The sequence below is a fragment of the Lissotriton vulgaris genome, chromosome 5 (assembly GCF_964263255.1).
Source record: "Lissotriton vulgaris chromosome 5, aLisVul1.2, whole genome shotgun sequence".
Taxonomy (NCBI): domain Eukaryota; kingdom Metazoa; phylum Chordata; class Amphibia; order Caudata; family Salamandridae; genus Lissotriton; species Lissotriton vulgaris.
In genome coordinates, this window is record NC_141693.1 from 73127813 (window position 1) to 73416170 (window position 288358).

Consider the following 288358-nt stretch of genomic DNA (forward strand, 5'->3'; position numbering starts at 1 on the left):
CTTTCAGAATAGCTACTTCCAGCAACTTAAAGGGGTAGCTAGGGGAGCAGTTTATGCTCCAGACATAGCCAATATCTATGTCTCCTCCTTTGAAGAACAACATGTCCTCGATGTAACCAATCCATTTGTTGATCACATAAGCAGATGGATTCGTTACATCGATGATGTCTTCATGATTTGGCATGGAAGCAGAACTTTTTCATCAGTGGTTGAATTCTAGAAATTCCAACTTAAAATTCACTTTAGATCACAGTTCAATAGAAATGCCCTTTCTTGACATCACCATCCGAAATGGTGACAATAACCGCTTGTACACCACTCTGTATACAAAGAAAACTGCCGGAAACACCCTTCTCAGTTATAAAAGTCACCATCCTCAGGCTCTCAAAGACGGCCTACCATTTGGTCAGTTTCTCCGCTTGCGGAGAAATTGTACCTTCAAAAATGACTATTTCTCTGAGGCAAATAAGCTTAAACTGAAACTCATGGCACGTGGATACCCTTCACGGCTTCTTCGTAAATCGATGAAACGTGCTTGGTATTACAACCGTGAAGCTCTACTAAACACTCGCGAGCGCCAAAATAAAAATGATATAGTCTGTGTATCAACCTTTGGCACACACTCCAATATCATCAAAAAAATAATAACCAGAAATTGGAAGCTACTGACATCTATCCCTGAATTATCTAAAAAACCACTGTTTGCCTTCAAAAGAGGCACTAATATCCGAGATAGACTAGTTCATGCCTACGAAGAACCCGTTGTCAAAAATTCTCTGACTAACATGCTACAAACTACACCTGTTACAGGGCATTTCAAATGTAATAACTGTACAGCTTGTTCCACAACCGTAACAGTTAAGTCATGTGAAATCAACGGTGTTAAATTTATAGCAAAAAGCTTTTCAAACTGTAACACCACCACTGTGATCTATTGCATTCAGTGCCCATGCCTACTGCACTATATCGGAAAAACAATTCAACCTGTTAAAAAAAGAATCTTACAGCACCAATCACGCATTAGGTGCAAAAAAGAAAATGCGCCTTTAGTTGAGCATTATTTGCAGTATGGACACAAAGAAACTGATATGACCTGGTGGGTACTTGAGCTTATCAAACCAAATAAAAGACACAATAACATGGACAGAATACTCTCTCTGAGAGAGGGCAAATTGATATGTATTACTGACACTGTCAACAAAGGACTAAATTCATCAACAGAATGGCAGGCTTTGGCATGTTTAAGTTAATGAGTTCAGCTGGGTTTACACAATCCAGATTATAAGTACTACATACAACCGTTTTATTGTATTATGTACATCTAGACCAGTTAAGCTGCAAATTTTACAACAATTCTCTATGTGATATAATGTCAAATGAGTTGATTTTAATTGACAAGATAGAATGTATGGTCACGGATTGCCATTCCTAAACTGTCAACTGCCATTGAGTTCTAACAAATTAGTTCCTTTGTTAATGCCGCTATTGCATTACACAATGTTTTTTGAAATTCTCTGTTGATACCAGAATGTTGATTCTTTTTCATGGTAGCATAAGTGGTGAGTTTATCTATATCAACTTTCAATATGCGGCCCGTTAGCACACTATCGTAGGCTCTTTGTCCGTTTTTAATACAGGCTTTCATAATTAAAATAAGCACTCTTGTTAGTAAAATATCAGGCATTTAATTCTAGTTTGAGTTTACGAACTTTTAGCCACTACAAGATGGCGCTCCTTAACCAGTCCTGTTTCGATCTCCAAACACTAGTGTAGATAAATACCCGGGACTTTCACTCGTAACGTCTTACCGACAGAGTGATGGCAGAGATCCCCCGCGACCTTAACTCTCAGAATATTCAACAGGTAAATGCTTAAGACTTACTAAACCCATCTATATTCCGTTATCTCGGAGATGGATTACAATTCTAACTTTCGTTTTACAGATCGTTCATTAGTAGACGATTGCGTTAGAATACCGCGACTGCGTTGCTGTGCGCTAAGAATAAGGAGAGCATCATTTCTCTCACTTCTCGCTATTTTGGAGGTAACTACTAAGGATATCTAATGTCTGATTAGCATATCAATACTATAGAGGAGATTCTTAACATCTTCCCTGCCTTTCTCCCTATAGCTTAAAGATTACCTTACAAGCATTATCTGAGCCCCTGCAAAAAGACTTCGCTAGGTGGTCATTGAACTAAGGTACCCCCTTTTTTGCCAATATAACCTAACAAAGTATGTTAACCTAATTTATCAAATTACTCAGAATCTTCCTAATATTTTCAGATTGAATAACTACTACCACTGAAGCCATCAAATTTTAAAGCTTAAAAGATACCTGTAGTGATTCTCGCCTTGGGTATATCTCTTTTTATAAAATCTTGAAGCACAGTCTCTAAGTGCTATTCGCCTAGACCTTACAAGATGCATAAATTAAGATCACTGTTATCAAATAAACCTTGTTCAGATGAATCCAAGTGTTTTTTGGCTAAACTACACATTATATCTGTCCAAATTGATTTACCACAATTAACCCCTCTTGCATTTTTCTGCATTTTTCTAAATTTTTTGAACTAATTTTGTTGAACCACTGAATGTTTGCTTTTACTGTAAATTTTTGTTGTAATGTTGGTCTGTTTTAATGAGTGTATTGATGTATTAGATTAATTGTTATCTTAGTATAGGTTTAATGTCATTTGTTTCTTTTCTATGTGTATAGTGCAATAACAAGTGATGGACTCAGTTCTTTTATGTTTTATTGAAACAGTTGTATTCTATTTCCAATAGGGAGTTACAATATTAATCTGTATTGTCCTGATGATGGTCTCAGCGTGTTAACCATAGAGACCGAAACGTCGACCCTCTGCTTTATCCGAAAAGAAATTTTTTTTTACATCTGTATTCTGGATAAGCTTCCCACAGACTATACAGAGAGTTTGATTAATTTTCTGACACTTGTCCTGTATTTCTGTGTTGCACATTTTAGTTCATTGTATTTTTCCCTGCAAAATTTAACTTTGATAAAATCTACTTTTTTGCTTATACACATGTCTATTGGTTGTTGTTTCTATGTTAAGTATTGCTTCAATGTGAAGTATTGTCTTGTTTTGGCAGATTAATATCTATGTGATTTGATTTGATTCACTGAAATTAATTTTACTCAGGACAATTAAGTTACCTGTACTCAATTCATCTATACAATCAAACCTATTCTTTAAAACAAACTCCTTTGGAGGCCCTTTTTCCCATTCTAGTAATTACTTTAGGCATCATTCTAGGGCATTGTTTTCTTTAAAAAAAAAAACAATACAAAAAACCCAAACACTACACCACTCCAGATGTGGAAATGGAAATCAGCCCTGGTCTGCTGAACAGCCATGCCACCTCCCTGCCGACCTGTAACACAAACAACCCCAGACCAGCGGCACAGTGAGATAAGGGACCATGGCTGGCAATACTATTAACATGCAGAAAACACAAGTAATGGCTGGAGTGTCTGCATTAGTCTTAGCCCCTGGTAACTACTCTGAGCTGCATCGAGGCAGGAGCACTACTATAGGCTACTTTGACAACATTTTAAGTACATGTGGCAGCCAATAAATAGGCAGGGAGAGCAGTGCTAGAACCGATCTTAGAGCCCATGTACGAGCCGAGCCCTGAAACTGTTTGCGATGTAAACCATGTAACACATCACGTAAAATATGATAAAGCCACTTCAAAGTTCAAAAATGTGTATTTCTATAGCAGTGAAGCTTTGGCATTAATAAGTCACATTACAGCAGTGCACAGAGTAGTACTTCCAATAAGGGCACACGCAAACCTAGCCTTCAGATACAGTGGCACACGTAGACTTTGACTTCGGAGCAGAGTGCTTTGAGACCCGCCAAGTGACTGTTCAACTCGACAGCACACCGAAACTCCAGTACAGACATACACCTTGGGCCCTGGGTCGCTACACGTGTAACAGGCAGCAGTACCTCAGGCCGGAGCCGATCCTTCCATGGAGGTAGTCACCTACCTCTGCAGAGATCGCCAGCTGTCCTCCTTCAGACCCTAAGCCAGGCTTTGCCCGAACTGTGGCAACTCTCCTGCCCCATCCCTCACCCCGCCCGCCCACCGCTCACCGCTCCTGCACACAATAACCAGGAAAAACATGATGCTCTGCGGTGGGTTTGAGCGAAGGAAGAGGCCAGGCTGTGGCGGGGGGCAGAGGGACACCCCAGCCGGGGCCGGACGGGTACCATCATAGCCCAGACTACAGAGATCGAGGGGAGGAGGAGGGGCTGAGGAAGAGCGGGGAGGCCATGGAGGACAGACAGGATAACTGGATAGGAGGAAAAAGGGACAACGGAAAGGGAGAGTCACACAGAGGGCACAAAGAACCAAAGGACAAGAGGGACAGAGGAGGGCCAAAGAAGAGGAGGGTGGAGCAAGGAACCTTCATGTGTGCGTGCGACAAAAGTGGCTCAATGAAGAAAAAGTTCACATACTGGTTAACAACCATGTAAAGGGGCCAGTAGCCATGGGAGGATACAAATGACGACATGGCTGTACTAAAGAGAAACTAAAAAGCCTATTAAGGAATAAAACTCCAACACTTACGAAGGACAAAGACACAAGTCAATGAAAAATATGGGCAGGGCTTCTCCTTGGTACAATACCTAAAACAGATCGCCATTGCAGCGCTTGCGCATTGGCTCAGGCTCGACCTAAAAATAGGACCTTCAGACCCACTCTTCAGTTCACTACTGGACCTGCGGGCGGACTCTCCGAGGACTGCCTACTGCTGTGACCTGCTGTGAACTCTGAATGTGGTAGCGTCATTCCAGTCGGGAATGACGTCCTCAAATGCACACTGCGTTGAGAAATTTCCTTTACCCTTTATGCTTTCAAAATAAAGTTTTATTGAAACATTCAATTTCGTTGATTGTAATCATTAATTTTTTCCAATGTTCAAAAGTCAAAATTATACTTGGCCCAATGCATTTCCGGCATTTTGCCCTTCGTCAGGGGCATTGCATTTCTGTTGAGGAAAATAAATACAACTGTCATACATTCGTGGCCATGTGTACATGACTATCATATATTCATAACTCTATTCACACAATCATATCTGTGCATTGTTTAGTTCAGAAACCTTTTACAAAGATACAAAAAACACTTCATGGCATGTACTATCTCGTACCTGAGAGTGAATTCATAGAATTAATAGGATTAAACATCCTGTAAACATTTGTTATGAGTATTGTTTGACTTCTACTCGTTAGAACGGACCCTGGTTCGGCATTCAGTAAACAAAAAAGGTTCTGAGTAAACAAAAATCATACCTTCTAAAGTTGTCGGGAATTTGAAGGGTAATTAATTATGGTCAACTCGGTACATGTAAACTCACGAAATCTGACCTGAAACGAATAAAAGATCGTCGTGCTCTTAATTTACTACATCTTAATACCATGCTGTAATAAGAATTATCAATATCGTGACCGTACCTGAAGTGTAAATGTGCCTGGATCAGGGCAAAAAGGGTTTACGGTGTCATCAGGGTTCACAGACCGCGTTCTGTAAAAAAGAACCCAGTCAAGATTCAGTGCCTGTGTTAGATCGTGTGCGCTCGAAATAATCGTGACGGCATTGCCAACTGGTTGCGTTGGGAAAATGAGTGCACTCACCTAGTTCGTGAAATGTCATCGGACGGCTTAGTGGGGTCACCATGCCGAACTTTCGAAAAAGTGATACGCGGTATTTTCGCCAGTGCCGGATGTTATCTCTCCCGCCCCGGAAGTGATACGCATGGATTGTGAATAACAAAAATAAAAAACGGAGTAGCGTGTAGTTTCTTTTTTTTTTTTTTAAAACCTTTATTGAATTATCGAAGCATTACAAGCGCAGGCCTACAACCACAGGGGCCGGCCGCAAACTCAAGATATATATTCAGGTGGCATGCAAATGTATCCGACCGCATAATATCAACGAGACAAGCATAGCATATGATTGTATGTGCCATTAAGCGAAGGATATGAAAGGTTTCATTTTTAGGTTATGTAGAAGCAGTAGCGGCTGCACTATCGATGGCGTCACACCATTGAATAGAATTAAGAAGAGATGGGGGGGACGTACCCCGCATTGCAATCAGAACCAGGTGATGGACATTACAGCCTTAAACATACTACGCCCGCCAAAGCAAACAAGGAGCAAAAATCAGTACAATGGCGAGCGATTCAGCTAGAGCATCATCCCGAAAGCCCACCCTCCAGGGACAGTGAGTAATAGGCAAGAATAGACGCCAGATAGAGAAAGAAGTAAGATAGAGAGAGACAGCCAATCTACTGAAGAGGAAGGGAAGCCCCACCTAAGAGAAAGATGAGAAGAAAGAGACCATAGAACAAAACAAACTAAAATAATAACCCCCCCCAACACCCACCACCCTGCACCCCTGTAATGGCTACGGCCAACCCCACTAACAGCGTGCCTGTCGCCCCAGAACTGCCCTAAAGAAAGGAAAGAAAGCGGAGGAGGAGAGCAATAGACACACTCCCGGTCCTCATTACCCCCCACCAGCAGCAGTCTCTCTAAATTCAATGTCGACTGTTAAAGCAAGTACTGAACACATACATGGGGAGAACTCCAACAAAAACCTCCCATCTCCCAGTAGTATACACGGTGCATATCCGGCATAAAGCACATAGAAAAGCTAACCCCGAATGTCAAAGTCAACCCTGACCAGTTCGGTTCTTCACGAAAGCCCATGTCGTCCAAGCCACAGCAATCACGAACAAAGCGAAGCGTCCAAGACAGTTCAAAACAATGGCGACGGATCGAGGAGAGGAAACAAAATGGCGGCATCCGAAAATTCGACAATAGAGGATGAAGAAGGAAGACGAACCTCTCCGAAAGTCACTGAAGAACTGTCTTTGGCGGTAGAAACCTTTAGAAACAATGTTCCGTCGAACAGGAATGAAGCAGGGAAAGCCAACGACGATCACAGGAGCACCCTCCATAAGGCCAGAGTCATCAAAATAGGCTAAAACAGGCTTCCGTCCAGGGGTCTCTAAATAGTGCGGGGAATAATCCATGGGGTCCAAGGCATGCTGACAACTTGTCGGATTATCCACTTCTGGTTTCAAGTGTGCGTTATCCAGCTTTACAGACATCCGTTGGCACAGGACGGCAAAGTGAGAGCGGAACGCCCCAATGGCGGCCATTACGGACCTCAGCGATGGTGTGCCATCAGTATCTCCCATCTCCTCCGACATGAGACGAGGCAGGATTTGGACCCCTGAAACACCGTCCAGGAACCAGGCACACACGGGGCGTATGACAACAGCGAGCGCTCACACAACAGGCAAGATTGGTATTTCGCCACTCGCGGGGGCCAGCCCGACAACCGGGGCTCCCCAGAGGGTCACCGGGCATAGGACCCCCGACAGTCGTCACCGATATCACATGCGTCACTGTGCCGTGTCCTTGGATTAAGCCGGTTACTCAGTTGCCAACTGGAATTAGAAGGATTGGACCGAGGTCGGGAGACCAGAAGCAACTCTGGTCCCACAGCTGGTGTTGATCACTTCCAACCCGGATGGGCCAGAAATCGAGGTCCCGGCGGAAGCTCTGGAATAGGCCGAGAAGTAAATTCGATGTAACTTTGTCACCCGGTAAGTTGGAGGGTCCGGGTTTGCACCGCAGGAGTCAGGAGCACTTCATACGTGTGGGAGTCCGGCGTGCTTGAAGGATGAGAGGCAGGATATACGAGCTGCCGGTGGAGGTCGGCGGAGCCGGGAGCTTATGTGGCCATCTTGGATCATAGCGTAACTCCTCCCCAGTGATTCTCAATTCAGGAGACAACCACCAAGATTTAAACCCACCACAAAAACACCACAAGAGCAACCAACCACATCCCGTGACACAAACAACACCGGGAATACTTTTTTGGAGAAAGGCCAAAAATCATCCGAAGAACCAGTAGGGGCAAAAGGTCAAGTAACAGAGGACTCAATTTCAAGAAACACCAGGAGTCAAAAACCTTAGTTATTAACCTTTCCAACCAACAAATATCACGTTCAGAAATAAATGTTTTACAAAAAGGAACTACGTTTGTATCAACATTTCATTCTAAACTCTTGGACACACAAGTATGCATTCACAAGTTCATGAGAAAACTACGTTTACGACATTTCTTCAGTAATGTCATTCCAGTAGCAGATGAACCACCAAAAGATACTTTAAAGGGACTCAGAAATAAAAGCAAATTCATCCCCCCGGTGAGCCACAAGGTTCTTGACGCATTTGAGAAAGTCATAAGTAAGGAGGTAGAGAAAATCTATAAACAGCCAAAGTCGAGAGTCACTAACCTTTCCAACAAAGAACGAAACATTCTAAAAAAACTGGCAGAAAACCCAGAGATTACCATACGTCAAGCAGACAAGGGGGGGGGGCCTTGTCATCTTGAACACTGACTATTACAACAACCAAGTAAACGAACATGTCAATGACTCAAACATCTGTTATAAAATAGAAAGAGATCCCGCGAAAGAATTCATAGAGATACTCTCTACCCTAATAAACCAAACAATTGACTCAGGTGTAATTGGATCTAAGGAGAAACAATACCTTATAAAATCAAATCCATCAGTACCCTATATATATATGATACCAAAAATTCATAAGCATTCCACCCATCCTCCCTGCAGACCAATAGTATCCACGGTCAACTCTATTCATGAGCCGATTGGCAAGTACATTGACAAGCATTTACAGCCACTAGTACAATCAATGACCACGTACATCAAGGACACAACTCATTTTCTAACCATACTTGAAGACCAGAAAACACAATTCACCAGCGAAATGATCCTCTGTACCATTGATGTACAGTCATTATATACTTCAATTCCTCATAATTTAGGACTAGACGCGACCGCGCCATTTCTAATGTTATCAGATATGGAAGAAGGCTTGAAGGTATTTATCATGGAGCATCTGAATTTCACATTATACCACAGCTACTTTTCATGGCAAGAGTCATTTTACATCCAAAGCTCTGGTACTTCTATGGGCAATTGTGCCGCATCTGCCTACACAAATCTCTTTATGTATAGGTTCGAATTGGATAACATCTTGAGTAAAGAACAGTGGTCTAAGAATCTCATTACATACAGGAGATACATTGACGACATATTCGTCTTGTGGAAGGGAACACAGATGAAGTTGGAACAAGCAATTGAAGACTTGAATCATGTTAATGACCGGATCAAATTCACTCACAACATTCAAAGACACAAATTACCGTTCTTAGATGTGCTCATCCAGAAGACCCAAAACAAACTTGAAACCAGTGTTTTCACCAAAACCACAGATAGAAACAACCTATTACACTTTTCCAGTTTTCACCAATATTCTCTAAAAAGACACTTACCGTATTCACAGCTATTGCGAATAAAAAGGATCTCTTCCACAGAAGAGTCATTGAAAAAAAGCACGCAAACTTGCATTGACATATTTCATGAGCGAGGATACCCAATGGGAATTCTAGAAGAAGCTGAAACCAAAATGTTAAACATGAATAGGAGATCATTATTACAGACTCCACCAAAGACACGAGAAGAGGACAGGATAGTATTTGTTTCCAAATACTCAACTGAAAGCGAAAAAATCAAGAGAATCATACTGAGAAATTGGTCATTATTGACATTGGAGGAATATTTTAATAACATTTTTCAGCACAATCCAAGATTTGCATTCCAGAGATCTTTAAACATCAAGGAAATGTTAAACAAGAAAATGCAAATCCACACCGACAAACACAAAGGCACGTTACCTTGCCACAACTGTGGAAATTGCAATGCTATTATAAAAGGTAACAAAATTAAACACCCAAGCCAAGGATTTACGATCAAATTACTAGTCACTACAACGTGTGACAGTCGAAATCTGATTTATTTGATCAAATGCCCATGTGGCCTAGCTTACGTTGGGAAAACAGAACGTAAAATAAAGACACGCATTATTTAACACAAAAGTAACATTCGAACCAAGAATACGAAATCTGCACTGGCATCCTGTTTCAACAATCACAATCATTATCTGAGTCAAGTGCGATTTTTAATTGTGAGCGCAGTAATATGTAATGTTTATCCCATTATTCAGCCTTAACTGAACTGTTTATGAACTGTTTACGAATTGATTATGAGCATTTGATTTCAATTCACTTAGCTTTAACTGTATGCACAGTGCATTATGAATTGTTTATGAATTGTTTATGAATTGTTTATGAATTGATTATGAGTATTTGACATATAAGGACCAGATACGCAGAAAACATAGACTTTTGGCTCCCTTCCTAACACTCAGACTTGTTTATCTGTTCACTTATCTCACTGCCTTTCGAGCACTGTTTACGATTAGGGTCGCTCCCTTTTTTTGAACATTTTTGACTTTCCGACCAAAGATTCGGCAGATTACACCCTTTTCTGTTTTGTACGCCAAGAAACTACACGCTACTCCGTTTTTTATTTTTGTTATTCACAATCCATGCGTATCACTTCCGGGGCGGGAGAGATAACATCCGGCACTGGCGAAAATACCGCGTATCACTTTTTCGAAAGTTCGGCATGGTGACCCCACTAAGCCGTCCGATGACATTTCACGACTTAGGTGAGTGCACTCATTTTCCCAACGCAACCAGTTGGCAATGCCGTCACGATTATTTCGAGCACACACGATCTAACACAGGCACTGAATCTTGACTGGGTTCTTATTTACAGAACGCGGTCCGTGAACCCTGATGACATCGTAAACCCTTTTTGACCTGATCCAGGCACATTTACACTTCAGGTACGGTCGCGGTCACAATATTGATAATTCTTATTACAGCATGGTATTAAGATGTAGTAAATTAAGAGCACGGCGATCTTTTATTCGTTTCAGGTCAGATTTCGTGAGTTTACTTGTACCGAGTTGACCATAATTAATTACCCTTCAAATTCCCTTTAGAAGGTACGATTTTTGTTTACTCAGAACCTTTTTTGTTTACTGAATGCCGAACCAGGGTCCGTTCTAACGAGTAGAAGTGAAACAATACTCATAACAAATGTTTACAGGTTGTTTAATCCTATTAATTCTATGAATCCACTCTCAGGTACGAGATAGTACATGTCATGAAGTGTTTTTTGTATCTTTGTAAAAGGTTTCCGAACTAAACAATGCACAGATATGATTGTGTGAATAGAGTTATGAATATATGATAGTCATGTACACAAGGCCACAAATATTTGACAGTTGTGTTTATTTTCCTCGACAGAAATTCAATGCCCCTGACGAAGGGCAAAATACCCGAAATGCATTGGGCCAAGTATAATTTTGACTTTTGAACATTGGAAAAAATTAATGATTACAATCAACGAAATTGAATGTTTCAATAAAACTTTATTTTGAAAGCATAAAGGGTAAAGGAAATTTCTCAACGTTGTGTGCATTTGAGTACGTCATTCCCGACTGGAATGACACTACCACATTCACTATTGTAGCCTCCAAGACTCAGAAGGTGGAACTCATCTAGCACATAACCATTTTCAGTACTGTTTCACAATCACAAGTAACCACGAGGGCGACGGTTCATTCTGCAAATCCTTGTTGATCCTGCTGTGCACTCTGCCAGACTGCTGCTGTAGCTGAATAGACTGCTTGGCTGCCTGGAGTCGGCATCGAAAACTCACAGGTCAGTCCTGTTGTTCAGCCCTTCATCTTCACCTTCACCCAGGACTACGAGAAGGGACTCCAAGGGCTAGTTTACTAATCTCCTCTTCAGAGCCACAGGGATATAAAAGGCTACCACCATCTTTAACCTGCACCTGGGCCCAGCCTACGTGAGCCCTAAACCCCCAAGTGGTGTCCCACCAGTCCTGGGCCCTTGTTTATGGTGTGAAAGGTGCCCAGAAAGCCAATCGTCAAAACTGAGGACTTGAACAAAATGTGGCCAAAAAGTGCTCTGACAACAAGGAGGAGACCGGGACCAAACTGCTTGCCTATCCATCCGAGGTGCATCGCCGGTCGGATATACTTAGTGGCTTCTCCAACTGCGTTCTTCTCCACAACAGCAAATTTGTTTCAGCGATCCTGCGCCACAGGGGTATCAATGTTGCTGCCTTTGGCTACAGCCATTCGTCACACTAGAAATGTTTCACTTACATTTCGGCGACCAAGTCCGAATGTAGACATTTTTCTTGCAGCTTCAACCTAAGGCTATCCGACAATGACGCTTCTTCCTCAAACACCTCCTGCAGCCTTGCCCTGCAGAAATGTACCTTCTCAGGTATTTTTCTTCAAGAAGTTTTTAAAGTCAAAAGGTAAGCACTGACCAGGCCAATCCAATTATTTTATCTGAACAACACTGCATTGCAGTCAGCCTTCACTTTCGACTTTAATTCGGTCTCACACGGCTGTAAGTCCACGGTTGGCCCATTGATCTTTTATGCGTTATTTTGAACCTTAAACATGGAAAAAATCATAACTCCAGTTCCACTGACTTGATTTTGTCTTTTTGGTATCAAATCATTTATTTAAATATGTTCTATGTTAATAAATTGGTTTAGGACTTTTCTTGGGTTGGGTTTTAACTTTAATGTTGTTTGTGTGCAACATAAATATTTTACACAATGCCTCTACGTAAAGCCTGACTGCTTTTTGTGCCAAGCTTCCTAGGGTTAAGCACAGCTTACTTTAGTGACTTGTTGTGCTTCACCCAGCAAGGGACTGTGGCTATTGCTTGACCAGGGCTCACATCCCAGTCAACCAACAACCTTGTTTCTCACAAAGGAGGTTTTCACTGTTGTTGCCCAATCTTATAAATACCAGGATATGTTGAATGCACTTGCCTAACATGCTCCAATCAGTCAGAGCCTTTTATATGTCCCTGGGCAAAACTAGCTGTGGGGCCGTGACCCAGAAACAATGGCTTAAATCACATCTTCCCAGCTTGGCCAAACTGTGTGACCTTGGGAGATTACTTTTCTTCCATCTGCCTCCTTTTGAATGATCATATGTTTAAAAGCACCTTGAAATAATTCAGTTCAAGAACTGCACTGTACTAAATCCTTTCCTTTATATGGTTTAATAGACTATAACGTTGCTCCGTATATAGCAGTAATAAAGGCCTTTCATAGGAGACAAAAGACAACAGATTTGTTTCCATGAGTCACTAATAAAATCAGTATTCCGAAAGTGTGATAGGTTTGTGCCAGAGGTAAGTACTTAAAATCCTAAGGCAAGGCAATTTCTAATTCTGGATTGGCGTTGTGGATACAGGAAAGGGAGTACTGTGTTTATAGAAGTTTCTTCTTCATTCAAATGCAAGTGAACACAAGAACAGCCGATATGTGTTTCACCCAAAAGGCCAGCGGGCGGAGGGCTTTTTCAAGGCAAGCTACGACACTGTAACACAGTACTCCATTTCCTGTATCCACACCAATCCAGAATTTAGGATTTTCTTACCCTATGATTTTAAGTACCTACCTCTGGCACAAACCTATCATACTTTCAGAATACTTATCTTACCCCTGGGTGAAACCACCTGATGTGTATGCGCTATAACAATGATTGGGTCCGGTCCCATAGTGTGTGAACCCTGGCAGCACCCACAACCTGAATGCCCTAACTAATACAATCAGGGCTGAAGGAGAAACAGGTTGATATCCACCCAGAATCTGGATTGCACATTGTCTTATCAGGAAACCTGGGGGCATATTATCCTGGGGCCAGATTATCGACATCAAACCTGGGCTTCTATTGGAATTCTATAGGGCATATTATCAAGCCCCTTATTGCTGCTTTAACGGAGGTTTCCTGCCACTAAAGCTGCAATAATGTTATCGCCCGTTCTTGATAATATGGCCCTAGTTTCAATCCCAGCTTCCCAGCTTAACCAAACAGTCTGTTGCTAGGCAATGACTTTTCTTCACAGTGCCTCCTTTTCATTGAACTGTTTTTAAGCCTCTCTCGTTCCCTCGTTAATGTGTTAGCTCTCTGTGTTGTGCCGGTCCTGTATGGGTGACAGATCCATGTGATGTTCCTTCTCCAACTGCCAATTGCCTGTAACGTATTATTTAGGTTTGCGAAGGCTGTGCTGTGACTGTCTATGTTGTACCTTTCTTGTGATGTGAAGCTCGGCATAAAAGCTTCAACTAAATATAGGAGAAAACATTGCAGATTACCAATGCTTGTTTTAGTGTATGATGTGAGTGAAACATTGAACATATATGTGCAGTGTTTACTTTTGGTTTTAAATATAAAGAAAGTGATTTTTAAAAAGGACTACGTGACTTTGTAAAGTTTTAAAACATAGTTGACATATAGCCAATTCTGTCATTTTAGCCAACAACACCGTGAGTGCGGGGCTTGAGTCCATAATGAAACTTCTAAAAGCAAAACTACAAGACCCACAATGCAACATTCTGTTGACTAAAAAGCCAGGGATGGCATCTTGTGTCTTGGTGGCACTTGGTAGACTTGTGAAATGCAAAATAAGCCTTAACTCCTTCCTGTCTGCCTTTCTTCCTGCAGGCAATAATGGGTTAAACAGCCCAGAGATTGAGAGGGCACAGACCTCTTTTCACATGCAAATTCCACCACCTCCTGCTAATGGGCAAATATTACCCCTCCCTGGGAAATAGACAAGAGACCTCGTTTTTCAGAACCAAGCGAGAAACCGCAGTTAGTAGTGTCTGAGACACAGAGAGAAACAGTAATGGTCTCTCACTGCCTTTTCAGGAGGAGTGTGGCTCAATGGTTAGAGCGGCAGACCCTGATGCAGAGTTCTGGCCCGGGACCAGGGTTCAATTCCCGCCTCGGCGGGTCTTGGGCTCAATTTCCTCGGACCTGACAATTTTCGCCTCGGTGCCTATTCTAATCATGGGCCCCACGCTGCAACTCTGGGCAATAGCTTGCTTGACCCCCACACCGGCCCCAACAGCGCTAGAAGGCCTGGCTTCACCCTGGGGGTGCCCAGGAGTGGACACTTCACAGGGAAAGCCAGGAAGGGTTCCACAGCGGTATGAGTAATAGCGCCAGGAAACCGCTTGGTGGCAGTGCACTCTACAAATACCTTGACATTTACATTTACATTTCATGGGCCCTCTTCAGGGTGTGTGTTATTGAGGGGGCGGGGAGGTGGTGCACTGAAAACAGCCTTATGGTGTACCCTGTGTTGAACAGGTGCTGCACTTGCTGCCCTGCGAGAGCCGCTGGTGGTAGTAAGTATATTGTGAGTGGTGAGGAAAGTGACATCCCCACTCTTTCCTAACTTGTTCACTCCACACAGCTCTGCTCCCCTCTTTTTAGGAACTTCCCCTCTCTGTGGGGCATGGGGCCCAGTCTACTACTTCCAGTCTAACTTCGGTCTGCTTTAGCGCCTCGCTGTTTGCCCGAAGCGCTATATTAATGCAATCTGAATACAATGTACTGTTTGGCAGTGACCATTCCTTGCAGAAAAGACTGACCTAGTGCCGGAACACTCTCTCTCGTCCACGCCCAGCACCTCGCCAGCTGCGTTAGTGGGTAATGTGCTGTGGCATTGATAACAAGGAGAAAGAGGGCAAAGCACTGGCTTTCTACCTCTGTGTTTACTTCTCTGCAGCTAATCTTAAAGCTGCAACGCTTTAGAGGCAGGCACTTCTGCTCATTTGTTTCAAGTTGACCTGGAGATGGAGTCCACTCAAGCTTTTTGTGTCCTGTCTTGGTTTTACCAATGCTTGCTTTGCTAATGTTGTCTTCATACTCTGGAGGCCGAAACAGAGTTTTCACGCTTAACTGTGGGATATTTTATACCTTTTTCCTGTTCTTCCTTCTTCCCTTTAATGTTTCCATCTTTTAGTCTTTCTTCCTTTTGCTTATTCCCCATTTTGAGTGTCTTTCTCCTTGTATAATTGGCGCAGATGCACCTACTTCTCCCCCACCCTTTCTCTCACTTCTTCTCTCCCTGTTTTGGTCTCACTTCCTCTCCCCTCTTGATTACTGTTCTGCCCCCATTGTGGGTGTGCAATGCATATAGTTCACGCCTCTGTCCCTCTGTCTGGTGTGTCCATGTTTGTTGTTTCTGTTGAGGCCTCATTATTGGGCACCGACCCTACAGGCCTTTGATCACCAACTTTCTTCTTCTATCGGACGACGCTGCCTCTTTCGATTATATGCGGCTCCCCTCTAGATCCCCTTCGGTTCCCTCCAACCCTCCAACCCCCCAATCCGGTTCTTCCTGCATCCCCTCCGGATCCCCTCTGGATCCCTGCCTCTTCACTCATACAAGGCCGGGCTAGTATTTGTATGCAGGGCTGCAACACATTTAAAAAATGCAGCAATAGAAGGTATTTGACAGGCTTTGAAACATAAACCTAAAATAGCAAATGCAGTGAGATATTGCCCAAAAACTTTAAAGCTGTCTGTGCAATTCTTAAACAATATATATATATATATATTATTTTTCCTTTAAAGGTTTTCACAGAAAATCGTATTTAGGGGACAGCTTATGGCACTTACAAAATCCCAAAGCAAAAGAAAATGTACTTTATTTTAGCTGAGAAAGTTTCGAACCTATAAGTAAAGCACAGGCAGCAGAGGAGGCAGTCCTCCTCCTGCTCTGACTGTTACATGAACCCGGAAGTCCCGGTGCAGCCAGAGAGGGACAGACTCACAGACACACCCACTTCAAAAAGAGAGAAACTGAAACTTACCTTCACTGCCTGCATTTCTGAATCATGGCGGCAGCAGCTCAGCTCGGGAACCTCAAGGAAGAGGCCACTTGTTCTATCTGTTTTGAATATTTCAAGAATCCGGTGATGATTGATTGTGGACACAACTTCTGCCGCTCCTGCATCACCCAGAGCTGGGAGGGAAGAGATGGAAACTTCCCCTGCCCACAGTGCAGGGAAATATCTTCTGGGGAAAACCTCCGACCCAACAGACAACTTGGGAACATGGTGGAAATGTTAAAACAACTTCATCTGCCCCCCGTGAAGCCGCCGGAGGAGAATCTGTGTAATGAACATGAAGAGAAACCGAGGCTGTTCTGTGCAGAGGATCAGAGGATGATATGTTTGGTCTGCCGGGAGTCAAACGACTATAAAATTCACTTAGCAAGTGCTAAAGAGGAGACTGCAGAGGAGTACAAGGTGTGTGTGTGGTTTCTCTGCAACTACAAGTAAAGATCACAGGGGGTTTGTCTGTGGAAATTCAGGGATCACAAGGCCCTCTGTGAACCCCATCAAGGAGGCAGCCTGAGAGCACGAGCTATATGTGTGCACGTGTTCAGATGTGACGAGTCATTCTGTGTAGAGGAGGAGTCTGCAGAAGAGCTCAGGGTATTTGAGTTCAGAGTTCAATAATGAAGACACAAGGGAATGAAAGGTATTTAAGTCGGATTTAAGGGATCACCGGTTGTTCAAGCCTCATAGAAGGGGCTGGAAAAGAGGACGAGGTGCGTCTGTGGGCATTCAGGGTTCACAAAGTCACACAGGGAGCCCCACTGAGGAACCTGCAGAGGAGCACAAGGTGCGTGGGTGGGTGTTCTGGAACCACAAGTTAAGAGCACAAAGTATGTCTGTAAAAAATGGAGAGATTTCAACTTCACTTGATAAGCCACATCACAGGGCAGTCGAAGAGTAGAAGCTGTGTTCGTGAGGGTTTAGAGATCACGAGTCACCCTTTTTATATGGTGACAACATTGCTCCATACCACTGGGAGATCGATTTTCCATTCCTGGACTTTGCCTTTACATATCACAGGTGACCACAACTCCCAGAATGCACTGATATGTTAAATCAAAAGCGCAGAATTGGAATAGTTGTGTCTAGGTGGCATGGAGCCATCTGGTCACCCTACCTGAGTGCGGGGGCTGCAGGAGAGAACAAGGTATGTCTGTAGATGTTCAGGGAATCAAACAGCAAACCACAGCGAGCCCATAGACGAGGCTGATAATGAGTTCCAGGTATGTGTGAGGATGTTGTTGGATCATGGGCCTGTACAAGGAGTGTGTGTGCAAGTTTCTCACAGGAAGAAACTGCAGAGGGGCTTTTAGGGATCACAAGTGATAGTAGGCATATAACGTGCGATTCGTCCCCACCATACTTTGCCCTCCTTTTTGCCCACCATAAACAACACCATGCAAAGTGTCTGGTCTTCACTGCGTAGTCTTTATTTATTCTCAGATAACGCCCTCTTTATTTGTTGATGCATTGTCAACATTAGACCAACTTTATTAAACCAATCCAACACACATTGATAAACATTAGGTTTTGCAGTATTTGTTTGCACCACAGGTTACAATTGACTTTACAATCCAGGATCTCCAGAGCCACCTTGGATGTGGGCTGTGCCAGCAGGCCACGACCCATCTCCATTGCTTCACTTCCATTCCAGGTAACTACCCATCGTCTACCCCCTAGATGCGGCCACCTGGTACTGCTTTGCGCCTTTCCTTGTGCACCAGCTTTCAACCCGTTTTCACCAGATTGAATTGCCCTCTCCACGAAGGAATAATTAAAAATAGCCTTGAGCGGAGCAATGTCAACGTGCGGTCTAACGCAACTACTCTTTAATCGCCGCTGCTCCCACAATACCAGGAAATCGACACACTCCACTAGGGAACCTGCAACGGACCCTCCCTATTTTCTAACTGAACCCCACAATAAATTAAAGCCAGTCAGATCCTGGCCTCGAACCCCCGATCACTAAAGAGATACCGCCTACTCCTACCCGGTGAGCTACGCCGGTACGGCCTTCAAAATCCGTGCGCACTTCGTGCTTTAAAAAAAACAACCTTATCACAGTCATTTTCTAAAGCGCCGACAAACAGCCCTAAACACCCACCTTATCCGTTTTTGCTTCGCTGTGAGGCCCCCTCACCCCGGTGACCGCCGCAACCTGCGACTTGCTCCTAGTTGCGACCCGTAGCGCCCGAGGCGGGAGGACAAAGAGGGCTTCTTCCTTGTGTTCAGGGCTCTTATCCTTTTCCCTGGGGGTTAGGGGAAGCCTGCGCACCTAGGTGACGCACTGCAAGCCTAGCCTACCTCCTCATATTTCCTGTTGGCCGCCCCTCCCACTACCCTGTGCACTGGCCCAGCCTCTCTTTTTGCCGCTTCTCGCACGAAATGCCACTAAAGGCTCCCCTCCCATAGACGCTGGGGGGGGGGGGCCTCTCGATTCCCTCATGAAATCTTTAGGAGGACACAAAGTATGCTTTGGGGCGTTGTGGGATCAAACGTCACCCTGTGCATCCCATAGAGAAGCGTGCCCAAGAGCACATGGTGTTTATGTGGGTGTCCAGGGTTCTCAAGAGAAGATACTCTGTGAGTCTCACGGAGGAATCCACGGTACATCTGTCCACTTTCAGGGATCACAGGTTGTGCACTATGAGCCTCATAGAAGAGGCTGCAGAAGAGCACAATATGTGTCAGTGGGTATTCGGGGATCACAATGTAACCTGTGGACCCACAAGATATGTGTTTGGGTATTGAGGGACCACTATGCAATCCCTGGATCCAACCCAAAATCACAAGGTAAGTTTGTAGGTGTTTAGGGATTATAAGTGAATACACTCTGTTAGACCTATATAAGAATCTGCAAAAGAGCACAATGTGTGTCTATCAGAGCGCTGAGATCACAAGCCATATACCTTGAGCCACAGTGGCAGCTGCAGACGATCAAAAGGGTCTGTGTGTGGGTGTTTTGGGATCTCAAGCTGGACTGAAAGGATTCAGTGCGGCAGTGCAGTGAGTCGTGCATGGGCTCACGCAGTCATCGGTGTCAGAAGACTTCATGTAGTAATGCAAGAAGTAGCACGTGGGCAAACATGGTCATCAGACAACAGATGAGGTGCAACAATGCAGGGTGTGGCATATGCGGTCACATACCCCTATTACACAGCAGAAGAGGTGCATTAATGAAGGGTGCAGCACACAGGCTCATGTGGTAATCAGACACAGAATGGAGACTTGTAGCAATGCAGGATGTAGCCCACGGGATAAGACGGTCCTCTGATGCAGAAAAAGCGAAGCAGTAATGCAGGGTTAAGCACACAGGCTCACATGGTCATCAACACAGCAGACGCAAGTGCAGTAATGCAGGGTTTGTCACACGGGCTCAGATGCTCATCGAAGACAGTGGAAGGTGTTGCAGAAGAGCTGGATTGGTGATTTGTGCAGCACACAGGGTCAGGAGGGGTTTGATGCTGATGACCCACCAGCAATGCAGGGTTTATCAGCTACAAAGGGTAGTGCAGGGTCCCGGTATGGCAGGCTTGCATCTTTATTAGGCCCAAAGTGCATTTCTCCTATAGCATTTGTTGCATGAAGTACACAGGCTTTGGAGACCCCTCACAGGATGAATGAACATCAGGCTGGCCTATGATCACAGGCTCAGAGTCTTCGACCTCCTCACCTCAAGTCGCTGAACACTGAACCCTCTACTCGCATTCAGTCCATCTCCTGGGACCTTCAGTAGAGTTCCTTCCTCGTTCCTGGGGGTCCAGTGCCTCCTGTAGAAGGGAGGCGGCCATCATTCCCATCTCTGGTCTTCAGCGTTCTCTTCAGTAGAGGTCCTTCCTCGGTCCTGGGGTCCAGTGCCTCCTGTAGAAGGGAGGCGGCCATCATTCCCATCTCTGGTCTTCAGTGTTCTCTTCAGTAGAGGTCCTTCCTCGTTCCTGGGGGTCCAACGCCTCCTGTAGAAGGGAGACCACCATCATTCCCATCTCTGGTCTTCAGTGTTCTCTTCAGTAGAGGTCCTTCCTCGTTCCTGGGGGTCCAGCGCCTCCTGTAGAAGGGAGACGGCCATCATTCCCATCTCTGGTCTTCAGTGTTCTCTTCAGTAGAGGTCCTTCCTCGTTCCTGGGGGTCCAACGCCTCCTGTAGAAGGGAGACGGCCATCATACCCGCCTCTGGTCTTCAGCGTTCTCTTCAGTAGAGGTCCTTCCTCGTTCCTGGGGGTCCAACGCCTCCTGTAGAAGGGAGACGGCCATCATTCCCGTCTCTGGTCTTCAGCGTTCTCTTCAGTAGAGGTCCTTCCTCGGTCCTGGGGTCCAGCAGAGCTCCATAAATTTAAAAGGGGACAGTTTACATCATGTCCTATGATAGTTCGCTCCAATCCAACTGTCCGCCAGAGTCATAATTAGCCCCAGACATTTGGAGGGAACCAGTGAACTTGAGAGAGAACCAGACACAATCCCTCCTTCCATCAGGATAGATATTCAACCCAGACTGTTCACTTGACCTTAAAACATTCTAGTGGAGGGCGGGGGGTGTGAGGAGCAGTGAAGGGGGACTGTAGGCACAGACTACAACCAAGACTGATTCACTCTACAATAGAAAGCGTTTCAAACACACTGAGGCCCCCATCGCTGCACTTGGGAACCTCACCTCACCTCACCTCACATGGTCCCAAGCACTGCATCCTATAGACCTGGGCCTGACGGTACCCGAGCCTGACAGCACCGTGACACCCTGATAATTGTAATACAACGCTACACACATTGTGCCAAAACATGCGTCCTGCACATAGTCAGAATGAGCCCAGATATGGCATACTACACCAAGTCAGAAGGTAGTGTCAGTAGGCGCTCTCCTCCCTGAGTTTATACGTGATGCAAATGATCTTAAAGGTCATCTGGGCTGCAGGGGGAGCCAATGTAGGTCCTTTTTTAATTTTTTTTATTTATTGCAAGAGGAAAGATAAATACAATAATAAAATCACATTAGTTATACAAATATATAATCACCTATACATATAATTGTCTTTATATAAAGAAAAAGAAGAAGAGGAGAAAAAAAGAAACAGGAGATTGCAAAGTAGGTATTCACAAAGGTCTGAAACATGACAAAAAGAAAAACTAACGTGCCGGTCGCTCATTAAGATCATCCGTTTAGTTGATAAATGTTCCCCATATTTTTTCCCTTCTTTTTAATGCTTTAGGGCCTCTTAGTTAAGCCAATGAGAGCTCCATAGTGAATATTTCATAAATTAAATACCACCATTCCATGACACTTGGGGTTCTTTCGATATCCAGGTCCGCGCAATGGCCAATCTGGCGCAAGCTAAAATAATTGATACTAAGTCTTTAAAGTTGCTATTGGTGTCTTGTATGTCTAGCAGGACTAAGTGGGCAGAAAGAGCCGGGGATGATATGTGTTTTTTGTTAAGGACGTCTGTTATTCCCAACCAAAAAGTTGAGAGTTTCGGGCACTGATAGAGCATGTGTTTTATGCCAGCAGCTTCCTTATTACATTTTGAGCATTTGGTACGTTCATTGGAGATATTGCCAGAAGTCCAGCTAGAGATTCTTTGTGGTGTATAGTATATTTGGGTGATTGTCCTATAGAATTGTAACCTTAGATTTGAGGAATGGACCACCCGATTTATTTGTTTAAGTGAGCCCGCAATCTGGCTAGAGTTAATATTGATTCCCAACCTATTGGTCCATTTGTCCGCTATTTTCCCACAATCACCAACTTGGCCTTTATTTAGAAGAGTATAACTTTTACTACTGAGAGATTTAGTAAGGTTCAAATAAATACATTGTAGAATGTCTGACTGCTCTACTCTCTCAATTTTCATTTTATTGATCAAGAAATCTTGTATCTGCATGTATTTAAAATACATAGTATCTTTAATTTTATAGAGTATTTTTAGTGTATTGAAGCTTAAGAAGCCTTCTGGACCGTAAAGATCTCCTAGGGCTGTGGTTCCCAAACTGTGCGCCGCGGCGCCCTGGTGCGCCGTTATCAGTAGCCAGGGGCGCCGCGCACGATGTGGGAAAGATAGCATCTTGACACGTTAGGCCCCCTGTGCCGCGATGTCAGAAGTGCAGACCAGAGTGATTATACGCCATTAAAACAAACAAACACACGATCACACTCATGCATGAATAAACACTACAAACGCTGCGCACAGGCTTAATTTCTAACAAGCCAAGCCCCATTTTCTTTATTTTCCTACATGGGGAGACCGGAATCAGTCAGGTGTCAAAAAGTGTATGAATCGCCTCGGTGCTATTATTGAAGTTGACACATCTGAGCAAAGAAGGATTTTATAATTCTGTGTTAGTCGAAGGGCCTTCAATGTTGTATGTAGACAAGTAAAAGTCATATTTTCAGGCGTGCAAATGAAAAAATTGTACTGCGTGTATTTGGGATACGTGACAAAATATAAAGAGAGCTATATGCAAGAAAGGTTCTAGACTTGAGAAAACAATATATAGCAGAGATCAAGGTAAAAAAAAACGGAGGAAAGACACAGAATGAGAGTGAAGGGGGCAAAATGAAACGAGGGAGAAACGACAGAAAAGTGAAAGACAGAGTGGAGGAATGATACAGAGGACACAGGAGAGTGAAAAGGGGAGATTGAGATGAGGGTAAAAAACGGAGGACAGACACAGAATGAGAGTGAAGGGAGCAAATTGAAACGAGAACGAGAGGGAAACGACAGAAAAGTGGAAGAAAGAGTGGAGGAATGATAGAGGACACAGGAGAGTGAAAGGGGGAGATGGAAATGAGGGTAAAAAACGGAGGAAAGACACAGAAGGAGAGTAAAGGGAAGCTTGAAATGAGGGGGAAACAACAGAAAAAGTGCAAAAAAGAGTGGAGGAAAGTCACAGAATGAGAGTGAAGGGGGAGCTTGAAATGAGAGGGAAACGACAAAAAAGTGCAAGAAAGAGTGGAGGAAAGACACAGAGGACACAGGAGAGTGAAAGGGGGAGCTTGAAATGAGGGGAAACGACAGAAAGTGGAGGAAAGACCCAGAAGGAGAGTGAAGGGGGAGATAGAAGTGAGGAAAAAAACAAAGTGAAAAAGGAGAGAAAAAGCGGAGAAAGAGAATGGAGACAGAGGTCCACTGGACCACCAGGGATGAGGCGCAGGTGAAACCTGCAGGTGGAGGAGGGCCTCCAACATTCAAGAGTGCAGGGGCTTGGGTGGGGAAAGGCCTCACTTAATGGTGGAGCTGGAAGGGAGAGCAATTTCACCGACAATGAGTCAGTGGTTCTAGCCCCACATCTGTAGCATCCACCGATGACCCTCAGCTAGTGCATTTATTTGTTACAACTAGCAGCCAGTCTCGCCTTTCATGTGTGAAAGTTTGAAAATGATTAGACCAGTGGGCTCTGCCAATATTTATCAGTCTTTGGCATGGTCCAGCAGGTCAAATTCAAATCCTGAATAAAATATTAAAAAAGAAACTTGCTGCATTGAGGATATAAAAACAAAAAAAGATTGCTTTGACCACAAAATGCATTTATGAAGTAAAGATTGTTAATCTGTGTGCTGTGGAGAATTAAAATGATCCCTCCTGCATTCCAGTGCACAAACTTCATAATTACAGGTGAAATGCCAATGCCATGAGGTGGGAGAGTGGGCTCTGAGTGGGCCACCATGTCAAGTCAACCCAACAAATACATGAACCACCGCAATATTTGAGTACATCCTGTATCTCGCCCTTGCTAATGTGCATCTATAACAAAAATATTTTTTGTGTTTACTTTCAAAATGAATAAAGTGCTGTAGATGTGCACCCCAGGTCTTGCCAATATGCTACTCGTCACCTTTAATTTAAAGAAAAGGTGAAAAATCATCTGTCCAGTGTTCCAAAATTTGCAATTTGATGATATTCGGGTACTACTTGATGTGCTTACAACCCTTCTGAGAATGACTAATGGTCTGCTGGTAGTTTGTGCAGTAGTGTGGCTCACTGGTTAGAGGCGGCAGACCCGAGAGCAGAGGACGGCCCGGGACCAGAGTTCGATTCCCGACGCGGCAGGTTTCTGGACCAGGGTCAGCGGACTCGATAATTCTCTCGCCTCGGTGCCCACTCTGATCAGCGATCACACTCGGCAACTCTGGGCATAAGCTTGCCTCATCTGCACTAACGGCCCCACCAGACCGCCGGGGATGCCTGGTCTCACCCTGGAGATACCCATTAAGGGACCATCTCTCAGGGAAGCCAGGAAGGGTTTCGCAGCGGTCGAAGCGCGGAGATACTCCTCCGGGAGTCGATCCTAGCGCTATATAAACTTGCAATTAATTAATTTGTGAATAGCTAGCTAGCAGCCGCTATCATTTTTATCCCCAATACCTTCATTGCATCCCAATTAATTTAAGGACGCCAACAGGAAGTATTCCAGAGGTCTTGCTTACATCCCCCCCACCCGCCGGTGAAAAAATGGTGGGGAGCCACGGCCAACTGCCTATTTGGTCAAGGGAGCCACGGGTTAAAAAAGTTTGGGAACCACTGTCCTAGGGTGTTAATCCCCTGATCTATCCATTGAGCACAAGCACCATCGGAGAAATTGTTTGGCATCCCTGGATTCCCTCATATTGGCAATTCAGCATTAAAAAAAGATATTTTGTCATTGTCCATAATTTGATCCCAAATTCTTTTAATAGCTCTAGCGGTCTTAAATGTAACTCTCTTGTAGTAGTTTGGGTCGTGTACCCGAAATAAAAACTGATTGCTTTGTGGCCCTAACATGAATTGGTGGTAAAATATAGGAACTTCTTTAGACAAAAGGCTACGTATGCGTTGAATGAAAGTGGCAAAAAAGTAGAATTTTAGATCTGGAAAATTTAGTCCCCCTTTTTCAATTGATAATTTCATGGCCATCATTGACCTGCGGGCTTTTTTATATCCCCAAATATAGTTGCTACAGATGCTTTCTATTATCTTAATGTATGATTGGTTCAGTTGTAGAGTGATGGATCTAAATAGATAGAGTATTTTCGGTACTATCTTCATTTTGATTGTATTGATACGTCCGATCAAGCTAAGTGGTATTTTATGCCAGTTTTTAAGAGTGGAAGTAATTTCCTTAAGTAAGGGATCATAGTTTAGCCGAATAATTTTTTTGATATTGGGGGTAAGTTTCACCCCTAAATAGGTAGCATTAGGGCATAGCCCTGTTATCGGATGTAAGGGTTGATAGTTCGCTATTACTTGAGTTTTATTGACATTTAACCGATATCCCGAGATATCGCCAAAATCACTGGCTTCCTTAATTATATTAGGTATGGCTTGTACCAGGTCGATGGTATATATGGCAATGTCATCGGCGAAGGCGGTGATTTTTAGGCAATGTCATCGGCGAAGGCGGTGATTTTTAGGCACTTTCCTTCATGTTCTATTGGAATAATATATTCTTGAGCTGTTAATGCTTTTAAGAATGGTTCTAGAGCTAAAGCGAATAGCAGGGTTGAAAGAGGGCACCCCTGTCTAGTGCCCCTTTTTATTGGGAAGTTATCCGAGTTGTTTCCCATATAGCTGACTATGGCGGTTGGTGTCTCGTATAAAGATTGAATCCATCCCAGATATTGTCCCTGTATACCGAATGCCTTTAATGCTGCCCAGAGGTACTCCCACCCCACTCGGTCAAATGCTTTCTCTGCATCTAGCATGACCATTCCGAGGGGGGCAAGAGTAACTGCCGCAACATCAAAGGCGGTTACCGCGGTGTTGACATGGGCTGTGGTGGCTCTCCCCACCACGAATCCATGTTGTTGGCAATTGACCAGATCAGGCATTATAGGGGCTAAACGGTTGGCCAGTACTTTGGCAAAGATTTTAGCATCGGTATTAATTAGTGAAATTGGCCTATATGATCCCTGTTCTTCCGGTGGTTTGTTATTTTTTAAAAAGAAGACTATTTTAGCAGTGCGCCATGAGATAGGAGCGCTTCCTGTTTCCCCCATAGAGTCTATCAACTGCTGGAATAGCGGAAGTAATTCCTGTTCACAGATCCTATAGATCTCAATAGGCAAACAGTCTTCTCCTGCGGCCTTGCCTAGGGGGAGTGTTTGTATAGCCTTACTTATTTCCTCAGTAGAAATTTTAGTGCCGAGTAGTCTAGTTATTTCTGGGTCCACTCTTTCAGGTTTATGTGTTAGCAGATATGATTCTATTGCTTCTAGGGTATGTATATATTCTGGGGTATAAAGATAACAATAATATTTGGCAAATTGTTCCAGAATCTGCTCTGGTTTTCTATAGATTTTGGAGTCTAATCCTTTTATTGTATTTATAGTAGTGTTGGCCTTCTTGTCAGCTACCTTGTAAGCCAATATTTTTCCGATCCTGTCTCCCCCTTCATATTGTGCAAGTTTATATTTGTGTATTTTAGAGCTATACTTTTCCCTAAGAGTCTTACTTAATGCTGCCCTTAATGAAACTAATATTAACCTTAATTCTTCAATGTTGGTTTTGCCTTGTATTATAGCATCTGAGAGTTGTTGTTCGGCTGTTAGAATAGTGGATGTGATAGATTTTTCTACCCCTCGCTTTTCAGCATTGTCCCGAAATATATATTGTTGTGTGTAGCCTCTAATGCTGCATTTACATGAATCCCATACGTAATTGACAGCAGTAGAATTAATATTTAGTGATATATATTCCTGTATGTGATTCTTAATGCCCAGGATGAATTCAGGGTCCGTGAGTAAATATCTGGGCAATGTAAATTGCCGGGCTGTTTGTTTGAAATCCAAGATAGTGTAGGTCCTTTAATGCGCAGGTGATATGATTTCTTCAAGCCCTAGATGAGCTGCGCCGTTTCATGTATGCTCCCTTTTAGAGGTTTTAGGGTGGTGTTAGGGAGACCGTTGACCAGGGCCTTGGGAGAGGACTTGTACGTCTGTTCTGAAGTCATCTTCCAGGAAAAACAACTTCACTTTCTTCAAGAGAACTGGAACCAGGCGGTGTTAGTCCTCTTTGCAATGTGTTGCTTGAATGAGAGGTCTGTGTCGAGGGTCTGGGTAAACAGGCTTGACTTGGGTTATTTTGAGCTGTTGGCTTACAGGAAGTATTCAGTCCGTGGGGTTTAACTTTAGTAAATTAGTTGACAAGATTGCAGGATGTTGTTGATTACCAATTTTTTTGGTAGAGTTGAGTATCATCTGCATATAGATGGATCTTGATGCTGCTGTCTGTGAGAATGGATCTGAGAGATCCCATGTAGAGGTTAAAGGTTATGGGTAAAAGGATGGAGCCCTGAGGTGCTCCGCGGGAGACAGGGACGTTCTTTGACCTTTTAGAACCTATTTGCATGAGCTGGTGCCAGTTAGTGAGGTAGGATGTGAACCATTTCAAGGTAGTATGTGAAAATCCCATGTGTTTTTTCAGGTTGTTGTCTGTGTCGAAGGCTGCAGGAGGTCAGGGAACGTTCTTGTCATCCAGGAGGAGGGCTCATCTACTACTTAGAGTTTGGATTTCTAGGGGTTGCACAAAAGTATACAGAAATGTGATAGATGGAATGCTTGAATTAATATCATTTTGAATTTGAATTTGAAGGGATTTGTATAGCGCTCGTGCACCTGGCGGTTTCTTGGCGCTCACTGACAATTGCTACTTGGCAGGTCGGAGAGAGGGTGAGGTGAGCGTTTAAGATGGGAAGGCTTGGGTGAAGAGGAAAGTCTTCAGGTCTCTACGGAAAAGGGGGTATTGGGTGCAGGTTCTGAGGTGCAATGGAAGAGAGTTCCAGAAGACTGGACCCGTGGTAGAAAATTTAGAGCCACCCCACTTCTTCCGTTTAAAACGGGGTACCAGGAGAAGGTGGTGAGAGGCGGATCGAAGGTCTCGTGCAGGCGTGTAGGATTGAATGGTTGAGTTGATGAAATATCAGCCACTAGTAATCACTTGGACCGACATCCATTCCATCTTTATTTTGCGCAAGTGCCACTGTAGCGAGGATATGGGTTCAACTGCAGACATTGCTATGTTAGCATAAGTAAGGTATATGCTTAAACACCTTTTTGCTGCTTTTACACACAACACTATATGGCTTTTGTAAATAACCTGCTTGTGCTCTTTCACATGAGAACTGTCTGTTTTTCACCCATCTAGGCATGCTCTGTGCCCTCAATCTGCACAGCGCGTTCAAGGTCGAATAACAATGTATGCTGTTAATTCATGTTGATCAGTCCCACGCACGTTAGACATAACAGAAAACGTAGCTGCTCAAACCCAAATGCGGGTGCTTTTAATATTGCATTGCATGCATGAGGAGGCACTTAGAGACCACCTTTCCAACATCAAGGAGCTCCAAATACAGGGAGGGTGGTAACTACACAATAATCCTGTTTCCACTGTCATTATAATATGATTTCCCCCTTTTGTGTTTTATGGACTTGTAACACTGCTGATCGTATTATTCTTATGCATCTGTTTGTTAATATTGGCAAAAGTACTGCATCTTAGAGCATGTTAGTTAAAATAAACATTTTAAACTATAGCGTGTCTCTGATTACTCACCTTGTGGACTGGTATGAGACCTAGAACGAAAGAGTGTTCTCGATTCCCACTATTCCTGAGAGTTTCCTAAGTCACATGTTCTAGGTTGTCTAACCATTGGTAGCTTCGCTGTAGCATGGAGAACGAATAAGCCACTAATGCTAGTCGGATCTGGGTTATGGGCACTGAGGTGTGTTTTTTGGTACACCACAATACACCAAGGTCCTGGTTTCCTGTGCATAGTTCTGTGCATGAGCAGAATCCCTGCAACACCACCTCAGCTTGGACACAGCCATATGCAAATCAGTCTTGACCTTACTCCAATGGCAACAGTCCAATGCAAACTTCCAGGCAAGGTCCTCCCTGAACCGGAACACACGCAACCCATGACCTGTGTCGTCCAAATTAGGGCTTATCAGCCAGGTATAGCTTGATTCCAGTGACACAGTGTGCACAGAACCCACGGATGGGCATAACCGACCCACTTAAGTCGACACACTAAAGCATACAAAAAAGTGATGGATGGAATGCTTGAATTAATCTCAGGCACTGGTGATCACTCAGTTCCTCATTCCACCCATTGTTATTTTGTACACACTGCCTCATTTGGCTTGGACCCAGCACTATGGTCTAAAGACAGGTTGATATTCCTGTAGAATATTATTCTTGCTTATGTGCTCCAGTAGGATGTGGCAACTGCTTCTTGATGATTTTCCCTATAAGTGAAAGGTAGCTAATAGGTTAGAAGCTGCTGAGGTTGGCTGGGTTCAGGGATGGTTTCTTTAGCAGTGGAAAGATCTCAAGAGTGTCTTAGAGTGTTCCTTGGCAGAGGGAGTTGTTGACAATGTGGTAGGAGGGTTTACGGGCCTCTTCTTTTTTTTTTTTTTACATTTTTAAAACCTTTATTATAAAAGAGCACACAGCTATTCAGCCTAACATCCCGGAGGCAAGGCAGCATAGAACCAGGAGGAGAAAAGTGCAAGGTGATTCACATCAGAACATTGCAGGTTGTTTTTTATTTTTTTAAGAAAGAGAACTAAACCAAGAAAAGAAACGCCAAGAGGCGCGTGAGAGTGGCAATGGAGCAACAGAGTCGTCAGGGAGTCGGCAGAAGGCAGAGGAGGACAGGTAGAGAATCGATAAAGGAGGATAAATGATAGGATGGAAGGGGGGGGAGGAAAAAGCAGGAGAAGTACAAACAGCATAAAACAGTTGGTGTCACAGGTTACGGTGATAAGTGTTCGTCCAGAGGGACAGGTTCCGGCGGCAGGCACACATCGCCCCTGTATGCATTCCATGCCCGCCACACTTTATTCCATGTCTGGGGCCTCCTCCTGGCTACATAGACCGTCTTTTCTCGGAACATGCACCAATCCATGTTGGCTTTCCATTGTACCACCAGGGGGGCTGCAGCAGCACCCCACTTTTGAGCAATATCACGCTTGGCAACCATATTGCCCAGGGCCACCCAACGAGTCTGCGCCGTGTTGTGGTCAGACGGTTCCCAAACGTTGAGGAGACACCTCCGAGCCTCTGCAGCCAACACCACCCCAGTCACCTCCCCCATAATCCGGTGCACTCTCGCCCAGTAGGGGGCAATGACGGGGCATTCCCACAGAATATGTAAAAAGGTTGCGAGAGCACCATAACCTCGACGACAAAGTCCATCGGGCGAGAATCCCATATGCAAGAGTCGAGGGCCGGTGACATACACCCGGTGCAGGATCTTGAATTGCACCAGTCGGAGACGGGAGGAGATAGCGACCTCCTTAAGGGAGGACACTGCACTCTGCCAATCCTCATCGTCAAGTTCCTGGCCGTCTGCCGTCCATTGGTCTCGCAAGCCCAGGAGGAGATCAGTGCGAACATTAATCAGTTTTTTATAGGACAGGGAAATTGCACTGTCAGGCATATGGCCATCCAGTATCCTGTCCTCTAAGGGGGAGCTTTCGGGGATCTCTCCCTCCGTCGGCCTGGCAGAGAGCAACGCGTGTCTCAGCTGGGCGTAGCGGAAAAACTCCGAATCGCCCAAACGGTATTCGGCCTGCAGCTGAGGAAAGGTCTTGACTTCACCCTTAATAACCATATCGTCCACCCTGGAGATGCCTATGAGGTCCCATTTGTCGAAGCCCTTGGTGTGCCACAGCCTGCCCAAGATATCAGAGTCGTACAGTGGGGTAAACCTGGTCAGTCTGCCCTGCCAGCCCTGTGCTTTAGTGATCGTCCGCCAAATGTGAACCGCTGCCTTGGTCGGGCCTGACAGTCGCCGATCGAAGGACCTTGAATACAGGGCCCGATAGTAGTTGCCCCCGCGTAAGAGCCACCTGTCCATTGCGTAGCCGGGACTATCAATAGGGCCATAAAAGCCGTGATTGATAGCAGTGAGCTGAGAGGACCAATAGTACCGACGCACATCCGGTAGGGCTATGCCTCCATCGTACCACGGTAACGTAAGCTTCTGGATGGCGACGCGGGGTCGACCATCCCAGAGCAAGGCCCGTTGCAAACTCTCAATCTCCCGAAAATAGCGGGCCGGAACCGGGTCCTGAGTGTTCTGTAAGGCATACAGGAACCTGGGCAAAGACATCATTTTGAACAATGCTGCCCGGCCTAGGAGAGAGAGCGGGAGTCTGCGCCAGCTATCCACGTCTCTCCGCAGCCGCTGGAGAGGGGGGAGCAGGTTGTGGTCGTATCGCGCTTTAGGACTACCGGAAATGTATATCCCCAGGTACTTAAAGCCCTGTCCGGCCATCTGGATATTGCAGCCTCTGGGGAGGCGCGGTGTGTCCCCTTTTAGAATGTAAAGAGAAGACTTGGCCCAGTTGATGACCAGGCCAGAGTGACGTCCAAAAAGTCTGAGTACGTCGCATGCCACAATGAGCGACTTGCAGGGGGAAGTGAGGTAGAGCAGAATATCATCTGCGTACAGGGAAACTCTATCTTCAAAGCCCGGGGCCCAGGTAATGCCATGTAAGTCCGGGTGTGTACGCAGCATGGCCCAAGAGAAGCAAGCACCGCCGGTTCCTCGAGGGTGTGGGCTCTGGCCATAACACCATGGAGCCGACGCAGGTTAAGGGCAGTGTTTCGGCGGGGAATGAAACCCGACTGGTCCGGGTGCACCAAATCACCAATGACTCCAACCAGTCGATTAGCAAGCAGGTTGGCTAGGATCTTAGGCTCCACATTGAGGAGAGAGATAGGGCGATAGGATCGGCACACGTCCCTTGTGAATAACCACAATGGTGGCCAGCCTCTGGTCCAGGGGGAGCAGGCCCTCATCCAATGCCTTCAAAAACATAGTCCGCAGGTACGGGGATACCACATCCGGTCGAATTTTGTATAACTCGACCGGAATACCATTGGTACCAGTCGCTTTACCTGACCTTAGTGCACGGATCGCTAAGGCGATCTCGTCAGCGGATATGTCTCGATCTAAGTCGGCACGGTCCTCTTCGGAAAGACAGGGAAGGTCAATCGTCGAGAGGAGCGCAGCCGAGTCAGCCTCGGAGCGGTCTGAGTTGGAAGTGTAGACACCCCGGAAGTAATCCGCAAAGGACTCGGCAATAGCACTTGGGTCCGTGACGGCAACCCCGTCTTCGCCCAAGATCTCAGGCACAACGCGGCTAGCCATCTCGCGCCTGTCCAGCCAAGCCAGCAGTTTCCCAGCTTTGTCGCCAACGTCTTAGATACGACCTTGCTGTTCCTTGGCCAGGGTAAGGGCAGCATTCGTGGCGAGATCATGGTATTCCGTCTGTTTAAGGGAAAGGGCATGCAAAAGAGAGGGGTCGGGCTCAGGCCCCAGTCGGGACTCGAGGCGCAAGACCTCTTCTTCAATACACGTGAGGTCGGCATCTCTGACTCTCCTGGCCTCTGCAATGAGAGCAAGAGCCTCCCCCCTTAACACAGTCTTAAATGCCTCCCACAAGGTAACAGCCGAGCCAACCGAGCCCACATTCTCCGAGAAGTAGAGGTCGATGGCCTTAGCAAGGAGGGTACGAGTCTTGAGATTGCGGAAATACCATGGGTTAACCGCCACCGGCCGGTCAGACAGGACGACGTTAAAATCAAACGAGACCCACAACGGGGAGTGATCGGAAATGCCCCGTGCCAAAAAACGGGCCTCAGACACAGCAGACGCGTGTGCAGCTAAGGTAAAGACGTAGTCTATACGAGAGAGACTACCATGGGCACTCGAAAGGAAGGAGAAATGGCGGAGCGCGGGATGCAGAAGTCGCCAGCTGTCCACCAAACCCATGGAGTCAAGAAAGGAAGGCAGCCACAGTTGGGAACTGCGGAGATCTCTCGGCGGATGGCGGTCCAGGGAGCCAGATCAGACTGAGTTAAAGTCACCCCCCATTATCAATAGACCATCAGGCAAGGACAAAATGGCGCCACCAAGGTCTTGGAAAGTACTGGATTGTAGGCCTGGGGGAACATAAACCGAAAGTAGCGCGAGGGAACGCCCTTCCCATCTCCCCGCCACTGCAGCGAAGCGTCCCCTCTCATCAATCACAGTGACGTCTATCTCAAGGGGAAGGGACGCACGCACCAGGATTCCCGCCCCCCAGGAGCCCGAAGAGAACCCAGAGTGGGCCACCATCTTGTAGCCCTTACGGTTAAGAGCTTTTCACGAGTTTCCAATCAAATGCGTCTCTTGTAAGAGCACAACATCGGGCATATGTCTCTTAAGCAGTTGAAACACCACCCCTCTCTTAACACGGTCACCCAACCCATTAACATTCCAACTGATCACTTTTAATTTCCTACCCCCCATCGTCCCGTAGTACGCCCCACCCAACCCCAGCCAACCCAAACAGCAAGTGAAAAACAGCAGTAAACATGACCCATTGCCTAGAGGAAAGAAGAGAGAAAGAACGAACAAACAAAGAAACTTGCATAATTGCACCCCCCACCCTGCACCCCTGCATCAGACTAAAAAGCCCCCCCAACCAGCAGTGTGCCTGTCGCCCCATAAACTACTCTACAAAAAGTCCCAGAGGAGTAAGGAATCTCCACGAACACCTCCCGCCACCCTCCATGTAATGACAGGAAAGTCAGCAGGGTCACTTAAGAACAATACCGACAGTCTCATGAAGCGGGGTCACCAAACGCCGATGTTACACAGTAGAGCCAAGTCTCATAGATCCGAGCCACCAGCCGCACCTCCATCTTGTTCATCTTGAGCGTCCCGACGCGGCGACAAAGTGTCCAACCATTCACTCACATTCTCAGCGAAGTCAAAGAACAGGGCACGGCCCTCATGCTCAATCCGGAGTTTGGCAGGGAACATCATAGAGTACTTATATCCCATATCTCGCAATCGCCGGTTCACGCCCGCGTAGCTCTGGCGCTGTCGCTGAACAGCCCTAGTAGAGTCTGGGTAGAAATGTATTTCAGCGTTCTGGTACTTAAGCGGCCCATGCCGTCTGGACGCCTGTAGGACCGCATCTCGGTCCCGAAAGTTGAGAAGCCACGCCACGATGGGTCTAGGCGCCACGCCCGACTTCCGCGGGCCGCCCGGCACCCGGTGGGCACGCTCCACAGAGAAAAAGTTACTAAGACCAGACGGTGCCAAATGGGTCTTTATCAGGTCCTCCACAAAGAGGTCCGTCGCCGCTTCCTCTGAACCCTCCGGAACACCGACAATGCAGACGTTCTGCCGCCTGGCACGTCCCTCAAAGTCCTCCAGCCGCCTCGAAGTGGTCCGCAGTCATCCGCAGGTTCCGGACCTCGGTTTGCAGGTCCGAGACGTCGGCTGTTAGGCTGGAGGTCTTAATGTCTAGTGTCTTCACACGATCATTAGTCTTGCCCAAGTCGGCTTAGATGAGAGTCAGATCAACAGCCATAGTGTCCACCTTGTGGGTCAAGATCTCATGTTGCTGCTGCATGTCGGCCCGAAAACTGGTAATGGCCCCCATAATGTCGCTCAGGGTAGGCTCGGAGCCGTCAGGCGAGCCCGTAGATGGAAGGCTTTTAGCAGAAGACCCCGTGGCAGGCGGTGTCTTCGGCTGGACATACCGCTCAATCCTATTCTGTTGTGTCTGTGCTTTTCCGCGGACGCCTTTGTTCGACGTCTTGTCGGGGTCCCCTCTGCCCGCCATGATGGTTCCGATGAGGACAAAGGGCTGCACCAGCCAAGCCCGAGCCCAGCGAGCCAGGGAGGAAATCCGAGCTAGACAGGCAGACCAGGCCGATGGAAGGGAGCACTGTAGACACTAGCACTCCGCCAGTAGGGACAGCAGGCAGTCACTACGCAGTCCAATCGGAGTGGCGGAGACCGGAGAGACAATGGCACAGCCCTGGCACGGAGTTCAACTCGACGTAGCTCAGCGTAGGAACCACCGATTCGGAGACGGAAGGCAGCTCCCGCCTCAGTAGACCACCAGCAATAAGAATCCACCGCGTGGATCAGGATTTCAGACCGGATATATGAGGAGGATCGAAAGGTCCGCGGAGCTCCGAGCTTACGCGGCCATCTTGGTTGCCCGCGAAGCTCCTCCTACGGGCCTCTTCTTGAAGAAATGTTATGATGGATGAAGGAAGGGCCTTGTCTTCATTGACAGTTGCCTAGTGAGAGTTGAGCATATTGGTAAGATCCATCTGCAGAACTGTATTGAAGGAGGTCAGTTTGGTGTTGAGGCAATGGGGGATGAGTGGAACTTGGCGGGTCATGCTGATCTGACTGGATGATTGTTTTGATAAAGATGAGTTTGGTGGGGTTGTATTCCTCGATTGAAGCAGGGACTGTGGGTTTTGGAAGAGGAATGGTTCAATGTTTGAAAGCCTTGAAGAGGGCTTTGCTTTTGTTTGTAGCCTCACTGATGGTGGTTTCATAATGAAAGGATTTATCTGCTATTTAGAAGGATCAGCAGTTAGTGTGAGTATTTTGGTGTTTGAACTTCTCCTGTTTTTGTATGGTACATTGGGGGCGGGCAATCTGTAGATCAGTTGAAGTATTCTATTTTGGAGATTGATAGAGGGAAGTGGCAGGAAAGGAGTTTGAAAGACTGGTATGGTAGAATTACTAAGAATTAGGATCAGAATGTCCTGTGTGTGACTGTAAGCCTCCCTAATCCTGCTTTGAGTTGTGATCTAATTTCAAGAATAGGATGCTCAGGGTGTATGTGAAAGAGGATGTGAACTAGGTTGAAGGGGGAACTAGGTTTGATCACTGCACAGTATGTACTGATGTATGTACTGATGTATGTACTAATGAGCATCAGTTAAGCAAATTCACAAATAAAGTACCCTTTTAGTCTGAGTCTCAAGATGTTTTCTGTTTATTATTGGTATAGGCAAAAAGAACAAGTGATGGATGGAATGCTGAACAATGCAAATGTTTATCCCAAGTCACAAGGATCTGGTTTTAATCCATTGTTCTTTTGCTCACCATGTCACCCCAGTTTGGACCCAGCCATATGCAAATCAGTCTTGCAGGATGCTTGTTTCCTGTCCAGTTAGGACCTGGCCTGGTAGTTTCAGCTGGACTGTTTCCCATGAGGCACAGGGTCAAGACTGATTTGAATATGGCTGGACCCAAACTAGGGTGGCGTGGGGAGCAAAAGAACAATAGATTTAACCCAGATCTGTGACTGGGGGTAAGTGGTCGAAAAGTTTCAGTACTCCGTCCATCATCTTGCTGTGTTTGCTATTATTCGTATATGGGCTGCATATATAGTTGTTGCATTTATAAAAACTTGTTAGATATTTTCTCTCGGTTCTGTGTGTGTTCTGGATTATTTGATAGGGTCACTAGAACAAAGTTTTTTATTTAATGTAGTGCAGACTCTAAATGTTTCCATGACTTTAGGCCTGAAGTGCTGCACAATGTGTTGATCGAGTAGCAGTCGAAGCCAGTGATAAATCGTGTTTACTTTGAGCAGGGATTTTAGTGCTAGGTCATTCCATCCATGAAGAGACCCCAAAAATGTGACACTGTTGTCTGTGTCCTTGTCTGTGATACTTGGGCCTGGTGCTCACAATCCTGATATGTGGGACTGGTACTTACAATCTGGATATGTGTGGCTGGTACATACAATATTCTGTATGAATGGTACGTACATTCTGTGCACATGGGGCAGATACTGTAGTGACTCTGTTATAAGTAAGTCCGTACTCTACTGATCTACACTTATTTCTTGCACTTTCATCTCTGCAGGTAAAACTTCAAGAGTGGCTGCGTCTTCTGAAGAAAGAGGAGGAATATATTCTGGAGTCTAAGGTCAAGGAGGAGGAAGAGGAACAATATAGAGCCATGAGGGTGAGTGGCTGCAGTGAGTGCTGTGTGTATGTGTCTGTATATGTCTGTGACCGAGTGTGGACACACAGAGGCTGACGTGTGACCCTACAGACTGGGTCATGGTCCCCACCAGATAAATATACTGACCAGGGTCACTACGCTTGGATATTGAGGCTGAAATGAGCCAAGCGCTCATCCTAAGCTAAACTAAAACAAGAATTACTCTTCTGATCTTAAGGTAGTACTTACATGGTGTCAGTTAGATCATATGTGCACAGGCGTGGCATTTTTTAGCTGTGAGTATTACCTGCATGTGTGTGCGCACATGTGCATGAATGTTCACTATTATGTGTCAAAGGATGTAGTCTTGTATGAATACTTTTGGAGTGATCTGTGAGAGTGTATGCATGTCTGCGCATCTCTGTTTGTGAGGGCATAGACGAGTGTTTGCCTGTGTGTGCATATATGGATTGATAGTCACAGGTTATGCAAATATACATGCGTATTTATGTGTGTGTTTTTGAGGGTTGAGTATGCTTTGATCTGGGTTTATTGGCTGTTGGTTTGTACTTGCTTATGTGGATGCTTGTCTGTGGGTTTGCATATCACAAGGTCTCATGGTATTCGTGAGTGTGCAAATCCATGTGTGCATCTGTTCCTGTGTGTGCCATGATCTAGAGTTATACATCAGTGAGATTATATATGCATCTGCATGTGAGTATGCGAATGCATGGGTGTGTCTCTGAGTGTGTTCCTTTGTGAGTCTGTGTATGCATGGACTGAAGATTTATATTTGTGAGTTTGGACAAGCATTTGAGCATACCTCTGTGGGTGTGTTAATGCGTGGAGCTGGAGTTATCTATCAATCCATCAGACTCAGAAAGCCTGGTGTAAGGCCCTTCCTAAACCAAGGTTTTTGCAATGTAATATGATATTGCATATACAGCGTCGAACCATTGAACGTTCAACAGAGTTCATCTAGGTAATAAACATTGTGATAATGAATTTTGAACCAAGAATAGTTCCTTAATCGTAAACCAAATGCCCTACAATCTTAACATGTTTCGGAACATGTACATTCTCTTCTTCTGGACATAACATTTTCTAATTCTGCAAATGACAGGTACTGTCAGCTTAATTTGAGACCGTGGTTTCCAATGCTCAGCACCTGCACTTAATTGTCATCACTGTCTCTAGTGACAGTCCACCACATGGTGGTGCTGTCTATCTGATTTTGAAATGAGCACAGTAAGAGTGTTTAATAAGTTAATATGTATTGAAGAAGAATAATATCCGCAGCCCTTGCCTTTATTATAGCTTTGGGGGCCTGGAATAGTCTGACCTGTCACACTTGTTGGAATGTGATGGTTAGTACTTGCGTTGGTAGTGTCATTCAATGAATCAATCAGTTGTTTTTTAGAGCACGACTACTCACCTGTAAGGGTCTCACGGCGCTGGGGGTGGGAGGGTGCAGGTTCCCATCCGTCAAGGAGGGGCTCCGTCAAAGAGCCAGGTCTTGAGGTCTCTTATGAAGATGGGGAAGTGATGATGTCTGCCTGAGGTAGAGCGGAAGGGCGTTCCAGGCCTTGGCCGCGAGGAAGGAGAAGGAGCAGCCTCCCTATCTGGTTTTCCTTGTGCATGGGACCAAGGGGTAGGAGAGTTGGGCTGATCGTAGGGGCCTTTGGGGTGCGTGGAATTTGAGTCTGCTGTTCAGGTATGCTGGTCTGGTGGCAGTGTTTTGACAGGTTGAGGACCAGTCTTGCGGCGACGTTCTGGACGTTCTGTAACTTGCGGGTGAGGTTTTTGTTTATACCGGCGTAGAGTGCGTTGCCGTAGTCGAGTCTGCTGGTGATCAGGGCGTGAGTGACGGCCTTTCTGTGTTCAAGAGGGATCCATTTGAAGGTCTTACGTAGGAGGCGGGGGTGTGGAAGCAGGAGGACGAGACTGAGTTGATTTTGCGGTCCATTTTGAGCTCGGAGTCCAGGATGATACCTAGGTTGGGTGCTTGGTCCGTGGGTGTGGGCAGGTTTTCGAGGGCGGGGGGCCACCATATGTCGTTCTAGGCGTTGGGGTTTGGGCCCATGATTAGTACTTCCGTCTCGTTGGTGTTGAGTTGTAGGTAGCTGTTTTTCATCCATTTGGAGACGGATTCCATGCCTTCTCGAAAGTTCTGTCTGATGGTGTTGGGTTCGTTGGATAGGGAGAGGATTGTCTGTGTATGACACAATGCTGAGTCCGTACGTTTTGACGATGGGGGCGAGCGGAGCCATGTAGACGTTGAAAAGCATCGGGCTGAGGGAGGACCCGTGCGGGACTCCGCAGGTGGTTGGCGTGGGGTCCACGAGGAAAGGGAGGGGGGGGGGGGGGAAAGTCTGACCCTCTGCGTTCTGCCAGAGAGGAAGGAGCCGATCCAGTCGAGGGCCTTGTCCTGGATCCCTGTGTCATGAAGTCTGTGTGTTATGGTGCGGTGGGAGACTGTGTCGAATGCCGCTGAGAGGTCGAGGAAGATTAGGGCTACTATTCCTCCTTTGTCCAGTAGGGTGCGAGGAGGGCGGTTTCCGTACTGTGTTTTTTCCTGAAGCCAGATTGGAAGGTGTTGAGAATATTGTGCTCTTCGATGAAGGTGGCGAGTGACTGTTGATGGCTTTCTCGATAACTTTCGCAGGGAACAGGAGCAGGGAAATGGGTCTGTAGTTTTTGAGGTCGGTGGGGTCCGCCGAGGGTTTCTTCAGGAGGGGGTTTTCCTCGGCATGTTTCCGGTCATCGGGGAATGAGGCGGTCGCCAGGGAGCGGTTGATGGTGTGGCGGAGCATGGGTGCGATGGTGTCGGCGGCTCTGTTGAAGATGTGAGGGCAGGGGTCCATGGGAGCCCCGGAGTGGATTGACTTCATCGTCTTCAGTGTGTCTTCGATGGTGAGGGCTGTCCAGCTGTCAATTGTTGGCTTCATGTTGTCAGGGTGGTTGGTGGGAGGTCCGTGTGTTGGTTGTCTATGTCCAAGTTGCCATAGATGCTCCTGATTTTGTGGTGAAAGAAAGTGCTGAGTTTGTGGCAGAAGTCTTGTGAAGGAGGGATGTCAGTTGACTTGCTGGTGGGTTGGGCAAACTCCTTGATGCTATTGAAGAGTTCTTTTCTGTTGTGTGCGTATGTGGAGATTCTGTCTTCAATCGCCTTTTTCCTTGTTTTTCTGATGAGTTGGTGGTGGGCGTTGGTAACGGCTCTGAAGTTGTCGTGAGTTTCTGTGGATTTGGTGTTCCTCCAGGCCTTTTCGAGGAGGGGGCAGGTGGGTCTGGAGTTTCGAAGTTCAGTAGTGAACCATCTGGCTTTCTTGGCGTGGGTGTTGTAGGAGAGTAGGGTCTGCTTCCTATGGTCACCCCTACTGATTTTCTGGTTTTTCGACTTTAGACTGGCTGTGGCCATGCTAATCAGGACCACAGCCTAGCTGTTCTCTCTCTAAAGTGATACCATGTACTTTAGGTACATACCAGATTGGGTATTGGGTCACCTTTGTGAGTCCCTGTATAGTGTACCATAGGTACCCAGGGCATAGGTGCATCCAAGGCCTACCAGGGGCTGCAGCATATATTATGCCACCACTGGCTGGCCTTCCAAAGTGACACCCCAGGTCTGTTCACACAGCCTGGGTAAGGTGATGTAATCACCCCTTACTTAGATATAGTATATAATATATCTATCTATCTATATACCTATAAGCCACTCCTATGGTAGGCCTCGACAATCCTGGAGGCAGAGTGCTTGGTTTTATGTGAGAGGGTGCCCTAGCATGAGCTGAGCCCCTCTACAGCTTTCAGAACCATCTCCTTATAGCTGTTCTATGATATAGCCATACCATATACTCTTAAGTGCATTATAATCCTTGTGTTTAATGCTAACTTTGGTTTGGCTTTATCAAAACATGTCGTGTAAGGTGTCAAACACTTTGGAATCCTACCCCCCCGCCAGTTCTGGCGGCGGGGGTAGAATTCCACCCTTCTAGAGGGAGAAGACATGTTGTTCCTTCAAAACCTGGTTAAAGTTAAACAGAGCCCCAGCATCACAAAATGGATGCTGCTGCCACAGACACAAGTCTGGCCTCCTGCTGCTGGACGAAACTCCGGCAGGGGAGTCCTGGACAATAGGTTTCCTGCCTTGGGAGGTGCTAGCACCTCGCCAGACAGGCTTTAGTTTATTGGGGCAGGGAGGGCTGCATTCAGCAATGCAATTCTAGACACTGCCTGGGGCACACAAGGTGCTCCATGCATAGCCCGGTTCAAACCAGTTGCTGGGGCACTCCAGCCCCGCTCTGGCGCAAAATTGGACAAAGGGAAAGGGGTGTAACCGGCCCCTTCTCAGGTCCACCCACAGGTGGGACCTTAAAGATAGTCCAACCCCTAAACTTGGTATAAGTATAGGAGCTGTGTACCTAGGACTTGAGATTACCCTGGACGAATCTTCACAAGACATATCCTGGACCTTCGACATTCCATTTCACCTGGAAGACGGAAGACATCTCCCTTGTGGTCAAAGAGTGACCTCCCTGTTCAAACAGGCACCAACAGCAACTTTGCCGGTCTGCATTTTCAAGGCTCCCGCCGGAACCCGAAGACTTTGCGACTCAAGAACTGGGCTTCCAGACTTCTCTGACCCCGACCCCCATCCACAGCAAAGCTGAGACACGTGGCGGTCACGAAAGACGTGGGATCGGACATCTTGGACATCCTGAATTTTGCTACCTGCTAGACTTCTGAGGCACCCTCGCTGTCGTGCATTGGGGTAAGAGAAGCCTCAGCCCCGAGCACCCTTTGCACCGAAGCACAGGCCCCCACACTATGCGAGTGTCCCATGGGCCCCGCTATTGTCTTTGTGCTCGACCCGTCTTCCCGGCTCCTTGCACGTTGGCTAGTGAGTCCCCCGAAGACTTTCTTTTGAAACCAACTTGCTTGCCTAGTTGCTCTGGCCTTGCTCCAGCTTCCCTGCAAAGGAGAAGCGCCATAGACCTTGCTGGTCTGCAACAGAGCCAATCTCGACATCCTGCGTGGGTTGCGTTTGCCAAGGCTTGTGGGTCCAATCCCGATACCGACACTGCAGTCAACTAGATCCTTCGTGGGACAGCTCGAATCCAGCGCCTGGTCATCGTTGATGCCTCCTGGACCTCGTGGCTGAAGAGACAAACTCACCTTCTTCACCCAAGATCGCCTGGTTCCTTCCTGGTCACTGGCTAGTGACCCAGACTCTGTCCCCTCTGCTTTCAGGTTCTTCAGATCTTCGATCCACCCTTGGATCCATCCGGACACTTTTCCTCTGGTCGCCTGCAGCTTTTCTTTGGAGATCTCCATAGAAAACGATGACGAAACCCGACACGAAAAGGCACCTATGCACCCGGCTTCCCTGGGTGAGGTAACGCGAGTACTCCGGTGCTCCCGTGGGTCTTGACTCTCGAAGTGTCCTAGTCTAAATGGGTTCCATCCTAGTCCATCTGGAAGTGTCCTTAAACAGTAACTTTGTAACTTCTTCGTTCTACATTATAAATCAATGGTAATCCGCGTCTGTGTTTAGACAATGCACGCGTCTCCCGTGGGCCTCCTACTTCCAAACCTTTGGTTGTTTAGTGTAGCCCCAGCGATTCCCTAGGCCCTAGGCCTACTTTTCAATTCAGTTGTGGTTCTTATACCACTATTTTAGTATATGGTTTGTGAGGCCCCTAGGGCATAACTGTATTTGTGCAACTTATCGTATGCTAATTGAGAATCTTGTAATGTACTTTTACCTCTGACCTCTTAAAGAGTGCAGAGGGGTTGTGTTTAAGATAAATACATATATATTTGATATATACCTTGTGTGGTGTCCTTTCATTTGGTATTCAAGGGATTATAATTGGTTAAAAAAAACAGCTTCACATGCTCTCTTAGCCTATTGACTGCTGGTCCATGCTACCTCTAGGATAGCTTTCTATAAGGTTGACTCTACAACCACCATCAATAAGGGTCGATTAGGCTGGTGCAAGGTGCCCACTTGAAGTAGTGGACATCATATGCCAGGCTAACTTTTCACAGGTGCTGTTGTTTTTCTTGATGTGGGCTATGGTGTTGGCGCTGTTGGAGATCCATCTGTGCAGGGCTCGGGCTGCTGGGTTGGGGGTCATCGTTTTCTGCGATGGTTGGGGTGGATTTGCTGAGTGCAGAGGTAAGCTGGTCGTCTGTGATTCTTATCCAGTTTCTATTCAGGAGTGGGTGCTGGTGTCTGTGGCTGATGGGTGTTCTGAAGGTGAAGTGGAGACTTTGATAGAGCTGGAAGGTGCTATGGGAGGTACAGGCGGCAGTGGCCTCCAGAGAAGGGCTCTGGCACCTACTTTGTAATAAATTAGGCACTGACCTCGGGCATTCTCTGTTCTGCTCCATCCCCATTGCAAGGTTTTCCTCCAACAGTCTCATTAATCGACCATAGTTTGACGTATCACATTTTATGTCTTCATTAGATCTCTCTTACAGGGATAGGCCATACCTGATTGGAATGTCCCAGGATTACTAGTGCACTTAACCCTCCCTCAGGTTGGAAGAAAGGGCAGGTCTGTAACGTGGAAGCCCCTTCAGCAGAGGTGCCCATTTATCACCACTCAAACACGGCCATTGGTCGTGATATTTAAGTGTTCAACTGGGGCATCAATAGTGATAAAGGTAACAAGGTGACCATTGCCTTCAAAATGTTATGGTATCGGAGAAACTCTCTCACAATTATTTTGAAGTGTTTTTCATTAGCGGTTGTTACGTCAATTGTCGCTATACCTCCTGATAGTATGCTCATCTAAGTGCACGTTCATTGCAGTACAACACTGTGCACCAGATCACAGCTCTGCAAACCAGACCACGAACAGGGGTTGGAGGGGCACCGGTCAGAGAGGGCTAATGATCATGTTGGTTGAGGTTGTTTGCCTCCGTGCCCTGAGGTCTGTACTACTGTGTCTCGGAAGCCGGCCAATGACCTCCCTTTCTGCACTTGACTCCCAGGATAGTGAGGTCGAGCAGTCAAAGGCTTCTGACGGAGCTAGTGGGAGGTGCAATCACTCAGAGCTCAACAGTCAATCAACAGACACAATAATGTTATATCTAGCTCAGTTCTCATGTTTACTAAGAAAGAAAGTCTTTTAAGCTCGCAACAAAATGAAATGCCACACATTTCTATAAAGGTAGAATTGTATGGTTGCTATGTACGATCTAAGACACGGGGGAACCAGATAACGGTCCTACCAAGCTGCTCAGCCAGAGCACTCTATAAGTCCAACGAGTTGAGCTCTACACGATATTTCAAACTTTTAGTCATAATTTTCACCATTTACATATTCATTCTACAAACTTGACTTTTGTTTTAATCATTTTCTCCATATCAAATGCTGAGCGTTGATATTCACAAAAGGCACAGGAACACAAGTAGTTTCAACATATCATGATTTTATTACTCAACCCAATGCATTTCGGGAAAAACGATTCCCTTCGTCAGGGGCATCTAAAAAATACAAACACATAAATTTGACCAATCTGATCAACATAAATAATGACCTTCTTACTTTAAACCACTGAAATCCAACTATCACCCTTAAAGGTCACATTTTCAGTAATCCACACTCCCCGTTAAGCAAGATTGTTCCCAACACGTTTACAACGATAGTTTATACCAATCCCTTCCCCATTACCCTCATGTACCCATCAATACCACTGTTACTTCCATGCCCAAATCTTTAACAAAATTACGTTTAGCTCCAGATAAATTCAGCACCTTTCATTAATAACCTGATGCCACTTATACTTAGTCACAAAAATAACCTTTAAGATTATTAACACTTACCATGACATGCAGTTGACTACATTAAAACAACATTTTCAAAGATACCATTTCGCAAGGTTCAGAACTGTTTAAAACTTCTTGTTTCATTTCCCTGCGTGCCGAGGCGCGCTTGTTCTGAAAGAATACTGGCTAGCTCCCTCGTGAAAACAACCTTTTCATACATTCTCCTCCCTCATTAACTGCTGCCAGGTGAATACCAGAATCTTCCCCTTTCTGAGCCAAAGCTAAACTGTGGGCTGGCATCTTGCTTTTAACCTCTACTCTACTATTAATAGTCATTATTACAACTACATTTCCCATGATGCAATGTGCCTCATCTCTCTAAACATGCAATACTAAATCAAGCCCCAAACCCTTAATCACATGTTCAAATCAACGTAATATGTCAAAGAAACTACAGACTGTCAGCGTGTGCCTTTCATTGATACGCATGTTGCGACAGATTCTTCCACTACTCCCTAAAGACTTGCGCTCCCTTGTAATGAGGAATGTTGTGCTGAGTAGGCTGGACTACTGCAACTCCCTGTATTTAGGAGCACCGCAATACATTGTTCAGGGGCTGCAGAGAGTCCAGTCTATGGCAGCAAAGATGGTACTAAATAGGCAACGTGGGTCCTCCACAACGCTGGCCTTGAGAGACCTTCACTGACTGCCTATTAAAGAAAGGATTCATTTTAAATCACTTTGCATTGCCCACAGAGCAGCACACGACTTGGGTCCTGTCCCATTGCAAGAGAAGTTTACCTGGTACAACCCTAAGAGGCAGCTCCAGTCCTCCAGCACAAATTTATTGATGATTACCAGATTTAGACGCTCTAGGATGAGGGGGAGGGCTTTCAGTGTTGCAGCTGACCATCTGTGGAATGAGCTGCCCCAGAACATCAGACAAGCCAACTCTTTGGCTGAGTTCAGAAAGAGCCTGAAATATTCCCCTTTATCTTCTAGGTTGATGTTTAGGTTGGCTTTGTAGGTCTGAGCGCCAGGATACCCGTAGGGTGGTAGCTGCGCTATATAAGAACCCAATTCAATTCAATTAAATTAAATTCAATTCAGTATATGTAAGCGTACTACTCTAAACTAATGGAAGACTCCAATATATGATAAAAGTATTTATTTTCAGCGGTGAAGTCCAATTATTTCTCCTTCTATGTATTTAAAAAAAAAATCGAATATCCTTAGTCATCCATCATGATTGGAACCAAGTCCTGTGCTGCTCGTTATATATATATATATATATATATATATATATATATATATATATATATATATATATATATATATATATATATATATAATGGCGACTGGTGGGCTGTTATTCTTTACGAATAAAGAGCACTGAAAACGAGAGCACGGAGTCTGTGGCTTTACTCTATTTCTGTCTTCAGCGTGAGCTGTGTTAATTTCGGACTATCGAAAATATATATATATATATATATATATATATATATATATATATATATATATCAGGAACACTCCAAACTTCACCATACAAGAAGGCACTGACTCCGTGAAATTTTGAATTCCAAATAAGTTTTATTCACTTATTGGCTGCTTGACGCGTTTCGACGGTAAGCTCCCGCCTTGTTCACTGACTTCACCCAACGCTTTGGAGATTTCTTCTTTGTTTTCTTTTGTGTCTAATTCTTTTATGATTTCTTCAATGCGGGTAATGAGTTTCTCTCTGTCACTAGCCGCGTATTTTGTCAGTATTTTTAGCATGTTCATGGATGCCTGGTCGCGGTTGTCTGTCCAATCTTGGAGCATGGCAGGGTCTGGATTTTTGTAAGTGGGAGCTACTAGTATTCTTAACCCTCTGGGAACTCGGCCAACTTCAATGTATCTACTCAGGGATTTAACCTCCCACCATTTTGCCACCTCTTTTTTTCCTCAGTTTCTCCAATTCTGCCAGTAGGTTTTTAGTATCATCCTTTTTCTCTCCTTTATCTTTTGGAACTGGCACGTTGTTTGTGTTATCTTCGCCTGTGTCAATGTCTTGGAAGATATCCAAAGCCGCCTCTTCCCGTTCCCTTTCCCGTTCCACAGCCATTGTGAGTTAAGTGATTTGATAAAAAGTCGTTTGGAAAATTTCACTGCCCGTATGATGCTCTTTCGCACCTGGGCTACCTCTCCCTTGAACCACTCTTGCAACTTTACCGCTGGACTTGTTCTTCCACACACGTATCAGCCTTACCTGGCAATCCCCGATTGCCCTCCGGTGATCGTAGATTCCAGTCGGACTGTCCGCGGCGTTTTCACAGATCCACTCGGTTGCTTCCTGCTCGCAGTGACCGTTCCGGGGGGCCCTGCGTGTCTCTCTTTGAGAAAGTTCACCATAGGAAATTCGTCCTTTTCTGCCACAGCGCATCCAGATCAAGGAGGGTCAGTGTTGGATCTCCAGGACGGGAGATCCTATAAATCAGGAACACTCCAAACGTCACCATACAAGAAGGCACTGACTCCGTGAAATTTTGAATTCCAAATAAGTTTTATTCACTTATTGGCTGCTTGACGCGTTTCGGCGGTAAGCTCCCGCCTTGTTCACTGACTTCACCCAACGCTTTGGAGATTTCTTCTTTGTTTTCTTTTGTGTCTAATTCTTTTATGATTTCTTCAATGCGGGTAATGAGTTTCTCTCTGTCACTAGCCGCGTATTTTGTCAGTATTTTTAGCATGTTCATGGATGCCTGGTCGCGGTTGTCTGTCCAATCTTGGAGCATGGCAGGGTCTGGATTTTTGTAAGTGGGAGCTACTAGTATTCTTAACCCTCTGGGAACTCGGCCAACTTCAATGTATCTACTCAGGGATTTAACCTCCCACCATTTTGCCACCTCTTTTTTTCCTCAGTTTCTCCAATTCTGCCAGTAGGTTTTTAGTATCATCCTTTTTCTCTCCTTTATCTTTTGGAACTGGCACGTTGTTTGTGTTATCTTCGCCTGTGTCAATGTCTTGGAAGATATCCAAAGCCGCCTCTTCCCGTTCCCTTTCCCGTTCCACAGCCATTGTGAGTTAAGTGATTTGATAAAAAGTCGTTTGGAAAATTTCACTGCCCGTATGATGCTCTTTCGCACCTGGGCTACCTCTCCCTTGAACCACTCTTGCAACTTTACCGCTGGACTTGTTCTTCCACACACGTATCAGCCTTACCTGGCAATCCCCGATTGCCCTCCGGTGATCGTAGATTCCAGTCGGACTGTCCGCGGCGTTTTCACAGATCCACTCGGTTGCTTCCTGCTCGCAGTGACCGTTCCGGGGGGCCCTGCGTGTCTCTCTTTGAGAAAGTTCACCATAGGAAATTCGTCCTTTTCTGCCACAGCGCATCCAGATCAAGGAGGGTCAGTGTTGGATCTCCAGGACGGGAGATCCTATAAATCAGGAACACTCCAAACGTCACCATACAAGAAGGCACTGACTCCGTGTAATTTTGAATTCCAATATATATATATATATATATATATATATATATATATATATATATATATATATATATATATATATATATATATATATATATATATATATATATTAGAACAGTTTTTCTCCAAGGGAAAAAAGTTGGTCACACCTTGTAAAACTCCTTAAAGGGCTGCTTTATTAATGGAAGAACAAGCGACTTAAAGGCTGAGTCCTGACATGTTTCGTTCCTCCTGGAACTTTCTCAAAGGGTAAGCCTCGCTCTCTGACCTGTTTCACGCAACTCCACAGTTCGATGTTGCAGCATCCATTTCGTTTGCCTCCAGTGGCCTTTATTCAGGAATCACTTCCGTTTCGAAATGCGTTGTGGTACTTGTGGTTGCGCATCAGTTCTAGACCTTTTAAATGTGCAGTCCGGTGTTGTGTGTGTATATATATATATATGCAAAGCAAAACGGCGTCCCAAGCGCGCACTCAGGCACAGCAATAACCACACCAACAAATCGGGTCTGCCAACAAGTAGGGTTTATTCACGCCATAAGCCCTACGTGACGCGTTTCGCACTCCGTGAACAAGCACTCACGGAGTGCGAAACGCGTCACGTAGGGCTTATGGCGTGAATAAACCCTACTTGTTGGCAGACCCGATTTGTTGGTGTGGTTATTGCTGTGCCTGAGTGCGCGCTTGGGACGCCGTTTTGCTTTGCATATTAACTACCGGATACCTCACCGGCAGCGCGCCACCCCCACGAGACGACGGATGCCCCATTGAGGTAATCTTTGGACTCATATATATATATATATATATATATATATATATATATATATATATATATATATATATATATATATATATATAACCAAAGCTCCTCCTCAGCACGCTCTGCGCTCGCCGACACCGCTTCCACGCCAGCAAGAATGAGGAACGGACCAACGAAGTCAGCAAGATATAAATTTATTTCAACAGAACCAGCGACGCGTTTCGAGCCAAAGAGCCCTTGTTCACGCTATATATATACTAGCAGCCCGCCCCGGCGTTGCCTGGGGGCAGAAGGGGGCTGCATTTTGAGCATTTGTTTAGTCCCGGCCGGGCCCCCCGCCAGCCCACCCGCCCCGACATTGCCTATACCGCTGCCCGCCCGCCTGCCTCCCGCCTCTGCCTTACCTCAGCCGCGCTCCGGACTTAGCCCCCACTCCCGGGCGCCCGCCCGCCTGGACCGCCTCCCGCCTCCCGCCTCGCCTTACCTGAGCCGCCGCTCCACTTCTCGCCGCTCGTCCCCGCCTGCCGTCATCACGCAGGTGTAGGTCGCGGTCAGCGCTACGTCGCGGCCGACGCTTGTTTTAGGGGACTACTTTGATTTTAAACTTTAATTTTTTAATTTACGTTTATTTTTTATTTTATGCAGCCTATGTCCATCTACACACCCTGAGGATTACAACAATGTATTGGGTGTGTGGATTGGCGCTGTGGTTCCCGAGTTTACCTTGCCAAAAGGTTTCTGTTCTCTCTTTATAATAATAGTATAGATATATAAAAAATGCAGATATGCCGATTAACAGGTTTATATGTAAGCCTATGTCACTAATTCATTATAGCAACCTGCCATGATTTTGACACTTGTCTTCCCACTAGTAGTTTGTGCCAGGGGAAGTTATCCAGGGAATAGGGAAGCCATGCGTGCTGCACCTGTTTCTTGTCTCCTTTCCAGCTGGCCCCGAGCTTGTAACAATGAATTTTAAGATGCTGTTGAGTCCGGACAGTTCCATGCATTGCATCTCTTTAAATACTTGACAAAGACCAGTGCCCCAAGTGTTGATATTTGTGCCAACTCACCAGGTCATTAGCTGAAGGAAAAATTTTTTTTAAATGGTATGCTTAGGCTTTCCTGTTTTCAGTTTCTATTTTTGGGAAATTCTGGTGGTGTTTTCTCAGTGTTTTCCAGTGATTTCAATACCTCAAAAAACAGTGCTTTTCAGTGGTTACTCGTTTTCGCGCCATAAAAAAACAATTGAAACTGTGTTTTACCGGTGTTTATGGAACGCTTTGCTTTTATTATTGCTTTTCCCATTTTTCTTCAGAATTGTATACTGTTCTACACTTCAGAAGCTTAATACAGTCATGAAATACTTTCCATTGTCCTTTGATTCTGCAGCTCAGATTTAACAAGCATTTGCAATGCAATAGGTTTCACATTTATGTGAGTTTATGCTATTAGCATTGTAAATGACAAGGCTTTATATTAATGTTTTAAAAATGAAAACAAAAATAAAAGGCATTGTTATTTGCAATGTCAATAGCTCAAACTCGCGTAAATGCCAGACCATTGCAAATGCTTGTTTTAAATGAAATCGTGAATTGGTCACTCAGCAAGTTGGAAGTACAGTCTGTGTTCCAGGGTCACTACCCCTCTTCTGCTCAGAGAGTGTTGCACTCCACGAAGGACATGGTCACCTGACTAGTGCAGTGTCTGCTTTTTAAGCATGTTTCTGGTAGCCTACCAACTCTGATTAAGGACTTGGTCAACATCAGTTTCATAGTTTGAGTTTGCAGTTCAATGAAGACGGGGAATCGCGCACATTTAAAAAACAAGCATTGGCATAGCCAATATGTCTCACCTTGAGGAGCACTAGGTTATGAGCGGATTCAGCAATTGGGTTGCTACAGGTGAAAGTTTCTTGGGAAAGGGGCTCTTTTCCATGTATTGAATAAGAAACATGGCAGACTCAAATGAAATCCTTCTCAGTAGATAGCCAATGTAATCTATGAGTGAAAACAGACACATGATCCTGTCTTCTCAAACCAAGTATTAACTAGACAACTGAATTCTGTACTACCTGAATTTTGGAGAGCCCAGCATTTGAAATGCCAAGCTGGAGACTATTACGATAATCCACGCTTGACAGAATCAGGGCTTGTACAGCTAATTTCTGACTCTAGAATGGATATTTTCCCCCGTAGTTTAGAATGGAAGAAGTCAGTTGATATGAGTATTGTGTCTTATTTTCCTTTTTATTGTGCAACACTGCATCCTTAGCGGTTGGAATGTTATAGCCCTTCAGTCTCTGGTTATACTGATTGATGGCTCAAGTAGTCAGTGGACCACATTATGGACCACATCAATTGAAGTAATCTACAGAGGGAACTTAGCAAGCGCATTATTATTAATATTATTACAATAGGTGCAACTGTAACGAGCCCACAAAGGCTCTCTGAACCACAAGTAAAGTAAAAAGCTGACGTGTAATGGTTGGAATAGTGCTATTTGCTATCAACACCCTTTAGGACACTTCATTAGTCAAAAATTAAATGCGAGTTTCCCCTGAATGTGCTTTCACACCTAGCTAAAAAATAAAATCATAATAAAAACGTTGACACATCGAGTATGTTGCGCTGCTGGCATTTCAGTGACAGCAATCGGATATCTTCATGTGTGGCACGAAATATCCCCAGCAAGCGTTTCCTAAGCAGGGAAAATGTAGAATCCAGGACTGCCACAGGTATTGTGCTGCACGCTGCTAGCCACGATGTGTGATTCAGACAAACCGTTTTACAGTGAACCCCTTACAAAGGCAATTACGACGAGGCAAGCATCTTACATGACCGACCTTTCCTGTCCAGCATTATTAATTTAAGCTGCAAACGTGCACTACATCATCGTCTCAGCGGGAGATGGCACCAGGGGCATATTAGCTGTTTTTATGTGCACTAATATGTAAAACTGGCAAAAATAAGAATGCTGATTCCCATCACTTGCTCCTGTCTCCCTCTCCAAGAATTAAGGACAAAGCATTAAGCTTTGATGTCTGAGGTAATACTTGGAGAAGGAGAATAAAGTGGTGCTTGAATGAAGACTAGCATCAACATTGTATCGTTGGTAGTTTTACTAAGTGTTCACACAACAACAGAGTTGGAACACATAATTCTCGGTTTTACTGAAGTTATTTTTTCTTACCTTGGCTATGGTGTGGGGAAATGCTTTCTGCTGATTTCTGGAACGGCAGAATACAAAAGGTGCCCTGCACAAGCAAAAGAGGAAGCGACGAGTATGTGCGCAAAACAAGCAAGCATTAACAGAAGTTTTGTTTGTTAAAACAGATAATGCCTTTAAGCTAACTTGTGTTCCCTGTCTCTTCCATAACCTGGTCTGTCCTGTTAGTTCAGGAATCCACTTCAGGCAGGAATCTAGGTAGTAACGTCCTGCCCGTCGCAGGGGCTTGGAACACCCAGCACTGCCAAGTACCACACTTCAGGCATTACACTAACGCATTTTAATGTGATGATCCGGATCACCGCATTAAAATGTATTAGTCACGCATTTTTAGCGCCTTGACCACCTTCGGGATTAAGCCCGGGTAAAGCAGGTAGTGACTGTAGTCACACTGCAATACAGCAGCTCTGCCTAAAAGTTCTAAATGAATCAGGGTTCCCGATTTGCAGGGCGGCTCTGGGACAGGAGCATGCGTGTCTGAATTGAGCAGGGCACCGAAGTCGGCTCCGAAAGCTGCTCTTCCTGCTGCCTTTAAATTGCTCTGTTTCAGTCAGCACCACTGTCTCGCAAGGGTGCTTCTAGCCTCCCCCTGCCTGACACTATACGTTCCGACGACCCACGCCGCACTGCACAGCCACCCTGTGGCACTGTCAGTCACTGCTGTGCTAATCTGTGTGTTATGCGCAGATTGTGCTGCAAGGTCCGTCAATGTGGCTCGTACAGGGGCGACGCAATTATTCATGGGGTTAGATGTGGGCCTTCCTTGGTGAGGTCACAGGACTGCTAGTGCTGCTACTGGATGTGGCATTAAATAAAGCGGGGTTGATAACAGCCCATCTGATTGTTTATTCTGCCCGTGAGGCGAGAGAGCTTGGCACCGACCAGGGACTCCGAGGCCTTCTCAGCTTCCACTCACTCTAGGACTAGGTGAATAGTTGATGGGAACCAGTACAGTCAGGCTGGAGACAGAAAAAATACTCTGAGATCCCATACACTGGGGGTCGAGGAGCGTCAGCACATAGGAGGTGCAGTAACGTGAGTCAGAGTCTGACAGTGAAAGCTATGCCCCCAAACATTGGCAACAATACGAAATGCTGCAGACAGGCCTTCTGCACATAAAACGGATGCCTGAATTTACATCTTGAGGTAAGCTGCTCCTGCTTACGGCCACCTGAAAATATGCGTTTTGTTTTTGGACCACATGAATGCACATTTTAAGAAGGGTAGTGTTTTTTATCACCTTAAAAACGTTTTCAATAAAATATAAATATCAAGTTGTGCATGCTCGTTGTTTGCACATAGAAGTACCGATCTTCTTCCACCTCAAGCTCACAGCTGCACTCAACTGCTGCCACGTAAAAATTGTGTACGGTTAAGCAATGAAACAAACCCGTTTGGTGCAGTTGGGTCCTACAGTACCTTTCCATTTCTGGTGCTTTAATGCAGTTTTAAGATCTTAGAATTTCTTGTTGAGCAAATGGGTGTAATTTCTGATACACAAGTTCTCCTTCTCTACATTGCTTGATTTTGCTCGCTGGAAAGTGTCATTCATAGTCATTGAATGTCACTCATAAAAACACCAAGATTAAAAAAATTCCACACATAAGGAATCTGCAACCTTGGCAGCTATGACCACCCTAGCATTCTATGTCAACTGTCTCCATGCGGAAGCTTCCAATCTGAGAGCAGCAGGGGAGCCCTCGTTTTGGGTTATCTTTATTGAAGTGAAAGCCGGTTCGTAGGAGCTGGAAACAATAGAAATAAGGGGTGAGTATTTTCCTTCGCACCCAGCAGTGGGCCGTTTACACGCCTGCAAAAGAGATGATCTTGATCTTTTGCAGGCGTGTAAACGGCCCACTGCTTCTCTAACAGGCTAGTTGTAACTTCCGTATAGAGACACACAGTGCCGTCAGCCACTCATTCCAGTTTGTTGCTGCAGGTTCACGTTGCCACTTCCTCGCATGAAAGAAGAGAGGCACATTATTCAATTACGTGCTGGCATCGGGTTTCTAGATGCAGGAATCGGAGGTGGGAGACTAGCCATCAAATCAGTAGTCTCCCGCCTGAATCGGGAGGGTTGGCTTGTACTTCAGAAGCATTCTTTAGATCCGATTTAAAAGCGTATAAGACCACACTTGAGCACTCTTGAAAGCATAGACTAAACTGTGCATGTGTAGTCGGTGCAGAGAGGGCCACACACGTCAGGGTTCAACGCCATCAAGGAAGGCAGGGGAGGGCTGTGCTAGGCGAGAACTAACAATCCAGAAACGAGCCCACCACCTCTTTCTCCGGTGCCCGTCCCCCACCACTACTTTATTGACAAAGCCTTGTTAAGTAAATGGTCTTTTGAAAGACCTGTGAAGTACTCCAGTGCGCCCGGCCTCAGTAAGACAGCACACCACAACAGCTCCTCCCCCCCCCCCCCCCCCCCCCACGTGAGCGAGGCAGGGGGCCTGGTGTTACTCTGACCCTTGGGCCATTCACACCTCGACTGCCCATTTGCAGAAGCAGCGTTTTCCGCTGACACCTCCGTGCCAGACATCTCAGGCAGGCAATGGTTTGTATTGCTTTGGCACCATCAAGTGGTCAAGTGGCGCAACAACAATGAAAATCAGTGAGACTCGGTTTAAACCGGGTCAGCTGATTTTTATTCAGTAGGGTATTTTCGTGCACATTCGGTTTTAACCGAATTCCGGACAGCCTAGGTATGCTCTTCACATAGTCTTCTCCTGCCATCAAGTGCATAGCATGCTCGTGCAAAGTGTTTTTTTTTAACCATGCATAGTTTAATAAAGTTCCTAATTTTCACAATTCGAAACGCTTGCAGAATTTCCCGGTTTAAGTTTGCCTTTCCTATGCAACACTTTTGGGAATTATGTCATAGGTTTCGCTGCACTGAGAGATGATTGCTACTCTAATCGTTTTATCAGAGCGAAAATCTATGTAGACCTTTCCTCTGTTGGTTTATCCTTTGCAGAGTGCTTCTAAACACAATGGCAAACGCATGCTGATTGTCTTTCCACAGGGTACATTTTTCAACAGTCGTGCAAAAGTAAAATGTACATATACGTGTGGAGGAGAGCGTAAAATATCATGCATTCTTGAAATTTTGGAATTTGCAACAGGATTTTATAAATGATGCAAAAAGTCTAGAAACTTCCCCCTTCCTCCGCCCCCCCTCCCCCCCGGTGCAGATATTATTAAGAAACTGAAAACGTATCAGGTTCCAAGATCCAAGATTAACTTTGATATGTTGAGGGCTGTAATCGTTACTGGTTCACCAGAGGCGATTCAAGGAAAGTAATAAAAATGCTTTGCCTTTTCCTCAAAATGTAGTCAGCTTTAACGAGACCTGTAACAAGGTGAGTGGGAGGCAAACGGGCCATTATTCCACAAGCTTCACAGTTTTTGAGGGCCCTTCGTTTGATCCCCAGTATTTATTTAGAGATATTTTAGTAGATAAATTTCCCATTTTATTAAAGACGAGGCAGCTAACATGACTAATGCCACTAGATGGAGCCAGCTGTCGGATCTGCCGTATTTCCTTTTTCTTTCAGGACATTTTTTTAAACTTTGAAACATGGCCTCTTTCTGTCAAGGTCCTCGTTTCAGTCTGTTGCTCATGGCCCCTGGCCCTACAAAAACTTTTGACTTGCTTAAACTTGATGCATTATTTGACGCTCCACTGCTGGATAATTCCAGTGATACTGATCATAATCAAAGGTGCTGGTGCAGCAGGGCATGCAGAAGGATATATTAATTTAATTGGTATACATTATTCACACTCCACGTTGGGTAAAATAATGTAGCATGCTTAGTAAATTAGTCTCTGAAACTACACTTTCACAACCTAAATTCCATGACGCTTTCTCCCATGTCATCTCTTCTGGTCTCTTAACATTCCGTAACGTTAACTGATTTCTTATCTCAGCTTGAGAAATGCATTTTCAATTCAGGCCAGAGCCTCAGAGAGCAGAAGTCTCATAGTTCCCTATATATATAGACTCACTCGCACCCCCCACCCGCCCAGACTCACTCGCGCCCCCCTCCTGCTCAGATTCACTCGCTCCCCCCTCCCGCCCAGACATTTTCATTTACTGCTGCCGCCTTACCTGTGCCGCCTCCTCACTCCCTGCACAGCCGCTCGTAACTGCACCGCCCTCCTCCTTGTCGTCATCACGCACGTCGCGTCGTGCCCAGCGCTAGGTCCCGGCCGGCGCTACTTTCAAGTGACTACTTTGTTTACAAACGTAATTTTTTTAATTTACTTTTTTTTTTATTTATATAGCCTATGTCCATCTACACACCCTGACATTTTCATAGATGTATTGGGTGTGTAGATTGGCGCTGTGGTTCCCGAGTTTACCTGGCCAAAAGGTGCAAGTTCTCTCTTTATAATAGTAGTATAGAAATACACACACACATTGTCAACTTGTTTTATCCTTTTTATCATAATTATTCGAGCCATATTTCTTTCTTCTTTCAGACATGGGTGCAATCTCTCAATTTTGAAACGAACAGTTCATGCAAGAATTCTATGGGGTGAGAGATGCACACCTTCATAATGCCATTTCATCCGTATTTACTTGATTCATCACTATATCGGCATGCTAACTTGTTCGCGCTTCGTCCCTTTGCGCTGCAAATTATACTAAGACACGGGAGAACCGGACAATGGTCCCACCAAGCTGCACAGCCAGAGCACTGTATAAATCCAATGAGTTGAGCTCTACGCGATATTTCAAACTTTTATCCTCTGGTGACCTCTACCTTCCCTAGGAGTTCTAATGTCTATGGTCCCCGGTGTATCATGGGGCCAAGGCTTTATTCAAGCATAAACTCTGTTCGCTCTGGACTGCCCCACTGGCTGCTCCATAGATCAGTTCAATGGCTTTTGGCTGAAAGAGTTCACACAGTCAAACTATATCGCTTGGACTGCAGATTTCTGTTCCTTGGTATTCCTACTTAGTTTGATGGCATGGCCGGTGTACCTGTTGCTGTAGCAGCCGCTACTGTTGTGCAGAGTTGTAGGCATAACCTCATTGAGTCGAGGTCTGCTGGCGATAATCAGTTATGCAGACCTGTGCAACAGTCAACCTTGACCCCTATGACCTCCTAGGTCAGTTGCACATGGATGCTCAGTCATAGCAGTTGCAACCTCGGGTCAGGTTTTGCACAGATGGTCGTCATTGTCAGTTGTCACTTTACAGGCCGGATCAGTGATCGTTACCTGGTATAAACTTGTAGTTGTGGCTTGCAATCGCACCTCCAATGACACATATCGATCTGGGTATCGTATAATTACAAAATCTCAAAATATTTTGGATTGGTGCTCTATAGGTATCACACACCCTACTACCAAGGGTGTGAAAAATCACAGCAGACCACAAGATCCACTCTGTACATTAATCAGCAAAATATACCATAGCTCTGTGTACATTAACCAGCAAGATTTACCATAGTACTGTGCACATTAACTGGCAAAAGATACCATAGCACTGTGTACATTAACCAATGAGAGATACCATAGCACTGTGCACATTAACCAGCAAGAGAGACCAGAGCACTGTGCACATTAACCAGCAAGAGAGACCAGAGCACTGTGTACATTAACCGGCAAAAGATACCAGAGCACTGTGTACATTAACCGGCAAAAGATACCAGAGCACTGTGTACATTAACCGGCAAAAGAGACCAGAGCACTGTGTACATTAACCGGCAAAAGAGACCAGAGCACTGTGTACATTAACCGGCAAAAGATACCAGAGCACTGTGTACATTAACCGGCAAAAGATACCAGAGCACTGTGTACATTAACCGGCAAAAGAGACCAGAGCACTGTGTACATTAACCGGCAAAAGATACCAGAGCACTGTGTACATTAACCGGCAAAAGAGACCAGAGCACTGTGTACATTAACCGGCAAAAGATACCAGAGCACTGTGTACATTAACCGGCAAAAGATACCAGAGCACTGTGTACATTAACCAATGAGAGATACCATAGCACTGTGCACATTAACCAGCAAGAGAGACCAGAGCACTGTGCACATTAACCAGCAAGAGATACCAGAGCACTGTGTACATTAACCAGCAAGAAAGACCAGAGCACTGTGCACATTAACCGGCAAGAGAGACCAGAGCACTGTGCACATTAACCGGCAAGAGAGACCAGAGCACTGTGCACATTAACCAGCAAGAAAGACCAGAGCACTGTGCACATTAACCGGCAAGAGAGACCAGAGCACTGTGCACATTAACCGGCAAGAGAGACCAGAGCACTGTGCACATTAACCGGCAAGAGAGACCAGAGCACTGTGCACATTAACCAGCAAGAAAGACCAGAGCACTGTGCACATTAACCGGCAAGAGAGACCAGAGCACTGTGCACATTAACCGGCAAGAGAGACCGTAGCACTGAGCACATTAACCGGCAAGAGAGACCGTAGCACTGTGCACATTAACCAGCAAGAAAGACCAGAGCACTGTGCACATTAACCAGCAAGAGAGACCAGAGCACTGTGCACATTAACCAGCAAGAAAGACCAGAGCACTGTGCACATTAACCAGCAAGAAAGACCAGAGCACTGTGCACATTAACCGGCAAGAGAGACCAGAGCACTGTGCACATTAACCAGCAAGAAAGACCAGAGCACTGTGCACATTAACCAGCAAGAGAGACCAGAGCACTGTGCACATTAACCAGCAAGAAAGACCAGAGCACTGTGCACATTAACCAGCAAGAAAGACCAGAGCACTGTGCACATTAACCGGCAAGAGAGACCAGAGCACTGTGCACATTAACCGGCAAGAGAGACCGTAGCACTGAGCACATTAACCGGCAAGAGAGACCGTAGCACTGTGCACATTAACCAGCAAGAAAGACCAGAGCACTGTGCACATTAACCAGCAAGAGAGACCAGAGCACTGTGCACATTAACCAGCAAGAAAGACCAGAGCACTGTGCACATTAACCGGCAAGAGAGACCAGAGCACTGTGCACATTAACCGGCAAGAGAGACCGTAGCACTGAGCACATTAACCGGCAAGAGAGACCGTAGCACTGTGCACATTAACCAGCAAGAAAGACCAGAGCACTGTGCACATTAACCAGCAAGAGAGACCAGAGCACTGTGCACATTAACCGGCAAGAGAGACCAGAGCACTGTGCACATTAACCGGCAAGAGAGACCAGAGCACTGTGCACATTAACCAGCAAGAAAGACCAGAGCACTGTGCACATTAACCGGCAAGAGAGACCAGAGCACTGTGCACATTAACCGGCAAGAGAGACCGTAGCACTGAGCACATTAACCGGCAAGAGAGACCGTAGCACTGTGCACATTAACCAGCAAGAAAGACCAGAGCACTGTGCACATTAACCAGCAAGAGAGACCAGAGCACTGTGCACATTAACCAGCAAGAAAGACCAGAGCACTGTGCACATTAACCAGCAAGAAAGACCAGAGCACTGTGCACATTAACCAGCAAGAGAGACCAGAGCACTGTGCACATTAACCGGCAAGAGAGACCGTAGCACTGAGCACATTAACCAGCAAGAAAGACCAAAGCACTGTGCACATTAACCAGCAAGAGAGACCAGAGCACTGTGCACATTAACCAGCAAGAAAGACCAGAGCACTGTGCACATTAACCGGCAAGAAAGACCAGAGCACTGTGCACATTAACCGGCAAGAGAGACCAGAGCACTGTGCACATTAACCAGCAAGAAAGACCAGAGCACTGTGCACATTAACCAGCAAGAAAGACCAGAGCACTGTGCACATTAACCAGCAAGAAAGACCAGAGCACTGTGCACATTAACCGGCAAGAGAGACCAGAGCACTGTGCACATTAACCGGCAAGAGAGACCGTAGCACTGAGCACATTAACCGGCAAGAGAGACCGTAGCACTGTGCACATTAACCAGCAAGAAAGACCAGAGCACTGTGCACATTAACCAGCAAGAGAGACCAGAGCACTGTGCACATTAACCAGCAAGAAAGACCAGAGCACTGTGCACATTAACCAGCAAGAGAGACCAGAGCACTGTGCACATTACCGGCAAGAGAGACCGTAGCACTGTGCACATTAACCGGCAAGAGATACCAGAGCACTGTGCACATTAACCTGCAAAAGATACCAGAGCACTGTGCACGTTAACCAGCAAGAGATACCACAGCACTTAGTAGGATGTCTCTGAATATCAAAAAGCCCATACAGTAAGGATTTGTAATTGAATCGTAAGATTTACTGAAGAAAGAATGATTCTGTAATCTTCGGTACATTCATATTGAAACGAGCAATCCTCAGTATATTCAATTCTGGATAACAGCCATGTTTTGTCATGCAGTGACTTTTTCAGGGCTGTAAAATTATTCATAAATATATACCAATCAGAACGCATGAAATTACAGAGACAAACTTGCTAAGTGTAAATGCTAGGTATATTAGAGCTACATAGGAAGGATTGTGATAAGTGTCTTGAAAAATAAGATCAGATCAAATCATAGGCAGTAAACCGTAGCAAGACACTCAACCAACAGGGAGAAGTCGACCTAGTAAACAGCCGTCACCCCCATCCGTAACCCCACATGCTGTTACAACATGGTCATAACAACAACCTTGTTGTGACAACGCATACCTTTACCCCACAAGTCGTTACAAGGACTTGCGGAGGGGTGAGAAGGTATTGGATTTAAAATCCAACACCTTACCTACAGTCCGCACAGACTGGAGTTGGAATAGTAAATTTTACTATTCCAACATCCAGCACCACCCCTCTGCAAGTCATTGTTACGACTTGCGGGGTAATGGAATGCGTTGTTACGACGGTAATGGTATGCGGGGAACAGCTGCATATTCGTCGACCGTGCTCACTAGGAGGAAAGGAGAAGATTAAATATTAAATGCAAGTAAAAAATGGACAAATGAAAGTGGGAAAAATGTGGAAGAAGAAAGAGAATATGGTGAAATGTTTGAGGCTCGACATCCATATTGTAAAGCATGCCACTGAGTGTACAAATTAAGAAGTAATATAAACCAACCTAGCAAAGTAAACCAGGTTGTAGACATGAAGACTCCAATGTAAGTCGACCCCTGGTAAGGTGACGTGTGTTGTGATAAAACAAGCAGACATTAGAAGTTGGCAGAAGACTTACATGTGATCTTTGAAGTAGTGCGCCACCCTCAATCAAACTGTGTCTTCACAGATGGGTAGACCGACTAGATAGAAATACTGGCTTGAAAATACATTAATCAAATATGTAGGTAAAGGAAATAAAGGGGAAAATGTAGCTGTCCATAAGGTAGCGATGTGAGCCTAGCCTGAATTTTTAGTAGTCGTTGCGCGATAGATTCATAGAGCTAGGAGATAGCTGTCTCATCAAGGGGCCGTATCTTAAAAAGAAATAAAATATCATCGAAAAAAGGCGTAATGTATACAAAATAAGAGTAATAAAACCCATCCATGTCAAATAGACATGGTTTAATAAGGAATTCACTTTCCCTTGAAAATCGACATGGTAACCCAGCCGGGTAATGCAACATAACTGCAAAAGGAGATACACCACTATGTATTTGTGTTTAGTAATAAACCAGAAGTTTAAAAGAAATCAAAAAGGAAGGGAATTAATCCTTTCTATGAATATATATTTTCCAGAAAGTCCTCCATTATAGAGAGAGTTCATTTTAAGACTTCAACTGTATAGATCTAGAGCTGCTGTCAGATATCTAGTTTGAGTTCACTTCAGCAAGTGTGCAAGAGAAAATCTCCTCAAGCAATAAGATCACTAATCCAATCACCAAACTCCACAGATAAACAGACATTGCTTACCTCTGGACCTTAAAGTACAGCCAAATGGTCCAGGACATGGTGTGTCTGTATGACCGGAGGAAACTATATATAGTTTCTACCTATGTTGAAACAATAACACAAAGGTAAGATAGGGATACAAACATCTAAATCTAGAAAGAAGGTCATCGGAGAATATCTTACACTGCAACCGTATAGAGGTGTATCGGTCAAAGTATTATTGAACAATTAGGTGGAGACCTCAGTAATCTGCTACCTAAGGGAAAGTTACATATCAACATTATTAATGAGGGATTATATATTATGACCCATATCCCATTACTACACACATGTCCCAGCCCTGAACATATATTTCTTGTAGGTTTTAGAAGGTTTATTAACATTTGTAAAGTTAATGGTGCCATTATTTTGTTGAGGTGGCATAACTTTGTGTGGGATAAAATGTGTTCCCAGACCCTCAAGCATATGCATTGCATTATACCATGCTTATGAACAGTAGATAACAACAAAACCTTGCATAGGTTGGTGCCCACAGACAAACTAGGCGAATAGGGCATGTAATTAAGTGCACCGCTGTGAAAGCAGCATTAAGCACATGCCCAATGTGAATAAACCTAATATGTCGAGCACGTGCAAGAATATACTTTTGTCCAGTGTATTGTCACACACATGTAAAGAGATGAACTAGTCCGACTGGTATAGTATAAAATACCCACAAACTGTAAATGCAACTTATAAGACACAAACACGGCATGGCAGTAGTACAAGCCATCATATTATAATGAATCCGCAATGTCAGTATAACGCAAACACACAAACTCAGCAGTGATCGTTGATGGTGGTTCTTCTTGCTGCAGTTCTGATGTCAGGCAGCTGCAGTTACTGATCATGGCATTGTAAGAAGCAATGTTTTTTTAATAAACCTTTTTATTAACATTGCTCATACAAAAGAAAAAGACCATGTTTTACATCAATCACTTAGTCTTCCTTGGAACAGCACTAACATTATTGTCATTTATATGAGGGATAGGCAGGGATTCGTGTGACACAATGTTGATTCTTACTGGAGTGGTTTGGCCCAGTCCACATAGGAAACTGCTCCGCGAGACTGGGAGACCTCACTCACCTCCAATTGCTCCTGTCCTCTCTTTGAATTGCACTCCGCTTACTCTGGGTGTTTCTCATGCCGGAAATGTCCTGAGGGGACAGGCTGTACTCTCATATGGCACTCTCCTTCCTTCTCTCACCAGGCATGGGTTATCAGGTGAGGTGTGTCACACTGTGGCTTAGAGCAGGAGCCTGTGTGTTATCAGGTGAGGTATGTCACACTGTGGCTTAGAGCAGGAGCCTGTGGGTTATCAGGTGAGGTATGTCACACTGTGGCTTAGAGCAGGAGCCTGTGTGTTATCAGGTGAGGTATGTCACACTGTACCTTAGAGCAGGAGACTATGTGCTATCAGGTGAGGGACGTTACACTGTGGCTAAGAGCTGGAGCATGAGAGTTATCTGGTAAGGTATGCCGCACTGTAGCTTAGGAGCGAGTGTGTTAGATGAGGTATGTCACACTGTGGCTTAGATCAGTCGCCTGTATGTTATCAGGTGAGGTATGCCGCACTGTAGCTTGGAGCAGGAGCCTGTGTGGGTATTTGGACACAATATCAGACCAGAAATAGCAAACTACATAAATATTGAGTGTTTAATATCGTGATACATAAATATGCTGATCCAGAAATGTTGCTGACAAAAACATCTCTCTTTTAGGTAAATAATATTGTTTTAATAGTGTTGTTAATTTCGTTATCAAAAATACAGTTGTAAAAACAATATTTTAATGATATTAATGCATGCTGTGTTGTGATTGACTGTGTGTCCTTAACTACAGGTGGCATCTGACTTTGGTCAAAAACTTGCATCCCCAAAATACCACAAACATGTTTATTGGGGCCAATCTCTTTGGACCTGTTGTGGTGCAACTGTCTATCTATGGGGCCAACTAGGTTTTCCCTGTTCACTCGTTTGTGTTCAGTCTCAGTGTAACCCCACCTGTGACTTATCAATCAGTAGGCTTGGGTTTGTCTGAGCATGTATATCTGACTCCGGTTGATGGGGAGGACATCTCGGATGAAGTTGACCGCAATGATGCAAGTTTATTATTACGTGTACATATAACTTGTCGGTCATTGGTATCTCATTTACCGACATTCCCTTTATTATGCTTGCATTTGTCACAGCGTGCATCGACATCGGATTTACTGGTATTGACATTGTTTTGCTTACATATATTATGACGTGCATCAATGCCGTATTGACTGGTATTGACATTGTTGTGTGTGCATATATTGTGGTGTACATTGACATCGCATTTACCGATAATAGCAATACCTCAGGGGATAGCACACAGACGGTAAAAGGGAAGGTAGTTCAGAAATTAGGAAAAGCACGCTAGTGGTCTGATTTTTAAAAGAAGTAATCAACCCCTCTTCCCTCCCTCTGGACTCCCCCCTCTAAGGACGTCTTCTGAAAGGCTTTAAATATCTAACCAGCTTTTCTTTGCTTCTCACAGAGTAAGTTAAGAACTGAGAAGGAGAAAATTGAATCTGAGTTTGAAAAACTACGGCAACTCCTGAAAGAAAATGAACACACACTGCATGAAAAACTGGAGAAGATGGAGAAGAAGATTACCATGGTTGAAAATGCAAATATCGCAAAACTGTCCAATCAAATCACCTCTCTCAATGCCTTGATAACAGAGATAGAAAAGAAGTGTGAGGCGCCAGCGTCGGAACTCCTGAAGGTGAGATCATGTTTGGTAAATAAAGCAAAAGAAGGAAGTGAAATATTCATATTTTGTGTGCATTATTGAATGTATGAACAGAACACACATGATCTCCAGGCAGAGTTCATGCACAGCGACCCCATGCATTCTGACAGCCGCACACAGTATACAGACCGAGGTAATTTACGTTGTCTCAATTGATACTGAGAGCCTAATTCAATATACAAACGGTGGAATGTAAAGTGAAACCTTAGTGTCACGTACAAGTCAATAATACATCTATATATAGATTATTTATCTCTTTTTCTGTTAGAGAGATTGCAATACACCAAGCAATTCCAGTGACGGTAATTAGCATATAGAAACGAAGGAGCAAACTGTGAAAAGAGCAGAATAGAAATGGAAAGCATAATGGAAGCACAATCTGAGAGAAGTGGGAAGAAAGCAAATCACCCATTTTCTGAGAAGATTTCAAGCACTTCTGTTCTAAAGCGGTTATTTGTTTCCTGATGCAGGTAGCCGCTTACTTTCAGTTGTACCTATCTTTAGGGTTAGGGTGAACAGTGAGCTATATAATTAGACATTTAGAGTAGGTAATGAAAAGCTCACTGGGATTTTCTGTGGTTCCAGATAAAGGTAGAGATTGCTGCATAAAGAACCTAGTGGTCACAAAAATGTGCGAGGCATTAAACTGTATAAGCCTCACCCTTTTTATTAATGTATATAAGAGGCAATCTTTGCCGTTTGGGATGTCAGTAGTTTCCTATTCAGATGATGCACAATTGGTCTTTTCCCTCACTCACACTCAAAACTCCCTCCTTTCTCCGCTAGGTCCTGTTTTGAGAAAGTTGCTAGCTGGATGAGTAGTTCTTGCTTTAAGTTAAATGAAGGAAACACCGAGATACTGATTCTTGGCAATAACATCAATGCTTGCCTTGAGCACTCTTCATTGGGTCCTGGTGGCAGAGAGAATCACATTTAAACCACTCTGCAGCATTCATAGAGCCTTTGATCACCCATCCCTTGGTATAGCTCTACCTCCCCAGCAGAACTCTGCACTCTTCCTATGCACATTTGGTCACAGTGCCCTTAGTTTGAAGGGCAAAATGTGGAGGTCGCTCCTTTGCTTTTAACTCCATGGCTGCTAAGGCAATTTCCCTCCTGTGCTGGAAATTGCAATTTGCATTGTTTTATGACGAGCTGGGCTCGTCATCAGCGTGGAAGGGATTAATGCAGCTAAATTCTGGAACAGCCTTCCTGACTCATTTCAATCAGAAAATAAGGAACTCCCCTTTCGCAAATCATTAAAGACCTGGCTCTTCCACAACAGCTCCCTCTATCCATCCTATGCCGCACTTTTTAGCACTGGGATGCCTAAGGATAGCTAAGTGCTATAAAAGTGCTACATAGAATAGTCTATTTGAAGTTGTTTATAATGACCATGACCTGTCAATGTTACCACAAACGTGTAATTCACCATTTAGATTAAACACATGTTCAAATGCCATTTCTTTTTCTAGGAAAAAGATGGATAAGTGTTTATGAAGCCCTTGAGCCGACTCGAGAACGGATGCTGCAACGTTAGTGCGCAATGTTGACTCTCCTGTCACTAATGAACCCAGCCCACCACCAATGTAGCTAGAAGTTTGGCGTATAGTTTTGTGTCAATGGGGACAAAAGAAATGGGACCAGTAAGACCCACAATCCAGGGGAGGCTCATTCTTCTTACAAGAGAGGACTGTTGTTACCTCATGATAGACCTGGAACCGTTGATATGATCTAAAGCAGGGGTCCCCAAACTACGGCCCCTGGGCCAAATCCGGCCCGCCTAATCAAATGGTGTGGCCCTCCTGGTGCGTCCACATCCACAGCGTCAGCTCCCGGAATGTGGTCAGGCACAGAGTTATAGTTATTCCCATGTAGCAGTATACTCTGTTGTGCCTGATTTAGATATGGATGCCTCGGACAGTTTTACACATGTGCAGACCAAAGCCTGCGCTGTCTGTGACTTCACCGGACGGCGTCCGCATGCGTCTTATGTCACGCCTGTCTGTGCGTGGAGGGTGCGTGGGAAAGAGACCGGTGTCCGGGACAGGCGCTGGGGCAAGGAGCGGCCGCGGGAGCCTTGTGGGCCTGTGAGTGGGACCGTGGATGGAGCGGGCACCAGTGGGTCCGCGGATGAGGCAAGGGCCATTGTGGAATGAGGGGTCCATGGAGGCTGGGGGGGTCCATGGAGGCTTTTCATTTTATGCGTTTTTCTATAGCGCAGACTTTACCCGAAGGTGTCAGAGCGCTTCACAATAGGAACAGAACTGATACATGAGAACATTACAAGTCAGCAAATTACAAAAGCAAAGGTTACATTACATGAGGCAACAGAGGCAGCAAACGGTGCATTACAGGAGGAAAAAGTGACATATGTGCAGAGTCTCAAATATAATGTATGTACAGCACGTTAAAGGCCCTGGGGCGCTGTTATTTTTTCTTTTCGAGATACATATTAATTAGGATTTTACATGAGTAAAATAAAGATAAAGATATACCACAAAGACACTTCCTCATCTTTTCTTTGATGGTTCTGCTTGTGGGTGTTGCGCTGACAGTTAAACCAGAACCCCAATTTCCCTCAATTTGTTAGAAGTTTGTGAGATAGTATTTTTAAAATAAAATCACTGAATTTCCCTGCATTTACTATGTTTACCACAATTGCGATCGTCTGAGAAGATAGGCGGAGGAGAGGGAGGGAGTTAGCGAGAAGGGGTGCTGCAGTGTCAAGGAGGAAGTGGGATGTGGGAGAGGGGAAGGTGTTGGCAGATACCATGGATGTGTATTCTGAATATAGCTTGGACAAAATGTTATCTTTTTTGCTCGAGTTGATTTTTTAGAAATGCGGTCATGGAGTTGTCTGCCTGTGGTGAATTGTATCCATGTCCGACAGGTGTTTGGCGATAGTGTGGAGAGGTCTTTTCATTCAGAAAGAGTGAGTTTGTGATCACTTGACACAAGTCTATCCCAAAGAAGCCCACGGAAATGAAATCTTTGCAAGTGAATAATACTGGTTGTCACTTTGGCCCATATCATTTCCTGTTATAAGACTGACCCCGGCCCCTCATCACAGAAAAGAAAGTTGATGTGGCCCGCCGAAAAAAGTTTGGGGACCACTGATCTAAAGACTCATTCCACGATGCTCTCCATTGACCTTTTAGATGTAGCCCCTCTTGTCATTCTAGGAAGATGTGTCCTGACCTGTTGATGAACCTCTAATGATCCTATGTGTTTAAGTAATCTGATGAAAGTGGTCCTTGGTTTGATACTAACCCCACTGACTTATAATTTCAATAGACAATATACAGATGTTAGAAGCAGAGTAACATGAATAATAATCAATACTTTTTTTACATAAAAAAAAATATTTTTTAGAAATAATGTTATCTTTGACACATTCTGAATTATATGGAACCTAAATACCATTTACGTAACTGATGGTCATGAATTACTTGAGTACTCCCATGTCCTGCTCTTCCTAAAAGCTCTGATGTACAGAGTATTATATCCCAAATGCTGGTCCTCTGAGAATGGTTACTAATGTCTTCTCATTTACTGCAAATCAATATAGCCACTACAACCAACACACGTCTTGATGTTTCAAACATTGCACCGAAAGCTCTTCCCTATTATTTTTTTTATAGTTCACAACTTTCTTAGAGTTTTTTTCTATTTGTAATAAGGACACATTCCATTCACCAGCTGTAAACCTGGTGTCACCCTCTAAACAGTACGTTTGAGTTCTTATGCTAACAAGAACTTGTAATTTAGCTCCACTGCATGTGGGTCATATGCGACCTTTTATGTCTCGCCTGGCGATGCAGCGCGAAAGCGCTGTCGCCAGCGAGATCTATTATTATTGACTTGCCTCTCACGCGGTTTAGACCGGAGCACGCGCCGAATGGGGTCTGTGGACGCGCTTGTGAAGACGCGCCCTTGCTTCTAAAGTGTGTACAGCTGGTGCACAGCTCGGCGCGTTAATTAGGCTCAAAGTTATTTTCACTTTCTTTTTTTGAATGCGTACACGTGCTTCAAGCGCAGCACGCTCCATCGTGCTTCCTTCAGCCGGGGCCCTCAGCGGATAAAGTTGCGCTATATAAAAACGCATTAAATAAATAAATCTCTCGACATGTCCCCTGGAAGTTCGTGAAACCAGGAATACTTTCGCGTACATTTCCTCAGCAGCTGCATTATTGCCACTGTATATCCCGTTTTCTGGAGAGGCCAGGCGGCACCAACCCGGGAGCTGGCCTGGCAGCAGTCAGTCGGACAGGGTCATGTGAGGTCTGGCGCACCTGTACACGGTGTACAGCGGCAGCCCAGCCAGTGTTCTCTGCTGGCCGACGGGCTCTTCGCCGCACTCTCTGCCCCACCCCGTGTGTTTATCAAACACATTTTTAACTAGCATTGCACGCTCCAATTCGTTACCTTCTAACAGCAGAGCACACACCTAAGAGTCTCGAGCTTCGTTCGCCATTAAAGCAACAATTCAAAATGGGGTGGGAGTGAATACTCACAGCGGAGGACTTCAGATTCATCCTGCAGCAAAGCCTGCAGGATGCAGAAAAGCAGAGGGAGAGAGAGAGGGAGTGAGTGCAAGTGACGTCAGCTCCACGCCCCTGCTGCCTGCTGCCACACTGCAGAATGCACGCCCTATTGAGGCTCCCTGGAAGCCCTTGGTGGCACGTTTAACTCCTGCGCAGCCTCTCCTGGGCGGTGCTGCTTACAGGATGCATCGAACCCTGTGCACGGTCTGCTAAAACCTGGAAATCAGGGAGCCAAACGGCAATTGAAGCCACTCTACTGCTTGTTTTTCTTGGTTTAACTTTTCAGAAACACTATACCTGCATAGCAACCCGCTGCAGACTGCTTATGTCACTGTATCAGATGTCTTAGGAAGATGAAAAGGACTCGAACGTCGCTGCAGCACCCACCAGCTCCTGTTTCTGATGCCTTAGCTGACATTTTACTTCCCAAAATGCCCCTGGCACCAGTCTGTATCAGAGCTTGAAAAGTGTACAACGTATCTAATATAACTGATGCTCCAATAACTTCAGCTCGGTGTCGCGCTATATAAAACTGCAGAAAATAATAAATAAGGCACTTGGTCATTTCTTTTCCCTACTTACTTTGGAGTAAGCTTTCCTCCATGTGACCTTCCTCTGCTTTGAGTTGTAATTTGATGCCGGAGTTAAGATTAGAGATTGTTGACTCAATGTTGACATCCGAGCCATGTCTCTCTCCGCTGACAGCACGGCTCAATTGGTGAAATCAAAGTTGAAAGATTAGCCAACTTCCTCTAATTTAAAAGCCTTATTTGTTGCGTTTTTCTGTTTTTCTTTTTTAATCCCAAACTGTACCTGGCATTCATTCCCCGTGACAACATGTAATAAACCAGAACAATTTAAAAGTTCAGTGCTGACACAAGCGGGGATCAAATACCCTTGCTTGCTTCTCGATTAGTGAAAGTCAGTTACAATAAACGGTGTCCAAAAAAATAGAATGACGAAAAAATAGAAACAATGGTCTCATGCTGACCACTTTAATTGTATTGAAAGTACTTTTAAGCGACGCTGTCACATCCCTGTGCTCCGTTTTTTTCTGTACAGTCATAAAAATAAGTCTGCGTATTACTTGGACACACATGCCCGGCGTTTACTTGGCTTTTGCTTTCACCGGTCGGTCAGGCCTTGTATTTGGTAATGTATGTGCAAGCCCCTCCCATCTTAAACTGATATTTTTTTTATTTTACATTTGGCAAGTGCTAGGATAGGCAGGGGAGGATAACTGTAAAGATGTACGTCCAAGAACGCATAAAAAAATGCTAACGCAAACAGTTGTGCGCCCAACTGCCGCTAACACTAAACACAGTCTTTATATTTTACATCCGAGAAGATCACTCCGTGGTTTGCGCGTTTATTTTTTGGGCTGAAGGAAACATAACTGGTTTTGGAAGTTTCCCCTACTCTTACACGAGATGACAAGTAATCCCAAATGGTAGGGAGAACACCTGTTTCCCAAAATACAAGTGAGCATGCAAGGCACTCCCTTATTTTTGTTTTTTTGTTTTTTGTTTATTCAATAGAGTATGCATGTCTTGGTCACACAGAAAACAGAGTCACTGTTTTATTTGGTTTTCTTTTTAACTAAAAATTATTTTTCACTAGCGTGCACCCTTCCACAACACAACATTTGAAAACAGCAAATAGATGAAAAACTACTATGTGTAGGAGAGGACTTTACAAAATGTTGATACGGAGTGGATGTTCAGAACATGTGCAAGGGGTTTCCATGAACACTTAACAGATGCACCCCTTCGTGTGCCCAACGGCATAACATACGACTAGGACAGTCTGCCAAAGCATAAAAGTAGATCACACATAAATTATGCAGCATGCCACCATTGCTACAAAAATAAATACACATTTTTTTGGACTAAAATTTATAGACTTTTTATGCAATTGGTGTTGCAATATTTAGCAATGCCAATAGCTCAAACTTAATTAATGCGAGACCTATTGCATTGCAAAATCTATGAAGAGTCCAACATTCCAAATCCTTTTGTAAAAACTGGTGTCCAGAAAGACGATAGTCAGCTGGTTATAGTTAGATAGGTTTATTATCAGGAAAGGAGATTCCATCCAAGCACTCAGACTGACTCCAGCTTTCTGCCTCTGTTCACATTTCAACCCATACCATTCCATGTAACCTCATTACATTCTACAGTTACATAAACCGAGAGAACAGTGCAGGCTAATGTTCATGTGAATGTTGTTACAACTGTTAATGCCACACCTTTGCTAATGTCTGGTTCTTCTACAAAATGTTATATAGGGTCTCCCATTTCCTCCTCTTTATTCAAACAACTTGCACCATTCTAGGATGATTTAATCCATAAATTGGAGGGATCTTCACACAAGCAGATCCTTTAAAAGTCCAGAACCGCACAATATTGTTGCCGTTTAGAGCATTTGCCTCCACTGAGCAGCATTAAAGGTGATCAAGATTTGTTTGTTCATCCTGGGCAACTGTGATCTCATTTCCTAGATAGCTTCCACTTGTATGCACTCTTCTGGTACTCCTTCTACCCGTACCTCCACCTGCAGTGTGCTGCTCTAGCACCCCTTCTGCTCATACCTCTTTCTGGATGTCTTCTAGTGCCTCCTCCTCCTCCTCCAACTGGACACTCTTCCAGTACCGCTTATGCATGTACCTCCACCAGCATTGCACTCTTCTAGTAACCCCTTTGATTGTTTTATTATTCTATATTTATTTGAAAAGTTTTAGGTAGCGCTGACTGGACCCAGAGGCATCAGAGCGCTTTACATGAGGATAAGTGAGATACAAGGTTCAAGGCATGTGGGCTGCTGAATTCATATCTGTGCATAGATCGCCGCCTAGTGTTGGGTCCGGATGATTGCACATTGTTGTCCTGGAAGAGTCTTCGAAGTATCACGAGATAGGTGGCTCCTCCCCTGGACTACAGTGCGCATGGGCATCGACTCCATCCGCAGATTGTTTTTTTCCGCCATTGGGTTCGGATGTCTTTAATTCCCTCTTGTCGGAATCGATAGAAAAACTTTCTTGAGACCAAAAGGTCTTTAGTTTATCCGTCGGTATTGTCTTGCGTTCGGCTTTACTTCTTCTAGCTCGGCTCCGAGCCAGTTTCTGTACTTCCGCGTGCTCTCGGCGCAGAAGGCCTAGTCGACGCTCCTGACTTATCGACCATCCATCATGGACCGAAGTCCATTCAAGAGATGTCCGGTCTGTAACTCGAAGTCCCCCCACATCGACGTCCACCCGGTGTGCAACAAGTGTCTGTCGCCGGACCACGATGAGGCCAAGTGTATGGCCTGTTCACGCTTCAGGTCCAAGAAGACACTTAAGCTTCGACGAGCTGCGAGCCTGGAGGACCAGCAATCTGCTCCGGCGCCTGCGGACATTTTCGATGCTGGGGATGTCGAGGAAGAATATATCCAGGACGTTTTGGAATCAAACCCAGCGTCAGACGTCGAAGAAGACTACGACGCGGATGCTGAGGTGTTCGAAAGCGAAGAAGTCGTCGAGGAGGTAGGAGACGACGACGGTGCACTCGGGGCCATGGAGGATAGCTCGGACGAGGAGCTTCCTCAAACTGACTCTGGGGCCGTGCCTATTTATAAGGCCCAGGTCGAGGGATCGCCTTCAGTCCTTACCCAAGACCTCGATATGGGTTCCACGGCCCCGCCTTCGGGCCCGGCCACGGACATTGTTACCGAGCCACTCCCTGGCAAAACGAAACCAAAAGTAAAACCTACGGTCTCGACGCCAAATACTGCGCAGGTGCAAGTATCCAAACCGAAAGTGCGCATTGCTTTGGTCGGATCGAAAACTTCTGAGGCTTCGGCGCCGAAGATGGCTGTCGAGCCTAAAGGCCAAGTCAAGGGCGTCGAGACTGAGTCTGCCGCGCCGAAGACTAAAGTAAAGGTGGTCCATGCTGGCGCATCGGCGCCGAGGACGGTCGACGCCGGCAAGGGCCTTGTCGACCCAAAGATGGCTGTCGACGAACCAAAGAAATCTCTCGGTGGCTCGAAGAAGCGACTCGATGACCCGAAGGTCCTCTCTGCCCCGCGTCCGCACGACAAGCCCAAGGCTGCTGCGCCTCGTGAGTCTACATCGAAAGTGACCTCGAATGACTCGACTCCGAAAGTGGCCTCGAAGGACTCCGCTGAACCGGCACGTCCATCCGCCGCGTTCACCAAAAAGGTGGCGGACTCCCTGCAGCGCATCAGGGACAGCGCCGCAGCGGTCGAACCGAAGGACCCTCCGCCTGCGAAGCCTGTGGAGAAACCGGTTAAGGCGTCCACGCAATCCTCTTTACGTTGCCGCCTAAGATGGCGCTGAAGGCTTTCGCTCCTAAGGCAGTGGCCGGTGTGCCCGAAAAGGTTTCCTCGACGCCGAAGGCGTCGTCGGTGGTCCACGGCCCGCGACCTCGACGACCTTCGGGGGATGAGCTTCAGGAACACTTCATCGACGCCGAAACGGGCAGGCTTTCCCTCCTGAAGCGGAAAATCACCCCTGAACCCCAACTGGAGTCTTACAAGATCCCTCTCAAGAAGGACTCTCCGGTCTTGGTGGAACCCCTTTCACCACAGACTCATAAAGTGTCGCCCACTTACTCCGATGTGGACGCTGGTGAGGGTGATGAGGAGGATGAATACAGTTATCCAGTCTCTACAGACCCTGAGGATAGAACTGAGCCCTGGGCAGCTGGTGGTGACCCTGGGGATCCTCATTCAGGACAAGACCCTCCACTCTTTTCTGCAAAGACTTCACCTACAGAAGACTCCGCTGCTTTCAATGCCCTCATTGAACGGGCTGCTAACAATCACAATGTCCAGCTGCACGCTGACCCTGTGGATGTGGATTTCCTCTTTGACACTTTTTTAGTATCAGAAAAGACTGTGAAAACTCTGCCTATGCTAAAAGGTGTTTTAAAGCATGCTGCTGAGATCTTTAAAGAACCTACCAGGACGAGGGTGATCAACCCTAGGATTGACAAAAAATACAAGTCGGCGCCTACTGATCCTACCTACATTAAAGGACAGTTGCCTCTGGACTCCCTTGTCGTCTCGAATGCGCGGAAGAGGGCCAATTCTCAGACTACGGGTGATGCTCCTCCCCCAGACAAAGAATGCAAGATCTTTGAGGCTTCGGTGAAGAGGGTGGCAGCACAGGCAGCCAACATATGGCGCATCTCTAACACACAGGCGCTTCTAGCGCGCTATGACAGGGCGCACTACGATACACTAGAGACCCTGTTGCAACACTTGCCTGATCAATACAAAGAAGGGGCTTAGATGCTGATTCAAGAGGGGAAGCTAATCTCTAACGCTTCCATTAAGTGCGCTCTGGACGCAGCCGATACCGCTGCCAGAGCTATAAACACCAGTGTTATGCTTCGGAGACATGCCTGGCTGAGAATCTCTGGATTTAAGCCAGAAATCCAAACCACCATCCTCAACCAAACGGTTAACCCAGATCACCTGTTTGGCCCAGAAGTTGACACCACCCTAGAGAAAATAAAGAAGGACACTGACACTGCTAAGTCCATGGGTGCCTTACAGTCCCAGCAGTTTCGGGGAGGGTCCTTTCGTCGCTCCAGCACTAGAGGCGTCTCAAGGGGTCAGCTCTCACAGTCCACGCAATACTACAAGGGCAACATCCAGACTACTTATACCAACAAGAGTCGAGGTGGATATCGGGGCAACAGCTCCAAAGGCAGAGGACGTGGCAACAACAGCTCCAGGTCCTCTACCACCAGCAAACAGTGACGCCTTGTCACTGCCCCCCGACCACACAACACCGGTCGGGGGGAGACTCCAGCAGTTCCTGCCCGTCTGGACGTCCATCACCACGGACAGGTGGGTCAGAAAACGTATCCAATACGGTTATTGTCTGAAGTTAACATCCACTCCACCCGACATGCCCCCAAGGCACCGTCCTATGTCGGACGAGCACTTGCATTTATTGCAGCAGGAGGTCACTGTCATGCTGCAAAAAGGGGCAATAGAGCTCGTGCCTATGCAAGAAAGAGGCACAGGGGTATACTCCCTGTACTTCTTAATTCCAAAGAAGGACGGGTCCCTCAGGCCCATCCTGGACCTTAGGCCACTCAACTACTACATCCTGTCGGAGCACTTCCATATGCTGACCCTGCAGCAAGTGCTCCCGTTGCTCTAGCAGGGGGATTTTTTTGCAATTTTAGACTTAAAGGATGCGTACTTTCACATTCCACTGCACCCTTCACACAGGAAATACCTCTGGTTCACCATCCAAAACCAGCACTACCAGTTCAAGGTTTTACCTTTCGGTATCACCATGGCACCCAGGGTGTTCACAAAGTGCCTGGCGACAGTGGCGGCGCATCTCTGGAGACGGAACATCCACGTCTACCCATATCTGGACGACTGGCTCATCGAAGCGAAGTCAGCCCAGCAGTGTGCCGCCCACATGTCCCACACCATTCACCTCCTGCACGATCTGGGATTGTCACTGAATTACCCAAAATCCCACCTCCAGCCCGCCCACGTACGGCAGTATCTCGGTGCGACCATAAACACTCTGGCGGCCACAGCACAGCCGAATTCAGTGAGAGTCAGCAGCATTCAATCGCTGATACAAAAATTCAGACCTCAACACTCGCTTCCAGCAAGAGTGTTCATGCAGTTGATAGGCATGATGGCCTCCTGCATTTCCATAGCCCCGCACGCGAGGCTACATATGCGTCCGGTTCAGGAGTGCTTAGCACGTCAGTGGACTCAGGCTCACGGGCAGTTGAAAGACCTAGTGTTGGTGAGCGGTCGGTCATACAACTCTCTGCATTGGTGGAATTCACAAAACCTTTGCAAGGGCCGACCGTTCCAAGAGCCTGTGCCACAGATCATCCTGACGACGGACGCTTCTCTCCAGGGTTGGGGAGCTCATGTACTCCATTACACTGCGCAGGGACTATGGACGCAACAGCAGAGGAAGATGCACATCAATGTTCTGGAACTGATGGCGACTTCATGGCACTGAAAGCCTTCAAAGTACATCTGTGCAACAAGGTCGTGTTGATCCGGACGGACAACATGACGGCCATGTACTACATTCAGAAGCAGGGAGGAACACACTCTCCGCAGCTGTCTCATCTGGCTCAGAGCATGTGGAAGTGGGCCATTCAGAGGAACGTCTTCCTCATGGCAGAACACCTCCCGGGCAAGGACAATCAGATGGCGGACCTGCTCAGCAGGCACAGCCACCAAATGCACGAGTGGGAGATACATCCATCAGTACTCCAACCGTACTTCCGAAGGTGGGGTCATCCAGATATAGACCTGTTCGCCACAAGGGAGAACGCAAAATGCTAAAGCTTCGCCGCCAGGTTCCCACACCCACAGTCGCAGGGCAATGCGATATGGATGAACTGGTCAGGCAAATTTGCGTACGCTTTTCCCCCAGCACCTCTGATACCGCTGGTGGCACGCAAGCTCAGGCAGCACTCGATGACTCTCATCCTGGTTGCTCCAACGTGGGCTCGCCAACCATGGTACACCACATTTCTAGAACTGTCCATGGTACCGCATCAGAGGCTACGTCTCACACCCAGCCTTCTGATGCAGAGCCATGGCGACATTCAGCATCCGGATCCGCAACAGCTCAACCTGGCGATCTGGCTCCTGAAGTCCTAGAGTTTGGCTACCTGCACTTGCCTTCTGACTGTATGGACATCATTGGGGAGGCAAGGAAGCCCACCACCAGAGCATGCTATGCAGCAAAATGGAAGCAGTTCTTCATTTATTGTGCAGACCACAACATTAACCCGCTAGATGCTTCTATTCAAAATATCATCTGTTACCTTTTCCATCTGTACAAATGTAATCCGGCCTATGCTTCCATTCGCATACATCTATCTGCGATGGCCGCTTATCTCCAGAATAGGCAGCACCTCTCCCTCTTCAGGGTGCCTGCGATTAAGGCTTTTCTGGAAGGACTCAAACGAGTCATTCCTCCGCGGACTCCACCAGCTCCGGAGTGGAACCTCAATGTGGTCCTCACCCGGCTGATGGGTCCTCCCTTTGAACCACTGCATTCCTGCGAGATTCAGTTCTTGACGTGGAAATTTGCTTTCCTCATAGCGATTACATCGCTACGGCGAGTTAGTGAACTACAAGCCCTAACTATCCAAGAGCCATTTATTCAAATTCATTCTAACAGGGTGGTGCTTCGCACTAACCCTAAATTTCTACCCAAAGTTGTGTCTCAATTCCATATCAACCAGACTATTGAATTGCTTGTTTTCTTCCAAAATCCTGAGTCATTGGCGGAGAGAATGCTCCACACCCTTGACGTCAAGAGGGCCCTGATGTATTACATCGATAGGACCAAGGATTTTAGGAGGACTAAGCAACTCTTTGTCGCCTTTGCACCGCACCACAAAGGTAACCCTATTTCCAAGGCTGGTATTGCTAGGTGGATCGTTAAATGTATCCAGATCTGCTATCTGAAAGCAAAACTTACTCTCACCATTCCGCCAAGGGCCCACTCCACCAGAAAATTGGGGGCCTCTATGGCATTCCTTGGAAACATTCCTTTGGAAGACATATGTAGAGCAGCCACATGGTCTACCACACACACATTTACAAAGCATTATTGTGTTGATGTGCAATCCAAACAGCAGGCAGCTGTAGGGCAGGCTGTTCTCAAAACACTTTTCCAAACTGCTGCAGCTGGCACGGGCGGCCGCCGCTAATGGAGGGACTGCTATGTATTCTATGCACAGATATGAATTCAGCAGCCCACATGCCTCGAACCGAATATGCTACTTACCAGTATGCATCTGTTCTTGGCATGTAGGGCTGCTGACATTCATATCGCCCGCCCTCCTCCCCGACGCCTGTAGCAGCTGCAGAATTCACATATACTACTAGCATGGTCATCATTCACTGAGTTTCACTCCATCTTGGCCACAATGGCTTAAAACAATCTGAGGATGGAGTCGATTCCCATGAGCACTGTAGTCCAGGGGAGGAGCCACCTATCTCATGATACTTCGAAGACTCTTCCAGGACAACAATGTGCAATCATCCGGACCCAACACTAGGCGGCGATCTATGCACAGATATGAATGTCAGCAGCCCTACATGCCAAGAACAGATGCATACTGGTAAGTAGCATATTCGTTTCAAATTACATCAGTTACAAGAGCATGTTACACAGATGTTACCAGAGCATAGAATAGTAAGGGGGAAAGAAAAAGGTATAAGGAATGCAGCTCGGGTCAGGCAGACCAGCAAGGGGAGAGCCACTTGGATGGGAGGCAGCCACAGGAATAAGAAGGGAGGAGGGCGGGATAGTGCAGAAACTGTGTCCAATGTCCGGCTAGGTAGGTGACGGCCGAGGGGGTAAACCAGAGTCGATCTCCTCTATAGCGGTCTAGGCAGCTCCACTGGGTAACGGCCATGTTGCATGGTCTCATACATGCATGGAAATGTGTTTGTAATGTTACATTTTTAGAGGCTATCATTTGACTGCAATTTTGCAACTCACTTAGCGTTTGGGAGTTCCTGTAAAATTTCTAACCCTGTGCATCCTTCTACTGCTACCTGAGATTTGCGCTTTGGGATCGCCCTGGCTGGCTCAACCCAGAGATATCAGAGCGCACAACATGAGGTCAGAGTTACTTCAATTATATCAGTTCAAAGACTAAGTGAAGCTAAACATAGAAACAGTCCTGTGGAGCATGGAGGGTAGTGGGGGAAAAGAAGGGGTAGGAATGTTGAACGGGTCATGCAGACCGGCCAGGGAGATAAAACTTCAGGGGAACATTGCAAAGTCACAGTAAGCAAACAGTAGTACAGAACAACATCCTTTTTTTATTTATTTTTATTTTAGAAGTTTTATATATAGCGCTGGCTGGACCCAAGGGTATCGGAGCGCTTTACAGCATATACAATAATGTGCAAATAGACAGTACAGGTAATTGGTAGACCATGAGGGATCGCGCCGGGTAGGGAACAGGTACATAAGTGAAGGGGCAAGGGGAGGAGGGTGCAAGACAAACCAGACGATCATCCAAGCAAATTCATTGATCAATTAATTCGTACTCAGAAAGTTTTCCTGATCTGAATCAGTGTCATCGGTCCCAAATTAAGGTAAGGTGGAGCGTCGGCTAAGGAACTTCCTTGGCTCTATCTGTTCGTTCGAGAGCGGTCGAGGAAGAGGGCTTTGAGTAGTGTCTTGAATTTTGGAAACAAGGGGGTTGTTCTGATGTGTGGGGGGATGAAGTTCCAGATTTTTGGTGTGCTTCCAGCAAATGATTTGGCTGGTTCTCATCCTTCCTTCTCCACAGATCTCAAAGATTTAAGATAAACCACTCTCTCAGCCCTCCCCAGTACTTATGGGGGTCCCCCAAGGATCCGCCCTTTCTCCTATCCTCTTCAACCTTTTCTTGGAACCTCTTACCAACCTACTTAACTCTATAAATATTCTCTTCCACAAGTATGCTGACGACACACAACTCTATTTGAAAATGTCATCCCTGGACAACATCATCTAACTAAATTCTATCCTCACGTCGACCCAAAATTGGTTAACTGAGAACCATCTCCTGCTCAACGCTTCCAAAACGGAATTCCTGCTCATCTCCCCACCGAACCACACCCCCAAGATCGATCTCTGGTTGCCTCACCTCACGGCTCTCAACTGCAATCCGATCATCATAGACTCAGCCAAATCGCTCGGGGTCAAAGTCAACAAGCACCTGAATATGATGACTCCTATCAGCAACGTTTGTAAGGGAGCAAACCACCTGAGGAGGACACTCCGAATGCGCAAACCTTTCTTGCCACAAAAGGATTTCAAGCAGGTGGTACACGCTCTTGTCTTACCAAGATTAGACTATGGCAGTGCAAATCTCTGTGGCCTTCCTAAATACGCCTTGGCTCCACTTAGGGCCTCGCTGAACTCTGCAGCAAGACTGATTACAGGCTCCAAACAAAATGAGCACATCTCCCCAGTCCTTTAATCTCTCAACTGGCTACCCTTTGAAGCACAAATACAGCTAAAGACTGCAATCCTGACTCACACAGCCCTTCATTACAATACCCGCACTTATCTAGCGCAAAAACTTGAATTATCCTACGCCTGGGCAGAGTAGGAGGCCCATTTGACAGCTTACCGGTAGAGGGCTTTGTCTGATCCCCACTGGGGGTGGTTCCGAAAAAGGACCCAGGGGAGTTTCGGTTTAAAATAAATAAATAAATAAATAAATCAAACTTGAATTACCCTGTGGCGTGAGGGTGGAGTGGTGTGGCTCACTGGTTAGAGGCGGCAGACCCGGAAGCAGAGGACGGCCCGGGACCAGGGTTCAATTCCCGACGCGGCAGGGTTGTGGACCAGGGTCAGCGGACTTGATAATTCTCGCCTCGGTGCCTACTCTAACTAGGGATCACACTCGGCAACTCTGGGCATTAGCTTGCCTCATCTCCACAACGGCCCCCCACATACGCCGGGGATGCCTGGTTTCACCTTGGAGATACCCAGTAGGGACAATCTCACAGGGAAAGCCAGGACGGGTTCCCCAGCGGTCTACAGTGCGGAGATACCCCATGTGGGGTGATTCTGGCGCTTTACAAGACATCATTACATTACATCTAGAAGCACCTCTACTCTCCTCCTGAAACCTATCATCCGTAGCAAAAAGAGAACTTGTCACGAGCCTTCTCTGTGCTGCCCCTAAAATATGGAACTCTCTTCCTCCAGATGTATGCAGACTCGCCTCGACGACGGCTTTCAAACTGGAAGCCAAAAGATTCTTAATTAGCAAATTCCTATCATAAAGGGTTACGGCACTCATAAGGTGGCTATCTCTTGGTTCCTAGCTCCATGGTACAACTAACATTTACGGACTATATCGTCTGCTTAATATTGCACCTTTTATGTGTACCATTGCTTACGGTTTACCATTGGTTTTTTTCTTTCCACAATTTGCTGTGTATATTTCCTTTTGTCCTCTCCACCAACTTATTGTAAAGCGCTCTGATAACCTTCGGGATCTTGTTTGCGCTATATAACACTTTATAAATGAAATAAAATTCCTTTTGCTCGTACCTTCTGAAGCAGGGCACTCTTCTTGTACCCCTTTTGCTCGTATCTCCTCCTCTTTCAGTGCACCTAGTACCCCTTCCGCTCGTACCTTGTCCTGCTTAGCACTCTTCTAGTGCCCCTTCTGCTCATAGCTTGTCCTGCAGGGCACTCTTCTGAATGAATGAATGAATTCAGATTTCTAAAGCGCGGTAGCTGCCCTGAGGTGTCCAAGCGCTAAGCATATCAACTGAGGTTCGAGTTAGGAAAAGACAGATTCAGCTCCATAGTTATGTGGTAAACAGGAGCGTTTTCAGCTGTTTGCGAAAGGAGAGAATATCGGGGTTACATCTGAGATGCTGAGGCAGGGTGTTCCACCTCTTAGCCACATTGTACGAGAAGGAACGGCCTCCGGACCTAGATTTCTTTATTTGCGGCACAATGGCTAGATTTGCAGAGGTGGAGCGCAACTGTCTTGTGGGGGATAGGGTGTGATGAGAGGGAGATTAATTGCCGGGCCTAGAGACCAGAAGGTCTGGTGTGCAATGCAGAGTGATTTGAAGTCTACTCTTTCCTTTACGGGGAGCCAGTGCAGTTTCCTTAGTCTGGGTTTTACTGAGGATCTGCGGGGGATTTGTAAAAGTGTTCTGGCTGCGCAGTTCTGTATTAGTTGCAGTTTGCGTAAGGTAAAGTCAGGAGCTCCGAGATACAGTGCATTTCCATAGTCCAGCCGCGATTGGATCAGGCCCAGAACTACGGTTTTTCTTGCTTCAAAGGGGAGTAGAGGCAAAATCTTCCTGATGACTCTCAGGATACCGAAGCAAGTGGCAGAGAGTTTTGTTGCCTGTTGGTCGAAGGACAGGGACCTGTCGAGCCAGACACCAAGGCTCTTAATGGCGTCTTTGGGAGCTGGGGCTGGACCTAAGCTGGGGGGCCAGAGAGTGTCTATGCCTATACCTTCCTCTGCATAGTACTTTTCTAGTGCTCCTTCTGCTCGTACCTTCTCCAGGAGGGCACTCTTCATAGTATCCCCTCTGCTAGTACCTCCTCTTGCAGAGCACTCTTCTAGTAACCCTTCTGCGTGTACCTCCTCCTGCAGGCACTCTTCTCGTACCTCTTCCTCCTGGGCACCCTTCCAGAACCTCTTCTTCTCAGTGAGTTGGCCTCTTCCACCAAGGCAGATCCAGCTCCATCAGCAGGGTTAGGACCAAAGTCCCTTGCACCGCTCTTTACACACCAGTCAGAAGGGCTGGTGACTTCACAAGGCAGGCTGCTGGAGAAAGGCGGTTGGTGGATTACAACCCCCTAGTGAGAAAACAGCTCCTCTATTCTACAGGTAGCCTACAGCTCTCCTTGCAGGGGTTTTTCCAGGTTGCCCTCACCTGTAAGGAAGCAGCAATCCTGGATCATGGCTCTGGAACTGATATATTTATCTCCATCAGTACTTTGTGGGTCTTGACACTGGTCAGAGACTCCTGACACACTGATCTCACTAATATTTCTCCTAGTTTTTAAGACGTAGATGAAAATTCTGAGAGGTCCATCTCTGGAGCATTTTTCTGGCAGTTCTGACATTTTATTTATTAACACAGACTGGTCAGGTTAAAGTCTTTGGCACACAATCTTGGCAGGAAGAGAGAGTAGAGCTGTGTGTGCCGTGACAGAGGAATCTGAGGCAAGGGCTCAGTAGAGAGGCCTTACACTCAGCTGCGACACAGAAATGCATCGACTCTTCTGGGGATGAAGAATGCAGGAAGTGGGCAGCGAATGTCCTTCAGAGCATCATTTGTCTCCCTCATTCCTTTCCTTTCACAGATGTCTGGTCTGCTTCAAAGACCTCAGGAAGGTTTCCTCAATCTAACTCCCTATCTGGCAGGCTCCCTCCATCCTCCATCATATGAACTATCCACACATAGGAGATCCAAAATGAAGTCCTGCCCCTATACATTACATCACAATAGACACACACACTCCATGCTCACCCTAACCCCCACATACATATGAACGTAACATGTTTTCGTTCGATGGTCATGTGAAGCAGGTTACCTAGACATCCTTCTACACTTTAAAATTACTTAGAAGGATTCTTCCTTTTATCCCGGCTAACCTACGGAAATTAGTGGTCTCCGCCCTTGTTTTATCCAAGGCCGACTACTGCAATGGCCTTTTTATCAATCTTCGGACGAGATGCTTGACCAAGTTGCAGATTGTGCAGAAGACTGCAGCACGTTTGCTGTTGAATGTTCCAAAACACAAATCCGTCTCTATGGCGCTCAAAGAGCTACACTGGTTGCCGGTGACGAGACGGATCGAATTTAAGGCCCTCTGCATAGCTTTCAAAGCTGTTCACACCATAGGTCCTGCCTTTTTCAAACAAAATCTGCAGCCTTATATTCTGACCCGCCATCTCCGCTCAGCCAATGCTCATAACCTGGTAGTTCCCAGGTTCAAAAAGTATTCCTGGGGGGGTAGAAGTTTCCTGGTCGGTACAACCAGACTTTGGAATTCACTACCACTAAGGCTAAAAGAAGAAACACATCTGTTGGCCTTCAGAAAGGCATTAAAAACGTGGCTTTTTAATCTTTGAAGTGGTACATTCTGTTGTTTACTATTCATTCGATGAGCTAGCGCCTTGCCATCCTTGGGTGAATGTTTTTGCACTTTATAAATTTCCTTTTTATTTCATGTACTCTCTCCATACCTGCCAACTGCAACTTACTCAAAACCCCGTATCCGAACTGTACACGGGCTGCTGGCCTTAAAACCCAGGCACTATGGGTCGCAGATCACAGCTCAATTCTAACAGAGATTACAGTGGATCAGACTCCATTAGGAAGGCTTATGTCACTGCTCATGTCACTGCAGAGGTCCAAATACCGCTCAGAGAGTGTTCATGTGTAGAAACCAGTTTCCACTCACTACCCTAGCTGTGCTGTCAGTGTGAGTCATCATCTGTAAGATATTGAAACTTGTCTCCTTTATGGATCGAAATAATTCATAATTTGTAATTATAGGTGGAATTCGCCATGTGACGCGGATTACAATATAACAGACAATGCAGTGTCATGTGACCCCATTGAAAATATCACACTGTATCATGTGGCCTCATTCAATCGTTGTCTGTGCTGGTTCATGCGATAAGATTCAGGATATCACAGATTGTGTCATGTGACTTCTTTCAGATTAGGTTATGTGAATTCACTAATATCACCCACTGGTGTGTCAAGGCACCCCGTAAACGGTACCACCATGCAGCCCAACCACAAGGACTGCCAACCACAGATGGAGAACGCGAGGATGTCTGCATGTTTTATGTAATGTTGATGTATATGTAAAAATACCAATAAAAATATTTGGGAAAAAAAAGAAACCTCATACAAGGAGTTGACTCAGCCCATTCAGAATATCCGAACGTGTTTTATGGTGTAACTGCATCCAGAATATGTCACTGTGCTGTGTTATATGATTACCATTCAGAACGGCAGGTTCTTCTGTTTCACGTGATCCCAAAGACTGTGCTGTGACATGTGACCCCAGTAACAATATTACATATTCTACTGTCACATGACTCAAACCATCACATTACAGACTATGCTGTGTCACTAGACTCAATTCACAAGATTACAGACTGCAAGAGGAATAGGTCCCCATTGTCTTCTATGTCTAATTAGAAGTGATACTAAAAATACCGGCGTTTTAACATCTCCTGTGAAAACTGATTTGTTTCTCTGTTTTGCAGGATGTCAAAACCACCCTAAAGAGGTAAGTCTGATTTATTATTCCCCTCTCAGTGTGTAAGGAGCTGACCTGGCTACTACAGTGTGTAAATGCCACTACTGAGCTCACACGAAGTGTTACAAAACTTTCAGATCCTCATGAAATCACTTTATATCCCCTTACAACTCAAGCACTTAGACAATACCTTTGATTCCCCATAAAACGTCCTTAAGTCTTCCAAAAACTCCCCATAGTCATCAGGAAACTGCCTTAAATTTTTAGAAATCCATTTGAATCCTCAGAAAACTCCTTTGAGTCTTGAAATAGTTGTTGCAGCAACTAGCTTTTGTCCTCACAAAACGTATTCATGTCTTTTAAACCTACCTGAAGACCTAGGAAAAGTGCCTTCATCACACAGAAAACACAAGTACATTCTTGGAGAGCCTCCTCCGGTTTCTCCAAGTTCAGGCTTGTGCAAAAACTCGTTCAGAATTTACTGACTAACTTTCCACTCATCAATACATCCCTTGAGTGCTTTCCAACATTTTTGTTCATTTCCTTAAAGCTATATCCAGACCTCATTCTTTAGTAAGATCCCTCCAATCAGAAGAGGTCTCATCCAGTTCTCATTAACCTCATTGTAATCCTCAGGTCGGCTCCTAGTACTAAGAAATGTCTCTCCATTCTTTATCTTTTAAAAAAAAAAATGTTATAAAGTTTTTCTTTGCATGATATGACATCAGTGCATTATTCAGACAAAAACAATGCAATGCAGTCAAACATGTCAAAAACGAAATGATGATACAGCAGATTTTGTTTTTATTCTTTATTAATAAAGAACAAGAAAGACAAACATGTGGTAATTTAAATAAAAATAACTGTAACCATGGAGTCTGCTTGCATTGAGTGACTCGTGTCACATGAGTCGGCTGGTGGTGAGTGATCAGTCTCAAGCATGGGTAATGTGGCAATGGTGTCTCGTGAGCGTGGTGATTAGCGTCACTAGGATGGGGGGGGCACCAGTGTGACCAAGACAGTGCCTACTTTGCAGGCTGGCGTCCCATGGGCTTGTCAGTGGTCACGACTGGTCATGTGACCCCCCAGTGTGTTGCTCCCAATATCCTCTACGCTCTCCCGCTCCCGTGTTTGGGTAGTCCTCGACCAGGTGCGTGTTCATGGTCCCTCTGTAGTGGTGATGGGGTATGTTTCATGATGGGCGCGGGTCATTTTTTTTTCACTTCGATGTTAGGTAAGTAGGTTTCCCAATATTCGCCACTGGTCCTTGAGTCCCCTTTTGTTTGAAGTGACATAAGGGCGGATAGCTTCAGCGCGTGTCCATGTCAGGAAAGACTCAGGTGTGGGCATGAGGGTGTGTTCCGCGAGTTCGGCCACTGTCTTAGTAACCTCTAGCCAGCCTGTTTGTAGCATTGGGCATTCACAAACCATGTGGTAGACACCAGTGTTCACCAATTTGCACCGGTCAGGAGCATGTGTTTATGCGCTGAGGGGAGAGGTAAGCGTGATGCTATTAATATATGCAATTAAATTGCATACATTTCATCTGTTGAAGTACCCTGGACCAAGCTTTGGCCAATAATGGTTGCGGTAGGGTGCCATCCCATCTAGTGTGCGCCCACGCTGCATAGCCCAGCAGGGTAGTATTGAGGGATGTGTATAGGGTGGTCCCCGCATGACACATGATGTTCTGGTTCAAAATTGAATGTAATGTGGGGGATAAAAGGGGATCTGCTTCCCCTGCATTCCGTGTGGCGTGCAATGCGTGTTGTATGGTGTGGAGTGTCAGAACATAACCATCCTCTATACCATAGACTGCTGCTTGCCTCCAGGGATTTGTGTTGTGCTGTCCTGGCAAGTCGTGCCCGGTTCCATAGCTCAATGGATGGTGAGAACAGAATGTGGAGCCATTTGCCATTTGCAGCTCTATGCCAACATACACAAACCACAGTCATCTGGCGTGTCTCCCTACGGAAGTGAGTGTCTGGATCTGACAGCCACGTACAAATGCTTGTCCTACCTAGAATCTCGCGGACTAGTACTTTTTCAGGGCATGCAGCCATCCGTAACCAGAACATTGGCCATTGTAGCTACGCCGCAGCATAATACAGCTAAAATTTGGGTTCCCAGAGTCCACCTTCAGTTAGAGCTCGGTAGAAAACAACCGGGTGGCGGTCCTCGCTTGGTATTAATTCGAGCAGGAGGTCATGCAGCTCACAAAAGAAGCTTTTGGGAAGCACCAGTCATGAAAAAAGTAGAGCATACCTTGGTAGCACCAGCATCTTGGAGATCGCCACCTGTCCCATAGGTGATAAGTGCAGCGATCGCCAGAAAGGCAGTGACTTGTCCACGTTGCCTTACTTGATATCCGTTTCCGAGTGGTATATTTGTACATGTCGTCAAAATCCCGGGGGCGGGTTTGCAGGGACAGCCATGAACAATTCATGGAGTGGTGCCAGGGGAAACAGAGATGTCCCCAAATTTGTACAGTAAGAGCGTTAGGCCTGGTAGGGAGGCCGCCTCTTCTACAACAAACACTAGGGATTCATCCGCATACAGCGAGATGGAATGGTGTGCACCCAGCTCCTGACTCCCCCAGTGATGTGCCCGTTGCCTAAGCTGGCAGGCCAGCGGTTCCTTCACAAGAGGAAAAATCAGCAGGTATAGTGAGGACCCCTGTCTGGTGCCTCTCTGGATTGCAAAGCGGTCTTAAATTAGCTGACCTGTCTTGACCCATGCCGTCGGACTATGGTAGATTGAGCAGATCCAACCCAGATAGGGAGGGCCAAACGCCATGTGTTTAAGGGTCAGCAGGAGGAAGTCCCACCTCCGAGTATCCAATACCTTTTTCAATGTTTAGGGACACTGTCACGGGGCTATGGGCTTCGAGAGGGATGCCCCATATGAGGCGTTGTAAGCGACGGATATTACTGAGAGTACTGCATCTATATATGAATCCTGACTGGTGCTGATTCGTGGTAGCAGACAGTTTGCTAGCACTCTACCTAAGATTTTATAATCTAGGTTCAGAAGTGATAGGGGTCGGTAGGAGCAGATGTTTAGCGGATCTCTGCCAGGTCTGGGTAAGACTGCAGTCTGGGCTTCTCAGAGTGAGTCCGGAATAAGCCATGTCATCACTTTCCAGTCTGCCCTGACTTCCCTCTAGTCCGTAGCATCGTATTGAGTCTTAAGAAGCCTCATTTCAATCACCAAACCTCTGTCCAAGTTACTGAAAACTCAATCCAGGCAGCACATACTACTTCAAGTCCTCAGAGATTTCTTTCAGTGTATTCCGAAGCCTCAGGTCAGTCCTGAAACCTGTAAAATAGGTTCCGATCCTTCCCCATGAGATGACATACACATATTTGCTGCTAGTGTACTGGCTAGTCTTGCTTACTCCTTAATAATAGAGCTTAATGAGACATCATATTTCTCAATGATGTATTTTGTTGTGTGGCTAACATTGAAATCTCCACAAAGTCTTAACATGTACACGACCACACAAAATAATTGTGAATGCTTTTGACCCTGATTGAAGAACTGATAATTTAAGGTTTCAATCAGTTTCACAAGGAATGTACGGAGGACCAGAGGAGTGAAGCTCCAGGGCAGCCTGGCTGTTTGGTGCAGGATAAGGAAGATCAAGTGGTGTGTGAAGAAAAAAACTCCTTACTGCTGGCCAACATTTATATGCAAACAATATTTAAAATATGGAATACACGTGTGTCCTAGAGATTTGAATAGTGAAGCGAGACTCCTGAGCACAAGTTTAACTGCACGGCCACGGCCCACTTTTCCCCTCTGGAACAGCTTTGAGATGCTGCAGTGAGTCTGTACAACTTGCAACCAGGGGATTGATTTGGCGCACAGCTGGCACAACACTTCTGAGCAGTACGTAGCTTATGTGGCGCTTTGGTGAAGAGTTCAGCAGATGCTTTGGTGTTGCATTGTGGTACTAAAATGAAAGGCACACGCTCACTCTGTAGCTCACGCGCCCAAACCTAACTTTTGCAGGATAAGCAGTATTTATTTTATCAATGTCACTCCGCATGGAACCAATGGGCCCAGATCCAAGGGTGACCTATGGCATCTGAAATGGCATGAACCAAGGTACTGGAGATGCACATTAGCAGCATCAGTATAACATTCCTCAGCGTTTCCTGGCTATAGTTTCAAGCAGTTTGTTGCTTATTGTTTTTGTAGCACTGAAAGGTGAGGGATTAACCCTGTAATCGTTCCTTTGATGATCAAATCGCATCTGAGAGGCACCCACCTTATTGTTCAGGTCTGTTTCACTCACTTCTCCATTGTCCTCAGCTGCCTCGGGTACCTGGACACTGTTGGTCAGGGGACTTCTGGTTGTGACACAGGATTAAGGTGATCACTGCGTCGTGGAGACCTCTCAAATCGATTTCCCACATCAAGATCCTCGTCCCCTTCCCGGGGTCCAGATTTTTTGGGGAGGTAAAAGAGCTTTGAAACCTGAAAAAGACCATTCCTTGTCACCTCCTCTAGTCCTTATTTGGTGGTCACCATAGCTCCTCAACAAGGGTGGTCCTGACAAGGAGTCAGTTCATCAGGGATTCAGAACTTGCCCTTCAAGTGACACCCCTTGACTAGCATCACATCGTTCACACACAGATCAAAGGGCCTGGCCCAAAGTCTTCAACAGACTTCATATTTAGGTTTCAATTGCACTGCGCCTGCGCTGGGCTTTTGAAATCTTTTGTATTAAATATATCTTAAAAGGAGCTTACATTCCCTTCCCCCTTGCTTTTCATTGTTTCCTGTGGTTGCCACTTGATTTTCCTTCTCTTCTATTGGCTGTAGCATACCATTTCTTGTTCTTCCTTGCGTGTTTGCTCTTATCAGTTTCCCGTTGTCCAAGTATTGTTTACATCCGCTTAGTCTAACTTTTTTGTTGTTGCTCACATTGCCCTCGACAGCTGTGCACTAGATGTCACATTGGCTCCCTAGCCCATGCCACCAACACAATGTACACCTCACACATAGCTCTATTGTACATGGTCAATCAATCAATCAACCAATCACAGCATTTATATAGCGCACTACTCACCCGGAGGGTCTCAAGGCGCTGGGGGAGGGGGGTCCGCTACTGCTCAAACAGCCAGGTCTTGAGCTGCTTCCTGAAGGCGAGGTGGTCCTGGGTCAGGCGGAGGTGGGTCGGTAGGGAGTTCCACGTCTTGGTGGCCAGGTAGGAGAAGGACCTTCCTCCTGTGGTGGCTCTTCGGATCCCGGGGACGGCGGCAAGGGCGTGGTCGGTCGATCGAAGTTGGCGTGTGGGAGCGTAGAAGTTGAGGCGGCTGTTGAGGTATCCTGGGCCTTGTGTGCGTGGGTCAGGAGACGGAAGGTGATTCTCTTGTTGACCGGGAGCCAGTGCAGATCTCTCAGGTGTCCGGAGATGTGGCTGCGACGGGGATGTCCAGGATGAGTCATGCTGAGGCGTTCTGGATCCGCTGGAGTCTCTTCTGGAGTTTGGCGGTGGTTCCGGCGTAGAGAGAGTTGCTGTAGTCCAGTCGGCTGGTGACGAGGGCCTGGGTGACCGTCTTCCTAGTCTCGGTGGGAATCCACCGGAAGATCTTGCGTAGCATGCACAGGATGTTGAAGCATGACGAGGAGATGGCGTTGACTTGTCTGGTCATGGAGAGGCAGGAGTCCAGGATGAAGCCCAGGTTGCGTGCGTGGTCTGTTGTTTTGGGTGCGCTGCCCAGGGCGGGGGGGCCACCAGGAGTCGTCCCAGGCGGAGGGTGAAGATCCCAGGATGAGGACTTCTTTCTTGTCCGAGTTCAGTTTCAGGCGGCTGCTCATCATCCACTTGGCTACGTCTGTCATCCCTTCGTGTAGGTTGGCTCTGGCGGTGGCGGGTTGTTGGTGAGGGAGAGGATCAGCTGGGTGTCGTCGGCGTAGGAGATGATGTTGAGGTTGTGTTGGCGTGCGATGGCTGCGAGGGGGCTCATGTAGACGTTGAAGAGGGTTGGGCTGAGCGAGGAGCCTTGAGGAACGCCGCAGATGACTTTGGTGGCTACTGATCTGAACGGGGGGAGGCGGACTCTCTGTGTCCTTCCGGCGAGGAACGCGGTGATCCATTCCAGTGCCTTCTCCTGGATTCCGACGTTGCTGAGGCGCTGCACTAGGCTTCGGTGGCAGACCGTGTCGAAAGCCGCGGAGAGGTCTAGGAGGATGAGGGCCGCTGTTTCTCCGTTGTCGAGCAGGGCTCGGATGTCATCGGTAGCTGCGATCAGGGCGGTCTCGGTGCTGTGGTTGGCCCGGAAGCCAGACTGTGAGAGGTCGAGGGATCCGTTCGTCTCGAGGAATGCGGCCAGCTGCTTGTTGACGGATTTCTCGATGACTTTTGCAGGAAACGGGAGCAGCGAGATGGGGCGGTAGTTCTTGAGGTCGGTGGGGTCGGCTGATGGCTTCTTTAGTAGAACGCTGAGTTCGGCGTGCTTCCAGCTCTCCGGGAAGGTGGCGGTGTCGAAGGAGGTGTTGATGATGTCCCGCAGGTGGGGTGCGATGACAGCGTCGGCCTTGTTGAAGACATGGTGAGGGCAGGGGTCGGTCAGAGAACCGGAGTGGATGGAGTTCATCGTGCGGACGGTGTCTTCGGTGCTGGCGCGGAGGGTGGTGGTGGGGGGCGGTGGTTCAGTCGTGGCGTGCGTCGGTTGAGGGCTGAAGCTATTGTGTATGTCCGCGATCATGGTGTTACTCTGCTGCTTATACAATACAGTACAGACAACATTTGATTTTATATCTGTTATCGACTAAGAATTGTTTTATACAAGTCTTGGAATGCATCCATCTCCAAGCCAAGATATCAGCCCTGAGCCACATCCCCGGGTTTCAGATTGCATCTTGGGTTGAAGAACGGCAATGAGTGACTGCAGGCATTTTTACCAGGTAAGCTTTGTTTTACTTCCCCTTGTTGTAGCTCACATGATCTTGTATTTCTTGTTTAACCCCATCTCTGCTGCTGTCGGCCATTGGCCGATGGCAGCACTACCTCGCTGGTGCTGCCGTCGGCCAATGGCCGACGCGGCCCAGCCGTTTTGCGGAAGTCCTGCACTTCCGCAAAATCAGCGGCGCAGCCAACGGGTTAAGTGTGCCTCTACCCCTCATTAAATGTGGCTCTGTAAACTGAGTCTTTGAATGTAGCATTTTACTACCGTGATGGTGTTGTGCGCTAGCAGTGCCGTTTAACTTTACCCAGTCCAAAGATCAGGGCTTGATCCATCACCGTTATTTATCTCACTGCACCATCCCAGCTCAGAACCTGGCTATATGCAAATCAGTCTGTCCCTGGCCCAGTGCATCATGGGAACAGGGCAGACTAAACTACCAAGCCAATTCTTCACCAGAAAGGAGACAAGCTACCGGGGACCGGTTTCTGGCATTTCAGCCGTCTTCGGCCCGGCTTGCTTGAATCCTGATGGTGCAGTGAGAAAGGGACTCATGTCTGAGTATACCCTGCCACACCTATAGTGGCCAAAAACGATTCAGAAAAGGGGGTGGTGATGAACAGAGTGTCTGAATTAAGCAGACCACTCTTACCCAGTCCAAAGATCAGGGCTTGATCCATCACCGTTATTTATCTCACTGCACCATCCCAGCTCAGAACGTGGCTATATGCAAATCAGTCTGTCCCTGGCCCAGTGCATCATGGGAACAGGGCAGACTAAACTACCAAGCCAATTCTTCACCAGAAAGGAGACAAGCTGCCGGGGACCGGTTTCTGGCATTTCAGCCGTCTTCGGCCCGGCTTGCTTGAATCCTGATGGTGCAGTGAGAAAGGGACTCATGTCTGAGTATACCCTGCCACACCTATAGTGGCCAAAAACGATTCAGAAAAGGGGGTGGTGATGAACAGAGTGTCTGAGTCAAGCGTGGAAGGGTATACTCAGATGTGAGTCCCTTGCTCATTGCACCATCAGGATTCAAGCAAGCCGGGCCGAAGACGGCTGAAATGCCAGAAACCGGTCCCCGGAAGCTTGTTTCCTTCCCAGTATAAGAATTGGCTTGGTAGTCTGGTCTGCCCTGTTCCCATGATGCACTGGGCCATGGACAGACTAATTTGCATGTAGCCAGGTTCTGAGCTGGGATGGTGCAGTGAGCTAAAAAACGGTGATGGATCAAGCCCTGATCTTTGGACTGGGTAAGAGTGGTCTGCTTAATTCAGACACTCTGTTCATCACCACCCCCTTTTCTGAATCATTTTGTCCACCATAAGCGTGGAAGGGTATACTCAGATGTGAGTCCCTTGCTCATTGCACCATCAGGATTCAAGGAAGCCGGGCCGAAGACGGCTGAAATGCCAGAAACCGGTCCCCGGAAGCTTGTTTCCTTCCCAGTATAAGAATTGGCTTGGTAGTCTGGTCTGCCCTATTCCCATGATGCACTGGGCCATGGACAGACTAATTTGCATGTAGCCAGGTTCTGAGCAGGGATGGTGCAGTGAGCTAAAAAACGGTGATGGATCAAGCCCTGATCTTTGGACTGGGTAAGAGTGGTCTGCTTAATTCAGACACTCTGTTCATCACCACCCCCTTTTCTGAATCATTTTGTCCACCATAAGCGTGGAAGGGTATACTCAGATGTGAGGCCCTTGCTCATTGCACCATCAGGATTCAAGCAAGCTGGGCCGAAGACGGCTGAAATGCCAGAAACCGGTCCCCGGAAGCTTGTTTCCTTCCCAGTATAAGAATTGGCTTGGTAGTCTGGTCTGCCCTGTTCCCATGATGCACTGGGCCATGGACAGACTAATTTGCATGTAGCCAGGTTCTGAGCTGGGATGGTGCAGTGAGCTAAAAAACGGTGATGGATCAAGCCCTTATCTTTGGACTGGGTAAGAGTGGTCTGCTTAATTCAGACACTCTGTTCATCACCACCCCCTTTTCTGAATCATTTTGTCCACCATAAGCGTGGAAGGGTATACTCAGATGTGAGTCCCTTGCTCATTGCACCATCAGGATTCAAGCAAGCTGGGCCGAAGACGGCTGAAATGCCAGAAACCGGTCCCCGGAAGCTTGTTTCCTTCCCAGTATAAGAATTGGCTTGGTAGTCTGGTCTGCCCTGTTCCCATGATGCACTGGGCCATGGACAGACTAATTTGCATGTAGCCAGGTTCTGAGCTGGGATGGTGCAGTGAGCTAAAAAACGGTGATGGATCAAGCCCTGATCTTTAGACTGGGTAAGAGTGGTCTGCTTAATTCAGACACTCTGTTCATCACCACCCCCTTTTCTGAATCATTTTGTCCACCATAAGCGTGGAAGGGTATACTCAGATGTGAGTCCCTTGCTCATTGCACCATCAGGATTCAAGCAAGCTGGGCCGAAGACGGCTGAAATGCCAGAAACCGGTCCCCGGAAGCTTGTTTCCTTCCCAGTATAAGAATTGGCTTGGTAGTCTGGTCTGCCCTGTTCCCATGATGCACTGGGCCATGGACAGACTAATTTGCATGTAGCCAGGTTCTGAGCTGGGATGGTGCAGTGAGCTAAAAAACGGTGATGGATCAAGCCCTGATCTTTGGACTGGGTAAGAGTGGTCTGCTTAATTCAGACACTCTGTTCATCACCACCCCCTTTTCTGAATCATTTTGTCCACCATAAGCGTGGAAGGGTATACTCAGATGTGAGTCCCTTGCTCATTGCACCATCAGGATTCAAGCAAGCCGGGCCGAAGACGGCTGAAATGCCAGAAACCGGTCCCCGGAAGCTTGTTTCCTTCCCAGTATAAGAATTGGCTTGGTAGTCTGGTCTGCCCTGTTCCCATGATGCACTGGGCCATGGACAGACTAATTTGCATGTAGCCAGGTTCTGAGCTGGGATGGTGCAGTGAGCTAAAAAACGGTGATGGATCAAGCCCTGATCTTTGGACTGGGTAAGAGTGGTCTGCTTAATTCAGACACTCTGTTCATCACCACCCCCTTTTCTGAATCATTTTGTCCACCATAAGCGTGGAAGGGTATACTCAGATGTGAGTCCCTTGCTCATTGCACCATCAGGATTCAAGCAAGCCGGGCCGAAGACGGCTGAAATGCCAGAAACCGGTCCCCGGAAGCTTGTTTCCTTCCCAGTATAAGAATTGGCTTGGTAGTCTGGTCTGCCCTGTTCCCATGATGCCCTGGGCCATGGACAGACTAATTTGCATGTAGCCAGGTTCTGAGCTGGGATGGTGCAGTGAGCTAAAAAACGGTGATGGATCAAGCCCTGATCTTTGGACTGGGTAAGAGTGGTCTGCTTAATTCAGACACTCTGTTCATCACCACCCCCTTTTCTGAATCGTTTAACTTTTTGATGCGGGAACACATCATAAAAGAATACTGCTGCACCTCAGGCAATGAAGTACATCACAGACCGATGGGGTAAAAGGTCGCTTTTATTTCAGCAACAAACCATTCAATTACAATAATGCAATCAATGTTTACACAACTTGAATGTAACCCCATCCCGCCACCCCTAATTGATCCCCCATGAAAAATCCCCATATTGATCCCCCATGAATTTTTCCCCACATTGAATCTCGTCTCCAACCCCTTAGTTTGTCCCCCTTCCAACCTCCTGCCTCATTCCTCTGTCCTCTGTTTTTCCTCTGTCCTAAGCTATTCTGCCTGCCCCAACCCTTCCTGCCTGCCTCATTTCCGTCCAAATCTGCCTGCAAGAGAAATGAAGCCTCAGTGAAAGCCCAGGAACCCAACCTAAAAATGTGGGAAACCTAAAACCTAACTAAAGGGAAGGGTGGGAGGGGCACAAAAACTGTTGCGCTGCCGCCTACCTGCCCTATGGACCCCCAACTGACCGGTAATTAGAACGCAATGTTTGAACCCGCCGCTTTTTAAAGGGGGCGCATCGCCGGCGCGCGCCCACTCTGGGTGATTTCATATGCTCGATGCTGTCCAGGGGTGCACATTTTTCGAATGTCACCCCCAAGCCCCTCATCAGGCAATGAATTACATCACAGACCGATGGGGGTAAAAGGTCGCTTTTATTACAGCAACAAACAATTCAATTACAATAATGAAATCAATGTTTACACAACTTGAATGTAACCCCACCCCGCCACCCCTAATTGATCCCCCATGAATTTCCCCCATATCGATCCTCCATGAATTTTTCCCCCCATATTGATCCCCAATGAATTTTTCCCCATATTATCCCCCATGGATTATTCCCCACGTTGAACCTCGTCCCCAACCCCTTAGTTTGTTCCCCTTCCTGCCTCATTCCTCTGTCCTAAGCTATTCTACCTGCCCCAACCCTTCCTGCCTGCATCAATCCCGTCTAAATCTGCCACCTTGAAAAAACTCTGAACAGGCGTTTTTCCTGTCACCCTCCCCTGAGGATTTGAATTGTGAAAAGTTCCCCTTTTCAGTAAAGATGAAGTCAAAATCTCAAACCAATTCAGTATCAATAGTGATTTAAATGAAAACAGGAAACCTAAAATATTGTTGTCCACAAAGCCCTTCCAACAAAGGAAAAATGGAAATGATAAATCATAAGAAGTACTTTGGAATATAAAATTGATCCCCAAGAAACAAGTAAGAGACTGTCGCTAATACAGCCCTTATCCCCAAGGTGCAACCCCAATCTAATGAGTAACTTTTCTGTAATATTCACCAAATACTATTCTTTTGGTATAAACGAAAGGTGAACCCCATCAGGTTTGAAAAATCTGAAAAAATGGCCTAAAAGTTGTACCAAGTAATTTCCCCCCAAATGATCAAGTAGAACGCTTTGGCATGGCTTGTCTTGTAATCTTGTAACAAAAGCATTACTTGACCCCAAAGCATGACACTTTTTCCCCAATCACTCAATCCTAATATACTAAAAGTTAAAACTTAGGTTAGCTCTATAATGATTCCGTTGAGGCTTCATGACTGCCCACTTTAACAAACATTTGCAATGCAATAGGTCTCGCATTATGAAAGTTTGAGCTATTGGGGTTACATTATTTAGCAATGCCAATAGTTCAAACTTTAGTAATGCGAGACCTATTGCATTGCCAGTGGAGAAAGAAAAGAGAAGTGAGGAGTAGAAGAACAGTGAGCTGGGAGAGAGTGAACAGGAACATGAGGGACTGGGGAACTAAATGAAATAAGAGAGGAAAAGAGAGTGGTCTGAGAGAAAGGGAACATGCTGAGTAGCAAGGGGGTAGTAAGAGGAAGGTAAGGGGGGGACGAAATGGAGAGAGCTCCAACACGGAGAGCCAGAAGATGATTAATTTGAAATAAGGCACGGAGCCAGGTGGAGTGGACGTGGATGGGGGCACGGAAGGAAACCACTAGAATTCGTGAGAACGAGATGAAAAGTGAATGGCAGAGCAGGAAGGTGTGACTCGGGGGCGGGACGGGGCACAGCAGTAGCTCACCTGGGGGAAGCATTTATTAAAAATAAAACCAATAAAAAAGGAATGAAAATGGTGGTTGGGGTGGGTGTGGGGAAGATAAGAACTGCAACAGATGGAGATGTGTTTTTAGCTACTGTTTATTGGGAGTGTTCTCGGTCTCACTCTCGCTCCTCCTGTCTGTCTACCTCTTTCTGTCTGTCTGCTTGCCTGCCTGCCTCTCATGAGAAGGCAATCCCATTTTCCAAGAAGAACAGTGCAAAGTGCAAAAAAGGTGCCCTTGCATACTGACCACAACACAAACTATATTCAAACTAAAGAAGGCTGAATTTTATAAATTCTCAAAACTAAAAGGTGTTATCTCAAAACCTGGAAGCATAGGCAATCAGGAACCCTCATGGTTGTCTCTCATATCCAAAATCCCAAAAAACTGCCATGTGGCTTCTAAAATATATTTGTTATTACAACCTTCAAAATATAAGTAAGGTACTATTAATTACACATGAGATCACTGAATGGTCCAGGAAACAGGACTGGCCAAGAGTAAGGAGATTACAATTCACCCAAAAATATAAATAATAATTCCAAACTTATCACAAACAAAATTTCTCATACCCCATGGAACATTTGGGGCACATTACAGGCTACACAAATTGGAGATCAGGGACAAGAACGAAGGCTGGAGCGGTCTGACTGAGACCAGCAGTCTAGCCCACATGTTCATCAACTGCCCACTCCTGGATGACTTTTGGGGCAAGATCTTCTAATCTTTACAGGATATATTTTGTTTCCAACCACTTAAGTGTTTCCTTTATAGAGAGCTAGGCCCCTCCTTGTGTTCTATTACACCAAATATAAACCTTTCAAATTTACTACTAATTGGCACAATATTTACTTTTCCCCACAAAACTATTCTCAACAAATGGAGAGGTCTGGTTAATGTATCAATAGACACCTGGCTGGAATGGTTATGATACTCCAGAGGCACACAAAACATTATGGCACAACATTACCCGGGGACATCCATGAACATCTCGGTTTAGGACTAACTCTGTTATTATTGAATGAAAGTTAAACTACCATTAATACTCACAAGGTATGATTTCCTTAAATTACGTTACACCCATTATCTTCTTCTCATGTCCTAACTCATGATTCAAGATATGTAACTGGACCAAACTAGGATGCTCATGTGAAGTTTTAAGGATTTGAGCCCTTGTCCATGCGTCTGTAGGTAGCTGCACTGAATCGAAGCTTCCTAGTTTACACCACTCTGTCCTAAATTATTACCAGTGTCAGAATCCCACCTTGATTTCCAACACCAAGTCTGATGTTAGTTCCAACCATAGACAGAGTGTAAATCTCTTACCATTACCTCTACAAAGAGACATCTGTGTCCTGGGTCATTGCGGCCTGGCCTACTACTTCTTACCATGATGCAACTAGGCTGTCAGGGGGATGTCATGTGTTTCTTCTGGCTTTAGTTCCTTCACAGGACAAGGTGTGTGTACCAGTAAGTGCCACTACCTACCTGTTCAGTCTGCAAGAGAAGCTTGTACTACATAATATATGCTGTACATGTTGGGTGTATCAGGTGAGCACTATGTCCATTACATGTGATGTACCTGTGTGTGAATTGTTCTCACTGCCTGGACTGTACCGAGTTTGTGATTGACACCTTTATTAACCCCAAATTATTTAAATAAAAAGAAAACATGGAGGCATTTTCCTTTTAAAAAGCAGAGAAGCTATTTGGTGAGATCGGAAGGAAATAAAAAAAAAAAATCAAACTTTTTCTTTTAACGGTGCAACCCCGATGCGTTCACTTTGCCACTGCTTATTTTCCTTATCTACCTTCACCTCCCTCTCTATTACTGTGGGCATACCTCATATAGTGCCAGCCGATCAACAATGTTATTCCACTTGTTTGGACTGTCAAAACAACCAACATGGTTTCAGTTTTTCCTCGTCGGGTTAACCACTGGCGACCAAACAAGGTGCTCAACCAGGATTGTAGCTGCAGCATCTTGTTAGTACTTGTTAGGAATTTAAGTGTGAATGATACTTTGCTTCTTCAACAGAGCTGCAAAGCACGGGAAACACATCCACATAGTGGAAAGCGCTGTACACGAACACCGTGAACTCATATGGGGCAGAAATAGGCTGATTGCAGTGGAAATCCCATTTTTGGCTTACTGTGCAGGTTCAGGCCGGCTGAGACACAGTCCTCTTTCCTATGTGCTCCTGGTAAGAAGCCAATCAGCTCCTCTTTTTATGCTTGTTGAGTGGTGGCCAAATTCATGACAGATCTATCAAGAGTGGGAAAAGGGGGGGCATGAGAGCCCATGGATTTATTGATGCCGTTTTGTGTAGCATGAACATGACCAACGGGACTAAGAGTGCTTTGCAAGGAAAAAGGCCCACATTACCAGATTAAATAGGGCAATCACAATGATCAGGAAAACAAGAGATGCACAAGCATCTGCTAGATATCAGTAGGGAAGGAAAATGAATCGGGTAACAGAAGGCATGAGTCACTCACTCTGGGGAGAGTACAGGTGGAATAGTTAATGGGAGAAGATTCTGCAAGAAGTTAAGGAAGTTAGTAGCTGAGAGAATTTGAAGCAGTGGGAAAAACATTGGGAATTTAAAAGAACACTGGGGTATAATGAGGAAGGCAGCAATTGAGACATGAAACTAGCTGGAGCCAGAAGAAAGGTGTCTTCGGAAGAGAAGTATTAGTGCCTTCTTGAAGGGTGCCAGCGTGGTGGTGGCGTGAAGGCTTGCGGCCGTGAGTTGCGGAATCTCGTCACCCTGACAGAAAAGTTCTGTGCCATCATATTTTCCTTTTTGAAAGCCAGCTGTTTTAAAAGAAGTGTTTAAACACCACGTCAAGAATATGAACACACCCGATACTTTCAACTTCAAAGATAAGGTGGGGAGGGGTGAAAACCATGTGGGGAACTTGTCGTGTGCAGTTCTGTTGTGTGCTCTGCCTTTTCTGGGGTGGGGGAAGGGGTGGAACTCAACCTTTAAAATCATACAATAAACCTGGTGTTATATTTTAGTTCAAGGGACATGGCAAGCGGTTACACATATCACTGCCTTCAACTGAGTTCCCTCCTTAGCCCAAAGAGATGTCGTATTTTAATTACTTTCAATCCCTTCCCCCCCCCCCCAATTATGAATCCCATCAAGGATGGAAAACTGCTCTGTTCTCCCCTTTACTGCAAACACTGGGCACCAGACCCGCCCCCCCCCTCCCAATCGCAGTACAGACACACGATCAAAGATCATGTCAGAGGTGAGCCCTGGAAACCTTCATTCCACTGAGGTCTGGGCCGCCAGGGAGAACACGCGCAGTACAATGTGTGAACACAAAATGATTATAAATATGTCGATATGGCTCTTCGAGTGGGACTAACCTTCAACGAGTCTTTCCAGAAAGAGACTAGTGCCAAGATAATACAAGGGACTCCGGGTCTGATGATAAGGGCTGTACAGCTGACAAGAGTCCGGACCAGGAGCGTGGGGGCTGCTACAGAGACCCGAGGCTCCTGGTCTCTTGAATCAGCACCAACACTTTACCTCGCACATACCAGATGACTCTGCGGGCTCTGAGACCCTTGCACCAAGGACACAGGGATTGTCGCTATGCCTGAAGACTCCCGCGAGCTCCGACACCCCTGGATAAAACAAAAGAAAAGCAGAAGCCCGCGAGTTGTGTGCGCACGCGCCACACTGTGCCCTGGTTTCCGTTTCAATTATCGCGCCCGTGTCTAGGCACGATAATTTAAACCACATGGCCTATTGGTGTCTATTATGCGCACCAAGCGCGTAATAGACACCAATAGGCCATGGGCAGAGCAACGCGCCCGCCTTTGGCCTATTGCGTGCCGTATTACTGACAAACACACATGCAGAGGCCAATAGCGGGACACAACAGGAAAAGCACACGCACAATCGTGTTCTTTTTTTAGGTCACTCTCCTAAACCCTGTTTTTCACCTACAAAATGTCCTGCGCTGCACTGCGCAGTGCAACGCTAGGTGCGAGACCTAAAAAGGAGTGTCCGATGATTCAGACGCTTGCCGTAGATGCCGATTGGGTCAATGGGGCACCAAAAAAGAGAAAGATATTAGGACGGCCAAAGAAGATCCATAACTCATCTACATTTCGAACATAGTTTAAACAGCAATTTGACAACCAGCGGCCTAAACTTTTACTTGTTGCAGTTAAAAAAACCCTCTAACAGCTTCTGCAGCAGCGCCTGTACTGAATGAATGGGTATTGAATGCCATAGGGTAGAGACCTAAGAAACTTAAAGCTTCCTGTAGCACTGACAAGATTTGTAAAGATGTTAAAGTAGAACCTTTCTGGTGCTAAAACTAAAATTCATGAAAAGGGTGGGGGAGGGGCATGTGCTGATCTAAGGTGAAACGAGCTGACAAAATGGGTAAAGTGGGCCGCTTAGCTTCTGCGATACCACTGTAGGCCTTTTACCTTTTTTGATCTGTTTATCAGTATTCAAATAAATTACGTAAAAAAACGTTTTGTGGTTCAAAAATTGGAGACTTTTTGCCCTTGTGAATTTACTTATCTAATAACTCTTAAAACTTAAAAGCTCCAAGAAATAACCATACCATGCCAAGCTTGAAGAACAAAAACTCAAAATAGGAATAACAGGTTTGAGGTAAAAATGTATGAAGTCGCCAATTAAAGCCAGAGATATAGGCTTTCTCACTACAGTACTGTGCTATTTTATTTTAAAAACAACATTGTTAAATTCTCATACTCAGGTTCTACTCTGGGTGTAAACCCTAGGAATCTCTGCCACTGGGGACAACATAAAACACCGGCTATATTATTATCCAAACCTATCACAGGTTTTAATTGAAAAGTTATATTGAACAACGGCAACCAAGTATGAATTTCTGTAATAATTTTAACGTCCGTCATCTTTGGCCTTTTTTTTTTTTTTTAGAAAATTCTTTTTATTGTTGCATCAGACGAATCATAATTGCAAAAAAATAAGACATCGCGGAGGAGCGTCAACATTCCGCTCTCCCCGTCATTTCGCAACTTTTTTATATCAAGACACATCGTATTCATCATGTTGAACTTATTTTGCATTTTTACCCGAAACTCCCCCCCACCCCCCCATCAACTGCAAGAAAAGACGTCAACTTGTGGAACACCATTTTGAACCTCCCCCCCCCCCCAAGCAGCGTGACACCCTTCTCCACCACCCCCGACCCCCGAGTCCACTTCAGCCCTTTATTTCTATGCAACATTTGATGTAGTCAATCCCGTGGCCCGAACCCTCTGAGAGTAGTTATACATGCAGCACTAGCAAACGCACCACCCCGATATCCCACCCGACATCCCGCCCTCCAATCCTGACAGTTCCTGGCCTCCTACTCCAACCCATGGTAGTGCCTCCACTTGGCCCATATTTTTCGGAATTTTCGAGGGCACCCTCTAGCTTTGTAGGTAACCCGTTCAGCTGCCATGTACAAATCTAATCCCCTTCTCCAGTCTTCCAGGTTAGGTTTCCCAGGCGCCCCCCAGAGTCTCGCTATGTCTCTCTTCGCGACTACCAGAGCCAACAGCAGGAAAATGAGTAGGTGGCGTGTGAGGTCCACCTCCGTTGACATGCCCAAAAGCGCCAGTTTGGGGTCCTTAGGCACATCTACCTCCAGTATCGCACCCAATTCACTGAAGACCTCATCCCAGTATTCCTGAATCACTGTACACCCCCAAATGATATGGAAGAAATCGCCTGTTTGGTGGTGGCATCGTAAGCAATTAGTGTCGGCGATCCTCCCCATCCGAAAGAGTCTCACCCTGTCAAAATAGGCCCGATGAAGAACTTTAAACTGTATGAGACGGAGCCTCGATTTTATGGCCACTTCTCGCGGGTGCATGAGGATGAGTTCCCAATCCAGGTTCTCCAGGGTGCCCACATCCGCCTCCCACCTCTCCCTAAGAGCCTGTAGATCACCCAACATGTTATTCGTCAGTGTTTTGTATGTCATAGACACCGCCCCCCTCTGTATCTGTTCCTGCAGTAAACGGCCCTCAAGTGGTGCAAACTGTGGTATGCCTGTGAGAGATATGTTCTGTGCCCTCCACGCATGCCGAAACTGTAGGTATTTGTAGTATTGGGTTTTCTGGAGGCCAAAGTCGTGCTGTAGTGCCTGGAAAGTTTTTATTCCCCCCCTTGCTATTACATCCCCTACTGTGGAGATGCCGATATCGTCCCACCTTTGAAAGCCTCTCAGTTTGTTCAGCTCAGCCAGCCACCTACAAGACCATAGTGGTGTTTGGCGGGTGGGCCTCTCATTCCAGCCCATTCTTACAGTCACTCTGCGCCACGCGGACAGGGTAATCCTGGTCGCAGGGAGGAGCTGGTGGCCCCCCTTCCCCCCATACAAGAAATGCAGCACCGTCTTATTCCCCCATTTGGATCTCTCTAGTGCATAGGTAGGGTGATCAGCCGGGGCGTGTATCCAATCATTGATCTGGGTAAGGTGTTCGGACCAGTAGTAGGCCTCCAGATTAGGAAGCGAGATTCCCCCACTATATTTGTGGCGCTGTAGAGTCGTGAGCGCCACCCGGGGCTGCTTCCCCAGCCACAAGAAGGAGCGGAGATCGGCGTGAATTTTGTTCACAGTCATGGCCGGCAGGGGATAATACTAATTTTGGAGTGCATACAGGAACTTCAGTAGCAGGATCATTTTATAGAGGGCAGCACGGCCTAAGATGGTGAGCGGGAGCGGTCTCCACCGATCCATCTCCGCCTTCGCTGCCACCAATACTCTATTGACATTGTCTGCGTAGGAGCGTTGCCTATCTAGGGTGATAAAGACCCCCAAGTACCGAAAGCCTTCCGTGGTGTGTATGAGTAGCTCAGGCAGGCACTCCCCCCGTGGAGCACCCTGCGGGTCGTAGAGGACCGATTTGTACCAGTTTATAGTGTGTCCGGCTACTGCCCCAAAGTCGCCTAGTTCCTTGAATAAGGCCGGGATTGTCCTAGCCGGGTTTGTCACGTATAGCAGTACATCATCTGCATACAGCGAGATCTTCTCCTGGTCAGTGTCCGAGTCCCCCCAATGAAATCCATCTATAGCTCGATTACGCCGGATACGGATCGCAAGGATCTCAATCGTGAGGGTAAAGAGGAGTGGGGATAGCGGGCACCCCTGGCGGGTCCCCCGCTCTATCGCGAACTCTCTCGACATTCGCCCGTTGATCCGCACTCGAGCCCTAGGGTTCGAATATAAAAGCCGCACCCAATGCTGGAATTTGGGCCCAAACCCGAAACGTTCAAGGGTCCCCGTCAGGAAGGGCCAATGGACCGCATCGAATGCCTTCTCTGCGTCCAGGGAGAGGAATCAGTGCGGCTCACTTCTTTCACAAACTTCCTGAAGCCAGTTGTGGGTACGCCGTAAATTAAGTTTGGTGGCCCTGTCCGGTAGGAAACCGGACTGCTCCGGATGTACTAATTCCGTGATGACCTGCCGTAGGCGTCTCGCCAGGATAGTGGCCAGAATTTTAGTCTCAATATTCAGAAGGGAGATCGGGCGGTAGGAGGAACAGTCCTCCCTGGGCTTGCCCTCCTTGTGGATCGGGACTATGGTAGCTAAGACCAGGTCCGGCGGGAGACTCCCTGAGTCATACGCATCTGTGTAGAGCGACTTCAAGTGGCGTGAAAGGAGGTCTCCCGTCCGCTTGAAGAACTCCGCCGGAAAACCATTGGGTCCCGGGGATTTCCCCGGTTTCAGTGCAGCCATCGCCTCCGCGATTTCATCCAATGACAGGTCGGCTTCCAGAGCCTTACTATCTTCGGCAGTCAACTACGGGACTTCCATGTCGCCCAAGTACGACTGCACCTCCTCGCAGTCCCCCAGGTCCCTAGCCCTGTAAAAGTCCTCGAAATAGGTCGCAAATGCGTCTGCTATGGTGTCATCCGATGGCGCCCGCGCACCGCCAGGGAGCTCGATCCAATCCACCCACCTGGCTGCTCGCTCCCGCCTACTCAACCATGCCATGAGTTTCCCGGATTTGTCGCCGACATCATACAGGCGATGTAGAGTAGCCAGCGCCTGTGTACGCGCTTCGTCCGTGATTAGTTCCCTGTACAGCCTCTGAGTGTCCAGCAGTTTTCTAAGGCGTGCCTCCCCCTTCATTCTGTGGTATTCGGCCTCTTGAGTCAAAATGCTTGCCTCTTCATTTGCTATTGCCTCAGTGCGTTTCCTTCTGGCCTCCCCCACCCTGGATTGGAAGCGGTCTCTCAACACGGTTTTCATGGCTTCCCACAGTGTAGCCCCGGACTGCACCGATCCCTCGTTTTCCGCCATATAGACTCTTATATCCGCTCTAATGCCCCATAGAATCTCAGGAGTTTGTATATCCCATGACTACATATGCCACTGTGCCTGTCCTCTCCCACTTTCCCGCCCAATGTGTGCAAACAGCGGGGAATGGTCCGAAATACCCCTCGCCCTGTACTCTGCTGAGTCCCCCGCCGAGAGTTCCTGTCTGGAAGTGAATATATAATCTAGCCTAGAGAAAACTTTGTGGGCCCCAGAGTAGAAGGAGTACGCTTCCTGCATAGGATGGAGCCACCGCCACACATCGGTGAGACCGATGGTATCCATTCTACGCGCCAGAGCTGTCTCTGCACCCACTGTGTGAGGGTTCCCAGATCTATCACGTGTCGTGCACATCACATCATTAAAATCCCCACCCATGATCTGAACCGTGTCAGCCGTGTCTAGAAGTATGTTCGTGATCTCCTGCATCGTTCGTGATTGCAATTTGGGTGGAGCATAGACTGACAACAGCGTGTACCTGCTCCTCCTCCATGTCCCCTGCACCCCGGCAAATGTACCCTGCGGGTCCAACCATGTACGTGTCACTGTAAAGGGCGTCGTTTTCCTAATGAGAATTGCGGTTCCCCGGGAGTCCATAGTGTACCCTGCGTGTGCCAAGACCATGTAGTGCCCGCGTGCTATAAAAGCACAGTGATTCCCCCTCAAATGGGTTTCCTGGAGGAAAATGATGTCCGGTGCTAAGCGCTTAATATAGGCAGTAACCAGGCTTCTCTTAATTTTGGAACCCAGGCCGTTCACATTCCAAGTTAGCGCCGTAACCCCAGCGCCATTCAGGCGTGGTTCAGCTAGTGTACTTTCCATTGCATTTTACGAGTACCATCGAGTACTGGACCCCAGGGCCAGGGTGTTAGCAAGGGTTAACTGTCTCGAACTCGCTCCTTCACACACAACTCCCTCACCCCCCCCCAACTTCCCCGCACCCCAACATGAGGTAATAACAACACCAACTTACCCCTCCCGCCTCCACCCCACCTCCCTCCCCTTCCAGCTGCGCCCCAACATGGGACCAAACCATCAATGGGAGCAGGTCAGTCGCCCTCCCGCACATCCCTTCCCAACCTAAACAGCAGTTAGATCAAACACTGAGGAAAGAAAAGTGTGAGGGGGGTTGTGCCAACTTGCATGCTCCATTGCGCCGAGCTGCCATCTCCTCCGAGCTACACATAACAATGTTCATGAATGGGAGTCTTGTGTGTCTGTGGTCAGGCCATGGCCCGACAGGTCCTGTTCCATCTGACGGATCTCCTTCGCCAATGGGTGCAGTGATTCGCTCAAGAGTTCCATGTCTTCCTCGCCGGACGATGGGCCTTCCGACTCCTCCACGTCGTCTCCCTCAGAACGTACTCCCTTCCGTAGTCCACTAAACCGCGAGCCTGGCGCAGGGTCAGGGGACTCCGATCTGCCGTCCCTCATGTTCGCCGACCCCCGGGTCCTATATGGCGTAGCAGCAGCCTTGTGTTGGGTCCTCCGCGGCCTCTGTCTCTGTGGCTTCGGCAATTCCCATCTCGACTTACTCCTCACTGTTTTGTCCATCGCCTCCCGGCTAGCCACTTCTCGGCTATTCAGGATGGGGCGCTCTTCCAGCCACTGCCATGCTTCCTCAGGATGGGTAAAAAAGATAGCTTTGTCTTTATAGATCACTTTCAACTTGGCGGGAAAGAGAAGCATGTACTTGATTTGTAAGGATCTCAGCTTAGCTTTCACCGAGTCATAGGAACGGCGTTGTTTTGATACCTCCTGGCTGTAATCTGGGAAGATCATTATCGTTGCGTTCTCCAGACGGATCTCCCCCAGGGTCCGGGCTTCCCTGAGGATCAGGTCCCTGTCGGCAAAGTTCAGGAAGCGTGCGATGACCGGCCAAGGTCTCGCTCCCTCCGGGGGTTTGGCCAAGAGCGCCCTGTGCGCCCGCTCGATTATGAAGCAGGGAGAAAATGGCGCCGTCCGGAAGGTATTCTTGAGCCAACTGAGCAGGAAGGCGGCCATGTCCTTGCCCTCAATCCCTTCTCTGAACCCCACAAAGCGGAGGTTATTGCGCCTGGACCTGTTTTCCGCATCGTCCACCTTCCATTGGAGATGACGGTGCGCAGCCTGGAGTTCAGCCATGTCCTTCTTGAGCGTAGTAATCGACTCCCCGTCTTCCTTTAACTTGTCCTCCGCGGCCGTTACCCTCTCGTTCAAGTTCCGAAAGTCCTGTCTCAACAGCGTCACCTCCGCTCCCACTTCTCCAATCTTTGTCTCCAGAGCTGATCGCGACGCCTGAATGTCCGTTCTGGATGCTTGAATGGCCTCCAGCAACACGGCCATACCGGGGCGGGAGCCTGGTTGATCCGCCCCGGTTCGCGGAGCCGCAAAATTGTCCATGGGGCCCTGCCTCGTACTCTTGGGAACCAGATCCTTCTTCCCCATGGTCACCACGTGTGAAGGCCCGGCTGGTTGCGCTGAAGGGAATGTCCCAGTGCCTGGGGCCTATACAGTTCAGGGGTGCCAGAGGGCCACACGGTTCCCCGCCGCTGTTACCTGTGGCAGCCTGCCGGCCAGCTGGGTGCGGACCGTTGGTTGTTGCGGGCGGGCGCCTACCAGGGGGAGTCCAATCGTATCTGGTCTCGGTATGGCTCCCCAGTTGCGCCGCCCCGGTCCTCGGCGTTCGGGCGACCTGTATCACTCCGCCACAATGTCGTCCTCAGCCAGCCACGATGTGGGGGGGGGGGGAGGCAGCTTCCGACGGCCACCGCACCTCCGGGATCGGGACACCAGTCCAGCTCGTTCCACTACGCACCTCCGTCCCCTACCAGGCCAGCGCCCGGCCCGCCGAGTCTTGCGGTGGGCCTCCTCCAGCTCAGCACTCTCCGCCGGCCGCCATCTTGGGGTGGGAGACTGTTCCCCTTCGATCTTCCAGTTCGGCCCCGGTTTGCTCTCCAATGGTATGCTGTAGTCCCTGACCGAAAGGGGGGTCCCAGAACGCCCTGTCGCGTGTCCCGTCGGGCAGCCTGCTGGGCGTAGCTTCAGGGATCTCGCTGTCCTCCGCGCCTCATGGCCGCCCTCTCTCCGATGTCGTCTCCGGGCTCGCCCAACGCCAGAAAAAGCCTCTCTACCACTCAGACGGCATTCGCTCCAGTAGTCGCAAAGGTTTAGCTTCAAGCTGGTAGGATTTCAAGCTCGATGTCGAGGATTTAAGGCGGATGATGGGGCAACTCGGCCGGAGCTCCGGCGAGGCACGTCTAGTCGGCCATGCTGTTGGCCACGCCCCCTCATCTTTGGCCTTTTTGACCATAAACCAGGTCAACCACAGTTTTGTTTAGAAAACGGAAAAAAATGGACTTCTACCTCAAACTGCCAAAGCTACAATCGAAGGAAATAATTCAACAAAAGCTATTCTACATTTCACTGCAATCCACTTCACTGGCCAGGATTCACCACACCATTTGCGATCCCAGAAGAGCCCAAAGGCATTGGCCCCTTGAGGCATCAGCGAAGATCTGAATTGACCATAACAACTTTCGTCTAAAGACCAAATAGTAAATCCCTTGAAGACCTTAAGAACATAAGTCAAAAATCAGCTCTCATTGAGACAGACACCTGAACTCTGTGATAAGGTAAGTTAAACGCAGACCTTGTAGAAACCTAACCGTTAACTAAAAGTCCTGCAAGTTTTCACCACTTAGCGAGCAAAAATTCAAATGACCTAATAATCTCTGTATCTCAAGTGAGTTTCTGAGATAACCTAGCATGTGCCAGGAAATCCAACATCCCTCTCACTTTTGCCAAATATCATCTGGCCTCCAGTCTTATGGTGTCAATTTGAAAGCCCAGAAAGATGAGCCATGTCGTGGAGAACAGAAAACCATCCAGATAATGTGACACTTGAACCTGACCTGAACTAAAGGAGAAAACCCATTGGAGAAATTAGCTAAAATCCTTTAAAAGTCGACAAGAAAGTGCACAACCCATAGGCACAAAGTTACTGACAAAAATGTGTCCTTCAAAAATGGATCCCAAGCAATGCAGAATCCTGTGGGTGTACCAGGAGTAATCTAAATGCAGAATTTATTTCACATTTAGCCAACTCTGCTTCTAAGCCGGCTTTCCTCACCTGTTTAAGAGCCACAACTACTGAAGTAAACTGTACCATAGTATCTTTTTATCAATGAAATCATACCGACAAACCTTGTGGCCTTGACAAATGTTGTATCAAACAAACAATTCACCCTGTGTCTTTGTTTTTTTATTGATACCACTCCTAAGAGAAAAATGATACGGTCAGGAAGAGGCGAAGCAGAAAAAGTAACAGCCAATTCTGCCGTTAGTAATGCCTGTATGTAATTTCTTAGCGACACAGTGTAGAAATTGATTAGCCGATTTCAAATTGTTTAGCAAACCTGCGGCATCTAGGACCTTGTTAACCCAGATGGAAGCCTTCTTTGAAGCCCCACTCCGATTCTAAAGCTTTGACCCGCAGAGTATAAAACCGAAGCCAATAACATAGTCTGGGAAGATCAATTGGGGTAAAGGCCCTTGTAGTTAGGCTGACTGACAGAAAACCTGTGGGCTTGTTCGCAGAAACATTGCAAAATGGCGTACTTACCACTGCACTTTGAACGCTCATGTCTGTAGTAACAGAGATTCTTTTGACAGTACCCTCGGTTGAAATTCCAGCACACTCTTGGCATGAATGATTAAGGTTTAGACAAAGTACCCACCCCTCCTGAGGCGGTTTTGTTAAGAAAAGGTTGTTAGTAACAGCAAGTCCACTGGCAGTATTCATGGTAGGAGGAGGCCTCTGTGGATACATCCACTGGACCCATAATTCATTGTCAAATTATCCCCAGGGTTTATCGGGAATAAGGACTAGCCGGGCTCTAAACCTCAACATAATGAAGCCTTGCAAAAAATTCAAATTCAAACTGAGCCTATCTGATTGTATCCAAGTATTTAGAAATAGATACTGCATGTTCTGGAAATTTATCACAATAAACACTGGTAAATCAGAAAGGACGAAGTCCAAAAATCTATATCGGTAGGAACTCTAGATCACTTAGTTATTTCCCAAGCTTCCCTGGAACCCTCTGAGCTTGGATTACTCCGCGATGCATCGTCCTGAGCAAGTTTGTCTTTCCCTATTAACGTGTGCTTGTTCTTACAATTATTATGAGGTAACAACTTTTGTTAGTCCGAAAGTGTCTCACAATGACAGCAAACCTTAGCATCTGTATCTTTACCTTTACCTAAAACTCTACTGCTTCACGTTGTCTAATATTCGCAGTATCGCACAGATGACCAAAAGGCGACTCACCTGTGAGAAAGGGCTTGTCCAGCACCGAATTATTTGTCCTTCAGACACCTCTCTCTGCAAGCAAGCCTGTGTTGCTTTCAAAGTTCTTCCAGCTCTTTTTCTGAATCCTTACACTGCAAGATATGAGCTTGGACACCTTATTAGTGACCCCTCTGCTTGATGAAAAACGCTAGTGAAAACAACCCCCTTGAACATCCCCACTGCAGCTTGACTGCCCCCCATCACCTAACCCACCATCAAAATGTCTCCAGTTCACTGCTTTTTTGAACTACGCAATTTTGTGGTCATCCAAAAGTGTTGGGAAATCGCCTCAGGATTTTCCATTTTGTTGCTGAGGAAAGCGATCAGGATGCTTTGTACCTGTTCAATGGAGAATTACTGCACCTGATGCCCTTCTGCAGTCTTGTCCCATCGTTGGCCTGCAAGACGCTAGAACTTGCTGACCTAGGGTCCTCCAAAACTAGTGCTGATGAAGTACTGCTTCCCTTACCCTCATACTAACCCACACCCATTTACCCTGACCTGTTGGCGCCCTCCCAGCCCTGACTGAAAAATCACAATCACTATTAACGACCTGCCCTAAAATATAATGTCCGCTAGCTGATTACAGGGAAAATACCTGACAAACCATTGATGCTTAAACACCCAAAAATAATTCAACTACAAACCTGGAGGAATCGCCAGTGGACAAATAGCGCTACACAAAAACAACTCAAAACTCTCCAAGCAAACACAGGAGCGAAGGACCTCACACCCAAAGCAAAAAGCACACCCTTGGACAAATGGAGCCTTCGCCCAAAAAACAGGAGAATGCCCCCACCCCCCTAACCCTCCCCCACCTCCCTGCGCCCCCGATATATCCGCCTATCTGCCTGGTGTATGTCCTTTGCCTCCTGATTCACAACAAAATTATTCACATGAAATCCCCACTAGATAACGCCATTACCTCATTTTTTACCAAAAACACCATCCTGTCAAAACCTGACCCAGCCCCCCTAGCACCCATAAATCCTCCCTGCCTGCCTAACAAAGTGGCCCCAACATCCGCAGAGGACTCGGACATAATTTAAATAAATAAGCAAACAAAAAGCTAGAAAAACCACCACAGACAGCACTAAAACTAAAGCGCTCTGCAATGATACGTATTTACATTAGAGTCAACATCAAGACTGTACAATAGCTGTATATCCCATCCCCAAACCCCATATGTAAAATACTAAATATTTAATTAAACTTTGGAGAGCCAATTAGATTATCAGTGTTAGTTATTCATTCACAAGCTTTTCAGAAACCCAAAATAAGCATAAAACATATACGCTTTGTATCACTCACTCCAAAACTTAAAAGCTCATAAAAAACGAACTTCAGCAACATAAGCAATAGTGATTTACAGACATTTAAAAAGCATTTTGACACAATGCTTATGATCCAGCGCTCTGATTGGAAAACTGTCTCATAAACGCTACCTATCACCTCAATACTTACCATTAATCATGAAACACATAAAAAAGGCCCATAATACCAATGAGACAATTTTTGAGCAACTGAATCAGGTGGTGTGATTAACTAAAACTACTCACATATTATTTTCATTATTATATACAACTGCAGTTTATCTATCTTTACCATGGTTTTAAACATTTATTATTTATTAATCAGACCACTAAGGCGATTGGATCAACTGATGGAAAGTAGACCATGAATAAACAAGACCAGCTTGTCTTTTCAAATCTAATTTTATTAACTTTATTTTTCATAAAGAAAAAGCATTTACGTTTTAGAATCTTTATTTTATAAGCAATTAAGAAAGCAGCATTTTAATAAGGAAATGAATTAAAAAACTGACATTTTCAAAGCAAGCTCAGAAAAACGAAATATTAGCAGAATAACAGTTTCCATTCCGTAAATCTATTTCCCTGACTATTTCTCACTTCACCTAAAAAGGAAAAATCATTTAAAGCATGCTGTCCTTGCATGCGCCAAAGGTCCAACAGCATGTCACGTCATTCAGGAATCAGAAAGTAAGAGGTTTTTTTTCCTGCTCATAGTGTCAGGTTTTATACCTTTCTCTCTAGCTAAACTTTCTACATTTTACATTCTTTTAAGCAAATCCGAGCTTTTCATTGGCTGTCCTGTGTCAGTCCATGATAAAATGCATTAGGTCATCTCCGATTCTTGACCAAGTCCAGGCTTCAAATAAGCCCTATTGTCTTTCATTTCCACATCTTTCAGCTTCCTCAAGAAAGTAACTTTTTCCTCGAGTTTCGAACATTTACTTCCTAGCCTTGGCAGACACTTTAAGTTTCTGTCCTTGAGCCTTTTCTCCATGAGCACGTTCAACTCAACCAAAGAACTGCTTTTTCAATTAACGATGACAGTGCAGTAAAAATCTTCACAGCTACGCATGTGCAAAGACTTCACTCTGGACAAGCTTTTGCGTCTGCAGCTCTGTCAGCCATGTTTTCTGAACCACTTTTAGGCCTCACTTTGGGAACTAATTCAGCTACAAACCTAGAGGAATCACCAGTGGACAAATAGCGCTACACAAAAACAACTCTTTGATGTCTTGTGTTACGTCCAATATTTCTATCACATAAGATAACTTCACGTGCCCAAGCGATATGTTTACTTACCGATATGCCCACGTTAGAAATTGCAATTGGATTGGGTACATTTTTGAAGAGTTTAAAAGAATATGGAAGAGTGATTTCGAAAGAAGGGCACTGATTTTAAATTGTTTTAAAGTTTTATAAAAATGAAAATATTCTTCTTATCCTTTTAGTGATTTTGAAATTTCTGTAAAATAGGGCGTATTGTATCTAGTGTTTCTGAGGGCGTCACCCTCTTTTAATTTACTTTTAACAAGTACTGAATTTGACCTATTTAAGATGTAGTAGAATTTTGTCTGTCCGTACTTTTTGAGCCTAATTGCGTGTGTTCTGTATTGTTTAAAAGACCAAGGTCTAAATAAACAAGTTTCTCTCTCTCTCTCTTGTGTTAAACAAACACAAGACATCAATTAATTAAAGAATTGAGACCCATTCTGTTACCCGCCCCCTTTACTAAATAATCCTGTTAATTATGTTACCTAGCAAAAAGCACAATCAGGCAGCATTATAAATACTGACAAAGACAATAGACCAGGTTAGTTTATTATTTTTTTCTTTGCGTTTGCAACAAAAAGCACATTAGTTTATCCCGCGTGTATTGATGAATGTATTCTTAAACTAAGTTGATTAGTAATTTCACCACAAGCTTATTAATTTAATTACTGTTATGGGAGATTAACTTCACAAGTTTGAACAAAATCTTGTTCTTCACCTTGCTTCATCAACTCCCTCATCTGGTGATTTCTAAATCACCAAATAATACCCAAAATGTATACATTTTTCAACCCTTAAACTTGTTTTGGACTTTCTTAATATTAGTATTTCTAAACTTTAGATTCATCTGGTTTTTTGCATTTTTCATATTGAGTTCTCCGAAACTCTTCTAATTCTATTTCTTTTTCTTTTCTTAGTTTGCAAATTCTTTTATTTTCTAGACATGTTTTCTTCTCTTGTGTATCATGCAACTAATTTTTAACAAAAGTACCACTATAGCTATGACTATTAAAGGAAAAACAATTTTACCTATAATTGAATTACCAATCTCTTGAAACCAGTGTTTAATTGCTGCAAATCTTTTACTTAAACGTTCTGAAAAAACTTTCGTCTTCTAAAGGTTCAACTTCATTATGTAATTCAGTAATATTTTTTATATACATTTCTATATTCTGACTTTTGTCAGGTATGTAAGTACAACAATGTTGAACATGCAAAATTCCACAGACTCCACCCTCTTTTGCCAGCAAAATGTCTAGAGCAAGACGATTTTGCATCACCTTAGTTCTCATAGCAACAAGCTCTGTATTCACTAATTGAAATCCACTTGCAGTATCTGTTGACATCTATCCACAATTGTAGACATTTTTCTGATTTTGTTTGCATTCAGGGTTATTCCTACCATAGGTATTAATGCACCAAATATGTCTCCCATTATTTCTGTAAAGCTTTCCCTTCTAAATCTATTCAGATGATTGCTAATTTCAAATGAACCTTTCACATTTGTATCTACATGAAAATGTTTGCGAAAAACTAAACCTACATAACACGTCCCATACCAATGGTCTGGGAGATTGTAATAAGCCTTATTCCCACAAACAAAATAAATTCCTGGAAAAATTGGATCTTTGCCTCCTTTAAATCCCCCAAAATAATTATCAAACAAAGTATTATCTCTTCTTATACAAAAATTTCCACTTACAGGTCTATCTATGTGAATTGCAACATTTTCATTTCTACCATTAAGCTTTTCATCTTCAATCTGCCAAAATTTAGACTTAGGGGGTCATTACGATAGCGGACGGACTTGAGTCCGTCCGCGACCCCAGAGCATGAGGGAACGTCCGCATGGGCTGCGGCGTTCCCTCTGTGCAGATTAGGATGTGACCGCCTGGGTGGCGGTCACATCCTCTATTTTAACATTGCGGCGGGTGGAGCTTGAAGCTGCACCCGCAGCAATGTTAAAAAAGCATGCACAGCATTTGCGTGCACAAAGCGGCAGGCACCGCGCGGTGCCTGCTGCATTGTGCACGCAAATGCAGGGGGGTACCATAGGTACCCCCCATGTGCACCCCCCACTCCCCACTACACCTAGGGGGCCCGCAACGGGCCCCCGCAGTGCAGTTACACATGCTTTTTCACGGCGGAAAAGCCGCCGCGGAAAAGCATGTTCAAAAGCACATCCTAATCTGGCTGACGGTGTCTGAGAGACACCGTCACCATTTTAGTGCTTTTCCGCCGCGGTTGTAAGCCAGACGCGGCGGAAAAGCTGCGGACCTAAACCATGACCCACCAGCCATCCCAATGTGGCGGTGGGTCCTGGTTGATCCGCAGAGGATTTTCCGCATCCTCCGGGCCGGCGGTGGCTTCCGCCGGCCCGGAGGATGCGGAAAATCCTCCATCGTAATGACCCCCTTAATATGTTTCAAAATCTCATTTCGCTTGTAAATTGCCCTTCTCTCTACCACCATATTTAAGAACGTCTTCTCTTCTGTTCTCAATTTACATGTTAAATTATTTCTAAAAGCGTACTCGTACGTGAATTCACTAGTTTCTAGGAAAAATTCCCTCATCTGTTTAGCATATTTCACTTTATTCAAGCTATCTTCAACTTTTAAATTTGCAAAAATCTCATCAAAATCTGAATAATGATGTTCCAAACGTCCAGTTTGATAAAACAAACTAGCTATTACACTACATGTTATGCCATAAGTAAGAGGAAGCATATTATACGTAACGCCTTCAGACACAGAAGTAGGTAACTTCACACAAATGTAGCAGTCTTTTGCGTCCATCACCATAACATATTCAGATAATAGTCTTGAAAAGGTATTACTAGAAAAATCTCCCACAGATCTATCTTGATGAATCTCTGGTTTATGTACAATAATTTTTATCAGTCTTATCAACTTTATCATGATTAACCACAACTTTACTAGGAAAAATGACAGCTAAAATTAACCAAACTAAAATTATCAAGATTACACATAATGAAGACAATTTGCAACATCTTTTGAAAATTGAGCATCTCTAATTATTAATAGTGGAAGGCATCTTTACTAAAAATTAAAATGAAAAATTACTAAATATACTCCCGTTCTAACAGCTTTTCTTCGACCTTATGTCATACATCAATGTGTTTTCCAGCTAACACAATTTCTTCGACCTTGTGTCACCTAATGAACAAAATCAATCATTATCACTTGCATCATCTGATTTTCTTTGACTACTATTTACTTCTACTACTGGTGGAATTATAATATAGGTCCACTCAGGTGATTTGTACTTCTGATTTGGCTTTATTACTCTTTTTGCTCTGCTGTTTATCACTTCTATTTTCTTTCCTGCTTGTTTTTTCTTATTTGAGTCTTCTTCCTTTTGACTTGTGATCTCATTCACCTGCTCTTATGCTTTATCCACTAATTTAAATTTTAGGCCTTCATTTTCATTTGGCCTATTCTCTCCTTTTCTTGTTAATTTCCTTTTCGGTTCTGCTAAATTATACTCCACTCCAAGCTCTTTTCCTTGATCTTTTCACTTTTTTTTTTCTTTTTTTTTTGAAAACCTTTATTTGACATTTTCAACCAGATACAAACACGGGCCTACAACCCCCAGGGCTGGCCGCTAAGCAATTGCAACACAATATTACGATCAAAACTTCAGACCCAGCCTCCCGGGGAGCATAGTCGCTACATCCACAATGCGCACTGGTTGGATGACATATCAAATTGGAAACAGGATACAAAAGGTTTCATTTTATAATATAAAATAGAAGGATCAGGTGCCGTACAATATCTCAAGCTATGAAGAGGGGGCGAGCGGAATAGCAGTGTGTCCACAGTTAATTCGTTTACATGTAGGTCAGTGGCGTTAAAGCAGACACCCGGATAATCAAGCATACTATTACGGTTCGCGCCAACATTATGCCCGCCCGGTGGCCCCGAAACATTGCGAGAGTTGAGGCACAGATGTGAAAGCAGAGATGGACCAAACAATGAACCCAATACGCTGACCAGGAAAAAGAGAAAGAAAAGGCCAAAGAAGATAAGAAGAGAAAAAAGGCCATAGAAACAAAGAAAAAACAACACTCCCATCCCCCAGTCCCCCACCCTGCACCCCTGCAGATGACTATGGCCTACCCCCTAGCAGCGTGCCTGTCGCCCAAGAACCGAAACCCGAAACATAGAAGAAACAGGGAAAAAAGGAAAAGAAATTAAACCCCACCCAAAGAGGGGAAATGGAGGAGGGCTTTATTCAAAGCACTCCCGGTCTCTCGCCCCCGTCCTAACCAACTCCGCCCCGGACTCCGTTAATGCAATAAAACAATCCTGTTAACCATAATACCACAATGAACAACCCAGACAGCAATCTCAGCCTTGGCCCCGTCGATAAAATTTGCGGAGTCCTTCAGGGGAAGAAAGCCCCGTCCTCAAAATGTCAAAAGGCACACAGAAGTTAGCAGAACAGGGGTCCACAGATGAGAAAAGAACGGCAGGTCCCAAATTAGCCGGCTGGTACCAACGATGCCCCTCCCCGTCTCCGAAGCCAGGCTTTATCCCATCCGCCATCTTGATAGAGCGACTGGGGAGGGGGGTGGACTCGGTCCAAAACAGTTCACGGTACCAATTGAAAGGATCCGAAGTGGGGACAGCATGTAAATGTTCCGACAATTGCAAAACCGGGGATTCCAACAGATTAATTAAGTCACCAAGCACAGTCATTCGGGTAGCTCCACTGCGATAGGGGCAAATACAGCTTCCAGCGCCGGGTCTAAGTACGCCACCGGGGCGTCAATCGAAAGGCGGGCTGGCCGCCGGGTCTCGAGCGTCAAGTCAGGATCCGGTCTCAATCCTTTGATTCCATCCGCCGCCAACAACAGGCTGCAGGTCTGGGCTTTAACAGTCCCCTGAAGTGCCACAAGGGCCTCCAGCACCGTCCGCAATGACGGGCCACTTTGAGCCTGCTCCGTCAGCCTCCATTTTTCTTCAGGCATAATGTTCCCCACAGGAGAGGCGCCTTCTCCGGGGGAAGATGAGGCAGAGCAGGAATGAGCCATGAGGGACAGACTGGTAGCATGCAGTAACGCGTAGTGAGATTCCAACCCAAGGGGCACCGGTGATATGAATGCCGGACCCCCGGTCCGGAACCCCCGCAACACAGCGCCGTGCGTCACTCGTCACCTCACCTCCTATAGAACACCAGGCAGCAGATGGTAGCAGAGCAATCCCAAAATTCCGAATGTTCCAGAGACCGGACCCAACCGCATCCAACAGTCCGTTGTTGTTCAACTCGGACCCGGCTAGGCCAGCACTCGAGACCCCGGCTTCTCGACTGGGTTAGGCCTCAAATTAGTCCTCGACGTTACTCCGCTCCAGGATGTCAGAGAAACTCCAGGATCACATCAATGGAGTGCAAATCGGGTCACACACACGGATCCGGGGCAGGAGATAGATGACAGGATAGTAGAGCGTAGGACGGAGGTCAGCGGAACCGGGAGACTATGCGGCCATCTTGGTTGGTTTTGTAGCTCCTCTTCCCGATCTTTTCACTTTTGATTCATCTCCACTATCATCTGTTTCACTTTCTGTGTTATCAGCTGATTCATTAATAATCAGGTTTATTGTATCAGATTCTTCTTTAGATTCAGGTACTTCTTTACTCAGCAGTTTCACTCTGTTAGGAACAACATCCTTATAGCTAATACTTGGAATTTCTTCTTCTTCTTCTTCTTCAATTACTTTCAATTCACCAGTTTCAGAATTTTCGTTCCTTCTTCCAGAGCTTCCAGTCTGCTTTTTAATACTCTCCTGATCTTGATCTTGAATCACTTCTTGTTCAGTTTCCTTTTCTGCTTCTTGATCTAGCAGATCTTCATCATTTTCATTCTCTTCAGAATCTTGTATCACAATTTCTTAATTTTCTTCATTCAATGCTTCATTCACATTTGAATTTTCCTGATGTCGACTTTCTTGTCGATCTTCAGGATCTGGATTTCTTTCAGGTTCTTCTTCTGAATCTGAATCAGCTGTTGTTTCACCTTCGTCAGGATTCTCAGGTGCTGACACACGTATGGTGTGGCTAGCATGAATCCATCTCTTCAATCCCCTACACTTTACTGCATTTGTTGTGACTAATATCACCTGTCTTGCCTTCTGCCACCTTGGTACAAGGCAATTTCTTCTTCGATGTACTTTTGTCCTTACCCAGTCTCCTGGTAACAGATCATGAGCTTGTTCTTTCTCTTTTGTAATTGCTTCAGTTCTCACCTGATGGAACACAGAAGTCGCCACATCAGATAGATTTTTGCAGTAATCCATAATGATGCTATCATTAATGCTGAACAGTTTATCAACTGGAACAAATGCTTGCCTCATAACCCTGCCCATTAATATTTCATGAGGACTCAATCCTGTTTTTCTATCTGGAATGCTTCTCAAAGACATCAAAACAAGTGGAAGTGCATCTGTCCACTTCATTCCTGTTGCTAAGCACATCTTTCCTATTCTGTTTTTTATTATATCATTCACTTGCTCAACAACACCTGATGCTTCTGGTCTGTAAGCACAATGTAAGTTTTGCTTTATATCCAGTGCTTCACAAATCCATTTTAGCAATCTGTTTTTAAAATGTGTGCCACGATCTGTCTCGATCGTCACTGGAAAACCATACCTTGGTATGATTTCTCTCAAAAGCAATTTTGCCACAGTAATTGAATCATTGCGGCGTGTTGGGAATGCTTCTACCCATCTCGAAAACAAACAGATTATCACCAAGACATATCTGAGTTTGTTGTGAGGTGGCATGTTAATGAAGTCGAGCTGTATTCTGGTAAATAGACCACCCTCCCGTCCTATGGTTCCCATGCTTACAACAGTTTTTCTGCTTAGGTTGATCTGTTGACAGGTAAGACACCTTTGACAAAGGGACTCTGCAATTATTCTGAGTTTTGGATTGTACCATATTTGTCTGAATAATCTAATCATTGAATCTCTACCAATATGTCCTGGACCATGGTACATGCGTGCCATGTCAGAAATCATACTATCTGGCATAACTGGTCTGTCATCTTTGTAAACCCAAACCTCATCTTCTTTTCTTTGTCTGCATCCTGCGTTTAACCATGTGTTTTTCTCCTCATCATTTGCCTCATCTTGCAACTGTTATACTTCCTGCCAAGTCTCAACTACAGTTGTTAGCATAAGTGAGTTCAAAACATGTTCATTTTCTTTTTCCTGATTCATGGACATATTATGTTTTGCACAGAATTTTGCTATTGAGTCAGCATATGAGTTTCCTTTTGTTATGTAATCTTCACCTTTTTTATGTGCTGTGCACTTTACTACTGCAATTTTTTCTGGTAGCTGAATTCCATCAATCAATCTTTTAATCAACTGAGTATTTGTTATTGGTGATCCCGCAGAAGTTAAATAACCTCTTTGAGACCAGAGCTGGCCATAGTCATGGAATACACCATACCCATATTGACTATCAGTCACTATGGTAATTTTTAACTCTTTTCCCAATTCACATGCACGAATCAAAGCAATTAATTCTGCTACTTGAGCTGAACGAATTCCTTTGAGACAGGAAGCTTCAATTACATCTGCAACTGTACATACTGAATATGCTGCACTCAGAACACCTTCATCTGTTCTTAAGCATGAACCATCAACAAATAAAACATAATCTGATTCAGCTAATGGGACATCTTTTATATCTTGTCTTGGTTTAGTGCAATATTCTAACACATCCAGGCATTCATGATCAACCTCATCCCTGATTTCTGTTTCAGTAGTGTCAGGTAATAATGTGGAAGGATTTAAATTCACACTTCTCGCAATTGAAACATTGTCCGAGCCAAGAATAACCTTTTCATATTTTGTTAGCCTATTATTTGTCAAATGTTGTGTTCTGCTTCTAGTGAGGAGAATTTGAACTGAGTGTGGTACATATACCTTTACAGTAAATCCCATTATTATTCCTTCACTTTGTTCCAAACTTACACTTGTTGCAGCTACTGCTTTTAAGCAACCCGGTAATGCTTTTTCAACAGGGTCAAGAACAGCTGAGAAATATGCTATTGGCTTTCTCAGTCTTCCATGTCTTTGAATCAGAATTGATAATGCACATCCTTCTCTTTCACTGCAATACAGCTCAAACTCTTTTTCATAATCAGGCGTTCCTAATGCTGGAGCTTCACACAAACTTTTCTTTAACTGTTCAAAAGTTTCTAATTCAGTTTTTGTTAGGCTAATCAGGTCTTTTATGTCTGCTTTTGTCAGTCTCTGCAGTGGCTTTGCGATTACTGAAAACCCACTAATCCATTGGCGACAATAACCTACCATTCCTAGAAACATTCTAACCTGTCTGTGTTTTTGGAGGTTGCATTGCTTGAATCATTTTGATTCTTTCTGTTGTCACTTGTCTGACTCCCTTTGCAATTCTGTGACCAAGATATTTTACTTCTTGTTTGCAAAACTGTAATTTTGCAGGAGATCCTTTGTCCCTCATCTGCCAGATGATTTAAAAGAGAAATGGTATCTGTTACACAATTATCTCTTGTTTTTGTGGCCACAAGGAGGTCATCAATATACTGCACTAACGTAGATTTTCCAGGCAAATCTAGATTTTCCAATGATTTCTTTAGCAACTGATTAAAAATAGATGGACTTTCGGTGTACCCTTGAGGGATTCGACACCATGCTAGAATATGCTCTTTGAACCGGAACGCAAAAATTTGTTTGCTTTCTGGAAGCAATGGAACAGTAAAGAATGCATTACACAAATCAATAACCGTATACCATTCTGCATCATGCGGAATCTGATGTACAATTACCGCTGGATTTGGTACAACTGGGCAACATGGAACAACAATTTTATTAACCTTTCTCAGGTCTTGAACAATTCTGAAAATTCCATTTGGCTTTTTAATTCCCATAATAGGTGAATTACATGGACTACTCTAAATTTCTTTTAGAACACCTTGTCTTATGAATTTGTCTATTACAGGGGTAACACCTTCAATCACTTCTGCTTTCATTTTATACTGAGGAATGTTTGGATAATCTGCTCCTTGTTGTACTGATATTTTTACTGGGTCTATGTTTTTCATCAAACCCATTTCATCTCCAGTGAAATCCCACATTTTTACATTCACTGTGTCTTTTAATTCTTCAGGTAGATTATTCTTATCAAACACAGGAAATAATTTACTTTCTTCTGCCTCAACCATTGACATTGTTAATTTGTAAAGCCCATCTTCTTCTGGAGTTTGAAGCTCTATACCATCCGGTGAGCAATATATTGCACAATTCATTTTTACACAGGATATCCCTACACAATAGATTTACAGGACTGCTATCACAAACTACAAATCTATGCATGTCTTTAAATTTACCTATTTCAACTTCAACTGTTTCAGTTAAATCTGTTTTTATTTGCTGATTAGCTACACCTACTACTTGGATTTTATTTCCAGAGAGAGGAAGGTTTTCTATTTCCACTGATCTAACAGTAGAATGGGTAGCACCTGTATCCACTAGGAAAGTAATTTCTACATCATTCACTTTCCCATTTACAAATGGACCAGATTGATCTACCTCAATAGTGGCTCCAAGCACACACACTTCCTCCTCTCTCAGGCACCATCAAAAGTATTCCTCAGATTCACTCCCTCCATCTTCTTTCAACCAATATTGTTGAGACACATTCGACACATTCACTCTTGGCGATCTGTTTACCTGTTCACCTCCGCTGAATCCTGTTTCTGCACTGTATCTCTGCACATTTACACAGTTTGGAAGTGGTGGTTGTGGTAACTGACTTTGCTGAATCACTACCTGTCGCTGTAGCTGTTGCTGCTCATTTATCTCATTCTGCATCTGTGGGTTTAATGATGCATTTTTTAAATAAATTCTGGGCGGATTCTAGCATTCACGCTTCCAGTGTCCAATTTCACCACAATTAAAACATGGGAGTTTCTGTTTTAACTCTTATGTTTCCCATCAATTTTGTTTTACTATAATTACTTTTAAACTAGCAGCCCGCCCCAGCGTTGCCCGGGGCAGAAGGGGGCTGGGGGCAGCATTTCAGGCTTGCCTGCACTCCCGCCCCGGCCCCCACCCGCCCCGACATTGTCTGTGTCCTGGACAATGTCGTGGCTGCCGGGGGCCGGGGCGGGAGTGCACGCAAGCCTGAAATGCTGCCCCCAGACACTCAGCCTTACCGCAGTTGTTCCGGGCCAACCTCCCGCACCGGCTCCTTCCCGTCCAGTGTCCCAGAGCCTTACCTGAGCCGCCGCTCCTCCCCGAGCTCTTCACTTCACCGCCGCTCCTCCTCGTCATCACGTACGTTGCGGCCAGCGCTACGTCGTGGCCGTCAGCGTCGCGGCCGGCGCTAATTTCAGGGCACTACTTTTTTTTTAAGTTATATTTTTAAATTTACGTTTTATTTTTATTTTCTATAGCCTATGTCCATCTGCACACCCTGAGGATTACAACAATGTATTGGGTGTGTGGATTGGCGCTGTGGTTCCCGAGTTTACCCTGCCAAAAGGTTTGTGTTCTCTCTTTATAATAGTAGTATAGATTTCCCTTGATTCTGATCAACATTCTTATTTCCTAAACTTGCTATTTGTTGTTCAGCCACTTTTACCTGTGCCCACGTAGCCTTTTCTTTCAACTTCTTTTGTTTAGCATCTATTTCATCACTAAAGTATTTTGCTTTTCTCAAGATATCATCTACTGTGTGTGATTGCCAACCAACTATTCCAGTTCTTACCATTTCACTAATTTCAGGTCTCAAGCCAAATACAAATCTGTATATAAAATGGCTCATGTCTTTTTCACTTAAATGTTCATAACCACTGTATTGTTTAAATACCAGCAGTAATCTTTCATAAAATGAATGTACTGATTCCTTTGACTCTTGGGTTGTTCTATCTATTTTAACCCAATCTATCTCATTTGGGGGAATCTTGTTTTTCAAAAACACAATTACCTGTTCGTATTTTCTCACTACCTCTGGTGAAGGAGCACCTGTTACTTTATCTCAATGGTATTCTTCTCTAGGCCTATTTATAGTAGTTTTACATTCTGTCCAAAGATCTGATGGGACAACTATGTCAAAGAATCCATCAAGATCAATCCACAAAACTTTTGAAACTTTCACAAATCTGTCTACCTGTCATTACCATTCTACAGGTTTTTCTCTTAATCGAGGAAAATCATTTGTAAACAGTAAAATGTCCTGTCTTGTCCATGGGACATGCACATGCCCTCCTCCCGGTATTTCTCTCATTGGAAACTCATTTACTACTTTTTCCTTTTCTCTGATAGGAAAAGCTAAACTTGTTCTGTCTTCATCTTTTTTCTTTGCCCATTTCGCTCTCCATTTACTTAATTCACCCCATTTTCTCAAATCACAATTAAGTCTTATATATGAGTGATTCTTCCTGTGATATTCATATTTTCAATGTTTTTTTCAGAGAAATCCACCCTATACGTTTTCTGCAAATTCTTCTGCTTACTTAAATATACTTCTAATTCAAAAGCCATATCCTTTAATTGATCATATTTATTTTTCGTTTTCCATGTTATGCTTTTGCAAATAAATAATAAATCATCATCCTGATATGCCTTCAATTGGTCAGTTCCAATCGTTCCAATTACTAATTCCTCTAAATCTGCTTTCAATTTTGGAACATCAAGTAATTTACATTCTGGGGTTTGTGTTAAATCTATTTTACTCAGACTCTTTTGTGGAGTTCCAGAGTCAGATTCTGCACCAGATGGAGTTTTATATGACAAACTTTGATTAAAAGTTAAGTCAGGCATCATTATTTTTTCTCGATGTATTTCAGACAAATCTGAATAAAAATTTTCAGTTACTTTCTGTATTTCTGAATTTAATGGAACAGTTGAAACTGAATGCCTAATTTCCTTTAGATCAAATACTGGAAGAACAGGTCCAATCGTTACAGGTACTGTTACTGCTTCCATGCTTTTAGTTAACTGCTGTATTAATTCATTCGTAGAATGAATATATTCTGAGGTATTTGGTAATTCCTCATACCTTTCTGTTCTTTTTCCATTTCTTGGGGTTTTATTTCTTTGAACTGGGGTTTTAGTATAATTTCTATTTTCTCCTGATATCTTTGAATTACGTCCGGTTTCTACTCTTTCAGGTGTTTTTCTATAATTCGGATTTGTTTTAGGAGATGTCTCATCAATAATTTCTCTTGGAGGGGCACTTGGAGAAGTCCATGAACAAACTGGTTGATAAGGTGGCGGTTTTCTAGTATACATTTCTTCTAATACTGCATCTTCTGAATCTCTTTCTTCACTATTTTTCTTTTTCTTTTGGGCACTCTTTTGTCCAGTTACCTCATCAATTAATCTCACTGGGTACAAGCCATCACACATGTCTGCACTTCTCCATCGACGCATTCTATCCTCATGTGTTTCTCTATCTAGACCTAATCCTGTTCCCCTTAATATCCCTCTACTCTCTCGTTCTAATTCAAACATTTCATCTTCCCATTCAACTAAAGCTTCAAATTGAGTAGGTCTAGGCCTTGGTACAAGTTTCATCATTTTTTTCTCTTAAATTTTTCAAAACTGTTATGTTAAATGATCCATCTTCCGGCCATGCTAATACACCATTATTTTCCATATATTTCATCCAATTCTCAATTCAAAGACAAGTATGATAACCATATTCACTCAACATATAAGCTGCAGGTGTTTTGTACTTATGAAGTAATCTTTCACCCCGCGTTGAAATTTTCTTGTCAGGTTTAATTTAGTTTTTCAATCTCTGAAACCATGAAAGCTTCTTTTTCTCCTTCATGTAATAGTAATTCATGTTTTGAAACAATTTCCCTTACTTCGGAAAAGATCGTAACAACTTCCTTGTTATTCCACAACACCAACCAATCCGTGTGCGAAACTTACCAACAAACCAATCAAGTTAAGCTTCGTCACTATTTTGCTCAACCAATAGAATTACTGCTTTCCAGGATGAGCCTATCAGCTGTAAGTTTGCCTTTGTCACATAAACCAATCTGTGCGCGAATACTGTAACGTATGTTAGCCAATCACTGCGCTACACTTGTGACCTATGCTACAGCTGCAGCTGCTCTGTCCCTCACTCCACTCCTTAAACTGACACCTCCTTTACAAAATTTTTTTTTTTTCACAGCGCCATATTTACAAATCTTTCAATTGAATTCAGTTAATAACTCTACAAAAACAAACCATTTGTCTGTTTCACTAAAATAAATATAGCTTTCCCAAACATTCAAGTATTCTTTTCACGTGAAATAGACGACACTATTTTCACAGAATATTTAAATTCGTCAGTAAAGTAAGGCTACTTTACCCTTCTAGCAGGTAATAACTAACTCGTTTCTCTCTAAATGCACATACATAGATATTTTACACCTCCTTGGAGACAATTTAGAGTTTCACTCGATCGTACATTACAAATTCATTTACGCACATTCATACAGAAAAATCCCTAAACATGCATACATAAATCTTTAGTAGGACTTTAACCCACTAATAGAAACCCTCACTCGCCAGTAAGATAGACAACGCTTCCTTACCCTTCACTCAAGCTTAGATAAATTCTACTACTCTTTTCACAGTGAGTTTTAAAACAGGACAGAAGTCCCTATACTCGAAAGCTACGATTTCATAGAAAATCCTCACAATGCATTCTACCTTACACACCTAAAATCCCTAAACTTGGGCTGTACGACCACAACACTTGTGATATACGGCGATACCACTATTTTGAAACAGCACAAATGCACTTTGTAACTTCACCTGTCACACTTCTCATGCCGGCACAAACCAGGAAATTTTCACTCTGCTGGAAAAAACCTTTTGACTGCATATAACAACTGAATAAACTTAACATGTTTTAGACATCAATCCTATGTATTACCATGTAACATGCTAGTTACCATAGAAACCCTAACTCTGCTACCAAGAAATTGATCCAGCGCTCTGATTTAAAAACTGTCTCATAAACGCTACCTATCACCTCAATACTTACCATTAATCATGAAACACATATAAAGGCCCATAATACCAATGAGACCATTTTTGAGCAAGTGAATTAGGTGGTGTGATTAACTAAAACTACTCACATATTATTTTCATTATTATATACAACTGCAGTTGATCTATCTTTACCATGGTTTTAAACATTGATTATTTAATAATCAGACCACTAAGGCGATTGGATCAACTGATGGAAACTGGACCATGAATAAACAAGACCAGCTTGTCTTTTCAAATCTAATTTTATTAACTTTATTTTTCATAAAGAAAAAGCATTTAAGTTTTAGAATCTTTATTTTATAAGCAATTAAGAAAGCAGCATTATAATAAGGAAATGAATTTAAAAACTGACATTTTCAAAGCAAGCTCAGAAAAACAAAATATTAGCAGAATAACAGTTTCCATTTCCTTAATCTATTTCCCTGACTATTTCTCACTTCACCTAAAAAGGAAAAATCATTTAAAGTCTGCTGTCCTTACATGCGCCAAAGGTCCCATGTCACGTCATTCAGGAATAGGAAAGTAAGAGGTTTTTTTTCCTGCTCATAGTGTCAGGTTTTATACCTTTCTCTCTAGCTAAACTTTCTACATTTTACATTCTTTTAAGCAAATCCGAGCTTTTCATTGGCTGTCCTGTGTCAGTCCATGATAAAATGCATTAGGTCGTCTCCGATTCTTGACCAAGTCCAGGCTTCAAATAAGCCCTATTGTCTTTCATTTCCACATATTTCAGCTTCCTCAAGAAAGTAACTTTTTCCTCGAGTTTCGAACATTTACTTCCTAGCCTTGGCAGACACTTTAAGTTTCTGTCCTTGAGCCTTTTCTCCATGAGCACGTTCAACTCAACCAAAGAACTGCTTTTTCAATTAACGATGACAGTGCAGTAAAAATCTTCACAGCCACGCATGTGCAAAGACTTCACTCTGGACAAGCTTTTGCGTCTGCAGCTCTGTCAGCCATGTTTTCTGAACCACCTTTAGGCCTCACTTTAGAAACTATTATTAAACAAACACAGTGCATCAATTAATTAAAGAATTGAGACCCATTCTGTTACCCGCCCCCTTTACTAAATAATCCTGTTAATTATGTTACCTAGCAAAAAGCACAATCAGGCAGCATTATAAATACTGACAAAGACCATAGACAAAGTTAGTTTATTATTTTTTTCTTTGCGTTTGCAATGAATGTATACTTAAACTAAATTGATTACTAATTTCACCACAAGCTTGTTAATTTAATTACTGTTATGGGAGATTAACTTCACAAGTTTGAACAAAATCTTGTTCTTCACCTTGCTTCATCACTTAAAATACTCTCACGATCTTCTGCGCAAGACGCGCTATCGCCACTAAGTGGCACAGCCATACTTTTTAGCAATTCCAACCCCTCATTTGTTCAAGCAAAAGAACTCACGCTCAGTACAAACTAATAAAGACACCGAAAGCATTATTTAAATAACAATAAAAGGCAATTGCTGAGCACGAAAACTGCTGCGCTGCCGCCCACCTGCCCTATGGACCCCCAACTGACTAGTAATTAGAACGCAGCTTTTGAAACCGCTGTGTTCCACAGCAGCCGCCTCGCCTGCGCACGCTCGCTCTGGGCGATTCCACATGCCCGAAGCTGCCAGGGGGGGTACATTCTTCGAATGTCACCCCCAAGCCCCCCAATGACACTGTAAGAGTTTCAAATCTCTGAACTCTTAACTGACACCGTAGCTTAGAATACACTTGTCGGCATTTTAGTGGACAAGTGCAGCTCCATTGTATTCGGAGCTTTACAAGGGAGTTGAGTCTTTAGGATTTATTGCCCTTCCTTCCTTCATTTACAGTGGTATGAACACAGCAGCTCTGTCAGCAAAGTACGCATCTTTCTGACATGTACTCTGAGGGCTTTTGCTTTTCAACTTTCCATTTTAGACCCTAATACTTGTTTTTAACCACTCCTGTGTCTCTTTATAAGGCAACTGCACAGAGCAGCAGATTTCACTCGCGGCGCCCATACCCCAGGGTCTAAATCAGCTTAATTGCTTAATTTGCTTACCAATCAGACCTGCAAACGCAGAAGACAACACACGCCTCATCACCACCCATACCCTCCACCGTGTTCCCATCTATCTGAACTCCGATTCTCTAACGCTGCTGCTGTAGTTACAGTAGTGGCTTGTAGCTCCCGAGAGCACAAGGACAAAAAGCACTCAATTGAGTTGTAATTTTCCACTTGCCGTGCTTTAGAATATTTCTCACTGACTCACCCCATTTCAGACCTCCAGCTCACATGGTGCCACTGTGTGACACACATATATGCCACATACATCCACCTCTCTGTCGTCCTGAGTTCTCTCCCTCCTCACCCCCTCTTGCTGGCTCCATCTTTATCCTCTTTATTTCTCCCACCCTCTTCTTGCTAATATTCCCCCCCCACCCCTCCACGTTACTCTACTTTATCATTCTCTTGTTCCTCTCACCCCCCTCTTCTCTCTGTCACTCTTACAGCTCACAATCTTCCCATGATCTGCAAATATTCTCTGTTTTCTTATTGGTTGCTCAGTCTCCCTCCCTCCCTCTCAGCTTACTTTGTTTCTTTTCCTCACTTTTCCCACTCACACTCTTTTTCTGTCAGTCGCCTTCATTCCCTCTCTTGTTTCTGTCTCTGCGCTTCCTCCTTCACTCTCCTTCTTTGTCCCTTCCCAGCGGGTGTGTTCCACTCTCTTTAGGTCGAGCTGACCTAGCATTCAATGCGAAAGCATTGGATGCTGTCAGCAAGACAAGTATTGTTACCCGTATTTGGGAATGTGGACAGTAATGTGCCACGCACTTTTCCTTTCCAGTTTTCACCGCGGGAGCGCGCCTCTCGGACGCGCTTGCGCAGACACGTACACCCAGCCCCTGCTTTCGCTATGCTTGCATGCAAACACGGCGCACACACACACAGCCAGCCCCCACCCTCTGCACTCACACAGGGGCGCGCGCACATACACACGCTGCTGCCCCCCTGTACACACACACACATACAGACACGCACAAACAGACACACACACGAGCACCCATGCACGCACCCATACATACAGAGAACCCACCCCCGCCGTCGCAAACACACACACGCGTGCCCCCTCCCCCCCGCTCCCGAATACAGTCCCACTTACCGGCAATCCAGTGTTCTGTAGCCTCAGCGGGGCTCTCCCTCGGGCATGGGAGCCCCGCGTCACCACTGCTACTCGGGCCAGAAACTCCGTGGGCGCTGATTCGCGCACAAGACGGAAGTCCCGCCCCCACGCTTAGTTTCGTTTTCATGAGTGCGTGCGCACATCTTGTTATCACTTGTTTTTTTTGTTCTGTACATTTCCAGTGGCCTTTTCAGCCTAAACATAGTTGTATTGTTTCCATCACGTGCTTTTTCAGCTTTGTATAGTCCAATTACAGACACAAAATGTCGAAAAGTAGATACCGTGAAATCTTTCATAGAATGCAATTTGTTTAAAACTGAAATGTCCTGTGTATTTTCATTCAACTGTCTGACAGTTAGTACCCCCCACGTCAAACGTCACTCCCCTGGAGTCCCGTCCATCGTGTCATGGGCTCACTTTGACATATTAACAAATCCTCCCGAGTTGCTCTGTCCTGCTTCCGTTTTCGCACTTCAACGGCAGAACCCAGTTCGGTTCCGCCTGACGCCTAGCAAGTAACATATTATGAAAAACAATATTCTGTAAAAATAAAAAACTGAAAAACAAACAGGTGCCAAAGTAAGGTGCTCATAATGCAACGCGGCTCTTTAAAAATACATCTTTTCAAACGTCAGCTTCCAAAACGTAGAATTAGAATGGACTGTGCATATTGTGATGGAGAGAATACGAGCAGCATTTTCATTGTTTCGTTTCTACTTCCTTTGCCTGAGCTTGATTACCTCGTGATATGCATATTCAAGTACTGCACCGGCTGCTCGTTGCTATTGCAGGTTTTCCTCCTGGTGGCTTTGCTTTTGGTCACGTTAGAAAAGCAGACAGCAGACCGGTCTCATTTACCCAGAAACCCTTGTTCTAATTTCCATAAATTAAAGATTACCGCCTGAACGTTTGGCTTCAAACAGTAAAGATATTCAAACAAATCGAGATGCTAAGCACCTAGAAAGTGGTGAAGGAAATAGATTACAAAGCATCATAGAACTCACTCTATTATTAACATGTTATGTATTTTCGTGTTGGCCCCAGCGCCGCCTTTGCGGGCTTTCCAGGAAGTTACTGGCGCTTCCTGTGTTCACTTTCTGGGGGTGTCATTCAGCACGCGTCATTGGCTATTACCGTCGGTCACTTCCGTTCGATTTTTACTTAAAGATCTTTGTCTCTTTTCCAGTGTATGTTGAGTAAATCTTACGTACACACACAACCACACCTAACCACACACACACCCACATCCACACACCCACAACCACACACCCACAACCACACACACACAACCACACACACACACACAACCACACACACACACAACCACATCCACATCCACACAGCCACACACACAGCCACACACACAACCACACACACAACCAGACACAACCACACACAGCCACACACAGCCACACACACAACCACACACAGCCACAACCACCCACACCCACACACACACACACACACACAACCACACACACAACCACACACACAACCACACACACAACCACACACACAACCACACACACAACCACACACACAACCACACACACAACCACACACACAACCACACACACAACCACACACACACAACCACACACACACAACCACACACAGCCACAACCACCCACACCCACAACCACACACACAACCACACACACACAACCATATACACACCCAACCACACACACCCAACCACGCACCCAACCACGCACCCAACCACGCACCCAACCACGCACCCAACCACGCACCCAACCACGCACCCAACCACGCACCCAACCACGCACCCAACTACACACACAACCACACACACACAACCAAACACACACACAACCAAACACACACACAACCACACACACACACAACCACACACACAACCACACACACACACACACAACCACAACCACACACACAACCACACACACACAACCACACACACACAACCACACACAGCCACAACCACCCACACCCACAACCACACACACAACCACACACACACAACCATATACACACCCAACCACACACCCAACCACGCACCCAACCACGCACCCAACCACGCACCCAACCACGCACCCAACCACGCACCCAACCACGCACCCAACCACGCACCCAACCACGCACCCAACCACGCACCCAACCACGCACCCAACCACACACACAACCACACACACACAACCAAACACACACACAACCACACACACACACAACCACACACACACACACACACACACACACACAACCACACACACACACACACACACAACCACACACACACACACACACAATCACACACACACACACAACCACAACCACACACACAACCACACACACACAACCACACACTCTATCTATTCCACTCACTCTATCTATCGCCATCACTCTATCTATTGTCCTCACTCTATTTATCTATCCATCTATCGCCCTCACTCTATCTATCGCCCTTCCCTCTATCTATCTATCGCCCTCACTCTATCTATCGCCCTTCCCTCTATCTATCTATCGCCCTCACTCTATCTATCTATGTATCGCACCACCACAGCATCACTCAGGGGCACTATAGCATCACTAAAATGCACCACGATATCACTATGCACTACCACAGCATCACTGAACGCCAAAGCATCACTCGTCGCCACCACAACATCACTCAGCGCTACCACAGCATAAGTCTGTGCAACCATTCAACAACAACTGGTTCAAATATGTTCTCTCAATGTTTCAATCTTTATTACAAATGTCACAAAAAGATGTTAATATTTCACTTCTGTTCTTGGATTTTCGTCACAATAAAATACACTGCACATAATCTTCACAAAAGTTATTTACAAAAGTTTAAGCTATTGCCATTATAAATTACAGTAACTTTTATTTAAGTATTGATTATTTAAAAAAATGAAAAACCATTGTTATTTGTAATATCAATACATCTAAGTCACGTAAATACAAAACATGTTGCATTACAAATGCTATAGGTGCCACATTTTTTTTTCCCAAGTTCAAATGACTTTATTCGATTGTTAACATTACAATCATAAAAGCACAATTCATAAGCATACAGTTAAAAACAAGTGATCCATATCATTTGTGAGACGAGAGGTTACATAAACAATATAAAACAAGAGTAACAGGCAGAATAAACACTTTAAGAATATAAATAGTTATAGCAAAAATAAAAAGTTAAAAATATACCTAACAGCAACATAGTTATCCCTCCATACTTTTCCTAAATGTAATTGCTAATTTCAGAAAACTGCATACAAATAAGGTGCAGTCACAGTTCAGGAGTTGAAGGTAGTAAAGTGCTGGTTTAATCTGTGCAAATTTCAGTTCTTTGAGGCGTGGTTTTAGGTATAGCCTCCGGGGTACTGTGTAATAAGGACAAATAAATAAAAATCTTGCGGAGACTTTCCGTCGCAGCCGCAAGCTGGCAACACTTGACCACGATGGGCCCCACTCGGTACCGCCAGTAAAAGATGAAACAAATCAAAACGGAATCTTGTTAATAGATAGCGTTCATAGCCAGTGATGGGCCATGAAAAGTATGGTTCCATTTGTAGACAGGTTTTAAGTAGTGCGTGTTTCCTAACACTGTCTTTCTGTAGCTCGGCCTCCTCCCGGGCTAAATACCTGGTTGTCATGAATGTATTTTTCACAAAGGTGACATCCAATTTAGTGGTAGAGTCTGGGGTTAAAAACAAATCACGCCGTCCTATTTCAGTAAAGCAATCATTAATGTACTTCAGCCACGGAACCTTAAACCTACCATCCCATGTTAAGGCTTCTTTTAATATATCATGGGTAAGAGGTATGTCATTATTTAGCCAGCAATCCAACCAACACAATAGGGGATTAGCTGCTATTCTATCGCTTAAATAGGGCACACCTAGCTCCTCATGTACAGAGAAGTTTCCAGTTCCCCTTGGCAGCCTCAATATCTGCTTCATGAAATTATTTTCTACAACCTCCAGGTCCCGCGTCTGGCTATAGTCCCAGAGCTCGCTTCCGCAGCAAGCAACGGCGATGCTCTTTGCCTGGTATAATTTAAGCAAGGCAGCCACCGGACTATTGCCAATTTTTCTTGCGAAATCAAGTATGGCCGCATTGACGCGGGTTACCTCGCCCTTCTTCCTCAGGACAGCGGGGCCCCAAGATAGTTGGTGATCAAAAAGGACCCAGAGGTATGAGAAGGTTCTAGTGGTTGGAATTTTTTCCCCATTTATATTAAAAAGGTTGGATTTTCGTGACCCCAGGCCTGTCTTCATAACATAAGACTTAGAATTGTTAATACTTAAGCCTCGAGACTCCATGAAATCAAGAAAAGAGTTTAAAAGTGTCTGGAGGCCGATTGCTTTCCTTGAAATAAGGACTTTTGGGAAAACAGATGCCAACCCCACCACTTCTCAAATGCTCTCTACTACGAGCAAACAAATCAAAATGAATTTCAGATTTGTTCGGTATATTTATTTTTACCTTTTACTTTAGAAATTTCAACATGTAAGCTCTGACGGATTGTCTGAGAAAGACACTCAACATGTAACAACTACTGTACAATAATGCAACAGAAAGGAATATATGTGCATTGGTTTATTGAATGTTCCAATATGACCACTCACTATCCGAAAGGTGTATTCTATAATTGTGTGTTTTGTAATTTTTTCCTGTGATTTATATTCCTTTCCGAACATATCTGAAATTCATTTTGATTTGTTTGCTCGTAGTAGAGAGCATTTGAGAAGTGGTGGGGTTGGCATCTGTTTTCCCAAAATTTTGTATGGTCCAGCCGACCCTAAGTCCCGGGACCTACCTCCTTAACTTGAAATAAGGACAGCATCGTCCGCGTAGAGCAGAACTGGAACGCCTTTCTGACCTACGTTGGGGTAATCTGCTCCGGTTTTTAACAAGTATTCCTCTAACTCGTTAATATACAAGTTAAAGAGGAATGGAGCTAGAATGCACCCCTGTCGAACACCCCGATTAATTCTGATATCCCCCGTCACTTTCAGATCTTGGGTGTATCGAACGTTAGCTCTTGTATCGGAGTGCAGGTCAGCCAGTAAATTAATTAGATTCTGCTCTACACCCATCTTTAGCATGGTGTCCCATAATTTGCCTCTGTCCACACAATCTAATGCGGACGATAGGTCCATAAAAGCCATGTGGACTGTTCCCTTCAGGGCCATGGTGTATTTACCTATAATCAAATACAGGTTCAGGCACTGGGTAACTGTCGAGTGACCTGGTCTGAAACAATATTGTATTGGGGATATAACATTGTTCTCATTTGCCCATGCAGTTAATCTATTCAGGATTACGCCCCCTACCACTTTGGCTACAGAGTTAATTAGAGATATTGGCCTGTAGCATAATGGACTTCTACGATGACCCTTTTTGAACACGGGCACTATAGTCGATATCCCCCACGACTTTGGGCATCCAGAGGCCGCAGCTGCATTTACTACAGCAGTAAGGACAGGGGCCCATAATGAGATACAGGATTTAAAAAGGTCCGGAGGCAAGCCATCCGGGCCAGGGGCCTTATTACTGGTTAACCCTTGAATGCCCTTCTCTACTTCATTGACTGAAAAGCACAAAAAAATCTCCATAGGAGTTGAAAAGCCGTGTTCTGCCTGTTGCTCATTGCTTTTAAAAATTGCACTAAAATGAATGACCCAATCCTCCTCTGGGATGTTAGTGCCAAGTGCAGTGTCACTGAGATCGTCAAACAAAGGTTTATTAATAATTTCCCAGAATTTGCTACTGTTACCCAGGACTAATGGATCAAGCAGAGACTCCCAGGTACACGCCTTAATTTCTTTTTTTCGTTTAGCAAGAGATTTCTTATAAATCAATCGCAGAATTTTAATTTGGCCTGAATCTCTGGGTTTGGTTTTTAGCGCCTTTCTCAAATCTCTGCTTGCCTTGGAGCAAGAGTGGTCAAACCATTTAGGGGTACTTCTGGTTTGTCCCTTCACTGGGACTGTTAACATGGATCCTACTGATGACACCACAACCTCAAAAACAGCTAGGGTTTGCTCTGGGGATGTGGCTGGTGACACACAAACCGCAAGTTCCTCACCACATGACCTATTGATTTCGGTGTACAGGTTTTCACAATTTACCATTGACCATTTCAATCGACGTTTACCATTTATACATTTTTAGGTTCCCCGGCCTTCACAGTTATTTCGCTGTTCAAATACTCCACCACCCAGTCTAATGGTTATGGGATTATGGTCACTATAGATGTTTGTTTTAATAGTGAATCTAGAGGCCTGATTGGCGAGATCAGCAGATAGTAATATGTGATCTATAAAGGACCCGTGGCCTGAACCTTTAAATGTAGAAACATCAAAAACCTTGGACTCCGGCACCATAGACATGGCTACAGTTAAGTTATTTTCATTCAACAAATCGTTGAGACAAATTCCACGCCTGGAGTGGTCAAAATGAAAGCTGTTCACACTATTACACCCCAAAGATCCCATGGGGGTAACTCCTGGGTTACCACACGGGTGAACATTAAAATCACCTGCGATCAATAAATTACGTGACAGAGTGCCTGCTCCCTCTCTCAGCATCTCATTCAAAAGCAGTATATTACATTCCCCTTGACTATTTATAGCATTGTAAAAATTAATTAAAGTCAAGGCATGTTTGCCTCTCTTCCATTCCAGCACTTGAATATTCCGATTTTCATGATACCGATTACTTACTTGGCAGGTAAGTGCCAGATTAATAAAGATAGCCAGGCCCCCCTTTGCTCTTCCACTGATTAAGGGAGCTGCTGGCCTCAAAAAGCTTTGATAACCCTCAATAAAGGCATTATTGTCTTCCATCCATGTCTCTTGGAGGCATATGACTGCTTGTTTCTTAACAAATGCCAACCAGGCAGGGTCACATATTTTGTCAGCCAAACCCGCTATATTCCAGGAGACTAAGCTTGCATTACAAACGTCAACAGGTTCTGTTCCAATGACAAGCTCCGTGGTTATAGGTTCTAATAGCGATCGATTAAGGTGTTCTACGTATGTGTCTCCCTGAGTTTCAGTTGTGGAAGGGTTAGGTTCTACATGGATTGGAAGAAGGCTAAAAGCCTTGGGCAGGTCATGCGATGTACTGATGTACTCATGTAATGCGGGGCTATCCGTTAGGAGATCTATATCTAGCTCTACCTGACTATTGGTATCTAATTCAACGGCTGGAGAGGGAACAGTTACTGCTTGTATGGCCCTAATTTCCCCATGTACTAGATTACTCATATGACCAGTATGCATTAGTGTGGTTGGAGCAACATGTAGTCAGTCGACCCCCTCCAAACCACTCTGATCATAGAAAGCGTCAAACCTATTTGAAATAGGTACATTATAGTGGATGTTAGGGTATGTTAAATGAGAGTGATCATGGTGGTGATACATCCCGTGTGAGGCCTCCCGTCTCTCGTGATAAATTACTGGGTGGTTAACCTTTCTGGTCTCCCAGGATATATCCCTCCTATACTGTCTTTGATCTCCTACAGTGTAGTGTCCACGGTTCCTTGGAGTTACTCCATCATGATATTGATTAAAAAATTATCATAAGTTTTCTCCTGCTCTAGTGTGGGATATGGGTACACTTTACCTAGACTGTGATCACTTGAGGGATAAAAGTAACTTAGATCCATGGTACGGATCAAACTGCTAATCTGGCCATCCTTCCAACTAGTAATGTGCCTTGCCACACGATTGTCCTTGAAGTTGACAACAATGCAATCACCCTCAGTAGATTTAAATCTGTGCCCCACCCAGTCGACCCTCCTGACATTTGTTATTTTGCCACTTATGTGGGGAGGGATCGGTCTATGGGTGGTTAGCCAGTGACTCACTTTGTTTTTCAGATCCCCATAGCTCTCTACCTTACCATCTTCTAGTTGCGGTACACCAATCATTACTATGGTGTATAAGTGGGATTCAGGGGGGAGATTAATGTGAATGAGTTTTTTTGGTTGTGTCAGCTTTGGTGTTTGCACTAATCGTGTATTTATGGCTGTATTTTGTGTTGGTATTGGCCTTTGAGGCTCAACCTGATCATCAAGTGAATCAGGGGATAAACCTTCCGCGGCCCATTCACTCTCGTCGTTTCCAGTTGTGGAACCATCTGGGATGGTGGGCAAAGTCAGAGCTACTACAGTTTGGATATTTACACATGCAGGCAGGTTTGGGATGTTATGGTCTATAGCACCCAGGGAAGGAGTAAGTAACGAATTGGAGCTATCACTATGGGTGTTTTTCTTAGCTCGTGTCTTTTTAGTGTTAGTTTGCTTATGGGTGCTGTTGACCGGTAAAAGATTGACCTTCGGTATGGGTGCACTAAGAATTTTTAACATGCTCGTAGTGTCCTCTTTTTGAGACTTTTCCAACTTCACTAAGGTTTGCTCTATACTAGTGATTCTTTCGCTTATAGGCTGCAAAAAGGATCTAACTAGGTGTTCCAGTTCTGTCAGATATAGTTTGTCTGGTGTACTTGCCCTTTCAGTCTGGCTTGTCTGGTCTATGGAAGTTTTAATGTACTCTGGCTGTATTTCATTAGGCAATGATAATACACCCTGGTTAGATGACGTTGCAGTCAGATTAGATATTTTATTAGTTGGTTTGGCCAATCTAAAGTTGGCAACTAAGGCAGAAACATGTCGACCAATTTTTAACCACCCCCCTTTTTTCCCAATTTTGTTACTCTACAACTATTACTCATTATCAAGTTCACAAGATGCACTATAATAGAGTTTACCAGACCCAAAACCAGACAGAATAAAATTCCGTATCTCTGAGTTTTTGGTTTTTTAATAATTTTTATCTCTGGCTCACTACTGCACCAACCTTGGGTAAGAACCTCCGGGTGGAGGCTGCATAACAAAATAGACCTAATGATTATGCACACACGTGTTCTATAAGCGGAGAACCAAGATATACCGCTTCGAACCTACCATACCCATCACGTGCATGAGGGTCTTTTTACTGGGACACCCTTTGCTAGTCCTGTATACTTAAGGTTGAGCAGGACAAGTGATCCTTTCTCCTTTGATCAACAACAATCTAAAGTTTGACCAAACATCCTTTGCTGAGGGCGTGTGATTACCTAAAGGTCGGTATGTTTTCCTCACTATCGATTTAGTTTTTTTCCTATATCGTCGTTTCGTCTTTTTTGGGGAAGGTGGTTTATCTGCTGCTATTATATTTGCAAGAGGTGAACTTCCAACGAGTTCATCCCCTGACCTTGGGGAGTTTTTTTTTTTTTTTTTTAAATTTTTGAAAACCTTTATTAGTGCATCCAGAAAAGTACAAATAGTGGCCTACAACCCTCAGGCCGGCCACAAATACTGTTGAGTACTGGTGCATGCAATACGGTGACGAAACAGCACAGCAATATCAATTAGCAAGCAGTCAGCAGTTACACTATGGATCACATGCTGTCGCGTATCAGGAGCAATGAAGGTTAATTTTAAAATTTTTATGGCAACTAGTAATGTCCAACTATTCGGGTTCAATAAAAATAGAATATAAACGAAAGAAAGAACAGGGTCCATGTAGACGTAAGATAGTGGTATCGACAGAGGCATACACATCCCAGCAACTCAATGGACAAACCCCATCAGGCGGCATGGCGGCCAGGATGTATGCAACAAGGATATTAGACCCAAGGCCCTAACAGTATCCACCGTCACCCGCCCGCCCATGACATCAACATGGACTCAAGATAAAAGAAAGAAGAAATAAATTAAAAAGAAAAAACAAGGCACCATAGGAACAAAAAGAAACAAAATACCCATCCCTCAACCCCCACCCTACACGCATGCGAAGGCTACGGCCTACCCCCCCCCCCCCCTGCAGCGCGTCTGTCGCCCCATAAACCCGAAATATAGAATAGAGAATAAGAGAAAGAAGAAGGAAAGATATAATGTCACCTTTGATATAGGGAGCAAGAAAAGAGAAATCTAATCTAAAACTCCCATGAAATACCTAACCCCGGAGGAGGGCCACAATTTCTGAGCCCCGGATTCCACCACCCGCACAAGACCTACAACACATCAATTTTGTCAGCGCGATTGCAAAAGCCATTCCCTCTAATGAGGAGGAATATACCAACGAGAGCCCCCGCGTACACCCAGACAGCGCCCCGCCCCGAGTCCCCCCCAGCCGAACAAAGACAAATTAAAGACCACCACCAGTAACAGTTAACCCCGGACCCCGAGCCTGCAAATACATCCAGAACATTAGGAAGGGACAAGAATCAGAGACATCAAGTGTAACCCAAATGAAAGGGAACATGCCAAGCGATATCAGTTACAGTCCGAAAAAGGGGATTACACATATGTATCAACACCAATATAACAACAAGTGTTCCAGTCCGGGTCACAGCCAGTCGAGCAAGCAAAGTCAGAGGAAGACAATTTCAGCCCTGGCCTGAGCGTTGAAACCCTCCCAAGCGTGGTCGTCGCTGCGAGTTCACCGTAGGCAGAACAAAGGAGCAAGATGGCCGCTCTCGGCACAGAAGAAGTAGGGGGAGGGGAAGTGAGTGTTCCCAGACACCGACCATCATCCTGCCCAAGATGACAAGTGATTTCACCATCGCAGAATAGCACACACTCCAGCAATGTAGAAAAGGCCATATCAGTACTTCCTGAGGCGAAGTCTCAGGGTGCGGAGTGAAAGGAGACTTTGTAACTATAGCATCATCCATAAGGGAACACTCGACACTGTAGCCAGGGACCGAGCGCTCCACAGCATTCTCATGTTGCAACACTGTACCCACCACAGGAGGAATGAGAGGCAACAGGGGGGCAGCCAGCCGCAGTCGTTCCATTTGAGATACAGCTCCTTCAACCTTTCGCTCCAGCTCTCGGGTGTTCCGTCGCCATATCGCCCTCAGGTCTGCGAGGGCTATCAGGATGTCGCCATAGTGCAAGTCCTTCCCCAGCATCGGCCGGTTAGCACTGTGCAGCGACGCCACCGGAGCATCTGTTAGCTCGAGAATAGGCAGGGCAGCAAGCACTGGGGGTATGGGAACATCCGCTTCCTCGGTACGGCAGGCAGGTACCATCACCACCCCAACAGTCAACTCACAACGGAGGGGGGGGGAGGCGACTCCATAGCCAGCAGAAACAGTAGTTAGAGCCACCAAAGGAGACACGGCTCGTATTCCGGAGGTTACACGGTGTGAAGGCCCCCTCGATCCCCACCGATGCGGGTGGTACGCGGTGGAGGAGGCGCTCCAAAATGGAAGCTGCTCAGAGTGATGGCCGCACATCAAAGAAAGTGTCGCCTGTACGGCCCCAGCCTCGCGGGTTCCCACTCCGTCACTGAAAGTAGTATTGCCAGTCCGCCTACCTCTGTAGTCAGCCGCGGTCCATGAAACGCCGGCCCCGTCCCAGCCGGTCCAGCCGAGCGCGACCAGCGGCGTCCGGCAGCGACGATCGGGCAGAGTCCGGGGGCAGGGTCGGGAGTCAGCAAACGTTGCAATTCCGCAACCAAAACAGCCGGCGGGGATCTCGGAAGGACGCGGTCAGCATGCACGCACTCGTGGCTCTATTTGCACACGTTGCAGGCAAGAAGATTAATCAGGATTTCTTAAAACAGCAAGCGGGTTGCGGAGCCGGGAGCTCACACGTCCGGTCCGTCCGCCATCTTGGCTCCTCCTGCCGACCTTGGGGAGTTTAATGACATAACTCCCGGGTGAGATAAGCACAGATTTTCCCCAGAATTAAAAATAAACAAAGTGCTACCTTCTATGCTATTTAGTGGTATAGGTGAGGCTAATGATGCATTTTTCCTACTACTCTGGCCACTAGGCAACCCAGTAAAGGATTGCAATAAAAGTGACTCCTCCAAGTTAATAGAAGAATCCGCAGTATTGTTATTGGCAGTAGTATGCAATGAAAGATTGGGAAAACTCATATTTAATGTCATTGAAAGACGCCTCTCCGTATTTTGTATAGCGTCTGCTACTACACCTATAGTCTTTTGTAGCATTAATTCAATGGCTGTAAGAGACGGTAGAGGTGTAGATGGAACAGTCTTATTTCTAGTCGACGATCTTGTAGCCACAGGGGTCTTTCTGACTTTAGTCATCGTGTAGGAGGTATCCAAAAGAACGGATGAAGTACTGAACACTTATAAAGAGCTTAACTTAGCAGTTATAACAGGACACACATGCGATAATTAGACCAAATATAATACTGTCACCTTGTGCTATATCCCAGGGTAATGGCGATGAAGGGGGGTGGCCCGTCCCGTCTCCTTCTGTCCCCTGAGGGCCACAGAGGGCCCGCCCTTTGCCCGGGCTTAGCCCCGGGTGCTCCCGCGACGCGGGGGTGACGCGGCTTTTAAGCGCCGGCTGGCGCGCAGTTCCCCCGTCTGTTTCCACCGCTATGGACGCTGGGACATGGAGTCCGGCTGTGCACCCCTCCACTCAGCGGCCACGGGAGTATCCGGTGCGGCGGCGGGAGGGGGACGATGGGGCAAAGGCACAGGAGGTCACAGGTCCGCCCAATAAAAATCACAGTCTTGGCCAGGTAGGATAATTCGGTGCTCCGTTCGTGTCACCCGCTCCACCGGGGTGACGCGGCTTTTAAGCGCCGGCTGGCGCGCAGTTCCCCCGTCTGTTTCCGCTGCTATGGACGCTGGGAAATGGAGTCCGGCTGTGCCCCACTCCACTCGGCGGCCGCGGGAGTATCCGGTGCGGCGGCGGGAGGGGGACTATGGGGCACAGGCACAGGAGGTCACAGGTCCGCCCAATAAAAATCACAGTCTTGGCCAGGTAGGATGATTCGTTGCTCCGTTCGTGTCCACATTTGCAAAAGTTAAAAGTTTTGGCATTGTAAATGACAAAGCTATTAATTTCGCTATTTTCAAAACCAACACATAAATAAAAAATTTGTCATTTATAATACCAATAGCTCAAACTTTCCTAATGCGAGACTGTTAGACGGACCGGGAGGGTCGGCCGAGTATAAGGGGAGAGGTCTCCAGGGAGAGCCGTCTCCAGCGATCGTACAGACAAGTAACTTCCCCCCCACAGACGGACACCACACAAGGATAAGGTTCAACGATACTTTATAAGCAATTCTTTAAGTACGGTAAAATGGTACAAGGAGGTCTGGACTCAGGGGTCCCCTCGGTTCGGGTCTCTGGATTGGGAAAGGGGTAGCGGGACAGTCTTGTTACCAATTGGTTAGGTGAAATAGCTCTCAATCCTCGAGCTCGGCGTTCTAGATGATCGGGCCGCGGCGGAGCCAGCAGGTCCCGAGATGGTTGAAGGTAGCGACGGTCCGCGGTGGAGCCAGCAGGTCCCGATGAAGGTGGTGGTTACAAACGGTCCGCGGCCACGCCAGCAGGTCCCGACGACGATGAAGGTTTCAGAAGGTTGCGGCAGCGCCAGCAGGCAGGATGATAGTTCGCAAGGCAGGGCTACGGCAGCGCCAGTAGTCCGTCAAGGATGAGTTCTTCTCTGCGTCTCTCGACTCCAGGATACAACTGCCTTCCTGCTCTGGAGCTGCCCCAGTTATAGGGCTGGTGCCCTTTGATGTCCGGACCCTCGCACTTGGAGGTCGGGGGGTCCAGGATGAGGGAGTCCAGACACCCAGCAGGGGGGTGGAGCCAGCGCCCGGGGAGGCTGGGGGCGAGCGGTACCTGGCGGGGGAGAGCCATCGACACCTCTTTCTCCCATTGACCTGCCAAGTAGTCCGCTCACCTCCTGGGTGGATGGTGGTGCCGGGATGTCTGAGGCCTGGCCAGGCCCAGGGTTAGGGTCGATCGGAGGCCACGCGGCCTCGTGGTGCAGTGTCCAAGATGGCGCCCAGGTCGGACGCGAGGGCCAGTAGAGGATCGGGCCCAAGAGGTCGAGATGTTCAGAGGCAGGGGTCCCGGAGGGGACGGAAAACGTGGAGTGGTGGTGTGTGACACTTGAGGGACCGGGCTCGGGCCTGGTCGGGCAGAGGGGGAGCGGGCCCTTCATGTGGCCTGTCCAACATGCGTCCCCCCCAGCTGAAGGCGGGGAGAGTCACCCATCCTCTTGGGGACTCTCCTCGTCGAGGCGGAAAAAGCGTGACAGGCCATCCGCGTTGGCGTGGTCTTGTCCAGGTCGATGTTCCACAGTGAAGTCCATCCCCTGGAGGGAGATGGACCAACGTAGTAGTTTTGGGTTCTCCCCCCGCATCTGCATCAGCCACTGCAGGGGTCGATGATCGGTCTGTACCCGAAAGTGTGTGCCGAAGAGATAGGGCCGGAGCTTTTTGAGGGCCCATACCACGGCGAAGGCCTCCCTCTCGATGGTGCTCCAGCGTTGTTCTCGGGGCAGGAGTCGCCTGCTGATGAAGGCCACTGGCTGATCAAGGCCTTCGGGGTTCAATTGAGACAGGACCGCCCCAATGCCATGGTCGGAGGCATCCGTCTGGACGACGAATTCCTGGCTGTAGTCGGGTGCCTGGAGCACAGGGGCGGAGCACATGGCGGCCTTCAGTTGTTCGAAGGCTGCTTGACAATCTGGGGTCCAGTTGACCTTCTTTGGTTGATTTTTGGATGTGAGTTCTGTGAGGGGCCCCACTATGCTACCATAGTCCTTCACGAACCGTCGGTAATAGCCCGTGAGTCCCAGAAAGGCGCGTACCTCGGTCTGGGTGATGGGGGGCTGCCAGGACTGGATGGCGGCGATCTTGAGCTGCAGAGGGGCCACCAGGCCGCTTCCCACCTGGTGTCCGAGGTAGGTCACGGACCCCTGACCAATCTGGCATTTGCTGGCCTTGATCGTGAGGCCAGCTCGCTGAAGGGCCTGTAGCACCTCTCGGAGGTGGTGGAGGTGGTCGGACCAGTGGTGGCTGTATACAGCGATGTCGTCTAGGTAGGCGGCACTGAATCCTTCGAGTCCTGCCAAGACCTGATTAACGAGTCGCTGAAACGCTGCTGGGGCATTCTTCATGCCGAAGGGCATGACCTTGAAATGATAATGGCCGTCGGGAGTGGAAAACGCAGATCGTTCTTGGGCCCGGGGTGTGAGGCCGATCTGCCAGTAGCACGCCGTCAGGTCGAAAATGCTGAGGTAGCGGGCAGCTCCCATGCGGTCGATTAGTTCATCTGCCCGGGGGATGGGATGTGCGTCTGTTCTGGTGACCGCATTCAAGCCCCGGTAGTCGACGCAGAACCGGAGTTCCGGTGTGGTGCCGGGGGCGGCTGCTTTGGGGACCAGTACTACTGGGCTGGCCCAGGGGCTGTCTGAGGGCTCAATGACCCCGAGCGTGAGCATCTTGGTCACCTCTTCTTGGATGCAGGCCCGTACCCGATCTGGTACGCGGTAGGCCCGGTGGCGGATAGGGGGGCTGTCCCCCGTGTCCACGTCGTGCACACACCAGGAGGTGACACCTGGGGTGAGGGAGAACAGGCTGGCGAACTGCAGCAGAAGGTCTCGACATTCTTGGCGTTGTTCCAGGGTGAGGGCCTCCGAGAGTCGGACCCCGTCCACGGAGCCGTCTTTCTCCCGAGTCCGTAGGAGGTCAGGGAGGGGTTCGGAGTCTTCTTCGGCTCCATTGTCGGTGGCCATCAGGAGGCTGAGTTCTGAACGCACGAAATGGGGTTTCAGTCTATTAGCGTGGAGGACCCGGAGGGGGTTCCGTGAAGATTCCATATCGATGAGATAGGTGACAGGGCCCTTGCGCTCGACTACTTTGAAGGGCCCCGTCCACTTGTCTTGCAGGGCGCATGGTTCGGTGGGGGACATTACCCATACTTGTTGGCCGGGTTCAAATTCGATGGAGGAGGCATTTTGGTCATACCACTTTTTCATGTCCTCTTGACTGGCCTCCAAGTTTGCTTTCGCTATCTCCCTGAATCGTCGGGTCTGGTTGCGGAGGGTTAGGAGGTATTTGAAGACATCTGGAGGGTTCTTTAGAGGGGGCATTTCCCAGCCTTCCTTGACTAGGCTGAGCGGCCCCCGTACCGGGTGTCCATACAACAGTTCAAATGGGCTGAAGCCGAGGGACTTCTGGGGGACTTCTCGGTAGGCAAAGAGGAGGCACGGCAGTAGCACATCCCACTGGCGACGGAGGTGTTCTTCCAACCCCCCAATCATCCCTTTGAGCGTGCGGTTGAACCGCTCAACGAGTCCGTTTCCTTGAGGGTGATAGGGGGTCGTGAATCGATAGGTGACCCCACACTGTTGCCAGAGGGACTTCATGTATTTTGAAATAAAGTTCGTGCCTCTGTCGCTGACGACTTCTCGGGGGAAGCCCACACGGGAGAAGATCCCCATCAGGGCCCGGCCGACTACCGGGGCTGTCACAGTTCGCAGGGGAACAGCCTCAGGGTAGCGGGTGGCGTGGTCCACCAGTACCAGGATGAACCCATGTCCTTGTGCTGTACGGGGGTCGAGGGGCCCCACAATGTCTATCCCGACCCTCTCGAACGGGGTGGTGACCACTGGAAATGGTTGTAGGGGGGCTTTCAGTTTGCGGCCGCTCTTCCCACTGGCTTGGCACGTGGGGCAAGATCGGCAATGCTGGAGTACATCATTCCTCATTTTAGGCCAGAAGAAGTGGGTCACTAGGCGGCTGTAGGTTTTATCCTGACCCAGGTGCCCAGCCAGGGGGACATCGTGGGCCAGATTTAGCAAGAAGTCTCTAAAACGGAGGGGCACTACTAGCACTCGACTGGCCCCCAACTCCGCGATCCTTTGTTCACTGTATAGCAGATCATTGTCCCAATAGACCCAATGTGTTCCGGAGGTATCCCCTGCGCTCTGGGCGAGGGCTTGTTGGCGGAGTCCCTCGAGGGAGGGACAGGTCTTCTGCTCTTGGCGAAACTGCTCCTGGGTGGGCCCCCCCTCTTGATGCCACTGGTCGAGGCCAGAGAGGTCCGGAGGTTGAGCTGGTTCTGGGGGGACGGCACGGTCGGCGTCTTGTACTGGAGCGACCGGGGGAGGAGGTGCCGACCATTCAGGTTCCTCGGGTCGGAGATTGGCACGGGCGGCCATGGGCCGGGTGGTGACGCACGCCCAGTCCGGGATGCCTAACATCCCCAGGTGTTCTCTTCGTTCTACGGCTGCCCACGGAGAGCTTTCAAGGTCATTCCCCAGGAGGCAGTCTACGGGAGCATCATCTCGGACCGTCACCTTCAACATGCCGGAGACTCCTCCCCATTCGAAAGGGACGCAGGCCATCCGACACAGACTCTCCGAGTTATCGGCTGAACGGACAGGGCAGAGAATATTTGGTAGGAACTGTTCTGGGGTCACCAGGTGACAGCGGACGGCTGTTACACTGGCCCCGGTGTCACGGAGGGCTTCGGCCCGGCGTCCATTGATGCTCACCCATTGACTGTACTTCCGGGTGTTAGCGGGTAGGGGGACCCGCGGGACCATGTCTTTCCCCCCTAAGCAGGCTAGAGCCATGGCGGCTGGCTCCCATTCTTGATGTTCTTGCTCATATTCTTCCTGTTCCTCGGAGATCTGTTCTTCCCCCAGGGCAGCAGCAGCCACCTGGCGGGGTCTCGGGCTCTGGTTCTGTGGGCAATTTGGGTCGTTTGCGTAGTGGCCGACTCGCTGGCATCGGTGACACGTGACATTGGCTCTATATCCCGGTCGTGCCGGGGTGCTGCCCCGGTTGGCCGGGGGGGTGGTGCTGGCAGCGGGGGCGGCCGGAGCGTTGTCTCTTCCTCGTCCTTGGCCCCCTCCTCCTCCTCCTCGGGGACGGTGCTGACCGTGGTGGTTCCGGTTCTGTTCATAGGACCCATTTCGGCCCACTCTGGTGATTTCCCACCGGTCAGCCTCGGCTGCGAGCTGCCGTGGATCAGTCAATTTGCTGTCGAGGAGGTGCTGCCGGAGCTCGATGAAGCAATTGTTTGACAGATGCTCCCACACCATGAGATTGAAGAGCTGTTCGTAAGTTGTGACATTGCTTCCTTTGATCCAACCCTCGAAGGCTCTGCTGAAATAGTTCACGTACTCCACCCAAGTTGTACCCGGGATGCGGGTGCAGTCTCTGAACCTCTGGCGGTACATCTCGGGTGTGAGCCCATAGCGGGTGAGGAGGGCCGCTTTCAGGTGGTCATAGGAGGTCATCAGATGGTCCGGGAGCTGTAGCAGGGCATCGCGGCCCTCATTGAGGAATCTCCCCCATAGACCGGCTCCCCAGTCGCTTCGATCGATCCGGTGGGAGGTCATAGCTATTTCGTAGGCCTTGAACCATTGTTGGATGTCGTCCTCTCGGAAGTATTCTCGAACGACATCCTTGGGGATGTGTACCTTCTTATCTGTTGCTCCCGGGGTGCGGGGTTGCTCGGTCGCCCCTGATTCCTTGTTCTGCTTGCGTAAGTCTATCTCAGCTAATTTGCGCTCATGTTCATATGCCAGTCTTTTTTCCTCGAGCTCTCTTTGTCTCTGTTTTTCCTCTCTTTCTTCTCGGAGCCTCAGATGTTCTAAGTTCAGTTTCTGTTCGGCCAACTTGAGTTCACCATCCATTTTGAGCCGGGCCATTTCTAGTTCATGTAGTCTTGTTCTTTCTCGTTCCTGGATCTCGTCTTGCGAGAGGCCCGTTCTTCGCTCCTCGGGAGCTGTGGTGTCTTTTTCTACTGCTGCGATATTTTGGTCTGGGGGTCTGACGACCCCGGTTTCTGCCCAGGACTCCAGGGCATGCTTGAAATCGTCTTTGGTACTTAGACCGGTGGTAGCGATACCTAGTTCGATGCAGAATTGTTTTAATTCACGATGGCTGTATTCTTCCAATTTCTCCATCTGAAATTTCTCGGTGGATCCGCTTTCTTTGGTTGTCATCGTGATTTCGTCGTGGGGTGAGCTACTCTCTGTACGATTATGCGGTGATTCGGATCGCGCCGCTGGCCACCAATGTTAGACGGACCGGGAGGGTCGGCCGAGTATAAGGGGAGAGGTCTCCAGGGAGAGCCGTCTCCAGCGATCGTACAGACAAGTAACTTCCCCCCCACAGACGGACACCACACAAGGATAAGGTTCAACGATACTTTATAAGCAATTCTTTAAGTACGGTAAAATGGTACAAGGAGGTCTGGACTCAGGGGTCCCCTCGGTTCGGGTCTCTGGATTGGGAAAGGGGTAGCGGGACAGTCTTGTTACCAATTGGTTAGGTGAAATAGCTCTCAATCCTCGAGCTCGGCGTTCTAGATGATCGGGCCGCGGCGGAGCCAGCAGGTCCCGAGATGGTTGAAGGTAGCGACGGTCCGCGGAGGAGCCAGCAGGTCCCGATGAAGGTGGTGGTTACAAACGGTCCGCGGCCACGCCAGCAGGTCCCGACGACGATGAAGGTTTCAGAAGGTTGCGGCAGCGCCAGCAGGCAGGATGATAGTTCGCAAGGCAGGGCTACGGCAGCGCCAGTAGTCCGTCAAGGATGAGTTCTTCTCTGCGTCTCTCGACTCCAGGATACAACTGCCTTCCTGCTCTGGAGCTGCCCCAGTTATAGGGCTGGTGCCCTTTGATGTCCGGACCCTCGCACTTGGAGGTCGGGGGGTCCAGGATGAGGGAGTCCAGACACCCAGCAGGGGGGTGGAGCCAGCGCCCGGGGAGGCTGGGGGCGAGCGGTACCTGGCGGGGGAGAGCCATCGACACCTCTTTCTCCCATTGACCTGCCAAGTAGTCCGCTCACCTCCTGGGTGGATGGTGGTGCCGGGATGTCTGAGGCCTGGCCAGGCCCAGGGTTAGGGTCGATCGGAGGCCACGCGGCCTCGTGGTGCAGTGTCCAAGATGGCGCCCAGGTCGGACGCGAGGGCCAGTAGAGGATCGGGCCCAAGAGGTCGAGATGTTCAGAGGCAGGGGTCCCGGAGGGGACGGAAAACGTGGAGTGGTGGTGTGTGACACTTGAGGGACCGGGCTCGGGCCTGGTCGGGCAGAGGGGGAGCGGGCCCTTCATGTGGCCTGTCCAACAGAGACCTATTGCATTGCAAATGCTTGTTTTCTTCACTTCGCCCCCTCTCTCTTCCCTGCTATAAGTGCCTAGAAATGACACAATTCACTGTGTGTCTGCCAATTGCATTTACTGTGCCCTTATATGCATTCCATATTCCCCTCTATCTTGTGGTGTCCGACTCTATCTGAAACTTTCAACCTCTCCAGTCCCTCCACCCCACTCTCTCCACTTATTTCACACCTCTATTAGTTCCTCTCACTTAAACTTCTTCACCCTCGTTCTCTTTTCCTCAACACATTGTTGGTCATCTTGAGAAGAGTGTTTTCTCCTCAACCGAAATTATAGTGTGGCGCGACTTTATACACAAACAATATATTTTAAAAGTAATGTTTTTATATGAGATAATTGTTTTAACTCAAATATAAAATGAGTGCATATTGACTCTTTCGTAGCCCTCTGCCGTTGACATTCACGTTTTCCATAATTTATATTGCTCAACTGCTCATCAAGCTAAAAAGTAGGTGAAACCTAATGCATTTACCAATGTTTGTTCCCTACGATTATCCTAAACATGATGGCATCATCATCGGCTGTGGTTGTGTCCACCCTGGATGGTGGGGAATGATGTCCGCCACCGTTCTCTCCGTTCTCTCTCGCAGAACCCTGTCGGTCTCTCTGTTTATCTGAGCATCGAGGTCTCACTTTTATATTTTTCATGTGAAACTGGTTCGGGTAATCAGCCATTCCTTGTCCCTGGAACAGTGGCCCATTGCCTGTTCTCAATTCATTGGAGATGTTGAGGGCTGCAAATTATTTTCCGAGCTATGGTTTCCCTTTCTCTGCTGACGTGGACTTCTCTCTTGGACCTCCAGATATTTTGAGTAATTGTTCTGGATAATCAGTGCATGCCACCCTTCAGAGAAAATCCTTTGGTGATATTAGGCAACGAAGGCTCCAGCCTGTTAAATGTTTGCCAGGGTGAGCATTCCTTCACCCTGTTCTCCACATAGTCATCCAAAAGCATAAACCATACTTCCATGCAGTCTTTTTTTAGGTCTCGGCATCGAGACCTATTGTTATGGAGTTCGCTCTGAAGGGAGCTAGAGCTGTGAACGCGCCGACCAGGGTCTGTGAACGCGCACACACACAGGCAGGCGCCGTGCACACACAGACACACACAGAAACAGACACACGCACACACACACACCCCATCCCTCTCTGCCCACTCCCTCTCTGCCGCCCCCCCTCTACCCCCACTCACCGGGCTCTTTCCCTCCGCAGTGGGTCAGTCATGGCAGCAGGCAGACTCGGTGTCTTCTCCAGCGATCCTTCAGCTGATGTGCACGCCCACGCTGCGTCAAGTGCGCGCCCACCACGCTGTTTTCACGCCCGTTGATCCTCAGCATGTTATATACTTTGGCTATGGACAATTAGACCACCGTTTTGCTCCGTCAATAATGTTTTCTTGGGCTGCGGTGTCTACAAGGCAAGGGGGCAGTGCACTGCACATGGATTTATCCTCGTCACGCCAATAGGTATTGTTTAATTTTATTTCTTTCGATCAGCATGTTTTTTTGTAATCTCTGGGAGAGCCGACGCTGGGACTTGAACCCCATTCCACAGTGTCAAAGTCTGGACACGGAGTGAAAGAACGTGGCTGTGCAAGCTACCACTGGACCCACTATACTCAGTTACCATGAGGTGGCGATATCTGCCACTCACTTTCCTCACTGCACCTTTGTGTTAGCCACGATGATCATAATCATTTCTATCCACTTCCATAATAGGCTTGTATTTTCAAAGATATCCTCTAATACTGAAAAGAAATTAGGGCAATTAATATCTATACAGCAGAGTACATAAACACAAAATGTCATGACATTTTGCACACTGTTGCAGGTCCGCTGTAGTCAAGGAGATTGTCTTCTGAGAAGTGTTTACATCCTCAAAATGACTTTCCAGTGTAGAGGACCATTGGTGCACCTGCTTATCTGGCAATATGCATAAGGATTACTACCTATCTCACTAATATTTTATCTTCGTAAATAGTTTGTTCACAGTACATTGTAAATTGTTTTCACATCATGGGAGCTCTAAAAATTGAATTCTGTTCATCGCTTCTAAATGAGGCGCTTTTTGGCATTCTTCGACAATGCTTTCAAACTAATTTCTGCTACTGCGGTAGATGGATGGCACTCCGGAGAATATTGTGTTGATCGGTATAGCTCTATAAGCCGTGCGCGCCCCTGGTGACCCTCCCGCCCGACCCCAGGTCTGCCCAGTAGAACGGCGCTCACTTCATCCCTCTGTGAGGCAGAATCAATCAATCAATCAGTGACACTTATAAAGCGCGCTACATACCCGTAGGGTCTCAAGGCGCTGGGGGGGGGGGGGGGGGGGGGGCGCTACTGCTCGAACAGCCAGGTCTTCAGCTTTTTCCTGAAGGAGAGGTGGTCTTGGGTCAGGCGCAGTTCGGTCGGGAGGGAGTTCCAGGTCTTGGCGGCCAGGTAGGAGATGGACCTTCCTCCTGTAGTCGCTCTTCGGATGCGGGGGACGGCGGCGAGGGCGTGGTTGGCTGATCGGAGGTGGCGTTTGGGAGCGTAGAAGTTGATCCGGCTGTTGAGGTAGCTCGGGCCTTGGTCGTGTAGGGCTTTGTGTGCGTGGGTGAGGAGGCGGAAGGTGATTCTTTTGTTGACTGGGAGCCAGTGAAGGTCTCTCAGATGTCCGGTGATGTGGCTGGTTCGTGGGATGTCGAGGATGAGTCTGCCTGAGGCGTTCTGGATCCGCTGGAGTCTCTTCTGGATCTTGGCGGTGGTGCCGGCGTAGAGGGCGTTGCCGTAGTCCAGTCGGCTGGTGACGAGGGCCTGGGTGACTGTCTTCCTGGTCTCGGTGGGGATCCACCAGAAGATCTTCCGTAGCATGCGTAGGATGTTGAAGCATGCCGAGGAGATGTTGTTGACTTGCTTGGTCATGGAGAGGGAGGAGTCCAGGATGAAGCCCAGGTTGCGTGAATGGTCTGTCGGTTTGGGTGCGGTGCCCAGGGCGGGAGGCCACCAGGAGTCGTCCCAGGCGGAGGGTGAAGAGCCCAGGATGAGGACCTCCGTCTTGTCAGAGTTCAGTTTCAGGCGGCTGGTCGTCATCCACTCGGCTACCTCTTTCATCCCTTCGTGCAGGTTGGCTTTGGCGGAGGCGGGGTCGTTGGTCAGGGAGAGGATCAGCTGGGTGTCGTCGGCGTAGGAGATTATGCTGAGGTTGTGTTTGCGTACGATGGCCGCGAGGGGGCTCATGTAGACGTTGAAGAGGGTGGGGCTCAGAGAGGATCCTTGAGGGACGCCGCAGATGACTTCGGAGGCCTCTGACTTGTACGGTGGTAGGCGGACTCTCTGTGTTCTTCCGTCGAGGAAGGAGATGATCCATTCCAGCGCCTTGTCCTGGATTCCGATGTTGCTGAGGCGCTGTACTAGGGTGCGGTGGCAGACCGTGTCGAATGCCGCGGAGAGGTCTAGGAGGATGAGGGCCGCTGTTTCTCCATTGTCCATCAGGGCTCGGATGTAATCGGTGGCGGCGATGAGGGCGGTCTCGGTGCTGTGATTGGCTCGGAAGCCGGACTGTGAGGGGTCGAGGGATCCGTTTGTCTCGAGGAAGGCGGCCATCTGCTTGTTGACGGTCTTCTCGATGACTTTGGCTGGAAACGGGAGGAGCGAGATGGGGCGGTAGTTCTTGAGGTCGGTGGAGTCCGCTGTTGGTTTCTTGAGTAGAGCGCTGAGTTCGGCGTGTTTCCAGCTCTCAGGAAAGATGGCGGTGACGAAGGATGTGTTGATGATGTCTCGCAGGTGGGGTGCGATGACAGCGTCGGCCTTGTTGAAGACGTGGTGAGGGCAGGGGTCGGTCGGTGATCCGGAGTGGATGGAGTTCATCGTGCGGATGGTGTCTTCGGTGCTGATCGGGGTCCAGGCGTGGAGGGTGGTGGTGGGGGGTAGTTGTTCGGTCATGGTGTGCGTTGGTTGGTTGTTGAAGCTGTTGTGTATGTCCGCGATCTTGTTGTGGAAGTATGAAGCGAGGGAGTTGCAGAGGTCTTGCGATGAGGTGATGTCGTTGTTTCCTGCGCTGGGGTTGGAAAGCTCTTTCACGATGTTGAAGAGTTCCTTGCAGTTGTGTGCGTTGTTGTCCAAACGGTCCTTGAATGCTGTTTTCTTGGCGGCGCGGATCAGCTGGTGGTGCTTCCGGGTGGCAAGCTTGAAGGAGGTCCTGTTGTCCGGTGTCGGTTCCCTTCTCCAGACTTTCTCGAGGGCTCGGCAGTTCTTCTTGGAGCTCTTGAGTTCGTCGGTGAACCACGGGGCTTTCTTGCTGCCGGGTCTGCTGGGCGGGGTCCTCAGTGGGGCGAGCTCGTCTGTGCAGATGCTGATCCACTTCGTGAGGTTGTCGGCGGCCTGGCTGGGATTCGCTGAGCTGGCAGGGGGGTGCTGGCTCAGGGAGGTGGCGAGCTGGTCTGCTGTGATCTTGTTCCAGCTTCTGCGGGCGGCCTGTTGCTGGTGGTGGTGGGTCGTCGTTTTCTTAAAGGTGAAGTGGACGCAGCTGTGGTCCGTCCATTGAAGCTCTGTGGCGTGGCTGAAGTCGATGTCTGTGCTGGAGGAGAAGACTGCGTCCAGTGTGTGTCCGGCGAGGTGGGTGGGGGTGGACACCAGTTGCTTGAGTCCAAGATTGGCGAGGTTGTCGAGCAGGGTGCTGGTGTTGCGGTCGTTGTTGTTCTCCAGATGGAAGTTGAGGTCTCCCAGGAGGATGTAGTCAGCGGAGGGGCGGGCATGCGGGCTGACTAAGTCGGCGATGTCCTCGCTGAATTGTGTGCGTGGTCCAGGGGGTCGGTAGATCAGGGTGCCTCTGAGGGTGGTGTTCGGGTTGGTGTGGATCTGGAAATGCAGGTGTTCGGCGCTGGTCAGGGTGTTGTCGGTGCTGGTCGTGAGACGGATGGTGTTCCTGTGGATGATGGCGATGCCTCCTCCCATCTGGTTGGCGTTGCGGTCCCTCCGGACGATCTTGTAGCCCTCTGGGATAGCGATAGCTGAAGAGGCGTTCATCCAGGTCTCCGTGAGGAAGGCAACGTCAGGGGCTGTGGCGTCTAGAAGGTTCCAGAGTTCGATGGCGTGTCTGTGAGTGTGAGTGCAGAGTGCGCAGAGTGTGAAGTAGTGAGTGCAGAGTGAGTGTGCAGAGTGCAGAGTAGTGAGTGCAGAGTAGTGAGTGCAGAGTAGTGAGTGCAGAATAGTGAGTGCAGAATAGTGAGTGTGCAGAGTAGTGAGTGTGCAGAGTAGTGAGTGTGCAGAGTAGTGAGTGTGCAGAGTAGTGAGTGTGCAGAGTAGTGAGTGTGCAGAGTAGTGAGTGCATAGAGTAGTGAGTGCATAGAGTAGTGAGTGCATAGAGTAGTGAGTGCATAGAGTAGTGAGTGCATAGAGTAGTGAGTGCATAGAGTAGTGAGTGCATAGAGTAGTGAGTGCAGAGTAGTGAGTGCAGAGTAGTGAGTGCAGAGTGCAGAGTAGTGAGTGCAGAGTAGTGAGTGCAGAGTGCAGAGTAGTGAGTGCAGGGTGCAGAGTAGTGAGTGCAGAGTGCAGAGTAGTGAGTGCAGAGTGCAGAGTAGGGAGTGCAGAGTAGTGAGTGCAGAGTAGTGAGTGCAGAGTAGTGAGTGCAGAGTAGTGAGTGCAGAGTAGTGAGTGCAGAGTAGTGAGTGCAGAGTAGTGAGTGCAGAGTGCAGAGTAGTGAGTGCAGAGTGCAGAGTAGTGAGTGCAGAGTGCAGAGTAGTGAGTGCAGAGTGCAGAGTAGAGAGTGCAGAGTGCAGAGTAGTGAGTGCAGAGTAGTGAGTGCAGAGTAGTGAGTGCAGAGTAGTGAGTGCAGAGTGCAGAGTAGTGAGTGCAGAGTAGTGAGTGCAGAGTAGTGAGTGCAGAGTAGTGAGTAGTGAGTGCAGAGTAGTGAGTAGTGAGTGCAGAGTAGTGAGTAGTGAGTGCAGAGTAGTGAGTGCAGAGTAGTGAGTGCAGAGTAGTGAGTGCAGAGTGCAGAGTAGTGAGTGCAGAGTGCAGAGTGCAGAGTAGTGAGTGCAGAGTAGTGAGTGCAGAGTGCAGAGTAGTGAGTGCAGAGTGCAGAGTGCAGAGTAGTGAGTGCAGAGTGCAGAGTGCAGAGTAGTGAGTGCAGAGTGCAGAGTAGTGAGTGCAGAGTGCAGAGTGCAGAGTAGTGAATGCCTAGTAGTGAATGCCTAGTAGTGAATGCCTAGTAGTGAGTGCCTAGTAGTGAGTGCCTAGTAGTGAGTGCAGAGTAGTGAGTGCAGAGTAGTGAGTGCAGAGTAGTGAGTGCAGAGTAGTGAGTGCAGAGTAGTGAGTAGTGAGTGCAGAGTAGTGAGTAGTGAGTGCAGAGTAGTGAGTGCAGGGTGCAGAGTAGTGAGTGCAGAGTGCAGAGTAGTGAGTGCAGAGTAGTGAGTAGTGAGTGCAGAGTAGTGAGTGCAGAGTAGTGAGTGCAGAGTAGTGAGTGCAGGGTGCAGAGTAGTGAGTGCAGGGTGCAGAGTAGTGGGTGCAGAGTGCAGAGTAGTGAGTGCAGAGTGCAGAGTAGTGAGTGCAGAGTAGTGAGTGCAGAGTAGTGAGTGCAGAGTGCAGAGTAGTGAGTGCAGAGTGCAGAGTAGTGAGTAGTGAGTGCAGAGTGCAGAGTAGTGAGTAGTGAGTGCAGAGTGCAGAGTAGTGAGTAGTGAGTGCAGAGTGCAGAGTAGTGAGTAGTGAGTGCAGAGTAGTGAGTGCAGAGTAGTGAGTGCAGGGTGCAGAGTAGTGAGTGCAGAGTAGTGAGTGCAGAGTAGTGAGTGCAGAGTAGTGAGTGCAGAGTAGTGAGTGCAGAGTAGTGAGTGCAGAGTAGTGAGTGCAGGGTGCAGAGTAGTGAGTGCAGGGTGCAGAGTAGTGGGTGCAGGGTGCAGAGTAGTGGGTGCAGAATGCAGAGTAGTGAGTAGTGAGTGCAGAGTAGTGAGTGCAGAGTGCAGAGTAGTGAGTGCAGAGTAGTGAGTAGTGAGTGCAGAGTAGTGAGTGCAGGGTGCAGAGTAGTGAGTGCAGAGTGCAGAGTAGTGAGTGCAGAGTAGTGAGTGCAGAGTAGTGAGTGCAGAGTAGTGAGTGCAGAGTAGTGAGTGCAGAGTGCAGAGTAGTGAGTAGTGAGTGCAGAGTAGTGAGTGCAGAGTAGTGAGTGCAGGGTGCAGAGTAGTGAGTGCAGAGTAGTGAGTGCAGAGTAGTGAGTGCAGAGTAGTGAGTGCAGAGTAGTGAGTGCAGAGTAGTGAGTGCAGAGTAGTGAGTGCAGGGTAGTGAGTGCAGGGTGCAGAGTAGTGGGTGCAGAGTGCAGAGTAGTGGGTGCAGAGTGCAGAGTAGTGAGTGCAGAGTAGTGAGTGCAGAGAGTGCAGAGTGCAGAGTAGTGAGTGCAGAGTGCAGAGTAGTGAGTGCAGAGTAGTGAGTGCAGAGTAGTGAGTGCAGAGTGCAGAGTAGTGAGTGCAGGGTGCAGAGTAGTGAGTGCAGAGAGTGCAGAGTAGTGAGTGCAGAGTGCAGAGTAGTGAGTGCAGAGTAGTGAGTGCAGAGTAGTGAGTAGTGAGTGCAGAGTAGTGAGTGCAGAGTGCAGAGTAGTGAATGCAGAGAGTGCAGAGTGCAGAGTAGTGAGTGCAGAGTGCAGAGTAGTGAGTGCAGAGTAGTGAGTAGTGAGTGCAGAGTAGTGAGTGCAGAGTAGTGAGTGCAGAGTAGTGAGTGCAGGGTGCAGAGTAGTGAGTGCAGGGTGCAGAGTAGTGGGTGCAGAGTGCAGAGTAGTGAGTGCAGAGTGCAGAGTAGTGAGTGCAGAGTAGTGAGTGCAGAGTAGTGAGTGCAGAGTAGTGAGTGCAGAGTGCAGAGTAGTGAGTGCAGAGTGCAGAGTAGTGAGTAGTGAGTGCAGAGTGCAGAGTAGTGAGTAGTGAGTGCAGAGTAGTGAGTGCAGAGTAGTGAGTGCAGGGTGCAGAGTAGTGAGTGCAGAGTGCAGAGTAGTGAGTGCAGAGTAGTGAGTGCAGAGTAGTGAGTGCAGAGTAGTGAGTGCAGAGTAGTGAGTGCAGAGTAGTGAGTGCAGAGTAGTGAGTGCAGAGTAGTGAGTGCAGGGTGCAGAGTAGTGGGTGCAGAGTGCAGAGTAGTGAGTAGTGAGTGCAGAGTAGTGAGTGCAGAGTGCAGAGTAGTGAGTGCAGAGTAGTGAGTAGTGAGTGCAGAGTAGTGAGTGCAGGGTGCAGAGTAGTGAGTGCAGAGTGCAGAGTAGTGAGTGCAGAGTGCAGAGTAGTGAGTGCAGAGTAGTGAGTGCAGAGTAGTGAGTGCAGAGTAGTGAGTGCAGAGTAGTGAGTGCAGAGTAGTGAGTGCAGAGTAGTGAGTGCAGAGTGCAGAGTAGTGAGTGCAGAGTAGTGAGTGCAGAGTAGTGAGTGCAGGGTGCAGAGTAGTGAGTGCAGAGTAGTGAGTGCAGAGTAGTGAGTGCAGAGTAGTGAGTGCAGAGTAGTGAGTGCAGAGTAGTGAGTGCAGAGTAGTGAGTGCAGAGTAGTGAGTGCAGGGTGCAGAGTAGTGAGTGCAGGGTGCAGAGTAGTGAGTGCAGGGTGCAGAGTAGTGGGTGCAGGGTGCAGAGTAGTGGGTGCAGAGTAGTGAGTGCAGAGTAGTGAGTAGTGAGTGCAGAGTAGTGAGTGCAGGGTGCAGAGTAGTGAGTGCAGAGTGCAGAGTAGTGAGTGCAGAGTGCAGAGTAGTGAGTGCAGAGTGCAGAGTAGTGAGTGCAGAGTGCAGAGTAGTGAGTGCAGAGTAGTGAGTGCAGAGAGTGCAGAGTGCAGAGTAGTGAGTGCAGAGTGCAGAGTAGTGAGTGCAGAGAGTGCAGAGTAGTGAGTGCAGAGTGCAGAGTAGTGAGTGCAGAGTGCAGAGTAGTGAGTAGTGAGTGCAGAGTAGTGAGTGCAGAGTGCAGAGTAGTGAGTAGTGAGTGCAGAGTAGTGAGTGCAGAGTGCAGAGTAGTGAGTGCAGGGTGCAGAGTAGTGAGTGCAGAGAGTGCAGAGTGCAGAGTAGTGAGTGCAGAGTAGTGAGTAGTGAGTGCAGAGTAGTGAGTAGTGAGTGCAGAGTAGTAAGTAGTGAGTGCAGAGTAGTGAGTGCAGAGTAGTGAGTGCAGAGTAGTGAGTGCAGAGTAGTGAGTGCAGAGTGCAGAGTAGTGAGTGCAGAGAGTGCAGAGTAGTGAGTGCAGAGAGTGCAGAGTGCAGAGTAGTGAGTGCAGAGTGCAGAGTAGTGAGTGCAGAGTAGTGAGTGCAGAGTGCAGAGTAGTGAGTAGTGAGTGCAGAGTAGTGAGTGCAGGGTGCAGAGTAGTGAGTGCAGGGTGCAGAGTAGTGGGTGCAGAGTGCAGAGTAGTGAGTGCAGGGTGCAGAGTAGTGAGTGCAAGGTGCAGAGTAGTGGGTGCAGAGTGCAGAGTAGTGAGTGCAGAGTAGTGAGTGCAGAGTAGTGAGTGCAGAGTAGTGAGTGCAGAGTAGTGAGTGCAGAGTAGTGAGTGCAGAGTAGTGAGTGCAGAATGCAGAGTGAGTGTGCAGAGCAGTAAGTGCAGGTGCAGAGCGGTGTGTGCTGTTGAGTGCAGAGTGCTGTGTGCTGTTGAGTGCAGAGTGCTGTGTGCTGTTGAGTGCAGAGTGCTGTGTGCTGTTGAGTGCAGAGTGCTGTGTATTGGCAATGTAAATGACAATGTCATTTGTTTATGATTTAAAGAAGAAAAAAAGAAATGTCATGAGCAATGCCAATCGCTCTTCCTTTAATGATGCCGAGACCATTGCATTGTAAATGCTTGTTCATTTTCCCAATCCCTTGATGGACCACCTGGACATGGTTTGCCCCTTGCATCGCGAATGCGTGGAAAGTCACACATGGCAGGGTTTAGCTTGAGGTCACTTGAAGGACTGTAGAACTTTTCAGAGTTAATAATCATGGTCACCAAAATGTCATCATGGACGTTAACTACTGTGGTTAATCCGGACAGAGCTTCTTGGAAGGTTGTTCTGTAAAACTTCAGCTACACTGAAGATTCTAAGGTTCAGCCTTTTGTATCATCTCAGGCCCAGGTGTATGGAGAAGGTTGTAATATATCTGGAAATGGGGTCGCGCAACAGCAGGTGATACCCTGACTTCAGAACATGTGCCTCAGGGCAGAAAACAATTAGGTTTAAGTGCAAGCTGGGTATAAGGAGTACAAGGGCTCGAGACATTACAGATGTGCTCCCTTCGCTTTGTACAGAGTCTACTTCCTCCAAACACCTGAGCCCCTGAGGTGGCCAAGCCCTTATTACTGTGCTTCGCACACTCTTTGGCTTGAGCAAAAACCTCTTGGAAAGCCCCCTCTCTCCAAACTTGGAGCCCTATCAGGTGGCCCTACCACGCACATTCTTTCTCTTCTGCAGAAACCTTCACGGGGTCCCCTCTCCAGACACACAAAGCCTCCTCAGGACGCCAAACACCCAAAGCCTCTTCAGGCCACTCAGACGTCTCCCTCCTCTATTAATTGAAGGAGATAATGAGAACGAGGAAGATTAAGGGGAAAATGAAGGAGAAATTGTTAAATATGGTAAGAAAAAAATGAAGTGGTAGAGCGGCACCGATGCTTGGTAGAGGGGATTGCCAGTAGGTGACTATGTAGTAGAGGCTGAGACTGTAGTGGCATCTTATAATTATGAGTCATTTCAAGATGAAATATTTAGAGACCAGCGGGTACTAACTATTTCCTGCAAAAGAGCACAAGAAACACTATTACCGACGAAGGACTTTACTCTAGTACAGGCCATAAATGCAGCGAAAAGGCTTGAATACATGTCTCCAGACATAAAACAATATGTGCAGGTTCTGTAGAGCAACCTTAAGCTTGCAAGGTAGGATCTAAAGAGGACAAGGGCTCAGGGTCTTAGAGGGAAACACCAGATGGAACGACGGAGCCAGAGATGGAGATAATGGCCGAAGTAATAGGGGTGTTGAAAGAGAAGAAGAAACTATACCTGTGGTTAAAGGTAGACCTGGTAGCAGAAGCAGACGATGAGGATGTTGATAGTGAATTTAAAAATGAATTTAATGTACACATTTGTGGAGTTTGATAGGGCTCGGATGCTCCTTTTTGAAAGATCAAGGTGAATAGGAAACCTGGGAGGGAATGGCAGATTCTGATGTACATTATTGGTTAATGTTGAGATGATGTGGTCCATTTCAAATCTGGAATTGAAAACTCTGATATCAAATGAATTGCATATGGTAGATCACAAATAAAAGGAGTGGAATGTTCTGACGCCCAGATCACGTTTTAGACTGTGGCAGCTGGTGACCTTTAAAAGTGGTTTGTTCAAATCTATGGCTCAAATTCCGGTGAACGAGTCTGGCTTCTCATTGGGTTTTAGGGGGTTCACTAAGTCCCACTCTGACTCACTCACTCGGTCTCATTCTCATTGTGACTCTCTAATTTAGTCTCACTCATTCTCAGTCTACCTCAGTTTTTATTTATTTGAGTTTTATATAGCGCTGGCTGGATCCAAAGGTAACGGAGTGCTTTACATGTTTAGGGAATACATTTACCAACAAGTACAAGACGAGAGTCGAGTGGGAATCACAAGTGGTCATATCTATACTAATATAATAAAGAGAGAGCCCAAACCTTTGAGGCGGGTAATCTCAGGAACCACAGCACCTATCACAACACCCAACACAGCGTTGGAAAGGGCAGTTGCAGCAGAAGGACATAGGCTATGCAGACGCCCACCATATACATTTAAAAGGTGAAAGAACCGTGCCAGCAAAGTAGTCCCTTGTGGGCGTGTCTGCGTTGTGCTGTGGGCGTGTGCTGGGGGGCGTGACAAAACGCTGGGGGCGTGTGGAACGTTCCGCCCTTCATGCCATGTCTCATATCGTGTGCTGTGGGCGTGTGCTGTGGGCGTGTGCGGGGCGCGGGATTACTGAAAAAAAAGCGAGCGTTGTGCCCAATATTTCTTTGTTTTTTCTTCCCAGGTTCTGTACATTCCAACTCCGGGTGTCCACCCTGCTCCCTTAAAATACCCCTGCACCCCATAATCATAACCCACCCTTACTCCTTAAAATACCCCAACACCCCCAAACACTAACCCATCTTAACCCTATAAATATACCCTGTACCCTAAAACCCAAACCTATCCCTAAACCCTAAAAATACCCCTGAACCCCAAAACCCAAACCTAGCCCTGAACGCTAAAAATACCCCTGTACCCCAAAACCCAAACCTACCCCTGAACCCTAAAATACCCCTGTATCCCAAAACCCAAACCTACTCCTGAACCCTAAAATATCCCTGTACCCCAAAACCCAAACCTAGCCCTGAACCCTAAAAATACCCCTGTACCCCAAAACCCATACCTATCCTTAAACCCTAAAACTACCCCTGTACCCCATAACCCAAAACTATATCTGAATCCTTAAAATACCCAAGTACCCCAAAACATATACCCCTATACCCATACTTACCTTATCCAAACATAAAAAAAACATGCTTTTACCATTCATGCATTTACAACGAATTTCGTTGTAAATGTATGCGTGGTAAAAGCATATAAAATGTAATGCTAAGCGTTCTAATGGCATTGCGGAGTCATGGTACTTTCGTAATGAAAGTATGCGGAGTGATGGTATGCGGAAAGAAGGTTGCGGAATAATGGGTGTTTACCCTCCCCCGGTAGGTACATTGGTGGCACGGCGGCCCACATCTCCAGAAACATATTTGAACAAGCATTTGCAATGCAATAGGTCTCGCATTAGGAAAGTTTGAGCTGTTGGTATTGTAAATGGCAAATTTTATATTTATCTGTTGGTTTTGAAAATACCAAAATTAATAGCTTTGTCATTTACAATGCCAATAGTTTTAACTATAAAAAAACATTGATGTCACATGATGTACAGAACACGCTCCCACGTGTGGACAGATCTGGACGATGTATGTATGGGTCCGGTTTATGAAACGTTGCTAATAAATTGTCTACAGGAAAAGTATGTAGCAGATCTGTAGGATGCATGTACAGGTCCTCTGGATGAGATATCGTCTGCGAGGAAGGCCACGTGTGGACAGCTCTGTGGTATGGATATACCAGCCCTATTGTTGATAAAAAGTCTGCAGAAGGGACACGTACACGCCCACATGTGGACAGATCTGGAGGATGCATGTACACGTCCTGTTGATGATACACGATCTGCATTAGGAGCACACGCCCACATGTGGACAGATCTGGAGGATGCATGTACACGTCCTATTGATGGTATAGGTCTGCATTAGGAACACACTGCCACGTGGGCAGATCTGAACGATGCATGTACAGGTCTATTGATGACGCAAGGCCTGCAGAAATAGCATGCACGCTTTACGTGTGGACAGGTCAGAGGGATGCATGTACAGGTCCCTATGGATGGCACACGGTCTGCAAAAGGAACAGATGCCCACATGTGGACACATCTGGACGATGCATGTACAGATCTAATGGCGATTCAAGTCCTGCACAAAAAGGAACACATACAAGCTTGAGACGTGGAAGGGTCTGGGGGATGCATGTACAGGTCCTATGGATGATGGAAGGCCTCGGGACGATGCAAAGAGCCGTTGTAGTGGGCTACGTTAGCATGCGATAGCAATGGAATCTTTTCGTGCCTGTCAACCTCCAATACGTTTCCATGTGAATTTTACCAAGCCAGACTTCTGATAACTGAAATAATCATTGTACCCACCTCCCCCCTCTACTAACCACATAAAGGGGGATTATATTTGCAGAATAAACTTCCTTCGCCTTGTTTTTAACAGACTGCCGTGACACCACACCCTTACTGATGAACTTCGGGGTGGCTTCCCTGCCTTTCATTTCATCATCTTATCTGCATGCAACACTCGCAGTTACGCAGATGTCTAAACTTGCTCAGAGAAGTAAAAAAGATATACTTGCCCAGCCTCTGCTTTCAAGATCATGACGCACCCACTTTACAGTTCCAAGTGCAAACATATTTCGCGAGATTTTTGCTTATTGTAAGAAGAAAGAAATCACCGCCGCAGCCCTGCTCCGTGAAAACCGGAAGTCAGGCACTTTTGGCCCAGACGGGGGCGGGGCCTGCAATCCAGCAGGAAGTTCCGCCCTCCGCCGCCGAGGAAGCAGTGAAGCCGGCCGACTCCGACCAGCGCTGCAGAGGAGACACGCCGAAAGAGCCCGGTGAGTGGGAGGGGGGAGGGGGGAGGGGGGAGGGGGGTGTACGCGTGTGTGTCTGTTCGAATGTGTCTGTGTGTGTGCGCGTGGGTCTGCGTGTGTGCGCGTGGGTCTGCGTGTGTGTATGCAGTGTGTGTATGCAGTGTGTGTGGCTGGGTTTGTGCGCATGCGTGACTGTGGTTTGTAAGACGGGGAAGGGGGGAGGGGGGTGCGCCGCTTGTATGTGCCTGCGTGTGTTGTGCCTGTCTGCGTGTATGTGTGTGTGTGTGGGTGGGGCGAGGGGGCGGCAGCGTGTGTATGTGTGCGCGTGCGTGCAGAGGGGTGGGGGATGGCTGTATCTGTGCCATTAATGCGTGCGAGGGAAGCGAGTTAGGGAAGCGAGTTAGTCTGCGCAAGCGCAGCTTAGAAAGCTCGCTCCCGAGGTGAAATCTGACAGAGTGAAAGCGCGCGTCTGATTGCTGTCCAGTCTCCTAAATACGGGCAGCATAAGTTGTCGAGCTGACAGCATTCATGCTTCGCATGAATGCTAACGTCAGCTCGACCTAAAAATGCACAGGTCTCTCTCATTGATGGTCAGCACCGACATACACTTTTAGACACACCTCCCGCCACAAGTTCTAGAATTGCGAACTTTAGAGATGGGGAGCTACGTTCGAATCTCGGCATCAGCTCAACATCCTGTGAGTCCAAGCAAATCGCTTTGTCTCCCAGTGCCTACCACAAATGAATATGCTCTTCTGTAATGTAAATTGTGCTCATGCCATGTTGTCGAGTTCGCTATATAATATTGCAAGGAAAAATAAAGTAGGGAAACTCGAGTTCACACACTATTGAACGCGCACTCTTAAGTGCATCAGCAGTGCACTGTGAATCGGAGCGTTTCACAGGCCTGTCACGGATGAGAAATGCTATCAAAAAGAAATCCTACAAAACTATATACTACTGGCCGGCAGCAATTCATACCCAGACAACGTCGGGACGGGCTGCTAGTAGAAAAATATAGGAGAACAGAGCATTAAAGTCGACACATTGAGAGCACAGTAATATATATCAATTTAGCAATTAGGTACTGGGGAAGAGGATAGACTTCGAGTCAGCATAGTCAAATTGTCAGGGGACTTCCGACAAAAAGTGTCCATGAGAGTTGTGTCTTTAGGATGCGCAAGCCATCACATGATCTAGTTGAAGTAGCGCAGGTCCTTAGGGAGTGAGTGCATTTCCAGAGAAGGAGCGTACCTGTGAAGATTTGTTTATAAAGTTTAGGGGTTATGAGAGGGAGCGAGTTGGAGCGTTTCAGAGTTTAGCTATTTCCTACTCACAATAGTTGATATATTTGTTTTTTGTATGTAGGGCTTCGTGAGTGATACATGCTGTCTTGTAGATGCACCTTCCTTCGATTGGGAGCCAAGTGAGTCTTTTGAGAGCTGGAGAGATGTCAAACCATTTGGGGCCAGATTTTCGACCCACCAATTTGCGACTCGCAAATTGGGATGCACAACAGTGTCTCACACACTGTTTGCAATTCCTAATGGGGTCGCAAATTGCATGCCTCATGGCAGGCGCAATTTACGACCCCATTAGGAATGGCTAGCACTCACTGGGATGGTGGCTCGGTGGCTTGCTGAGGTCAGCAGACCATGTTTGTGACTGCTTTCTTAATTAAGCAGGTTTTTTTTTAATGCATCCCATTTTCCTTAAAGGAACACGGGATGCATGTGAAAAAGAATAATGAAACTTTTCAGCTCTTAAAAAATATTTGCTCACGCACACACGTTTGTGAGTGGTTTGCCACCAACTTGAAGTAGGTGGTAAACTGCGAGTGTTTTGCGAAGGCAATTGCAGTTACAAAACATTCGTACATGGCATGGTAACTTGCTATTAGATAGGGACGGCCCTTCTTAATAGCGAGAGTTGCAAATGTTATTTTGTGAGTCAATGACTCGCAAAATAGCATTTGTACATGCCATTACCCTTTTTTTCATTTGCAAATAATAAAAAGCCTTACATGTATCCCAAACAATCTCGATCCTAGCTGATCCCATGTTTTTATCCAAGAAAACTTCCATTTACTTACTCAAACTAGCTAATGCTTCCTGATCATAAAGGACCGTGCGATCCAACCTCCATATTGAACCCGGTGAACCGTTCTCCAATTTTAATGACCGGGTGATAGCTGAGTGATCAGAAAGATGTACCCCGACATGGGCCACCTGAACCATACAATCAATCAGTCTAGAGTCAATCAAAAAATAATCAATGCGAGATCTATGACTATACTTTTTATTGTAGAATGTATAACCTGGTAGCTGGCCAGACCTCAATCTCCAGATATCACACAAACCTGTGTGAGCCATCATCACCTTAACTCTATTTGACATTTTAATGTTCACCATGGCTCTACTTTCTTCTGATCGATCTAACTTATGATCCAATACCGTATTAAGTTTAGCAACAGTTTGATAGAGGGGTTGCAAATGCAATTTGTCATTGATCCTGGATTCTAGCTCTAATTGTCTGAAATGCTTGGTGTTCCAGGGTTTACAGGGTGGTACTGGGAAGGATGTGCGATGTAGATGGAATCGAATTTGATGGTGGTCTGAAAAAGATGGATCGAATGGATACAAGCTTAGCCTTTATTGTGGGTTGGTTCATTATGGAGTTGCTTGAGATCCTTTATTTCCAGTAGGTTATTAAGGTTGTGTATTGTGGGGTTCCAGTAAAGATTGAAATCACCCAGGGGCACATCATTGGAGCCAGTTTGTGTAAGTTGAGTTATTAAGTCGGTAAGTTCCTCAGTATAGAGTGTGCGATCACCTGGTGGATGATAGATGATGTGAAGTTAGGTGGGAGTATTTCCTTAATTTTGATTTCTTCCCAAAGATATTTGAAGGTTGTGTAGTCCATGGTCTCTAGGGGGTTAAGTTGGATTTCCTTTTTGTGGATGATTACAAGCCCGCCCCCGATTTGCTCTGTTATATCCCTTCTGATGATGTAGTATCCAGGTGGAGTGAGCAGGTCTAGTATTGAGGTTGAATGATCATTAACAGTGTACAATGAAAATTCCTTTGGAACCAATGTCACTTAACAACCACCGTTAATCTTTTCCATTCTGCATTACATCCATACCAGTGCCAATATAGGAAACCCCCATAGTTATAAGTACAAACACATCATGATTGAAACTCTCAATTGTAAAAAAATATTCAAATTTGTTTCTTAATCAATATCAAAAAATGTTAAAAACACGACGATAAAAATGAATCTCATTGACAATCCCAAAGCAATTGTAAAATTATTTTAAAAAATCACAAAAGAGACATTATTAGGTGATTCATCTCGAAACATCCCAGATCTTTAATTCGTTAGAATCTATTGGCGACGTCGGGCTCGTATCAGTAAATCCCAACAAAACAGTCCCTCAAATTTAATCAAAAAAACCCTCATGAAGTTCCTCTGTCAGGAACGAAACGCGTTGGCTGATGTCTAACTGCATGTTTTACTAAGAAGAATAAAATATATTTAAAGGACTCCCTTTTTGAGCTTGTGGACTTCTTTTCCGTGGTGCACCTTCCATTATCAAAAGAACTTCTCTTCTGAATTCTTGTTGTAGAGAAATGTGATAAAGTTTACACTGGCAGTGGTTGGATGTGGCAGTGTTGTGTTGTGGGTTCTGGCAAGAATACACATGGAACCTAGTTAAGAAGGTATTTATTAATTATATACACTAGGTGCCCCCAGCAGCAAATGTCACCTGTTAGTAGCCCCCCTCTCACTGAGATAACCACAGCTTTTAGAAGACCCACGCTGTGGCACTCCATAGCATCACATGATGCACGCTGCTCTCACTGAGCCAACTGCCTTAGAACACCCACATCCTGTAATAAGATATTAAAGGTACATTGGGATATTGCTAGAGCATTGACTGTTGTGTATAAACAGTAACTCGCACTGAGCACTAGTCCACAGTCGCTGCTCTTACTACGGATTTATTTCAAATACAGGTCTTATGTGATGTTCATACTTTGTTGGTGTGACTTGTCTTACTCTTTAATACAAAGATGATGTGTTATTTATTACAGGTGTAATAATGTGAAGATCCAGTGCCCAGAGGTGGTGAAGAGTTATAAAGGTTAATATCACTGTGATGATTATTTCTGTATGTTAGTGTTCGTGAAAATGGGATGGGATGGTGTACAATGGTATGGCAAATTGCTTTTTCTAACAATGTTTTATATCATTACAATTTTGACAAACCTAATTTGGGTGCAAACTATTAGGGTTGGACAGAAAATGCACTTGATATACATGAATGGTAGAATGCACACCGCTAATAATCCATAAATGTAACTTTTGCTCAAAGGCAGGGTTTTAGTGTGCAACCCTGGTGCGTGCTCTGTCCAAAACAAGCTTATATACTTAGTACAGCTGGTGACCATGAGTGCACCTGTCCTAAGATGCACAACCATCAAGCGAAGGCCAAAATAATCAACAAAGCCAATCCAATTTAATTTGTTTAATTTTGATTTGTAATCATGTTACTCATTCTTCAATATTTTCTTCAGTCCTTATGTGAAACCATGATAATTCCAATATTCAAATGCATGAGAAATGCCATTCCAGGCCTGTTTCTTCCGCATGTAGCAATCCGTAATTCATCATAAGTAACAATGGTGGTGGAAACCCAATGCATTTCAGGCATTAGCCCACTTTCTTCTTGTTGCGTGTACTTTAGACTGCTTAAGTGCTTGTGTTTCTACTCTTGGTCCATATCCATACACACTTTGGGAGTGTTAGGTGTTTTAGATTCACCCTCTCTAGGCAAAGTTGCTCTAATTGCAGCAGAATACATAGATAACCATCTTGTGGAGAATAACATTTCTTTGTCCAAGGCACTCACCACCTTCTCAGTGTACCCATCCAGAGTGCCGTTTTTAGGTCTCGCCTAGCGAAAGCAGCGCTTGCGCTGCTCTCGCTATTGAGAGTACCTATTGGAATCGATTCTGCCAGGGCATTTGTGCACGCGTCTGCATGGGTAAACATGGCTGCTCTTGCCATTCGTCCATAGCAGACAGCATGCGCGTGTCCCTACGGACTGCGGACAGGCCGACGCCATCTTGCAAAGCAAGCTTTCGTTGTCATAGCAACGAAAATGCCGATGTAGCTTGCATGGTGGCATGCATATTTCTCTTGCTCAAGTTGCCCAAGCTGGATGGTGAGCAGGGGCATGCACATATGACCGCTTGCGGGCAGCCAGGGAGTGGTCGCAGGTCGAGGGGCATGCAGGCGAGGTGCCCTCTATGGGCATGGGGGCACCCGGAATCCTGCGGCTGACGGGGTGCTCTGTGGGCTCGGACTGCTTCTCCCTTCCGCGGATCTGATCTGTCTAGAGCCGTGCGACTGCCAACAGCACCAGCATATCTTGTGCACTAACCAGGGGCTTTGAACTGTGCCAAAGGACAGCAGCCTGCCCAGCCCCAAGGACACCCTCGCCTACAGCCTGAGGGGCAACTTCATCAGCGCCTTCGACCTGCCCCGCTTCAGCCGCCTGCAGAGGCTGGACCTGCAGTACAACCAGATACTCCACATCCACCCCAAGGCTTTCCAAAAGCTAGGCCACCTGGGGGAGCTCTACCTGGGCTACAACCTGCTGTTGAGCCTTGTCCCTGGAACCCTGGCACCCCTACATAAGCTCTGGATGCTGAACCTGAATGGCAACAAGCTGTGCGCGCTTGGTAAGGGCTGCCTTGGGAGCTTGGGGAGCCTGGTGAAACTGAGGCTGGACAGCAATGCGCTGCAGGGCCTGCAGGAGGCGCTCTTCTCGCCATTGGGGAACCTACTGTACCTGCACTTACAGAACAACCACCTTCACAGCCTGGGCAGGGGTGCTTTCTTGGGCCTGGGTCGACTGCTGCTACTTAACCTCTCAGGCGACAGGAAGGGTCGCTGCGGCACCCAGCCACCTTTCGCCCTCTGAGCCCCCTAGACACCCTGGTTTTCTCTGCCAAGCAACTACAGCACCTGGGGAGCCAGCTTTGGGAAGGGTCTCCCGCCTGGTGCTCAGTGACAATCGCCTGGCAGTGCTGGAGGACAATGCCTTTGAGGGTCTGCGGACCCTGAAAGAGCTGAGGCAACCTCCTGAATCACCTTCCCGGGACGCTCCTGTGGCCGCTGCCCAACCTGGAGGTGCTGAATTTGAGCCGCAACCTGTTGTCCAGCATACACCCGGTGGCCTTTAGTGGGCTGCCTGCACTGGGGGAACTGAGGCTGTTGGGCAACTTGCTGACTGCCCTCCCTGGCCAGGCCTTTGCTTCTGACTCTGCACTCCACCGCTTGGTCTTGGATGACAACCGCTGGACCTGTGACTTGATTTTGAAAAGAAGTCCATAATTATGTAGAAGGTAATTAATATTTAAACTGCTAGGTGTTAAGGACATGTTGAACACGCAATCAGCACCAGCGCTTGGGTATTGGGGAAGTGTCCAGCACGCTCTAGTTTGCACCCACAAGGGAAGCACTGGCACTCCCCCTGCCGGTCCCCCACCACATTCCCCCAACAGGGATGGCAGCTGCCACCCCATTCCCCTTCCCGATAACTACATCAGTGCGCGTATAGAGCACAAACCTCATCATAAGGAGCCAGGAGTAACTGGAAGCAACTTGCTTCTAGCGCATGATGGGTCCAGGACCATATTAAGGTTTTTATACGTCATTACAGTGACTGTCACCCAACAGCTAATTTTCACTGCGGCAAGCATAGATGCCCTGTGCAACAAGCATTGGCATAGCCAATAGGTCTTCCCTTTGGGACCTTATAAGTGTTTAGTTATCCAGCACAATATCCTTGGTGCAACAACATCAACTGTTGCATGGCTAAACACTTATAAAGTCCCAAAGGCGAGACCTCTTGGCTATGCCAATGCTTGGTTTTTTAAAATCTATTCCCTCCATGCTATTGGGAAACCTTTTCTTCAACATCTCAAGCGTGTCCAAACAGCCATGGCACACACAAAAAGGTAAAGTTGGGCGATATTATGGACTAGTCTGAACAGTGCAATATAAACCCAATAACAACAACTCTATATAATCTAAGAGTTGAGCCCCAACATAAGGGTACAGTTCCTTTGAAAGTGAGCAGCCAAGGGGGGGTGGCCCAGCCTCATTCGGCCGTGAACAGGCACTGGCGGGCTTGTCCTTGGCTCGGGCTAGGCCTGAGTGCTTCCCCCGCTGCAGGAGGTTTGAGAGCGCTATATGCATGTTGACCAGGCTCCTCCCACACACTCCGCGCCTCCTGGCACGCTGTAATATGGGACTGCGAGTCCCCGCTGTCTGCCACCCTCCAGCTGACCAACAAATTTCTGAGAGATCATTTCACATTAAGAAAGTACAGGTAGGGGGAGGAGCCAAGCGTGTGACCAAGATGGGCGCGTGAAGGCTTGGCTCTGGAGACTCCGTCCCTCCGTCGAGCCTATCCTGCATTAATCCTGATGCCCGAACCCTACAATCGGTATGGGAAAAGAAGCAGGTCCCCCTGGTGAAATTTGGGATGGAATCGAGCATTCCTACCCATCGCAACGTCGTCTGGAGTTTTGGAGGCCTACACCCCATCTCATCCAGTGACCATGGTGCTTCGTACACCCGGACTCTAGTTGAACAACAGCGGATCTTTTAACCGGAAGTTGCGGTCCACAACCGAAACCAAAACTCATCTGCTGAAGATGCGATGAACTCTGGCGAACGTTTGGAGAAGATAATTGGGAGCTGCCCTCCGAGGTGGGCTTGAGTGTTGGTGGTGGAGCCACAGTGGTGCCCTGGGGTGCTGACCAGGTTCTCTCGGCTAGGTGTGAACACTAGGATGGCGTCGAAGCCGGAAACCGAGAAGCCTCAATCGAGGTCAGGGCGAGGGCTGAAAAATGTGCAGACTCACAAGATAGATCGATACGTTCAGTCCAAGGGGTCGCCCTCAGAGCAGAGGAAGACCCCAACGCACGGAGGGGACCCACTAAGCGAACCGGTCGAGCCGACAATGACAGATCTCTTTGCGGCAATAAACAACATCCAAGCCGCCATGGTCGGGAAAATGGACGCACTGGACGCTAAATTAGATTCTGTGAAGTTGGAAGTCAACTTATTGCAGGCTGATCACGCCAAAACCAGCGAAAAGGTCAAGTTCCTTGACCTAAAGACTTCCAGCTTGGTGAATGATGTGGCGGAGTTGCAACGGGAAGTACGGGATCTACAGGCGGCATGGGAAGATCCCCGCCGAAAGCTGGATGACTAAGAAGGGTGCAAACAGTGAAATAATGTACTTATCCTTGGTGTACCGGAGAAAGCAGAAGGCCAAACACCCGATCTATTTGTGGAAGATATTGTGCTCAACCATCTGAAGCCAAGGGGCCTCAGTTGAATTTATCAAAATGGATAGGACACTTGTAACCACTTATTCCAAGAGATATATTGAAAAACCCTCATAAACGTTGTGTATAACGAGAAGCGGTATATCTTGTTCTCCGCCCCACACAAACGTTATGGCAACAGTCATTGGGTTTTATCAATCAGTATCTTGCCAGCCTCACCCGAGGCAATCTCTGGTTTTATCGTGGCAGTATCCAGAGAAAATGTGGAGTTACCCCACTGAAGCTGAGAAACAAGGTTAAAAAAGTTTCCAGACGATTACAAGCTTTATTCAGATCGCTGGACCCTTAGTTAAAAATTGTTAAGGGTATGCTCTGGGGATATTTACGAATCCTTAGCATAGGTCATTAGGACAGAAAAAACGTCAACATGTTTCTGCTCTCTTGGCCCGTGGGTCTAAGAGCATTCGTCAGGACATATAACAAAAAACATACAATAAAAGGCTACTATCACTATTTGTGACGTAAATGGGTCAATACCGGGCGGGAGTCAGGACGGGAGGCAGAGCCAGCACAAGACACGGAACACGCTTCCTAACGCGGCCTGGGACATAGTCCACACCTCCTGATGGGACCTGGGTAAAAATTGCCTCAAGGTTCATTCCATTGTACACCTAATATAGAGGTGACTATTAAGAACCTTCATGGGTAAGACTATCAAGTTGTATTGACCCATTTACGTCACAAATAGTGATAGTAGCCTTTTATTGTATGTTTTTTGTTATATGTCCTGACGAATGCTCTTAGACCCACGGGCCAAGAGAGCAGAAACATGTTGACGTTTTTTCTGTCCTAATGACCTATGCTAAGGATTCCTAAATATCCCCAGAGCATACCCTTAACAATTTTTAACTAAGGGTCCAGCGATCTGAATAAAACTTGTAATCGTCTGGAAACTTTTTTAACCTTTTTTCTCAGCTTCAGTGGGGTAACTCCACATTTTCTCTGGATACTGCCACGATAAAACCAGAGATTGCCTCGGGTGAGGCTGGCAAGATACTGATTGATAAAACCCAATGACTGTTGCCATAACGTTTGTGTGGGGCGGAGAACAAGATATACCGCTTCTCGTTATACACAACGTCTATGAGGGTTTTTCAATATATCTCTTGGAATAAGTGGTTACAAGTGTCCTATCCATTTTGATAAATTCAACTGAGTTCTGGGGAACAGATAGGGCAGCCATTCCTCTTCCCTCATTTTGATAAAATACTCGCCAAGGGGCCTCAGCAATTTTTTCACAATCGAACAGGCACATAGGGTGCCAGGAGGTCAGCCAAAACCAGGAGCACCACCCCGCCCGATGATAGCCAGGGTGCTGAACTTCCGAGACAGGGATGTGATTCTACAATCTTCATGCTCCACGGGCCCGCTGCATTATGAAAACACTACGCTCTCCTTCTTTCCAGACTTTACGCAGGCCGTGCAGAAAATGAGACCGAGTTTTCTCCCGGTAAAGAGGAAACTAAGAGACCAGGGACTGAGATACTCGATGCTCTTTCCGGCGAAACTGCAAGTGGAAGTGGATGGCAAGGCCTGGTTCTTTGATAACCCGGAGGTGGTGTGATTTTGGGCGGACAGCATAGCGTCGGAACATCCCGAAGAGCACCAGCACGCTGCGGAGGAAAATGGACAGGGATGAGGAAGGTGTCAACGACAATGGTGTTTTATTTGTGGACTTGGGTAGTGGACTAATGTAGCGTTCAGGGGGACTTTGCAGATGTGTATAATTCGGGAATAATGCTGTGGAGGGGGAGGGAGGGGCTGGGCATCGGGTTCCTCCCCGTTACTACCATTAGTTCCTTAGATTAGTGGGGGGCGACAGGCACACTCCGAGTTGTAGTGGGGCTCAGGTCTGATGCAGGGGTGCAGGGTGGTGGGGTGGGGTTGGGGTTTGGGGACATTGTTTTTGGTTTTCGCTTAATTTCTCTGAAATCATTGAATAATTGTGTATGTTCACGTCGGGTGTTTACTGTCATGGGAATTGGGTAAATGTCGCAAGAACGGAAAGGATTGGGGATGAAGATACTGAGCTGGAATGTTAATGGGCTGGGCGACAGGCTCAAGCAGGGGATGGCGAATCAGTTCATACGAAGGCACTCCCCGGACGTGGTATTGTTGCAAGAAACACACCGGATTGGCAATAGATGTATGGCACTGCATAAGGGAGGATGTAAGTTAGTGGCACACGCAGGGTTTACCACAGGTTCAAGGGGTGTTGGAATATTGTTAAAAAACTCCTTCCCCTTTGAGATTTGATCGACATGAGTGGACCAGAGAGGCAGGTATGTGGGTGTTTCCATTCAGTTGGAGAGTAGGACACTTACATTCTTGTCGGCGTATCTCCCGCCTGGCCTGCAATCTGACACCTTCCGCGACCTGGGCGCCGTCTTTCTCACGCTCCCCCTTGGCCCCCTCGTCATTGGGGGTGACTTCAACGCAGTGTTAGATGGGGAGCTTGATCGACACCCAGGGAGGGTTCTCCGTCAGTCCCAGCGGTGGCTCCCAGAATTTTTAGAAACATTGGGTCTGGTAGATAGCTGGAGGACACGAAACCACACGCAGAAGCAATTCACTCATGTCTCTGCCGCGCATAGTAGCATGTCAAGGTTAGATTATATTCTTATACCAGCCTCGGAAGCAGGGACCATCAGGGAAACCGGGTTCATGAGCAGAGGTATATCTGATCATTCCCCCATGTGGTTGCGGCTAGACAATGGTGGTCCGTCGGCGGGTAGAGTTGCCCTCATTAACGCGTGGTATCTCAAGGACCCGTGCGTGAAAAAGGAGACTGTACGCCTCTCACACCAATATTTTAATGAAAACGTTGGCAGTGTAAGTTCGGCAGGGATACTTTGGCAGGTCTACAAACCAGTTATCAGAGGTGAGGTTCTGTCCCTGGTAGCGAGGAATAAAAGGAAACATCAGGCAGATATTGTTAGATTGGAGACAGAGGTGATGTCCTGAGAGAAAGAAATATCTGAGTCGCCTAATCAGAACGGTCTCCATCGCTTGAAGCTCAGTCAGGATGTGTTAGACGGACCGGGAGGGTCGGCCGAGGATAAGGGGAGAGGTCTCCGGGGAGAGCCGTCTCCAGCGATCGTACAGACAAGTAACTTCCCCCCCACAGACGGACACCACACAAGGGTAAAGTTCAACGAGACTTTATAGGCAATTCTTTAAGGTTACGATGGAATGGTACAAGGAGGTCTGGACTCAGGGGTCCCCTCGGTTCTGGTCTCTGGCTTGGGAAAAGGGTAGCGGGACAGTCTTGTTACCAAAAGATGAAACTAGCTCTCAATCCTCGAGCTCGGCGTTCTAGATGATCGGGTCGCGGCGGAGCCAGCAGGTCCCGAGATGGACGAAGGAAACGACGGTCCGCGGCGGAGCCAGCAGGTCCCGATGAAGATGGTGAATGCAAACGGTCCGCGGCCACGCCAGCAGGTCCCGACGACGATGAAGGATATGAAGGTTACGAAGGTTGCGGCAGCGCCAGCAGGCAAGACGATGGTGCACGAGACAGAGCTATGGCAGCGCCAGTAGTCCGTCAAGGATGAGTTCTTCTCTGCGTCTCTCGACTCCAAGATACAACTGCCTTCCTGCTCTGGAGCTGCCCCAGTTATAGGGCTGGTGTTCTTTGATGTCCGGACCCTCGCACTTGGAGGTCGGGAGGTCCGGGATGAGGGAGTTCAGACACCCAGCAGGGGGGTGGAGCCGGCGCCCGGGGAGGCGATGGCCGAGCGGCACCTGGCGGGGAGAGCCATCGACACCTCTTTCCCCCAGTGACTTGCCAAGTAGCCCGCTCACCTCCTGGGTGGATGGTGGTGCCGGGATGTCTGAGACCTGGCCAGGCCCAGGGTTGAGGTCGATCTGGGGCCAGGCGGCCTCGTGGTGGAGTGTCCAAGATGGCGCCCAGGATGGGCGCGCAGGCCGGCGGTGAATCAGGCCCACGAGGTCGACGTGTTCGAGGGTAGGGGTCCCGGAGGGGACGGAGGACGTGTAATGGTGGTGTGTGGTACCTGCGTGACCGGGCTCGGGCCTGGTCGGGCCGGGGGAGAGTGGCCCTTCATGTGGCCTGTCCAACATGCGTCCCCCCCAGCTGAAGGCGGGGAGAGTCACCCATCCTCTTGGGGACTCTCCTCGTCGAGGCGGAAGAACCGGGACAGGCCATCCGCGTTGGCGTGATCTGGCCCGGGCCGATGTTCAACTGTGAAGTCCATCCCTTGGAGGGAGATGGACCAACGTAGTAGCTTCGGGTTTTCTCCCCGCATCTGCATCAGCCACTGCAGGGGTCGGTGGTCGGTCTGCACCCGGAAGTGTGTGCCAAAGTGGTAGGGCCGGAGTTTCTTGAGGGCCCATACCACGGCGAAGGCCTCCCTCTCAATGGTGCTCCAGCGTTGTTCTCGTGGTAGGAGTCGCCTGCTGATGAAGGCCACTGGCTGATCAAGGCCTTCGGTGTTCACTTGAGACAGGACTGCCCCGATGCCATGGTCGGAGGCATCCGTCTGGACGACGAACTCCCAGCTGTAGTCGGGGGCCTGGAGCACAGGGGCGGAACACATGGCGGTTTTCAATTGTTCGAATGCTGTTTGACACTCTGGGGTCCAGTTGACTTCCTTGGGTTGATTTTTTGACGTGAGTTCCGTGAGGGGACCCACTATAGTACCATAGTCTTTCACGAACCTTCGGTAGTAGCCCGTGAGGCCCAGGAAGGCTCGTACCTCGGTCTGGGTGATGGGGGGCTGCCAGGACTGGATGGCGGCAATTTTGAGCTGCAGAGGGGCCACCAGGCCGCTCCCCACCTGGTGTCCGAGGTAGGTTACAGACCCTTGACCAATTTGACATTTGCTGGCCTTGATCGTGAGGCCAGCTCGCTGAAGGGCTTGTAGCACGGCTCGGAGGTGGTGGAGGTGCTCGGTCCAATGGTGGCTGTATACAGCGATGTCATCTAGGTAGGCGGCGCTGAACCCTTCGAGCCCCGCCAGGACTTGATTGACGAGCCGCTGAAAGGTTGCTGGGGCATTCTTCATGCCAAAGGGCATGACCTTGAAATGGTAATGGCCATCGGGGGTGGAAAAGGCAGAACGTTCTTGGGCCCGGGGTGTGAGGCCGATTTGCCAGTAGCCCGCCGTCAGGTCGAAAATACTGAGGTAGCGGGCAGCTCCCATGCGGTCGATTAGTTCATCTGCCCGGGGGATGGGATGTGCGTCTGTTCTGGTGACCGCATTTAAGCCCCGGTAGTCGACGCAGAACCGGAGTTCCGGCGTGGTGCCAGGGGCGGCTGCTTTGGGGACCAGTACTACAGGACTGGCCCAGGGGCTATCTGAGGGCTCGATGACCCCGAGCGTGAGCATTCTTGCTACCTCTTCCTGGATGCAGGCCCGTACCCGATCTGGCACGCGGTAGGCCCGGTGGCGGATAGGGGGGCTGTCCCCTGTGTCCACATCGTGCACACACCAGGAAGTGACACCTGGGGCGAGGGAGAACAGGCTGGCGAACTGTGACAGGAGGACTCGACACTCCTGGTGTTGCTCTCGGGTGAGGGCCTCCGAGAGTCGGACCCCATCCACGGAGCCGTCTTTCTCCTGAGTCCGTAGAAGGTCAGGGAGGGGCTCGGAGTCCTCTTCAGCCCCATTGTCTGTGGCCATCAGGAGGCTGAGTTCTGAACGCACAAAGTGGGGTTTCAGTCTGTTAGCGTGGAGGACCCGGAGGGGGTTCCGGGGAGATTCCATGTCGATGAGATAGGTGGCAGGACCCTTGCGCTCGACTACTTTGAAGGGCCCTGTCCACTTGTCTTGCAGGGCGCAGGGTTCGGTGGGGGACATCACCCATACCTGTTGCCCAGGTTCAAATTCGATGGAGGAGGCATTCCGGTCATACCACTTTTTCATGTCCTCTTGACTGGCCTCTAGGTTGGCTTTTGCCAGCTCTCTGAACCGCCGGGTCTGGTTGCGGAGGGTTAGGAGGTATCGGAAAACATCTGGTGGGTTCTTTAGAGGGGGCATCTCCCAGCCTTCCTTGACTAGGCTGAGCGGCCCCCGCACTGGGTGTCCATATAGTAGTTCAAACGGGCTGAAGCCCAGGGACTTCTGGGGAACCTCTCGATAGGCGAAGAGGAGGCACGGCAGCAGCACGTCCCACTGGCGACGGAGGGGCTCTTCCAACCCCCCGATCATCCCTTTGAGTGTGCGGTTGAACCGCTCAACGAGTCCGTTTCCTTGAGGGTGATAGGGGGTCGTGAATCGGTAGGTAACCCCGCACTGTTGCCAGAGGGACTTCATATATTTAGAAATAAAGTTCGTGCCTCTGTCGCTGACGACTTCTCGGGGGAAGCCCACACGGGAGAAGATCCCCAACAGAGCCCGGCCGACTACCGGGGCTGTCACGGTTCGCAGGGGAACAGCCTCGGGGTAGCGGGTGGCGTGGTCCACTAGCACCAGGATGAATCGATGGCCTTGTTTGGTACGCGGGTCCAGGGGTCCCACGATGTCTATCCCGACCCTCTCGAACGGGGTGGTGACCACGGGAAAAGGTTGCAGGGGGGCTTTTAGTTTGCGGCCGCTCTTTCCACTGGCTTGGCACGTGGGGCAAGATCGGCAATGCTGGTGTACATCGTTCCTCATTTTGGGCCAGAAGAAGTGGGTCACCAGACGACTATAGGTTTTATCTTGACCCAGGTGTCCCGCCAGGGGGACATCGTGGGCCAGGTTTAGCAGAAAGTCTCTAAAACGGAGGGGCACCACCAGTACTCGGCTAGCCCCCAGCTCCGCGATTCTTTGCTCACTGTACAGCAGTTCATTGTCCCAGTAGACCCAGTGCGTTCCGGAGGTATCCCCTGCACTTTGGGCGAGCGCTTGTTGGCGGAGTCCCTCGAGGGAGGGACAGGTCTTCTGTTCTTGGCGAAATTGTTCTTGCGTGGGCCCCCCCTCTTGAGGCTACTGGTCGATGTTAGCGAGGTCTGGAGGTTGAGCTGGTTCTGGGGGGACGTCACGGTCGGTGGTTTCGGCTGGGGCGACCGGAGGCGGTGGCGCCGGCCATTCGGGTTCCTCTCGGCGGGGGTTGGCACGGGCGGCCATGGACCGGGTGGTGACGCACGCCCAGTCCGGGCTGCCTAACATCCCCAGGTGTTCTCTTCGTTCTACGGCTGCCCACGGAGAGCTTTCAAGGTCATTCCCCAGGCGGCAGTCTACGGGGGCATCGTCTCGGACCGTTACCTTTAACATGCCGGAGACCCCTCCCCATTCGAAGGGGACGCAGGCCATCCGACACAGACTTTCCGAGTTATCGGCTGAACGTACAGGGCAGAGAATGTTCGGTAGATATTGTTCTGGGGTCACCAGGTGACAGCGGACGGCTGTTACACTGGCCCCAGTGTCACGAAGGGCTTCGGCCCGGCGTCCATTGATGCTCACCCATTGGCTGTATTTCTGGGTGTTAGCGGGTAGGGGGACCCGCGGAACCATGTCTCTCCCCCCTAAGCAGGCTAGAGCCATGGCGGCTGGCTCCCATTCTTGGTGTTCCTGTTCATATTCCTCCTGTTCCTCTGAGATCTGTTCCTCCCCCAGAGCAGCAGCGGCTACTTGGCGGGGTCTTGGGCGCTGGTACTGGGGGCAGTTTGGGTCGTTTGCATAGTGTCCGACTCGTTGGCATCGATGGCACGTAACATTGGCTCGATATCCCGGTCGCGCCGGGGTGCTGCCCCGGTTGGCCGGGGGGGTGGTGCTGGTAGCGGGGGCGACCGGAACGTTGTCTCTTCCGCGTCCTTGGCCTCCTCCTCCTCCTCGGGGACGGTGTTGACCACTGTTGTTCCGGTTTTGTTCGTAGGACCCATTTCGGCCCACTCTGGTGATTTCCCACCGGTCAGCTTCGGCTGCGAGCTGCCGGGGATCCGTTAACTTGCTGTCGAGGAGGTGCTGGCGGAGTTCAATGAAGCAATTGTTCGACAGATGCTCCCAGACCATAAGATTGAACAGTTGTTCGTAGGTTGTGACCTTGCTTCCTTTGATCCAGCCTTCGAAGGCTCGGCTAAAGTAGTTTACATAGTCCACCCAAGTTGTACCCGGGATGCGGGTGCAGTCTCGGAACCTCTGACGGTACATCTCGGGTGTGAGGCCATAGCGGGTGAGGAGTGCAGCTTTCATATGGTCATAGGAGGTCATCTGGTGGTCCGGGAGTTGCAGCAGGGCGTCGCGGCCCTCATTGAGGAATCTCCCCCATAGACCGGCTCCCCAATCGCTTCTATCGATCCGGTGTGCAGTCATAGCGATTTCATAGGCCTTAAACCATTGCTGGATGTCGTCCTCTCGGAAGTACTCTCGAACGACATCCTTGGGGATGTGTACCTTTTTCTCTGTTGCCCCTGGGGTGTGGGGTTGCTCGGACACCCCTACTTCTTTATTCTGCTTGCGTAGGTCGATCTCAGCTAGTTTCCGCTCATGCTCATATGCCAGTTTCTTTTCCTCGAGCTCCCTTTGTCTCTGTTTCTCCTCTCTTTCTTCTCGGAGACGCAGGTGCTCTAAGTTGATTTTTTGTTCGGCCAATTTAAGTTCAATGTCCATTTTGAGCCGGGCCATTTCCAGCTCGTGTAGTCGGGTTTTCTCTCGTTCCTTGATCTCGTCTTGCGAGAGACCCGTTCTTCGCTCCTCAGGGGCCGTGGTGGTTTTTGCTGCGATGCTTTGATCCGAGGTTCCGGCAGCCCCGGTTTCTGCCCAAGATTCTAGGGCCTGCTTAAAATCGTCTTTGGTACTTAGTCCGGTGGTAGCGATACCTAGTTCGATGCAGAACTGCTTTAGTTCACGATGGCTGTACTCGTCCAATTTCTCCATCTGGAATTTCTCCGTTGATCCGCTTTCTTTAGTTGACATCGTGATTCGCCGTGGGGTGAGCTACTCTCTGTACGGTTATGCGGTGATTCGGATCGCGCCGCTGGCCACCAATGTTAGACGGACCGGGAGGGTCGGCCGAGGATAAGGGGAGAGGTCTCCGGGGAGAGCCGTCTCCAGCGATCGTACAGACAAGTAACTTCCCCCCCACAGACGGACACCACACAAGGGTAAAGTTCAACGAGACTTTATAGGCAATTCTTTAAGGTTACGATGGAATGGTACAAGGAGGTCTGGACTCAGGGGTCCCCTCGGTTCTGGTCTCTGGCTTGGGAAAAGGGTAGCGGGACAGTCTTGTTACCAAAAGATGAAACTAGCTCTCAATCCTCGAGCTCGGCGTTCTAGATGATCGGGTCGCGGCGGAGCCAGCAGGTCCCGAGATGGACGAAGGAAACGACGGTCCGCGGCGGAGCCAGCAGGTCCCGATGAAGATGGTGAATGCAAACGGTCCGCGGCCACGCCAGCAGGTCCCGACGACGATGAAGGATATGAAGGTTACGAAGGTTGCGGCAGCGCCAGCAGGCAAGACGATGGTGCACGAGACAGAGCTATGGCAGCGCCAGTAGTCCGTCAAGGATGAGTTCTTCTCTGCGTCTCTCGACTCCAAGATACAACTGCCTTCCTGCTCTGGAGCTGCCCCAGTTATAGGGCTGGTGTTCTTTGATGTCCGGACCCTCGCACTTGGAGGTCGGGAGGTCCGGGATGAGGGAGTTCAGACACCCAGCAGGGGGGTGGAGCCGGCGCCCGGGGAGGCGATGGCCGAGCGGCACCTGGCGGGGGAGAGCCATCGACACCTCTTTCCCCCAGTGACTTGCCAAGTAGCCCGCTCACCTCCTGGGTGGATGGTGGTGCCGGGATGTCTGAGACCTGGCCAGGCCCAGGGTTGAGGTCGATCTGGGGCCAGGCGGCCTCGTGGTGGAGTGTCCAAGATGGCGCCCAGGATGGGCGCGCAGGCCGGCGGTGAATCAGGCCCACGAGGTCGACGTGTTCGAGGGTAGGGGTCCCGGAGGGGACGGAGGATGTGTAATGGTGGTGTGTGGTACCTGCGTGACCGGGCTCGGGCCTGGTCGGGCCGGGGGAGAGTGGCCCTTCATGTGGCCTGTCCAACAGGATGATTATAAGAGCATGGCACGGGAGAAGGCAGTTGCTCAATACAATGATATACAGAGCAGGATCTATGAGCATGATGATAAAGCGGGGAAATTAATTGCTTGGCTTGAGAGGGGGGAGAGAGCCTCCAGGCTGGTGCCTGAGTTAATTGTCAGTGAAGCGTGCAGTGTTACTGATCCACAGGAGGTGGCGGAAGAGTTTGCCACATATTACAGGTGGGTGTACACTTCGGCGGCCTCTTACACCGAGGAAGAAAATAGTGCTATGATTAAAGATATAGCTATGCCGACTCTGTCTGACGAAGACAGGAAGTATTTAAACTCCCCTTTCACTGAAGACGAAATTGCGCAGGCCATAAGAGGCACGAAGTCCGGAAAAGCCACTGGCCCTAACGGGATACCGATTGAGTTGTACAAACTACATGCCCAGAGACTCGCGCCCTATATGCGTGCGATGTTTCTGGAGAGTAGGGAAAAGGGTGAACTCCCCTATGACCAACGAGTTGCTAACATAGTTGTCATTCATAAGCCAGGGAAATCCAAGACGCACTGCTCCTCATACAGGCCTATTTCTCTCCTTAATGCAGCGCCTAAAGTCCTCGCTAAATTGCTGGCTTTGAGGTTGGTTAAGGTGGTCTCCACTTTGATACACCCTGACCAGTCAGGATTTATGCCGCGCCGTAACACTGCGCTAAACCTGCGTCGGCTGCATGGGATCCTCGGTCGTTCGTCGACCTTGCAGGAGCCTGTGGTTTTGGTATCACTTGATGCCACCATGGCGTTTGTTCGCGGTGCTGGCAAAATTGGGTTTTGGGGAGGAATTCATAGAGTGGGTGAGACTTCTCTATGCTAAGCCCTTAGCAAGAGTGACGGTCAACAACCGTAAATCAGCTGACTTTTTATTACAGAGAGGCACGAGACAGGGGTGCCCCTTGTCCCCGTTGCTCTTTGCACTGGCGCTGGAACCTTTGGCGGCATGGGTCCGATGGGACCTAACAATACGCGGTCTGAGATGGACGTGGGAGTGGGAAGACAAGATCTCACTTTACGCAGATGATATTATGCTGTACCTCACCAGGCCCAGAGCGTCACTGAAGTGTTTTTTGGACGTCCTGTCAATCTTTGGTAGATACTCTGGATTTATGATTAACTGGTCGAAATCTGTCCTCTTTGTCAAGTCCGGGGAGCCACAAGTGATCCCGCAGTTGTGTCCTCTTCAGATGGAGAAGGTGGGATTTACTTACTTAGGCATCTATATAACGTTTGATGCAAAGCTTAGATTTGAACGTAATCTAGGTTCCCCTCTGAGCCGATTGAAAAGCGATGTAGTGCGCTGGAGGGCTCTTCCACTCTCATTGCTCGGAAGAGCGACGTTGTTCAAAATGATGTCCCTTCCTAGATTTCTGTATGCACTGCAAAATGTGATGGGCCCGGTCCCCCTGTCTTACGTTAAAGAAATAGGACTACAGAGAGAGATTCTATGGGAGGGTAGACCTAGGATAGCTTTTCTGAAGTTGACCCTTCCCTGGTACGACAGGGGCATCGGACTCCCTGATCTGAGGAAGTACTACTGGGCTTCCCAACTGGCGGCCATCAATCAAATTGTATACGGACTTCCAAGAGACCCGGGATATGCCATGGATAGGGCACAGGCACCAGGGGGAGATATTGGTAGGGCGTTATACGCTAGGATGGGAAGATTTCATTTAACGGGTCCCACCGCCCATGCGGTAAAAATCTGGCACATTGCGAATAAGTCTTTTGGGTTGGGAGGGTAAACTGACACTAGCAACGCCTTTGATCAACTCCGAGTAATTGGGGAGCTTGTGGAAATCAAAGGGATTTGATAAATGGGAGTTGATTGGTATCTCCCAGGTGAAGGATGTCTGGAACGGGACGGAGATGCACACGTTTGAGTCATTAAAAGCAAAATATGAACTGACTGATAGTGAGCACTTCCGCTACCGCCAGGTCCGACATGCTCTGATGGCTCGAGTTCCGAGGGGTGAGGTGACCCTAGAGGCATCACCTCTTGAAGACCGGGTGCTTGATGGCCACCTTCCAGAAATAACTATTTCCCTAATATATAGGAAGCTTGTCAATCATATGGATGATCCTTTTAAGAGGCTACGTGAAAAGTGGAGTGAGGATGGTCTGATATTGGATGATGAAGATTGAGTTGAAGCTGTTTCCTCCCCAAAGGTAGTAGCCATCCAGATGAGACTCCAGCTGGTTCAATTAAAAATCTTACACCGGATCTACATCACCGGGCCTCGATTGGTTAAGATGGGACGGGGAGAGAGTGGTGATTGTAAGAGAGGTTGTGGTGAGCTGGGAACCTTCCTCCATGTACTGTGGCATTGTGAGTATGTTAGTGTGTATTAGCTCAAGATTCATGACGTGATGACAGAGGTGATGAGAATAGAGGTTCCTTTGGAGGCCCGTAGGTGCTTGTTGAATGTGTGGGAGCCAATTGACCTGAATTCCTCACAGAAGCAATGGGTGACCCTGGCATGTTTGGTTGCAAAGCGGAATATTGCACAACTGTGGGGAGCCGCTATAGCCCCGGACCTCTCCAAATGGTCAGAGGACCTGGTTTGGTGCATGATGCGTGAAAAGAACGTATATGTCGCCAGGGGTTGTCCTGGCAAGTGGGGGAAGGTCTGGGGGCTCTGGAACATGTAAAGGGGTGACCTTTGCGAACCACCGGCAGCCGTACCCGCATCGGAAATGTCTGACTCACCTTTATCCTAAATGTGATTATTACTGTAATGTATCCTGTGACGCGACGAAAACCCTCATGCTATGTGACTCACCCGGCGGTCACTGAATGTTAAATTATGTCTTCTTTTGTTCAATAAAAACATTTTTTTTTTAAAAGTACAGGTATTCTCTGCATGACGGTTGCGGCCCATTTAAAGATCTTGTTAATTTGAATACAGTGTGCGTGTTGTAGTGCAATGTGTGACTAGTATAGTGTGCTATGTTTGGTATTTAATACTGTGTTCTCTCTAGTGCAGTGTATTCTTCACTATCTATTTACAAAGGTTTGTGTTTGGCTAATACACATAGTGTATGGTTGTGTGCAGTGTACCCCATAAAATAGTATGCAGTCTGTAAATGAGTTGCCTAGTGTAGTATGCTGCCTAGTGTAGTGTGTGTTGTAGTAAAGTGTACTCTTTACTTTTGATCTGGCCTCCTTCAAGGATTGTGAATCCCTGGGATTTGTTATCCAAACCAGTTTTTCCTCCGCCTTTTCAGGAGCACTCGTCTATCGCCCCCACCGGAAATGCCACTCCATTCTTGGACTCCCTTGATGAAACTTTGTCAGCTTTTCTTACCCATTACCCCACCTTCACCCTCTTTGGAGACTTCAATCTTCATTTGGAATCCGATACTGACCCCCACACCCTCAACTTCCGCCACTCTCTTGAGATTTTTGGTTTCTCCCAATTAGTCTCCCATCCTACCCATTGTGCCGGGCACACCTTGGACGGCATTTGCACAAACCTGACTTCCCTAGATGTTTCTATCCCTTTGCCACAAATATGGACAGATCACTGTCTCATTCCCTTCTCCATCAATACCAAAACCTTGCCCCCTCCTCCCATTAAACACTCTCACACCCCCTTCCCTGTCAATTGGAAGAAGGTAGCTGAGTACATCAAACTTAATCCACAACCGGCTGTCCCCCCCCCTTCCATCATGGGCGACGCTTCACTAGATTCCACAAACTTTCACCTGTGGATCGACAGAGTAGTCTCGGCCAATTCAAAATCTGTTACTCAAAAACCCGTCCGAGGAAAAAAGAAACCCAATGCCCCCTGGTATACTCCAGCCCTCACTGACTGTCACCTTAAGTGTAGGCTTTTGGAGAGAGAATGGAGAAAAACCTACGATCCTACGTCCAGATCCATATACATTCTCCAGAGAAAACAATATCTCTCTAATATAAAAAAAGCAAAAAAGGCATTCTTCACTCTAGCAATAGACTCAGCTAAACAGAAACAACAAACGATTTTCAATATCGTAAAATCTTTTACTCATCCCAAAGCACTGGCACTTGAAATCCCCCCCTCACAAACCCTCTGTGACCAAATTGCTGATTTCTTTGAGGAGAAAATTAATAATATCCATAAGGACTTCCCCCCCTTACCCATTCCAACCCAAGAGCCTGACACAACTATTCCCTCACTAAATCAATTCACATCAGTCTCCCTATTGCAAACGCACAAAGCCATACTGGCCTGTAAATCAGGTGCACCTACGGACTCCTCCCCCCCAGTCATCTTGCACCACCTTATTGAGTCCGTCAACCCTCTAATCAATGCGATTGTGAATGAATCCCTCAACTCCGGTATTGTTCCTATTGAGTGGAAGAAGGCCATAGTCAAGCCCCTCATGAAAAAGCAAAATAAATCCCCTACTGATTTGTCTAATATGCGCCCAATCTCACTTCTCCCTGCGCTAGGCAAAATCACCGAGCAACTAGTCCATGAGGAATTAAAGAATTTTGTGGAAAATAAACGTATCCTGCACCCACAGCAATCTGGCTTCCGCCCCGGCCATTCCACAGAAACCGCTTTGATTGAGTTGTCAGACACCATCAAGTTCTTGCAGGATGAGGGCAGGCAGGCTGTCCTCATCCTGCTCGTCTTAACCGCGGCCTTCGACACCATCTCACATGCTATTCTAATTAACAGGATGCGTGAGATTGGTGTCTCGGGTTCCGCGCTTGCTTGGATAACTTCATTCTTGTCCAATCGCTCTCAAACGGTCTCCTTAGGCCCCTTTCTTTCTGGTGAACGATCCATCATCTCAGGGGTGCCCCAAGGTTCCATCCTGAGCCCTCTCTTTTTTAATGTATATATGGCCCCCCTTCTCACGTTGATCGAGTCACATGGGATTCTTGTGACATCCTACGCTGACGACACACAGCTTGTCGTCACTATCGACAAAAGACTTCCTGATGCTGCCATCAGATTCCAAAACTGTCTGTCAGAAGTCTTTTCCTGGCTCAACCTGAATCACTTAAAATGCAACAGCGCCAAAACAGAAATAATTCCCCTAGGTAAAGGCACATTCTTTTCCCCCAAAGACTGGTGGCCTCATAACTCCGAAGCACCACCGAGCGCGGTCGCTTCAGCCCGCAATCTGGGCGTTCAATTTGACGCTTCCCTCAGCTTCGATGAGCATGTGCGCATTACCGCAGGGCGCTGTTTCAGTCTGATCAGGCAATTAAAGAAATTTTTTAATTTTCTGCCTATTTCAGCCAGGAAATCAGTCGCGGTGGCGCTTATCCTCTCCCGGCTGGATTATTGTAACGGCCTCTTAGCAGGCATCAAGAAATCCTCTCTTAAAAAACTACAAAGTGTTCAACATGCAGCAGCTAGGCTTGTTTTGAAACTCCCCCGTAGGTCCTCGGCCTCTGCAGCCCTCAACGCCCTCCATTGGCTGCCCCTCCATAAGAGAATCTTATTCAAGCTTTTAGTTACTGTATTTAAAGCTACCAGGTGCATGGGTCCATCCTACCTGACCAAGCGCTTCCAGCGTTACACTCCAACTCGCTGTTTAAGGTCATCAGGCGCCAATTTCATCTCTGAACCCCGTGTAAAATTAAAATCCAAGGGCGGAAAGACCTTTTCTTTTCTGGCGGCTAAGGCATGGAACCGTCTCCCCCCCCAACCTTAGGCACGCTCCTTCAGAAAGCCTATTTAGGAAATCCCTGAAAACTTGGATTTACTCTCAGTCCGACTCCTCAGTTCTCGCAGCTATCTGATCCACGCCCCCCATAGTCGACCTTCTGTGTGCTCAGCGCCAAGATGCTCCCTCCGGAGCGAAAGTAGCGCTTTACAAATGCCAATAAATATCAAATATCAAATATCTTTAGTGCAGTGTGTTTCATAGTTTAGTATCCTCTGTGGTGCACAGTGTTAAAGCAGTGTGCTACCTGCGGACGTGTACTCTGTAGTGCAGTGTGTTGTGTAGTGGTCTGTGCTGACTAATATAGTATGATTTCTAGTAGAGTTGACGTTCCGTTCCGAAGCCTCCGAGATCATCGTGTACCTCAAGGATCCTCCCTCAGCCCGACACTGTTCAACATTTACATGGTCCTGCTCACACAAGTCGCCCGACAGCACAACCTCAATATAATCTCCTAAGCTGACACTCAACTGATCCTCTCCCTCACCAAGGACCCCTCTCCCTCACCAAGGACCCCATCACCGCAAAGGCCAACCTCCAGGAAGGAATGATGGCCGTTGCGGACTGGATGAAGATCAGCCGTCTGAAGCTGCACTCGGACAAGACGGAGGTCCTCATCCTCGGCTCCAACCAGTCAGCCTGGGACAACTCCTGGTGGCCAACGGTACTGGGGGCAGCCCCGACCCCCACCGACCACGCACGCAACCTGGGAATCATCCTCGACTCAACGCTCTCAATGACCAAGCAAGTCAACGCCGTCTCCTCCTCCTGCTTAAAGATCCGCTGCATGCTCCGCAAGATCTACAGGTGGATCCCGACAGATACAAGAAAGACAGTCACCCAGGCCCTCGTCAGAAGCAGACTCGACTACGGAAATGCCCTCTATGCGGGAGCCCCGACCAAGCTCATCAATCGACTACAACGCATCCAAAATGCCTCGGCACGACTGATCCTCGATGTACCACAACACGGCCACATCACCCCCCACCTGAGAAACCTACACTGGCTCCCCGTCAACAAGAGAATATCCTTCAAGCTCCTCATCCACGCACACTAGGCACTCCACAAGACCGGCCAGCCTACCTCAACAGACGGCTCTCCTTCTACACCCTCAACCGCCAGCTACGCTCCGCCGAGCTCTCACTCCCCACCGTCCCACGCATCCGAAGAACAACCACCGGCGGGAAATCCTTCTCCCACCTCGCCGCCAAGACATGGAACACCCTCCCACTGAGCCTACGACAGACCCAAGACCTGCTGCCCTTCAGGCGGATACTAAAGACCTGGCTGTTGAATCAGTAGCGGCCCCCACCTACCCCCCCCCCCCACCCCCAACCCCCCAGCGCCTTGAGACCCTCGTGGGTATGTAGTACGCTTAACAAATGACTTGATTGATTGATAGGACAGTAAACAGTATAATGCAGTGTTCTTGGGTAGTGCAATGTCTAGTTGTGTGTACTATTTAGTGCAGTGTTCTAGTTAGTACAATGTGTTGCCTAATACAGTATGTCATGTGACGTAGTAGGCTTCATGTGTGGTGGTGTGGTGTACTGTGGTATACCTCACGTGTGCTCGTGTTATTTAGTGTAGTATATAAACACAAGGAGATGATGGAGGGAGCACTGAAACTTTTCAGACACTCACCCCAAGTCACAGATCTGGGTTGAATGCATTATCGTTCTTTAGCTCACTTCGCCATCCCAACTCAGACCCATCCATATGGGTGGGTCCAAACTGGGGTGGCGTGGTGAGCAAAAAAACAATGGATTAAACCCAGATCAGCATAGTTCAGCATTCCGTCTATCATTTGTTCCTTTTGCTTTCGTTTAGTATGTATCATGTATGGCACTGTGATGTACTGTAGTATGAGTCATGTGTGGTGTAGTGTATGTGTGGTAGTGTAATGTAATGTAGGATATCTCATGTGTGGTGCTGTGTATGCTTCATGTGTTTTAGTGTGATGTAGTGTAGTATTCTTCATGTGTGGTAGTGTAATGTAATGTAGGATATCTTGTGTTGTGTAGTATGCTTCATGTGTGTTAGTGTGATGTAGTGTAGTATGCTTCATGTGTGGTAGTGTACTGTGGCATGCCTCTGGTGTGGTAGTGGGGTGTAGTGCAGCATACCTCATGTATCCTAGTTTATTGTAGTGTAGTATGAGTCATGTGTTGTGTAGTGTACTAGGCTTCATGTGTGGTAGTATTGTGTAGTATCTGTCGTGTGGTAGTGTGGTTTAGTGTAGTATGCTTCATGTGTGGTAGTGTGGTGAAGTGTAGCATGCCTCGTGTGTGGTAGTGTGCGTCATTTGTGGTAGTGCGGTGTAGAGTAGCATGCACTGTGTTTGCTAGTGTGGTGTAGTGAAGTATTCATCATCCATAGTAGTGTCAAGTCAAGTCAAGTCAAAAGATTTGTATAGCGCGCTACATACCCAGAGGGTCTCAAGGCGCTTGTAGAAGGGTGGGGAGTTACTTGTCGAATATCCACGTTTTGAGTTGCTTTCTGAATGCTAGGTGGTTCTGAGTAAGGCGAAGGTGAGTGGGAAGTGAGTTCCAAGTTTTAGCTGCTAGGTAGGAGAAGGATCTACCTCCCATGGTGGTTTTGTTGATGCGAGGTACATTAGCAAGGGCTTGGTTGGAAGATCGTAGCTGGCGGGAGGGGGTGTAGAAGGATAGTCGTGTGTTGAGGCATTCGGGTCCGATTTCGTAGAGTGCTTTGTGTGCGTGGGTTAGGAGCCGGAAAGTGATCCTCTTATTGACGGGGAGCCAGTGGAGGTTTTTCAGGTGATCAGAGATGTGTTCTTTACGCGGGATGTCTAGTATGAGCCTGGCTGAGGCGTTCTAGATGCGTTGTAGTTTTTTCTGGAGTTTTGCGGTGGTGCCGGCGTAGAGGGTGTTTCCGTAGTCCAGTCGGCTCGTGACAAGAGCGTGGGTGACTGTTTTTCTAGTTTCGGTAGGGATCCAGCGAAATGTTTTTTTGAGCATGCGAAGAATGTTGAAGCAAGATGAAGAAACGGCGTTGACTTGTCTGTTCATCGAGAGTGAGGAATCCAGGATGACGCCCAGATTCCGTGCGTGGTCCGTCGGGATGGGTGCTTTTCCAAGGGCCTCTGGCCACCAAGAGTCGTCCCAGGCGGAGGGGGAGGTACCTAAGATGAGGACTTCTGTTTTGTCTGAGTTCAGTTTCAGACGGCTGTGCTTCATCCATTCGGCTACTTCTTTCATTCCTTCGTGTAGGTTGGCTTTGGCCGTGTTAGGGTCTCTGGTGAGTGATAGGATCAGTTGAGTGTCGTCGGCGTAGGAGATGATGTTGAGGTTGTGTTGGCGTGCGATGGCCGCGAGGGGGCTCATGTAAACGTTGTAGAGGGTGGGACTGAGTGAGGACCCTTGAGGTACGCCGCAGATGACTTCAGTGGCCTCTGACTTGAATGGTGGGAGGCGGACTCTCTGGGTTCTTCCGGAGAGGAACGAGGTGATCCATTCCAGTGCTTTTCCTTGGATTCCGATGGTTTTGAGGCGCTGTAGAAGGGTGCTATGGCAGACTGTGTCGAAGGCTGCGGAGAGGTCGAGGAGGATGAGGGCGACTGTGTCTCCATTGTCCAGTAGAGTTCGAATGTCGTCTGTTGCGGCGATGAGGGCGGTTTCGGTGCTGTGCTTGGCTCGGAAGCCGGACTGTGAGGAGTCGAGGGATTTGTTGGTTTCGAGGAATGCGGCGAGCTGGTTGTTGACAGCTTTATCGATGACTTTGGCCGGGAATGGAAGGAGTGAGATAGGGCGATAGTTTTTGAGTTCGGTGGGGTCAGCTGTGGGTTTCTTCAGGAGGGCGCTGAGTTCGGCATGTTTCCAGCTTTCCGGGAAGGTTGCGGAGTTGAGGGAGCAGTTGATGACGTCGGAGGTGCGGTGCAATAATGGAGTCTGCTTTGTTAAAGATGTGGTGAGGGCAGGGGTCTGTGGGGGATCCTGAGTGGATAGAGTTCATCAGACGGATGGTGTCCTCAGTGGAAATTGGCTTCCAGTCATTGAGGAAGTTCAGGGGGGGTGGGGGACCTGCAGGGGATTGGGAGGCTTGGTCTTCTGGTTGGTTGTCGAAGCTGTTGTGGATGTCTGCAATTTTGTTGTGGAAGAATGAGGCTAGGGAGTTGCAGAGGGCTTGAGAGGGGGTGATGTCGTTGGAATTGGCTGAGGGGTTGGTAAATTCCTTGACGATGTTGAATAGTTCCTTGCTGTTGTGGGCGTTGTTATCTAGACCGTCCTTGAAGGCTGCTTTCTTGGCATTTCGGATTAGTTGGTGGTGAATGCGGGTGGCGTTTTTGAAGGCGTCCTTGGTGCTGGTGGTTGCGTCTTTTTTCCAGGCCTTCTCGAGGGAGCGACAGAGTTTCTTGGATTTCTTAAGATCATCGTTGAACCAGGAGGCCTTCTTGCTGCCTAGTTTGATTTGTCGTCTTTTCAGTGGTGCTAGGATGTCGGCGCTGTTGGATAACCATTGGGTGAGGTTGGTGGCTGCTTGGTCTGGGTTTGAGGAGTGGGCGGGGGGCTTTTGAAGAAGCGATGAGGAGATCTGGTCGATGGTGATTTTGTTCCAGTTTCTTTGCAGAGTGGGTTGGGGGTGGTTGTTGGATGTGGGCTTGTTGTAGGTGAAGTGAACGCAGCTGTGGTCAGTCCAAAGGAGAGCAGTGGTGTGGCTGAAGGAAACATGCTTGCTGGAGGTGAAGATAGGGTCGAGTGTGTGACCTGCGATGTGGGTGGGGGTAGTGACAAGTTGTTTAAGTCCAAGGTTTGCGAGGTTGTCCAAAAGGGTGGTGGTGTTGCGGTCGTTGTTCTTATCAAGGTGAAAGTTGAGGTCTCTCAAAGGGATGTAGTCCTCGGAGGGGAGCGCGTGTGGAGTGATGAAGTCCGTGATGTCCTCACTAAATTGTGCGCGGGGTCCTGGAGGTCGGTAGAGGAGTCATGTGTGGTAGTGTAGCATGCCTCATGTGTGGTAGTGTGGTGTATTATGCTTCATATTTGCTAGTGTGATATAGTGTAATATGCCAGAAGGTACATGGTATTGTGTAGCAGAATGTTCCCTCTAGGTAGTGCAGTGTGTGGTTTGGTGTAGGGTATGCTCTAGATGAATGCACACTTTAGTGTAGTGAGCAGTCTAGTGTGTTGCGATCTAGCACAGCGTGCTCCTTCCAGATGTAATCCTATGTAAAACAGAAAACAGTAAATGCAGCCTTTATTTCTGTCATTAAATCTCTAATTGTGAATCTCTTCTCTGCAGTGATGGTGACTCTGGATCCTGACACGGCTCATCCTCGGCTCCTCCTGTCTGAGGGGCAGAAACGTGTGAGACGCACAGACCCAGTACACCGCCCGCCAGACACCTGCAAGAGATTCACCTACTACCGCTGTGTGCTAGGGGGCGAGGGGTTCACCTCCGGCAGACATTACTGGGAGGTGCAGCTACTGCATGAGGAGGGAGGGTGGTATATGGGTGTCGCAGCAGAGTCTGTGAACAGGAAGGGACAATTCACATGGTCACCTGAGGGGGGAGTCTGGGCTATGCATGGGTGTGGGTGTTGGTACACGGCTCTCACCTCCCCTGAGACCCGTCTGTCACCTCGTGAGAAGCCCCTGAAGCTGGGGGTGTATCTGGACTACGAGGGGGGGCGGCTGTCCCTGTACAATGCTGACTCCATGGAGCTTCTCTACACCTTCCCGCAGGCCCCCTTCACACAGAGGCTCTTCCCGTTATTCGTTCTCGGGAAAGGAGTGGAGCTGAGGCTGGTGTGAGAGATGCAGAGAGCTTCAGCCCCTTAACCTCTCTCCCACCCCCCCCTGCAGTGATAAAGGTATGACAAGGAGCACAAGTGGAGATGCCTTTAAATAATACACACTCCATTTTGAAACACGTCTCTTGAGAGGGGTCTAGTTATCAGGATGTTTATTTCAGCTTTAAATGACTCCTCTGCCTCTGCAGTCTGTGCAGAACCCCCATCAGGATTGTTCTCATAGAGACCAAGATAGTGAGAAGTCCAAGGGAGGGATGAAATGGTGAAAAGAGGGTGAAAGAGAACAGGCGGAGTCACCATGGCATTGGGTACAGTGAGGGAACCTTTTCTCCACCCGTGTTTTATAATTCACAATATGATCCAACACTCCTTTGACCTCTGTAGGACACCCCCAAAATGCTAGATATGTTCTAGGCTCCAGAGCCACCATGACATGATAAACATTTGAAAAGATTCTTACTCTTCAGCACCAGGCACCAGTAAAGTTTACACCACGGAACAGCATCAGGCACCTGTGAAGTGTACACACTGCTCAGTACCTGCCATTAGTGCAGTTTACACGTAGAAAAGTACCAGGCACCTGTAAAGTTTACACAATGCTCAGCACCTGCCACCTGTGAAGTTTACAAGCAGAAGAGCATCAGGCACCTGTGAAGTGTACACACTGCTCAGTACCTGCCATTAGTGCAGTTTACACGTAGAAAAGTACCAGGCACCTGTAAAGTTTACACAATGCTCAGCACCTGCCACCTGTGAAGTTTACAAGCAGAAGAGCAACAGGCACCTGTGAAGTTTACACGAAGAAGAGCACCAAGCCCCTGCAAAGTTTACCCACTGCACAGCACCCAGTAAAGTTTACACGCAGAAAAGCACCAGACACCTATTGTTTACTTACTGAACAACACCAGGGCCCAGTGAAGTTTACATGCAGAACAGCACCTGGCACCTGTGAAGTTTACGGACCGAATAGCACCAGGCACCAGTGAAACTTACACGTAGAAGAGCACCGGACACCTGTGATGTTGACTCACAGTTGCAGGCATCAGTTTACATACACAGTACCAGGCAACCATTTATAAACAGAGCAGCGACAGTTGCGCCAATGCAGTTTACTCCCTTAGCTCCAGGTGCACCTGTGAAGTGTACACATAAAACTGCACCAGGTGCCTATGAAGTTTACACTTGCAACAGCAGCCGGCTCCCTGTGAACTTTGCTCTCTGAACAGCACTAAGCAACCTTGACGTTTACTCACTGTACAACACCAGGCGCCCATGAAGTTCACTCACTGAACAGCACCAGGCACCCATGATCTTTACTCACTGAACAGCACCAGGCACCCATGATCTTTACTCACTGAACAGCACCAGGCACCCATGATCTTTACTCACTGAACAGCACCAGGCACCCATGATGTTTCCTCTGTAAACCGCACTAGACAGCCATGAATTGTACTCACTGAACAGCGCCAGCCACCTGTGATGTTGAGACACAGAAGAGCACCGGGTGCTGGTGCATTTTACATATAGAACAGCGTCGGGCACCTGTGAAGTTTACTCGCAGAACAGCTCCTGGCTGGTTGATCTTATTGTTTTTAAATAAGTTCCGAAACCTTTGTTTATTAAAAGTTCAAATGAAGCATTACAATGTTTTCTAAATATTTTATTTTGTCGTTCAGTATGTGAAACATTGAAGTTGAACTGTTAGCATAAAAAAATTATCCTTTCATGGTTTTATCTCACTACTAAATAGTTTTACCTCAAACCTCCCTAATCTAAATTGTAAATATATTATGTGAGACGTAGGAGCCTCTGAGGCACATATAGGTGTTTGAAGACTGACTACAGCTCATATATGGGAGTGGACAAGCAGAGGCTTCTCTTTAAGGGTTTGCTTCTCCTTGGGGTCGGCGCCCCATGGCATAAATCACGGTCTCTGTTCATTGAGGGTTTCTCATAGGTAAATAAATGGTGGTTTAACTCGAGTCATGATTTCGGAGTGCGACTCTGCCTGGTTATGTGGCAGGTCACTGGGCACATCTCATTCAGATACAGGTATGCATGAAAAGGTGTGACCTTGTGCACTCTCTTTTCCCTCATATACCATATACCATGCCTCCAGACTCTACAGTGAGGACACAGAGCAGAATACATCTTTCCATTGGTACCACAAGCTCTAGGAAGAGGCGCTCAACATCTTTAGCGTAAGTGTTTCACTAGAGTTCAAAGGGAGTTTAAGTGACGCTGCAGCACCTAGTGAGGCTCGTGAGGAAGGGGTTCCCCCACCCTTCTGCTCGCAAGAGTGCAGTGAGTGACTGGGATGCTGCAGTGTATAGTGAGGTGTAGTAAACTTGAAGGATGAATCAGGCAGGTAGAATCTTGAAAGTATAAGATTTATTCGCAGCACAGAATAAATAAGCATAACATCTGGCCAGGCACCAACTGACCACATAGGAATTCCAAGTAGAATCATAACATTAGGAACACAGCAAAGTTCTGAATGAGAGTCAAGGAAAACAGACTAAACAGGAAAAGCTATTTACAACATATCTCCCTCCCTTGAAACCATAAAATAAAATAAAAGAATGCCTAATGAATGTAATCACTTAGGTAGACAGTCTCTACATTATTACGTGTAGAGACTGCCTCACCTGAATGTGAAGATGTAGAAGCAGAGACAGCATCACCTGAGCAAGAGGGTGTAGAAGCAGAGACAAGAGTAGGGACAGCATCACCAGAGTGGAAAGATGTGGAAGAATCACCACTACCCACCTCCCCCCTTACACTAGATAGAAAACCAGGATCTGAGTCACACTGGGCAGATAACATATAACCATTGTTGGAGGAGTCAGAGAAAGGTAGAGCATCCTTCACAGACACATTAGAATGACTCCTATATAAAGCCACCCTTCTAAAATTCCACTTCTCCCCATTATCAAGAAGAACAAAATGGGGAAAAACCCGCTGTACGCAAAAAGGACCCCTAAATTTTGAAAGACCCTTAGAGAACCTTCCGGGCTTTACTTTAACCAAATCTCCCACAGAAATTGGTAAGGAAACACTATCAAAAGAAGACTTCACAGGAGAAACTTTGTCTTGATTCCTTAACCAAGAAGGTGTTAACTTGGTTACAGGAGAACGGCCACGCATCAACTCAAAAGGAGATTTGCTTTCATGCTTATGAGGAGTTGAACGATAGGCCCACACAAGTTCTTGAACCTTATCATTAGAAAAACAACCAAATTCAACAGACATCTGTATAATGCCCTTAACCAACCTATTAACCCTCTCACATATACCATTGCTATGTGGGTATACAGACTGGTCCGATTATGGTGAATACCACACTCTTTTAAGAACAAAACCATTTTTCCAGACGTTAATTGTGTACCGTTATCTGTTATTAACACAGAAGGAAAACCCTCATCTAAGAAAACATTTCTCAAAAAACTGATTGTAGAATCAGTAGTGATTTCCCGGACAAAACGAACGGTGAGCCACTTGGAAAAACAGTCAATAACTACAATCGCAAAGCGCTGATTGTAAGGCAACTCATTTATAGGCCCAATAAAATCCAGACAAATGGTATGCCAAGGGAGATTTTCAAAAGAAATGCTGCCCTCATTCTGAGATCCAACCACCTTCAAACGTTTCTCACCCTCCTTACAAAAACTGCAATGCACCACACACTCCACAGCATCAGCATCAATAGATGGCCACCAGAAATTTTCCTTCACCCTTCGCTGATTGAGAGTCTGGCCCAGATGTCCCTCATAAGCTAAATCAAGTATTTTCTTTCTAAGTGAGTAAGGAGGTATAAACCTGTCACCCCTCATTAAAACATTGTTATCAGAAAGAGACAATTCGTCTAGAACCCTAATGAAAGGTCTCACAGAGGGATCAACAGTACTCTCTCTCCTAGATCCCTAAATGACATCACTGTCCATTCCTTTAGACTACTCAAATGAAAATGACTCCGCGCAAAGAAACAAAACATCCTGAGTAAAAGCAATCGCACAATCATCTTGAGGCTCCACTAATGAATTCCCACAAACCTTGGACTGAATGGGAAGCCGGGACAGAGAGTCAGCCTGAATATTTTTCCACCCTTGAACAAACTGAACATCAAACTGAAAATCCTGTAGACGCGAAGCCAATCTGGCCAATCTGGGTGAGCTCTTCCCAGTACCACCGGGAGCCAAGATATTTACTAAGGGTTTGTGATCAGAACGCAACACAAACTTAGTGCCCCATAAATAGGTCCTGAAATAGTAGGTACCCCACACAGCAGCAAGAGCCTCACGCTCAATTACAGAATAATTACGTTCTGACACAGTCAAAGGTCGAGAAGCAAAAGCAATGTTTTTTTCTTCGTGCCCATGCCGCTGAAAAAGAACAGCACCTAAACCAACGCCACTAGCATCCACCATTAGAAATGAAGAGCGTTTAATGTCAAATGGTGTGAGAACACTAGCAGAAGAAAGTTCAGTTTTAATCAAATTAAAACAAGTTTCCTGTTCATTGGTCCATGAAAATGTCACTCCTTTTTTGAGTAAGCTCCTCAAAGGAGCAGTCGTACTAGAAAATTCTCTCACAAATTTGGAGTAAAATTCAATTAAGCCCATAAAGGATCGCAATTGATCTTTATCCACTGGAGAAGGAGCCAGTTCAATTGCCTCCAATAAGTTCCTTTTAGGTTTAACACCATCAGCTGAGAGAGAAAAACCCAAATATTCAATCTCACTAACTAAAAATGCACACTTCTCCTTTCGCAACGTAAGGCCAGCTTCATCCATTCTGCGTAACACGCATTGAAGAACATTATTATGCTCTTCTATGGAGTCGCCAAAGATCAATATGTCATCCTGAAAATAGATAACTTTCTCTATACCTTTAAATACTTCAGAAACCATTCTCTGGAAGACACTCGCAGCTGAAATCAGCTCAAAGGGTAATCTAGTGAACTGAAAGGTCCCTTCGCCAGTAATAAAAGCAGTTTAGTGTTTGGACCCCTCTTCAAGTCGAATCTGATGATACGCATGTTTGAGGTCAAGCTTGCTAAAGAATTTAGCCCCTTTCAAGGTAGAGACCAGCTCCCCAATGTTAGGTAATGGAAAAACATCTGCAACAACACACTTATTTAGTGACCTACGGTCCACACAAAATCTGATTTTGTTGTCAGGCTTCTGGGAAATAACCACAGGAGAAATCCACGGGGATGCTTCCACAAGCTCAATGATCCATCCCTGAAGCATTTCCTCCAGAACCGCCTTGACTTCACTCCTCACTGCAAATGGCACCCATCTTGCCTTGTGTTGAACAGGGATGCTACCTTCTTTCAACATAATCTTATGAGAATAGCATTGCAGTTCTCCTAGTTGTTCTCTAAAGACACAGTTAAAATTTAACAGAATGTCATTTACAGTAAAATCACCCATAACCATCACAGGTTCTTCTGCTCTGGGATTTACCACAATGTGGAGATCATACTGATGAATGCGACCTAAGATAGCTGGGCCATTAACTGAAACATACATTTTACCATGTGTAGATCTGTTTTTAAAAAGGATTTCACTCTCTTAATACCCAAGGAGGTCTATTTGTTCGCCCTGATAACCAGAGGGAAAAATATCACATTCCAAAAGAGTTTTTTGACCCCACAGAAGTTTAACTAAAGACATGGGAATAATGGTCCATTTAGAACCAGTGTCAACCATAAGACTGATAGACTTGTTATCAATAATAAAATCAGCCTTGGGAATTCATTTCTCTTTTGTCTTGACAAGCACAAATAGAATCCTGCAATACAAGCAATTTATTAACATCACGATTCAACTCACAATACTCTTTCACAACAGTCACTCTAGAATTGCTTCTATTTTTACACATCTTAGCAAAGTGACCTTGTTTACCACATTTTCAACACTCCTTATTATTAGAGAAACAAAATTTTGCATCTGAAGTATGAGTATTGCTACCACACCTTGAACACACTCTAGGTTGTGAATTGGTGTACCGTTGACTCACATTTTTTTTTTGTAAAGCATACCCTTTTTTCCTAAGAAGAGCAACCGCACCACTTTCACTATCACTGTTGTCACTAGAGACCACAACCTTATTGGAAATTTCTGCAACCTTAAGGTCAAGACCACTCTTTTGCAATTCCTTCATGCATTTTTCACTTTCCTCAACAATTTTCGCAAGTTCAATAACAACTTTTAAAGTGGGGTTCTTTGCAGCCCACAAACGCTCCTGTATTTTCCGATTGTTACACTGAACAATGAGTTGGTCACGAATAAGTTCATCAGTCATCTGACCAAAACTACATTTGACTGAGAGTTCTCGCAAACGTGCGACAAAGTCATCAATGGATTCATCTTCACGCTGTTTGTTTTTGTAAAACTTAAATCTTTGTAAAACAAGATTCTCCTCTTTTGCAAACCTAGTCTCAAGTCTAGCAATGGCCTCTTTGAATTCATCAAGTGGAGATTGCGAACCAGAAGGTAAAACTTGAGGTAAGTACTTGAAAATTCGCTGACCCTCCTTGCCGAGAGTTGTCATCAAAAGTGCCTTTTTCCTTTTTGGGGAAAAATCCTCCCCATCTAATGCCTCAATATAATTGCAAAACATAACAATCCAATCTTCCCAGGCAGTAGAGGGATTTCCAGGTTCGCAAAGAAATTGAGGTGGGAGTGCCACATTAACTTGTTGTGACATAATTACCTTAGTGAAAATAAAGACTAAAAGATCATGAAATCAAACAGAATATGTTAATATCAAAAATAAAATAAATATATATATTCTGAATGGCAAATTATAGTCTTACTTAAATATGCAGTGTTGAAAATATTGACACGTAGAAGGAATTCTCCACACCGACAACAGTTAAAATACAGTATGACTGAGTTTCCTGTATATCATTAAGGCATCAAGGAAAGCGCTAATGCATGTAGGTTGCACAACGTGAAGAACTTGTCAATACTATCGAAGGACTCGTCGAATCATCGCAATAACAGGAGATTAAAGATGGCCGTGAGCGTTTGACGAGCAGCGTCAGAAAGGTGAAATGTCACATAGGAAATGACGTACTTGACGTTACAGTGGAAGCGTCAGGAAACAGTTTGCACGAGAGGATTGCTGAGTTGTTATGACGCCGGTTCAAGAAGCAGGTCACGCAGACAAGTAACGACTGAACGGTAACCAGGCACCGTAGGCAAAGCATTTAAACAAAAACTCGTACAATGTCAATGTTTCCAAAGCGCTCACCTTCATGAAAATAAATGCGCGATGTTAGCTCTTCAGATAAACGAGGAAGAAATGTCTTTCTGCACACGGAGTTCGTTTTTGTAGTGATTGCTCAATTTATTCTGTAAATATTCAGTTTCATTTGCCCCTGCGCCGCTGATCATCTGATTGATAGCCAGATACAAGTTGAAGTCCTTGTCGCCAAAATGTAGTAAACTTGAAGGATGAATCAGGCAGGTAGAATCTTGAAAGTATAAGAATTATTCGCAGCACAGAATAAATAAGCATAACACCATCTCACCAACTGACCGCATAGGAATTCCAAGTAGAATCATAACATTAGGAACACAACAAAGTTCTGAATGAGAGACAAGGAAAACAGACTAAACAGGAAAAGCTATTTACAACATGAGGCTTGTGCGGAAGGTGTACACCACCCTCCTCCTTTTTTCAAGAGTGCAGTGATTGAATGTGACGCTGCACTTTATAGTGAGGCTCATGAGGAGGTGCCCCCACCCTCCTCATTCCTACATGAGTCCAAAGTATTTGAATGCGATCCTGCAGTACTTACTGAGCATGTGAGGAGGTGCTCACAATCCTGTTCACACAAGAGTGCCGTGATTGAATGTGATGCTCTAGTGCATAGTAAATCTTCTGCAGGTCTCTGCTCAGCTCTCTCAGCTGGGCTAGACTGGGAACAATAGTTTTTGTAGATCTGCCCTCATACTGCACATAGCAAGCATACACAGCCTGACAATTGCAAGGGCAGTTGGTGAGGGAGGTTTGGGGTCTCCCCCCAATGAATTGATGGAGATTGGAAAAATGGCTGTGTGGTTCAGTGAATAAATGAACAGTTGGATGAGTGAGGAGTGGTTGAATACAATATTTCAATAATGGATTGCAATTAATAAAGACTTTTGGCTAAGTGTAGCAAATGGTACCAATGCACCAATTTAGGTGTAAAAGCAGAAAGAAACTGTGGTTATCTGGTTGTGCCGGACTGGGACAAAGTCACAAGTTCAGGCCGAACGCAGTGGAGCACGGGTCGGCTAAAGGAACCTAGTTAAACCCACTGAACAAGAGTACCTTAAATCGTGGTTGGAGAGCATTGCGTGGTCCTGCGTCGAGGATGCGTCCTGGGGCTGAGGCGATGCGACGTCTGTGTCAGAGATGCGTTGCACTAGTTCCATGGAGCTTTGAGGCTGAAATGCAAGTTACTGTATCCTCGTTAAGGAGGCTGCTGACAAGGGGGCGTGCAGTATGAAGTATTGCGCCGAGGATATATTGCGCACTTGCTGGTTCTGAAGAAGCTATGGAGCTTGACATGTGGAGTCCTGTGTCATCTTCGATGCAGTCGTCAGTGAAGGGCTATTGATGTGAGGGCCTGTGTCGAGTATGTGTTGCTCAGTGGCAGTTCTGATGAAGCTGCAAGGATGATGCAAAGTCCTGGCTGCGGGAAAGTCCACACAGCAGAGGTGATGTGTCGATTCTGTTCTGGGTTGTGCATCACAGCAGAGGAGATGCAACAGTTCTGCTGGATCTACAGATGGGCTGGCAGAGCACTTTCAAGCCCAGCTGTGCGTTACAAGAGACTGGTCTTTGGAGTCACTCTGATGGTCCTGGTTTCAGGCTGCAGGTTCCAGTCATCTCACCCAGGCAAGAGGGTAGCAGATCAGCACAGCAGGGCACCGGTCCTTCAGGGCAACAATGCAGCAGAGTGGCAGCCCTCAGATGCACAGCAACCTTTCTTCCTGTCAGAGACTTCCTCCGGGCCAGAAGTTGAAGAGTTTGGGACTGAGTTCCAATATTAATACCTGGTGCCCACTTTGAAGTTGGAGATCATCTAGAGGTCCCCCCCAGGTGTCAAGAATTTCCTTCCTCCCAGTCTTAGTCCAAGCTTGTCTGGTGTCACAAAAGACCAGTGTCAAAAACCTTATGAGAGTTCTCAGGCAGAGCCTTTATGATGTGGAAGTGCAGTAGGTGATCACTCCTCTACCTCGGTAACTCAGAGTGGCCCATCCTGCCAAACCTATCTTCCTTTTGTCTCTTTGTCTGGGAGGAATACACAAGGACCAACTGCCAGCTGCATCTAGTGCAGAAATAGGCTACAGGCACCCAATGGTTAGGACAAAAAAATACTAACTTTCTAAAAGTGGCATTTTGAGAATTGTGTCTAAAACTAAACTTTACCATTATAGGGGGCTTTTAATTACAAATCTGTGGACCCCAAACTCAACCTGACTTCCTCTTCCAAATTGGAATTTACTGCTTATTGAATGTAATACGGTAACTTCAATGAACTATTATTAGAGTGGTAGGCCTTGCAGTAGTGAAAAACAAATTTGAGTTTTTTACTACCAGTGTAGTGTAGTTCCTATATTCCCAATAGGCTCTGCGCATTGGAATAATATATACTATAGAATTGACGTTGGACTTATGTCGACTAGATCTCTATTGAATATATTAGACTTAATTGTGAGTGCCAGCTAGCTCAGAGGTCACTAGAAACTTTCTCAAATAAACAAGAAGGGATTAGTTTCTGACAACCGCATAAACATGACAACTTTGCTTCCCCAAGATAAAACGTATCTTCAGAGTCGTGGAAACAATAGATAGATATTTTACTCAGTCATTCGTGCATGCTTCGTTTCACCAGAGGTGCAGAGAAATAGAGAGACTGGCATTTTCAATAAAAGTATTTATTGAACAGTCTTCTTTCTCATGCAGAAGAAATGAACTGCTACAATTGTAATACTGGTTGCAAAGTATATTGCGCGTACATTAAGAAGAGTATTATGAAATAATACTGTTAAAGCATGGTATGGTTTCTAAGCCATAAAATACATATATTAATAAATAAAGACTAAAAGTACTCAACTGGTGCTTCTAAAATACGCCTACCCCAATGTACCTAACCTAAGTCTAGTACGAGGGAAGAAGTAAGTGAGGTGTAGCATAAGTTTAGTATTCTTTTCCAAGAGTTTATCCAAGATTTCTCTTAGGTTCTAATCAGCTCCGTACCTTGGTTTAGAATGAAGGAGGTCAGGTATCTCTCTGTCTCGGGACTCGATTTCCCAACACCCCGCAAGGGGAGCTTGGAAACACTGGAGCTGCATTTCTCGGCAGGAGAAAAGACAGCATCTCTCTCAGTGCGTCTGCTGGAGGGTCGGCTTCCTTCGGCACTTGTAGCGAAATGTGTCGGGCAAGTAGATAGTCTAACTGCTCCAAACCACTGTGTGTTTGCTAGGGCAAGTGTGGCCATATTTATACCTTGAAGGTGCCGAGTTTGACATAAAGTTGGACATAATAACGTCATCAAAGCCTCGCAGTTCTTTGAAAACTCCATGAGTTCTTGAACATATCCATATTCAAGCAAGGGGAAGTCCCTAGCTGCTGAAGCCGAGTTTTTCCAAGAAATCGTTGTGGATTTTCAGAACTAGTGGAAGCAGCCATGCCGTATTTGGACTGCATGAGCTATGTCTAAATATGGTTATGATTTCTATGTCTATATAAGGACATGGTGAGTTATACCTATATAAGGGCATGAATCAGGAAAATTACACTAGGGTCCTAAAATGCTATACAACACCCACTCCACTTTATTATGTTTGACATTAGTAAATTCTAAGCATTTAAAACATATCTAAAGCATATGTATACAATCCCACCCAAAACTACATGAAATGCATTTGAAAATGGTTGTACACATAAAATGAGTATTTGTACAGTACGCATTTAAAAGCAATGATTTCATTGTAAGCATATAGTATGATACCAGCAATGCTATCTGAATGAATCGTAAAAATTACATTAATTAAATGGCTCTTAGTTACAGAAGAAAAAGTGGAGACCATCCCATAGCAGAATATATAAACTGTTTTGGTTTGTGGACAAGATCAAATATTGTTTCTAGGAAGTATTCAAAGAATTATTGTTCTCTAAAAATAGATCTACTTTAAGCAGATTACTTTGTGCCAAAAAAAGTTCAATTTTGGAAAAAAAAGTCAAATCGTAGAAAAATAGAGTTCCAAAGTTAGAGTTTATATTTTGAAAAACGAAGGTCGAATTCAGAGTTCATAGAACGCTGTATGCTAACTTCCAAAGTTATTCTCGGTGTCAGGAGAAAACATTAAATCTTCTAGGCTGGCAAAGAAGTAGTCTACCACAGACCATTTCATTAAGTAGATCAATCGTACACAGATGAGAAGCATCGCCATCAGCGTCAGTTGCATCAGCAATGTTTGCAGTAGACGGTACCTGTGTGCCTGTTGGTCCACATATCTCAACGTCAGCTGGAATTGCTGGTGAGACCTCAATGCATGCCGTCATCAGGCTTGGTAGCTGTTGGGGCAACACAATGCATGAGCCGTTACTGAACCAAGCAAAGCATCAACATCCGTTGGCAGTGCTGATGGAAGTGTCAGACAGATATCCAACACGAATTCCTCGCCACAAAGTAGGCATCTTAGAACCGGTAAGATGCAATCTTACCAGATTGGTCAGAACGATAGGAGCCATGTGGTATTCAGATCTCTCAAACGAGCCAAGCCAAAAATCTGTGTTATGCGTTCACGATACTGCAATGCCAGAAGAGCGTTCTCCATGGTAATCTGGGTATCGTTGGTGACTGGACTTGCCATATCGGAGCAGAAGGAATAAAAATAGTATCCCTGCTACGAGTCCCAAGATGAGAGGCAGGCAGCCGAACACAGAGTGCACGAAGTTTGGAAAAATGCCTAGGACTGCTTCAAAGGGTGTTAACAGTCCCGAAAAAATCGCCTTAAATACATGTACAATACCACTGGTATCAGACCTGTTTAAGATACAACCTAACATTTCTGCGAAATGTATTGGACAGTTTGTGGATAAAAAAGCATGTATCTCTGGAGAGGACCGTGCAACTTGCAGATCATACATCTCTCTGGACGAGGTGAGTGGCACCGTTTTTTGTAAAGGAATGGCTTTCATTCTGCTTAAAGTATCAATTTGAAAAGAAGAGATGTTTAGTGAAGGCCATAGCGGCGACTCCCCGTCTGTCTTAGTTTTAGGAAACAATATTTGCATACAACAAGTGACCCTGGCTGACACACTAACGAGAAAGGCTATACCTGGCATCATTCCACAACAGCTGTGATCATTCAACATTATGTAGCTCCCATTGGAAAGCTGCCAAAAATTGGATCTATCACTGCTGCCGGGGAACCCTGCAGGTGGCACGATAAGTTGGTTGAAGAACCATCACAGGCTCCGTGTAAATTAATGCCCTGACATATAATTGTACCGCTCCAATATAGTTTTGCAATTTTTACCACTAAGAAATACCTCCTTTTCCCCACTCCAACATTTGTGTGTGTATGGTAAATCCCAGGTCGACTTTATGTATTCTTTACCAAACCTTTCATACAGGCCTGCTGGTATGTGTTTTAAGCAATACTGAAACTGGAAAATCGTCACTGGCAACGTAATGGTACCATGTTTTATCCATTCGATGGCTGGTTTCTCAGAAACGGTTAATGGTAATCTTTCCAGTTTTTCTATGCTCAGCACCATATAGTCTGCTCCCCTTTGTGCCAAAGAGATTTGTTTATCTGTAAGGTTACATCCAGTAAACCATGACGTGGTGTTGATTAGACGCCAAGGCACATAGCCTGAACGAAGATTTTGAAACGTCCAGCCTAGCAGCATTATAGAACGCAATTGAGACTGTCCATGTTGTAACATGAGCAAGTCCTGTTCCATTATGTCTATGGTAGAGGATACAATGCTGTCCAAAGAATAAATTCTGGATGACAGAGTTGTTAACCCATTGTCAACTACAGAGAGAGCTTTCTCTAAATTAATACGATCAATTTCTCGTATTCGTTCTGCAGTTTCCATTTGCGTGACTTTCCATGCTTCATTATAAGCAGCGTATATACCGGCGTATATGAAACCTTTATTTTTTTTGTCAAATCTGTTTATTAGCATTTTGGAGATATTACAGTACATTAGACATTTCAATAACATCAGCTCAGTAATTGGGCATGCCAGGAATATATATGAAACTATTATGACTTGGTTTACGAGGTCCTAGTAAGAAGTCTCTCAAATGAACGCCATCTTTAAGTAAAGTTAAGTGTTGTTTTATAGCTGGGAGTGCGGATTTTTGTAGCCACTCAAGGCACTGTTTTCCACACTGTAAGTTGTTATTATCCCTGGATGTTGTTTCTGGATATATCTTGGATCTGGCCTAGTTACTGTAAACCCTTGTGTCTTTTTCAGGAATCTATCTTGACAGTTATTCGTGTTTGTTGGCCAGATTAACCATTTTTTCCAATCAGGATTAGTTCTGTTCTGTTGTAAGATATCTTTTACGTCTACCTCCTCATCTGTAGTGGCATTACTATCAGGACTGGGTTTAGGTATGGACGGTTTGTTTAAATCTTTTATCTTAGCCAGGCAAAGACCAGATGTCTGTTGAACAGTTTCATTTAAAAACATTATTTGTTCTGGGATGATGCAGGCTCTGAATAAGGCTTCTAAACCTTGCACCTGCCAGTCGTTTGTGCCCCAGACAGTTTTTGTCTCAATGTTGTCTTTCCAAAAGTCAAAACCTAATGTGGACAATTGAGCATAAAAGGCCGCAGAATAAATTTGCTTAGTATTAGTCAACATACTTTTCATTCCTGTCTTATTAACATTTTTGAAGTGAAATGTTTTGGGATTTGTGGTATTGAAACCTGAGAAGTATGGAAATTTTTCATAAAATGTTTTTGAGCTACCCTTTGGTGGCGTTGGACAATGTTCCCATTGATTAGAAGTATAAACATTTCTCGGGTTTGCAGATTTGTGCAAGTAATGATGACCATAGTGATTGTAACAATACATTTGTTCATAATCTGATGAACCTTCTAAGTATTCATGTTTTGTAAATTTTGCTGACATTTCTAAGTCTGCCATCATGTTATTAACAGTCTCAAAGTTCCAATCATCAGAAAATGTGCTTGGTGAAACAAAGTCACTCAAGGAAACTTTAAATTGATGAGGAATCTTCAACAGCTCTACAGGACCATAAATGTCATAATCAGTTCTGTCCCATGCTATACCACCAGGTAGAGGAACGGCTGTGATGTTTACTGATGACAGGTCTCTTTGTTCACGATGAGATGATTTGTGTGGCTTCAGGAGCAAGTTGATGTTCTTACTTGCTGTGTCCATTTTACTATATTCTCCATCTACCAGCTTTCCCAAACTTAAAACAAGAATGAGCCAAAGTAGGAGAAAAAAGTGCACCTAACACAATCCAAAATTCAACTCCTGGTGAAGCCAGATAAGTATTTGCAAGCTGGTGAAAAATGTCTGATACTTGGTCTTTGAAAGTTTTATTTGCTGGCGGTGTTCCGGGCTCACAGGAATCCTCAGAAAATGTATCAAAGTTGATGAAATAGCCAGAGGCAGTTCCATCAATTGTTGGTAGTGCATCCTAATTACTTGAAATCGCTGGAGCTACTTGATCCCTTGTCATATTGGTATAGTCGGATGCCATATCATTGTAGACAGGAATGTCTTGACAAGCTGATATTTGGGTTTCAAGAGGCAAAAGTTCCATGGCTTTGTTGCATAGTCCTTCTTTTCGCATTGCAGATTTTTCAAATGTGATGAGCCTCTCAGTTTGAACCTCTTGGATAGTAGCAAGATTTGGTTGTCTGCTACATCTTTGGAGTCCATTGGGCCTACTACTTATTATGGGCCACATGATGTGGTTTTACCAGGTCGATAGACACTCACCGGTTCTCCTTTCTTCCAGCAAGGGACGGCAGTAACACTGTTCTTGATCCGTGGATTGCTAAGACAGGTACTGGTTTTCTGCGATTTTTTTTCTCTTGACTAGATCCCCAATCTTTGGAATCCAGACAGGTCTTGCTGGGACAGGTGTTTTTTCTTCAGTGGTCGTTGGCTTCGGTAATGTGTTGCTTAGACTTCTTGTTTCATTTAAGTCCTCTACAACAGACAAACGGTCTTTGATATCAAACGGTTTTTGTTCTACCACTGAAGTATGATGATCGAGGTCTTCGACTATCATTCTAGTACCAAAAAAGATTTCATATGGAGTGATTCCACCCAGAGAATTTCTTGTCAGATTATTAAGACTACGTTGGACACTTATTAGATGTTTGACCCACCCGTCACCCGAGCCTAATACCCTAGCTGTTATAGATTGCTTTATTTCACGTTTTTTTCTTTCCACTACCGAATTTCCCTCAGGATGGAATGGACTTGAGTACCGCAATGCAAAGCCCAAGCTGGCCATGGCCTCCTTGTAAGCTGGAGATGTAAACGCAGGATCCTGGTCAGAATGCAGCGTACCGATTGCATATGTGCCGATAAAGACTCGCAAATCTTTTATAACAGTTCGAGCGTCATCCGAGCGCTGAGGCCACATCCATATGAATCTTAAGCACGAATCCACTGGGACCATGATATATTTATAGTTGCCATTCCTCTGTAAGGGACCACAGTGGTCCAGGTAAACACAAGCTAGCGGTTTATCTGAGATTAAAAGGGGCGTTCGCCTGGGGTGTTTTACTGTTGAAACGTTCATCTTTTGTAAGATTTCACATTCCACTGGTCTGTTTCCTCATGCACAGCCACCAGTATCTTTGTTTTTAATAATGACACTGTGGTGGTAACACCTGCGTGTGCAGAGGCAAGTCCTTCATGTGCTGCTAAAATTAGTCTTAATCTATGTTCCATGTTTGGAGTTACTCTATCCTCCACTCCAGAGATTCGAGCAAAAGGAACATTATTTGCATCAATTATATTTGAGTACTTGAGTGGAAAGCCTTTTGGTAATGTTTTACCGCTGTCCTTAATGGAAGCAGTGACCGTCTGCATTATCTCGCTGTCTATTTTTGTTTTTGAATAAGTGATTGCAGCTGCGGAAGCCGTTTGCACAGCTGCCTTCGCGGCTTCATCAGCCAATGAATTCCCTGCAACGTGAACGCCATCACGCTGATGACTCGGTGTATGGATCACGTGAGTCTTTTGTAGTTCTTTCTGTAATAGAACTACTTGTTCCCAAAGCAATTTATGCTTGATTGTGCCACTTTTTGCATCTTTGAAAACGTTTTGAACCCAGTTCTGCAAGTATTCGTTGTAAGATTGAACGCAGTAATATGAATTGCACACTATGAGTGTGGGGAATTCGCGATCAGTATTTTCAAGCGCCATCTTGAATGCCTGTAGTTCAGCTCACCGAGCTGTACAATCTCCTAGAGATTGAGTTTTTGTGACCATAGGTCTGAATTTACCATCACGCCAGCGACCTTTAACAATCGCGCACGCAGACCTATAAGCTTGATCACCCCCAATTGCGGGCTGTGCTGATCCGTCTGTATAAATTATACAACCGTAATGTTCGAGAGGCAGAATCTCAGTGGACAGAGGACAATCTTGTTCGTATTGTAGAAATTCTTGAGTTTTCAAGTAGGGATCAAGAACATATTCAACGGCTGTTGCAGCAAGAGAATTAACCCATTGTATCCATCTCGGATGAAAAGCTTTTGCTGGTCGTTACTCCTGTACCTGCTCTAAGGCAGGTACAGGAGTAACGACCATTATGCGTTTTCCCTGTGCTAGGGCTCTCTCTTTTGCTACTGCAGTTTAAACCGCTGTCAGAATTTTTTCTGTTGAAGTGAATTTCATTTTAGCTTGTATGTACAAGTGTGATTTGTAAGCTATTGGTACCTTTTCACCTTCATTAAAGGTTAGGTATGTGAATCTGCATCTCCCTGGGATGATTCGGATTACAAGATTGCGTACATTTACACGTGTCTGTAAATGTGTTGTTGCTAACATGTCTGTTTGCACTGAACGTATAATTTCTGTGTGTTTTTGAGTCCAATTAGTAGGTTTGAAATCCGTTTTGATTAATTTGTAGAGAGGTTTAACCCTTTCTACGTAGTTTAGAAAGTAAGTTCTTCCGAAATTCAGGAAGCCTAGAATGGACTAAGTTTTTCAGCATTTTTGGAGGTTGGAGCAGCGCACATTTCTCTAAAAAGTTTGCTGCCAGGCTTTTGCCTTCACTTGAAAGTTCGTATCCTAAGAATAGGACGTTGAGGTGGGTAATTCGTGATTTCTTAAAATTGAATTTGTACCCCTCAGATGTGAAGCCAAGTATTATGGTGTTCACTCTGTTCAAGTGCCTATCCAAGTCATCCATCTGTAAGATAGATGTAATCGACATAAGATAATGCCTCATCATCATACGTTTGTAGTAACTCTGGCTAAAAATAACCCTGGACTATTCTTGAATCCCTGGGGGAGACGACAGAACTGATATTTTATCCCCATAATTGAGAAAGCGGTCAAATGCCTGTTTTCCAGTGCAATGTTTTGACAGAAGAAACCGTTAGAATTATCTAATGTGGTTTTATATTTTTTACGCACAATGTTATTCATCAGTGCTGCACTGTGTGCATTTTGTACTGCAAAGGTTTTGCAACAAGAGTTTAAATGTCTGTAGTCCAAAACTAGACGATAGGTATTGTCTGGTTTGGAGACAGGAAACAAAGGATTGTTCATTGATGAGGTGCATGTTTCAATCACCCCTTGGTATTGAGGTGCCGGGTTTTTAGGACCCGGTGGTGCCAGGGGATAACACCCGAAGACCTCTGAGTTCTCCCTGTTCCGGACCACAGAAACACAGAGTCTTCTAGTTGAAGTCAGAGATCGAGTTTTATTGGTTGCAACCAAGTAACATGCGTCCTAGAATTACAACAACACGGGCTGTAAGTTCTCAGGAGACTGTTCGTTTTTACAGAACCAGCTTTCTCCTTATATACAGAAATAACAGCTGCAGGCAAGAATACTTCAGTTTATGATATGGTCATAGACATATTTTTACAATAATACAAAGAGCGAAGTCATGCTGGCCAACCCATATTTTAGATGTCCAGTTCGTGATGGATTACCCAGCCAGGCCCAGAACTCCCATCAGATATCGATGAAACACCAATAAGGTCGGGCACCTCCTAATCGTAAAACTGGCCATAAACAAGAAACATGGACAGGTGTATGTGTGTAGAAAACATGATCTGTAGGTGGTGAATGGTTTATGGCATGTTGTGCCTTGATGCTATCTTACTCGGCCACTGGGCGAGGAGCTGCCCAAACAGGTTTGGCTGGAGGCAGTGGAGTCAGCTCGGCCAGGTCATGGGGAAGTCAGCTAAGGTGGACGTGTCCTTTCAGATCAAGCTTGGCCTTAATCCATTGACTTATATGAGGGCAAGTCATAAGATGGATGCCGTTCACAAAATGGAGTCCGAGGGTTCGGAACGGAAACCACGATTTAAGGGTGTTTGCATCACTCAATCATGACGCAAATGCATAGGGATAATGTCCTAATCATTACCGGTCTGTCGATACCAAATTCGTCATGGTACGACGATATTTTGGGACACGAGTGTTGGACCTCGGTACTAGGTTATAGCAGGGTCCGGAATTTCAGTACCACAGACCCTCCTTTTGCCCTCATATTAGGCAATAACTCATGCTAATCTGAGTCCAAGTCTGTATTGATGAATTCATGGAGATGCTGCTGTAGCATCATTCTGTTGCTCAATTAGTCCCTTGACGCAGGCTTCCTTACACATGAAGTAGCACAGAGGCCACATATTGCAGGAGCGCACTGCATAAACAGGCAGAACATAAACAGAATGGCTAGGATCATCCAGATGAAGATCAGGGTTTTCCATCCCCAGGCAGAGATCAGTTCCCAGAACCACCCTAGCAGAGACCAATCCCCTTTCTCCACGTGAAGGGAATCAGAGATTTTGTGTAGTTTGGAGATGGCCTGGTACACTGTCGGTGCATTATCAGGGATGAAAATGCAGCAACTGGATTGGATCACCCTACATACACCACCACGGTCTGCGAGTATAACATCTAGGGCAACTCGGTTCTGGAGAGTCATAAGTCGGTCCGACTGGAGCTCGGCTGTCAAATTACCAAGGGCACCGGCCGTTTCGGTCACGGCGGACTCAACTACCCTCGATAACTGGCGAATGTTCCTGCTGTTCACCATAGGCCCCCAAAATGGCAGAAAACCCTTCGCGAAGTCTGCAAACTCCTGACCCGCAGTGTCGTCTTTACTCACGACACCCCTAACTGTCCTTGTCCGATGGTAATCTGCCCCGGCCGTGTAGGTGGGTGGCAGCAGAAACGAGATAAAGCATGTGCCCGAGAAGTCAGGGGGCAACCATGTATAGGCTTTGTCATGGCAGATGAAGTATGTACCCTTAGCCGCCAAGAATGGAGGGGAAGTTTGGGATGCAAACACATACGTTTCTGTGCAAACGCTCTTCCCCAACTGTGCTTTGGGATCCCTGCCAATACCTTGCAGACATAGGTGACCTCGGTGGGGTACTACCCAAACCGAGGAGGATTTCTTCGATTTCTGGCTCTCACTTAAGGAAATCCAATACTTGGTGATGTTCCACCTACTGTATGGGGTAAACTCATCCTTGGGAGTTGCTCTGATTGTGTCAATATCTCTGCTCATATTTTTGATTCCTGCCACTAGTGCCTTGTTGTTTGAGTTTTCCCCTCGAACGTATGGTTCAAGGGAGAACAGGAACATGGTCTGGAAAGCCCACAAAGAACCGGAATAACTGAATGGCAGGACGAAGTAAGGGATACCCTTATCGGTTGTGTGTGGCATGAGTCCGCATATCCAACAGTTCGTAGTGTTCATGACAGATGGGTGCTGGTGTAGGAGTAGGACAATGAATTATTTACAAATTCTAGTCTTCTGGCGGACTCGTGTTCAGGAAGAGGGTGAAAGGAGTGTGTAGGAATAGTAGGAGGAGGTGTGAGCTGGGTGTTGGGCATGAATGGAACTCGCAAAAATGGACAGAGCATAGCCAGTTAAAAACATTAATATACTACACAACATTGAGATGCTTAATACTAGAGATCGTCTCCTTGCCATTACAGTGCATATTTTCTTTTCAAAGTTCATGGGTCTAGCAGGTCTCTCCACCCTCGGAAACTCCATCCTCTAGTTGCTGCCCGCGGTGGGAGTTTGATTCTGCCAAGAAGTGCGCTCTGTCCAGTCCGGGGTAACTCCCTCAGACCGACCAGAACCGTTGACCTAGGCGTCCCCGGCTGCACTCCTCAGACTTCAACCGCGACCCTAGCAGCAGAACCGGATGGCGGTTCGAAAATCAAAAATGAGCTAGTTCCCTGGGCGAGAGAGCTGTAAAATCAAAAATAGTTCTTAGGGGAAAGAGAGTCACATAAATTCACTTTTATTAGTCCCTTTTTCGACCTCAGATTATATCGTTGTTTCCCAGGTACGGTGTGGTCTTCGAACAATGTTTCAGGTTCGGTAGTGTCCAACTGCATTGACGGGGGCACAAGTCCTTGCAAAATACAATCACTCTCCTTATCGGTACCAGTTCCTTTCAACCGTGCATCGCTGAAGGGGACTAAGCGAGGAATGGACTCTGTCTCGGAATCAGCAACTCCTTGCTGGACCCACCGGTCATATGGAAGGGGCAGCGGGACCCTTTTGCAATGGGCGCCGTGCACCCAGTGTTTTTTCCCGTGGACACGTACTGCAGAGCGGGTAGATAGCAGGACCTGGAAAGGTCCGGTCCAGCGAGGATCCTCGTTCTTTTGTCGCCTGAAGTTCCGGACTAGGACCCAGGAGCCAGGTTTGATGGTGTGGCCTGGATCGTCAGACGCCGGTGGAGAGGAGCTGTGGACTCGTTGTTGTAAAGCATGCAGTTTAGTTGTCAATTCGTGCAAACAGTCAAATAGTGCGGGGTACTCTATTTCATTCAGTTTCTTTGGTCTGGGCACACCCCAGATGTTAGCTGGGCGGCCAAACACAATTTCGTGTGGGCTAAACCCTAACCTGGAATGGACAGTCATTCTGGTTGATCGGAGTGCTAAAGGCAAGGCGTCTGGCCACTTAAGACCTGTGCTGGCTTGGATTTTGGCTAGTTTGAGTTTTAACGTGCCATTGTAGCACTCCACTAATCCAGCTGATTGGGGGTGATTTGCAGCGTGGAATTTCTGGTGAATGCCTAGACACTCGCACACTCTCTCCATCACTCGTCCCACGAATTCACTTCCATTATCACTCCAGACAATCCTAGGCATGCCAAATCTACGGAAGAATTCCTTAACAAGGGCTTTGGCAGTTGACAAGGCAGTGTTGTCCTTAAGGGGATACGCTTCTACCCACCTGGAGAAGGCGCAAACAACAACAAGCACATATTTTAGATTATTACACCTCTCCATGTGGATGAAATCGAGCTGCAAGACCTCGAACGGATACGTTGGAGGTGCAAAATGTCCACTGGAGTTGGGGTTCCCCTACCGGGATTATACTTCAGACATACCATACAGTTTCTGACCAAGTTCTCCGCACATTTTGGGATACCGCTATTCTGCCATACTGGGGCCAACAGCTTACAGATTCCTTTCACACTAACGTGTGCCATTCCATGGGCCATCGTCACCACTGCAAGCACATAGGCGTCCGGTAACATCCATCGCTGATGTTCTGATAGTTCGACCCAACAACCATTCGCATCTAATCTACCCTTGTTTTCTCTCCATTCATTCACCTCTTTCTCAGTAGCATCGGCTTGTATAGATTTCACGCTTTCAATGGTGTCCTCACACATACCCACATAAGTGATCCATCTAGCAGGACCTACAACATACATCCGACTCATTGTGTTCCTTGCAGTCTCTTTCGCTACCTCGTCGGCAAATGCATTCCCTCGACCAACATCATCTTGAATCTTCCTGTGTGCACTGCATTTCACAATTGCAACCTGTAGGGGCAAGGTCAGTGACTCGAGAATGTCGTGTACTAGCTGGCCATGTTGAATTTTCGCACCATGTGACGTCAGGAACCCACATTCACGCCACAATCTTCCAAAACTATGGGCTACGCCAAAGGCGTATTGGCTATCCGTATACACATTCACTCGTTTTCCTTTCGCCAACACACATGCTCTTGTGAGTGCGACTAACTCTGCTGCTTGCGCGGAATTGTGGGGGATGCGAGCTGTCTCTACAATCGTGTGTAATGTCGTCACAGCATATGCTGCAGTCGTATCACCATTTGGCAACTTGAAACATGAACCATCAACCCATAACGCATCATTACATTCGGGAAGGGGAGTGTCTTGCAAGTCTACTCTCCCTTTTGTCTCTTCTTCTGTCCTAAAACAGCAATCATGTTTTTCAACCTCATCTGTTTCTGCCGGAATGGGTAATAACGTAGCGGGGTTGAGTGTATCACACCTCTTTATGTGAATGTGACTCGCTAACAGTGTCAGTTCATAGCTGGACAGTCGAGCACTAGTTAGATGTTGTGTTTTCGTTCTGTTTAGTAAGATATCTACTGCATGTGGGACCATAACGATCAGTGTATTATTCATGACTAACCCAGCAGACTGTCGAATACAGACAGCTGCTGCAGCAGTGGCCCTCAAGCAACTTGGTAATGCCTTAGCTACAGGATCTAGAGTAGCTGAAAAGTATGCACATGGGCGCTGTTTGTCCCCAAAGTGTTGCGTCAAGACTGATAATGCGCAACCTTCCTTCTCATGGACATATAATGTAAAGGGTTTACTGTAGTTGGGGTGTCCCAACACAGGAGCCGAACATAGTGCATCACGCAACTCATGGAAACTTGTCTGACAGTCTTTAGACTAAGGCATAGGATTGGGTGTGTCTTTACGGATTAATGCCAGCAAAGGTTTGGCCAATAGTGAGAAGTTCGGTATCCATTGTCTACAGTACGATGTAATGCCCAAGAAAGCACGCACTTCTCTTTGTGTCCTTGGGACACTCAGTTCTGCAATTGCCTGTATTCTCTCTGGGGCCAGTCTCCTTCCCTCCTTCGATAAGATGTGACCTAAGTAGGTTACTTCTTGTCGACAAAATTGTAATTTGGAAAGCGAGACTTTGTGCTTCATGTCACATAAATGATGTAACAATGACAATGTCGCTTGCTTGCAAACTTCTTCGGTGTCTGCAGCGATCAGTAGATCATCCACATACTGAATTAGAGTTGCACCGTCCTGCAGAACTATCGTGTCAAGTTGTGTTTTCAGAGCCTGGCTGAATATTGATGGACTTTCACAGTAGCCCTGAGGAGCGCGCTTAAAGCGGAAGCTTCGTCCTCCTAAATTGAAGCCAAAAATATCTCTGCTCTCCTCGGCAATCGGGATGCTGAAGAAAGCGTTCTTCAGGTCAATCACCGAAAACCAATTGGCTGAAGCTGGAACCATTGTCAATAAGGCTGTAATGTCGGGGACGACTGGAAACTGTGGTACAACGATCTTATTCACTTCTCTGAGATCAATCACAAACCTGTACACAGGGGGCTGTGAAGGATCGGTACGCTTTAAAACAGGCAAAACAGGACTATTACAAATGTTGCCTGTTGTCTCTTCGATGACATCTTTCTCGATCAGATCGTAAACGATCGCTAACAAGGCCTTTTCACATTCGTTTGAGATTCTATATTGGGGAATACGTGGCAACCTAACATTGGCTCTTAATGTTATGACATATGGCGCTATTTCCAAACGACCTACATCATTAGAACCATTAGCCCAGAGTATATCCGGAAGAGATGACAATTCAGCTGGAATATTTTCCTTTGCCAAATACATCGGAGAAATAACTTTCCTTCCTAGGGTAAGCTGTACTCCCAAAGGGGAGCAGTACAAAGTTGCATATAATCTCTTTAACAAATCCAAACCTAACAAGTTTTCGCCACAACCTTTCGTAAGAATGAGGGGTGCTTCTAATTCGCATGGGCCAACAGAAAGGGGCATAGGACTAGAGATCGGGTTCATAACGGGGGCGCCAGAAAAACCTACTGAAACATTCATTTCGCCAGACAAAGGTGCGCCAGGGAGTTTTGAGTGCATAATAGAACTCTTTGTAGCACCAGTATCCAGCAGAAATGGCTCTGACACACCTGATGTAATCACCTCGACATAAGGTCCATTCTGATCTACTGGAACTGAAACAACTCCCTCTCTTTGTCCATGGCTGTCCTAGCAATTATTACCCTCATTCTCGTTTTCAGCGTAATAGTCATCAGCATAGTACTGAGCTGACCTGGAAGACGCATTATTCTGTTGGTTAAAGCTATTCATGGAATTCTGAGGCGGAAAAGAAGTAGTATTCTGGGTGAAATTTCCACGGCCCCTACCCCTAGGAGCCTGTTGAACACCTCTACCTCTTGCACTGGAAACACGTTTAAGCGTTGCGCAAGAGCTGGACAATTACTTTTGAAATGACCCTCTTCTTTGCAATAGGCACACTGATTCGGGCCATACGGAAAACGCTGATGGGAAAACTCGTTTCCTTGCGCGTTTCTCGAATACTGCTGTGGTTGCTGATAGTTGGGCTGACTAGGAGTGCGAGGCGGATAGGCTTGCTGGAGAAGAACTTTAGTTTTTAACTCTCTAGTCTTTTTGTCTGCCTTATCTAGCTCGTCTTTGCGCCTATTTTCGTAGTACTGGGCTGTGGCTAAAATCTGCGCTGACGTGGAAACAGCCCAAGCACTCTCTGAATCTTTCAATTTATTGCACAGTTCAGGAAGCAGATTGTGTACAAATTTGTCGACAAACAATCTTTGACCACCCTCGGTAGCCATATCTTGACCACTATGATCAGTGAAAGTCTCCTCAAATCTCGTGAAAAAGTCAGACACATTCTCATCTTTCTTCTGCTTGCACGCAGACAGCTTGTCCCAATTTACGCGCAATTCAGGCATTAATGTTTTCATGTACGCGATAATCCTACCGGGAAGTTCGGATATTAAAGCCTCAGGTTTAGAACCACCGACTTGTCTAGCATCAGTAGCAGTAATATTAGCCCATGAGTCACCTAGTTCTTGATCATGATCCGTATGACGAATTTTACTCCATAAAGGATGCGGAACAACATTCCCAAACAACATGTCTACATCCGCTAAATTCATTATACATGAGCTGGCAGTCTGTGATAACTCCTTATAATACCCAGTTGGATTTTTACGTGGATCAGGTAGTGTCTGTTTGAGTTCTAAAACTTCAGATCTTTTCCAGGGGACATGAACCCACACACGCTGAAAATGTGGCAAAATTGGTGGATTTACATTCGCATCACCTTCCCTCCATACTGGAGGAACCTCTCTCATGGGGTACTGTCACGCCTTTTTCCTACCTGACACGTCATCTTCATACAATGATCTAGAGACGTTTCCCTTACTCCTATAGGATAACAACAGATCTATTGCTTTTTCCACATCGGCACCTACAATCATACCTTCATAGAACTTAAAACGCATACGAAATAACTCCTGCATTTTGCGTTTGGGATCGTTTGTCTCCAAATCTTCGCAAAGATATACACACATCTCTTCGAATACGTATCTCTGAGTGGGTGCATTCCATTGACGGAAAACTTCCATAACAGACTGAACGTCATATTTAACAGTGTCAGTAATCCATTTGCGTGCTAACTCATTCAGCACTTCTCTTTCCTCGTAATCAGGCAGCTGACTACGCAACTGTCTACGTCCTGTTTTAGGGGTGGTTTTAGGCGACCCAAAGAAAGGTGAAAACAGACCAGTGACAGTACTTGCCACTCTCTGTCTGACAGAAGGAGAAGCTTGCGGAGAGGCAGATGCGCCAAAAAAGACAGGCTGATGTAAAGAAGAAGTCGAGGCAATAGCAGAGGAAGTATCATAGTGAACAGTTGGAGCAGTAGGCAAAGTTGTAGAAGTAGATGGAGTATGTAGCAAAGGCGGCGGCCCTTGAGAAGGCTGCGCCGGAGAAGTAGGAACCAGCTGAAGAGGAGCTGGTGCTTGTGCAAGAGCTGCATTTCGTGCACTGGGGCGCGGTATAACAAAGCGCTTCGGGGGTGCAGTAGCGTCTAACGCATATGGGGGTGGCGAGCTTAATAAGTGGGACATTAACGGATCTTTCTCGGATGTTCCCTTTGAGCCTTGTCCCTCATGTGGTAACATTGGGTAGCATTTATCTACTGCTAGTTTCTTGCTCCTAAGCATTTGTTCACTCTCTTGCTCTTCCTCATTATCCCTGTATGCAACGGCGGCTTGCACCATTGACATACCTCTTTTGTTTTTCTTCGCTAATTTTATTTCTTTCTGTTTGGCTTCTTTGCGCCATAAGCGAAAAGAGTCAAACATCGCCGGTCGGGCTTTCTTCTTGAACAATTTGACCTCGAGGTTGTCTAAAATTTTTGCGTCAAAACTACCATATTGGGGCCATTTTAAAACACCATCCTTGCGGGTGTATTTTATCCATACTTCATTATACGTGATAGGACCTACTCCGTGCTTTATATATAACTCATATGTTGGAGTTCCAATCAGAGGAACCGGACAAGAATCCTCTAATCGGGAGTCCCTTCTAAAACCAAGACAAAACAAGTTTCCAAGTCTGCTAAGACCAGGCATCTTTGCTCACTAGTCTAGCTTCAAACTTCAAAGGATTATCGATTACGATATTTCTCGTGAATACACGAGTCCTTCGGCTTTGGCGCTTGCAAGTTCCAAATCAAAGCGTATCTCAAGGATACCAAAACTAAGAACCAAACTAAGGACTGGGAGACGCTCCACTTATACTTAACTGAAGTATTGATGATCGATGACGTCACTAGAAGACTCGTCTATCGTTTCGCTCTACCAAGGATCACTGGGTCCAAAACAGGGCGATAGTCAGGGCAGCAGTCCTTCGTAGCCGTCGGGACGCTGGGAACCTCGCAGCAAAGACCTTCGGAACCACGTCGACATGCAGGGGTCGCTGAAGTGGCTGGCCTTCCTCCGGAATTTTCACACGAAGCTCCTCACGAACATCTGGCTTGGACCGTCGCCGCTTGATACCGCCTCGAGTTGGGCGCCAACTGAGGCCCGGGGTTTTTAGGACCCGGTGGTGCCAGGGGATAACACCCGAAGACCTCTGAGTTCTCCCTGTTCCGGACCACAGAAACACAGAGTCTTCTAGTTGAAGTCAGAGATCGAGTTTTATTGGTTGCAACCAAGTAACATGCGTCCAAGAATTACAACAACACGGGCTGTAAGTTCTCAGGAGACTGTTCGTTTTTACAGAACCAGCCTTCTCCTTATATACAGAAATAACAGCTGCAGGCAAGAATACTTCAGTTTATGATATGGTCATAGACATATTTTTACAATAATACAAAGAGCGAAGTCATGCTGGCCAACCCATATTTTAGATGTCCAGTTCGTGATGGATTACCCAGCCAGGCCCAGAACTCCCATCAGATATCGATGAAACACCAATAAGGTCGGGCACCTCCTAATCGTAAAACTGGCCATAAACAAGAAACATGGACAGGTGTATGTGTGTAGAAAACATGATCTGTAGGTGGTGAATGGTTTATGGCATGTTGTGCCTTGATGCTATCTTACTCGGCCACTGGGCGAGGAGCTGCCCAAACAGGTTTGGCTGGAGGCAGTGGAGTCAGCTCGGCCAGGTCATGGGGAAGTCAGCTAAGGTGGACGTGTCCTTTCAGATCAAGCTTGGCCTTAATCCATTGACTTATATGAGGGCAAGTCATAAGATGGATGCCGTTCACAAAATGGAGTCCGAGGGTTCGGAACGGAAACCACGATTTAAGGGTGTTAGCATCACTCAATCATGACGCAAATGCATAGGGATAATGTCCTAATCATTACCGGTCTGTCGATACCAAATTCGTCATGGTACGACGATATTTTGTGACACGAGTGTTGGACCTCGGTACCAGGTTATAGCAGGGTCCGGAATTTCAGTACCACAGAATTTAAGTTCTTTTTTAATTTTTATTTTATTTGTTTATTGAGATTTTCAACAATGTAAAAAGAAAGAAACAATGAATATTACAGATGTCACAGAATCCTATTTGGAATTCCCAGGAGGATGTTTGAGAAAAACACAAATAAAATCCATTGTTAACAAAAACGTCTATCAGGTATCTGACTCTGTGCCAACATTCCGTCTTGAGACTTTACAGGAGTACATTCAATATAAAGTTGCATCTTAACATTATCTATGCCATAGGATATTGGGTGAGTGTTAGATAGGTACATGCAATTTCAAATTTGCTGTGCGGGCATACCACGGGGACTTACTCATTGAAGCGCGAGATTGTCAGGTTTGGACAATTTGTGCAGCAGTGGTCCCACATTCACATAGGCATACAGCACCGACGAACAGTCTCTACATCCTCTGTTTATATACAGTTTGCTTCTTTCCTAAACCCCAAGTTGAGCGCCCTCTGTGTCACTTGTTGCGGGGGAGCTTGCCCTACCCCTTGGTATTCAAGATGATCTAAGATCTCCCTGACCTGTTTTTTAGCTTCTTGCTTTACTGGCTACTGGCTCTGTGAAGTTGGTTGAGTTTTTAACTGGATCTTAAGGTGAGGAGAATCCTCATCCCATCCCACATGATTTTTATATAATGCTGGAGCCTGGGCTACAGCCCATTTTCTGACATAGGTGTATTTTTTTATGAATAGGAATATGATTTGAGAAGGCTGGCATGATATCTTCGCCATGTGGGCACTCCCTGACAAATTAATGTGGCCAGTCGTTTCCAGCCAGAAGAATGTCATAGCCCTTAGAGAGTTTCTCCCAAAAGAGTGCTCTTATTTTTCTAGTTATGTCCCCCTCCATCCGGAGTGTTAGTTCATATAACGTATGGGGTACACTAACCCTGGTAACAGCAGTTTCAACTTGAATGTACTCATTCAAGTCCACTGTCTCCAGATGATCCTTCAGTATCTTGCGAGCTATGGTAACTTCTGCTGCACTGTCTAGCATTGTCTGGGCCCACTCCCCGTTCTTGAGTTGTGTCCTCAAGATCCTCGGCATGTCTGATTTTTAGACTTGCTACCTTCTTTTTGGTGAATTGAGTTTTCTTATTTTTTGGAACGTGTTGATCGTCTTTGGACTTCACGCGTTCTTCCTTGTGTTCTGATTGTCCTCTTCTTTTGGATTTCTGCTAGGAAGTCTACAATGTGTATCAGTATCTTGATATCTATCAGGTTTTTTCAAATTATCCCAATTTCTGAGGTTATACCTTTTTTCAGAGGGTTCCCTTTGGGGAGACCTACCTCTGGATTGAGAATGCTTCTCTTTAGGAAGTGTCTGTTTAGTGTTTTCCCACTTCTTTTTAGTAGTGGTGAGAGTGTTTTTAATAAAGACTTTTTCAGGATTTTCTATTAGTTGGGCTATTACTGGTTTCCCACCCAAACTATCTCTACCTAGATCTTCATAGGATTTTTCAATTATTCTGGCAAGTTCATATGGTTGCTCAGTTACATCAAGTTCTTTCAGTTTTTGGCGGATTGCCACGGATGCTGCTTCACCTTTAACATTAGCTAATATTAAAGCTGAGACCTGTTTGAAATCTTTAAGTAATTTCATACCGAGATTCAAGGCAGGCTCTGGCCCGTATTCATTTTGAATCTGTTTCAGGACGTCTGGTATTACCGCCATAGACAGAACACCATGTGTTTTTGTGTAGATTGCAGTAAAGACTGTACCCCAAGTGTCACAGTACTCCAGGTGTGGTGTGATCCCCATTGGTATACAGATTGTTAGAATCCTGAGTTTCTCATGAGGTGTACTATTGGGAAATCCTGCCTCTATTTGAGTAATCTTTTGAGCTAACCAGAATGGAATTTGTTCCCGTTTTGCAGGCAATTTACCAATGACTGATTGTATAGTCTGTGGTGTAATTTTATTTGTGTTCTCCTGATGAGGGGTGTGCTGTGGAATCCTGATAGCCCGTTGGACTGTAAAAGTCGGCATGACATATTGGACCAACTGTCCATGTATTTTGATTAGTTGTTTTAGTTGAACTAATAGTTCTGGACCTGTCATTTGTTCAATGACAGGATGTGGTGTATAGCTGGCTAGTACCAACCATGTTGCTCCTGATCTACCTAGTGGACCGAGACTGGTAATGTTATTTTGATGTTGTAGGGCGCCTTTAAACCAGAGCGCATGCTCTTGGTATGTTAATGGAATCTCAATATCCTCGAAAGGAGTGCATTCCGCTGGAGGTTCCTCTATCTTGTAGAAGTGGAACACTTGTGTTAATGGATTTGCTTCAGGGAAGACAATCCATGAATAGAATACCTCTGTCTGCCGATATTCATGTGCCTCTATGACATATCACCCTACCACCTCTCGATGATAGGCCATTTGTTATAAGCTTTATAGTGATGGTTTTCCTTAAATTGTCTGGGAATGATTATAGCATCCGCGTCGTCTTCATTAAACCCTGTAGTGTCAAAACCTGGTCTGGCTGCAGTCCTGCAGCTCCGTTCTCGTTGTCGCTAATCGACATTTTGTTGAAGGTCTTGCAGAGCAAGTTTCAAGGAAACAAAGGTAAGGTGCACAATATTTTTGGAACACTGTATCCTTCAACGTTGAACAAACCAAAACTAATACAGAGGATTTTCGTCCTACTCAGTTATGGCGGATTTTATCTTTTCACCCACTCCAGATGTCTATTGGAGTATTTTACGGGACAAAAAGGGTCTCTGTGCAAAGCACGACTGAGTTACTTTAGTATCTAGCGTTAAATTAGTGCCTTACCAAACGTTGGGTGCCATGTAGTGTAGTTCCTATATTCCCAATAGGCTCTGCGCATTAGAATAATATAGACTATAGAATTGACGTAGGACTTATGTCGACTAGGTCTCTATCGAATATATTAGACTTAATTGTTAGTGCTAGCTAGCTCAGAGGTCACTAGAAACTTCCTCCAATTCACAAGAAGGGATTAGTTTCTGACAACCGCATAAACATGACAACTTTGTTTCCCAAAGATAAAACGTATCTTCAGAGTTGTGGAAACAATAGATAGATATTTTACTCAGTCATTCGTGCATGCTTCGTTTCACCACAGGTGCAGAGAAATAGAGAGACGGGCGTTTTCAATAAAAGTATTTATCGAACAGTCTTCTTTCTCATGCAGAAGAAATTAACAATCGTAATACTGGTTGCAAAGTATAATGCGTACAGTAAGAAGAGTATTATGAAATAATACTGTAAAAGCATGGTATTGTTTCTAAGCCATAAAATACATATATTAATAAATAAAGACTAAAAGTACTCAACTGATGCTTCTAAAATATACCTACCCCAATGTACCTAACCTAAGTCTAGTACGAGGAAAGAAGTAAGTGAGGTGTGGCATAAGTTTAGTATTCTTTGCCAAGAATCTATCCAAGATTTCTCTTAGGGTCTAATCAGCTCCGTACCTTGGTTTAGAATGAAGGAGGTCTGGTATCTCTCTGTCTCGGAACTCGATTTCCCAACACCCCGCAAGGGGAGCTTGGAAACACTGGACCTGGATTTCTCAGCAGGAGAAAAGACAGCATCTCTCTCAGTGTGTCTGCTGGAGGGTCGGCTTCGTTCGGTACTTGCTGTAGCGAGATGCGTCGGGCAAGTAGATAGTCGAACTGCTCCAAACCACCATGTGTTTGCTAGGGCAAGTGTGGGCATATTTATACCTTGAAGGTGCCGAGTTTGACGTAAAGTGGGACATAATACCGTCATCAAAGACTCGCAGTTCTTTGAAAACTCCATGAGTTCTTGGACAATTCAATATTCAAGCAAGGTGAAGTCCCTAGCAGCTGAAGCAGAGTTTTCCAAGAAATCTTTGTGGATTTTCGGAACTAGTGGAATTATCCATGCCGTGTTTGGACTGCATGAGCTTTGTCTAAATATGGTTATGATTTCTATGCCTATATAAGGACATGGTGAGTTATACCTATATAAGGGCATGAATCGGGAAAATTACACTAGGGTCCTAAAATGCTATACAACACCAGGACACATAAAACTTAAAAGTACATGTCCTACTTTTTGAAATACACTGCACCCTGCCCTCTTGGCTGTTCAGGGCTTACTCCAGGGGTTATTTCAATGTATTAAAAATAAGGGTTTGGGCCTTGTAAAAAAGTTTCATTGTGCCAGGTCGAAATGGCAGTTTAAAACTGCACAACAAGTGACGCAGGCCCACTATTAGCTTTACATTTACAGGCCCTTGTAAAGGTAGTAGCACTTTACTAGGGACTAACAGTAAGGTAATTAGGACAATTGGGTGTCAGCTAATTCTAACATGTTTTAAGGAGAGAGCACAAGCACTTCAGCACTGGTTAGCAGTGATACAGTGTATAGAGTCCTTTGGCCATAAAACCCGAAGTCAGCAAAATAGGAGGGTTGAATGAAAAAAGGTAGGGGAAGACCACACCAATTATTCCAGGTCCAACAATCACCATTCTCAAACACTACCAGTACCAATGCTTGTGAAACATGCATAGCTTGAATTTACTTAACACGGTGTGCTAATTTATCATCAATTAAACACAAAGTAATAAGCTTTTATCTAAAATTGGAAACAGAAAGAAATAACCATGTAGTGGTTGAATTGCACAATGTGAAACCAAGAAACCTTGCATCAATGCTGTCTTCCACGTGACCACAGTGTGTGATCCTAGGCAAATCCTTTTTTCACAGTGCATCCTTTTCCTTCATCATCACGTGAGAGCACCTTGAAATACATCCGTTTGGGTGGTTGTAATGGCAGAGTTTTTGGCTTTATTTAGCAGTGATATAGATCATTAGTCTTGCTCGCATCTAGTATAGGTATTCTTAGCCTGTGTTGGCCCTTTTAAGCCCTTTTTTCCAGATCTAGAAGAGGATAGCTGCTTAATATGCCTTTATTTTTGACTTTAACCTGTCTATTGCCTATTGGCTTTGACATATTAGACACTTTGGTATGGTTTATGTAGGTATTCTGACAGAGCTAAGGAGCATTTCACCCCTTTCAGGCCTACAGGCCTAGAGCTAGAGGGATTCCATTTTGATGAAACTGGGAGGCTTTTCAGGGCAAAAGCAATGTTTATAGTTATAACTGTTGTTCGCCCTAAGCGGACCGGAGAGAACCGGCCAGAGCTGAATCTAATCAGGAATTGTTCCCGGGCTCAGGTCTCTAGACGAAACAAGCAGACTGGTCACTGTGGGAGCGTCTAGCGCAAGGAGCCTGGTGCATGGGATTGGTGGGAGGAAGCTGCTGGCTGGAACTTTCCATGAGGAAACAGCATTCTATATTTGTGAAGTGCAGAGGCGGAGTCAGTCAGTCAAGCAGACAGTCGAGGAGAGAGTCAAGCAGAGGGTCAGTCCAGCAGAGAGTCGAGCAGTGGAGTGGAGTTGGCAGAGAGAGAGAGAGGGTTCAAGCTGGAGAAGAGCTGAGTTGAATAGTGAGCTGGAACTGAAGGAAGCAGTCAGAAGCAGTTGCTTATCAGGAGGAGTTGTGAATAGCTGGAGTCTGAAGTAATGCCTTTTAGAAGAGATAGAGGAGAGCTCGTGGACTAACCTATGGAAGCAGATGGAGTTAATTGGACATTGGCGCAGAGACAGAGTGAATAAGCTAGTGGAATGAACGGTGATCAGAGCGGCAGGAACCATTAAGATTGAAGACGGAAGGTGGAGAGACAGTTCGTGTGGGGGAGAGGAGTCCAGAGACAGAGTGATCAGCGCAGAGGTGTACCCAAGAGTGCAGGAGAGAGAGAGAGTCTGAGATGAGCCAAGGCACAGACGAGAGAGGAATCCAGATGACAGCTAGAACAAGACTTCACACTAATCAGGTGATATTGTTTTCATCACATTAGCTACACTTACACTTTATGTCCAATCTTTTCCCTTTCAGCGGAGTGTTCCTGTTATGTTTAATCTTTTCTCTTTCAAGCGGTGTGTTCTACCTATAGCCTGTGTTGATCTGTGTGAACGTTTATATTGTTATAATAAAACAACCCCCAGTTTATAACAAACTGGTGTGTAGCCCCTATTCTTGTTCACTGAAGGTAAATATATCTCCTAGGTAGTTGCTACGTGAATGGATGAGTAATCCCAATCAGGTAAGTGGTGATCACATAAATAGGGAGTGAGTGGACCTTTGATGCCAAGAGCAGGGAGTACACTATAATCTGGAACTATATTCAAAGTTATTATTGTAGTTTCATCCCGAGTAGACAACTGAGATATTAATATTATTGTAGTAGCAGACCCTTAGTGAAGAGACTTCCCAATATATATATATATATGTATAGGTGTTCATAGGAATGTGGTCGTCGTTGATATGCGGCGTTAGTGAGAGCACTGGGGGGTCGAACCAGTGTGGATACCCACTGGATTGTGGCTTGAGTAAATGAGAGCACTAGGTAGTTGAACTAGTGTGTAGTTTCGCAGGATTGCGAACAGTTTGGAAAAGGGAGCATTGGGTTCTGCAGGCCCATGTGTAGACACACCGGATTGTGTGTCATATCTGCCCTAGGGTAGAACGGTCTGGGTCAGGGTGGCCGCGAGACCAACTGATGTGAATAAGTGTGGTGTAGGGTATGGATATCCCTAGTAATCAGTGAGTATTCTTAGTATCCCTATAGATTTAGTGGTGTTTTTAATAATATGAGCTTGTATATTGCGAGTTCCCCATCCTCAGGTAGGTACCAGGTGCCTGGATAGAGGAGTCCTGGGGAGGGAAGGTGAGTACGTTCTGGCTGGGTTGGAGGGGCCCCTGGGGGCTGATCCCACCTACTCAGAAAATCCAGCCATTACAGTGGTGTGATCCACAAAATCAAAAAGCTATATTGTTACTCCTTCCATAGTACCAACCCTGATCAATGATAGGGGCCAAAGGCAAAACCATACTTTCCTCTTGGTACATCAACAGCTTCGTCGTCAGATCAGTAGGATTGGGGGCATGAATATTTAGTCGTTCACTACTGACAATTACCACTCCATGGAAAGGTATAATTTAATATATTAAACTGTAATGTGTTGCTTCGTCCACATAATAAAAGAATTTCGCTTTTGAATTTTGAAGGGTTTTATCCTATATGTACTGCACACTGAGCTAAGCAGCAGCAGCCCCTTTGATCCTTCGCCCGAAAGCCCTGACGGTCAGTACTGCTTGTGGCTACTCTGCAGGAGACCGTTTAAGGGAGTGTGTTCTGACTGGGTATACTTTAAAACTATTTGGTTAGTATTTTTAGGTTTTTTTAAAGCACTGAAGCGCTGCAGGCAGGAAGAAAAAATTGCCCCAACAGCAGTAAAACTGGCCCCCACCTTCCCAACCCACAAGGAAAGCACCCTGTGCCATTGAGGCCTGTCCAGACCTGGTTGGCTACCCCTTCCCAAGTGTCTCCTGTCACTCCCTATCTCTTTCTTTCTTCGCTGTCATCTTTTCCCATCACTTCCCTTCTCAGTCTCTGGTGTGCATTTCTCTCTCCCGCCACTTTCTTCCACCCCTTCCTGTGGCTACCATAGAACCGCTCTGTCCTGTGACTGCCCAGATCTATCCTTTAATGACTTTCCTGTTATCGTACCTCTTTGGTCAGTGTCCCTCCCTCCTCTCACTCCACCTCTTTGGTCAGTGTCCCTCCCTCCTCTCACTCCACCTCTTTGGTGACTGTCCCTCTATCCTCTCTCTCCACCTCTTTGATGAGTGTCCCTCCATCCTCTCGGTCCACCCCTTTGGTTAGTGTCCCTCACTCCATCTCTTTGGTAAGTGTCCCTCTATCCTCTCAGTCCACCTCTTTGATCTGTGCCCCTCCCCACTCTCACTCCACCTCTTTGGTCAGTGCCTCAGCCCCTCTCACTCCACCTCTTTGGTAAGTGTCCCTTCATCCTTTCTCTCCACTTCTTTGGTCAGTTTCCCTCCCTCCTCTCAGCACACCTCTTTGGCTATTGTCCCTCCCTCCTCTTACTCCACCTCTTTGGTAAGTGTCCCTCCCTCCTCTCACTCCACCTCTTTGGTCAGTGCCCGTCCATCCTTTCACTCCAGCTCTTTGGTAAGTGTCACTCTATCCTCTCCGTCAACCTCTTTGGTCAGTGTCACTCCATTTTCTCACACCACCTCTTTGGTAAGTGTCCCTCTATTCTCTAAATAAAATCCTTTTTGGTCAGTGTCCCTCCATCCTCTCTCTCCACCTCTTTGGTAAGTGCCCTTCTATCCTCTAAGTCCACCTCTGGTCAGTGTCCGTCCATCCACTCTGTCCACCTTTTTGGTAAGTACCCCTTCATCCTCTTAGTGCTGCTCAGGAAAGCGTCAGTGCCACCAGGTACTGCTATGTAGACCGCGTGCAGCCCGACTTGTCCATACTGAGCAGTACTCACATCTGCTGCATTGAGGGTACTCGCTGTACTTCTGAACTCTTCCAAGCTATGAGAGTGAGTAAAACGTGAACTGGGCCAGTTAGTCTGGCTGCTAATAGTGCGCACAATAGACACTTTTCAGTAAAGTTCTGAAGAATCACAGGGAACTCTTGAGTACATTTCTATTAGAGTGTATTTCCTAGATGCGGCCACAAGTGAATGGGGAATAACCCGGAACATGTCACACAAAGGAGGCGACAGGAATATGTCTGACTACTACTGGATATCCAACTTCAAGGGGGATTGTGTTGTTGCTTCTAAATTTCTTATTAATTTGCATGTGTAGAGATAGAAATAAAATACTACCTTTTCTTACAAAGGAAAGTGGCTAGACATTGACGTTATTATGCGTCAAAGTAAAGCACTTCAATACTGTAAACTAGGAGGAATAGCAGAAAACAAGCGTTTTTTAGGCCATTGCCATGGCGAAAAATGTTTGTATCTAAAAAAATAGCTCTCCAGAGAGGGCTTTTTAGCCCGCCCATTACTTACCATTCATTGGCATAATTAGTGGAGCATCAACCAAGTACAGATTTATTTGACTTAATTTTGGCGGAAACTTATCTCCGTCCGCAGTGTTTTTGGTTTTCGGGCACTCCGCGGAGGAACACGGAGCTCCCGAATTCCAGCTTTAGGGCACGAAGCGGAGTTTATTTTCAAATCTCATTCTTAAGTTTTGTTTTGGCACTCGACCTCGAGCACCAGGAGTCAATAGTCTCAAGTCGCTTGCGATTGCGTGCAAGACTTCTCGCACTGCTTGTGAGCTTCAGTGAGACTTAACGCTCACTTGCACGGTTTCTGCCATGGCGGGGCCAATCTAGATGATCACGATCGCAAATGGAGTGGTCGCGCAGCTTTTCTGATGGAGAGGCAGCTGAGAGGCTATTGGAGTGGATTTTTTTCTCAAACTGGCCGTTATAGTAGGTAGGAAGTGCCCAAAACACTCCAAGTTCCTGTTCCTGTCCAGCAGGCTCCTCCCAGTGCTGTGTCCCTCTCCGGCTCACTTTTTTTCTTTGGGACTTAGAGCTCGCACGATAACGCTCCTTGTCTGCTGCATACATATACCATTGGATTTAAGGACTTTGTATTTGAGATTTTGCAAGTATAAAAACTGGTGTATATGGCTGTTTGTTTGATTAGGGGGCATGCACCTGGGTTGATTTGTAATGTTATTTGGTTTTAAAAATGTATTGTGGTGGGTGGCCTGCAGTTTTAGTAGGGGTCTAGTTATTTTTTTGCATGTAATTTACCTTCTTTTGTAAAGGTAAAATGTTGCACAGTTCAGTACATTTTCTTTTCCATGTTTTTCAATACATTTACAATATTGATTGATTTAATTCACTATGTGGGCTAGTCTGCCAATGGACCTTCCAGCCAGTAGGTCCCAGTACCAGTCATTGATGCATGAAACAACTGTTTCTGTGCTGTCTGTTAAATTGAAACATCATTTAGGCCATTGATTACATTGCAAAATGTGTTTTTGGGGTATTTAAAGTTTTTTTTTCTCTAAACTGTATAGGTGGGGTAATTGTATTTGATTCCTTTGGAGAATGTGTGTTGTTGTAAAATGTCTTAGTCCAAATAATTTCCATTGTTGGCATTGCCAAATAAATGCTCTTTTTTCTGTGTTATCAATCTATGCCTCCTTTGTCTGGCCAGTGTGTGAGTGTGTTTGCCATAGCCACCATTTGTATTTGTTCTCCATTCCATATGGCCAGGGGCCATTTTTATAGTCGGTGCCCATAGGCCTGATAGTCTTCTTTGTTCCCCATGCCTTCTTACTTGTTGTAAAGAGTATGATAAAAGAGAACGGTCCAGAGATCCTGGGTCTGGATATGAATCCCTAGAGTTTTGGAGGAGTTTTGCTCAAGGCTCTGGACCTTTTCAGCCTCAAAAGAAACAAGTGAAGAGAGAGTTGTGAGCATATGTTCCTCCTTTCCAAATACATATATACACACCCGTCAATGGGTTATTTCCATTTTTGAAGGTAGCACAGTACAAGTAGATTGGAGTGAAAGTAGTTCTTTTTATTTTTCACTTAATTGAGTCCATTTCACTCATTGTCATTTTTTCATAGTCAGCATTGTAAGAGGTGGCCATTTCATGTAGGCAGCCAGTGTGCTTTTTCTTTGGCCTGCATATGGTCAGTGGCCATTTTGTGTAGGCAGCCAGTGTGATTTTGCCATAGGCCTGTTTGCCTTCTTTGTTCCCCATGCCTTCTTGCTTGTTGTTGTGACCATGTGGCTGGTGGCCATTTTGTGTAGGCAGCCAGTGTGCTTTTCGCCAGGATTGCATGTGTTCTTTGTTTGTGGCTATGCCTCCTTGCATGCTGTTGCGACCTTGTTGCCAGTTTGTCTAGGCGGCCAGTATGCTTTTGCCACATGCTGCTTATATAGTGCTATGTACATAACTATCTTGGTCACTAAAATGTGCTTCTCTCATTTGTAAGGTCATTTCCCCGGACCTGACCATTCTCGCCTCGATGCCTATTCAAATCATGGAGTCCCACTCTGTAACTCTGGGCAATAGCTTGCTTAATCTCCACAACGGCCCCTCGCAGCGGGATGCCTGGCTTTCACCTTGGGGATGCCCAGTAATGGGTTATCTCGCAGGGGAATACCAGGACGGGTTCCCTAAGCAAGTGCTGGGACGCTTTTGGGCAGCCATGCGCTCTACAAATCAAATTTCATTTAATTTCATTTCATCTTAGCAGAGTGTGTCCTTTTACCCTTAGCCGCTCCCATTATTTAAGACCTGAATACCTGAGTGACGATCATGCGCACCCACTTGATAACATTTAGTGACCTTGGACCCCCCTTTTCTCATACCTGAGTGCCAATCATGTCAAACCCACTTAATAACATTATGTGACCGTGAACCCCTCTTTACTCATACCTGAGTGCCAATCATGCCGCTCCCACTTGATAACATTGTGACCTTGGACCCCTCTTTTCTCATACCGGAGTGCCAATCATGCCGCACCCACTTGATAACATTATGTGACCTTGGACCCCTCTTTACTCATACCTGAGTACCAATCATGCCGCACCCACTTGATAACATTATGTGACCTTGGACCCCTCTTTACTCATACCTGAGTGCCAATCATGCCGCACCCACTTGATAACATTATGTGACCTTGGACCATCCACTTTATTTCTCGCCAGCCTTGCTTCTCGTAAGCAAGGACTATAAGTGCTAAGTGCGTGTTTATGCATCGTTTGCAGGTTTTCAAAACACATAAAAAAGACATTGTCATTTAGAATGCCAATAGCTCAAACTCTCACAAATGTAAGACCTATTGCACTGCAAATGCTTGTTGCTATTTTGAGCTATTCACACTTACACCTTCATAGCATTTACCACATAAGTTATCCACACCAAGCTTATGTCTTTTTTCCCCAACATCATAGGGATTCTAAAGGTACCCAGGGTTTATAGTTTACCCCAGATAAAACCAAAATAATAATCAAGATATAGGTAAACTTTGGTTTTGGGGAAAACTGGAAAAAAACTATTGCGAAAGAAAGTGGATATTTTTTTCCTAAAATTGCATCAACAAAGGTTTTTTGTGGTAAGATCACCATCTACCCAGGTTTTTTGAAAAAGCAGAGCTGTATCAAAAACAGTTTTACTGCAGTGTTAGCATTTTTCTAAGATGTAAATAATTTTTCCTAATTGTTGTGGTTTGTAGTGTAAACAAGTTTGAAACCTTTGGGTGATCCGGGAAAGCTATATATTTCTGACATTTACATATAATGCCAGCTAAGAGCATCACATACCGCCAGCCATCAGCATCATATACCACCAACCAACAGCATCATATACAGCCAGCCAACAGCATCACATACCGCCAGCCATCAGCATCACATACCGCCAGCCAACAGCCTCACATACCACCAGCCAACAGCCTCACATACCGCCAGCCAACAGCATCACATACCACCAGCCTCACGTGGCAACAATCCCACATACCTCCACCCAACTGCACACAATCACCATTACACGCATGCCACCAGGCACTGTTGGAACTTAGTGCCTGTGAGGGGGTAAATGCTGAACACATTTACAGGAGTAGGAGGCAGCTGGATATATACGTAAGATGAATGTGGCGCAAAGAAAATTTGTTAATAATGCCCTTGCCCACAAATTGTGGCGTGCTTTATTTATTTATTTATTTATTTATTTATTTATTTATTGACATTTGTAGAGCGCGGCGAATACCCGTGGGCGTCTCGGCGCTAATTAAGGGATGGATCAGCAACTGGGGTAAATCATTGGGCCTGCTAACAACATCCCTGCGCAGACCAAGCCCTGGGATGGAGCATAAAGGTGGAGAAGACAACACAAACAAATTATTTCAGGGATCATTCAATGTGCAGAAAATACGGTTAAAACTTGCTCACAAATATCCCCTGAATTTTATTCATGGATTTCCTGTTCAGGATTAAAAATGTATGTAATATAATATGAAGGTGTGGTTCATCTCCTTTAACAAAGAGAGAGGGGTGATTATTTGAATCACCAACATATCATGGGGTACGATGAGTAAGTGAATGATTTGGGTGCATTATATATGTTTAGGCAATGGACTTTGTTTATCTTTTATGTATTGTTGAGAGTCGCTTACCTCAATGTGAGGTATGTTATGTTTGTTTCGTCAGACCTCTGCCTATTGACTAAGCAAAGTAGAAGAGTAGGGGTTTTACGGGATCTATAGTCGTGATGAAGGCCAGATTACCCATATGGATTACTAAAAACATCTGAAGCATGCTGACAATCATGCAGATAGGAGGGGTAAAAATCCCCCCTAACAACACAGTCCTAGTTTGTAGTTTCTTTTCCACCCTTATGCTCCATCTCAGGCATTGGTCTGCGCAGGGACATTGTTAGCCGGCCCAATGATGAAGCACACCACAATTTGTGGGTGACTGCATTTTTAACAAACTTTCTTTGTGCCGCATTCATCTTGTACCTCTCGTTGCCTCCTGCTGCTTTTTGTGTGTTTGGCTGTTTGATTTTGAGGGTGGTGTAGGAGAGGCACGTCTTTCCTCTTTATTTTTAGTGGTATTGGGTGTAAAGGCTACCAGAGAACAATTACCTAAGGAAAATGGCAAGGATTGCGTGACACTCCAGCCAAAATGCCGCCTAGGGAAAATGAACGCACAGTTAGAAAGGAAGAGGAGACTTGGAGACAACAGAAAGTAACATAGAGTAAGGACAAGGGAGAACAATAAGAAGGAGAGTGGAGACAGAATGAGCAAAGAAAATTAACGAGGGAGGGGCAGAGTAAACCAAAGAAAAGATGGATAAGATGCTAAGAGAGGACGCACGGTGGGGTAGAAGGAAAGGGAGGAGCCAAAAATGGCAGAACCGCACAAAGGAAAGCACCAAACTGGAGAAGCGACTGGAGAATCGAGAGCCCTGGAGGAGGAGAACTTGCAAGGGATCAGGTGACCGGAGAATCCTGAGGAGTCAGACTCTGAGAGCACCGAAGAAGAGGAGGAAGACTGGACTGAGACTGGTGGATGCCACCAGCAGTTGGAAAGATCTCTGCCTCAACTCAGAAGAGTTGTGGCTCACCGGGTGAGTGAACATTAACCTTGTGGTGGGAGGAGAGAGTGAGCATTTGTTTTTTAGGTCTCGCCTACGTAGCGCGCATGCGCTGCATAGGAGAGGACCTCATGTAATTTATCTGCTTTTCTTCCCAAAAACGTGCACACGTTGCATTGCTTTCTATTGCAACGCGTGCACGTTTGGCAATTTCCTTGCGGGAGCCAGTCGCACCATATGCTCGCGCTCGCTCCCATGAGGGAAAAGCTGGGGAATCAGCAGGGCGCACAGGGCCATCTGCCTGGTGTCAGGTTTCCTTGCCGCCTGCTGCTTTAAATTTTTTTTTATTGTTGTGTCTGACCTTTGCTTTTCTGCCTCCACTTTCCTCTGATTTAGCTTTGTGATGCTCACTCCAATTACGGCACTATCTCCTTTGTTATGAGCTCCGATGCATCCGGGCCAAACCACAATCAGGGGAGGGTTATTTAGGCACGCACTCCTCCCAGTTCACGTGATATAAAATTAAATAATAAGCTACAGCATTACTGCACACACACACACATATACATATACATATACATATATATATATATATATATATATATATATATATATATATATATATATATATTTATATTAATCACTCTTAGCGAGTGGGCCGCCACCTAATGCCGACACAACCTTTGATGACTTTGCTATGATGCCACGGTTAGCGTAGGCCACGTCCACAAACTCGAAAGTGAGAAGCTGGCCTGAGAAAGATGGCACCTTCCAGACTGAAGGCAGCGGTGGAGAAAGTGAGTTTACTTACTGAGAATGCCCAGGCCCTGCCTATCTATATACCCATTTAGCCCACCTCTGTATCTTTCTTTAACTGCTCCTTACGCTCCTGACCCTGGTGGTACTGCACCTTCTGCATTAACTTGAATCATTTACCCTACCACGGCTAATTGACAAGCTCATTCTTTAAAATACCAGCTGGTGACTCGCTCAGTCTGTCTCTGGCTGGTTCCCAATCGGGTGGTGGGAGGTATTCATTTCAGGCTGCACTTTGACGAATATAGACCACGGATAAAGGACAACAATGCACCTGTAAGGTACTCCACTACCTTTATGTAACATGCATAATTAAACTAGGGTGACGTGTGTACCATTCTTTCGACTTCGTGAGAGGCCTACATGACCTCTGGCCTATGGATATAACCAGGGCCACTAGTATTCTGTGGCAGGGGACCACCAAATTATGCAACATAATGTGGCACATTTTGTGATCGTATTACTTCAGGATTTTGACACCACATTCAACATGTTGGTGGCTAAAAGTGGTGCTAAGGATTAAAATAAAATATCCCTACAAGCATAAAAATTCTCATTAAATCTTTATTTCATGGCACAGACTTTTATCAATTTGGCTAAGGTGAAGTATGGTTACCTAAAAGAAAACAGATGCTGAGTTTACTCACATATCTATACTGTACAATATAGATATGTGAGTAAACTCAGCATCTGTTTTCTTTGAGCTAACCATACTTCACATTGTGCCTACAATGTAATTACCTTTGGGAAAATAAGTGTTATAAGTGTTATTCTCAAACAGTTTAATACCTATTTTAGACTTCTAAAAGGTAAAAGCTTTAGGTCCTCATTCATGGGCCAAGATGAATCCTAATTCAGATATAAATGGACATTTGCTCCTCAACCGATATTACCAATGTTGTGCAAATTACTTACACATGTGTTTTCCTGTACAATTTGTACAAGGTCAATGCTGGTACGAATTGAATTGACACATTGCCCACACTCCGAAACTGAGGAATTCGGAATAGTGGTAAACGTGTGCTATTTATAAGTTATCCCGTTCGTACATCCTAATATATTTCTAATTTTGGATCTGATTATTAGCATATAAAAGATGTCTATTTTTCTTTTGGAAGCATAGTGATAGTGCTTTCTAATTTTTTATAAATTAGGGTCACCCAACGCAGGGTGACGAGGGCCAGACTACATACCTATTCTGGTTCCCATTTTCATTAACGTATGTAAATATGATTCAGATGGATATTGTGAAAACCTGAGATGGCTCCACCCTCAAAGTCCTTACTGACTAGGTTAGGTATACATGATGACTCCATTCCCTTAATAATGTGATTCACCAGGGCTGTGTTTTTCTTTTACAATGTCCTTCCTTTAAAGCAATCTCCACTGCCCCTTCTCCCCTGACCATTTGCATTGTCTCCTTCACCTAAGCACTCATGCTTTCATTGCCCTTCCCCCCCTCAGGCACCAGCCTCTGCCCCCTCCCACTCTTTCCACTGCATGTGCCCCTAGCAACGGGGCCTTGATGGGTGTTCATCCTCCTCTTCTTACCTTATGCCTGGTTGATACGCAGTGTTCCAATGTGTGTCCACCCCCAAATGCACCCCCTTTGGTTTATGGTTGCTCACTGTGCCCCCAGTGTGTGTCCACTGCGTGGGATCATAACCTGTAATTACTGTGTTTTTGCTCACATTGTTTCACTGTAGACCTGCTTCTCATGTCTCTGCTCCCCATGCCTGTCCATCCAGTGCATCCCCAGTCTGTCTCCACACCCAGGGATCTGTCTCAATGATCATCCTATCATTACTACCTCAGGCTGTGTTTCATTAATCTGTGCACAAATCTACCGGTTACAAGTTGGAATTCTGTATTTATTCTGCTTGTTGTGGATCCCTGGCGGTAATCGCAGTAGATTCATAGCAGCCGCCCAACGTGGTGGTAAAAAACAGGTAAAATTAGCACCATCATATTGGTTAACGTTATTAAATACCCATAAATATAATAATCGGGTGACTCCAATTCTCTTGGATTCAATATGTCCATACCTGGCATTTCCCATTATGTAATAAAGCATTCTTGTAGTGTTTTTAATAACTGCATATTATCCATTTGCTTAAAGAACTCCCGGCTTGCTTTAAACTGTGTCCCTGTAAGCCCCATACACCAGAGCCCACAATCAACACGCTTCCTTTTAGGTTAATTGTAAAGCACACAATTGCCAGCACATCCATCCCCTAGTACTAAACACATAGGTAAAAAACAGTTACATTTAGCTCTAACTTTAAAACATGTGAGACCTATTGCATTGCAAATGATTGTTTCCTTTACCATTTTCTTTCCCTTATGTTTAGTGTTTAGTTTTTATTACCTTTGTCTCTCTCCCCAGTTCTGTATATGTTTCTCTCTTAGTTGGGTTGCCTGGGCTCTGAACTTATTGAGAAAGGTTATTATATACTGTGCTATATCTCCAAAAAGCCAACCCAATTAGAATTGTGAGAAAGGGGGCTGGGAGATCGAGATTCTTTCTCCCTTTTTGATAAAAGCACAGCACCTCTCTATAAAGCATGCTCACTGAATAGTGAAAGGCGTTATAAGATAATAGAGCCCCAAAAAAAAGATTTTTTTTGTGGAAAGAGAAAAAAAAAAAGATTATTGATTGAAAAGACACAGATCTTCCAACCTCAGTGGTTTTTTTTGGGGGGAGGGGGGGTGTTGGTGGCATCAACCTGATGGACCTGAGAAGAAGGACACGCATTTTCAATGCAATCCGTCTCGCATTTTTTAATTTTATTTTACAGAGTTTTATATAGCACAAACTTGGCCCAAAGGTATCAGGTATCAGAGCACTTTAAACGAGCACCAGTTGCGTTACATGAGGACACATTTATTTTTAATAGGCACTGGGAGATTAAGTGATTTGCCCAGAATCACAGGATGTTGCGCTGCCCTGCCGACACTTGAACGTGGTTCCCCAGTTCTATCAAGGTGAGGGAGGAGGAATACGTGTCCAGTCGTTTCCCCAGTTATAACACGTACTATCAAGATTTAGACTAGGACACTTGTAACTACGTTACATGTAGTGGTATAGAAAACCCTCATAAACGCTATGATTTTTCGTGAGTGCGGTATGTTCTGGTTCTCCGCCCCTCGTAGACGCTTGGCATTCGTCATTGGGTAATCTATTCGTGCAGCATGCCAGCCTCAAACCATGAGGACCACTCTGGAGCAGCGTAGCAGTGTCCAGAAATGAGTTAGGCCAGTACCACTTTTGGTGAATGTGGAGGGTAGAGTTATATTAAAAAGCAAACCTTCACCCAAGTGACCATTTTATTCAAAAAAAGGGTGTGATTTGTAGTAAAAAATTAGGTGTATACTTTCAGATCGGGTTACTGGATCTAAGTATATTTTTTAGAACATACAGTCGACATGTTTCAGCTCCGTATTTACCCAGCCGGGTCTGTGGAGCTTTCGTCAGGACAAAACAACAGTAAGAATACTTACACTATTTGTGTAGTATGTGGTAGTGGATTTCGTTATATCCACTCAGTTATTAGAACAAGAAAAAATTTTCTGCAATAGAAAACAGTGTTTCATGTTTTTATGACATTTGTTTTAGGCACGCTTATTTACCACATTAAAATAATCTATCTACTTATTGTCTAAGAAACATTGCTCTTAATATAACAAACACATAGAGGAGGGCGTTTTGGCGAGCCACATAAGGGGGTTTAACAGTGAGAGATGGCTTTGGATTAGTAAGGTTGTTTATAAATGTGAATTCGTGGCTCTGTTCTAAAAGCCAAGCTATGCCTGATGGAAAATATGCATTTTTAAACTCCACATAGTTGAGTTTGGGCATTCTTGTGAAGTTACCTCGATTTAAATTTACATTAAGGGGTTAAACAATGAGAAATAGCATTGGTTTACTAAAGTTATTTCTAAATGTAAATTTGTGGCTCTGTTCTGAAAAGCCAGGCTTTATCTGTAAAAAACGGGCATTTTAAACTCGACATAGTTGAGTTGAGGCATCATTATAAAGTTACCTTGCTGCGCATTAGGTCAGGTTTCTTCGGGGATTTAAGCAGGCTAAGGTGGAAGAGAAGGCAATTTCTATTTAGTTTACAGGTATTGGATTGATTTAAATCAAATTCTATGTCAGGGAGCGGAGGCGAGGATTTTGCTAGTCCTTTCTCCATTTTATTGGACAGCAAGTTAGTAGTAAAGAAAAAACATCACATCCAGGACTACCCAAACCAACATGGCAGCGGTAGCCCTGGTAACACAACATCCAATCAGAGTCCACTAGTTCGTATATATGGAATCCCATCTGTTAGTCCTTCCTCTTTCTCCATTGCTGCCTCGGCAAGATAAGTCACGCTCTTCATATCTTTGTCGTGGCAGTTTTTTGTGTGATTGTTGACAGCTTTATTTTATAGCGACTGTTTGAATTTGACTCTGCCTGTTTGTAGGCTGTGTTTATATAACGCGGTAGGCTTTCAGCCCGAGCGTTCATTCTTCGCGCGTGCGCGATCTTGGTGTCGGCTTCTGACGCCGATCAGCTGTTCTCCTCAGCGCTCTTCGCGCTCGAGTGGAAACGCGCTGAGGCACTGCGCTTCTGTCTTTTTTCAGCCTCTTCCCTCACACGGACGCCGTTTTAGACGGCAAGAAGTACTTTTCTGACTGGAATTTTTTAAAATTATTATAATTTCTGTCAGAATTTTGATTTCAGGTTTTTCTATTGTGTTTACCTGCCTGGTACCTGTGTGAAGGGATTTCCCCTTGTATTTAGTTGGGGTGTTTGTGTATGGGTACCAGTTTTTCTGCTAATATGCAGTCCGGTCCTTCAACTGTTGAGGTGGTGGCTCCTAATGTTCAGCCACAACTGACCCCTTTACACCCTCCTGCAGAGGTTGACAGGCTTCTCTCTTCGGCGATAGCCCAAGCGCTGGCACCTCTGCAGGACAGTGTAAACAGACTGTCAGCCCATGTGTTTAAAAATGATAATGGTGTTTTTGGGGACAGTGGGGCAGGGCCCAGTGGTGTTCCGTGTGCTCTACCACGTACGGCCAGGAAGCGTGACGCGGGGCACCTGGAGGGCTTCAGTAAGTTATCTGAAGTGTTCCGTAAGAGTGCGCGCACGCTTAGAAGCGCACCCTACCGGGGGGAAGACTCACCCGGAGAGACTGGTGGTTTTGCCACCCAGGACCTTGACCCGGAGGAAGGGTTCCCCATTGAGGGAGATGATGAGGAGGACGAATACGTTGATGAGGATGAGGATGCTTCCTCAGAGGATTTTTCTGATGTGAGCAGGTACTGGCGCCCTAAGCCCAGTGCTCCTAGTCTTACGGAGGGTGATCTTGCCCCTCCTAATATGTTTGACCCATCAACTATTGTAAGACCTAGGTCATCGGAGTGGTTTCCTGAGCAGTCTACTGCTGATTATGTCGCAGCTAAGCTTCGACAACCTTTGCCTCAGGATGTCCGTCTCCGTCTGCGCTCTGAGTGCCCCCGCCCTTCCCTTCCCTTTCGAGTGGCATGTACCCCTGAGATTGACCCCAAGTTGTGTACCTTCTTTGCAAAATATGTGAAGGATCCCAAAAAGGGTATTGATAGGTCATGGAAAGCCTGTCAAGATAAACTCCTAGATATTGTGGGCCCTCTCACAAAAATTATTGAGGCGGCCCAGCGTTCTAAGGAGTCGGGTTTACCGATGTCTGTTGATGACGTTGCTGGTTGGTCGCAGCGGGCAATGTGCCTTCTAGGCAATGCCAATTGCGCACTTTCTGCAGAACGGCGGCGTTCATTACTGCTTAAGATTGACCCGAAATTAGGGGAGTTGTCGTCTTCGGAGGCAGGTCCTGTTGCACAGGGTGCTTTGTTTGGTGACCCCTTTGTTAAGGAGTTGGGGAAGTTTGTGGCAACCTTTTCGGCTCTGGACAAGGCTCAGGCTTCGATGAAAAAATTCTTCCCCAGAAAGGTTTTTGGCGGGCCGGGAGAGGCAGGGGTCGCTCTTCCGGCCGTCAGGTCCAGCAAGGCCCCAATAGAGGCCAGTACAAGCGAAATAACGGCTGGAATGACGGACGACAGGGTACCTTTTACCCTTCCAGAGGAGGCAGAGGCCAAGGCAAAGGACGTGGTGGATTCCAGTCCAACTCCAGAGGATTTAATGGTAAGATTTCGACTCATCTCTCTGGTTCAAATGGGGGGAAGGTTAGCGTTGTTCCCCCAAGCCTGGGCGTCATTAACTTCAGATCCTTGGGTGCTGGAGACGGTTCAGGGGTTTCACATCGAATTTTACGGTTCCCCTGTTCAGCTTTCTCGTCCTCGTCCTCTGGTTTTTTCTGTCTCAGACCAAGAACTTGTCGATTTAGAGGTTCGGGCGATGTTACAAAAAGGCGCCATTATCCCCTCGGCGCTTCACCCAAACGGTTTCCTCAGCAACATCTTCCTGGTGGAAAAGAAAGGCAAGGGGTTCAGACCAGTAATCAACCTCCGCTCATTCAACGAGTGGTTGGTTTACAGACACTTCAAGATGGAGGGCATCCATCTTCTGAGGGACCTTTTGTTACAGAACGATTGGCTGGTTCGCTTGGACCTGAAAGATGCTTATCTTTCGGTTCCAATCTTCCCTCCTCATCGTCGATTCCTTCAGTTTCTGTGGAGGAATCAGGTTTACGAATTTCTTACGCTTCCCTTTGGTCTTTCCTCAGCACCTTGGTGCTTTACCAAACTCCTACGCCCGGTGGTAGAACATCTCCGGACCTTAGGGATTCGTCTGATTGTTTACCTGGACGACATTCTTTTAATGTGTCAGTCCAGGGATCTCCTTCTTCAGGTCACTATAACCCTCCTTCAATCTCTGGGTTTCATCATCAATGCCCAGAAGTCGGACCTCTTTCCCCGACAGGAAATGACTTTCCTTGGCTTTCTGATCATAACTACGGATGCGACTCTCCACCTTCCTTCCGAAAAGATCTCCAAGATCAAGAAGGAGATTCGCAAGGTTCTCCGGCGGGATCGAGTATCCCTCCGCCAACTAGCCAGGATTGTGGGCTTACTCTCCTCATCGATCCAGGCCATTTTTCCAGGCCCTCTCCATTACAGGGCTCTTCAGAGACTGAAGGCATTTCACCTCCGCAAGGGTCTTACTTATTCGGAACTGATCTCCTTGAATCTGGAAGCCCGATCGGAACTCCTCTGGTGGTTAGATCACATGGATGCCTGGAACGGGAAGGCGATTTTCGGTTCCCGTCCGGACCTGGTGATCGAGTCAGACGCCAGTCGCCAGGGCTGGGGTGCCCGTTGCGGCCCCCTCTCGGTGGGCGGCAGATGGACGGAGGAGGAACTTCACCTCCATATCAACTGTCTGGAGCTCCTTGCGGGCTCGTTCGCGATCCGCTCCTTCACCTCGACCAAAGTTTCGTGTTGTGTGCTTCTTCGGATGGACAACACGACGGCGGTCAGGTACATCAATCGGTTGGGAGGCACGCACTCCAAGGTTCTAGCGGACCTTGCGAAAGATTTTTGGAACTATTGCCTTCTTCGCCAGATCTCTGTCACGGCGGAGTATCTCCCAGGCGATCTGAACACTGTTGCGGATTGGCAATCCAGGAATTTCCGGGATGCCAGCGACTGGAGACTGGATCCTCCAGTTTTTCAGAGAATTTCGGACCTTTGGGGTCTTCCAATAATGGACTTATTTGCGTCCAGATGGAACGCCCAGCTTCCCCGCTTCTACAGCTGGAAACCGGATCCGGGGGCGGAAGCAGTGGATGCCTTCCTACAGGACTGGTCCCTGTTTCCAGCTTATGCGTTTCCCCCCTTCCTTTTCATTCAAAGGGTGGCGGCTCAAGTCCGCAGGCAGAAAGCTTCTCTGATTCTGATCACGCCAATCTGGAGAGCTCAATGCTGGTTCCCTTCTCTTTTGGAACTTTCTTGGGACAAGCCTCTTCGGCTTCCGTCGTTCGACCACATTCTGACGGATCCATTGGGTCACCCGCATCCGCTGGTTCTCCAGGGTCATCTACGTCTCATGGCATGGAGGATTTCAGGGGACGTTGGTCTTGCGACTCGCTTGCGAGAGACGCTGAGCTCCTCATTCGAGGAGCCTGGGCTCCTAACACCATTAAGCGGTATAGATCAGCATGGAACAGATGGGTTCGTTGGTGTGTGGGAAAACACCTGGATCCCATGGGCTCCTCTGTCACCGACGTGATTAACTTCCTCGCTGATCTTTTCAAAAAGAAGTTGGCGTATAGCACCATTAATTCTTTCAGGTCGGCAATTTCTGCTGGGCATGCCCTGATTGATGGCTCGCCAGTTGGTGAGCACCCTTGGGTTTGTAAACTCCTTAAAGGTATTCGACTTTCGCGCCCCCCAGAACCTCGTTATTCAGGTCTGTGGGATGTTAATGTGGTTTTGAATTTTCTAAAATCCTGGCAGGATAATCAATACCTTTCCCGCAAGGAGCTTTCGGCCAAATTAGCGATTCTCCTCTGCTTGATTTCATGTAAACGTGCTTCAGATGTTCGGGCACTGGACGTGTCAGCCAGGGTCTTTACCCCAGAAGGGGTTACATTTACTGTTTCAAGGAGAACTAAATGTAATACCAGGTCAGTATCCTACCCGGCTTTCCCTGATTCGCCAAAGCTCTGTGTTGTTCGTTGCCTTAAGACATATGAGGATGTTACTCTTGAGCTCCGCCCTCCGGGCGAAAGACAATTACTTATAGCGGTTAAGAAACCATTCAAGGCAGTTTCATCTCCCACCATTGCCAGATGGGTCAGGTGGATAATGTCTGAAGCTGGCATTAGCGTCACTGACTTTGGGGCTCATTCCACTAGAGGTGCAATGGCTTCCAAGGCTATTCAGGTAGGTGGACGCCTGGAGGATATCATGAATGCAGCGGATTGGTCATCGGATTCGACTTTCAAAAAGTTCTACTTTAAGCCAATCCATGAGGCTGCTTCGTTGGTGGTGAGTAGGCTTTGAACAAGCAAAATCCTCGCCTCCGCTCCCTGACATAGAATGAGAAATTTCCTAGTTACCACAAAGGAAAGTTTCAATTCTATTAAGGAGGCGGAGGCGAGGATTTTCCCACCCAGGCTTATCAAGCCTGCCCTCCCGTTCCTGGACTATGATTTGTAACTTCGTCTAAGGGAGTATACCTTTTTCTGAGTTTTAATGTTTTCATTGATAAGCTGTGCACTGTTGATTAAGTACTATCTGCATTTAGTTTGGTTACTCCATTGCAATGTTCTTGAATTCTTCGACATTGTACTGGACGAGATATTATTATATTGTTCTCTTCCCTAGGCTCCGATCAAAAGACGGACTAGTGGTTGGATGACTTCTTCCCTGCGGCAGCTTCCACGAAAGAGGAAGGACTAACAGATGGGATTCCATATATACGAACTAGTGGACTCTGATTGGATGTTGTGTTACCAGGGCTACCGCTGCCATGTTGGTTTGGGTAGTCCTGGATGTGATGTTTTTTCTTTACTACTAACTTGCTGTCCAATAAAATGGAGAAAGGACTAGCAAAATCCTCGCCTCCGCCTCCTTAATAGAATTGAAACTTTCCTTTGTGGTAACTAGGAAATTTCTCAATCTACTCTGACCTCTGCCTCGGCGTTCTCTTACCCGCAATTTGGAGAGTCTCCGTCGTCTTGTGCTGGTGCTGCCCCCGGACAAGGAAGTAGGTCTGGTTTCCGGTATTTCTATGTTTAGACGGGGCATAAAAATAAACAAGAGACTGCAATCGACTCACGAAGGCGTTTGGATTTATAATTACTCTATAGACAGCGTGGAGCAGCTGTTCTCAAAAGGAATATCTTATTTTATAGTTCACCAAGTGCACAGTTTTGAAACTTGAAGGATATTACGTGAATATTCATGATTTGCCATCATTTGTTTTTCGAAGCCCATTTTTACAAAAAAGCTTTAACATCATTGAAGTTTAATACTCCAGTGCGCTTCTCTGAATGCTGGTATGTATGTCAAGTACAGGATTTCATATTTCATGCAAAATGGTGCCAAGGAACAGTGTCATTAAGCCCTGTCAGGTGGGTTTGAAGGCGGTTCACCCAGCGCTGTTCTCTTTCATATAGGATTCTCTCCGCATTCCCTGTTTTATCTTTCAACATTTCTAGAATAGTCCATTTTATATTTTCAACTGTGTGGCCTGATTCAACAAAGTGCGTGCAGAGTTTGGTGGTATTTTTCTTCAATCTGATGTTGCTTTTGTGCTCGCCTATTCTTAATTTTACTTTTCTGCAGGTCATTCCTATGTATTTTTTATCACAAGGACATGTGATCACGTAGATCACATGTGACGAGTTACAGTTGGTATGTTGTTTTTGAGTCCAGAGTAGTGTTTCTGTTAACTGTAATGTTTTGGTTGTGGTAGTAGAATTACATACTTGGCAGGATCCACATGGGTAGTGCCCTGTGACCGCAATCATATCTGTGTTTCTCTGCTGTCCATTTCCAGTTGCTCTTTATGGACGTGTATGGACTAATAGGTCTCTCAGGTTGCTAGTGCGTCGGTTTGCGAACCTTGGCTTCGGCCAGTTGAAGTTGCCTGTAGATAGAATTCGCCAATTGTTGTTTATTATTTTCTGAACCTTGTATGTGGCTGGGCTGTATGTTGTTACACAGGTAACCAGATTGGGGATTAGGTCTTTTTCTCTGGTTTCTAGTAGAGATGACCTTGGTTGGTTATTTGCTCTTTTTCGGCATTTAGAAATTATTTGTGGTCTGTAGTTGCGATGTATACGTTTTTGGACTACCTGGTACTTATAGTCAAATCGGCTAAAAGACTTTCAGAAGCATTGCTTGCCCAAATTCAGATTTGTGAAAATGAATTAAAAAAAGGAATAGCACCTGCAGCATTCAAAAAAGATTGGATGAAATCAATCAAGAAATGAATGACACACAAGAGTATTTAATGCAGAATAAACTACAAAAATTGGCCAAAGATCTTAAGAAATTTAGTAGAGAAAAAATGCACCCGTACACAAAAGAAGAGTACACTCCACCGGACCATAATTCCGATAATGAATCAGAGGGAAGAAACTCCACAGATGGATCAGAAGATGGCTCAGAATACTCAACCACTAGGAGAGGTAGAAATAGCTTCCGTCAATTTAATAACAAAAGAGGGAACAGATGGCCAAGACGCAATTATGCGGGCAGAGGTTATGGTGGGAACCAGTTTCCCTTTTTTCAGCCATACATGCCACCCTACGGAGCTTGGATGAATCCTTTCAACCAAGATATGTCCCATATGATGAATCTACGAATGCCAGGCCCAGACACCCCAAACCAACAGCCTTTTTAGGTCGAGCTGATGTGGCATTCATGCGAAGCATGAATGCATCAGCTCGACAACTTATGCTGCCCGTATTTAGGAGAGCGGACAGCTATCAGACGCGCGCTTTCCCATTGTCAGATTTCACCTCGGGAGCGCGCGTCTGATAGCTGCGCATGCGCGGTGCAAGCCCTGGCTCTCACACAGACACAGGCAGCCCCCACCCCTCTGCATGCACGCACGCACACACACAGGCGCAAGCCCTCGCTCACACACAGACACAGGCAGCCCCCACCCCTCTGCATGCACGCACGCACACACACACACAGGCGCGCGCATGCACACGCAGGCACACTATCCCCTGCCTCGCATTCTCTCAATCACACAGTCACGCATGCGCACACACATGCACACACACACACACACGCACGCACACATGCATACACACACAGGCCTTCACATTAGCCCTGGCCCCCCCTCCCCTCCCACTCACCGGGCTCTTTCGGCGTGTTCCGTGTCTCCTCTTCAGCGCTGGTCGGAGTCGGCCGGCTTCACTGCTTCCTCGGCGGCGGCGGGCGGAACTTCCTGCTGGATTGCAGGCCCCGCCCCCGTCTCGGCCAAAAGTGCCTGACTTCCGGTTTTCACGGAGCAGGGCTGCGGCGGTGATTTCGAATGCTCTACGTTATTGAATGGACGCAATTTACAGCACATCGTCACAATTGACGACGTCAAGCACGTAGACACCGGTGCAAGGTCACGCAGGGGGTCAAGAAACGTAACTCCATTTTGTAAAACCGGTAACCTAGCAACATACAGGAAGCACATCGGAACTCTTCCGTTAAATAAATGTAAGTACTAACAAAGCTGAATTACTCATCAGTGACACGCACACTGCGTGTCATTTTGGCAAACCATTAGTGACGCACACAAGGTGTCATTCCGGAAAACATTACCTCATCAGTGACACGCACACTGCGTGTCATTTCGACAAACCATCTGTGACACTTGTTTTTACAGCGTTCCATAAGTAAGGTTAACAACCCCCCACATACACACACACACAGACACAGCCCCTTGCATGCAGTTTATAAACGTAGCCCTTTGCATGCTGCTGTAAAGTAGGTTTATAAACTACACAGGGGAGGTGGGGTTGATTGACTGCATCTTGGAAGACCTTGTTTACCTCACTTTTAGGAAGGAAGCTGACTCGTGGTATCACAGAAATGTAAATATCGGGGTCACCACCAGTCCGAAGCATAGTTTTTTTGTGGCAAGATTTCAACTGGAGGCGTTCTGGTTACTCGCAGCAGGTGCATTAGCCGACAGAATTTTCTCTTGGCACGTTTCTCGCTGGATCGGCGTGACATCAACCTGTGCGTTGATTGGGTGCAATTTATCCGTGTAGTGCTGCAGGCTGCAATTTCGAGAGATGCCCCCTCTAGATAAACCTACCATATGGGTGGTTAATCTGTAATGCTGTGGACGTGACATCCTCCGCCTGGCTGAGAGATGTCTCTCCTCAGTTGTAAAAAAAGAGAGATTACAAGTCAGCCAACGGTGCTTGCAGTATTATGCACACTCCTGCACAGACAGGGCTCTCGAACGCTTGCGGCGCGCTGTTGCAAGGGCCCTGCGACCTCAAGGCGCTTTGCTAAGCCAGCCACCCGGCCATTAACATGCAGGTTGTCCAAAGTCCAGCGCGGTGAGGCAGGCAATCCGCTGTCATCCAGCTGTTACCATTCAAGAGGCACTTGCCGCAGCGGCGTAAGTGCACTTCAGCACAGGAAGTTATCTCCAAGGCCAGGCCAGGCAAACAGGATAAGCACACTCGAGTCTGCGAATAGTGCCTCTCACTCTGCCTCCGTCCCAAGAAGTCCCCTTTTTAGATACACCCTGGCAAGACTTTTTATTTTAAAGGCTTTATGCTTCTTAATAAGTTCCTTCCGTTTATAAATGTCTTTATTTTCATGTCCTTCTGTGAAACCTCTTGCCAGAGTGGCACCATTTTGAAAATCCGCTGTGAGTTATTTTTTCCAAAGGTCTGACTTTCTTCTCTTTTGCCTGACTTGTTGCGGACTCTCCCCAGCCCCACTAGTATCTCAGAGGTCTCCTTAATAGGACTTTACATGGTTTAGTACCTCTTCACCCTCTTTTTACGGTTCACTGTTAATGCAATAGGTCTCACATTATTAAAGTTTAAGCTATTGGCATTGTAAATGACTATGCCTTTTATTTATTTGCATCGGTGCATAAACAAGCACTTTGTACTTATAGTCCATGCCTATGAGAAGCAAGGCCGGCAGTCTCTTTTCCTGCCAGCCTTGCTTCTTGTAAGCAAGGACAATACGTTCAAAGTGCGTGTTTATGCACGGATTGTAGGTTTTAAAAACAAATGAATAAAAGGCATTGCCATTTACAATGCCAATAGCTCAAACTTTAATAATGCGAGACCTATTGCATTGTAAATGCTTGTTTAGGAAGGGGCCAACAACAGAGAGGGCGCCGCAAAACCATCACCTGGCAGGACCAACAGAGGAACATCATGACACGCAGCATGACAACGGAAAAACCAGGGACGAGCAAGCCAAGTCACTAATTGTGAATCTCACAGATTTAACCCTGACGGAAGAGCAACAAAAAGTCCTAAACAAAGTGTTAGGATTTGTACCTACTCCCAACCTTGACACTTTTAAAGTCAAATGTGAGTTAGCGGAATTTTGCAGACAACTAAAACTGAAAGCCTACTTCTCAGGGACGGAACAAAGACCGAAAGAAGGTGACACAGACCTAAGAAGGAAATCCACCTTCAACCCTCCTAATGCATTGGTACCTATAGAGATTCAAACATTTGAGCAAGCGATCATGAAAGAAGTGGACGAAATACAGATCACAAAAACCCAGATCTTCTAAAATCTAACGAAAAATGAACGCCAAGCCCTAGAAAGTCTGCGCAAGAATGACGATATAGTCATTAAACCGGCTGACAAGGGCGGAGGAATCGTCATTTTGAAAAAGGAAGGATACAAACAACAATGCCTGACACTATTAGCTGATGAGAGGTACTACACGAAAATTATTCCAGATCCCACATCCAGACTCCAAAATACAATATCAGCAATGGTGTATGAAGCAGAGTGTAATGCCTGGATATCCAGAAAAGAAGCTGATTATCTTATAAATAGGGAACCAAGAACCCCTATTTTTACTCTCTGCCAAAAACCCACAAAAATAAATCCCCTCCACCAGGACGACCAATCGTCTCGGGGATAGGCTCGATATTGGAGCCTTTGTCTCAGTTTGCGGACCAATTTCTAAAACCCTTGGTGCAAAATACATCTACTTACCTTAAGGATACAAGAGACCTTTTGAACCAAATACAAGAAATGCCATTCGACTCAACCACCATGCTTTTGGTAGGTTTGGATATTGAGTCCTTATATACTAGTCTACCACAAAGAAAAACATTACAAGTACTAGAGGACATACTCTTCATGGCGGAATGGTCCTACCACACACCACGTCACTTTGTCTTGGAATGTTGCCGCATGGCACTGACAGAAAATTACTTTGAATTTGAGGGACAATTGTATTTACAGAAGCACGGAACTTCCATGGGAAGTGCTTTTGCTCCCTCAGTGGCAGGTCTATATGTAAGCAACTTTGAGACCATCAACCTATTCACAGAGGATAATCCTTCCGCGTCCAGTATCATTTACTGGAAGCGTTATATTGATGACCTCCTAATGATTTGGAGAAAAGATAAAGATCTAAATTTGTTCATAGAATGGCTCAATACAAGGGACGAATGCCTCAAGTTTACATTTACTTCGAATGAGAAAAGCATTGACTTCTTAGATCTCACCATTTTCATAAAGGACGGGCAGATAGAAACAAAAACATTTACCAAACCAACAGCGAAAAATAGTTTACTGTCGTATAACAGTTTCCACCCCAAACCTCTTCGTGATAACCTTCCATACAGCCAGTTTTTAAGAATGAAAAGAAATTGCAGCCAAAAAAATGACTACAAGGAACAAGCCCACGAACTGAGCCAACAACTTATACATCGCAACTACAGACCACAAATAATTTCTAAATGCCGAAAAAGAGCAAATAACCAACCAAGGTCATCTCTACTAGAAACCAGAGAAAAAGACCCAATCCCCAATCTGGTTACCTGTGTAACAACATACAGCCCAGCCACATACAAGGTTCAGAAAATAATAAACAAAAATTGGCGAATTCTATCTACAGGCAACTTCAACTGGCCGAAGCCAAGGTTCGCAAACCGACGCACTCGCAACCTGAGAGACCTATTAGTCCATACACGTCCACAAAGAGCAACTGGAAATGGACAGCAGAGAAACACAGATATGATTGCGGTCACAGGGCACTACCCATGTGGATCCTGCCAAGTATGTAATTCTACTACCACAACCAAAACATTACAGTTAACAGAAACACTACTCTGGACTCAAAAACAACATACCAACTGTAACTCGTCACATGTGATCTACATGATCACATGTCCTTGTGATAAAAAATACATAGGAATGACCTGCAGAAAAGTAAAATTAAGAATAGGCGAGCACAAAAGCAACATCAGATTGAAGAAAAATACCACCAAACTCTGCACGCACTTTGTTGAATCAGGCCACACAGTTGAAAATATAAAATGGACTATTCTAGAAATGTTGAAAGATAAAACAGGGAATGCGGAGAGAATCCTATATGAAAGAGAACAGCGCTGGGTGAACCGCCTTCAAACCCACCTGACAGGGCTTAATGACACTGTTCCTTGGCACCATTTTGCATGAAATATGAAATCCTGTACTTGACATACATACCAGCATTCAGAGAAGCGCACTGGAGTATTAAACTTCAATGATGTTAAAGCTTTTTTGTAAAAATGGGCTTCGAAAAACAAATGATGGCAAATCATGAATATTCACGTAATATCCTTCAAGTTTCAAAATTGTGCACTTGGTGAACTATAAAATAAGATATTCCTTTTGAGAACAGCTGCTCCACGCTGTCTATAGAGTAATTATAAATCCAAACGCCTTCGTGAGTCGATTGCAGTCTCTTGTTTATTTTTATGCCCCGTCTAAACATAGAAATACCGGAAACCAGACCTACTTCCTTGTCCGGGGGCAGCGCCAGCACAAGACGACGGAGACTCTCCAAATTGCGGGTAAGAGAACGCCGAGGCAGAGGTCAGAGTAGATTTTGATTTAAATCAATCCAATACCTGTAAACTAAATAGAAATTGCCTTCTCTTCCACTTTAGCCTGCTTAAATCCCCGAAGAAACCTGACCTAATGCGCAGCAAGGTAACTTTATAATGATGCCTCAACTCAACTATGTCGAGTTTAAAATGCCCGTTTTTTACAGATAAAGCCTGGCTTTTCAGAACAGAGCCACAAATTTACATTTAGAAATAACTTTAGTAAACCAATGTTATTTCTCATTGTTTAACCCCTTAATGTAAATTTAAATCGAGGTAACTTCACAAGAATGCCCAAACTCAACTATGTGGAGTTTAAAAATGCATATTTTCCATCAGGCATAGCTTGGCTTTTAGAACAGAGCCACGAATTCACATTTATAAACAACCTTACTAATCCAAAGCCATCTCTCACTGTTGAACACCCTTATGTGGCTCGCCAAAACACCCTCCTCTATGTGTTTGTTATATTAAGAGCAATGTTTCTTAGACAATAAGTAGATAGATTATTTTAATGTGGTAAATAAGCGTGCCTAAAACAATTGTCATAAAAACATGAAACACTGTGTTTTCTATTGCAGAAAATTTTTTCTTGTTCTAATAACTGAGTGGATATAACGAAATCCACTACCACATACTACACAAATAGTGTAAGTATTCTTACTGTTGTTTTGTCCTGACGAAAGCTCCACAGACCCGGCTGGGTAAATACGGAGCTGAAACATGTCGACTGTATGTTCTAAAAAATATACTTAGATCCAGTAACCCGATCTGAAAGTATACACCTAATTTTTTACTACAAATCACACCCTTTTTTTGAATAAAATGGTCACTTGGGTGAAGGTTTGCTTTTTAATATAACTCTACCCTCCACATTCACCAAAAGTGGTACTGGCCTAACTCATTTCTGGACACTGCTACGCTGCTCCAGAGTGGTCCTCATAGTTTGAGGCTGGCATGCTGCACGAATAGATTACCCAATGACGAAAGCCAAACGTCTATGAGGGGCGGATAACCAGAACATACCGCACTCACGAAAAATCATAGCGTTTATGAGGGTTTTCTATACCACTACATGTAACGTAGTTACAAGTGTCCTAGTCTAAATCTTGATAGTACGTGGTTCCCCAGCTCCAAGGTCAACCGCCCTAGCCGTTAGGCCAACTCCTCTCCCCATTTATGGAAGTTAGCGCTCTTGGAGTTGAAAATGACAATTCTTTTTACTTTTGTTTTATATTTTGCAGTGGAGTGATCATATTTAGATATCACTATTGCCATTCGTATGACTTTGCTGTACTGGAGACCCAGAAAATGGGAAATAGGTTATGAGGGAGGGAAGGCAAGAGTAATATGCTGCCTGGAAAAAATGCTACAACATCTTGGAAAAAGTTGACACACATAAGGAATGCAAAGTAAAGAATGTGACATATAAGCAGCAACCAAAGTTAACAACGTGACCACAAGGTCTGGAAGGGACCTGTTTCAATGTCCATTGCGTATATCCTTACAAACCATAAAGCAGTATGGTTTAAAAAGACCACATCCCTGAACACAGAACCGCAGTGCACATTTTACAAACCAAAACGAGGAACACAGCTGATAAGGATCACATTAAACATTTTCCACTCTACGCATCAACCAGGTATTGCAGTATCTCTAGAAATAGTGCACTTCCCTACCCGAGTAAAACAATGTTGTTTAAAGAAAGACGAGAAAACAAAAATAGCGCTTCAATGACAAACTCTGTAAAGTGGTGCTAATGTGTGCGGGTGTGAGTAAAACCAATCTGGTCACTTTAGACCACTCTCTCTTTCTTTAGTTTTTTATTTAGTTTTCATATTTTTAACCTTTTTTTTTCTCTTCGTCCTGAGGCTGCACATTAGAATGGGAAAATTTCTGAAAAAGAATACATTTGCCGCCAAAGTGTTTCCTTCTTTTTTAGATTCAATTCACAGGTGAACAGATAAAGGAAAGGAGAGGAGAGAAAGGGTAGGAGACGATTGTTGAAGTCATAGGTTTCAAGCAAATGAGGGGAGAGGGAGAGAGACAGAGAGAGGAGGAGATAGAGAGAAGGGGAGAGAGAGGGGAAGAGGTAGAGCGAGAGATGGGCGGTGTGAGATGAGTGTGGTACAGGTGAGGGTGTAGGGTTCCTCATATTTAGAAGGAGGTCCCTACGCTATGGTGAGGCAGATAAATCCATATGACCAGTTGTATTTATTACGAGTGAACCAAAGACGTGAATTGTGACCAAACATGTACAAATAAAACATTCTTGCTCGTCCAAAACAAGAAGCGTGGCGTCCGTGAAGCAGTCGCAGTGCAGATACACGAGCAGAGGGAAAGCAAATAAAAATAATAAAATCAAAACAAGAGCATGCGTGAAGGAACATACATTAAAAAAAGAGTAAGCCCACAGGCAACAGGGGCAGTCGACTGGGAGGGTCCGACACACCAAAAGGCGGGACTATTAAAGCATATCCACCAGACAAAAGCAGGTATTTAGGAAGGGCAATAAAAGGATCCAATAGAAAAGATGGGAGGTGCTTGAAGCACATATTCTGGATACAGCATGCCTCACATAGCAGCGAATGCACTACCTAGGCTCGATCAAAAATTAGGACCCTCAGACTCACTCTTCAGTAAACTCATTGACATGTGGGAGACTTCAGAGGACTTTCCTGCTGCTTGAGGCCTGCCTTTTTTCTCAGATGTCTGCCCTAAACAGCCTTTTTATTACTCATCGCTTTGTTAAACTATCAGTTCATAGGCTGTACTTCCTCAACTACAAAATATTTAAAAGTTGAAATCAACAGTTCCTGGACTTCAGGAAACACAAAGTAAAAAAGCTCTTCAAAGAAAAGGACCGCAGCTGAGGTCAGCAGTAAAGCTCCCGTCCAAACAAGGCCTGCGTAGAGGAAAGTGCATGGTGTGCATAAGGTGGTCACTGAGTCAGGCTGAGAGCACCCCAGCACCCCATTGTCAGCAACCTTGTGCGGGCGGCCAGGGGCCATGCAAGCCGCAGAGACCACCAGCAGGCTCCGCCATGGTGCCAGGGCTGGAGCTGTGACTGGACATCCAGCTCTTTCATAAAGCTTCTTCATCAGCACGTGTTCAGAAGGTGCATTCGCCCCCTCAGCTGCCTCATTCGTACTGGAGACTCTGACCTCTGGGGCAGGCGCTCAACTCCTGGGGTGAGCCTGGTGTGGTTTAACCCGGTGCCTGCAGTTTGCATGGTGCACCGCACACACGTGTTCATCTTCTGAGGTATTTCGTGTGTCACTGGGGCTCTCAGGGATGGGGTCACAGTGAAGGTGAGAGGAGATTTGCTCCACTGTATAAACAAGCATTTGCAATGCATCGGTCTCGCCTTCTGGACCATATATGAATTTAGCTAAATAGCACATTAATTAGCCTGGGTGCTGAAACATCTACTGTTCTTTAAGATGGAGGAAAACTAAGCATCAAACTGCGTGACACACCAGGTATGGGAACACATATAGAACAATATTGCCTTTCAGCGGGGAATGGTTTAATCCAAAGATCTGTTTTTAATATAGTAGTAGAAAGCTTTATTCGATTTTTGTAGAATTAAAAATCATAAAAGCAACATCAACAGAAAATTGATACATAATGTACATAAATATAACATTACAGTAAAGGAAAACTGGCTGCGGATACAAAAGTTTTTTAAGAACACATTAAGCTACATGGAGACCCCTTCCCAGCAAATGGGTATAATCCGCCTTTGACCTTATTGACCGGATATATAGTATACTTTGGATAGAAGTCATGTAAGTCCCAGACGGATATGGGGCCGTCTCCTTTTTGGGGCGGGTAGGATCGTAGGAGGGGGACAATGTTCCTGTTTCTAAATTTCACTAGGACCAGATCCCCACTAATGTCTTTGGTTAGAGACCCTAGCCAGCCCACCCTTCTGGCACACAGGATTCCACCGTCATGATTGGGTGCGAGTGGTCTGTTTTTGGAAAGCCAGAATATGACCTTGTTTAAAAGTTCCTGACGGCTTTCAGGTTTCCCATGGGAGGGTGCCGGTATTCCTGATAGAACAAGAACAAATGGGGCGGCTTCAGGGAGCAAGTGTATGGATGCTACTCTTTTTGGATGCGCTCTGGCAGCAGTATACTTATTAAACCCAGATTTAGGAGCGACTTTGGTTATAACAGATTTTTTAGGAAGCTGTGGAGAAGTTTGGGCGTGTTTGCTCATGGCAAGGGAACATTTGTGGCAGTAAATAAGTCAGAACCATTGGGTATTGCCTTCTTGGGGGTGGACGGAGAATTAATTATAGTATTTATCTCTTTTGTTATGGAAATAGCCGGAAGGGCTCTTCCCCCGTTAGATGGATCATTAATAAGTGGTAGGGAGTTGGCTAGAATGATACTCTCGATACCCGTTAATTTATCACCCATGGCATTGATTTTTTCTACCACTGGTGATACGATAGAATTAAGCAATAACTCTATCTGGGACAGTAAAAGTACTTGGATTAAATAAGTTCCAGTCTCCGCCGTAGTTAAGGTGGGGTTGGTGACTGGCGATGTAGAACCAGCGCACAGTTTTGGTGTTTTCGGTTGATTCCCGCTTTCAATAGTCTCTTCATGCTTCCTTTTATCATTTGGGCCCTGAAACAAGGCAACACCTTGGGTATTGTCTATTAGAGATGGTGGGAATGAGTCACATGGTTTCCTGATTGGGGTAAAAGTGCTAATGCTTTTTACGGGGGATGGGGATGCCACTAGGGCATACTTAGTGCCGCATAGAGAATTTATTTCCTCACAAAAAGACAAGTTCTGCGAACTAACAGGGATCAATGGGGGAGATTGCCTGGTGTCTATCGATTGTCGCAACTCATTCACGTCTTCACTGGGAGTGGGCAGTGTTCGATTGGTCACAGTAAAGTTCAAGATCCCCTGACCTGGGTCGAGTATTAAAGAAGATTTCTTATTTGTCCCCTTGCGTGACATAGTGCAGTTTAATGGTATAATAAAGATAAAGATCGCTTTCAGGTAAAAAATACACTGACCAAGAAGTGATGTGAGTATAGTTCAAACGATGTACTTCCTCTTATCGCGGTACCAAGGGGGGTGGCCCGTCCCGTCCTCCTCGGTCCTATGAGGGCCTTAGAGGGCCCGCCCTCTGCCCGGGCTTCGCCCCGGGCTATGTCCCGCGCGCGTCCCGCGTCGTGGGAATAGGAGCGAGATTAAATCACTGCTGGCGTGGGGGGCGGGAACGCCGAGGGAAGAGGCAGCAGCTGGGTAGCAGAGAGCCTGCTGGACCTCGCAGTCCCTTGGCGTCTGAGTCAAACCAGGTCCTTTCCCCTTCACACAACCCACGCAGAGTGAATAAGCGCTAGCAAAGCACAGGAATCCCACAACGACCTTCCCTCACTGCCGGGGACAGCAGCACTCCGTGAGCGGCTCCCGCGGAGCGGGGGCCGCGATAGGTAATTAAGATGTCCAGGCGGGAAAGGGGGGGGGGGCGGGAACGCCGAGGGAAGAGGCAGCAGCTGGGTAGCAGAGAGCCTGCTGGACCTCGCAGTCCCTCGGCATCTAAGTCAAACCAGGTCCTTTCCCCTTCACACAACCCACGCAGAGTGAATAAGCGCTAGCAAAGCGCAGGAATCCCACGACGACCTTCCCTCACTGCCGGGGACAGCAGCACTCCGTGAGCGGCTCCCGCGGAGCGGTGGCCGCGATAGGTAATTAAGATGTCCAGGCGGGAAGGGGGGGGGGGGCGGGAACGCAGAGGGAAGAGGCAGCAGCTGGGTAGCAGAGAGCCTGCTGGACCTCGCAGTCCCTCGGCGTCTGAGTCAAACCAGGTCCTTTCCCCTTCACACAACCCACGCAGAGTGAATAAGCGCTAGCAAAGCGCAGGAATCCCACGACGACCTTCCCTCACTGCCGGGGACAGCAGCACTCCGTGAGCGGCACCCCATTTTTAATATAAAAGCAGGGCCTTCCGTGGTCATATCACTGAAAATACAAGACTTGGATAAAAAAGAGATGGCAGCAGTGAGAATCAGGGGTCTTATGACACAGACTAAAAGAGGGTTCTTGGAGGGGAATCTTGGCAGAAAACACAGCAAATCAGGGCAGAAACAAAAGAAGGCAGCTAGGTGGAAAGCGTTGAAGGTAAGGTCCTGCAGAACGGATGCACTGAACAGGACAGAAACTGCAGTAGAGGAGGGTGTATAGTGTTGATTCAGTAGTGGACAGAGACCGGAGTAAACTAGGGTGTTGAACGAAAGTGTAGACGAGGAGGGCCCGGAGCTTCCTCACCACGCCGGGCTACTGGAATGTGTGCGCTGCTCATGACTCCCAAGTCTGTGGCTGACACGGTTTGCTTAATAATTAGAGCCTTGTGCACATTTCTGCAGGGCAGACCGGTACAGCGCAGGCGGTGTTTATTTAATAAAGAGCTGGTGAAGTAAACGCCTTAGTACCATCATGGCAACAGGACCCCCCGCCCATCTTAGCAAGCATCCCGCAAATAAATACACACCACACAAGTATTAACTTGGGAAAAACTGCTGCAAGTTTGTTACATACAACGTTATGTAATCTTGTGGGTTAGCTTATGGGCGATCCAAGGGCAGGCTGCACTGTGGCGAACCACCTATGTACTGCCTTCTGGTAATCCCCTTCCAGGATCACATGACCATTGGTCCCTTATACTCACGCCCCTTTCGGGGCGAAGCTTAGCTAGGCCCACAACCGCCCGAAGGACTAACGGGGCGCCGACACAGGTTCCAGGAACCTCCCATGAGGCCCCTGGGGTTAGGCTCTGGCATCCCTATGTGCCGCGCTGAGGTACCCTTCTGTACCCATATGCTTCCAGATCGCCCTGTAACTCCTCCACAGCCCTGGAGGCGGCCACCGTCACCGCCAGGGACCCCCACTAAACAGCTCTTCTCTTTACTTGCAACGCTTCTGTGCTAAAGCTTCCTGTAAGTCTAACAGGAGCAGCTCTTCTCTTTACCTGCAACGCTTCTGTGCTAAAGCTCCCTGTAAGTCCAACAGGAGCAAGTCCAACCCTACTGGTGACAGGTGTACCCCATCTCTTGGATCATCTCGGCTCTAATGAATCACAGGACCCTCGATCAGTGAATTTGCGCATAGAGCTGTCCACTCGTCTCCTGGAGTGCTAGATCGTCTCGCAGGGTTTCACCCCATGCCACACCCTACGTGGCACAATCTCTGACCACCAGTGCTCACACCACACCATGCGCTTACTGACTTTTTCCAGGGAGTGTTTCATCCTTTGCAATAGTAAAATCCTCCCAGAGGTGTTGGGTCGTAGTCCCCCAAATGTAACCCTAAACCGTTGGGTGGGGCCCCCAGCGTAGCTTGCGAGTGCTCCACCTCATTCCAGGGTAACCCCATCACTTAACTTTGTCTCTGAAAATTCACACACCCAGTTTTTGATCGGTGCCCAACGGGCTAACCTGAAGATGGCTGAGTGCCCGATGACCCCCCACTCTGGACCCTGATAAACAGAGGACACGTTTCAGCTCAGTTATTTTATTATTATTAAAAGCCATTGTGCCAAAACACTCAAACACTGCAAAACGCAACAAACCATAATAACACACCACACTGCAAAACTACATTCTACAACACAGATGCCTACAAGGGCGATTATAACGTGATGGTCCCCCCTTATATGTTCCATCTTATACATGGTTAGAGGCCCCCTGTCTGCATGGATCATTAAATGGCGCGGTACCACTAAATGCGCAGCTGCAAAAGGGAAGCCTAAAAGGGCGAGTGAGCAGCCACTCGTAGGACCACCAGCATGGCCTGTGGTATTGTAAAGTGCTGTGGGGACCTGCTGTTGTGAACCTTATACTCATCTCTGGCCCATGATGATAACGCACAACTATAGTACGATAAGCTCGCCCCCTTAATTACCAAACTCTGCCGGCCCTGTATTCGTTGAAACATCATGCCTCATTACACTGAAATTCGGAACATGTCACACATTGATGGAGCAAGGATTTGCACGAAGAGCGACTTGCTTGACTTCATGAACCTCGAATAAACTTAATCAATATAATCAACCTGTTTGTTTTACATTTATCCTTTTTTCTATCGGCATTGGATGTCTAAGCGAAGCTTTCTTATGTGTTTTCTAATCCTAATACGCTTGCATCTAAGATGGCTGCTGCCACGCGGGAATTTCCACTGCGCATGCGTCTGTCATACCCACGTGATATGACGTACTCGCAGCTTTGGAGGGAACTGTCGCATCTGTGCACTAGTGCTAATATGGCTGCTCTGTGTTCTCACATGCGAGAGGCTTGCAATGCTGCTTTTACTAAGCTGTTCGTTTTGCCTAATTCTAATGCCATAGTATGTTATAAAGTAAATGGGTATAGTGTAGAGATTCATGGTATACAGTGTAATGTTGTAATATGAAAGTTTGAACTCGTATGAATGATGGTATGAGTGAAAGTCTTTTTATATGTACTGTTTAGGGGGTTTTGCTTAGATATGATCCAACCATGCATGTTTTAATTATATATACACATGTTACCATGTCACTGTTTTGTAACTTTGATAAAATGACTACTAGAAAATGAAAAAAATAATCTGTCATGCAAAAGATATAAAATAAATGAAAGAAATCAAATATACATTTCATGTCTTAAAATTTTTTTGTCTTATGTAGCATCTCAATTGTAACTTAGCAGAGACTTGAATGCTCAGACGTAAAGAAATATAGGTCAGTATAGAGGTTCCCCCCATAGTTTATACCCTGACCAAGCAGCATAGGTGCCCATGCCGCGTCTGATCTATCAACTACTTTCAGACGTATTGCAACCCTCGCTCAATGGAGGCAGCTCCTAGTTCAGGGCAGGACCACGACGCGGGCGGGGACCTCCTGGCCGTGTGCATGCCTCTGGTCCTGCGAGCCGTCTTCTCACCTCGTTGTGTGCTCCTAAACGCTGGGGAAGCCAGCCCCTATTCGAGAATAAGCAGTGAGAGCATGACCAAATTGCACTTAACAAGCTCTTATTACCGCCCACCTCTTGCTCACCAGTTACAATGGTCACTAACCACATCAATGTATTCATTATACGCAGACCAGGCAATAAAGTGCGATGCCTGACGGGGGCGGAGACAAAGCTCAAGCAAGTAATGCGTAGAAAGGAAAGGAGAATAAAGGAGCCCTTAGCTCCCCCCACATGCAGAGATGCTCAATAAAACCTCCACTCTGTTAAGGTCAGCTGGAAATGTGAGTTTCACCTGTGTAAAGCCTAGCAAGAACCTCAAAAAGTCCTCTTCAAGTAAACATGAGATCTACCCGCAGGCATTTGAGACCACCCACAGCCCCACTCTCGCAAGACGCCTTCCCGGCAGCAGCAAGCATTACACCACAGGACAATCCCGCAACCGCATCAATACTCGCCCCCACTCAGCCAAAGGGGGAAAAAGGGGGCCCTCCTACGACGGAGGGGCTGCAGACAAATCAGACCATGCAAAAACCGCCCCAGGAAAACTCATTCCACAGCATTAGGAGCCCCGCACAAACAATTGCAAGCCCCCCTCCCCAGGCAACAAAGCACTGGATGCGCAGCGCCACCTGTTGGCTCTGATACCAAATTTACAATACAATACAGGCTTACCAACAGCAGGCAAATTCAGGGCCGGATAGCCCTGTTAGTGTGGCACCGATGCCTTGTGTTTTTGTACATTTATTTTGCATGTTTATATAGCGCGAACTGACCCGAAAGTATTGAGCTTTTTATGAGCACCGTTTTTACATTACACCTTCCGGCACAGGAAGGTAAGTGATTAGCCCAGAATCCCCGGATGTAAACGCGACCCCAAGGCACGAACCCTGGTTCCCGTACCAAAGTCGGCAGTGCAAACTCGTCCCGAAAGTATTGAGCGCGTTGATGAGCACCGATTTTACCATACTAGCATTGAAGGTGGCAGCAGAGCCCCACCCGCCCGCTGGTGTCACTATTGTTCCGTAACTCCGGCTCCGGAAGGAAGCTCTACTCATCTTAAAGTACTTTGTTTTATATAACTTGTGGGGCTCATGTTCACCAAACATCGTTAACTAGCCGCCCCCGTATTTACTATGGCCAAATTGAACCGGAGTAATTTTCCATATTTACGTACTTGGCTACTGTACCCCGATATTATAAACTCCCCCTTCAGCCTATGGTGAAGTTAATGAACACAATGTACCCATTTGACCGCAGCCACAAACGTGTGACGCTTTACATTCCATGTCAAAAACCACAGCATGCCAATCTCCATCCGGCAGGAAGGCAAATTAAATGTCCGATATCTAGCGTGGACTGGGCCCATTTTAATTTAGCCCATGGGATGTTAGCTAAGCTGGTACCGGGGGCAACTTTCCCCCCCATTCCACGGCAGAAGTCAGGCCTGTGGGCCACATGAAACAGCTTTTCCCAGGCATAGTACATGGCAAAAAGCCGGCAGCAGCAATGCCCTGCATAGTGACTCCCCATCACTTCTGATGCCTAGTTTGTGCTGACACCCGACCTCAGCAGCAGCTCTGCCCCGGCTGCATCAAATTACTGCAAGCACCACGAGGCAAGAGGAATCAAAACATTTGCTAGCATTCGCGACAAGAATTTTCAATTCTATTAAGGACACGGAGGCGAGGATTATGCTTCTCAATCTTTACTGCATAAAACACAGCAGCCAATGAAAATTGATATTTTCACAAAAAACTGTAAATAAACTTCATTTCCCATGAGTACACATGAGTATAGGCACTCCCCCATAGTCCATAAGAACCCCTTGCGTGCTCCCATCATCTTCTTTCTTTGAGGCGAAACAAGTCCAACGAAACCCGAACATTCACAACTCCTCCAACGTGGAAGAACATCTGTAGGTCAACATCCTGACATTCGACGTCGTTCAATCCGACTTCTTATCAGATCCTGAAAGAAAGAAATAACACCACCGTAATCACTGGATAATAGGGTGGGCAAGCTTATTACATACTGTACATTAGGCCGGGTGGGATAATCCTCGCCTCCGTGTCCTTAATAGAATTGAAAATTCTTGTCGCGAATGCTAGCAAATTTTTGATTCTATTACAGGACCGGAGGCTTCAGATTATGCTAGTTTAACGCTGATTAAATACCACTGAAGTAATATCTCCCACCGGCTTATAATAAAACGTTTTAAACGTTGATTCAGAAGACCAATCTGCACAGCGCATTATATCTTGGATAGTTGAACCCAAACCATATGATTTCGACGCCATAGCGCCTCTCACTGAATGAGCACCAAAGATCTGTGTATCAACACCGGCTTCTTTCATAATGAAGCAAAGCCATCTGGCAATAGTGGCAGCTACCACCGGTTTAAAGGGCTTTTGGATCGCAATCAACTACTGAGTACAGCCCTGCGGCCGCAAGGCCTTGGTACATTCCTCGTAAACCTTCAAACATTGGACCACACATAATTTTTCATTATCAGGGAAAGAATTATAAGAAATATGATGGGACAATGTTTTAGTGCGACCTGTAATATGGAAAGAAACCCCTTCCGGGGTAAACACTCTACCTGTTACGTCGAGTGCTCTCACATCTGAAGATCTTCTGCAAGACGATAAGCAAAGCAACATGGCCAATTTCGCCGACAATTGTTTTCTAGACAGAAGAGCATTGGTTGGCCATTTGTTAAATAACGAGATCACTAAAGAAACGTCCTATAACCGGTATACTTGGGTTTGGGAGGGTTAGCCACCCTGATTCCTTTCAATAACTTGCAAACCATCGGGTGCATGCCTACCGGTTTCCCGTCTACCTGAGCATGCCCCGCCGAGATAGCGGAACGAAAATTATTGACCGAACGGTACACTAAACCGTCGGCAGCTTTCTCCAACAGAAAATTCAAAACTTGGGGTAACTCTGCCCCCACGGGATCCATGTGTCGTCCCACGCACCAATCCACCCAGTTTTTCCAGGCTGCGGAATAACATGTCCTGGTGGAAGGTGCCCATGCCTGCTTGATGAACTCGGCAGTTTTGCTCAAAACTCCCGGCAACTGCCACTGTTCCCGGAAAGCCTCCATGCCATCAGTGACAGCCTGCCCTCCAACAGCAATGGATGTTGCTCCTGACGAGGGCCCTGCAACAACCACTTAGAGTCTGGTAGTAACCGTGGACGATCGCGACTCCACTGTAACAACGTGGGAAACCATGCCTGTGACGTCCACCACGGAGTCACCATGACTATTTCCGCCAGTTGTCTGATCACTTGAGTCATCACTCTGGGAATCAACAAGAACGGGGGAAAGGCATACTCAATCCCTTGAGACCAATCCTGCAGAAAGGCATCGGTCGCTGCCGCCATCGGGTCCCGTCTCCAGCTGAAGAACCGGGGAATCTGATAAGTCAATCTGGAGGCAAACAGGTCCGTCTGAAAAGGACCCCAAATCGCTTGTAGCCAGTGAAATACCTGGGGAAGCAGCTTCCAGTCGCTGTAATCCCTCAAATGTCTGCAATTCCAGTCCGCCACTTGATTGGCCTGACCTGGGATGTATTCTGCTATTACCGAGATTTGATTCTGGAGGCAATAGTGCCAAAAGTCCTTGGCTATTTGGACTAGAAGAGAGGACCTCGTGCCGCCCAACTTGTTGATATACCTCACCGCGGACACGTTGTCCAGACGGAGGAGGATGCAACAAGGTGTCTGCCTCGGGGATAACGTGCGAATCGCAAACGACCCCGCTAGTAGTTCTAAACAATTTATGTGAAGTTCGAGCTCCTGCGTTGACCATCTGCCGCCTGTGGAAACCTCTCCACAACGCGCGCCCCAGCCCCACCTGCTGGCGTCTGACTCTATTATCACCTCTGGTTGTGATCCGAAGATCGCCCTGCCGTTCCAGGCGTCCACGTGGCCTAGCCACCACTGAAGCTCGGTTTGGACCTCCTCTGAAAGGGGAACCGAGTCCGTGTATGAGAGTCCCCTCTGAAGATGCTTGATCTTCAGGCGCTGGAGGGCCCTGTGATGCAAGGGCCCCAGGAATATCACTTGAATAGACGATGCCAATATCCCCACAACTCTGGCCAGCGCTCTTAGCGTGACCATTTGCTTGTCCAGTAGTTTCACAATCTCCTTCTTCAAATCCCTCAATTTCGCTCGGGCAGACACAGTTGCGCTGTCTGAGAGTTGATTGTGAATCCCAGGAATTCTATCACCTGTGTCGGGACCATCACCGACTTCTTTAGATTTATCACGAACCCTAAGTCCTGGAGCAGCGAAGTAGTCATGATCAACTGCTGCTGTAGGACGAACTGACCCTGCGCCATGATCAGAATATCGTCCAGGTAAATGATCAGTCGCACTCCTCTTTCTCTGAGATAGGCTACCACTGGTTTCATCACTTTGGTGAAGCACCAGGGAGCCGAGGAGAGACCGAAAGGAAGGGCCAAGTATTCATAGCAATGGCCGTTCCAGAGAAACTGCAGGAACCTGCGGTGTGGAGGAAAAATCGGTATAGAAAGATATGCATCTTTGAGGTCCAGGCGGACCAACCAATCATTTTCTTGTAATAAATCTGCTAACAAATGAATACCTTCCATTTTGAAATGGTTGTACTTCAGGTACTGGTTGAACTCTTTGAGGTTGAGCACTAACCTGTTGCCGCCTCCTTTCTTCTGAACAATAAAGACATTGCTGGAGAAACCGCGAGGGCCTCTCTGACACCGAACAATCGCGCCTTTCTTCAGCAAGTCTGCCACCTCTTCGTCTATGAAATTGTGATCTAGTTGGGAAAAATGGAGAGGTGGCGGGGGGAACGCTTGCGCTGGGCGAGAGTAGAACTCCAGCTGAAACCCCTGAATGGTATGCAGCACCCAAGCGTCCTGAGTCAAGGCTTGCCACTGTGGCAGACAGTGCTGCGTGTGCCCCCCGAATGTAAGTAGAGAGACATCTGTTACACTCACCGGTATTCTGGTTTGACTTGAAGCTCGCTCGGTTGGAAACGCCCTTTGTTGAACCTCCTTCTGGATGGGTAAAAGGTGCCACCGCGGGTGGAGTCCCACTCTCCACGACCGCCACCAAAGTCTCCTCTTTGGGAGTCTTGCTGGAAACCTCGGCCTGACAAGCGACCCCCGCCTCGCCCGGCCCTGTTGAAAACCCCTTGATTTAGGGCTCGCTTTATTCCACTTTGTGCCTTATCCAAGGCGGTGAAGGTCCCCATGTATTTAGAAACGTCCTTGACGAAGCGGTCTCCGAACAAAAAACACCCTGCCAGAGGGCCTGGCTCAGCTTCAGCAAGTTCAGTCAGATTACTGTCCATCCTGAGTAACAAGGACTTGCGCCTCTCAGAAGAGATCGGACAGTTCGCATTGCCTACCAAGCAAATAGCGAGCTGAGCCCAGCCTGCCAATATGTCCGGATCCACAGGAGTCGCCCCTTCTTTGGCCACCAGGGCCATCTCCAAGATTTTTGCCAGAGGCCCCACCACATCGAGCATCTTATCTTGGCATCCCCGCCAAGCCCGGTCCAACCCCTGTTTGGGGTCCTTCGAAAATTTCTTCAAGAACGTTAGCATGCTGGCATCTATCTCCGGAGTGTCAGCCACACCATCCGGGATATCTGGGCGTGGACACTCCGACCTTAACCTGTTACGGACTTCCCTATCGAAGCTTTTCCTGAGGTTCTCATGAAGATATTCGGAAACTTCTTGCGGCGGGACCCAGTCCGAACACCGCGGATGTACTATATCCGAAGGGTCAAAGTTAAAGGTTTTGGCAACCTTGTCCTCCGCCGTTTTAGGGACAACCTTAGCCTTTTTAGGAGGGGGAAGTTGCTCCACCGAGGTGTCGATGTCCGTGTTGGTATTTGTATTGGTGGTGGTGGTATCGGTGTCTGTCGGAGCCAGTCTTTTGGTTCTCGCCGTTCCACTTACATGGGGCTGGTCCGATGCCTCTTTTGCCGGCAGGGAAGCCAAAGACTGCGCATGCGGCCATTGCTGTTCGGCCGAACCTGCGGTGGAAGAAGAAGAGGCTGCTTGCTTCCCTTTTCTCTTCTTATTGTATCCGTGGCGTTTCGCAAAGACCTCTAGTTGTTTCCGTAAGGGGCGTAGGGCCACCGCAAGTGCCTGTTGCACTGTCTGAGGGACCTTCGTCTCCATGGCTCGGTTCACTGAAGCTTGGACCGAGGCATCCAACGCTTCCTCAATATTGTCTTCCAAGACAGTTTCCTGCTGTCCTTCAACAACCTCCTCCCCATCGGCATATTCTTCGTCCGGGTACCGTACCCAATTTTCCATGGTGCAGGAATACACCTCGCGGTACAAGGGAGAACACTCTAGAATGTCTCACACCTGGGGGAGTAATGGGGGGGTCAGCCCAAAGCACACTGGTACAAACGAAAAAATCCGGTAACGTTACCCAAACCCCCTCAGCAAAGCTGTAGTCAATTAGGTCAGTGACCTCTGCCCTTAGATCTCCTGCGCGTGTACACACCCTGGGCCACCACTATTTTCCAACCAAAATCTCTGGCGATCTAACAAGGAGCACGCCAGTGTGTGGAACGTGTGAGCACGTGCGTTCTTGTAAGCCAGGGTATCACGCGAGGCGCTCAGCCCAAAAGCGACCAAAAACCTACCAAAAGTAGCCCAATTTGGTCAGCGATTAGGGCGCGCGCGTCGACCAAAAGCCAACCGGTCTAAAAGTCAGGGCGTATCAGGGGAGCCCATGCGTGCCCTCAGGCAGCCGGTAACAGGCTCCACTGAAAAGCGCGACGGCTCCTTGCCGGTCAAAGACCGTCTGTTTAAGCGCTTGAAGCGCACGCTCCACAGCGGAAATAATAACAGCTGAAGCTGAACGGCCCAAAGCGAGAATAGAATGAACTAAAGTCAGAGAGTGCAATTATTTTGAACAAAAAGGCACTAATAACAATAAGAAAATGGTAACGCAGTAAGACCCCAAGTATAAGCGGGAGATCCCGCAATAACATCAAATCACAGCAATATAAACCCCAAACAGTATCCCAAACCACAAGCAGGTTGAGGGGACCCGAGGGGAGCTGCACTTAACTCTGACTTGTGAGCAGCAAAGAAAGAGGATGATGGGAGCACGCAAGGGGTTCTTATGGACTATGGGGGCGTGCCTATACTCATGTGTACTCATGGGAAATGAAGTTTATTTACAGTTTTTTGTGAAAATATCCATTTTCATTGGCTGCTGTGTTTTATGCAGTAAAGATTGAGAAGCATAATCTGAAGCCTCCGGTCCTGTAATAGAATTGAGCTTCTCCGAGCCTGCAACCCGCTTACGCTCCAGCCTAGGTAAAGATTCGTGGAGACTCTCAATGCCCTGGAGACAGGCAGCCCCGGCCGCAAGGTAAGCCCCCACACTGCCCTAGGAGGTATAAAAGTGGTGCCGAACCAAACCTGCCGTCTCCCCTGCTCCGCACGCAATTTGGGGTCCGGCAGTGCAACGTCTTGCCCCCTATGGGGGCCCGGCGGTCAAAGCTTCTGCCACCGCTACTAGGCAAAGCCTGGCTCCTCTACCCGGTAGATCGAAGCCACCAAACACGACCGCCCGGCGGGCCAAAACACCGCTCTGAGGCCGGGTAGCTCACAACCCCGCCGAGGCGCTGCCTGGGGGCGTGGGCCCGCGGAACCGCACTGCCGTATTAATAGCAGCGGGGGGCACCCTGCCTAACAGGTTCCGTGCGGGCCGATGCCCTGGTGCTGGCTACTCCCACTAGCACTAACTCAGGGGACCAAGCGAGGCTCGCTACGCTCAAGCGAGCTGAAACCCTGCACCCGGCTCTGCCTGTCAGCCGCTGCGGGAAGGAGGGACCTTGCTATGATCCCTGGCTCTCCTCCCCCAAAGACACACTGTGCCGAGGTCTGGACCACGCTGACGTGGAGCAATGAGCATCAATGCCCACAACCTCCCTACCCAGTCTGCAGTGATATTAACACGACCAGTGGAGGTGGCACTGTCCCACGCACCCTGGGAGCTCCCCCTCCCATGAGGACTACAGCCACGGCAAGGGCCGAGCTTTGCAGCCTAGCCTGGGGGGAGGGGGAGACTCACCCATCGCAGCTCCCGACTTTGCAATCACAGTCCATGCCTTGAGGACTGTAACCCCATAGCTCGCCCCCAAAAGAGGACCGTCACATACAGTGAAGTCATAGCCCCCACACAAACGGTACCTGCAGGCCTCTCTGCACGCATTATTACCTTATTGTACCTCTAATATACTTTGTATGCTTTTGTAACTTGCATACGTCACTGTTTTGGTCACAACTGTGGAATAAGTGGCAGAGACACGCGCTCTGAATTGCATTTAACATAAAGTGTTAGCCTGATTATTAGGCCCCGGGCGGATAATTGATTTGAAAAAATTTGGACTGTCCAAACGCTGTTCCGCAGACATTGGTAGTGGGCTGTAACCTTCCCCGCCACAGAGCAGAATCTACCATAGGCACTCCCCACTACTCTGCCCCACCAGTTCTCACGTTGTCCCTGTGGCCCAAAGGAGAAGAGAGTGAGTGCCTCTTTTAATTGAGTTGTAATGTTTCGACCTAGCAGAGCCACTCCTGAAACATAAAGAGGCACATTTAAATAAACACCTCAGTAAATTGCTTACTAGCAGACCCGAGACTAGAACCCTGGCCTGCAGGACTGGAGAGGCCAAGCACTGCCAAGATGAGCCACAGAGCTTCTCCCACATGGTGGAGTTTTTGCGGGTATTTGAATAAATGTCCTGCTTCCGCTGCAAATAGAAATGTCTATTTACCTTTGCATTTGTGAGCAGTTTTGCCCTGGAGTCCGGCTCTGCAGCCCGAGCCTTACCCAATACAAGTAACCTAAAATGGGCAGTCGAACATTTATTACCAGTCATGTTCCCAACACTGTTTATGCTGGTATCTTTATTAAAGAACGGTGATAAATCAAACCCAGATCTGTTGACTGGGTGTGAGTGTTTGATTGGTTCAGATGCTCCGTCCGTCACCACCCCCTTTTGTACCGCTTTGTTCGCCATAAGTTTGGCAGGGTATGCTCAGACGCGAGTCCCTTGCTAACTTTGCTACTGGACTCAAGCAAGCCTGGCTGAAGACGGCTGTAATGCCAGAAACCGGTCCTAGGAAGCTTGAATCCAGTCCAGGGAAGGCATGGCTTGGCAGTTCGGGCTGGACTGTTCCCATGAGGCACAGGGTCAGACTATAATGATTTCCAAGCAGGTTCGGCAGGAGCGTCAGGAATCCGAAGAATATTCCACAGCCTTCCCCTACGGCCTTCCGACTCTATCAAACACTAGAGTGACGAAAGGCTCGTCAGGGGAAAACAGGGAGACAAAACAAGGAAAGGTTGGGGGAAAAAATAAGAGCTTGATGGAGGTCTTCACAGTGGATGCGTGGCAACTCAGAATGGACACTTGGCAATAGGTGGGCTGTAAAGAAAGGTAAATATACAATCTCTCTAGGTTAAACACAAAACACAAATACCCCCTGGCTATATTATGTATATGACTACTACATACCACATTTGTTTTGTCTATGTCGCAGAACTGATATGAGGGATAATGGTAGGAATTCGTCTTGAGCTGTTACAAAGAAAATAACAGTAAGCACTGTCTTCTGACCTTGTACACATAAGTGTTAAATATCTGACTTGTTCAACTCTCACTCTGTATGTGGTAGAAGACTACTGGACAACATCCACTATTCTGATGACATTGAGCTGATGCCAACACCAAATGATCGTTGCATGGAAATCTATGAAACAAAACACACACTCAGGTTTCTATTAGGATCATAACATTAGCCAACATATATGTAGGCAGCGCATAGCACTGTTACCGTGATTCTAAGTCGTGAAGGTTGAATTCTGCACCCCACTCTGGTTCACGCAAGAATCCCAGAACACATGTGAGGCTTGCCAAGGAATAAGTAAAAACGACGATATGCTCAATAAGAAATTCAGCATAGAGTGGAGGATAGATGTCCAGCCGGATGTCGGAGAACCAGCCCGGTCGCCGGGCAGAGCACCAGATTTAAGGAGAAATAAACGGAGCAGGAGGGAACCTAACTAACTAGGAGGCCCCAGTGTGCCCAGCCGGACGGCGGAGACCAAGCCCGGCTGCCGGGCGAAGCAACTCAGGTAAGGGGGGAAGAATGAGTAAGGAGCCCAGCCGGGCGGCGGAGACCAAGCCCGGCCGCCGGGCGAAGCAACGCAGGTGAAAGAAGAGGACTGATTAGGAGCCCAGCCGGACGGCGGAGACCAAGCCCGGCTGCCGGGCGGTGCAACACAAATGAAAAGGAACAGGCTGAGCCCAGCCGGATGGCGGGTAAGAACCCGGCCGCCGGGCGAGACTCCAGGAAATGGGTAGCGTACACATAACCGGGCGACAGTATTGAGACCCCAGCGGACGTCAGGGACAGAGCCGTCCGCTAACCTCGGAGACTTTGTGGGGAGAAGGAAAACCGGAGCCCGCACACGAGCGCGAGGGCCAGAAACACTCCCATAGAGGTAACGAGGGCAGAATAGCAAAACAGGAAGTCAGGCAAACAGGAACAGGACGGAACACCAGAACCATCGGAGCTAGACGCAAGAACGTAAAGCGTCTCTCCAAGAGTCTTGGTGACTTAAATAGCGGTCTCAATTAAAGGGGCAGTGTGTAGGGAAACTCGGGGCATGACACAGACTGATTTGCATATGGCCATGTCTGAACTGGTGTGGCAGAGTGGGCTACAGAACGGTGATGGATCAAACCCAGATCTGTTGACTGGGTGTGAGTGTTTGATTGGTTCAGATGCTCCGTCCGTCACCACCCCCTTTTGTACCGCTTTGGTATCTTTATTAAAGGCATGGCAGGGCATGCCCTCTAGCCCCCAGAGATTGTGTGTTTATCGGAATGGGTGTTCCCACAGAGGAAGCTTGCACCGTGGGGAGGCTGCTTTTTTCTTTGAGCCTATGTCCCCAAACCTGGAGATGCCAGGAAACCCTTCCGCACCTTTAGGGGCTGAGCACACCCCAGCGAGCCACGGAGCCTCCCCGTCTCCCCGCTTCTATGGAGTCCGGGTATAGCCGTTCGAGCATTCTTTCAAAGCACTACTGGGCAGTCGGACCCCGTGCCCCCCCCCTCCAACTCCTATAGCAGCACATTGCCGAATAAAACCCCGCATTTCTGGCAAGATTCACAGGAAGCCGAGAGCCGGGGCTCGACCCTGGAGCCCCAGCTCCATGGTCGGCAGCACTGACTGTTAAGCCACAACCTCTTGCCCTCACGCCAACCAAGGCAGCGTCCGGATGCATGGCAAGCTGCCTGTGCCTGCAGGCACACTCCTTTAATTTAATTAGGAGCGGGGGTGTCGAACTGTGGGCGCATCCCCACCAACCTGAGGGTGATCGCCTTACCAGTGTTTGTTAGTACAGGCGCAGTTATGAGGGTGGGAGTCTTCGGCAGAGACCAGCGCCATACAGATGAGGGTGCACCCCTGCCATGCCTCGCGCACACCGAAAGGCTAGGTGCCAGAGAGAATTGCCTGCCAGCGAAGTTGAGCGCTTGCTCCCTACCCCACTGAGGGCGTGTCTTGTGGGCTCCAGGGGCGGGATTCCACACCATTGCGAGTGGTAACTGACAGTGCACGCTTGACCGCCATCCTTATGTTGCCCCCCCTTGCGGAACCCCCGTCCACATTCCCGCATTCCGCCAACTTGGGCCATGGGGGAGGGGTCCACCTTGCCTCGCCGTATCCAAGGGCTTCCCCGACCCTCCGTTGGATGATGCAGTGGGGGGGGGGCCGATGTCCTGCACGGTAGCTACGCTGTCCCGGACTCGAACGCTCTTCCTCACCAACTGGCAGCGCGGCCCGGGCTCCTTCCCCACCTTGGCAGTGCCCCCTTGACCAGGGGGAACCAGCACTCCCCCACAGCTATTCTGGCACCCTGGAAGCACCCTATAGGGGAGAAACCTGAGCATACGGGCCCTAGCAGCGGGTCTAAGCCGTCTGCCCGGAAGCACTCTAACTTGCGTTGTGGGGCACCGAGCCAACTGGCCCACACTCCCCTGGATACCATTTGTTAATAAAACAAGGGCCCTCCACTGCACCGGGAAGGCCTAAAAGACCCCCGCTCACGCCCAGTAACCCCATCATGCTTCTAAGGGACAAGTCCACTCTAACTGACTAAGCAGCCTCGCGACGGCCGGACCCGAAGCGCGACCGCGACGGGGCCCCTCACATGCGAGACCCGCATGGTGGGACCCAACACGGGTTGAAAAGGGATATACGGACCAACCTCGTTCTCCCTTCAGACGATCTCGCAGAGATTCTGTCAGCACAACCGTCACGGCGAAAAGAGGCCAGACAGCATGTCCACCCCCAGGTGTCCACGCGCATCCGGTGCTAAAGAGGCCGAAAACATGGCGAGGGGAAATTATGTACCCCTCGCCCCGCCAGTTGCACCGGACATGACGTAGCCCGCCCACGACCTCTGAGGAAACTCCTTCCTCTGCCAACCCCCCCTTTGGTGGAAAAGAGGGTGGGGAAGGGGTGGGGGGGCGGAAGCCCAATGGCACTAGAGGGCCGGCCCCCTGCGGTGGCCTCGGGCAGCCGCATTTCATTGTCAGTTTACTGATGCTTGCAGCCCTGTTGTTTGGGCTGTGATAGGCGCTATGTGGGCCAGTTCTGCCAGACCCCCGCCCGGGGGGCCTTGCACCGGCTCTTATTGATGACGGCAGACACTTCTGTTTATCAAAGGACCTGAGGGGCTCTCCTTCCCCCCACACTCTGCCCTCAAGCCAGGTTTTAAAAAGCATCCCTGTGCAAACAGGAATAGGGAAAAATGCACAGGTCAACTCTTAAAACACAACGGAAAAGGCCCAGAATGGGGCCTGTGGTAGCCGCGTGCTACTGAAAAGGATGGAAAATAAAAACACGCATTGGAAAATGGACTACCATGAGATCACGCAACATTTAGGCTGGTCGAGTGACTTAAATACCAGACTGCAGTACTTGAGCGACAGCGTCTCTGACCGCACCAAAGAAGCTGTGTCCGGGACCGTTTAAAGGCCAGTGGAATTTCATTTATTCACACAAAGAAAAAACATAGCAGTTACATGTTATATTCATCAGAAATATTTAAAACTCTAACTATGTTGACTTGGATTCGCCCGAATGCATGAGCTCTTGAAACACAAGCTCTTCTGCTTTGCATTAACGTTTTGTGAAGCTGGAAGTGTAAACAAATTGTAGAGGACTTGTTTGCTAAGTACAAAAGCAGTTTCCCTAGATTCAGCTGCCCTTCACATTTTTCGCTTGAAGGTTCCTTGTGTGACCCTCACAGTGCTGCGGTGCCACTGGAAACACAGATCCGCCCGGTATTCTGCATACCAATGGAAAGTAGAATTACAATGCCTGAATGCCCTGCAAATTGTATGCAACTGCATTGTCCTTCGTGGTGTTTGTTGCCTGTCACCATTGTACTTGAATAGGTTAAAGGGTTGCTCAATGACTGCGTTCACCTTGGGGGTTTGCAAGCCATTTAAGAGAGGATGTGGTCCGCCGGCTAGATTGCCGGCTTTGGTGCAGGAAACCAAGGTGAGAACCTCTGGGTCTCATCCACATCCTGCGATTATGGGCAAATTACATAATCTCCACGTGCCTGAATGTGTCCTTTTGTAATGTAACTGGTGCTCAGACTGTCCCTTTCACAGAAGAAGAAAGTGTTGTCATCCATTTTGTACACTTGAGGCGCCGCAGAGCTTGTAACAGTTGGCGCATCAGCTTTTCCCCGCTGGTGCGTGTTCAGCAGCCCCGCCCCTGCGCTCATGCCGGCTTGCGTGACCCCGCCTATATAATAAAGAAGGCTGAGCTGCAGCGGCAGTCCATGTGTACGCACACATGTAAGTGTCCTTCATTGCCGCGCACACCTAGGCATTAGCGCCTAGGTGACCCCCCCGCCCCCCCCCCCCAGGGTTTGAGGGTGGCTGAGTGTGAGGGTGAGGTGTTGAGGGTGAGTGAGGATGAGTGAGGATGAGTGAGGGGTTGAGGGTGAGTGAGGGTGAGTGAGGGTGAGTGCGAGTGAGGGTGAGTGAGGCGTTGAGGGTGAGGTGTTGAGGGTGAGTGAGTGAGGGTGAGGTGTAGAGGGTGAGGGATTGAGGGTGAGGGTTTGAGGGTGAGGTGTTGAGGGTGAGGTGTTGATGGTGAGGGGTTGACGGTGAGTGATGTTGAGGGTGGTTGAGTGAGGATGAGTGAGAGTGAGTGTGAGTGAGGGGTTGAGGGTGAGGTGTTGAGGGTGAGTGAGTGAGGGTGAGGAGTTGAGGGTGAGTGAGGGTGAGTGAGTGTGAGGTTTTGAGGGTGAGTGAGGATGAGTGAGGGTGAGTGAGGAGTTGAGGGTGAGGCGTTGAGGGTGAGGCGTTGAGGGTGAGTGAGGGTGAGGGTGAGTGAGGGTGAGTGAGTGTCAGTGAGGGTGAGGTGTTGAGGGTGAGTGAGGATGAGTGAGAGTGATGGTGAGTCAGGGGTTGAGGGTGAGTGAGGGGTTGAGGGTGAGTGAGGAGTTGAGGGTGAGTGATGGTCAGGGTGAGTGAGGGTGAGGGTGGGTGAGGTGTTGAGGGTGAGGTGTTGAGGGTGAGTGAGGGGTTGAGGGTGAGTGAGGGTGGGTGAGGAGTTGAGGGGGAGGCGTTGAGGGTGAGTGAGGGTGAGTGAGTGAGGGTGAGGGGTTGAGGGTGAGATGTTGATGGTGAGTGAGAGTGAGGTGTTGGGTGAGTGGTTGAGGGTGAGTGAGGGTGAGGGTAGGTGAGGTGTTGAGGGTGAGGGTCATTGAGGGTGAGCATGCCTCCAAAGAGCCTAATTCCACAGCTATATTTGCAGCCTTTAGCTTAAGAAATCAATTATAGTCGCTGCCGATCTGGGTCACAGTGCAGAGCTGAGCCAAGGGCGAATGAGACCGTAGCCTTCAGCCATCTGCTCAGCAATATTTCATCCAGCCACGCCGCGTGCCATATTCACTTGTGGCAGCAAATGCAGCATGAAAACTTGCCAGAGCCAGCCCTCCCGCGGTAGAGGTTTTCTGCGTTTCCAGAGAGTAAGAACAAATACATAGCTCTAGAATCGGACAGGGGAAGGTGGGAACATTTGAAAAATCAACGGAAAAGAACAGATTGGCGTTGATTCATCGGATTATGTAATCACTTGCACATGCCAGATGGTAACATGCTGAGCCTGAAAGCAATATGGCATTTAAACGCAGAAGAAGAGAATGCCTCAGCGCTGACACATGGAAGAGGCATAATGACCAGCTACTGAGCCGTCCGCAAATATACACTGATTTGCATCATGGGACCCGAATACTGCTGCTGAAGCATCCCCTTTAAACACCAATGTTTTCAATGACACTGTTCCTATTTGTAACCACAAAATGACTGTGCAAGCAGCGATCCGTGATTCATAGGCGGGATCGGCCTCGCAATCTTGCTTCAGAGTTCGATCAGCACACATCTCAGACGCTGAGCACTGAAAGAGGTCTGTCTCCTGCTTCCTTATTTAGAGTTTAGCAGTCAGAAACGTGACGGATTTGACACCCAAGGCGGACGGGGTATCGGTCACGTTTGTCCAAACATCTGCCAAACTCTAAAATAAGCTTTTCGGATTGGGCTTTGGGTTGGAGCTCAATCCCCGACCCAGTTTCAACTAAGCACACCCCCGTCAGTGTAGCATGCCACCAGTCCAACTATGTGCTTCGGAGCCCCGCAAAGAGTATGGGGCGCTATACATATACAATCACAATTATAATCACCTAGCAAAACAATTCAAAATCTTTGACAACCTTAGCAGGCCCAGTTAGACAAAGAAGGAAAAAGCTTTCTGGGAGTTTGTTCATTCAGAGATTAACCATATGCAGGTTCAAACAGTTTGAAAAAGACACGAGTCACACGGGTCTAACGCTTTTCAAAACACACAGCTGATGAACGTACATTCGCCTCTGGCAACGGCTTCTTAAATACTTCAAAACTAACAAGCCTTTCACTGTAACACGGCGGGCAGGGGAGGGGGCGGAGAGGGGAGAGGTGCGACACGGCAGGCAGGCAGGCAGGGGAGGAGAGTAGGAGGAGGAGGGGGGAGGAGAGTAGGGGAGGCACGGCCTAGCGGCAGGCAGGCAGGGGAGGAGAGGAGGAGGGGGGAGGAGAGTAGGGGAGGCACGGCCTAGCGGCCGTGCAATCAAGTAGTGAGGGGGCGGAGCTGGGGGAGGCTGTGAGAGAGAGTAGGCAAGGCTAGCGGCAGGCAGGCAGGGGAGGAGAGGAGGAGGGGGGAGGAGAGTAGGGGAGGCACGGCCTAGCGGCCGTGCAATCAAGTAGTGAGGGGGCGGAGCTGGGGGAGGCTGTGAGAGAGAGTAGGCAAGGCTGGGGGCATGTGCACGCGCATTTAAGCTCAATGCGCATGCGCATTGAGCTTAAATTTCTCGTGCACTGCAAGGAATCGCCACGATTCCTTGCAGTGTGGATAAAGAGCGGATAAGTGCCAATACTCTCGCCTTGCTCGATGCGCATGTGCATCGACAGGCGAGACCTAAAAAAGAGTGAAGCTGGCAGCACTCGCTCTGCTGGCAGCATAGGCGATATCCCTGACTTCTCCCCGCAGCATTCACCTGGTGGGCCGCTAATGCCATGTGCGAGAGAAGGGTGAAGCACGCACGCCCCAAGGAGAGACACAGAGACACCCTGGTACCCCTCCCTAGCCTGGATGAGTACCTCACATTTAAACGCACGCAGGCCTGCACGACACTGAGTGTATTTGCGCCAACTCCCGTTCCTAGCGCCGCCCGCCAGCAGCAAGTCTCTTTGCTAGGCCACTAACCTGCTCCCATGCCACGCAAGATGGGGAATCAGGACAACGCCGCCCAAGGAGCGGTGCCGGCAGTACCGCATCACCCTCTCTCTGGCATCCTGCCTCCTTTCAGTGAGTCAGCTGACCCTTCCACGGCCGCGCCACGTTCCAACAGACAATTGAGCTCTTCGGATACACATTCATGCAACAAGGTATACAAGGCCGCCTAGAGAACTATTTCATCTCTACACCTGAAAACGATGGAGCAGTGAAATGCTTACTTCTACTCCACTATGCAAGAGAAGAGATCTACCTCCTATTCAAGCATTTACCAGACCCAGTCCCCCCGATAATTATGCCACTGCGGTCACAGCCCTGAACGCCCATTTTGATCCCCAATTTAACCCAGACTGAACCAAATGAACCCAAGCAATGGGAAGGTAAGTCCGCTGATGCGTTTTACGCATGGCTAAGGGAGCTAAACGCAACGCACCTCATGGGCGACCGAGCCACGGAAGAAATCAGAGCCCAGCTGATCCTTGGAATATTCAGCAAGACCCTACGTGGCCTCATATTAAGGCAGCCGAACATACTAATGAATGACACCCTGGTGCTAGCGCGGTCCCATGACCTGTCGGCGGCGCGTGCAGAAGAGATGTGCGTAGCTCTGATGAGAGGGCATGAGACGAGCGTCACGGTAAAGTCAGAAAGGGCAGACACAGTTAGGACAAAAGACAAGACCCAGAGGCCGTGAGATCGTCACCCACAGACCCCAAAGAACCGCTGCAGATACAGTGGGTATGAGGAATACCCCTCACAGTCGTGCCCGGCACAAGGAAAGACATGCACCAACTGCGGCATCGCAAATCATTTCTCATTAGTGTACAGGAGAAAGATGCAGCATAAAGAAGGGAACCGGCCTAAACCGATGAGATGGATGGTCTGCCAGGTGTCTCAGGTCTCGCTGGCGTCTCATTCTGGGAGCAAGAAAAGAGAACACACAGCCTACCAAGAGGATGCGTCCACGTCAGAAGATGAGGGAGAAACATATCTGGTCACATTCACCCGAGCCCTGAAGAGTAGAAGGCAATCTCAACCTCGCTGCACAGTCCAGGTCGCTGGGTCTGATGTCAATGCGGTGATTGACACTGGTGCGTCGGTGACTGATGGGGATCCAGCAGTACAACAAGCTGAGGCCCAAACCGGAACTCAGACCATCAAAGGCCAAGATATTCGCATACGACAGCGACACACCGCTACCGCTCAAGGCAAGATGACTGTGTCAGTACAGTCAGGAAGTGTTGAAATCACCATCGACATCCATGTGATCAACAAGAGGTGGACACGCTACTCAGCAGCCACGCAGCCGAGGATCTGTGACTAATAATGTTCGCCAGGAAGGTGCAGATGGACCAGACGGCAGAACTGCTGAGCCAGTTCGAAGACTTGTTCAAAGGGCTAGGCAAAATATTGAGAGCTCAAATCAAACTACATATAGACACCACCGGCCCACCGACAGCCCTAAGACACAGGAGGATCCCGTTTCACCTATGACCGCTGGTAGAAGAGGAACTACAGAAACTCGAAGACCATGGAAGTTATTGAGAATGTATCAGGGCCCACACCATGGGTGTCACCCATGGTAACCCATGGTAATCGCAGAAAAGCCCCGTCAACCAGGAAAGATCAGGGTTTGCATAGACATGCGCCTCCCAAACAAGGCCATTCGGTGCGAGCATCACATAACGCCGACCATGGATGACATCATGGCCGATCTAAATGGCTCCAGTTGGTTCTCGAAACTGGATCTAAACGTTGGATATCACCAACTGATACTTGGCAAAGACAGCCAGTACATAACCACGTTCAGTACCAACCTAGGCCTCTGGAGGTACAAAAGACTGAACTTAAGCATATCATCAGCCAAGGAGATCTTCCTAAACGCCGTAAAAGAAATCCTAGTCGGACTCCCTGGGGTCTTAAACATGAGTGACGACATCCTCATTCACTCGAAGATGATGGAAGAACACTACCAACATGTGAGAGCGACGCTGAAGCGACTGTCAGAACACGGGGTCACCCTACACAAGAAGTGTCTGCTGTTCAAACAGACAATTTGAGTTCTTCGGATACACATTCATGCAAGAAGGCATACAAGTCGACCCACGGAAATCTCAAACTATCAAAACCGCAGCCGCACCACTCATAGTTGCCGAGGTCCACAACTTCTTGGGAATGGCCACGTATGTCTGCCGTTTCATTCCAGACCTGGCCACCCTTGCAGAACCTCTCCAAAGCCTCACCCGAACCGACGCCATGTGGAGATGGGGTACGGCTGAAGAGACTGCATTTTAAGCGGCCATAAAAGCGCTCCTCAACCACACCACGCTGGTGTATTATGACCCTGCGAAGAGAACTGAGATACTCGTAGACACTGGTCCCGTGTGCCTAGGAGCGGTCCTCACACAGGAGCAAGAACCGGGGAGATGGGCTGCCCTAGCCTATGCCCGCAAAGCGATCATGCCAACAGAGAAGTGAAACTCGCAGATTGAAAGGGAAGCCCTGGCAATCCAATGAGGCTGTAGACACTTTCAACTATATGTATGCGGACACCCATTCACCGTCGTCGCAGACCACCAACCCCTAGTGCCGCTTTACAAAGGATCGGCGCCCCACCCCCTACCACGCATCAAGCGGTGGGCGTTCGGGCTCCAACACTATAACATGGATGTGATCTACCGGCCTGTGCCAAAAACCTAGCCGACTTCCTATCAAGGCACCTAGACACGACCAAGGAAGAGAGGGAAGAGGAGAACGGTGACGACACAGAAGCACACCTGGACATGCTAGTAGCCCTGACATGCCCCCGAGCGCTGACGCTTGAAGAAATAACCACAGAGGCCAAAGAAGACCCTGTGATGACCAAAGTCCAGGACACCATCCAAGGAGGGCTGTGGCTACAGTTCCTTCTGTCAGCGAACATGTGGTCAAGCCCAGAAAGGGAGAGCTTGGTGCACATGTGACGGGTTAGAAACGAGCTGAGCCTCACCCAAGGTGGACTCTCTGGGCATCATCATCCCAGCATCCCTGCAATTGTGGGCAACACAACTGCCCCACGGAGGACACCAGGGAATGGAAAGGATGAAAGCCCGCATGAGAGCGAAGGTCTGGTTCCCAGGGATGGGTGCCCAAATAGTAGAATTAGTCCGCAAGTGCCCGTCATGCCAAATCACAAGCAGACCCTAGAGACCAGCACCTGTTCACACTGAAGAACATGGTCAGAGCCCCTAAGAGAAAGTGAGTGTGGACTTCTGAAGTTTTCCAGATAGGCGAGTCACCTTGGCCCTCATTGACAGTTACTCCAAATACTAGATACTAGAAGTGGTAAACTCAAAAGCTTTCCTGCATGTCGGCCCAGCTCTGGAGAAAATATTTGGAATGGTCAGATGTCCGAAAGAACTCAGCAGCAACAACGGACCTGCATTCCAAGTACACAAATCTAGTGAATTCATGTGCCACCATGGCTTCCAGCACCTGCGCATCACCCTTCAATAGCCCCAAGCCAACGGGGAAGTTTCATGCGAACGATAAACAAGTCCATTCGCATCGCCGTGGCAGAACAGAGTGACCCCGAACAAGAACTCCAGAAGTTCCTACGAGAATATTGTAGCACGCCACACTGTTCAACGCGCCAGGTCCCATGGGCGCTCATGTTCTCCAGCACCCACCGGGATGGTATCCCCATTGCCCCCTGCTGGTTCCCCCTCCATTTGATGAAGAAGGGGTACTCCGAAGAAGAGAAAACCGTAACAACCAGGCCAGTCGGACCCAGAGAGCAGCAGTCCGCCCGCTCCAGCTAGGAGACACCGTTATCCTGAGGGACAGAAGACCTGGAGGCAAATTCCGTACTCGCTGTGAACAAAGACACTGGACAGTAATCGGCAGGCAAGGGACAATGGTGACAGTCGAGAAAGCTGGAGAAAGGGTGACCCGCAACATCTCCTGGTTCAAACAGGTAGACCAACCTCTTCCCCCGCTACCATCAAGAACCACACTGAGGAGACTGAAGATCATCAGGGCGAGCCCCCAAGAGCTGATGATTGACAATCTGAAGGACTCCCCGCGCCGGAGAGTCCAGGAGTCACCGGGGCCAACCTAGACCTGGCCCCCACTCCGGCACCCCGGTCCACACGCCCCCAATGAGCAGAGGGGCTGCTAGGTATGCGCTGAGAGCAAATCCACCGCCAAGCACCCGCCTGAGAGACTTTGCCTGCCAAGTAAGTGAACAATGAGACTTGTTCATACTCCTGTCAAGGACTGAGTTGAGATGGGATGTAACAGTTGGCGCACCAGTATTTCCCCGCTGGTGCCCGTTCAGCAACCCCGCCCCTGTGCTCACGCCCGCTGGCGTGAGCACGCCTATATAATAAAGAAGGCGGAGCTGCAGCAGCAGTCCGTGTGCAACTACACACGTGTGTCATTGCCACGCGCACCAAGGCATTAGCGTGTGACGCACAGCGGGAGGGCAGACATCCCCCCCTGGAACAGAGCTGAAGCCAGTCTCATCTGCTCTTGCTTACGGGTGGGCCCCGGGGGAAGCAGAGTCTTCCCCCGTGGGTCTTTTGCGCAGCAGGACCAGGCTGGGGTCAGGGGGTGGGGTTTGGGGGGTGGGTATAAGAATGCAGGGAAGGAAGGTGACTTCCTCTTCCTGCAAGGTGACTTCCTCTTCCTGCATTCTGGCACCATCTGGAGGGTCAAGTTAGAAAAGGGAAGGAAAGGAGCGTTAGGACCTAGGTGTTGTTAGAGTCTGCAGGTGGGCGACAGTTGCGGCGGACTCACTGGTTGGTGGGTTTCTGGAGGCGGAAAGCGTGCGGCATTCAGTGCGGGTGGACCCCGATGGCAGACGTGTCTACTGAACAGGTGAGGGAGGCCCTGAGGGTGTTGGGCCGTGCCAGCCGGGAGGGTCTCCTCCGTTCCGGCGTTCTTGAGGAGGCGTGGGTAGAGATGTTGCAAGCCCCACGGGCGGCCTCCGTGGGTATTGCAGCAGCGGTGATGGCTTGTATGGATGAGCCACCACTGCCTGAGAGAAGTGTGAGGTAAAGGGCTGCGGTAAAAAGGGAACTGGCATCTAGAGGCGGGTGCAAGAGCCTGCCTCCGCATCTGGATTTCATTGAGCCGGAGGTCGGAGGGCTCGCGAAGGTGGTGGCGTCCCTGGGGGAGCCGCTGGGGCAGAGTGGCAGGCTTGATTCTGTGGGGTTGGGAAGGGGGAGCCAGCTGGGCCCCAGCCAGGCCCGTTGCTTGCAGGGGAGCAGGATGATGTAGGTGGAGGGGTGGGCCCAGTGGGCGATTTGCTGGCTGCAAATAAAAGATTGGGCACCCTTTTCATTGAGAGTGAAGGGGCAATGGGAGGACACTCCCATTGACCTCTTCAGGGGGTCATGTGCAGGCTCCCCCGCACCTGTGGGGGCGATGTGGAGGTCCATGGGTGGGGGATATGGCTGGGGTGTGGGGGCTCCCAGACATTTCAGAGGGGGGGTGCCTTGGGTGCAGCTGCAAGGTGTGGGGGCAAGTCGTTATTGCCCCCCTCCTTACCCGGTGGGAGTTGATGCCCTTGGAGAACAGGAGCAGGGAACAGTGCCTCCTTGTACAGGAGACAGAGGCACGCTGGGTGGAATTTGATACAGCCAGAGGTGGGGCGGTCTGGGATGAGGAGGCGGTGGGGCCTCCCATGCCAACCTCGGAGGAAGAAAAATGGGTTGAACAGGAGGAGAGGGACAGGGAGGCTAGGGGCAGCTGGGAGTGGGGAGGCAGCAGGGGGGGCCACAGCCGAAGTCAGGGACATCCTGGACGGCTTTGAGGTCCGATGTTGCCGGGGACCCGCCCAGGTTGGAGCGACCTGGGGGTAGGGAGGTATCCATGCCAGTGGAGGTCGGTAGAGAGGTGGGTGGCACGGCGGTCTCAGGACACTGGCTAGAAGCAGCAGGGGGGTCCGCGGCGGACTTCCCTCCGGCACCGGAGTGGGCAATGGCATTGTGTGTGGCGAGTGGGGAGGGTGTGAGTGCGAAGACAAGTAAGGGTGTGAAGAGAGCAGTGCAAGAGGTGTTGTGGGTGTCTGTTGAGGTGGAGCCGGAAGTGGAGTTGGATTATGAGACAGAGAGTGAAGAGCTGGAAGACGGGGTGGTGAGGGATGATGATGACAGGACAGGGGGTGAAGAGCAACAGTGGAGTTGGTGTCTTGCAGGGATCGAAGCCAATGAAGGGCACGGCGAAAGCTCAGACCACCAAAGCCAGCAGCACCAAAGGACGGTCGGGAGAGGTGCAGACGGCTTTGACAGGTGAAGGGGCATGGTGGCTGTGAGAAGTTGGCCCGATATGCAACGTTCGCTATTCTAGCGACCGCTATGTATCGTTCCAACGACCCTTATGGTGTTTGGTTGTAAGTCAACCTATAGACCAGCTATCCTAGTAGCGTGGATACGAGCAGTCTAAGGCTAAAGACTCGAGAGGGCGCGTTAAGCCAGCTGTTTACCACACATGTACCCCTTGAACACCCAGTGAAAGGACACCACACAAGTGTTATGAAAATAAACAGTATATTTATTAAGAATCACAACAGCCCTGTACTCTTTATGAGGACAGGGTACTAAGCACAAACCAAATCTCTTTAGCAAATACTTCAAGTGCACAATTAAAACAAGTGTCCGAGGACACGGAAAGGTTAAGGTCTCGGGCGGACCCGATAAGGCAAGTCGGAAGCGAGGGACTCGGGACCCTAGAGTAAAGAGGCTATGCAGGCACCGAAATGCCGAGTTACCTAGCCACGAGGGCTGCGGCTGCACAAGTCTTACAGGCGTCGGGGTCTTCGCTGACGAGCCAGGAGCCGGAAGAAAAGGAGTTGCTGGCCGGCGACCAGTGATGAATAGTTCGTAGAGATCCAGGCCTGGATCGGAGATTGATGAAACCTGAAAGCAGAGGGGACCAAGTTCGTACTACTAGCCAGTAGTCAGAGGGTACCAGGAAGGCACCGGTTGGCCGTCACCTCGACCAGGTGGGTGGGCGACGCTAGGCTCTGCAGTCTCACGGACCAGGAGGCGTTGTCGGCGACCACGGTGGAGGTGCGAGCTGTCCCACGAAGGATGATGCTGTCGGCGTCGCTGGGCCCAGGATGGGGCAACAAGCCTTGGCAGATCTCAGGGCCACGTGGTGGGCCTAAGATGGCGTCTTGAGTGGACCAGGAGGGTCCGGGATGCTTCTTGCAAAGATGGAAGCAAGGGCCAGTCTGGAGCAACCAGACCAGCAGTGATGTTTGTCGGTCGTCGTCAAGGAAGGACACAAGCCAGCGGCTAGTGACCAGACAACGTGCTGAGCAGCGAGCAGAAGGGCCCCACGCAGATCGTGGAGATGCTGGGAGACTGCACTTCGGTGCTGGAGCGGCTCAGGGTCGGGGCTTCTCGGACCCCAGAGCACTCACCAGAGAGTTACCTCGATGGTCGTGCTGGTTAAGAGCGTGCAGGTTCTGATGATGGCCGGTCCCTCGAGGTCTCGTCGCACCCACAGATCACAGCTGAGCTGATGACGTGGGTAGAGGTCAG

At 47.0% G+C, this 288358-nt stretch overlaps 1 protein-coding gene and 1 pseudogene across 1 annotated transcript; both read left to right on the top strand.

The window, feature by feature from the left end:
- The first annotated feature begins 16739 nt into the window (after window positions 1-16739).
- LOC147710220 (E3 ubiquitin-protein ligase TRIM39-like) lies at window positions 16740-196009 on the top strand. Its single transcript, XM_086920900.1, has 6 exons — window positions 16740-17153; window positions 37400-37501; window positions 65093-65323; window positions 85695-85717; window positions 169748-169797; window positions 195033-196009. Exons 1-6 carry the CDS (start codon window positions 16740-16742, stop codon window positions 195542-195544), a joined length of 1332 nt encoding a protein of 443 aa, XP_086777026.1. The 3' UTR covers window positions 195545-196009.
- LOC147710221 (uncharacterized) lies at window positions 170966-172055 on the top strand (annotated as a pseudogene).
- Window positions 196010-288358: the final 92349 nt, after the last annotated feature.

Bases quoted from the DNA above. Each gene is read 5' to 3' on its own strand.
- LOC147710220 (XM_086920900.1), top strand. From the start codon at position 16,740: ATGGCGGCAGCAGCTCAGCTCGGGAACCTCAAGGAAGAGGCCACTTGT. The intron at 17,154-37,399 runs GTGTGTGTGTGG...TCATCTCTGCAG, and splicing joins AGACTGCAGAGGAGTACAAG to GTAAAACTTCAAGAGTGGCT. The intron at 65,324-85,694 runs GTGAGATCATGT...TCTGTTTTGCAG, and splicing joins CAGCGTCGGAACTCCTGAAG to GATGTCAAAACCACCCTAAA.